The sequence below is a fragment of the Pipistrellus hanaki genome (assembly GCF_964339955.1).
Source record: "Pipistrellus hanaki genome assembly, chromosome: 5".
Classification (NCBI taxonomy): domain Eukaryota; kingdom Metazoa; phylum Chordata; class Mammalia; order Chiroptera; family Vespertilionidae; genus Pipistrellus; species Pipistrellus hanaki.
Window position 1 is genome coordinate 36,827,284 of NC_140507.1, and position 288,358 is coordinate 37,115,641.

The 288,358-nt window shown below is 39.9% G+C and overlaps 1 protein-coding gene across 1 annotated transcript; it reads left to right on the forward strand.

Annotated features, from left to right (window-relative positions):
- Nucleotides 1–93,080: 93,080 nt before the first annotated feature.
- On the forward strand, nt 93,081–241,441 carry FAT4 (FAT atypical cadherin 4). The gene is made up of 17 exons (XM_084884578.1): nt 93,081–99,600; nt 156,917–157,048; nt 168,244–168,505; nt 169,973–170,323; nt 176,551–177,473; nt 178,365–178,539; nt 199,775–199,955; nt 204,986–205,236; nt 207,133–211,482; nt 217,631–217,735; nt 222,510–222,817; nt 223,968–224,053; nt 224,833–225,012; nt 228,628–228,752; nt 230,639–230,856; nt 235,875–236,136; nt 238,243–241,441. The coding sequence occupies exons 1-17, from the start codon at nt 94,411–94,413 to the stop codon at nt 240,207–240,209; spliced, it is 15,066 nt and encodes a 5,021-aa protein (XP_084740704.1). The 5' UTR covers nt 93,081–94,410; the 3' UTR covers nt 240,210–241,441.
- Nucleotides 241,442–288,358: the final 46,917 nt, after the last annotated feature.

Here is a 288,358-nt window from a genome sequence, read left to right on the forward strand (position 1 = left end):
CCATTGCCATCCAAGTGAAAATTTATATTCTTAGTATTTCCATGAAATAGGAACTACTTCTAACACTTGAAACCTATGTGGTTTCATTAACCAATATCATCCCAGTAAATTAAAAATAAACAAACAAATAAATAAACAAATAAACAAACAAATAAATAAATAAATAAAAAGGATAGAATTGAAATAACAACATTTCATTTTTTATAGGAATTTTGCCAACCTCACAATAACTACTGGTATCAGGGTAAAAAATATGGAATTATGAGAAAAATTTGTCTATAAACAGTAACACAGTTTCATTAGACTTTTATGGAGTAGTACAAAGAGAATATTCATCAGAATGCCTCAGTGAGATTCAGGCATCTGCGTACCTCGGGATTAGCTTTAGATGCTGGATGCAGTTACTGTAATCCCCACCAGGGCCATGTGGGCAGACTGACTCCCATTCTTGCGCATAGTGTTACCTAGTCCCCAGGTGAATGTGAAAATGAGGCAAAGTTACATCTTCGCATTTCATGGCATTCTTCCCATTGTGATACTAATTCCCTATCCTTAATGATTATGTCGCTTAGTGCCTACGTCAATGGCAGAAAACAGAAACTAAAGCTTATCATTGATTTTAGAGTATATGAAAAATTGTAAATTAAATTGATAGCTTGCATAGTTTTCCCCTCTGCCCCCAGAATCTGTCAAACCCTTACTTGCTGTTTGATTTGTTAGATAAGTAAATGCATTCTTTCCCCGCGGCTGGTTGAGAAAGAGATTCAAATGATGCTTTGCCAGGAAGAGTTGATCCACGGAGGGAGGGCTGACATGTTGTTTGCTGCCTGACCTTTCTCTGTGGGTGTGATGGAAACATGTGACTCAGTTACCATAGACTTAAAAACAATTTTCTTTCACCTTGTCTGTAATACAGAGGTCAAAGCATTTCAAGGAACTGTTATGTGACAAACAAAAATGTGCATAGGGTAGAAGGTTGAAAAGCGACTTTCAAAAGTAAGAGTTGTGCAACCAGAAGTATCTATTGAAGTGTAAGTTTAAATAAAATACCAAGAAATGTGCTTTTAATAATAGCATTTTATGACCCTTTTGCTCCAGATTTTCTTGCCTCCTTCTCTTCATGGAGCAGCCATTAATAACAAATGGCAACCAGACAAGGAAACAGTTGTCCTTAGTGGCAGAGATTGTTTGCTTTTAAAATTCTTGTGGCCCAATTTCAAGGAAAATGATTAACAGAGGGTTATTACTATTACTATTATTAGTGAATCATTTCAAACAAAGGGCATTTCAGAGATTAAATAGGATATAACTGTAATAAATATGTGCTTATTTTTCTAATATTTGTCATGTGTTACAAAACAATTATGTTAAATTAAAAGCTTATTTTTTACTTTAGTAAAATATAAGGTTTTCTTTAAAAAGGAGTCAGTCTTAAATTTATTATAATGAGATGTATAATACAAAAGCTGGTATTGTATGTAGACTCTCAGATTATTATTAGTTACCATAAGAAATTCCTAGCCAAAACTGGTTTGGCTCAGTGGATAGAGCGTCGGCCTGCGGACTGAAAGGTCCTGGGTTCGATTCCAGTCAGAGGCATGTACCTTGGTTGCAGGTGCATCCCCGGTAGGGGGTGTGCAAGAGGCAGCTGATCGATGATTCTCTCTCATCGATGTTTCTAACTCTCTATCCCTCTTTCTTCCTCTCTGTAAAACATCAATAAAATATTTAAAAAATTAAAAAAAAAGGAATTCCTAAAAAGAACCATTCTACTTGACATCCATAGATTAACAAACGCAGTGGGATTTGTAGTATTTGCATTAGAGATCTATGTGATTTTTCTATAGAGCACAAATTTGCTTTCTTGCTTCCAAAGTGCTTACTCCTTACTTACTACAATAATGATTGCTTTGAGTACCTCTGTTTTTATACCATTAAGATATGTCTCTTGCCAAAACCAGTTTAGCTCAGTGGATAGAGCATAGGCCTGTGGACTGAAGGGTCCTGGGTTCGATTCCGATCAAGGGCATGTATCTTGGTTTTGGGCATATCCCCAGTGGGGGATGTGCAGGAGGCAGCTGGTCGATGTTTCTCTCTCATCAATATTTCTAGCTCTCTGTCCCTCTCCCTTCCTCTCTGTAAAAAATCAATTATATATATATATATATATATATATATATATATATATATATATATATATATAAAAGATTATATCTCTTTCTTGGCCAATGTGACTCAGTGGTTGAGGGTTGACCCATGAACTAAGAGGCCACCAGTTCGATCCCAGGTCAGGGCACATTATCCAGGCTCGATCACCAGTAGGGGGTGTGCAGGGAGGCAGTCGATCAATGATGTTTCTCTCTCATGGGTGTTTCTCTCCCTTCCTCTCTCTCTTAAAAAAAAAAAAAATCAATTTAAAAAGTTTTTAAAAAGATTATCCCACTTGATTGTTCTTTTCCCCCCCTTTATTACAGTTTTTGTGTTCTTCCTATGCTAGTTCCTTTCCCACGGCTCTTCCTCGGGACATGCATACCTGCTACAGGTATTTCAATAGCAAGACAAGGGTAATGGCCTGGGGATGCCAACTGAATCTCCATTTTCTAGTCTTATTTTTCCTCTCCATCTGCTGCTGTACTTTGCCTCCCTAACTCCAGAGCATCTGTAGGAGAAGTTAAAAATAAACAGCTGCAGGAAGGGTAAGGTAGATGTGTCTGAGGGAGACTGCTGCACCAGGCTACCTGAGGGGCACAGGCTCCTCTGTGTTAACTACACTGGGTATAGTCCCGAATCCCTGCTTCCACTGTTCCTTATGTGTTCAAGTCCTGGCTCACATTATCCTTGTGCTCAAAAATTAACCTCCTTGCTACTTTTCTCTCTTCTACTCCAAAGGCTCTACGGTAGCCTCTATTTCTCTTATTTACCTTGCCAATTCTCCCTGCCACTAACCTGTATTCCAAAGGTTTATTACAATTGTGGGTCACCTCATTTTCTCTTTGTCCTTGTGGGTTTACACCTTTTTTATTTTATCTTTCTCCTTTTGTGAGCTTTTGAGACACAGACGTGATAATTCTATTAAAATGTGGTAAGTCTGTCGAAACCAGTTTGGCTCAGTGGATAGAGCGTCGGCCTGCATACTGAAAGGTCCCATGTTCGATTCCGGTCAAGGGCATGTACCTTGGTTGCGGGCACATCCCCAGTAGGGGCTGTGCAAGAGGCAGCTGATTAATGATTCTCTCTCATCGATGTTTCTAACTCTCTATCTCTCTTCCACTCTGTAAAAAATCAATAAAATATATTTTTAAAAAATGTGGTAAATCTACCACATTTATCTGATTTCTATTAGAACTTTTTGGATAGCTAATTTCACTGCACATCATCTCATGTCTCAGATCCTAAATATTTAATAATAATGTCTTCAAAACTGTACATATAGGTGAGTTAGCAAGATTCTATGGGCCAGGACTTGGGAGTCTGTGATGAGAAAGGATATACTGTGCTCCTTGTCATTCATAGCCTGCAGCTCAGTGTAATGATTTGTCTCTGACCTTATGAACATGCTCATAGGAACTCAGCTCACATGCTCACCTATTTACCTCCTATCTTCAGGGCATAATTCTGCATGTCAATGAGACTTCATCTACTAGAAGGGCATCTTTGAAAAACAAAATAGCTGGAGAGAGGGACAATTACATTTTCAGTGTGGCTTACTAATCTAAGGAACTCCCCCATGAAAAAGCAAGTATGGTTAGTGTGAGTGAATTTATCTGATGTTTTAAAAAGTGAGTTTGTAGCCATTTAGAGGCAGAAAAAGGTGAGATTCCTATCTTCTTGGTTGCTTTAATGCTTCCTCATCTTTAAAGGGCACACAAGATCAGAAAGCAAACAGAATTGCTGCCTTTGCTAGGACAGTAATGAGCTAAAATGGGACCAGATAAAAAAAAAAAAAAAAAAAAAAAACCAGCAGATATGGGGGTCACAGAGCGGTGAGACTTCATGAATTTATTCATTGAAATGTGGCCACGTCCTCATAAAATGAGATGCCATCATTGTAAGTGTGGATTGCTTCGTTGCACAATACTGCTGTCTACCTCCACTATGAGGGAATGATCCCAAATTGGTTTATCTATTTGACTGAAAATAGAAAAATTATTAAAATTTCAAAGAGGGGAAAAAATGCACAGGGTCACTCTCTAGATGATTTACCCTTTTGTTTCTGGGTAACATTTTATTAATTAAAATGTATGGTTCTGAAAAAGAAGTATGAAATGAGATGCTCATGTGTGGATAAAATGTTAAGTTTTGAGTTATTCAGAGGAAAACAAACAAGTCTGTTCTAAAGCCAAAGGCACGTGAGTTCAGTGGACCATTGGAGCAGTCCTTCCCACAGCTGAGCAACGAGGCGAGGCCTCTGACCAACAGCTCAGGAGCCACTGATGCTACCTGCCTGCCCAGCAAGCCAAAAGGGACTGAAGCCCGGTCAGGGGAGCCTTCGGGTGATCACCGTCCCAGCTGACGCTTTGCTTGTACCTTGATTTTGAGAAATTAAACAATCAACCTAAGCCACATGCAGATTCCTGACCCTGAGAAACTATACAATAATTCCTATTGTTGTTTTATGCCACTGAATTTTGGGGTAACCTTTTATTCTGAAACAGGCACTTGAGTGGTTTTTAAAGTTTTTGGATTTTTAATGGAGCATAAGATGCTAACCTGAACAAACGCATGCCCTGCCTGAGAACCGTGGCCTAGAGACATGAAGGGTGTGCTACACATATTTGTTAAGTCCTGGAACGCATGGGAGGATAAAAGAATTGATTATTCAGCTGCACAAAGGGCCCCTTAAAGACACTGAGAGGGAGCCCCCAGATCCTCTTAATCAAATAGGGCCGCTGGAAAATGTGGTGGTCAAGGTATCCAGTCACCTGATCAGAGAGAGATAAAGGACTTACGTGCATTCTTATACTCCAGTGAGACTCACAGACCTACCAAATCTTTGAGAAAATTGTATCAGCAGAATCCCCCTGGCTTGCACTGAGAAGAACAGGGACCACACAAAATGACAGGGACTGCTGGAGCCTAAAATTCTGCTGGCAGGAAGCAGGTGTAGAAAACTGCTCAGTTGCAAAGCAGTGCTATTTTTCACCAAAAAAAAAATAAATAAATAAATAATGATAGAGGAGACAGAACCAAGAGTCAGGAGGGTAGAACCAAGAAGCAAGAGCTACGCCCTTGGCCTTGAAAACTAATAAGGAACTTACAACATGTGACTGACTGGATTTCACAATTGCTATTAACCAGTGACTTCTTTGTGCCTCCAATTTTTCCTCTTGTGGAACAAGAATACCCATCGCTGTGACCCCGCACCGGCCCCACCATTATATGTTGGATAGCAGATGACTCCTCTCGTTAGCCTCCTAGACTGAAGGAAACTGTACTTGAGTAGCTCTACTGAGAGCACTGCATCCTGGGAGCCTTATTCACACCCAGATAGGATTTACAAGATGGGATTCTTTGAGCTGATGATGGAATGAGGGGTGACTTTTGGAGACCCTAGAAGGGTGGTGTGAGTGCATCTTACATGTGGGAGGAATGTGAATAATTGAGGACCAGAAGTCAGAATGCGACAGGAGAGCTTCTGAAATGGCCCCCAATGTGTTCTATCTCTCGCCGTCCACACCCTTGTGCAATCAGCTTCCCTTGGTGTGGGCTGAGACCAATGGCTTGCTCATAATAAATAAAATATTGCTATGGTGACGGGGTGTCCCTTTGAAGATTATGCTGTAAAAGACTGACCGCCACCTGGTTCTCTCTCTCTCTCTCTCCCATGAATGGAGCAGCCATGTCGTGAGCTGTCTTATGAAGGGGTCCATGTGACAAGGAACTGAGGGCTACTTCAGGCTAACAGCCAGCACGTTTTCAATATGAAAACTCAGTTCTAGAAAGTGTTCAGTTATTATCTCCTTGAGTCTTATAATACTTTTCAGCCATATCTCCATTGCACTTCGGGTTACTTTAAATTAGTGTTCTCTTTGTGCATTTTCTATTTCTTATTGCTTTGTCTCTGAGTATTTTTTGCTAGGTTCATTCCTCCATATAATCTTTCTATTTTATTCTTATTATTACTATTATTTTTTACTAATATGGAAACTCTACTTTATTATAGAGATAATTCTTTTTATAGATTATTTTTAATTCCAGTGACTTTAAAAAATATATTTTAAATATTTTGTTTGTTTTTCTGGACTCAGAATCTGGCAGATCTGCAGCTTCAGTTCTTCTCAGTTCTAAGCGCTTATTTTCCATTTTGTGCTTCATGGAATTATATTGTTTTGAGCATGGGAGAGGTTTTTAAATTTTTCTGCTTTTGTATTTTATGTATCATTCTTACTTGTTCAGGTGAAGGAAACCACTTTCTGTGTGAATTTATAATGCAATCTTAACTAAAAGTGTGAACAATGTTTAGAATTTTTGTGTGAAAGTACTGTCTAGGGAGACAGAAATGAAAAACCTAGAAAGTTTGAAACATTTTTATTGTAATACAAATTTTAAAAAAATTCAGGTAGTATTATTTCTTTTTTTAGGTTACATGGATATTCTTTTCAGTTTATTACTTTTTCTGACATTTTTGTTCTCCCTGATAATTTTTACTATTGTGTCATATGCATTATAATGTTATTATGCCATGAAATTCTTGGCTCCATTTTTCATAGCAATTTCTGAATATAGCATTACAAGGAAATTTAATGGAGGCCATGAGCACTGCTGGCTGAAAAATACTTGAAAACTGTAGCCTTTCCCTTCCGTTACCCTCCATGAGTGACAGTTCTGCCAGACGATGCAGAACGCAAGTGTGCATGTGTGTGTGGCTGTGGAGTGGCTGCCTGACCCTAAAGGGCTGCAGTCAACATGAATTCTTGGTGGCCACAGCTGCCGTGACTTGGAATAAATAATGAGCCACCAAGGAAGACTGCCTATTTTATTCTTCTTCCTCTGTGAGTGGATCTTGGTACATACAAAACCAGAACTTGGCTGCCAAGCATAAAGCATAAAGCATAAAGCATACATGTTTCTTAGTATGCAGGTGAGACTTGAATCCATTATAAGACCTGAAAAAAAACAAAAACAACAAACAATATTGATGAATAGAACATTATCAGGTATCCCGTCTATATATTAGAATTTTAAGCTAATGAGCACTAAAAACACTGGAGCATCTTACTTACAGATTGTGTTACCACATAGTCAAATCTTGATTCCCGGAGCCCTGTGAAAAGAGCATGGGAGAATGAGAGGAAATGTGACTTGACTCTGTGAGTCAATTGGATCCAACCTTTTAGTAATCAAATCTCCTCCAGGTTCTCATGCTTTTCATTGTGGTCCTTCTCTTGGAACCATTGATGCGTTCAATCTCTCCACCACAATTGTGTGAGAAAGGCTTGCTTTCCTTAATCAGTGGGGAGGAAAAATATGAGTTTCTGCTTTTATCACACATAGAAGCATTTAGTGTTCAGCCGGCTGATGTTGGGAGGTCAGTATCTCAAAAGATTGAGCTTTTAGTCAAATGCTTGCAGAGTGAGCATTCACACAGCAGCGTACAAGGGACGAGGACACTTGATATGACATTAGGGCATTTCTCCCCCAGTGTTCTTTTGATTCCATTACTCCCACTTAAAAGTAACTTGCAGTACTTGCAAACCCACTAAGAACTGGAGGGCAGGGGTGGGAAGAGATCAATCAAAGACCTTGTATGCAGATAGGCATAACCCATGCACACAGCCGATAGGGTGGCGAAGGCCTGGGGAGGGGGCAGAGGCGGGCTAGAAGAGGTCAATGGGGAAAGAAAGGGGACATATATAATACTTTCAACAATAAAGACTTAAAGATGAATAAAGAAATGCTTCATCATGAAAAAAAAATTATAGTTTAAAGTGAATGCAAACATGTGTGCATGAAGTGGAAATAAAGGAATTTTGTCTTTGTCATGTTTTCTGACAGAATGATTCAAAACGAAAGGTAAGATTGACCAAAATGAAAAGCTTTTTATAGCGGCAAATTAATTAAAGTTACTCCTTCTTGCTGACCTTTAGGATACATTTCATATATGGATTAATGGGCCTGTAACAGACCTTCTAGAAACAAACAAACAAACAAACAAACAAACAACACAAAACAGTTTTCCAAGGCATTTTGGGCTATTCAATAAATTAAAAGTACTTATGGCTAGGTTTTAAATTGAGCTCCTTTTAGACAAAGCTTTCCACATAAGATGCAGTAAAGTTCCATCTGTTTTAGATAGAGATCTTTCGGCATGAGGCTCCCGGCAACTTTGATAAGAAGTAGGCACACAAGGCCCAGAGGCTCAGGGGCTCCTATTTCCTCCCACATCTGGCTGCAGACAAATGCCCTCCTCGGGCATGCTTTGTGGAAATGATTCTATTTAGCTGGAAGTCATATGCTCCTGAAAGTCAGTTTCAATTGGGCTGGAAACCCATCCGATTTTTTTTAAAAAAAGAAAAAGGCTTTTCAGTCAGAATCAACGTTCCTCAAACATCTAAAGCCACCTACTGCTTGGAGCTGGGGCCCACCCTGGGTGCTGACAGTAGGTGGTTTGCACTGGACTTGCTTCTGAGTCTGTGGGCCTCAGAGCCACAGAAAGACTGGACTCCTGGGATGTTTATTTATTTTTTATTTTTTATTTTATTTTAAATATATTTTATTGATTTTTTACAGAGAGGAAGAGAGAAGGACAGAGAATCAGAAACATCGATGAGAGAATCATCGACCAGCTGCCTCCCACACACCTCCTACTGGGGATGTGCGCAACCAAGGTACATGCCCTTACAGAATTGAACCTGGGACCTTTCAGTCCGCAGGCCAACGCTCTATCCACTGAGCCAAACCGGTTTTGGCTCCTGGGATGTTAAAATATTGCCTCAGGACATGAGCTAACCTTCCTTAAGGTCAAGGGAACTGTCTTTTAAATTTCCTTGTATGCTGGTGTCTTTTTAAGGGTTCCATAATAAACTCAACCAATTATAATTGCCTGGGTTTCTTGAAGTACAGCAGGTCTTTAGAAACACTTTCTGTGTTTGTGTGCTTATTAATTTATTTATGTTGCTTTATGCTTGGAAAAGAAGGGCGATTTTTCCTTCTCTTGACTAGACTAGTGAGACTGATCTCTTTTTTTTTTTTTTGACTGTTTTATTCCCCCCTTCCTTCAGGGGCACTCAGCACTTTATCTGTCCAAAACCCCAACAAAAATGCGACTTCATGAAGCCTGGGATTTGTTTGTTGCTGTTGTTCCTTCATATATCCCCAGAATCTAGAATAATTGTGCATGACACGTAGTTGGACATGCAGTAGCCATTGGGTGGCAGTGATCCCACATTCTGGGAGGAGTCAGCGCAGTGGTCCCCTGGAGAGTGTGTGGGGGGGGGGGTCCTCAGGAGCAAAGGCGAAGACCAACAGCCAGACCTCAGTAAACATTAGCAATGGTTAGTGTCAGGTGTTCAGGGTGCCCAATGTTTCTGCTGAAAGGTGGGTTAGGAATCTGTTTCGGGAAGAGATCAGGCAGGATTTGTTCCATCCAATAAAAATTATCTTGAAAAATATGCTCAAATACTATTTCTTTCAAAAAGGTCTATTTTTTTTTTAAAAGTATTTGAAGTCCTTTAAACAAAACAATGATCTGAACATCTCAGATGCAAGCAATAAGAAGATCTGTAGATGAATAGATATATATTTACATGCATACAATGCATGACATATATCTCCATCAATACCACTTATAGCTATACAGCATGTATATGTATTGTATGCATATTCACCACTGTAGCTATTTTAAAATCTGATTCTTGCTAAACTTAGTCATCTAAGAGTTTACCACTAGTTCTTGTCCAGTGAATTCCCAAATTAAGTGTAATTATTTAAAATGAACTTCCAAAGTATAAGAAATACAATACATACCTTTAGGAAAGGCCCTTCAGTCCCCAAGCCGACGCTCTATCCATTGAGCCAAACCGGTCCCAGCAGAATAAATATTTTAACTGGTGCCAATTCTTTCTATGTAGTTTTGTGTAAAACCTAGTTCATTTTTTTTTTTGCATCACTGAACAATATTGTATTGCATAAATATGTAATTTACCCCTTCTGGTAAATTTTCCAATACTTGAATATTACAAATAATGTGGCTATAAGCATTTCTATATACAGCTATTGATACACATAGAGACACATCGCACTTGGGAAAATGCCTGCAGGGTAGAAGTGATGGTGTACATATATCCAGTTTTAGTGAACACTGTCTAATAGTAAGCCCAGGTGATGGTATCAATTGCATTCCTATCAGCTTGGAGGGCTTCTCATTTCACCTACATGACTTATTATTGTTGTTTTCATTTTAACTTTAGCTTTCCTGGAGACTGTATAGTGAAATCTCATTTTTTTTAATCTTGCATTTCTGTAAAGAATGATGACAATAATAACATTTTAATTTGCTTCATGTCCATTTTATATAATCTTGTATGTAGATTGTCTTCTTATTGAGTAAAGGGTAGATGTTTTACTGTATAGTATAATAAATATAATATTTCCTTTTAGGGGAAAATTTCAACAGATTCGCTTTTAGCTCATTTTAAATACTAGAGGCCCGATGCATGAAATTCATGCACAGGTACTGTCCCTAGCCTGGCCTGCGATCAGAGCCATCTTCCCAGCTGCTGGCAGCTGGCCCCTCCTTCAGCTGCACCCACCCCCAGTTCTCCATTTGCTATCAGACAATTGGAGCCTCCCGCCAGGTGGCTGGGGGTAATCTAGAGGTTGGCCATTCCCACCCACTCACCGGCTCTGCCCCCAGCCATGGGTTGTCCTCTGTGTGTGGGGTGAATGGTGGGGTGGGGGCCTTGGCCTGGCACTGCCTGCATCCACCACCACCCACCCCAGTTCCCTATGCCCCATCGGGCAATCAGAGCCTGCCCACCAGGGAAAGGGACTGAGGAGTTGGTGGGCAGGTCCACATTAGGCAATTGGAGCCTGTGGGCTGGGGGCAACTCCTGCATTGAGCATCTGCCCCCTGGTGTTCAGTGCACATCATAGCGACCAGTTGTTCTGCTGTCTGGTTGATTTGCATATTACCCTTTTATTGTGTAGGATTGGGTCCCCAAAGCTGTGGTTCTTGGCTAGTTTGCTTTGTGCGAATCCAATTACATTTCCTAGACTCTTTACTTTGTGATCCATGTGTGTCTCTTCTTATTTTCCTTTTTTAATATTCAGTCTATTTTTTTTTTTTTAATCCTCACTGTAGGATATTATTTCCCTTGATTTTCAGATAGAGTGGAAGGGAGGGAGGAGCAGGAAAAGAGAGAGAGAGAAAGAGAGAGTTGAGAAGGGTGTATTAATTGGTTGCCTCACACACATGCCCAGCCCAGGCCAAAAATCCAACTTGCAGACCCTTTGATTCATGGCCAATGCTCTAACCACTGAGAAATTGGCCAGAGAAGTCTATTTCTGATTCAAATTCATAATGCATATTTGTTGAGTCTAATCTGCTTTAATCCATTTGAATTCTTAATTAGTTTTTGTATTTTTGTTCTATTTATGTGCATTTTTTTTTAGATTTCATTTTGTCATTTTTTCTTGAATATATCATTATTATTTATATTTATTTTAATGACTGATAATACCCAGATAACCTGTGGGTTTCTTTTAATTCCTGTTTTTCCCCTCTCTTGGTTATTTATTTATTTTTATTGAATAAAAGTTTTAATGAATGCTGAAAATTATGTATGAAGTAACTTGTCCCCATCCTTTTAATTTATACTCTGTCTTTTTTTTTTTCTGATGAAAGTTTTAAGCTACATTTCAAGAATTATTTTCAACTGCCTAATATTACACTACTGTGACTCTACCTTTCTTTAAGGATTTTTAAAGCAAAATAATGTATTTTTCAACTACTATAATAGAGCCAGAATTCTATATCCAGGGAAAATATCCTTCAATAGTTGAGATGAAAGTAAGGCATTTGCATGAAAAAAATAGAGAATTTCTTGGCTTTAGATTTTATCTAAAGGAGCTACTAAAGGAAGTTTTTCAGAGATGGAAATCTGAAGTATCAGAAATAATACACTAAATGATGGCTAGGATTTGCAGCAACTGGAACTCTCATACATTGCTGATGAGAGTGCAAAATAGTGTAGCCATTCTGGAAAAAAGTTCAGTAATTTCTTACCAAGTTAAACGTTCTTACCATATGACCCAGCAATCCCACACCTGGGTTATGTTCATAAAAAGACCTGTCCATGAATATTTATTGTAACTCTATTTATAACTGCCAAAATATCCTTTTATTGGTGAATGGATAAACAAACTTATAAAAATGAATAAACTTGCCCTAGCCAGTTTGGCTCAATGGATAGAGCATCAACCTGCAAACTGAAAGGTCCCAGGTTTGATTCCGGTCAAAGGCACATGCCTGGGCAGCCGATCCATGATTCTCTCTCATCATGGATGTTTCTACGGTATATCTCTCTCCCTCTCCCTTTCTCTCTGAAATCAATAAAAATATATTAAAAAATAAACTTTTCCATTTGACCTTGATTGTGTTAGAGGTTAAACAAATCAATAGATGTATTAACATTAATTTTTTTCACCTTTCTTATATCAGAAGAAACACAAGTCAAATTGTCTATTATAAACTTAAAATAGAATTTTAAAAATTAAATTTTAACCCTAACCTCAGTGGATAGAGCATCGGCCTGCAGACTCAAGGATCCAAGGGTCCATTCCAGTCAGGGGCATGTACCTTGGTTGTGGGCACATCCCCAGTGGGGGGTGTGCAAGAGGCAGCTGATTGATGTTTCTAACTATCTCTCTCTCTCCCTCTCTGTAAAAAATCAATAAAATATATATTTTAAAAATAAATAAAAGTAAAAATTAAATTTTTGTCCTTCAATTTCTTTATAGATGACAGTGTAAAATGATCACAAATTGTTTTCTTATTATTAAAATTAAAGGCAATTTAGTATTTAATTAAAACTTAGATCTATGCCTACGAATATTTTAATAGTTTTAATACTTACTGCAAACAGTGACTTAAGAATCAAACATTAAGAATTATTTTTATTAGATTAAATGAATGTTTAACTTATCTAGGATTGTTATGTCACCAGAGTTGGAAGTTTGTAATTGTAAATAATGTCATTTATTTAATACATTACTTAAGGGGTAGAAATGGGGAACAGAAGGAAGTTAAGGCATTTAAAGATTGTTAGTGACAGAAACAAGGAGTTGTTTTCATTGGGAATTCAGAGAGAGGAGAGGAGAGTGAAATTTCAGATACACTCAATGGGATAAAATGTGGTACTACATCTAAGTAACAAAATGAACTGATGAAAAGAGTGAATCCAGGGACTTGAAGCAGGGAAAAGAGGGCAGAATCTCAGACGGAAGGGGGGATTGAGAGGAGAGAAGAGGGGAACAGTGGCGGGGCAGAGATTAACCAAAGGATTTTTATGCATATATGCATAACCCATACAGACAATAGGGTGCTGAAGGCCTGGGGCAAGCTGGGTGGGAGGGGTGCAGGGGCGGGTCTGAGGGGTCAATGGGAAGAAAAGGGGACATATGTAACACTTTCAACAATGAAGAATTGTTTAAAAACTTAAAATAAAAAAAAATAATTAAATTGAAATGAAATGAAATGTGGTTCCACTTCCTGAGGTAGGAGATGTTGGAGAAGGAATGGTTTCGATGTGCTGGTAGGGGTAGTTCACCTTGGTACCTCTGAGGGTGAAGCACCCAATTATGGTGTCAAGTAGGAAGTTGAACAAACAGGGTTAGAGCTCACCATTATGGATTTAAAAACAACAACCATGTTCACTATCTGTGTGCTAGACTGTTTGGACAAGTAATATGAGGTTAGTAGTCAAGCAGTCCTTTAAATCTCAGCTCTTCCACTTAGCAGTGTAAACTAGAGCACTTTAATCTAATGGACCACTATTTATTCAACCCTAAAACATGATAATGTCACTAATGTATCATCATTATTGGGAAATTTTAATGAAGAAAGTGATACAAAAGGCACTACATCAGTTCTATATAGATATTCACATAGTATTTTCCTTTCATTTATGGGATGTGAATTCTATGGGTTACAAACCACCACTACCCCACCCACCCACCCCCCCAAAAAATCTTTCTTTGCTTTGAATTAAATTCATCACCAATTTTCAGGGTTGAGAAGTTTCCCATAAAATATTTTCATTCTAAACGTGTTGACTTTAAAATGATATGCCACCACAGATAACATGGGATATTTAAACTATAGCTTTACTTTATATTGATTGAATTTATTGGATAATTAATAAACATCTTTTGCCTTTGACTATAATAAAAAATAAGATAAAATGTTCAGTTAGGGCAATGTGAAAGTGTAGTTTTTAAAACAGTTTGGAGCTCATATTGCTTGGGAGGGATTATAGAGGAAAGTCACTGAGAAATTGCTGAGATGTTGGAATTCCATAATAAAAATCTACCAGGACCAAACAGCTTGGCTTCTGCCACTGGACTGCATTTGTGGATGTCTAATTAAAATAATCATTTGCATTTGCTAATAAAGGTGTTTAGTTTCTATTCAAATAATTACTAAACAAGCCTGTGATTTAACTTAAATCTCAATTCTCCAGTGGCTCACTTTTCGTGCTCACTTGAATATCACCCTTCAAAATGAGTGTGAGTAATGTGTATGACACTGTACATTGTCTTCTCATCATCACTGATTTTATTGGGTTTTCTCCCCTTTCTCCTGTATCCTGTTTCCAGCATTTATTTAACCCAGTAACGCTGGATGAGCTTATATTTTGGCAAGGAATGCATCAAGTTCCAAAAAATCAAGCCTTATTTTTCCAAAAGTTGGGTGAGCTCCCAGAAGACATTTAATGCTTCATAGTTTTATTTTAAGCAATAAAGGAGAGGAAACTGATGCCCTCCCCATTCTCCTGCCCTTGCTCGAAATATAATTGAAACAGTGCCTCTGTGCTCTCGCTGATTTGTTTTGACATCCATGAGCAGTCTTGCTGAGGTGCATTTTTTTTCCCCTACTTCTTCCTCTGCTATATCCATTATTGATTTTGCTAATCTTCCATTCCGTATTATACAGCACAAATAGGAAGTTATGCAACTATTAGATGAAATCAATAAATATTCAAATGCGAAGCCAGGTAACTGGTAATCACAATTGCCAAGTGTTCCTATGAATAAGAAGCTTTATAACAATAAAATGCTTCTTCCTTTTAAATTATCCATGTGGTTGTTGAATTTTTTTTTCTGAAGAACATATAAGGCTGTAATTTTTCGTACCAGAAAAATACAACTTACAAATCCAAAGTCTCCAGAACTATAGCAATATATTTTACTTAGATTGTTTCTGAAAACCCTTATTTCTCAAATTGCTATTAAGGATGGAAAATGTCTCACCTTTTCATATGTATTGTCTTTGGGGACTTAATTTGTATTGCTGTAGGATTAATCATTATTTAGGACAGTCTTAATTACCCATTTGCCCCAGGAATGTGTCAGGTGTCAATAATTAGAACACCAATAATGATTTCCACGGACTTTAGCTTGGGCTCCGCTACTACCACATCTTCCCATTAATTTTATTTCACTGGATGAAAGCTGGAAAATATGCACTGTAAAGCAAGATGCACAGTTCCCAGATCCAAGGGAAAAAAGAAAAGAAACACTGGTTTAATTTCATTTTCATAAGACTTTTGTATTAGTATTACTATACTATTTTTTCCTGCAGAATCAATTTATTACCACTTGAAATCTTCAAATAATGATAAAAAATGCTTATCTTTAACTCACAGGAACAAGAGAGAAATTATAGTAACTTTTAAAAGGCAAATCAAGAGTATTTGATCAGTACAGAGTAATTTTATAAATTTCATCCTATTGTCACAATTTTCATCAATAGTTGACAAGAGTGTTATTTTTCAGGATCATCCCTGAATCTTATTATTTTTTTTGTTGTTGTTAATTTGTGCCATTTTGTCACAAAAATATTATCTCTGATTTGTATTTTTTTTAAATACTTCTAAAAAAATCTTTATTATTGATAGTATTACAGATGCCTCCCCTTTGCCCCCCCCCCTACCAGGTTCCCGCCCTACCCCAGCTTTCCTGCACTATTGTCTGTCACCATGGGCAAAGCGTATATTCATATAAATTCTTTGGTTAATCTCCTCCCACCCTTCTCCAGTTCCTTCTGAGGTTTGTCAGTTCGTTCCAGGCGTCCATGCCTCTGGATCTATTTAGATTGTCAGTTTGTTGGTTTTTTTCATTAGATTCCACATATAAGTGGGATCATGCCATCCTTGTCTTTCTCTGACTGGCTTATTTCACTTAGCATTATAATCCCCAGGCCCCTCCATTCTGTCTCAAAAGGTAAGAAATCCTTCTTTTTTTAGAGCTACATAGCATTTCATTGTGCAAATGTACCACAGCTTTATTTTATCCACTCATCTACTGATGAGCACCTGGGCTTTTTCCAGATCTTAGCTGTGAACATAGTGCTGCTAGGAACAGAGGGCTGCATATATTCTGTCTGCTTGGTGTTTCAGGATTATTAAGATATAGTCCTAGAAGTGGGATCACTGAGTCAAATGGAGGTTCCATTTTTAATTTTTTAAGAAAAGTTCATACTGTTTGCCATAGTGGCTGCACCAAGTAGATTCTTTCCAACCCTGACTTGAAAAACCACAATCATGTACATTCACCTGGAGTGAACAGCAGTATAGATTCACAGTCATTGTCACATGACCCCGTTCACTTTCTGGTCCTTTGTCACAGTAAAGTCAGAAGGGACAGCTCAGATTATTTCACACTGATCTACCGTATGGGGCACCCTATAATCTGACTGGGACAAAAGTAAGTGGCAAGCACATTAGGTGTCCTGGTAAGAGTATATGCATAATAGTGGCTACCAGAAATAATAATAATAATAATACAAAGTTCAGAGGTTCTCTAGCTCATAGATTAGGGGTATGCGGGGATATCTCCTCCAAGAAGAAGGACAAGCTATTGTCACTCAGGAAAAGGCACAGAGCTTGGTAGGCCTCTTCTTAGTACCACACTTGCAAATACGGTTCCTCTCCGTGTATCACACGGGCTTGGAAAACTGTCCATTTTAAGCTATCTTGCATAAGAAAATGCTGGGGCAAGCCCAATAAAAGTCATGTCAAGGCCCCTCATTTTTTAGGGCAAGAACATGCCACCTCAGCAAAGAATCCCCTAACTTAAAAAGGCAGAGCCTAACTTGCTATTCAGCCCTGGTAGATGCTGGGCACCTGAGCAGGCTGCACTAGTGGCCCCTCAACTCTCATGGTGCAGGACTCCTCCACAGCGTATACCTCTGCTCTCCTAGAGGGCTACCCATGAAAAAAAAGAGAACAATGAAGGCCTCGTTCACAGAGGCTGGCTAGAGATAAACTCAAGAGGCACAGCTGTGCAGGAAAATCCCCCATAAGTCTTGTTCTCAGTGACAGCAAAGAGAGAAATGCATCTCAGCAGCACAGCTCCTAACCATCAGGTGTGTGAAGGGGAAGAGCTGACCTGGGAGAAAGATGTTCACAGATGAGCAGCAGCAAATGGCTTAGCAGGTGGGTCAGGGACCAGAAATAACAACATCTACATATATAAAAGCCCAGTGACTGTTACTGCAGAACAGCCAGAACGACTGGTTGCTATGACACACACTGACCACCGGGAGGAAGAAGCTCGACACAGCCTGGCTCATAGCTTGCAAGCACAGTGGTGGTGGTGGGAGCCTCTCCTGTCTCTGCCACAGCACTAAGGGGTAGAGAGACAAGTGATAAGGAGCAAGCAGGCAGGTGGTAAGGAGTGAGTGGTCCCAGATTGTGAGAGGGCACAGGCTGGGCTGGGGGACCCGCTCCCACACCACACCGCCACCACCATGCATGAATTTCATGCATAGGGCCTCCAGTTCAAATATTAGACAAGATGTTCTTGGGGAGAAAATGTGTGGCTGTAAATATGGCATTAGGCATGGAGATGGTGGATCTCTGTGTCTCATACTGATACTAAAAAGCACCCATGATAGAGGAGGCAAGTTAGAGAAAAACGGAGAGGATGGGTCATCTGATAGAGATTGGCAGCACCCACAATTTTATCTCACTAAAATGAACTTCTGGCTACCGCTGGCTGGTTAAAAAGGGAGAGGAACCAGGTCCCGATCATCATGGGGAAAGAGTGGCACTATAAAATAAGGGAAGGGAGATTCACTTGGGAGAGAGACTCTTGGTACATCTGTGTTTAGCAATAGTCAGACATGGGCGCCTGCAGCAGTTTTAGCCTGAGAAGACATGGTGGCAAGGCTGTGACTCCCCAGGCACGATGTTTGAGTCCTGCATCAGGCAGGCATGCCAGAACAGCCGTGGGGGCTCCCCGTGCGGAGAGTGTGCAGTGTGTGGGCAGCAGAGGAAGAGGATGTATATCAGTTGCAATAGTGGGAACTGTGACTGTCTCATGAACTCCCATTATTATGACTCTCCCCTCCCTAGTAATTGTGACTGGCAATCCTATTATAGCAGCAGCAGTGGGTGAGAGCGAATGGAATGTGAGTCATGAGTGACTCTGAGAGGTATAAAACATATTGACATCTATAGCCTACAGTTATTCCTACCCCTGGAACCTGTGTTCCGGTAAGCTTCCAAGTGCCAATATCTGCAGAGATAGATGAGCCTGAGGGCTCTTTTTCTTTAAAACTCCAAAAACCGGTGGTCCCTGCAATGACTAGGCAGCAGGCTAGAGTGACAAGGCATTGGCAGGCCTCGATCTATTACTCTCAGTAGGTGTTCAGTTACCCAGCTTCCTCCCTCATCAGGAAGGATCATTCTGAAGGCTAGTTCTCAAGTTTCCCCCAACATTTAACACAGAGTGGTCCACATAATAATTCACCACTTAGTCACCCCCTCTATTCTGTCTCATTTACTCTGCTTTTCTGCCAGAGCTCTCTGTACTTCCCAAATCAACTACTTGCACTTGAATGCTTGACTCAAAGTTGACTTTTTTTGAAAACCCCAAATAACACACTATGTTTGATAGGGGGATAAATGAGTAGAAGGTCATACCCATGCCTAGAGAAACTTATATTTTGGAATCCAATACTGAGACATAAATAAATACAGTGTGGTGTGAAGGATGGTGAGAGTATTAAGAACAAGATGCTGACAAAAAAGCAAGGAGGAGGAGGCCTAAGATTCTCAGAGAAGCCGGATGAGTCAGAACCGACATTGTGGAGGAGTTGATTTCCCAGTAGAGGCCTAAAGAAGTGAAGAGAGAGTAGATCAGACAAGGTATACAGCTCAGTGGGAAACTCATTTTTAGGACAGAATCAAATAAAACCATGTACTTATTGTTCATCGTAATTATTCAGTCCTTTAAGGTAAACCTACCCAAACTCTGAGACAGTCTCCACTGTGAGTCATTTCCTGTAGAAAGTTTGCCCGTGTGGAAAATTTTCTGAAAAGCAAACCTTCTGTTCCCAGAGATAGCTGATTAGGCAGAGAACTTTGCATCTGTGCCACACAGACAGAAGGTAGTTTCCTTCTGCTACTTCTGAAGAAAAATTAATGAATTTCTTTGGAATGCATTTTTTTTTTTGAGCAGGTAGCTGCAAGATGAAATTTCCCAATTCCACAGTTCAGCACCTTTGTGCCTGATAGCAGAAATTACTGATTAGAAATGAGGATATAAAGTGAAAGAAATGAAATTTCTTCCTATCTTTGAAACTACTTTGAAATGGGAAACATTTTGCCATTTCAAATGATATAATGTCTCCTCTTACAATGCGCTGTTGGTAGCAATGAGTTGAGTGATGGTAATGTTTTTTCTCTCATGTAAAGAAATGATGTGAAATATTTACAGGGTAAAAATTATCCTCCAAACAAAGTATGTATTTCAGTATTTCCTTGAAGATTAATGTGCCAGATGCCTTAATATTTTTTCTCTTCTTAGAGTTATAAAAACAGGTAGTTTTCTCTAAAAATGACTCCTTGGTCTGTTACTCATGACGATTCATTTTTCCTGGTGTGAGCTAGACTACATGACTTTGCTTATAGACGGATCTTTCACAAATGACTTGCCTGGTCTGGTACAAAATAATTGCATAGAATGTTTCAATAGCTATTTTTAGGTGAATAAAAGGATGATCCAATTAAGATTGTTAAATGATGCACTAGCCATATGCAAATCAAGACTGTGTAGGGGAAGATAACGAGGGAAAATTATTTACGTCTTACTTTCTATTATAGAAAAGCAATTCTGGAAGACAACATAATCATGGTTTCTTTCATAATTGAGTAGTTCCAGAGAGCTGGTAGAGTCCCAGAGAAAGTTATGTGTATATTAAGGCTCAGGGATGATCTAGTTCTGCCGAGTAATTTTCACTCCCACTATGAGACTTACATTACTGAATCTACATGGTCTAGCAATATGACATACTAAGATTTTATGAAAAAGAAATGAAGGTATATAATGAAGGTATATAATGAAGCTTTAGATGTTTATGTTTCTTCAAAACATTTTCTGAAATATTTGTCATGTAACATTTTGTATATTTATCATAAAATGCTTTCTGTATACCCTAAATGGAAAGGATGAATATAAAGACTATATAAATGAAAAATATTTCACACAGATATTCAATTCATGATATCCAATTAAGAAAAATTTACAAGGTGGCCAACAGGGGAGAGCAGTTGGGATGGACCAGACCTGCAAGAGAGGGCAGTTGTGGGTGATCAGGCCAGCAGGACAGTTGGGAGGGGACAGGCCTGCAAGGGAGGGCAGTTGAGAGCAATCAAGCCTGCAGGGGAGAGCAGTTAGGGGTGACCAGGCTGACAGAGGAGGGAAATTGGGGGCAAACAGGCTGACAGGGGAGCAGTTAGACATCAATCAGGCTGGCATGGAGTTATTAGGGGATGATCAGGCTAGCAGGCAGAAGCAGTTAGGGGCAATCAGGAAGGCAGTCAGGCGAGTAGTTGGGAGCCAGCAGTCCTGGATTGTGAGAGGGATGGCCAACTGCCCATTTAGGCCCAATCCTGGTAGGGTCCCATATTGGAGAGGGTGCAGGCTGGGCTGAGGAACCCCCTATGCACAAATTTCATGCACCGTGCCTCTAGTAGATGCATAAAGTTCTAGCTTGACCCTCAAGTTCAAGGAGAGCCCACCCTAACCATCACCTGAAACGATCCTGCACTTTCCCTGCTGTGATTGGCTGTCCTGGCCATTCTCTTTGCTTATAGTGCCAATTCTCCATCTCCCGCATTCTTAACACAAGTGCCACAGTTTGAATTTGTATATTATAAGGATAAATATATGATAGTTATATTATAAGAATGTGTACATGAGTATGGATAGACCCTTCATTACTACCAAAACTACTCTTAAAATTTTGTGCACCACAGCAGGGCTAGTGCTTACAGTGTGCAGTTTTTAAATGATCTAATATTTCTTGGCTTATGCATTCAAACTCTCCATCTGTTTCTGGATTTATGGATGAAAAATTTTATTTTATCACCTTGGAGACTTTGTGCCACACTTATGCATTGCTTACATTATCTTCGGTGTGGCATTTTACATCATCGCACAGTTGTGCTGCAGGACATATCTTGTTTTTGACAACAACCCAAAACCGGCACACATGATTCATTTCATGGGATGATTGATTCAGTCTTAACTCAGTTTTTCAGGAATGATAAAACTTAGTTTGTAATGTTGTGGTTCTAAGTAATTAACTACGTATCATGGGAGGCTAGTTCTTTTGATAAACTGTCTCCTCTGTGCTCTAAATTGTGAGAATAAACAAGATGTAAGGAAAATCTATCACAGCGAGATAAAGGAATTGGACCGTTAATCAGGTTAGGAAAGGAAGGGTAGATTTTTTTTTATTATTAGAAACCTTGGATTTGGGTTCTTTGCTTGGTTTGTAGTGTGTACAGCTGACTTATCTTTTATTTTTGTAGCTTTTTTACCTTTTCGTGGGGATACGGGTGCCTGGGCAGCCTACTGACAAAGTTATTTTGAGAAACAAATGAGGCCTTGTACTTCTGAACACGTGGAAATTTTGTGCTATACAAATGAAAGGTATTATTAAAAAAAAAAAAAAACACACACACACAATTTCTAGCCCTAACTGGTTTGGCTGAATGAATAGAGCGTCAGCCTGCGAACTGAAAGGTCCCAGGTTTGATTCTGGTCAAGGGCATATACCTTGGTTGTGGGCACATCCCCAGTAGGGGGTGTGCAGGAGGCAGCTGATCGATGTTTCTCTCTCATCTATGCTTCTAACTCTCTATCCCTCTCCCTTCTTCTCTGTAAAAAAAAATCAATAAAATATATATTAAAAAAAACACAATTTCTAAGTTTTTTGTATGTTTAAATACAAAGATATTACGACTTCCATTAAAACATTAAGTGCAGTCATTTTAGTGCTTATTCAGTTGTTAATTGCAGTATGAATATAGATAAGCTGATGATAGATTTGCTATCTTCTGCCAGCCACTGAAATGGGTACATCATAAAGATAGAAGAAGAAAAGTCTCCGCCTTCTCAGAGCTTCAGAATTCTGCCCCATCCTTTGGAGAGCCATGTACGAGGGAGGAAGCTTAAACACCTGGGCACTGAACTCTAAGTGCTAGGGTTTGACATAGTAGGTAGCAAAGAAATATATATATATATATTGGTTTTCTATTGCTGTTGTAGCAAGTTATCAAAACCCATATGGCTTAAAACAATTCAAATTTATTCTCTTACAGTTCCAGGGGTTATGATCCTGAAATGTGTCTCCAGGACAGGTTCCTCCTCAAAGTGTAGAGAAGGCATTTCCTCACCTTCTCCCTGGAGGCCCCTTACATTCCTGAGGTCATCGCCCCGCATCATACCACCTCTTGCCCTCGAGCTTCTGATATCACATCATCTTCTTCCTTTGGCCTTCTTGCCGGAGTCTTATAAGGATCCTTGCCGCTGACCTTCTAAATACTGAAGGTTATTGCTTTAACTAAAACAGGGGCAAAAAATATGAAATTCTTTCTCTAATTTCAATGCTTTTTTCCCTGTTTTATGACTAGGGAATCCTTAATTAAGGCAGTGCCTAAGAAGGACCTTTCCTACCTACTTTTTTTTATAGGCTTATAAGGATCCTTGCCGCTGACCTTCTAAATACTGAAGGTTATTGCTTTAACTAAAACAGGGGCAAAAAATATGAAATTCTTTCTCTAATTTCAATGCTTTTTTCCCTGTTTTATGACTAGGGAATCCTTAATTAAGGCAGTGCCTAAGAAGGACCTTTCCTACCTACTTTTTTTTATAGGCTTGCCCATTTTACTTTGTCCTCACTGGGTGTGAAGCTGCTTTTAAGAGCGTTACCATTCTTTGTCCCAGTACCCACTTGGATAAAATTAGGTTTGAATTAGAACTTCCGTGACTGAAAGCTTTCAGCTGGGAAAACTGAAATAGGGTCAAGTGATACATGTCTTGATTACCTTGTTGCCTAGCAATATAGTTGCTGGTTTCCATTATAAGAAATGATGCTATTATGTAGAGGCGTCTTGGGAAAGATTTGAATGATAGGAAGTTCCAAGCTTACAAAGAAGTTCTCATTTGAGACTTGAGAAAACGAAGCCATTGAGCCACCCAGAGAAGAAGATAGAATTAAATAGATAAATTACTTTTAAGGATTTTTAATTTTAAAGTTGGTGTCTCTTTACTTCCTGTTATGGATGTCGCAATGCTTTTCAGTTCTTTAAGCATAATATCTTGGGTAGGCTAAACAGGAAGACCATTAAATAACATAAGAGTAAGGCATAAGTATCATGATATACAGAGTCTTCTATAAACATTCTGGCATTTATTTATGTGTACTTCAAATTGTTACAACTTTTTTTTTGCATTGAGAAATAGAATTTAAGTACTACAAAATACTCATATTAAATGGAATGAAATGAAGACATCTATAATAATAAAAGTGTAATATGATAATTAGACTAGATGTCCTTCTGGATGGAAATTCAGTATTGACCTAAAATGTATATCACCAAGGAGATAATGTAGATAAAATTTTGAAAGTAAATTCCAATTTCATCCTCTCCAAATACAATTTCATTTGTTTATAAACCATGGATTTTTTAAAAAATATATATTGATTTTTTTAAAGAGAGTTAGAAACATCAATGAGACAGAAATATTGATTAGCTGCCTCCTGCACACCCACTACTGGGAATTTGCCCGCAACCAAGGTATATGCTCTTGACTGGAATCAAACCTGGGACCCTTTAGTCCGCAGGCTGATGCTTTATCCATTGAGCCTAACAGGTTAAGGCTATTTATTTATTTATTTATTTATTTATTTTTGTTTTATGTTATGTGGCTGTTCACATGTAGAAATAAATATAATGAAACAATTAGAAGAGAAAAATGTTTTCAAAGCTTGGCCATAAATATGCTTCTACTTTATCCATACCCAAATGAGAAGGCTGCATATCGTATTCAGATTTTCTCTAATTCTTGAAATACTCCGGATTGTTTCACATCCAGGGGTGGGGAACTTTTTCTCCTGCTAAGAGCCATTTGGATATTTATAATCACATTCTGGGGCCATACAAAGTGAACAGCTTAAAAATTAGCCTGCTATATGTGATCCAACATTTAATTAACTCACCCCAGTGCCGTCGCAGAGCTGGACCAAGTGATTTCATGGGCCGTATTCCGCCTGAGGGCCGGACATTCCCCACCCCTGGCTTAAACAATTGGGTTCTCTTTATTTCTTAACAGGTTCTGGAAGATTGTTTTCCTTTCTCTCTTCCATGGCGCAGGCCAGACAATTCAGGTCGTGTGACTAACTCACTATGAGTTCCGCTGACAGACTTGCTGCAAACATTTATTTGGAAGAATTCTGCCCCATCCTTTGGGCAGACTGTTGTAAACCTAGTCTCAGGACAGCGCCTAATACTTTTAGTGATGGGGAAATACAATGAGACAAAGCTGGAGGATTTGGTAATAACAACTTTGGTGAATGTATAGGAAAATGACTATAGGAAAGTCATTACTTGTGCATCTCCTGGAAAATCCATCATCAATATTTCTAATCTACTTCTATTGCCTATCTTATAATACAGATGGGTCCCATACTCTTTATGTTAATTTGATTACTCTGTTACTGGCTATGTTTAGTTTTAACTCCGCTGAAATGTTGCTGTGCTTCTAGTCATGTGAGTGTTTTACTGGTGACATGTGGTTTAAACTAAAATATTTTTAATAGTTTTCTATTTTTTTATTTTCTAAAGGAATCATTGACACTTATGCATAGAATAGAATATTAAATTTTTAAATTACACAGATTCAGTGACATGGGCTTGGTGGTCCATATTTATTGTCATTTTGTTCTGAACTAAATGTTTAAAATGTAAATAGAAAAATGGATATATGTTCCAGGTTAAAGTGAAAGAGAAAACTTATAAGCAAATCAAATACTGACTTGAAATTTAGCAGGCCTTTCTTTTTATATACTTTTGTATTTTAAAGAATTTATTTTGAACAGAAATAATATTGATTTTAGCAGGATAATAAGAAATACCAAATTTTAAACATCAAATATATAATTTGTGCTATTTGAAAGTTTTGGAGATGACAGAAACCAGGTCATCAATTTATAATAGTATATTTTCAATTTGAAATAGCAGGTCTGAATGTTGTGCAATTATTTTCAAGAATCAAAGAAAAGATATTAAAAGTTAGATAGTGATATTACCTTATCTATAAGTTTTCGTGCTTTAGCTACCAGATCAATAGGTTGCACAATATGGCTAATTATAAAGTAAGTTTTTAATTGATGTTTCAAATTGCTGACCCTATTGACCCCTCAGAAGACCTTTCTCCTAAAGGGCCATTGACACACACACACAGTTTGTATGTAAGTTAAGAAGACAGACATTTTGCTTTTAATTTACCAATCAAATCATGTGTTAAATTTTCAGAATGCCATCAGAATCTTTTGTTGGTTTCATTATCCTCATTCAAACTCCTTCACTCTTGCCAGCTTTTGCTTTACATTTAGGATGGTGTATTAATCTCTCAGAATTATTTCACCAACCTGGGAGACTTTTTTGTGGAAACCACATTGTTGAACATCTTCTAGAGTTTTTCTAGATAAATGAACAATTTGCATAAAATTTACCACTTGGTCATAATTTCTAGTATTCTGGTTTTTGTTTGTTTTATGTCTGACTTTGCCAAAAATTACCATTTGAAGAGCAGCGATAGATGTAATTCAATATCATTATTATTTTAATGTAAAAAATTTATTTGTGAATTCTGTTGTGTCTAATGATTTGCAGTTCTGTGGTTTATAAAATGCAGTTCCATAGTTGCCTTAACCTAATCCTGTCATAAAGCTGAGGATGTGGTAGGGAAAGATGTTTTATCTCATCTATATTTTAATGCAAGACATATATTTTATCACACATACAGCATATGTACATGTCATTTGTTCAAGAATAAGAAACTAAAATTAAGGGGAATGAAAGTGAAAGGAATTAATTCAGCCTTATTGTTTGAATTCCAGATATAGTATTTATTAGTTAAACAATTGGGGACAAATTATATCATGGCTCTAAGCCTCGGTTTCCTCATTTGAGAAATGAGATTAACATCAAAGAATTGGAAGAGCCCCTTATGCATAAATCTTATGTTATTTCCTTCACGGTGACTCTGTCTTATTTTCTTTCAAATACATCATTCAGTTAGAAGGCACTGCATGAATAATTTAGGAATCTAGAATAATTATATCAAGAAAATTGTTTATAGTTTACTTTTGTTGCCTCACAGGGACTCAGTTGGATTATTCATATATTGTCTTTGTCAATGGATTTGTTCACTAACATGTTTTGCCTCTGTCTCTTTAACTTGCCCACTTTTCTTTATATTTACCAGAAAAGTCAAAGACCCCTTTTCCATCAACTAAGTTCACAGTCTTATTTCATTTCTAAGATATCTGGTCATAGTCATAATGGGAATATAGGATTAGTTATTTAATTAGTTTAGATAGTTTTCATGACTACAAAAGTAACAGGTTTACTGATTATACAATCTTCACATATGTGTCTTATGATTAAAACCAATGTCAAATTTATATAAAAATACTCTAATTCTGCCATTGTTCCCCAAAGTACTCTTGTCAGAATAAAATAACTCCTTTTATAAAACCCATGGTCATTTCAGAGTCCTCATTTTATACAACCCATTAATGTAATATAATTACATTGAGTGTAACTGATGGCTTCTTCTGGAAACATATTATTTGCTTAAATCTGGGGTCCACTTCATTTTCCTGTCCAATCAATCCCTAGTTTTTCTCTTTTTTCAATGGGGTAGCTAGTTCATGCTTCTTTTCCTGATCTGTGATGTTGGAATGGCGTATGGCATATGGTGTGGTCAGTCTATCTAGACATACTGCATAGGGGTTCTCATTTGAAGCAACTAAGACTTTAAATTGTATCTGTACTATGTACAGACATTGTCTGGGACCTCTCTCCTGATTTCAGAGCTGTTTGCTCAGCTGTCTACTCACTACCTCACTTATGCTTAACAGGTATCACAAGCTAAACAACACTTGATTTTACACTCTGTGGCTATCTTTTGTTTTTCCTTTCCTTTTTCATTCTTTGCTTTTTTCAACTAATATGAATTACCCATTAATTTCTTTGATTTCCCTTTGTATATCAGAGCTTGGGAAAAATGAGAGAAATGAATGCCAATGGGAAACACACACACACACACACTCTCACACAAAGTGTATTTCACAGAATCCATTGCCACAGTTCCCGTATAGATTCTGCCAGTGACAAGCACCTGTCTGGAATTTGAGAGATTGTCTTGCGGGAAAAGCAATTATTTCTGTGGCCGTGATAAGGAAATGGCAGATGTGACCTTTGATCAGCAGCTTGTTTGCGTGCTCACGAATTGCTCAATTTGTTGCCAGAGGCAGCTGAGATAAATGCCTGTACGTACTGACTTCCTAAAGCCAGCGGCGACTCCCTGATCGATCTGCCCTCAGCCATCCAAGAATTTTGTTCTAAGATAATTCCATTTATTAAATAAAGGTTGTCTTGCTTATGATATGATTAGTTCCTACATTTTGACCAAACCCTAACTTTTCAACCAGTCAGGAAATAGACACTCAAAGACAGAAGTAACTGATTCGATATGAAGGCAGGACTGATCTCATCACAGGTGGGGAAAGAGAAAAATTCCCATGGTATTCAGTAGCAAATTAATTCAATAACTTATGTCCTTTATTTACCTGGAATGAAGTTCCTATCAAAAGCAGGTGTAAGATGATATGTTAGCTATTGCTATAAAATATTAAAATATTATCTGGAAATACTTAGTATAAAGAAATACTTAGCATAAAAAATCTGGGGAGGCCTGACTGCTTCTCACTACATAAAGGGCAAGAGAATGAAAATGACAAGTTCAGACTGCATTCTTACATCAAGACATGGTCCAGAGGACTAATGAGATTCCATGATGAATGCCTCCTTTTCTTCCCATGCCCCTCAGTGGAGAGCAGTCAACTATGTATGGGCTGTTGACTTATTAAACAAGTTCATTCACAATATTACCAGTAAATAACCCTGTATGAAACTTTTGGTCTCATTGAGGGCCCTGTGAATTGGAATGGGGCAGCTTTGGGTGTATGCCAATGAATCTGAGTATCTTAAACCTTCATGTTCATTTTCAGTTAGAATCTCCTTACATCATCCTCCCTTGGATCAAATAACTCTATTATTCTTACGTAACGTAGTTAATTTATAAGGACATAGCCATTATTTTAAAGTCCCACATGTATTGCCTCCTTTTATTTCTTTCTAGATTTAGAAAGCAGTAAAGTGAATGAGATCCTACATAGGTTAAGGTGACTTATACATCAAAAGAATAACACAATTTTACAAAGAGATGTCAGTAGATATCTAGGGTAAACTAGAATGGATTCTAAAGGATTGAGAACAGGGACAAAAGAGTATAACATTAGATCAAGACACATTTGTCAATTAGGAATAGGCACCATACTTTAAGAATTGCATGTGGCACAAGGTTTTAGGAGTGGCAATAACAGTTTGCTCAGGTGGTTAACCCAAACCTAGATACTGTTGCCACCTTAATTTAAAAGGGGGGTAGGTTATAAGAGGAGGTAAAAGAGGATATAGGGGGCATTACTGGTGATGGGAAAAAATTAAAAAATTATAGAATAACTATTAAATATTTAAAAACATGAAATGTTCTAATTTTTTTTTTTAAAGGAAGAAAGAAAAAGGTGATGTGCCAGAAATCCTTTGGTATTGTGCAGAGCAAGGAATTCAAGAGTCAGAGAGATAGGTATGCTAACGTGGATTAATGACAGTTAGCACCCAACTCTGTTCCCTGGGAGGGCCCAGAAGACAATTCACTATAACACAACCTTAAGGACACTGGTGAGAGGCCTGGACGGCACCTAGCAAGCAGGAATGAAGGTGAGAAATGCTGCCAGACATGTGTGTTGACTGACATTTATGTGAAAAGTAAGGTTCTAGGGTGGCAGAGGCCATGGCAGGGCTTAATTGCTGAAGACACAATTAAGCATGACAGCTGTAATGGGAAGCAGAGGCGGAGCTGTAATCAATACGCTGGGCAAGCATCAATATTTGGCCATGAATAACTGATCACATGGGTCACAGAACTGAGCTAGATGAGCAGACTAATCCATTTTTTTTTAAACTTGGGGAATAGAAATAATTATCTTTTGGTTGGTGAGTTTATACCTGACTTGGGAATCAGTACAATGGACCATCATGAATTCTCACCCATTTCCAGACTTGAGACAATTTATAGTCTCATAATTCTTGGGGTGTGTGTGTGGGAGGGGGGGGGAAGGGGAGGGTAATAGATCTGTTTACAGGAGGACCAAGCACATGTTCTCTATATCCTTCTATTTTGCATAAAATGATCCCATGACCATCTAAGAGGGTCACTGTGGAAAAGAAAATATCCATGATTTTAAAGAATTAATGAACCCTAAGTTTGAAGTTAAAATTGACATTAAAGATCCAAAAAAAATCACTGCAGGCCCTGAATCAGAGAGGGGATTGTGACGGTGTGGTGATGAACAGAGTTCCGGATGGAGTCTATGTTTGAGTGAACTCATGTGTTTGTGGGCTTATCCATGAGTTTTTCTCCTTATTTGGAGACTCACAGAATTCTTCCTTTGGCTAGTGGCCCCTTGAATCGTGTGTATGTTACATTAGGAAGGACACAGTAGAGGTTCCTGGAATTGCTCTATCCTCCCAATACTAATTTATATTTTAATAAAGTGGGAAGCTGAGATCAGCACCACATCCTTGGAGGAATGGCAGAATTTAGTACCACCATGAGAGATCTGAAATATGAATGGACATTGATTTATGATTCATTTACCTCATCTGTTTATTATGTTTAAAAGAGACGTGAAGAATGATGGGGATTGTTATACATAGAATTAATTGAAGACTCCAGAATCAGCAACCAACAGAATGTTTTGACCCTGGTATTTGGCAATTGATCCAAAGTCAATATTGGTTTAGCAATAAATGAAGAGCCATGGGCTTCAGCAGGCAACAAAAGAGAGCTTTTTGACAATTCTTGAGGAGGAGGGGATGTGGGGGGTGCGGGAAGAGATGGACAACAATCGAACACCTATGGATAAGGACAATGGGGGTAAGGACATGGGGTGGGGGTGGAAACCAGGTGGAGGGAAGATATGGGGAGAAACAACCGTAATAATCTGAACATAAAGACTTATTTTAAAAAGAGAGGTTTTCTTGGAAGCGGTGTTTGTGCATATTCTTCTGAATCACTCATTTTGGTGCTCCAGGAACTTGAGACCATAGGTGGAAGTTTACTGTGATTTCTGCTCTCCCTGAGGTCTTCCAGCTGGTGGCAATTTCCCTGTTCTTCGCTCTGCTGGCCTTTGCAGAGGTTTTGACATCCTCCAGTTCTCTGTATTAAATACCTTTGGCTGCTCTCTTATAAGTGGTGGGATAGCATCTGTTTTCTTGGCTACACATTGTCTAATTTAACCCCAAGCTTTGTCCTCTCCAAGTTTTCGTCGTCTCTGCAACTAAGATCTTCATTTATCCAGTAGTTAAGGTCAAAAGCCTTGTGAACATTCTTGACCTTGCCCTAAACTTACTGCTGTCACCATCCCTGTTACGATTGGCCTTATAACATATAGTGATTTTGATTTTGACTGATATATTCATTTACTCTCCTCTCAGCTTCACAAAAGCAGAAGCTTCCATCTGTTTTAAAGATGAATACATCCACATCTCATAAAATAAGTTATACAATTAATCATATTTAAATAACTAAATTTTTATTTACATAAAAAGAATGATACCTAGATCTCATATGTAAATTATGTATTTATGATTCAATATTTTAAAGTTAGCATAAAATATATTCATAATTCACTTACACTGATAAAAATTATAATAAAATAGCATTATGGAGGCCTTAGCTGGTTTGGCTCAGTGGATAGAATGTCTGCCCATGGACTGAAGGGTCCCAGGTTCAAGTTAAGGGCACATGCCTGGTTGCGAGCTCAATCCCCAGTAGCAGACGTGCAGGAGGCAACGGATCAATGATTCTCTCTCATCATTGATGTTTCTTTCTATCTCTCCCTCTCCCTTCCTCTCTAAAGTAAATAAAAATGTATAAAAGAATAGCATTATGGGGGACGGCATTTAATTCAATGATATCCTTTCAGATCAAGTTCATAGAAGAAAACTTCCATATGAAAGTCATCTTAGTTACCCTTACTATTACACTTATTATTGCCATTTGCTGAACTTGGCTTTGCCTACTCTGAGTACATAAAACTTCATGCATTACTGAGAAAATGTCTTGGACAACCCATACCTCAATCCCTGAACTGATCATTTCATTCATCTTTCATGAAAACAAGAAAAGTTTCTCTTTTAATGTCTGACCCAAATTCTGATATGGCAAATATGTACTCTATAGAAGCTGAGTCATAACAATATGAAAAATATATAAATTATATACATTGTTTTCTTAGTAATTTTATTTTTTCTTTACTGAGGATCCAGTAAAGCCCATCGTCAGGCGTGGCATAGTATCTCTGTTCGGTACATATCTCTCCACTTCTCTCTTTGCACAAGTTCTTGGCTTCTTTTCTGATGACAGATAATGTCCCGTTCCAGTTTTTTTTTGCTCTGGGTATCATTTTCTTATGCCAGCGCAGTGATTCCTTGGGCTATGCTACCACACTTACCCTGTTGTCAAATTTTGAGTGAAGTGACAATTGTGTTGCTAAAGAAATTGCATCTCCCCTAATACTATGAAAAATCCCCATCTCTGCCGAAACCGGTTTGGCCCAGTGGATAGAGCATCAGCCTGTGGACTGAAAGGTCCCAGGTTCAATTCCGGTCAAGGGCATGTACATTGGTTGTGGGCACATCCCCAGTGGGGGGTGGGCAGGAGGCAGCTGGTCGATGTATCTCTCTCATTGATGTTTCTAGCTCTCTATCCCTCTCCCTTCCTCTCTGTAAAAAAATCGATAAAATATATTTAAAAAAAAAAAGAAAGAAAAATCCCCATCCCTAATTTTGGGTACCACATGATGGTATTTCTCTCAGACTTGGATGTGCTAGTATAACTGGTGCCTTTGATATTCTGTCACACAGCACTGATAGAGAAGTTTATTGTATTTCATTCCTTATGATAGAGGAAGTGACTTCCTCATGGGGTCTGGGCTAAAATCCGATCCTCCACTGGGCAGAAATAATAGAATTCAATGCTTTATGTTCAATAGCATCAAATAATATCCTTCTGGATGCAGGGGACATTTCTTATTTAATCATTTTATCCTCACTCTTATTTTTCTTTTACTCATAAATCCTGATCTTTAAAGTTGCATGCTTATTTCATTGTAAAACACTAAAGCAGGGGAAATCTAACGATGCTAGATTGTCAATTACCAGACATTTCTCTTTTCATATTTCTCAACTTTCTGACCCTCTTTTATTCAAGACCTTTACAGCATTTTTTTCATAATTATGGCTACCACGTTTTAACTCTGTCTCCACCTAGTACAAAGCAAGCTATCTATCCCAGTTAAAAATAACCATATATACAAAAGCTTTTAAATAGATGGTACAATGTCTAGACTATATGATGAAGCAAAGAGAGAGGTCTGGACTATAGAGGTCAGTGTGAGGAACAGCAGTGTGCTGGTGGAACTAGAAGATTGGCCTAAGAGTGGGACATCAACAATGCAAGCACGAACAATGGAAGAGGTGTTTGAGAGAGATACAGAGAGGCGGAAATAACCTGGGAAGCTTGTGATAATGGAAATAAAAATGGAAGAAGATTTAAGAAGGATGAAATGTGCAGTGCTGTTGCATGGTAAAGCGAGGTACAACGTATAAGGATTGAAATTATCTTTTTAATATGGTATGTGAAAGATTTTTGATGACTCCCGTGAGAATGATCCCAGTACAATGAAGTCACAAGATGTTACAGGGGGTAGACCAGCTGAAACACGTTGGAGAAGACATTTGCCCCCTTTGCATGGAGAGGGATAACGTCATAGAGTCCATGTTGCAAGTACCTGTAATTTGAATCCGATATGATCCTGTGTCCAGAAAGCTGCCTGCTATCAACTCCAAGTGTCACAGAGTTTGCAGTTGTTATCATCTACAAGTGACTCTTCCATGCAAGCTGTGCTTAGAGCACGTTAAAAGAAGGCTGAAAGATAATGGAGTTCACAGAAGAGATGTATGAATGATTTGGTTCTTTATAATAAGAGATGAAGAAGTAGATCAATATTGGAATTTTTGACAAATTTGGACATGAGAGCTGATTTTACTGTTATCTGACACTGAGATTATGGAGTAAATAGTTAATCCTCACCCACCTCTAGCTACTTTTGGCTCTCCTTTTCTATTAAGACACACTGAAGATATATGCATGGCAGTGGTGTTCTTTCATCTATTCCTTCAATAATCAATTCTCTGAACTTCCTCTGCACTGGTTATATCTTAGGTAACTAACTTCTGAAAACACATTAGCCTGACTCTCTTGCGAATTGTTTGCTGAGGAATTTTGGCCAATGTAAAGCACTATGGGAAGAGTGTCAAGAGGAGGATGCCAGCCACAAAGCACTGAGAGCCTGGGTGGGAGAAATCCCAGGATCTTGAAAAGGCTCTTCAGTGCTGTCCTTAGAAGACAGAGATGGTAGCGGGCGAGGGCACCATTATATTGGGTCTGTGGGCCACCGTACAGGCCTGGTAGAGTAACAGATGTGGTGTTATGATTACCATAAGGGAAGGAGAGGTGATGGCAATCAGAGCTTTGACAGAGATGCAGTGACCTTGGGATCTAGGAATGGGCTAGATGAGCAGCCTCCATGAGTGTCACTGGATCTTTATAACTGGAAAAATGCTAGGTTTGATGAGAAAATAAATAAATAAATAAATAAATAAATAAATAAATAAATAAATGACTTGAATGGCCACAAGGGAAAGACATGGCCTGTCACTGTTTTTAATTTCGTATATTTTGAGGCAGGTTAATCTATTGATTTTGATAATCCTCATTTTAAATAATTTTTTTCATTTTGTAGAATAATTTTTCTGTTATTTGTTTGTTCACTTCTCATCTCTATCTCCACTGGAATGGAAATCCCATAAGAGCAGAGAAATTCTGCGTCCAGATTTGCCATCAAAATCCCCAACCTATAATGGTACATAGTACAGTAAATTGATAAAATGAATGAGACTCTGGTGCTGTTTCAAACATTTATCATTTTGTGTGATTTTTACGGATATTTAAATAGGAAAGTGAAGGAAAGTCAGACATCACATTAGCTCCCAGAGGTCACCTCCAAGAGCTGTCCCATTGTAAGTGTATGAGAACATAGGCTGTGCTCATATTCAGTTGGGACAGATCACCCTTTTCTCATTGTGCATGGATGGGTCCATGCCGCCTAGCACAGACCTCTCCTTATCACTCTAGGAATACACACAATTTAGAAAAAGATGTCCAGTCCATGATTCCTACAATAGGCAATCATGTCATTTGCTAAAACATAATTAACATGCATGTCCTAGTTCTGATAAATATATGACATCTTATTATATATTCCTGTGTGCCTGTATATTTATAAAAATGTGTACTATATATGTAATTTCCACATATATGTTATCATATGTGGCAGAGTGTTGGAAGTATTATTATATGGAATAAAGTAATTTATGACTGAACAGTTAAGACTATCACAGGAATAAGCACATTTTTCTGTTAATTTCTTTTGTTTGAAGATCATGTTCACTACATGATATTTAAAATATTCCTTTTTCTTACTAGTTCATTAAAAAGTCCGTGGAAAAGCCTTCTAAAATCTATATTTTATAAAATGAAAATATTATTAAGTGAGTAGAATAAATATTAGATTTAAATCCTACTAAAATTACAACTTTGAGGAGAGTGGAAAGTGAGAGAACTTTATTATCTATTTCTTCTCATGGGCATTTCTCACAAAAGATAAAAATCTAGTAATAATCTTGATAAGTGTGTAGAATTAATATTAGGTGCACCAAAACCATTTTTAGCAGAGAGTAATAAACATTTTAAATTATTTTGCAAAGTTAGCCTAAATGCACCCAATTAAACAAAAATCATATGAACCTATTGATTAGCTATGTGAACAGAACTATAAAGCAGTTTTCTATGCTCTCACCTTCATTGTTTTCAAAGTCAAAAACAGCCTTCTCAGATCCTTTTTACTGACCTTAGCTGGATTTCCTCTGAGACTTCTATCTTGCATGTCAGCACTAAGTAGTTGGTTAGAAATTTTATGACTTCTCAAAAAGAACTCTGAGAACATTTCACAGTAATATAAGTGGATCAGCTTTGACAATCTTGTAATAGATGAGGCTGAATATTAAAATGTATTTGCCACTTTTATGAATTTTTTAAGCGTTGAAAATCTTTGGAACACAAAACAATAATTCACTACAATAACTTCTTACATTCCTTATTGATGTGTTTCATATATACTTATCTTATTAACTTTCTTTTAACTAATATTTCAGTAAAGCATGTGATGTAGGATGATTCCTGTGATTTTACAAAGATCACAGATCTGAAAATAGCTTGATCAAGATGCATAAAATACTTAAAATAAGTCTGGTTTATATGTTGTGCGCCTGTTATTTCTATCAATTTAACACATGCTTCAAGTAGTTTGGAACCAGGTTATTTGACATTCATCACACACATGTCACCAGAGACTTTTTGTATGTCTTATTCTAGTGGTTATTAAAGAAGATATGATTTATTATTAATGATAAGCAAATTCTTCTGCCAGTTCCTTATCACTAAAATACTACATATTAGTTATGAAGAACTTGGAAAACATTACAGAAACTCTGTCTTACTAAGTTCTGCTTAACTGATTGCCAAGTGTAATAATTCTTTTGCCTTCTGAAATCAATTTCTAATGTCTCTGAAACTAGGCGGGTGTCTGAGAATCCAACTAAATTTTATCACTCTCTACCCAGAAATAGCATTAGAGGCTATTTATGACCAAATATGTCTCTTAAGAATCATAATATCACAGTGACAGGTCTCCATTGCTTCTATAAAAAGCTGAACGCTCAAGGCTGGTAGCGTCCAAGCCATCGGAACCGTTTGTCTACTGGGGTTTGCTGAACATGGGCTCATTCTCAAACCTGTTTGTGCCAGAGTTCCTCAATATTGTAATTTCACAGTGTCATTCAATATCAAGCAAAACAATAGTATCCGATTGTCAGAAGAGAATTGCTTTCATAAAAATTACTTTGAATACTATGGAAATGATAATAGAAATTGGCTTGAAAATAAATTGCTGATAAAACAGGTATGAGTGCGACAACCGTAAAATATTGGCAGGAAAATTACAAGCATCTCTAAGGATTCTCAGCTCCGACTGCATTGCTTTACAGATATCTTGAAGTTCTGGCTATGCATGAGAGAAAGTAACACTTGAAATCATAACCATAACGCAAACTTAGCAATGTCACGTCAGTTTTTGGTGGTTAGTTTTGCAATATTTTGTTTGTTTGTTTTTCCCCTTGGTAATAACCTATCTGAATGACAACAGACTTAGTCATAATGAGAACAATATAATTTGTTCTTTAATGTAGACAAAAAAAAAAAAAAGGTTGAAATACTAATCTTTCTACATGTTTACCAAAACAGGTGTAAAGGATTTTGACACAAAAATCTATTACTTTAATGAAGTAATGACAATAATTATTTAGATGATATAAGCCAATGTTACTTAATGGTTGTAAATTGTTTATCTTATATTCATGTGTTCATTTATCTGAGAAATTACATTCCTATTAAGATGGGCAACCTCCATAATATACATGTTGCTTGTGCTAAATTATAGTTTATAAAAGCATAGGAATCCAAATATGGCATTTTTCAAAAATATATTATCAAAAGGATAGAATAATAATGCTTTCAGTTAGAGTATATAGGGATTTTCTATATTTTTGATTAAGTAACTTAGAATTTTAATTTATTTATTATTAATTTTGAGAGAGAGAGAGAGAGAGAGAGAGAGAGAGAGAGAGAGAGAGAGAACATCAATATGTTGTTCCACTTAGTTAAGCATTCATTGGTTGATTCTTGTATGTGCCCAGAGTATCAAGATGCTCTCACCAACTGAGCTACTTAGCCAGGACCAGTAAATGAGAATTTAAAACACTATGGTCAGCCCTACCCAGTTTGCTTAGTTGGTTGAAGCATCATCCTGTGTATTGAAAGGCTGAGGTTTAATTCCAGTCAGGGCACATACCTGGGTTGTGGGTTCAATTCTTGGTCAAGGTGCATACTAGAGGCAACGGAGTGGTTTTTCTCTCACATCCATATCTCTCTCTCTCTCTCTCTCTCTCTCTCTCTCTCTCTCTCTCTCTCTCCCTCCCTCCCTCTGTAAAAATCAATAAAAAACATCTTCAGGTGAGGATTAAAACAATAGCATTGTATGGCCAATAATGTATAAGCAACAAATTATATGCCATAGCATAAACCATTTTATTTAAAGAGCATTCATCCACTGAGTGTAGTGTATCCAGGAGACGCTGCTTAAGGAAGTGGTAACAAAAGAAACGTGCTCTTCCAAGGAGTCATATGTCTACCAAGCAAACAATGCCACTCTGACGTTGCGTGTGTGGGTGTGTGCTTTAATAACAGTGCAAAAGAGAAAGCAGGAGAAAGCACGCAACATGACAAAAAGAGAGTCCAGCTGTCAAACCTACAGATTTATCATCATTGCTTTGCACAATAAAAAACAATCCATCAGGTATATTCATGTCTTCCTATTAACAAATATATCATTCTCAAATAGTCCCTTAGCTGCACTTTTGTGTATGATCTTTGTGATTGTTTCACTCTTGAAATCTTGCCCTAACCCCAATTTTGTTTTAGTTTGCTTTTAATAGATAGGAAATTACCAAATGTTCATTACATTTTTTTGTCACATTCAGGTTAAAGCAATGGATATGATTAAAAGTATACCGTATTCTCTATTTGGTCAATATCCTCTGCATACTCTTTATTTAGGTTACTTTGTACTCTTAAGTTATTTATTTCTTTATTATTCAAGTATTTAACTCCAGCCAGATAGTTTAATTTTAACCAGAGTGAGGGGCATATGTTTCTAAGTTACTATATTAAAATCACTTTTCCAAACTATATTTCTGGCTTAAAATCATGGGGGGGAAATAAGAAAATTAGAATGTGTTATAGAGAAAGGGCAGCCATCTTTCATAAAACTAATCACCAGAGAGTACATGTTAGATTTATCTCTATATTTTAGAAATAACACTAAGTACTAAAATGTTTCATTATTTTTAAAATGACAATATTAAATGTAAAACCCTGTTATTGGACACAACGTTTATGACTGTTTGACCCAAATTTATTGTTTAAATGGCTATAAATTTCTCCAGAAGGAGAAATTATGACACTTTGTAAAAATGACTTATCCTTTCATTTTATTAACAAAATAAAGTCACTTACCATTTTATGGTAACATCATTTCTAAAAATGATGCTATAATATAAAGTCCCCCAGGCCAATATTTTATATTAGAGATTCCAGTTACTAAACCCTGAATGATGATTCCTCATTTATCATGCGAATGGAATTTACAAAATCTACTATTCTCCACTAACATCAGAAATAGCCTTAAAAAAACAAACAACAGAAAACAATATCAAATAAGCAGGATGGGCATGAAAGATAAAACCCGTGTGATAATCAGGTGTGAAGAACCTCTTTCAGAATTAGCGGTACTCAGGATTGACATTTCTGGCTCTTGTGGATGAAAGAGGGAGGCCAGGGATACATTCTAAAGTGAAGCATCAAGGCCATCCCATTCTTCTTCTGAAATATAAGGAACCTTTCACCCTGCTATCCAGAAGTTACAGGAAGGGAACTGCAGCCCCCATCTCGCTGTGTACAGGGAGGAGAGGGTTGGAATCACTGGGTCGGCACAGGAAAGATGATGGCGGCGGCATTGACGGGCCTCTCAGCACGCTCCCCTGCTCTGCTGCTCACTGAATCGGCTGCAGGGCCTCGCAGGGTCTCTGTATTTATGTTCCCTGCTCAAAATGCAGATTAAAAGAATCAGGTGAACATATCATGTTTATCTGATAAAACGTCAGCATCGCTTTCTGTACTTAGATAACTAGCCCAGTGCTTCCTGGGAGGGCCCCAGAGAACAACGCACGCCTTATGGGAAAGGCCACAGGAAAAGGGCCCCCTACGTTAGAGGACAGGGGTGTCTACAGGCAGGTATTTTGGGATTCCAGGATGCTTCCAAATATGAAGGCTTTAGCTGCAGTAAAAGCGATGAGTCTAGAATGTTTTAATAGGCCCAGGTCAGTTTACTCAGACCAGTAAAACTTAATGTGGTAATTCTGAGGGAATGTGCAGACCGCCCTTCCCAGGAGTAAAACTGTATTTTATTTCACAAACCAGTTGTGAAATGAAATGCAACACATTCTTTAGGATATTATTTGAATCTTTTACTTTGTGAAAAAAATAATGTCTTCAGTGGCAAGTACTTTTAATATTATATATAGATATGATAAGTCTAATTTAAAACTGTTTTTATTTACAAGTTAGTAGTATAACTTGCTATTAAGAAATTTTAAAATTAAACTTTAATTAAGTATATCTCTCAGTCTCTGGAAGTAATCAAATAATTTTAAATATAATTATTGAATTATTCTTATTAGCAAGATCCTTAATCTTATCTGTCTCAAAAAAAACAAATGACAACATATCACTTAGAATAACATTATTTACCTGGAGGTAAGCATTATGTCACCTATGAACTGTATTCATTCCAGCCAGCCAAAAAGAGAACCAGGAAGCGGAAAGGCATGGCCCCTCTCTTTAAAACATTCCCCTAAGTTTCACTTACACCTTTTATCTGTGCCCTACTGTCCCCTACTTAGTTACAGTCTCAAATCCAGATTCAAAGGGGTCAAGGAGATATAACCTTTTCCTCAGCAGTTATGTGCCCAGCTATAATTTTGAGGTACAATTACTGAGGACAAAGGGGCAAGAGATTTGGAAACAATGAGCAAGTAGCCTGCCACAAACAGCTGCATGCATATTATAATAATCTGAACTTTTAATTTAACAAAGAAAGTTTTCACAAACATTCCTAATTTGCATTCATTTAATCATCTTACAGTGTTTCCCAAACTTTTGACATATGTGTACCCCTTCTATAATTTTCATAACACTGAATACCCCTCGTACTCATGAGAATGTAGAATTAGGCGCAGCTAAGCATGGTGCAGTGCATATCCCCACCAAACTCTTCCCATACCCTTGGGGGTATGCATACCACACTTTGGGAAACACTGATCTACACTAATAAAAGGATAAGATGCAAATTGACCATACTTTTGCAACATCCACCAGCCAATCAAGAGTGGGTATGCAAATTAACCCAACAAATATGGTGGGTTAATTTGCACACACAGGCAACAAGTGACTGGGAGCAGGGCCTCTGGGCAGTGTGGGGAGGTGGAAAGGCAGCTCTAGCCAGAGCGAAAGTGGTGCCAGAACCCGGAAAGGAAGTCCCATTCTTACACGAATTTTTGTGCATCGAGCCTCTAGTCTCAATAAAAAATAGAACAATAACATCTGATCCTTCTGACAGAAGACATCATAATTCTGCTTTCTTCTTTCCATCCTCAACCCTTTAAACTTTCTAATTTGTTTATATGATCTTTTAAGATCACCGATCTAATGATCTATTTTTTTCTCTCTTTTTTATGCTTTTTTTTTTTTTTTTAGAATAGGATATGCCTCTTTCAGGTGTGGACACCCAATGTCCCAGGTAGACATAAATATAAGCCAAAGGAGATAATTGGAAATCAAACTTGGTAGATAAATACCCAGCTAAGTATGTGTGTTTCTCAAAACTGTGTTGCTCTTGTCCCCAATGAGTTCCTTACAGAGCAAGAGTGGTGTCTCTGAGTTTGCATGAAGGTCCCCTCAAAGAAATAAAACAGATTAAAGAAAACCTTCACTGGGAAACCTACATCTGGGTGGTCTTCTCAGTTTCAGAAATATGTCCCCTGCCTGCCTGATCCTTTCAACTATTTCTTTTTCTGTGGTTTAGAAATACAGATTTACCAGCATGGATCTTTAATTCTTATAATTATTAGTTACATAAAAGCTTATTTACATATTTCTCTATCTCTTAATCCTCATTTAAAAACCAGTTACCCCATAGGAAGAGAATTCTCTCCTCCTGACTTCCCTCATAGTGATCTAGCACATCACTGAGCATTTCCCCAGAGGCATTTATACCTGAATATTTGTGCTTTCAAATGCTTAATACTATTTGAAGTGACATTACTCAACTCTTTCCAGTGAAAGTTTTATAAATAGTACAGATTTTTCTTTAGGCATCTATTATGCTAAAGAAAAGATTTGATTTGATTTTAGTGATCTGTAGGCAATCATTTTTTAAAGTCTTCCATGGAGTTATTATCTCTCTTATGCATTTTTAATAAATGATTTGCCTTCTTGAATGGCCCAGCACCCGTTCCCAACTCCATGTGAATGACATGCTCCAGGGTTGCACAGGTGCAATCTCCAGGTCTTCAGGGTGGCCCACGTTCCAATGTGATCACAGAAGATTGTTTATTTATTTCTCTGATCATTAGTTCTGACAGTAATATTTAATTTTTCTCGTTTTTCCTCGAGCATAACTTAGATTGCTATGGTTAGTGTTCTACATACACTCACTTCTCTCAGACCTTTCATTTCTATCTTTCTTATGGATTCTAGAAATGCTTTGTAAGTCTATCTTATTTATTGTTCATTTGAATTTCTTCTATTTAAACCTGCTTTTTACTCTTTCCAGTGACCATTTTATTGGGCAATTATTTCCCACTGAATTTCATGCTTTTCTTATCCAGGCCTGTCCTGTGTAACAGAATTAAGGGTTTCTGTTGGATTGCTAAGGATAAGAAACAAGTGAGCACTATATTTTATTCTGTGTCATGAACTAAATTCATTGCGGGGAAGGATTTTCCTCTGAGTCAGTACCATTTTGCTGCTTTCTTCTGTATGTCTCATAATGCCTTCTTATATATCAGTTGACATTTTTTGTTAACTCTGGTTACAGCTTGATTTGCTAATATTTATTCATGCCATGAGGATGACTGATGCATCTTATTTCAAAGCCCTTCCCCTGGCTCGTATTGCGCAGGAAGGAAATGGTTCGTGCCCAGTGTTGGGAGAGAGTAAGGAGGTGGGTTTGCGATCCCTGTTCCATGGTAGTTCCCCAGATGCTGGCAGAAGCCCCTGGTGGACTTGAGAGCAGGGGAGAGAGACTATGGAAATCAGGAAGCACCATGGTGCCCTCATGGTGACATTTAGCAAATTGCCAGTTTCCTTAGTAACTCTGTGTGCCTCTTCCTATTATTCACCAAATACAAAGACCGACTCAAAGATAAGTAAAAAGTAAACTTCCGTAGGCCTACAGTCATGGTTCAGAGAGCAATGAGAAGCAGGCAGAGGTATCCACACTGCTCCCAGGATATACCTTCCGGGACCAATACCCATGTCTAAAAGCCAAAAGGCAAACCAGCAGGAAGTGAGGACTGGAGACTTCATTGTGTGGTTTTTCTTGTCAGTGTGAGCCTGAGGCAGTTGAGGTCACGAGCCTGCAGAAGTGCTTGTGCAGACTTCAACAGCCGGAGGCCAATGCACAGGTTGTCAGGGGAAGCCGGCCATGACTGTTCCTGCAGAAATAACAGAGGGATGATCTTCCATTCTGATTTACCTGCGTGAACACCTCTACAATCAGAAATGTGCTCACCACTTATTTCTCACTTGCAGAGATGTTACCCTGTCTCTCACTGACAAATAAATTAATGGTTGTTCTATTTACAACTAAAACCCAACAAAGACTCAGGGGCAAGCCTCCGTCTCTTGCACTCCCTCCCCATCTTTCTCTCCAGAGGTCAAGTATGCAGGGAATGTGTATCCCCCAGTTAATGCTTTGGACCCTTCCCTCCAGGCACAGCATCAAAACAACAGAGAGCATGGACTCCAGGAAAATAAAGGTTATGTGGGAAGACCTCTCTGGAAAGGAGGGAATAGAAGCTGCAGCTGAAATGAGAACATGAAACGTTTACAACCTCTGGTACTTGCATGAGGCAGAGCGAGGAGGAATATTAAGGATTTTGGGAGAGAGCCTAGAAACGGAATGGGGAAAAGTGTCAAAATACAGATCAGAGGATACAGCCAAGGACCAAGGAAAATGTAACCAGAGACTGGGAAGCATCAAGGAAGAAAACACACATAATTCGATTAATGAGCTCTCTTACCAGGAGCTGATTTTCAGTCTACTCCAGTGTGCAATGGTGTTGGCCTGGTGGCATCTTAGTAATGACATACAATTGACATTTATTACATTGTCTTAATTATATTTTTTTTATTTTTGATCAGATCACCAAAAGAACATGAAACATTTCAGATTACAATATTGTGAAACCTTTTTATAGAAAATAAGTAAAGTCCCTTGAACATCAAAGCTACCTTTCTGGCAAGGTGTATGTTTGCACACAGGTGTATGTGTACAGAATTCAGCTTGCTTGAGGGGGCCTGAGGGGGGGGAGGTGGAAGCACATCACCGGCATCAGTCTTTTGTGCTAGAACTAAAAATTCCCAACTTTTATGCTGGGCTTGGGCCTGAGAATGATTCCTGAGTAAAATAGAATTACATAATCTATTTATATAAAAGCCTAAGTGATCATCTGACTGGTAGCTAGGATGAACACTGATCACCAGGGGACAAATGCTCAATGCAGGAGCTGCTGAGCTGTGGTGACTTGGCAACTGTAGTTCTTGGGTGATGCACCCAGAACCAGAGAGGAGGTAGCCCAATTCTGGGATGTGTCACCTGAAAACTGCCCCTTTGCAATCCAGGAACCCCTCTCTCCTTCCCCAGTTTCAGCCCGATCCCTGCAGGCCAGGCCTAGGGACCCCACTGGTACACAAATCCGTGAACTGGGCCTCTAGTATCTATATCTATAATAATAAGAGTATAATATGCTAATTAAACTGGATGTCATTCTGGGACAAAGCCAGGGTTGCAGCTGCAGGATCAAGGCCGGGACTGGGGCTGCAAGGGAGGGATCCAGGCAACTGCAGCTGCAAAAGCCTACTCTTGCACATATTTTATGCATTGGGCCTCTAATAATTAATAATAATACTTAGTACATTGCATGCACTCGGTACATGAGGCTTTGTAATAGGCATTTTATAGGCATTCTCCTATCAGGTTTCTAATGATTGTTTTGGAATAGTTATTATTACTCCTGTTTCACCCAAGAGGAAAATGAAGTTCGCAGAGGAGATATGACTGCTCCAGGTAGCTGAGCTGTGTATAACAGTGCTGGAGTTAGGTAGGTATTTCTGAATCAAAAGGCCATGATTTCTCTAGGATAGCAGAGCAGCATATCTGAGGAGTCACCTTATGTCCTTCAGAACTGAGGTAAGCTGTAAAGTCTGTCCAAAGTGTTTTATATCTCAAGTATCCAGGATACCTCAAACCACAATGGAAACTTTGAGAGAAGGTGGAGCTGGGAGAATCATAAACACCTTTCACTTCACACATCCCCAAAATGCCAATCCAACCATCTGGAATACAGTTCAGCAGTTCCTTCAGGGCCATACTTGGCAAATGTCCCTTTAGGAACTCCTTTCCCTGCCAGTAGAGGTGGATCTGAGCAGGCCACACAGGTGATAGAGAAAATGTACAACAAGGGTTTATGTATCAGTGCCAGAGACATCATTATAGCTGCATGGAAGGTCACTTGTCAGTTTCCAACATGGCAGCACAAGAAGAAAAAGACTTTACTTATCAAGGAAGGCATCCCCTAACACATACAACTGACTTCATGTAAGGCATGCAAGCAAGGAGGATGAGTGCAAGAAAAAACAGACAAAGAAAAGCAAAAACCAGAAAAGCAAAAACCAATCCTCTTCATGCATGCAGGAGAAAGGAGCGTTCCCGCGGAGGGCTTCAGTAACCATGCACAGTCCATCTAAAGGTCAGGAAGGGATGCACAATCCACTGAGTCAATCAGTGGCCTTGCAAGTCCAATGTCACCACCAACATCATGGTCATCTACTATTGCTATGCCAGTGCTTCCAAGGTAGCTCAGCTTCACACCAGCCCAGAATCTCATCAAAGAATTTAGTTTTCTGTCTGTCTTTTGTTGTGTTTTTTTGTTTGTTTGTTTGTTTGTTTTTGTTTTTAATTTATTCTTTTTAAGTATCTTCTTTGGCATATACACTGAGTGGCCAGATTATTATGATCTCTGAATTTATTTATTTATTTATTTATTTATTTATTTATTTATTTATTTATTTATTTTAGAGGCCCGGTGCATGAATTCATGCATAGGTTGGATGGGTGAGGTCTGGCCAGCCTGTCCAGGGTGAGGGGACATGGGCGATTGGCCGGCCTGCCTGCTGGTCAAACTCCTGGTTGAGGGGACAATTTGCATATTAGCCTTTTATTATATAGGATATACACTGAATGGCCAGATTATTATGTGTTCAGAGATCATAATAATATGGCCACTCAGTATATATATTTTTAATTAAACCACTGCTAATTCACTAATTTCACAATTTTTTGAACTCTTCCAGAAGAAATACATTCATGTACTAGAATCTCATTAGATTCTTCCCTCTGTCAAAATACTGAATGAACAAATGAAATTTGTTAAATTATGGCATGAATTAACAAATGTGCCTATCACATTATATTTATGTAAAAATACTAAATTTATATACTAAATATAATACATTGATTATTATAGATACATAGCTATATTAAAGATCTAAATCCTATATAATAAAAGGCTAATATGCAAATAGACTGAATGGCAGAAGAACCAGTCGTTAGGATGCACACTGACCACCAGGGGACAGATGCTCAACACAGGAGCTCCCTATCGTGGTCAGTGCACAGGAGAGCTGCTAATCTAGAAGCCAGGCTCATACTGGTGAGTGCAGAGGTAGCTGTAGGAGTTTCTCCTGCCACCACAGCAGCACTAAGGATGTCCGACTGCCTGCTTCGGCCTGTTCCCCATGGGTCTAAGTGGTCAGCCAGAACTCCCCAAGGACTCCTGGACTGCAAGAGGGCACAAGCCAGGCTGAGAGACCCCTCTCCCCCACCTAGTGCACAAATTTCATGCACTAGGCCTGAAGTGTATATATAAATGTATATATATTTAGTTTTATATGTACATGATATATATAGATATAGGTAATATGTTGTATAGATTAATATATATGATATATATATAAATTTGCATTTTATACTGCCATTTATTACTCTTATTAGATATTTCACACTAACCTTCACTTTTGTCATTTTCTGTCATTCAAATATTAAGTTGAAAGCAGCCAAGAATTCAACTACTTAAACACATGTTCACAAAAATTACTTTGCAGTATTAACTTTTCTCTTGCCAGTAGCATAAGGAGGAAGGTGTCTCTTCTATCATTTATATCTTGTGTGTTTAAGAAACAGAGAGACTCCCTGGAGCCACAATCAGTAATGAGGAGTTTGACAAGTTTCGTGTATCAGTTTCATTATTTTGGCAGGAGCATTATTCTAAAACAATGGGATCCTGGAGAAAGTTTCTTGCCTCCTTAAAGATAGTAGATTCTGAGACTAAAAAACATACAGAGAAAGAATCCTAATTTATTTTCATTTTAAGAAGCAGTTGCTTTTTTATCTTAAACTTACATACATAAAGGGATGCACTTAAGTATATATTTGACCATTTTTCTTGATGGAGGGTGATTTTGATATTTGCACTATTATTCTATTTCTCCTATTTTTAAAATGAGAATTAAACTAGAAGTTATGTAAAAGAAAGGGGATTTTGCCTACTCACATTTAAAATTTTTTAAATTATTCCTGCTTACATTTCAAGTCAGACACTCCCATGCTTACTTCTTGTAAGAATTGGAAATTTGCTCTAGAAATGTGTATGGCCAGTAATCACCAGTTTAGATGGAGGAGAAAAAAGGGAGGAGTGAAGGTACTTGTCAGTCTCTTCTGCTTTGGTAGAATTCCAAGATAGACTCTACATTTGATTAATAATGAGTTGTTCTTTGAGGTCCTATAGCATTAATTTTCAACCAGCGTAATAATAATTTAAAAAAAACAAAACATTCAATGCCTGTCTATTTAGTCAGGGACATTCACCTCTTTTCCCTTAGATTGTCAATAAAAAAAAAAAAAATGACAACAGCCAACACAACAATAGCCATCCAGAATGAATGTTGTGTCTTGGACCATAAATATATAGATCATATAATAGAGTTGCATCTTACTGTTTACATCACATAGTAAGGACATGTTTCCATTGATTTTTAGAAAGAATGTAAAGTAGGGGAGAGAGAAAGAGAGATTGATAGTGAGAGAGAAATATTGATATGAGAGAGTCACATCAATTGGTTCCTCCTGCACACATCCCAACCAGGGCTAGGGATTGAGCCCAAGACACTTCAGTCCATAGGCCTGACGCTCTATCCACTGAGCTAAACTGGCTAGGGCTGATTTGCTTAATTTTTGGTACCAGAAATTCTATGTACAAGTATAGGCATCTGAATTTTTAAAAAGCCACTTTAGAGCAAAAAGGGTAGGTAATTATTATTATTATTAATTATTTTGTAAATCAATCAACATTGTACCTATTTCTTTTTTAAGATAGAAAAAAAACCTATATAATAAAAGCACAATATGTTAAGTGTCTGGTCATCCAGTCAGCTGATCAACCAATCAAAGCATAATATGCTAAGGCCGCTCAACCACTCACTATGACTTGCACTGACCGCCAGGGGCAGTCAGCCAGTTCACCAGTCACTATGATGTGCACTGACCACCAGGAGACAGATGCTCTGACTGACAGGTGTGAATGCTGTTGAGGTCCAGCCAATCGGGTCCAGTCAATTGGGACTAAGCCAGATGGGCTGAACACACCCTAGAAACCTCCCATGGTACCTCCCCAACTGGCAAACCTCCCACATTCCTCCCTAGCCCCGATTGTGCACTGGTGGAGTCCCTCAGCCTGGCCTGTGCCCTCTTGCAATCTGGGACCCCTCAGGGGATATTTCAGCCCAATCCCGCAGGCCAGGCCAAAGGACCCCAATGGTGCATGAATTCATGCACCGGGCCTCTAGTATTGTATAATATATTTTTTGGCGTGCCACAGAATTGTAGTAATTTGTTTATGTACAATGAAATGAAAAAGGTTGAAATCACTGTTTTATAGAAATCCAAAATAAGGAGAAATGAAATAAACTAGACTAAATAAACTAGACTTAGAGATTTGCATGCTCACCTACAATTGGTTTAAAATAGTTTTGTTTTGTTTTTTCTAGGCAAAGCTAAGTCTTTATTATAAGGTTGCAGAAAGCTCATTAGGTAAGACATTCTTGGAATCTCTTTTTGGTTTTTCCCAATTAGCTGTTTGAATGCACCCTTACTTTTCGTAGCAATTATCTTTGTGGGAAATCCCCTATTAATTTATCCTTGGATAATATTCACAAAGCTGTCAGCAATTGTTTTTCTTATAACTAAGTCTTTGTAATTTCTTTGGCCTTGTGATATTGTTGTTACAAAATATTTTTTCCATGTAAGGAGGCCAATTTCCGATTGTTGTTGAGGTGAGTCTAGAAGGAGGAATTATAAGGGGTCACACAATATATGCATTTCCCTCCCTCTGTGGGTTAGCTATGAAAGGCAATGAGAAATTTTGACTGCCACAAATTATCTTGTGACTTGTCATTTAAATACCATTTTCTGTGAATGCTATGTTTCTTAGAAGAGAGAAATCAATGTCCTTTTGACCACAGGCAATTAATTCATATTCATGAGTCCTCAAGAATAATTTCCAGGTTATTAAAATAGACTGAGTCTGATTCTTCTAAAGAGAGGGGTGTACCTTCTAATCATTGTGATGTTCAGGCACAAAATAATGCCTGAGTTCCCCACATCCATATCTTTACTAGTTGCAGCCATCTATTCATATCTACCAAAGATGATTCTGGAATATTTTTCGACTACCCTAGTTTCTTTACCTTCCACTTTTTTTTTTTACCATATGGCTAGAAAATGTTATTCGTTTTTAAATGATCTAATGATAAGGAAAAAATGAGTGCTGATAAGTGTTGCTCATTATTAGTATTTTGCTCTGAGCACATAATAATACTATTACTTATTGCACCCTCACTCTATGCCAAGTGGTTAGGTACTTATTATTCCTGTTTTAGAAGTGAGGAAACTAAGACCAGCACAAATTAACCACTTTCCCGAGATTGCACAGTTTAGGAAACAGTGAAACTGGGACTTCAATCGACTGTCTTTGTCAAATCCTGTGCCCTTGCCCACTGTCCTTTTTAGTACTAGTGAAGGGAGTTTGAATAAACTTAATCTGATGTAGTTTTTAGAACAATAAAGTATGTTCTCATCAAAGATCTAATTATCTAAATAATTCCAAAAATTGCAATGTTGAAACAGATTGTATAACTCTGTAATAGAATTAGTGTCTTCTTATACTTCTAAGCTTGTAAATAGGACAAAGACTAAATATATTGTTCATAAATGCACTTTCAAAAGAACCATAATATCATTAGACTTTTTTTTCTGTACTAATGAAATTGGGGCATTAAAATGGCTTTATTGCACCACATTTGAGAGTTTTCTACTTTGTCATAAATTGTCCCATATTTTTCTTAGTTTTATTTTTTTGGTGGGATGGGGGGAAGAGAATGATAATTTTCTTCACACTGACCCAAATAATATTGTGTTTCATTTCCCTGAAGAACAAAGTATCTTGTATCCCAGCAGCCACTGAAAGAGAAAATGGTAAGAATATTGAACGGCTGTTTCACCATGGCTTCCATTTAAAATGTTGTAGGGCTCTTTTCCCACTAGATGCTGGAATTCTTGAGGCACTAATGGTTTATGTCAGAGAACCGTTGTAATATAGAAAACCGAGCTACATAACATGTTCCTTGACATGTTTATGGGAGTCAAGCAGTTTCGTAGCAATCTTTATAGCCATCCCTGACTTACTGTTTTCTAAAGTTGGTAACAATACTGTTCCCAGGTATATAACATCAGATTCTTAAGGATTGAATGTGTCCACACAGAGACTTGGAAGGTAGTTAGGAATCCTGATTCCTTGGACTATCTATGACAATATATCCAAGATTATAGTGTACCATCTCTTCTGGCAATTTTAGGGTTTCAATACTATCTTGAGTCATATTTGGGGGTAGACTATTCTAAGGGGAGAGTATTATTGATAATATTAGCCTTTTCGATAATGCTTAAAGAACTTCTATTTTTAAAAAAATATATTTTATTGAATTTTACAGATAGGAAAGGGATAGAGAACTAGAAACATTGATGAGAGAGAAACATTGATCAGCTGCCTCCTGCACACCTCCTACTGGGTATGTGCCTGCAACCAAGGTACATGCTCTTGACCAGAATCGAACCCGGGACCCTTGAGTCTGCAGGCTAACACTCTTTACACTCTACAGCTTGTATTAGGAGTTCTTTAAGCTGTTAAAGCACTTAAAGAACTCCTAATACAAGCTGTAAAAGACATGTATTGGTAATGGTTATTTCAAATACATTGCACTGTCTTAAAATTGATCTTTATCTGTCTCAACTGTGCGTGAGAAATTTGTGACTATGAGTCCTAAGAAAACCTTCACAAGTGTACGGCACTCCCCGATAAGAAAGGTGATGTTTATGAAGTGTATAATCTACGTGAAACAGCCAGTCTGCAAAATTGCATAGGCATCTTGTTCTTCCAAACCAGCAAGAGAGATGGATTCTGTCTTGCTGTTTATGCCACAGTGTTATAAAATGTCCCCATTTATACTGAGTCAAGAACATCTTGAAAACTTAAAAAGGTCCATTCAGGACATGGCTCTACCTCAAATCATCTTTTTTTCATTGTTATTGCAGCAGTACCTTTTACTGAAATTATGCATTACATAGAGACGGATGCTTGCAGTTATCATTGGGGCACAAAACATTTGCAGTAGCAGACAAGAGTAAATTCAAGTCAGTGACTCTCTAATGGGGCATTTTCAGGATGATTGGATAAATATAAACCCTTTAGAAACCTATCTGAGGACACTGGTAAGGTTTTTGATTATGCATGCCGCCGTGTTTACAAAAGAGCTATTTTCTCTTTTATAACTCGTGGCAAATTCTGAAAATACAGCTCCTTGATTTTTATCATCTACTATTTATAACAAAGAAATGGCTTGCAAATGTTTCAGTAAGCAGAAACCGAAGCCTCCTGCATCCTCACAGGGGTTTACGGCTGGAGCTCTTTTTTGTTTGTGTCATGTTTAGTTGTTTGTTATTTGGTTTGGTTTGTTTGGCCTGTGGGTTATTTTCTAAGCTGCAGAGTTTTCCATGTGGTTAGTCTAGACATATTAGTTGCAACAATAATGCATTGTTTTCTGCAAGGCCAGTCTTGTTCTGAAGATAATTCCAAGCATTGTCTGGAAAGAAACATTGTCATTTCAGGAGTGCTATTTTTTTTTTTTTAGTATATTAAGGTTAAAGAAACTGAACATATCCTTTAAAAATAAGCTTCTGAAACTTTCATTTGCAAAAAAAAAATATGTGTCTACATCATCTGTTCTTGTGTTAGAAGCAGAAAGCCAAGTTGAATTAAAAAAAAAAAAACAAACCTGTTGTAAATCAATAAAGTATTCTTGATTTCAGAATAAACATTTTCTCAATCCATCAGCCAAAATGCTAAGAAAATATTTGTTACATATTGAAATACTCTTTGGAATTTAGAATATGTCTTCAATTTTAAGCCAACCCACCACTTACAATATTAATGTATGAACAGATGCTGTAAATCTTACAATATAGACCCTGTGAAATTTGGAATAAATTGTATGGAGTTAAAGGTAATATTGTTAACATAGAAATGACATGTTTCAGGGGAAAATATGTATAAGTATAAAAATAAATTTACTTTCTTTAAAATGTTTTAAAAACTGATTTCAATGAAATAGATCTTAAAACTTATTTCATCACCTCTACTTAATTTTTTTCTTTATGCTGAAACCTGTAGGCATATTTGTTATTCATCAGGAAAAAAGTAATATCATTGTATGAGCTGTGAATTCTGTTCTGTCTTTTGTTATTTTGTATAAGAAAATTTCTTCTGAGAAGAAGAGGATTTTTCTATTAAGACTCTGGGCAGTGCTTCCGTAGAGCAATGCGTCATCCACTATTGTGCTGCCATAGTTACCTGTGGGCCCAGGAACAGAATGCTGGAAGGTGTCTGCTCTTTCTTACCAGTCAGGTGCATTTATTTAAGTATATCTCCCAGCTGTAAAGCATGTAGCCTTCACTAGCTTTTAATTAGAAAAACGAACGCATGTTGCTTTCTCTGGCAGCCAAGCAAAGTGAAAAAAATTCCATAGGTTTTCTTTTGTAACTCCCAAATCTTAATATTTTTGGTTGATTTTTCTTTCAATTATTTATGAAATATCATTTAATGTTGTCTTTGTTTCTCCCTGCATTACATGTATATATTCCATCTGTGTTTCATTACCAAGACACCAAAATTGTGCATAACTTTAGAGATAGGATGAGTTCCATTTCCAATTACTGTTTATTTACTTGTGTCTATTTACAGTAAATGGTTCCTTTAAAAATCTCTTGTTACCTTAACATTGAGTATCAAGGCACTTGTGTAATAAGCCATCCCAAGCTTTCATACTTGGAGAGTTGATGAGGCTCAGCGGATAGCTCTCACCAGAGGTCTCTTGTGGAGTCCCACACAGGTGGAGGGTGTGGTGGAGTATTGGAAGGTTGTGCTGCACTAAACATCCAAGTTGTCTTCTTCATTAAAGACTTTGTAGCAGACCTAGGAGAGCCCAGAGAGCTGAGGCTGGCCAGGTCTCTCTCTCTCCTCCAGGTGACCAACATGACCTTCTCCACAGCACTACAGTTTCAGGGTAGTAAGAATTATTACACACTGTCTGCTAAATTCTCCCAAAGGGAGTGTTCTGAGAGAGTTAGGCAGAAGATTCAAAAGCTTAAGTGAAATGAAAATCACTGCTTAACTTTTGATGACCAGAGTAAATGGTCCTTTTAAAAGATGTCCCCCTCCTCCAGGGAATCAGAGGTTATCAAAGAGACTTGCATGATAAATAGTGAGTCTCAATTTATATTTATGTGATAATGGTGGAAAATTTTGGAGACTGGAGACTGTTTCTACATCTTCTTGATCCTTTAAAAAAAATTTAATATTATTTTTTATTGTCTAAAGTTTTACATATGTCTTCTATTGATCCTTGAATATGGATTCTTTTGTTTGTTTGTTAATCCTCACCAAAGGATATTTTTCCATAGATTTTTTGAGAGAGTGGAAGGGAGAGGAGAGACACTCAGAGAGAAACATCAATGTGAGAGAGACACATAGATTGGTTGCCTCCCACTGCAACCAAGGTATGTGCCCTTGATCCAAGTCAAACCTGGGACCCTTCAGTCTGTGGGACAGTGCTCTATCCACTGAGTCAAACCAGCTAGGGCAAATGTGGATTTTTATGGGAGGAAGTGATGAGCTCTACCGTTAAATACTGTGGGGTCCACAAAGAAAAAATGAAAGAATTCAGTCACCATGATCCTAGGATAATAGCTCTGAAATGAGAGAGGTGAGTACTATGAAACTTTGTGGTATCATGGGACTCCACTTTCCTAATCCTATATAATAAAAGGCTAATGTGCAAATAGCCTAAATATAGAATGACTGGTCGCTATGATACACACTGACCACCAGAGGGCAGCTGCTCTCTCTCCCACCCCCTGGTGGTCAGTGTGCTCCCACAGGGGGAGTGCCACTCAGCCAGAAGCCGAACTCATGGCTGGTGAGCCCAGTGGCGATGGCAGGAGCCTATGCTGCCTCCCAGCAGTACTATGGACCCCCAGCAGTGCTATGTCTGCCTGCAGCTTACGACCACTCTGCCTAAGCTAGCAGGCGGACATCCTCTGAGGGGTCCCAGACTCTGAGAGGGCCCAGGCTGGGCTGAGGGCCCCTCCACCAAGTTGTCATGTCATGCACCGGGCCTCTAGTCCACTCTAAGAGGTTATATGAACTTAACCATTCCAAGCTTTCTCTGTTTTTTAATCATATGGAGATAGAAATAGTACTGCGGTTAATGGCATAGAGGATGTAAAGACCTTCATTTGGTGGCTAGGAGACAGTTCCAATAATAGGTGGTTGTGGTCATTATAGGAGTAATGAATTAGTTCTTTCTAAAAGGCTGTGCCCTTAAAGACATACTAGGTATATATGTTTAAAAGCTATGGGTTAAAGACCCATCCAATACCCCAACATAGACCAAAGAAAATAAATGTATAGTTTAAAAGCTATTCACTTATCTAATATTTATTGAGTGACTTCCTTTTTCCAAGTGGTGCACATGATACTTAAAGCAAATTGGCTTCCTTTCTTCCCTTTTGGAGCTTGCCTCTCAGGGAGCAAGAAGACAGTGAGCACCCAATCATCCAGTCACCAATGCCGAAGGATTGCAAAGAACACACATTCTCCTGAGAGAATAATAGAAGGAGGAGGCTTATCCTAAGTGTGATCAAGGAAAGTCTTGAAGAAGGAGGTGATATTTCACCACACCTAGTAATCTGACAATTGTCTAACAATGGTTAATTGAAATAAACACTTTTATGAGAACAAAAACTGTATGTTCAAAACAAGGGAAATCACTGTCGCTTTTTAAGAGGTCAGTGAGGTCCAGTTAGCTGGGATGTGGGGAGAGGGGAAATGATAGGGAACTGAGCAAACAGATGGGACAGGTCACCCAGGTTCCTGGCTGCCAATATTAGGTGTTTAGATTTTGTTTGAGAGAAAATAAGGGGCCATTGAAAATTTTTACTAGGATAGCATGCTGTCCAGTTAGTGTTTGTAAAAGGTAATATTCCGTCATCATTTGGAGAATCTGTGGAATAAGAGTAACAGAGGAAGAATGTGGAGACATGAGGAGGTGGTTAGGGTCATGCTGGGAAAGATGAAGAGGAATGTGCAGATGTGAAATAAGCTTTAGAGGAATAATTGATGGGACGGTGGATCGGATGTGAGGATCAAGGTAAAAAGAAGAAAGAAGCACAATTCCCAGGAATGCAGAGTTTGGAACTGGATGGGTGGTGGTGCCATTTGCTAAAACCCAATAAATGAGGCTTTAAGGGTAAAGGCAGAAATTTAGTTTTACAATTTTCATTTTGAAACCCAAGCCTGCTATCCAAGGAAAATGTCAAGTTTATAATGATCTGGACTGCAGAACTAAATGTGGGAATCAGTGCACTGCAGATGGTGTCTAAACTCACATGACCAGAGGGGCTCGGCACAGGAGAGGGAGACGGGAGGCGGACAGACCCTGGACTGAGTCCTGAGAGGACCGAACTAGGGACAGGGGACAGCACAGGGTAAAGAGTGGCCAGCAAGTTGGAAGAGAAACAAGAAGAAAACAGTGTTACAGGATCTGAGAGAGAGAGAGAGAGGACGGTGCTCCACTAGGAGGGAGAGGTGAATCCTGCCAAATTCTGTCAGAGCTTAAGAAATATAAGGACGGAGAGAGAAATGTTCCCACTGAATTTGGCAGCTGGTGAAGCGGAGGTGACGTGGTCCAGCCTTCGAAGGCTCCAGGTGGACTCCCACGCGGCTCAGGCTCATTTTCGTGACCCAATTAAAGATGTAATCAAGTTGCCAAGAATAATTAATTAAAACTCTTGAAGTGCATACATCTAAGAATATGAAAGGGTTTCCACTTCATAACCCAAAACGAAAGTCCTTGAAATCCCATTTTCTCTTCCTTTCCATTCTCCCACGCACCTGAACTTCCTCACACCCTCCAGATCCTCTGCTCCTCACTTTCTCGGCCTCTCTGTCTCAGTTCTATTTTTATTTTAATAGGAAAGTTAAAAATCTCTGCACCTTGTGTGCGTGTGTGTGTGTGTGTGTGTGTGTGTGAGAGAGAGAGAGAGAGAGAGAGAGAGAGAGAGAGAGAGAGAGAGAGAGAGAGAGAGAGAGAGAGAGAGAGAGAGAGAGAGAGAGAGAGAGAGAGAGAGAGAGAGAGAGAGAGAGGGAGAGTTGGTTTATGGTCATTTTTGTTCATGGTTATTTTTTTTATTCTTTGTTTTGAAAAAGTAGAACTTCACCTCTTATTCTTTGTTCTGTGTTCACATTTTCTGCAATAAACCAAGACGTGGGAAATATCCCAACAAACCATACTATTATAGTCTTTCCAACTACTTATTTGATCTTAGCTTTCCATGCTTACATTTTTTACTTTTTTGTCACCAATAGGTTGTGATGTAGGTTGGCAAGCACAGGCCTTCCCTTAGTGGAATGAAGAGCTGAAGGCACAAAGACAAAATTCACATTAGCATATAGGAGGAAGAACCATTAGTGTGTATAATATGCTCATCAATATCATTCCTTGTCACATGACAATGATGGACCATTGGCAGTCTCAGGCAACCCAGATAACCAGAAGCATCCAAGTCAAATTTTCTTCCAAGAGCCAATTTGTTGCCAAGTTCAAGGGGAGAGGAGAGATCTACGATCTTTCCTTCTAACTCATCCCAATGGCGTGCAAATAAAAGCTCAGTGCAAGAACACTTGTACAGTTAATGGCCTTCAGGCTGCGTGGAGGCGTAAGCTTCTCAAGAAGAAACAAAATAGCACTGTGGGAAGCAACTCTTCTCAGCAAAGTACAGCCTAAAAGTATTTCGCGGGTGCTGCCCTCACTCAAACGTTAGAAATACGGCATTTGAAATATTCTCCAAACCTAGAAGGACCTTGGGACTCAGTGTTTGCTTTTAGGTCTGTGCTCAAGATGGTTGAAACTCTCAGAGGCAGTGAAAAGCCACACTCACTTGGAAAATGATCCACCAAGATTTCCCCATAGGATTCCAGACCATTAGCCTCTGGACACTGGATACCAACTAAGTATTAAAAATGGTGTCATATTGAAGGTTCTCAACTGTGAGTGAGAACCAAACACAAACTAGGCAGTACCAGAAAGTCCTGAGATCTGGGTCCTAATGTTTCCATGATGGACACAGTGTGGGCAGACCAACGTCACTGCTAATAGGACTGACAGCTGTGCTGAGGGAGAGTTCCTGCTTGATGCTGTACCATGGATGGTGCCTGTGCTGGGTGGAAGTTACTGTTTGATGTCCTGCCGTTGACCTAGAGCTGGAGTGGCCGGCTTACACGGAGGTGAGCTAAATTAAGTAGTTTACCTTAAAAGTTAAACATTCTGTACAATCACACTCTCCTGCCAAAAATATCCGTGTATTCTATAAAATCCATAACCTTAATTTGCTAACTGAAAATGTCTTTCTCTAGTTCATGTCCCCCCAAAATAAACATAGTCTGGTTTAATTTATTGAGCGTGTCTTCGAAGTCATGTGTAAAACTATGTCAGTTGTAACATGTATAAAGTATATTTTATAATTTCATAAATGTAAGGTTTTATTCAAAGCATATTTTAAATGATGGGAAATCATTTATTTATACAGTGAATAACATAAGGTCATGATAAGATAAGGAGATGGCTCCTAGAATATGCTATAGGTTTTCATAGGACATTATGACCCCTCATTTTAAAAGAAGGGACCTAAGATGTAAATAAGCTACATGATTTATGAAAGATCAGAAACTAAATAAAGTAAAATCTACACCTTCTGAGTCCTAAACCTATGCTTTTAAAAACAGTGTTGCCCTGGCCTGTTGCTCGCAGGGGTCTTCAAACTACGGCCCGCGGGCCACATGCAGCCCCTAGGGGAGTCTGATCCTGCCCGCCAGGTTTTTTGGGCAGTGAGCGCAGCCAAGGTGTTACAGTAGGAATTAGTAGTTCATATAGTCCGGCCCTCCAGCTCTCTGAGGGACCGTGATCTGGCCCCCACTTTAAAAAGTTTGAGGACCCCTGGGAGCATCAGACCAAAGGGTTGTAGTTTGATTCCTAGTCAAAGGCACCTAGCTTGATTGCCTGTTCCCCAGCCCCTTTCTGAGGTATATGAGGAGAGGGGGCAACCAATCAATGTGTCTCTCTCATTGATGTTTTTTTCTCTCTCTCCCTATTCTCAGGTGAGAATTAAACTATATATATAGTATATACACTGAGTGGCCAGATTATTATGATCTTTGAATGCATAATTACCTGGCCACTGAGTGTGTGTGTGTGTGTGTGTGTGTGTGTGTGTGTATACATATATTAGAGGCCCGGTGAATGAATTCGTGCATGGGTGGGGTCCGGCCAGCCTGGCCAGGGGGAGAGGACATGGGTGGTTGGCTGGCCTGCCTGCTGGTTGAACTCCTAGTCAAGGGAACAATTTGCATATTATCCTTTTCATTATATAGGATATATACTGAGTGGCCAGATTATTATGTGTTCAGAGATCATAATAATCTGGCCACTCAGTGTATATTCTGTATTAACATGGCAAACATTTGTTTATATGGGATGTCAAAACATATGCTAAGAATTCCCAGGCTCGTCCTCACAGTCCTTGATGCCTGACTATTCCTACTGAACATTATGCCCAGTCTGCCCCAGCCCAGTAGTACCTCTCACCAACCTATTCTAACCATCCTGACTGATTTCATACCAGCTTACACAAACTCATTCTTCCTTCCCAAAAATCTGGCTTCTGAACCCTGAATGTATTTGTCTCTGTACCCACCTCCATATGGTCTTCTCCTTGACACATTCATTGTATCTTGGTTTCATCTTTCTCCCTGGTTTCTTTGATTTACACCTGTCATTCCAGCATCATTGGTTTTCTTGTTTTAGAATCTCAAGATTCAGCCTGAAAAGCTACTATGGGGTCCAGGTAAAACGCCAAATCTGTGGAATAAGAATGCTAAGGGTAGCAACAAGTGACTGTCTAACATGGTACCATGCTACCACGATCACTCAGGAACTTCTTTTTGATAATTTATCTTTTTCACATCAAAGGGGGCTCCTGACGGGCAGGGTCCTCGTACTCTTGGTTATTAGGACCAGGCCTGGCACAGAGGAAAGATTCAATGAAACATTAATTGGTGTAAATCTTTAGGTGTTTTTACCTCTACCTTGCACTTACTGTTTGTAGAGAAGTGAAGTAGCTTCCTCGAGTTCACAAAGCAGAGCTTGGACTAGAGGCTGTGTCTGCAGGTCGTTTATGGAGCAACTTCTGTACCTTCTAGAGACCCTTCTAGGCTGAGAGATGAAGCACTCGGTGGAGAGTAAGGCCAAGTCCCTTTCCCATGGAGCTTGCATAAGCAATAGGGAGACAGATGTGTGCAGAATAAAGTGCCATATAGTGGTATATTAAACTGATACAGGCAATAACAGAATGAAGGGTGTGCAATTATAAAAAGGAGGGGCAGAGCCTAATCAACATGACTCAGTGGTTGAACATTAACCTATGAACCAGGAGGTCACGGTTCAATTCCCAGTTGGGAATATGCTGGTTGCAGACTCCATCCCTGGAGGCAGCCAATCAATGATTCTCTCTCATCGTTAGTGTTTCCATCTCTCTCTCCCTTCCCCTTACTCTCTGAAATCAGTGTGTGTGTGTGTGTGTGTGTGTGTGTGTGTGTCTGTGTGTGTGTCTGTGTATGGAGGGACAGGGAAGCAATGGTATGTGCTATTGTATTTTTTTTCTAACTTGCTCAATTACATGAACCTGTAACCCATGTCAACCAGTTAATCATTTTTCATCTTTTTGTAATTGACTCCAAAGTATCAGGATTCAGTTTAAGAGCTTCATAGGACTTTAAGGAAATGCCAGAACAGCTTGTTTTCAGTTGACCTCAAGTATGAAAATCCAAATTTACATGAATGAAAGTTAAAAGTGGTGAGTAAGGAATTTTACCAAAAGTACTTACCATGTTTTCAAAGGATTGATTTATATAGCAACTTTAAATAAAATGAGTAGTGGATTAATTTCAGATCTGCAAAAATTATATGCATATAGGACCCACTGCCTTGTGGAAGAGAAGCAGTGACTTTTTACACATACTTCAGACTGCACTACAAAAATGACCCACATAAAGCATGTTTTACAACATTATGGGTAACTAGTGGTCCAGTGTACAAAATTCGTGCATGGGGTGAGGGGGAAGGGTCCCCTCAGCCCAGCCTGCACCATCTCCAATCCAGGACCTCTCATGGGATGTCTGACTCCCAGGGATTGGGAGTAAACTGGCAGTCAAACATCCCCCTCACAATCCTGGACCACTGGCTCCTAATCATTCACCTGCCTGCCTGCCTGGTCATCCTTAACTGCCCTCCCCTGGTGGCCATCTTATGGTGGCCATCTTGTGTCTATATGGGGGCAGCCATCTTTGACCATATGGGGGCGACCATCTTGTGAGTTGGAGTGATGGTCAATTTGCATATTACTCTTTTATTAGATAGGATGAGCATACAATTATTGATCCTAAAGTTAAAAAGGGCATCAAAGGACCTTTCACGGGAAAGTTTAAAAGGTTTAGCAACATACTAAAGGTGACCAACTGCTAATTATTAGTTGGAGATCATTGAAGAGAAAGGGCCATCGACCCTGAGTCTCCTCCTTTTTATTGTGGGAGTTTGGAACATATATAACTCAGTGCCCAAAGTCTCAGTTGGCAGGACGTGTTAGTGGGAGATGTCATGGAAATTGCTGCAAAAGGCTAAGGAAGATTCATCCCTAAAGGATTTGGTTTGGTTTGTTGCACCGTGTTCTGCGTTGTTCTGTTTTGTAGCTGAAGGATTATAAGCAATCCTGTTTCTTCCTCCTCAAGGACACCACGTTCAGGTGGTGCCTGCTTTAGATTCACATCCTTTCTTCCTCTTTGTTCAAACTGTTCAAATTCAATTCAGTGTCTCTTCATGCTTAAGCAGCTTACTTATCAAAACAGCTCTGCGCTCTACCGACAAAATGCTAATGCACATTACTCATGGAGAACTAGTATTGTTTTAAGAATCAACCTGATCAAAAAAAAAAAAAAAAAAAAGAATCAACCTGATCTTTTAAAAAACAGGATTCTACTTTTTTCCGAGAAGTAAACATTTTGGGAGTTAAAACGAAGAAGTCAGACTATAACCTTAGATGTTATCATGTTTCCATGGACATTTTATTGCGTCAATATGTGAAGTTTCCCCAAATAAAAAAAATTTAAAAAAAATTCCGTATGTAGCACATTCTGTGAAATTAGAATATACAATTGCAAAAAAACCTCTATCAGTAATTTAAAATGTTAGATATCATCACTGATACAGGTTTACAGAATCCCCTGCATGGGCTGTTCAATGAATACTAAAAATAACCCCCTAGTGTTGCTTTGGCAGAGCGTTTGCATGCTATGTGGAACATTTCCTCTCCAGCTACTTTTACTGAAAAACAGGAATTCATCTCTGTCTCTGAATGGAAACACTCCCTTCTGCCCACCCCTGGTAGGGAGGGAAGTGGTTGTAGATGAAATGGCTGAGCGGGCAGCAGCTGCTCCGTCCACTGGCTCCATCTCCCAGTGTCACATGTCAGGGTTTTGAACAAATAATGCACCATTGTCCACGCTTACAGAACTGGGGGTCCGGTCTTGTGAAGCGGCAGAGCACTGGAGCTTCAGGAATCGTGCTAGCCCACACAAGCACCCTAGTCAGTGCCTCGCTGCTGACCTCCAGGAAGGACAACGGTAGAAGCAGGACAAATGAGCCCCGCCTGAGGGTCCACCCTTGAGTTTGTGTCATTCCCTTCTTCGTTACTTGGCATAATAATAACAATTCCTTAATATCCTGGACAGTAACTAAAAAAAAAATAATATATATTTGGGAGGGTCATTGTTCCCTCTCCCCCCACTAATATGTGTTGAGTAACTTAGCAATCATTACCTTTAAGTGATTCAAACAAGCTCTTTTGTTCATTAATCCTTTTCTGTATAGCCCGATGTTTCACACCCAGGTCACCGCCAAATGGGGATGGCTGGACAGCTAACTGTGACTTTGGTCCCTTTAAGAGTGGAACAGGAGCTGTTGATAATTTAGTAAACAGACCTTATCGAGGTGACCTAAGAGTATCTGTAACCATATGACAGGAACTCCTGCGGACTGGCTATATGGTTTGAGAAGCATGTGCTACAATTATTTCTTTTGTTTCTAGAAGCTCATGCAAAATCTGATATTCACAGCTGCCAGGCATCAATTTGGTTGAGAAGCCATCTCACCACAAAAACACAAAAGTGACTGATTCCAGATTATTGCCAGAGCATGCATCTGTAGTGCTGGAGAGGATTCAAGTTTAAGTGTTACAAAAGTAGCCGTGACCCAGGTGGACTATAAGGTTTCACTGCGCCACGCCAGACTCCTGTCTGCCAATGCCGTGTGATAGCATCTCGGAATTCCTGGTAGCAGAGTTAAGTATGGCAGCTACACGCTCTCCCCCTCCTCATAATGACTGTATTGAAGTAGACAACTGACGGGGAAATTATGAGACTGAAACGAATATATGTTTGCTTGATGAGAAACTCAATCAAAACTCCTACTTACGATATAAATAAAATTGAGACTGTGCATTTCAACATGAGACCCATGTGTAAGCATGGTTTTATAAACTGATCTGTACTAAGTTAAGAAGCTGTGTGGCCGAAACTGGTTTGGCTCAGTGGATAGAGCGTCAAGGGTCCAAGAGTGGATAGAACTGCAAGGGTCCCAGGTTCGATTCCAGTCAAGGACATGTACATTGGTTGAGGTCGATGTTTCTCTCTCATCAATGTTTCTAGCTCTCTGTCCCTCTCTCATCCTCTCTGTAAAAAAGTCACTAAAATATATCTTTTAAAAAAACCTGTAGTTATAACTGATAACAGCAATAAATAATTAAAAAAAGAAGAAGAAGCCATGTGGATAGAGAGCCTGGGTCCAACCAAGAACATCATGTAGAGAGCAACATATTATTTTCATTGCATCTTTTTAAATATAATCCTTTGAGCACTGGTTCAAATTGTAAGAGGAACTAGTATAGGAGAAAATCATCCTAGCCCCTTGTAGAGGTGGAAAGTTATAATGACAAACAATAAAAAGGGGGTTGGAGTATCAACAGCACTCTTTGGTACTACCATAAGAATTCTTGTCAACTACGTCAAGAATTAGGTCAAGAATCAGTTTGGGGCTGACTCATCTCTGTCCAACTCTGTGTGTGTCATGTTTGTGATACAAAAGAGTGATTGCTATAAAATAAATGAAGCATGCTTACAATAATCAATATAATTTAAAACATCACATCTTTTAAAACTTTAAAATACTAGTACCCATGAATTTAAAGGAAAGCATTGCTAAAAAGATATTTGCATGCACATTGTTTAGCTTTTGCTCCATCTGTTCTGAGCCCTTAGGAGGCCAGACCTGCGTCCCCATTTTATGTCTCTCTGTTGTTCCCTGGACATTTCCATCCGAGTCATGACCATTTCCACATGTGTGCACATTACTTGCATGTGCTTTCTGTGTTTCTACTCCCCCCACTCTAGAAATGCATGATGATAGTTCTGTTTCCTATCAGTTTATATACCTGTGTACTTTCACCGCTGCCATGCAAGCTTTTTGTTTTAGTAAAATGAGCTTTTTCTAATTCTCTGTATAGCCTCTTTTCAGCTATCTACCTGCTAGATATGCAATATATATGGTAAGAATATTCAGAATAAGAGCTATTCAGAAACCTCTCTGAATCTAAATCCCCAAACTCTACTGTGCCATGAGTATCTTGCTTTAAAGGCAGAGTGATATTAAGAAAAATAAAGATAGAAAAGAGTACATGGCTGGATTTGGAAGAATGGGAACCAGGACACCAAGTTGCTGTATGTTGTGAACAAGTCTGTTTTCTTACACAAATCTCACATAACTTGTGTAACATGAAAAAGATTTTTTTTAAAAGTAGTCTCTAAAGCCTTTTCCAAATCCAAGATGTTAGATATTATTAATTTAACAAACATCTCTATGTATATAACATTATTATGAATTAAAGATGAACAAATATGTGACTGCCTGCACCAGCTTTACATATAGTTAGGTAGTTAAATAATAGATATAGGTATGGGTATCTGTATAGATATGTAGATTTATCTTGTTTTGCCTTTTCTTTTTTTAAATATATTTTATTGATTTTTTTTTACAGAGAGGAAGGAAGTGGGATAGAGAGTTAGAAACACTGATGAGAGAGAAATATCGATCAGCTGCCTCCTGCACAACCCCCCACTGGGATTTGCCTGCAACGAAGGTACATGCTCAGAATCGAACCTGGGACCTTTCAGTCCTGCGTCCCCATTTTATGTCCCTCTGTTGTTCCCTGGGCTCTATCCACTGAGCCAAACCTGTTTGGGCTTATTTTGCCTTTGCCCTGCTAGCTTTTTACCATTAACTCTTTTGTCTTTATTAACAATAGACACGTTGTGTTTGAGGTTGCATTATATCCTGTTAAAGTTTTTTAATCCCCAAAGTCTCCCTGCTCCTAAATATGGCTGTATGGCATAAATTTGACCAATCAGATCTAAGTTCAAGTTTATCAGGTGAATTTTTTTTTTTTTGGGGGGGGATTACTTTTGTATGTTAAAAAGTGACCAGTACATCTAGGAAATATCACCATTTGGAATCCACTTTCAGTTGGGGATATAGAATCGATGGATGGTGACAAAGCAGCCATTTTGCACCCATGAGCAGGGAGTTAGGTGAAGTCTGTATATCAACCACATATGGGGACTGTCTGGAGAGGGGATCTGCCATGGGGCCCTGCAGGTTCTTGCTGGGCATTCCGAGAATGTGTAATTGTGACACTCTTTACCTGAGCTGTCTCTCCAGGCCGTGACTGCCGTGGGCAACCTTGGAAGATGAGATAGCATTTCTCCCTGGACAGGGAGCAGGCTTGTTCTTGCTTGCTGCAAATGCAGTGACTCCTCCAAGCTCAGTGTTCCTCTGCTGCAGTGCAATCCGCTGCATGTTCAAGCATCCATGGGATTTGGAGGGCAAGGGTGAATTGGCGCAAATATGAAGCTCCGGCTACTGCTTTGCTGTGAGTGATACGGACCTTGTCTCTGGTTCAGGAATTTCATAGTTTCTATGGCCATATATGAATCCGTAATAAGCTAATTGTCTAGCTTATAGATAGGGTGAACTCCCAGACCCAACACAGCTCTGGACAATGACTGAAGTACTAAAATATGTGTGTGTACAGACATGATTCTATACATGTAATTTTATATATGCATGCACAGATACATATACATCCATATCTACATTTTTGGGGAAGCTCTTGTAACAACATGTTAGTGGTATACCATCTTGGGCCATTTATTTAAATTCTCTATCCCTTAGTTTCCTCATATATACATTTAAATTTTCACTGGTAGATAACTCATAGAACTATTACAGGATTACATGGCACAACAAATGTAACGCCGAAACTGGTTTGGCTCAGTGGTAGAGCTTCGGTCTGCGAACTGAAAGGTCCCAGGTTCGATTCCGGTCAAGGGCATGTACATTGGTTGTGGGCACATCCCTGGTACGGGGTGTGCAAGAGGCATCTGGTCTATGTTTCTCTCTCATTGACGTTTCTAGCTCTCTATCCCTCTCTCCTTCTCTCTGTAAAAAATAAAAATAATAGATATTTTTTTAAAAAAACAAATGTAACATTCTTAGAACAATCCTTGGCATTTAATAACTTTAATCATTCTACTTTGTCTTTTATTTCTATTTTATTTTATTTCTAGAATCCATCATTTTACAAAGATATTTCATTGGAAGTAGGTTTATGATCTTTCTATTAAACCACGGGCTTTCGGGAAAATAAATGCCATCTGAGTTTTTAAAGAAAAATTTCACATTTTTCTTTAAGAGTATTTAAAGGCTATTTTTTTTTAATTTTAAGTAAGTTGACAGTGCAAAAGATAATATTCACATCGTTTTCCTCCTATTTTTAACATTGATACTTTTCGAGGTTATTCAGACAGTAAAGACTTTATAGTTATGAAATATATCTAAAAGACAACAGTGTCCTCTAGTGATATGAAAACTGAAGCGACAGAACAGGAATTTCTAAACTATTCAAAGGAGAATGAATTTCAATGATTTGCTGAAATGTTTGCTCCAGTAGATGAAAGGTTAGTATGGTCTTTCACAGGAAGCCCCCTCAGAAAAGGACTCTGTACAGGTTAGTAAATTAACATACATTGTTTTTCATTCAAACAGGAACTGCCATCTTCACTACTACAGTGCATAAGGCACTCCAGATGCATAGATTTAAAAAAATCTTTTATGATTTCATGCATGCGTACATTCACAACAATCCTAATTTAATTTTCAAACACATTTGATTGGTAATGATTTGAAACTTCCTTGTAAATACTAGTACTAAAATTAGGATTTGAAAACTCACCTAAATTTCAGTCTATTAACACTTGTCCTGGAAAGAAACAACTGCCTATTGCCTACCCTACCAAGGCTTCGACAGCTCTTGGCTTTGGGATAATCTGGCTTGGGACCATCAAGACTATTATCTTCACTCACTTTTCTCCTGTTGTTGCTGTTTCAGATAAGCTCCTATTTCACAAGCCTCCTCTTCATGGTGAGGGTGGCCACTCAGCCAGCTTTGCCAGGGACAGTCCCAGGTAACACTTCTTATCTTGGCATAATTATTATTGGGGCCCTTTGGAGGGTTTTGACAATAAATGATACGGTCTTGCTACTCATAATGCTCTATAAATCAAATTTCTGGTCTCATTTCCCACACCACCCTCCCTTGGTACCTTATCAATGAACGAAGATCAATTATTTGAAGAAGTCCCTCAAATCTTTCTCTGAAAGTTCCTTTCCCCCTCTTGACCTAAATGTTGCCAGGCAGTATGGGTTTCCAGTCCTCTCTAGTAGTGGCTATTTCAGACCTTATGGTATTCTTTTGGTATGATACTGAAGGCAGTCTGCTTGGTTCCCTTGTTGTTCCCAGACCCTTCTCCTTTATTCTTCTCTGAGAACTCCCAGCTGAGGATTTTATAATATAGAATTAATATCACACAACTGTCCTCATTGCTGCAGTTATTTACCAACTGTTCCATTCTTCTCTTTCCTGAAAGATTTAATTTTTTGTTTTCCTATCTACAGTCATAATTCAGGTAAGTAATCCCTCCGATGCTAGATCTTCTGCCCTCTCTTCACTAATGATTTCCTCTTCCCTGCCTCAGCCACATATTCTCTTGGTCATAACCTAGACCTTGTCATTTATAGTAGCTACAACCTCTCCATAGCTATGATTTCAAGCATCCTCAATTTCAACCCCGACCTTCAACTCATTTCCCACAGTATCCCAACTCCAATAATTTATTAACCCCTCTGGAGCTTTGACACTGCCATCTTTCACTGTTTCTCATTCCTTTCCTGTTCCCATTTGTTCTTTTAAGTCTCATGATTAAGCATTACAATCATTATATTATACCACAAATGCAATGCTCTATTTACTCCATGCCTGCATCTAGAGTGTATGGGATAAAGGAAAAATACTTACATACATGCACACACACAAACATGAGCATGATGACCTGACCTACTTTCAATGTATGATCACTAATTCAGAAATGTGAGCAATTAAGTTCTAGCCCACTCTCCTTTCTTTTTTTCTTAACAAACATTTCATAGTTACTTCCCATTTTACACTTTCACTTAATCTCCCCCTCTTTCTATTGAATTTATTGGGGTGACAATAGTTAACAAATTATATAGGTTTCAGGTGCACAATTCCACAACATGTCATCTGTACACTGTATTGTGAGTTCACTACCTAATGATCATGCTTCCTGTTTTGTTGAAACTTTAAGAAGCCTCAGAAAACAATTATCATATCTCTTCACCTTCCTACACCTAGCCACCTACACTTGACATCTCTCTTGTTGCTATATATGAATTACTGATGTTCTAATTTACAATAAAATCTACTCATGTGTACTTTATTTCACTAACTCACCCACTATTCAAGGACATTTCTCCTGCATCATGGATTTTTTCTTCTCTCTTGGCTATCTCCATAATAATGTCTCCATCATGTCTTCTATCTTTAAAAGAAGAAAACTAAACAATAAAAACCAAATCTTTCCATTTCAGTTATCTCTCCAACTACCACTTCAACTCTCTCACTCCTTCTAATAAAATTATTGGAAACCAGTGGCTGTGTACACTGTTTCCAGCTCCTCGCTTTCCCTTCTTCCTTGAAACACCTGAATCAGGCTTTCACCAGCACAAACACTGAATAAGAGAAATACAAAGAGAAAGAATTATATATAATATTTGTACCTGTGGAAGCCATAAGTGACCTCCACTTTTCCAAGCCAGTGGTCACCTTTCAGTCCCCATCTTGCTTGATCTGTGAGCAGTATTTGATATAGCTGGTCACTCCTTTCTCTTGTGAAATGCTTTCTTCTCTTGAACACAACCCACTCAAGAACTTTCCAAACTTTTGCTGGCGGTGTGTGTTCTCTTCTTCACTGAATAATTTGTCTCCTTAGCCTGTTAATGCTGAAATGTTGTTATTAGTGGTAGAGAGGAAAATAAGGAAGGATGGGGGATAGCACGTGGTATGGATGCAGTTTGAAATTTTAAATAGTATACCATGGAAGGTCTCACCAAGAAGGTCCATAACTTAGGCTCTTACTATCTTCTATGTTCACTTATCCCTTTTCAATCTCATTCTCTCTTTCTATCCAATTGACCCCCTACTCTATTTTGTGTGAAGCTACCCCCTGCACTCCAGACCCATGTGTCCAACTTCTCACTCACATTTTCACTTGGATAAGCTTGCCACACAGAGCAGGTTAGCTGCTGATTCTTCATTCTTCCTGCCTTCAAGAGCTACTCCTCTGTTAGCCTTTCCATTTCAACCGAAGTCAATTCACTTCTTCACGTTGCTCAGTCAAAACGTTAGCATTATCTTTGACTCCTCTCTTTGTATTTCTCTCATTCAATAAATAGTGGCACTGAGAGCCTACTAAGTGCTATCTATGCATTCCCCCATGTTCTGAAGCTACAATAGTGAACACGTTAGATAAAAATATCCTGTTTTCATGGAACATATATATTAGTGGGGAAGTCAGACAATAAACAAAATTAAAATGTAAACTATAAACTACTTTGTAATGTTACTAATGGTATGGAGAAAAATGAATGAGGGTGTGGATAAAGAGAGATATGGGTGTTTTTTGAAGGCTTCACCACGTAGGTAACAACTGAGCAGACTTGAAAGATGTGAAGGATTGAGTCATCTGGACATTTTTTGGGGGGAAAAATTCCAGTCAGAAGAAATAATAAGTGCAAACATTGTCAGTCAAGAGTGGGTCATATGTATTCCTGAAACAGCAGGGAAGCCAGTATGCCTAGAGCATTGGGCACATGAGGAAGTAAGAATAATACCTTAGCTTAGAGCCAGATCAAGTAGAGACTTGCAGGTTATTGCAAACACTTTAGTTTTTACAGAGTGAGAAAGGATTCTGAGCAAAAGTAAAATATAACGTGACTTCTCCTAAGCTGAATTACTCCGTATGCTCTTTGAGAGAAGACTATGTAATAGCAGTGGTATAATCAGAAAGATGAGTTTGAAAGCTACTACAACAATCTGAACTTTTTAAAAATTCTAATAACTCTTTAGAAGATATATTATTTTTCAAGATTCTTAGTGAAGAATATTCAATAAATATTTAATGGAGAGCAAGTCCCAAGCCCTTACCAACTATAACAGTGTTAGTTATCTAAGAGAGCCAAGCCCATGCCAGTGAGTACAAACCAGGCCAGCGTGGCTGAACAGGACAAGTAGGTTGTATGGCCTCCCAAGCAAAAGAGACTGGAGCTCCTACTTTGTGATATTTATTAAAATTGTTTTCTAGTAGGGCCTTATAGTATAGAATCTACCTCAGTCCATTACATACAATTGAACTTTCAAAACAATTTTAAGCCGAAACCGGTTTGGCTCAGTGGTAGAGCATCGGTCTGCGGACTGAAAGGTCCCAGGTTCGATTCTGGTCAAGGGCATGTACCTTGGTTGCGGGCACATCCCTAGTAGGGGTGTGCAAGAGGCAACTGGTCGATGTTTCTCTCATCGACGTTTCTAGCTCTCTATCTCTCTCCCTTCTTCTCTGTAAAAAATCAATAAAATATATTTTAAAAAAAACAATTTTAATAATCTGGAAGTTCAGATGTCTCATATGTTTTAAAAAATTATAACAGAGGCAGGGCATTTAGCAAGTGACTAATTTTTAAAATTCATCCATCACAACAGAATTGGAATATTACATTAAACTAGAGGCCCGGTGCACAGATTTGTGGGGTCCTTGGCCTGGCCTGCAGGGATAGGGCCAAAACTGGCTCTCCAATATGCCTCTGGGGTCCCAGATTGTAAGAGGAAGGTTCTCGGGTGACACATTCTGCAATCAGGCTCTCTCCTCTCTGGTTCTGGGTGCGACACCTGAGAACTGCAGCTGCCCTCACTGCAGCTTGGCAGCTCCTGCAGTTAGCTTCTGCCCCCTGCTGGTCAGTGCACATCATAGCTACTGGTCATAACATCTGCCCCGTGGTGGTCATTGCACATCACAGCTACCAGTTGGATGGTCACTTGGTCAGACAGTAGCTTAGGCTTTTATATATATATATATAGATAACTAATATTTATTTTTATTAGTTTATTTTGCCATATGCTATTATATATATATAATCATGTCTATGATTAAATATTTGAGAATTTTAATACATTCATTATATATCATGATCTTTATTATTTTTAGATAAAGAGGATTAATTATTTTATAGGCCACAATTTCTTTGATCTAAATATCATTTCTACATTTAATTAAAGGTAATGATCTTCATGGTCAGGAAAAATAGATGCATTCTCCTGTACATTTTAATTGCTTTTTTTTTTTTTACCATGTTAATTGAGTTAATACATTCTTACACCTAAATGTTAATCATACATTGGTAAATTGCTTGCCTCACCAGAGAATATGAGGTAACACTTCATACTTTTGGCTGCAAACTATCTGTAAATAGCCAGGTGGCTGCAAGCCAAGCCTGTGAGATCAAAGTTCATGATACACTTAACGAGTCCTGCCTAACTTTTTAATTTTTCTAATAGATTGTTATGTTTAAAAATTATATTACATGGCCACTTTCTGTGAAAACATAATTCTATACTTCTTCCAAAGCTTATAAAAAATATAAATGTAGATACACAGGTGATTTTTTTATAGAAATATGATTTTATTCATGTTAATCTGAAAAATTATTCTTTCCCATACACAATTTATTACAGTCATTTTTCTAGGTCAATATGTACAAATCTAACCTAATATTTTAAATAGAAGTATAACATTTTCTATGGACATTCACATTATTCCTTTTTAAAAATTAATTTAATTATAGGTCCAAATTAAAAATTTTCTCCAGTTTATTTGTTGGGAAATCTTTGACCTGGAGCAATACGAGGCTGTTTATAGTCTTTCTTTAGCTTTCTTAATTTCAATATTCATATATTTTGCTGCAAAAAGTATGAATGTGTTTGATTGCGATGCTTCCTCAAACCCCTTAGTGTTATTTATATTAATGTTTTATATTATTGTTATAAAAATTCCAAACATCAAAATTCTGAAAAATATCTGGTGCAAGTGTTTCATTAAATAAAGAGTGCTGCCACAGACACCCATTTACCTATACAATTAAAAAACTGGGATTTCCATTTTTATAAAGTAGATTTTTAGAAGTGAAATTGGATCATAGAATATGCACATCCTCATTTTTAAATTGCTTTCAGAAATGTTTTCATTCAGCCCAGGCAGTTGGCTCAGTGGTTGAGCTTCGACCCATGAACCAGGAGGTAAAGGTTCCATTCCAGTTCAGGGCTCATGCCCTGGTTTTGGGCTCCATCCCTAGTAGGGGGCATACAGGAGGCAGCCAATCAATGATTCTCCCTCATCATTGATGTTTCTATCTCTCACTCCTCTCTTCCTCTCTCTGAAATCAAAGAAAACATATTAAGAAAAAAAGAGAAACATTTTAATAGATACTTCTATCAAGTAAATGTTAATATGTCTCTATTTCTCATGATTCCACCACCAAAGTTTATTGATAAACTTTGTACGTAACTGCGAGGACTACCTTCATGTTTATGCTGATACTTCCCAAGGTGAACCTGCCACAGTAGGAATACCATGCACAGCATTTCGTCAGTAAACCTGACACCCAGCAGGCTATTGGAAAGAGGCAGCTCAAGATGTGCAAAGAATGAGAGGTCACTTGTTTTGTAGTTCTCTTACAAAGAGCTTTCTTCTAATCATTTACAACATCTATTTGCTACCTCATTTCATTGATCTGTGCCCTGGATCACCACCCCTTTTATGCTGTTTGTTAACTGTAAGATGGACTAACAACCCATGTTAATCTGTTGTTCCCCTCTTCCTTCCTACTTCTCACCCCGTTGCATTTGGAGATGGGTCTCTTGGGTTCACCTGAACTCTTGACCATCTCTGTTTGCTTCCCCGATATTCTCCCTACATGAGCATTTCCGCCCACTGTGCCATCAAGCTAATAATCCAATATTTATTGCTCTAGACTCTTCTCCCTGTTTCACACACATCGTTACGAATGTGTCCCATACAGGCTTCTGGAATATTCCATAGGCATTTCGTACCTCACCTTTCCCTCACCATCTGCCTTCTCAAAATGCCCATTCTACATCCTATGTACCCCAGGAGCTAGCAATGCTTGGCATGTAAAGGACTCAAGAAATGTTTGATAACTTCTTGAGTGGTAAACAACAGTGATTTAAACTTTCATAAAATATCTCACAGTCATTATCCAATGTTAAAACACAATCACAATAATTCTTTGATAAAGGCAGAATAGTTTCAAAGAAGTTAAGCAGCTTAAAAAGAGGAGTGAGGCTCAAATATGTCAGAATCATGAATAAAATCAAGTTTTTGGTTTTACATCTATGTCTGTGTTCATTTCATTGTGTGCATTTTAACTGATGACCTCTTTATTCACTCACTTTTATACAGTACACATTGTTTTGGCTTGGTTTAGTCTGTCTGTTTGCTCATATGGCAAGGTATATAAATATCAAATCACTGTATGACATACCTGAAACTAATATTATATTGTATACCAGTGATTCTTAAATTTAAAAAAAAAATTTGAAAGTATACATTGATTTTTTGCAATACTGCTTATTCACATTATGAAAACTATAAAACCATGCTGAAATACTAAATAGACTGTGAAAAACTTAAAAAAAGTATTACTTAAAATGTATAAGCAGAAGAATGTAAGAATGTGAGCATCCATTCTGAAGTCCACTTTTCTTGACTTACAGCCATCTTTACTGGACATCAAAGGCAGTGACAGAGCCCTCTGCCAGAAGGGATGCCTTCTGTGTTAGTCTGCTTGCATGTACCTAACAACATGCTTTATCATATGCAGCATGGCATTGCAAAGGAATACTGCTTCATTTTCATACCTACTACAGATGAATTATCAGCAGTTCTTAGAATTCTTTCAGAGGCGTCAAAATCAATCCAAGGATACAACCTCGTCTTATTTCACAATATTCCTCCAAGTGTGGGGCCAACAGACATCCCTGTGCTTGTCTCTGCATGTGGGAACACATCTGTGAGCCTGTGGTTCCCTCTTGCTTCTTGCCTGTGATGCAGGACAGAAGTTTCCCACGCTGGCTCTCTTCAGGTGAGTCAGTAAATCTTTCAGCTCATCAGTAACGCTCTCGCCGCACCAGCCCCTTCCCAGAGTGCTGTGTGTCTGTGGTGCATACATGTTGGGATTTGATCAAGAATCTGACTATGGCTTGGTGCCCGGTGTGCATTTTAGACTCACAGAGACATCGGGCAAAGCCATCCTTCCGCAGGCCTCTTCCTCGCCGGGAGTGTCACGCCACGTCTGAGATCACCGCTTCCAGAGAACTCTCTGGCCTTTTGAACCCATTGCTCCTCTGCCTCATCCAGACCGTCGTGTCTCAGTGCATTTTTAGATGTGTTACCAGTTAACAACCTTTTAGAAATTCACAGAATTATAAATCTTCATAATCTCTTCTGCAAATCTAACGTGAACTTATTTGGAGATAAAAGCCTATCCCAACTTGACATGAGCTTACTCATGATCTTTATTTATCTCATTCAGTGTGACTATGCATGCAGGTCCCTGTAGAAATATTGATGTATTTGATTATGGGGTGCCACCCATAATTGGAAATGCTATAATAATACACAGTATGTGTATTATGTTTCCAAATAAAAAAAAAATCTGAATTTCAAAATCCATCTAGTCCCAAGGTTTCATGTAGGGAAGTGTGGACCTATAAATACATGCTAAGTTGCATCTATGTACTGGCCTGGAAAGACTGCAGTCATATTTTAGGTTTTAAAAATATGGCATAATCCCATTGAATATATATATTCAATACGGTATTCTTTTATATATTCTATTTTATATTGCTTGATATAAATCAGTGCCTCCATATACAAGTATATAAAGTTTGCTTGAATAGTTGGATAATGTGTGTGTGTGGAGGGGTGGAGTTCATGTGGTAGGAGGCAGTTATATAATATCATTTTACTATGAATATAATTATTTCTAATTCTGCTACTGTTGGGAAAAACATTTTAAAAGCACTTACTATAAGGGAGACACTAAAATAAGCATTTGCATTGATTATTTAATATCCAATGCAAATTTTTGGAATAGGTGCTGTTATTATTCACATTTAATTGAATACACATTTGACCTTTTGAATCTTTAGAGAGGACCTAAAAAGTGGCAGAAATTTTCATTTGAGGGCATAACGTTTTTTAAATGCTTAATTAATTTAAGCTAATTTGAAAAGAGATTTGATATTTAAAATACAGTAATTTTTTATTTATTTATACACATATACATATATACACACATATATACATATATACATTTTATAAAATATCCATAGATAAAAGCGATAAATAGCAGTGTGTAACAACCAGTTTGCAGGGCAGGGGGAGGAAGGAGAAGAGGAGGGAAGCCAGATATGTTGCATTTGCCTGTTTCTGAGTCCCTACGACTCCTATTGTGGAGGATTTCAAGCTTTCCCAATGCACCTCCCGGGAACACGCTTGCACTGAGCTGTGTGTAATTGCTCTTGGGAGCCTGTGCAGGCTGGCTCTAGTGCCCTTTGGAAATATAGCTCCATAACCCCAGAGACGATGAAGCTCATTTTAAAGCAGAAATATAAATGCCAGTGCCAACGTGTTTTAGAGGGGTTCATTAAACAGGGGGAAAATACAAATGAAATAAAAAAAAGTATAAACAACATTATTTTAATTAAATTTATTATATTTTAATATGCAAAAATAATTTTTAGACCAGAGGATTTTTTAATTAAAAAAATCAGTAACTATAATTATTAAATATCATTCCATCAATCTAAAAAGTCAGGGTAATTAACTGTTCAGGTGTTTTAAAGTGTGTTCCTTTGAGGTAACAATGAACTTCCGGTCATAAGATTCAGGGGTGAGCACATAGAGAGCGTTTCATTTCATCAACAGCACTTCGAGGCTCTGTTGTCTTAGTCTGCTGCTTATCAAGCTCTGAAGAATGTGGACCAGTTTCTCCATAATAAATACTGGGAGTTTTCTTTAGCAGCATGAATAGGTTAGGGAAAAAAAAAAATGTTGTCTTATAAACAACAAAGTAAAGATTGACTTGCTTATATCTTTTAAGTAGTGTCAGTAGAGTCATACATTTTAGAAATCAGGTAAAATTTTCAAGAGAATCCTATGTAATAATAAAAGAGTAATATGCAATTGACCATCACCCCAACACACAAGGTGGCCACCCCATGTGTCAAAGATGGCTGCCTCCATGTGGACACAAGATGGCCACTACAAGATGGCCAGCAGGGGAGGAAGGTTGTGGGCAATCAGGCTAGCAGAGGAGGGCAGTTGGTGGGGGAAGGGGGGACCAGGCCTACAGGGAAGGGCATTTGGGGGGACCCAGGTCTGTAGGGGAAGGCAGTTGAGGGGGACCAGGCCAGCAGGGGAGGGCAGTTGGGGAGGACCAAGCCAGGAGGGGAGGACATTTAGGGGCAACCAGGCCTGCAGGGGAGGGCAGTTAGGGGTGACCAGGCCTGCAGGGGAGGGCAGTTAGGGGCAGCAAGGCTGGCAGGGGAGGGCAGTTAGGGGTGGTCAGGCCAGCAGGGGAGCAGTTAGGTGTCGGTCAGGATGGCAGGGGAGTAGTTAGGGGGTGATCAGGCTGGCAGGCAGAAGCAGTTAGGGACAATCAGGCAGCCGAGCAGTTGGGAGCCAGTAGTTCTGGATTGTGAGAGGAATGTCCAAATGCCCATTTAGGCCCAAATCCCACTGGATTTGGGCCTAAATGGGCAGTTGGACATCCCTCGAGGGGTTTCATATTAGAAACTGAGGGATACACACCTTTGTGCATGAATTTCATGCACCGGACCTCTAGTTGGTACATAATTCTATTTAAAAATATTTTATTTTTATTGATTAAAGAGAGGGAGGAAGGAAGAGAGAAACACCTATGTGAGAGAGATACTTGGATTGATTGCCTTCTTTCATGCCCCAACAGGGGACTGAACTCACAACCAGATATGTACCCTGACCAGGAATCGAACTGGTGATCTTCCAGTATGCCAGTGATCCAACCAACTGAGCCACACCAGCCAGAGTGATACATAATTCTTAATCAGATACATGAAAAATGGAATACCTTATCCATACATTTATGAAATGGCAATATTAGTACATACTCATTTCTTTTAAATAATAGCTTAGATATAAAAATATCCATAAAGAATAATACTTGTGGTGGTTAATTTTATGTGTCAACTTGACTGGGCCCTGGGGACCCCCGGCATTTGGTCAAACTTTACTGCAGCTGTGCCTGTGAGGGTCTTTCTGAAGGAGAATAGCATTCGAATCGGTAGACTGAATAATACAGAAGGTCCTTCCCCCCAATGAGGATCCATCTCAGCCAAATGAGTTGAAGATTAGGAAGGAAGAAAAAGGCTGAGTCCCTGTCCCTCTCAGGCTCGGAAAGACAATTGGCAGTGAATATGTAATTTTAACTGCATCCTCTGCTTTTCAATGGCCATTGGGTGAGTGCAAGCAGGCAGGAGCGAAGCAAGAGGAAAGAGAGAGGGAAAGAGGAAGAGAGGGAGAGAGGGAGGGATGGAGGGAGGAAGAGGGAGAGGGAGAGGGAGGGAGAGGGGGAGAGGGGGAGAGGGGGAGAGGGGGAGAGGGGGAGAGGGAGAGGGAGGGAGGGAGGGGTAGAGGGGGAGGGAGGGAGGGAGGGAGAGAGAGAATCTCTTTGGGGATTCTAACCTTCTAAGATTCTGTGAGCTTGCAGTGGCAAGCACCTTTGCTATGTCACCCTGCTTTCTCTGTGCCCACACCCATCTCCCCCTCCCCCAGGGATATACAGGGAATGGAACCCTGTTTCCATGGGGAGAGTGACACTGCAGCTCCGGATGAAGCTGCCGGGATGACCATGCTTATCACGGAGGGCATTCCCTTTGTTCCTTCTCTGTTGTTAATATAATGACTACCTAGTTACATCAGATCACCACCGAAGTGTTCTCATTCGTTGATGTTTACAGGCCTGAGTGCATCGGGGTCTGTGTGTTCCCGGGAAATCACTGCAGGGGTGCTGTAGATGAAAAAAGGAGTAGAAAGGTGCCCGGGAAGGAGAGGGCACGTGTGCTGGTGGAAGGTTTCCAAACTCTGAGCTATCCCCCCAACATCTGCAAATCAAATTCAGTCTGTGACATCTTCCTAATCTTCCTATGTGGGTGATAAGCTTCAGAGACCTACTTCCTTCCCTTCCTTTTGTTTCCGATAGCTATTATAGTAACAATAGCAACAGCCTCGCTCAAGCGCCCTGCACCACATTCAGTTCTCACAAGGAACCTTCCAGCCAAATGGTTTTATTATGTCCCCTTTACAGATAAGGAAACTGAGGCAGGGAACGTTAAGAAACTGTCCAAGTTAAGTCACAAATGTAGGTAGTAACGTCAGAATAAGAACCTGGTAGCATTTGTGATTTTGACCCCCGTATTCCTGTTTTTACAGTCTCATAACACAATAGGTTTTTCCTATTTGTCAGAACCTGTCTCCACCTGGTCAGAACAAGAGGTTCATGGGAGAAAAAGCTGTCCAGTGTAAACAATGGGGATCTCCTTCTATAACCTACATAGCCACCTTTGGGGCAGGAGAAAGAAGGCCCCATCTGAGACCAAACAGAAGTTCCTTTAAAATATGAAATCCTATTTCTAGGTGTCTAGACATAAAGATGAGTAAGATATGTTCCTCTCCTAGGTGTGATTTTTTAAACTTTGTGCTTTTATACATGTAAAGAAAAAGAAAATATTAGAAATGATTTCTTGAAAACTGTTTCTGGTTAAAGTCTGCCACCGTGTGGCTATTTTGAAAAACAACATGTTCAAAGTGTTTTTTTTTTCTTAAGCATTTAGATATAGAAGGGAAGTCAGCAGGATACTCAATAAGGACCAAGCTTCCATCATTGTTCACCTAACCCAATCAATCAGGAGGGCCTATTTCTGGTAATGGTATTATTATGAAAAACATTATATATGGATTATTTATTTATCCCTTACCACCAGCCTTGGAGGTAGATACAAAGGCTGCAAGTATTATATCCTTCATGCCCTTATGGACAGGAAGCCTTAGATTCTAGATTGGTCTCTGACATCAATGAGCTGTATCACTACAGCATCATATGACTGCTGTGTGGTAGTTGGATTTTTACCCACTTTCAGCTGAAACTAGATTTACCAGGGTCTAAGCTTTTTTCCTCATGCCTTGAAGTCTCTATCTATTTTTTTAAAATATATTACCTATATTTGCCAAATAACCAAAATATCTGAGCTTTACTGTGCAAGTTTGACATCACATTAATAATAGTCCAATTAATAGTATAGCATATATTAACAGTGTAAGGACAAGTAAATATCATCTTATTAGCAATTAGTACACAAGGATTTCAAAAGTTTTTTCACATTACAGCAAACAAACCACACAAAAAATTAAAATAAAGCCCACTATTGATGTGGTACCAATAAATACATATCACGTGCTTGTTTTATGAACTTGCTACTGAAATTCGGTAAGAAATTATTATCACAGTGTAAAGACGTATTACTAATATTATGTAATGTACTTAGATTAAGGATTATTATAATCTGAAGTCCTGGTGCGTGAAATTCATGCACTGGGGGAGGAGGGTCCCTCAGCCTGGCCCTCTGCCGGGAGACCTCGGGGGATGTCCTTTGCACTGCTTCGGAGGCTGGAGAGGCTCCTGATGCTGCTGCTGTGCTCACCAGCCATGAGCCTGGCTTCTGGGTGAGCATCACTCCCCCTACGGGAGCTGCATTGAGCATCTGCCCCCTGATGGTCAGTGTGTGTCATAGCAACCAGTCATTCCACCATCGAGCCAAATGTGAGAGGGCTCAGGCCAGGCCGAGGGGCCCCACTGGTGCATGATTGGAGCATGGAGGGATGTGGGAGATTGACCTGCAGGGGAGGGACTGCGTGAGGGCTCCAGGGTGTGTCTGTCCCGTCTCACTCAGTCCTGATTGGCCAGACACCAGCAGCCAGCTAACCTACCAGTTGGAGCGTCTGCCCCCTAGTGGTGAGTGCACATCGTAGCTATTGGTTGACTGATCCACTGTCTGCACCAGGGGTCCTCAAACTTTTTAAAGTGGGGGCCAGATCACGGTCCCTCAGAGAGCTGGAGGGCCGGACTATATGAACTACTAATTCCTACTGTAACACCTTGGCTGCGCTCACTGCCCAAAAAACCTGGCGGGCCGGATCAGACTCCTCTGCGGGCCGCATGTGGCCCGCGGGCCGTAGTTTGAAGACCCCTGGTCTGCACCCTGGTAGTCAGTGCAAGTCATAGCAAGCAGTTGAGTGGCCTTAGCATATCATTAGCATATTGTGCTTTGATTGGTTGAACAGCTGACCAATGACCAGACACTTAGCATATTAGGCTTTCATTATATAGGACTAGTGGCTCGGTGCACGAAATTCATGCATGGAGGGGGGGGGGAGTGTTCCTCAGCCTGGCCTGTACCTTCTCCAATCTGGGTCCCCTCAAAGGATGTCCTACTGCCGGTTTATAGGGATCAGGCCTAAACCAGCAGTCGGACATCCCTCTCGCAATCTAGGACTGCTGGCTCCTAACCTCTCACCTACCTGCCTGTCTGCCTGATTGCCCCTAACCACTCTGCCTGCTGGCCTGCTCACCCCCAAATGCCCTCACCGCCAATCTGATCACCTCCAACTGTCCCTGCTGGCCTGCTCACCCCCACTTTTCCTCCCCACTGACTTGCTCACCCCCACTTGCCCCCTGCTAGTCTGCTTACCCCCAACAGTCCTGCCCGTCACCAGCCTGATCACCCACAATTGCCCTCCCGTCTTGGTCTCTAACCACCTCTACCTTGGCCCCACCACCATGGCTTTGTCCAGAAGAACGTCCGGAAGGTCTCCTGTCTAATTAGCATATTACCCTTTTATTAGTGTAGATAGAAGCCTGGTGCACAGTTTGGGGCCGGCTGGTTTCCCTGAAGGATGTCCCAGATCAGGGTGGGAGTTCCGCTGGGGTGCCTGGCCAGCCTGGGTGAGAGGCTGATGGTTGTTTGCAGGCTGGCCAAGCCCCCCAGCAGGCATCCTCATCCCATGAGGGTGTGGCCAACCTGGGTGAGGGCCTAGGGCTGTTTGCAGGCTGGCCACGGCCCCTGGTGACCCAAGCTCCCAATCCCTCCTTTTTTTCTTTCATTTTCCCCCCCAGTGCCTCCTTGAGGGTCAGGGCCAGCTGAAAGCAGGTATCTGGGATTTACTTATCTTCTATAATTGAAACTTTGTAGACTTGAGTAGAGGCCAGGGCTGGCCAGGAATGGTGGGAAGCTTGGCTTCCTCCATTGCTGGGAGAAACCCAAACCTCCTGCTCACTCCAGCTCCTTGGCTACCTACATCTTGGTTGGGTTAATTTGAATACTCCCTCTGATTGGCTGGTGGGCGTAGTGGAGGTACATTCAATTTGCATGTTCTCTTTTATTAGATAGAATTGTTAAAATTTATGTTTTGAATCCCAAAACAAATTTTATCCTCAGAATTACTTATATCATGGACCACAATGGTTCCTTTTTTTCATAGAATCACATGATGAATGGCATAAAATAATCTCTTTCTATAAGAGCAATCATATATGCTCTACTTTCAATATAAATTTTTTTCATTTATAATTTAGGTAATGTATTATTCAAGTGAAAGTTAACTTACTATTCCAAATGTTTTTCTTTCTTCTTCATTTATTTTTATTTTATTATATATATATATATATATATATATATATATATATATATATATATATATATATTGATTTTAGAGAAGAAGGGAGAGGGAGAGACAGATTGAAACATCAATGATGAGAACTATTGATCAGCTGCCTCCTGCATGTCTCTACTGGGTATCAAGCCCGCACTCCAGGTATGTTCCCTTGACTGGAATCACACCCAGGATCCTTCGGTACCCAGGCCAATACTCTATCCACTGAGCCAAACCAGCCAGAACCCTTTCTTCTTGATAAAGTTATGCCAGAAAGGAAGAGAAAAAGGCTAACTAATCACTGTCTTTTACTCCCTCCTAAAAATTATAGGTTGAGGAAAGTCCCAAACTTTTTAAATAAGGTTGAGTTATCCTTCCCCTCACACACTCCCCCCCACACCCCCGCAAAAAAAAAAAAAAAAAAAAAAAAAAAAAAAATTATATATATAGATAAGAACTGTGGACTAGAACTCCAGGAAAAAAATTTGAGAAATTTGAATACATTTTTTTTTTTCACAAATCACAACAAAAAATCACCAATTTGAGACTTACTGGTCTGATTTGATCATTCTCCAATTCTTTAAAGCCTAAAACGGGGGTCTGGAATGTCTGGCCTGAGGGCCCTTGAAATTATTTAATCTGGCCCTGCCAAGGCAACCACAGGTGGGCCTCGAAATTTAATAAATCTAGGAGCTTTTTCACAGCAATATAAATGTATATTAAGTGAATTATATTACGTGAATTATAGTAAGTGAATTATATTTATGTTATAAATATCCAAATGGCCCTTGGCAGAAAAGTGGTTCCCATCCCTGGCCTTAAAATATGCTCTCATGGAGTTAAAGTGCAACGTTGTTAGTATTTGCTGTACTTGGGCTTTAAGTGGGTTTGGCACTGGAGCAATACATTACCCTCACTTTTTATACTTAAAAACCACACACATCATTGTTGCACCTCTCCTTACATTCAGCTTATCCTACTGTTTTCTGTTATTGTCTGCAGGTGTCATAGAGAAATAATCTTGATAGGTGCTTGTCCTGCAGGAAAATAAAGCTTTAGGCAATTCAGATGGGGAGGATATGACTAGTAATAATATGCCTTGTATTTATTCACTTAGCATGTTCGTTACATATTCACTATATGATAGGTTGTGTTATTAAATACCAAGGATAGGACTTCAGTAAGTACAGACTCCTACCCACATGAAGCTTAGATTATAGTGGAGCGGACAGATAGTCAACAAGTAAACATTATTAACATAACTTCAGACAGTGACAAGTGCAATAAAGAAAATTAAGCAAAACACTCTCATAGTGAGTGCTGTTGGGAGGCAATATTAATTTCCCCATAAAGGTACATTGATCAGTACTTAATTTTTATCTAGGACTTTTTCATAAATTGAAGTATATATCACACTCTGATAATCCTGAAGTTACAGTTAACATGTAATCTGATTTCTCTCATTTTTACATGTGAAGAATTCAATTATGGGATGTTGAAACAACTTACACTTGACCCCATACAGAATAGGAGGCAGAATCTAGATCAGATTCAATGATTGTTCGATTCTAAAACTGAGCTGTATTTAAGAGCAAAACTTAAGTCTTAGCCACAAAAATATGATTGCCTACATTATTTTAGATTGACATTGTCTTTAAATATTAAACTGTCACTTTTTATTAATTTGTTTCTCCAGAAACATCTTCTTAGTATAACCATATACAAGTACTTGAACTAAATGTCTTTCACTTTTTATGCTTTGTTTGCTTATTTTGTGTTTACTGTTTCCTTGTGTCTGTTATGAGTTCATGAATAGGGTGCAAAGGAAGGGGTTAATATATTCTGCCACTCCAAAATTACTACCCACAACCAAAATCATAGTTTAGTTTCTTCTCAAAACACATGTTTGCCATTTTTAATCACAGACTCAGTGATTAAGAATGGAATGAAAAAGAGACATGACTAAGGAGCAATTCAAATAAACAAAGAATTAAGATGTTGTGATATGTTTATAAAGACTAGAGACATCTGGAATATTCCAACTAAACAGTACAGATAATGCACTCTTTCTTTTAATAAGGGCTTTAAGTACCATAAAACATCAAATTCTAAAGCACTACTGAGGGCCTCTGTTATGTGTCCTTTGTCTTCTAATATAAGCCAAGTCTGAGTTTCTTCTTTATTGCAATGTATATTATGTTCACGACTTCTGACTCATGTTTGATTTTAATCTTCTTTATTAAAGAGAATCTATTTGTGTACAGTAGAAACAGTATTCTGTTAATCAAATCTTGATGAATTATACTTGTCATATATGGCTCTTCACTTAGACCACTCTTTGTTGGAAAGGAAGATACGCCATGTTAAATAGGAAGTAGATATTCTGATACCAATCTAGAATTGCTCCTTTATTATTTGAAATATATGCAAATGGTATAATTTTTTAGGGCCTGTGATTTCAGGAACTATTCGGCATTTCGTTAGATTCAGAGAAGACCAGTTATTTTGCTTCCCTCCCCTGGCAGCATCATGCTAATTGATACAACACAATTAAAACAAAAAAAGTAAAGGGAAGAACAGAAAGAAGAAACTAGAGTTAGAGTTTTATGAATACTTATTTAGTTGCTGGATAAAAGAAATAATTATACATTTAAAAAGACAAACAGGTGTTAATAGAGGAAAACAGATAGATTTAACAATAATAGCAGCAACAACCAAAAAATTGTCTGAGACTCCAATTGATTAAATTGGCAACAAACATGAATACTTATTTTTTTAAAAGCAAAACAATTATTATGTACAAATATAATAAAAATGGATGTTAAAAGAAGACACCCTTTTTATTTTTCTTAGATGGGCCAGTACTTAAGATGTGCTATATTGAAATAGATATGTTTCTTTGTTTTGCTTGAAGAAATGCTTTTGTTTGGCTAATTAATAGGGATATAATTTCTGGAAAGCAACGTGGCAATAATCAATAAGGATCATTAAAAGTTAAAATTCTTTTTTAAAAATTCTGTAATTTGACAAAACAGAAAACATGTCTGTTTTGTTTGTCACTGTGTCCTCTGTAGCTTTTAAAGTACCTCACATACACACACACACACACACACACACACACAAAGTATCTGACATAGTTACTTTCCAATAAATTGTTGGATGAATGATGATAATAATAAATGTATGAATTTTCATAGCAAAATAACCTAGAAAAATCCTGAATGTCAACATCAAAGGAACAATTTTAAAAATTGGCCAATTCATATGACAAAATATTTAGCCAATAAAACGTTCATTTAAAATTATTCAATAGCAAGAGAATGCTCATTAAACACTAATACAATATCAGGTAGTCTTATTGTAGTCTATACTTCGTTATCTCAAACAAATTTAAATAAAACATATGATAAAATATTGGCTATGGGTCAAGGTTATTTGTATTTTTAGAATCAACATTGGTAGAATTCTCTTAATTCTCTACTCACTATAGATGACAAAAATGGCAGTTCAAATTTTTCTGCACTTTTGAATTTTTTAAAAAGTAGTAAACTTAACAGCCGAAACGGGTTTGGCTCAGTGGATAGAGCGTTGGCCTGCGAACTGAAGGGTCCCAGGTTTGATCCCGTCAGGGGCATGTACCTTGGTTGCGGGCACATCCCCGGTGTGCAGGGTGTGCAGGAGGCAGTTTCTCTCTCATCGATGTTTCTAGCTTTCTATTCCTCTCTCTTCCACTCTGTAAAAAAATCAATAAAATATATTTTAAAAAAATAAATAAAAAATAAAAAGTAGTAAACTTAGATTGAATATATCAATCATCTTAACACTTTCTGATATTACATATAAATGAAAGGCACCTACTTTCTTTATCCTTTTAATATTCTAGCATGAGATTCAATGTCAATTTCATTTTAATGTTAATGCAGTCTTTATTGTCCATATTAATATATTTTTAGTTTTAGATAAATTGGATACTTATACTTAATAAAGATTAAAATACGATCAACTATTCACAGAGTATATATTTCAACAAAAGGGTAGATTGTCACAAACAGTTGTTGGACTGGGCAGTTTCTCCAAATTATGGTAGGTAATTACTAGTCTGTGGCAAATGCCACAATACCAAGAGACCTAGCCTCACATTTAGTGTAAGCAATTTCCATTCCAGTGGCTTTGCTCACAAACTCGCATGTACTATATTATGAAGGACTGAAACCCTAACCCTTTATTTTGTTTCTCCCATAGTGTGATGTTAAAAAAAAATATTTTAGTTTCCATCTTGTAGTTTCAGCTTTATTTACACACACTGGTATTTCACCATTACCCTTTGTAAATTGAACACTGGTCAGAAAAGAAAGATTAAATACATGCATATGGAAGGAGAAGCTAAGTACCAAATGATAAAGGTCAGAAACTTTTCAAAAAAGACTAGAGATGATAACTGTTTAGGAAAAAACTAGCTTTTGCCTCTCCCCCGTGTTGCCTTGAGGCAATTATTGCTGTTTCTCTGCAGAAATGGACAGCAGCAGCCAAGACGTCAGTGTCCTCATGATATTGTGTGTGTGTGTATATATATATATATATATATATATATATATATATATATATATATATATATATGGATTACAAATGGAAATTATCAACAAATGTGTCCTGGTAGAGTTTTCAGTATAAGGCTATCTCTTATGCTGTAAAACAGAGGTCAGCAAATGACAGCTTATAGGCCAAATGGGATCTGCTTCCTGTTTTTGTAAATAAAGTTTTATTGGGACACAGCCATACATACCCAATGATTTCTATGTTAGCTATAGCTGCTGCCACATTACAAGGAAAAGGTTAAATATTAGTGTGACAAAGATTGTCTGGCCCTCAGAAACCTAAAATATTTCCTATTTTTTTTAAAAAATATATATATTTTATTGATTTTTTACAGAGAGGAAGAGAGAGAGATAGAGAACCAGAAATGTCGATGAGAGAGAAACATCGACCAGCTGCCTCCTGCACACCCCCCGCAGGGGATGTGCCCGCAACCAAGGTACATGCCCTTGACCGGAATAGAACCTGGGACCCTTCAGTCAGCAAGCCGACGCTCTATCCACTGAGCCAAACCAGTTTCAGCTCTATCTTGCTTTTTATATATAAAAAAAAAAAAATTTGCCAAACCTTGCTCTAAATTCACAGAGGCCTGCCTGTACTTTATTTATTTGTATTTTGTAAATATATTTTGATTTTTTACAGAGAGGAAGGAGAGCTAGAAACATGGATGAGAGAGAAACATCAATCAGTTGCCTCCTGCACAGCCCCCACTGGGGATGTGCCCACAACCACGGTACATGCCTTGACAGGAATCGAACCCTGGACCCTTCAGTCAGCAGGCTGACACTCTATCTACTGAGCCAAACCAGTTTCAGCACCTGCCTGTACTTTAAAGCAGCGTTTTTCAACCGCTGTTCCGTGGCACACTAGTGTGCAGCGAGATGTTGCCTGGTGTGCCGTAGGTGCAGACAAGACAAGAATTTTATAATTTTTCACTATTTTGTTTACTTAATATTTCATAATAAAGTAATTATAAAATACTTTCTTTGTGTTTATTTGATTCCTATTCAAGAGAATTACTTTATATATAGTCAATATAGGCACAGAGTTAAATTTTTTAACATTTTCTAATGGTGGTGTGCCTCATGATTTTTTTCATGAAACAAGTGTGCCTTTGCCCAAAAAAGGTTGAAAAACACTGCTTTAAAGATCCGTCCTCAGCACACATTGCCAGAGCAGCTGACACCGACCAAAACAAGACGTCTGAGGAAGGCAAACTGAACAACATAGGCAACTCATAAGAAGGAGAGAATTTTAACAGATGAGACAAGAATCTAAAATGTGTATTAAAGATAGATGACTGATGAATAGGTCTTGTTAATAGAAAGCAGAATTAAAATTTATTTAAAAATGAAGTAGAAATAGTAAGTATGAAAAATATGAGTTGACACGAAGAGAATAAAAGATTAATCAGTGGTAGATTAGATATACCTGAAAAATGAATGAGTGAATTGAAATATCAGATTGTGGAATTTTCCAGAGGAAAGCAAGAAAAACTAAATCGACCCAGCATATGGATAAGTACCAAATAATAAAATTTCTCAAAAAGGAAAAAAAAAATGGAAACAGGAAAATATTTGCAGAAATAATGGAGACAGGTTTGTTATTCTGGTAATAAGCCAGGCTATTATTATCACTAAAAGCCACTAAAATTATTTCATTTTAAAATATTTTCTCAAAAGATCAAGAGCTGATAAATATATGATAAGAATTACCGAATTACCACATAAAGTCCAGAAGAAGTGAACAGGCTCATTAGGCTATTTGAATGTTTGCCTCTGGCCTGAGTGGTTGAGCATTGACCTATGAACCAGTAGGTCATGGTTCAATTCCCAGTCAGGGGACATCCCCAGGCTGTGGGCTTGATCCTCAGTGTGAGGTATGCAGGAGGCAGCCAATCAATGATTCTCTCTCATTATTGATGTTATTCTCTCTCTCTCTCTCTTCCTCTTCCTCTCTGAAATCAATAAAATTATATTTAAAAAAGAAAAAAGAATGTTTGCCTCTGGGGACCTATAAAGGGAATGAAGAATGACAAGGACATGAGAGTGAGATAGAATAAAATGAGTATGATTAGCCTAAGCATCTTCACTTGAGGTCTAAAAGATGAAAAAAAGCAAACAAAACTGGACATTACAAAAAGTAATGAGAGCAAATGTATAAGGATCAGGATAACAAATTGTGGGATCCCTTATCATGTCCTGCGAGGTTCAGGATTCCTGTTCAGAGTCCGGTTTCTGGAGAAGGCCACACACAAATGAAGAGACTGGAAATGAGTTAATTTGGGGAAAATGGGGAGCCAGGCAGGAGTCCACCTCTAGGGGGAGGACTACCACTAGGCTCTGGCCTTGCTATCCCTTTTATTGAGAATATGGGATACACCCATTACCCTTAAGCAGGTTTGGGATACACCCATAGCCCTTAGGCAGGTAATAAGTGGATTATCATATCAGTAAGGACTTATCTGATCACAAGATGGGGAAGTTGCCTCAGTTACCATTGTCTCAGTTAGATAGGGAATGGTTGGCTCTGACCTTTCAGAGCTTCAAGGTTGACCAGCCTTTTACATCTTTCTATTAGTGAGACAATGATCGGTTTCCGGCAACAAATTGTTATAAAAGCTATTTGTTTTGATGTACGCCTAAAGTTCAAATGAGCTTTATTCTCCAATTTCTTTCATGACTGAACATAAAAATGTAATTTTCCCTACAGTCTGTTAAAACTGCTGAATATCTTCTCTTTTAGAAGTATCTAATTTAATGTTTAGTGAAAGCTGTCATAAATAATCCTTTTTAAAATAACTAAACTTTTAGTGGAAGAGCAAAAATAACCTAAACCTTATTTATTCATGCATACAATCTCTCTATATCTTTATTTTCTTTCATTTATATTTTGGAAAGCATCTTTATTTAAAAATTTTTTTTTTATTTACTAAGAGGACCACCCTTACTTTTTATCATGCATTATATTACCACAGTTTTTGAAAACCAAGGGAGAAAAATAAAATAAAATGAATGCCTCATTCCTGGTCTTTCAGTAAAACCATTCTCCATACAATACTTTAAACTACAGAGGAAGGTAGGGGAGGGAAGGGCGGGTAAGAGATCAACCAAAGGATTTGTATGCATGCATATAAGCACAACCAACTGACTCAAGACACTTGGGGAGGAGTGGGGGAGGGAAAGGGAAGAGGTTAGTGAAGAGGTCAGTGAAGAAAAAAAAGAGACATCTGTACTACTATTTGTAATACCTTAAACATAACATTTTTAAAAATGCTATTTGTCGCCGAAACCGGTTTGGCTCAATGGATAGAGTGTCGGCTTGGGGACTGAAAGGTCCCGGGTTCGATTCTGGTCAAGGGCATGTACCTTGGTTGCGGGCAAATCCCCAGTAGGGGGTGTGCAAGAGGCAGCTGATCAGCTGATCGATGACTCTCTCTCTTATCTATGTTTCTAACTCTCTATCTCTCTCCCTTCCTCTCTGTACAAAAAAAAAAAAATCAATAAAATATATAAAAAAATAAATAAATAAAAATGCTATTTGTCAACTAAAAATAAATTATGTACCCGGCATACATAAGTTGTAATTCGATGTGTAGGTTTTAGCTATAAAATGAATGTGTTATTTTAAAGAAGTTATCATGGAGAGCTTCTATTTATTCAAATAACTGTACCATTAGCTACACCATTTTCATAATCCTCTTTCAGAATTGTTCGAAAGTTATTTCATGTATTGAATAGTACCCACTTTCTGTATTACTTAATTTTGCCATATCTTATTTTATAAAATAAATATGTATGCTATAAAATGTGGATTACACAGATAAACACTTCCCATTCCACAGAATGAATGATTTTCACTTGTTCCCCAAATTAAATTCACCCATAAATGATAAATGTAACAGTATTTATGCTAAATACAAAGGTATCTTACAGGCTCTCTAAAGAACTTGATCTCCTACAAGTACTAAATGTTTTCTTTCTACTTCTTTGTACTTGAATGGAGCATTAGCATACAACAACCAAAAGAAAAACCCCTATTATTCTCTTAAAATCACACATCATAGCCATGGTTTGTAAAAATATTTGGTTCTATTTTAACTTACATATTTTTGTTGGCTAAATTACCTCAAAATAGTGGTATTAAGATTGTACCTTTTTTTTGGCAGAGGAAGTTTTGAGAAAAGGCTTAAAGATGTCTTTCTTTTAAAAGAACAGCTTCCAATGCTTTAAAAAGTTTTCAAGTCCTAAAAAATACAGAGATGGTAAAATTTAACTTTCTTGTCTGTTTCCAATTCACTCAATATGCATATACTGTATATATACTGCCATATGCACATACTGCATGGCACGCATAGTAGAGGAACATGCAGAAGTGAACTTTCTAACCTAAACAAAGAAACTGGTGGTAGCATTTTTCATAATCAGGTTTCCATAGATACTTTGGGTTACGGGCTGTCTACATCAGAGAACTTGAATTTACTGTCTGCTCTACGGCTCTTAAATGTTTTTTACCTTAAATAAAAGAAAGGCAGTAGGAGATTCCTAAAGATCTTTTTTTCTTTGCCACTATCCCCAGGCAAGAAGGAGGAATTAGCCTGGCAATCTGATCCTTGTAGTCTCTGCATTTAATTTTAAGGAAAAAAGTAGGCGACCAAAGACCTTTTTAGATTGACGATCAGCAGAGGGCAGCATTTACCCGTCGCTGAAATATCCCAGGGCTCAGTCAACGTTTTAAACTTGGAGGGGGTCACTGTGGCAAAAATATATGCCATATGCCCTAGATTGTATTTGCGTTGCTTGGTTTACATGCTTATTTCCAAGCTGGTTTCTCTTAAAGGGAAAGGAATACTGACCGGATTCCTAGTCACTTTATTTTATTTTAAAAAGTGATGCACGCGACTTACAAAAATCAGCTACTGTAAAGACCTGGGGAGTTAATTTGAGTGCAATACTTGGCACTCGAACATTCTTCAAATTTAAAGTTCATTCTATTTATATATATATATTTTTTTCATATCTATTTTGAGAGAGAGAGAGAGAGAGAGAGAGAGAGAGAGAGAGAGAGAGAGAGAGAGGGAGAGAGAGAGAGAGAGAAGAAAAAGAAACAAACAAACAAAACAACCCCAAATTTTGTCAGGATTCCTTTGGCTACAGAATGTCAGGGACGTATTCCAAGAGAGATGAGAATTCCAAACTTTGCAACAGGAAAAGGGCCCGTCTTTCCCCAAGGGCTACCACTGTTATTGTTGTACTCTTAAGGTTTGACTACTGGCACCTGGGATCCATTTGGGAAGGGAAACAAAACAAACGCCGAGTTTCCCCAGCTTTTCCTATAGGAAGTCCACAGCGCGGTGGGCACTGAGGCGTCGGTGCCCCAGTCACCTGGGAGCTGGGGAGGGGAGCTGGGTGCAGGCTCAGGGGTGAGCCAGCCGGGCAGTGCGGGGAGCTTGCTCTGCAGCCTGAGGGGGAGGAGGGGGGAGGAGGGGGGAGGGCGGGGAAGAAGAGCCGTCAGTTTGCATTTGGTCGGATCCTTTGCATTCGGTCGGATCCGTGGAAAGAGAAGGGGCAGGAAACGGTTAAAGCCAATCTGCGCTGTGCATTCCCAGACAGGCTTTGCTTAATCCTTCCTCCCCGCTCTAGCAGACCCTCGCCCCCCGCCTCCTTTCTTCTCTTTCTCTCGGCCCCCTTCCCCCTGAGTTATTACTGCCATAACCACCCAGCAGCTTCCCCGGACCCCGCCGCTGAAGTTATTTATCTGCAAACCTGACCTAACCCCCATCAGTTCTGGGGCAGCTTTTTGCTGTTATGGCTCTGACGCCGGCCAAGATTGGACCAAAGGGTGGCGGGGGGAGGAGGGGGAAGAGAGAAAAAAATCGCCCCCTTCTCAGCGCCTCCGACTCGCGGGGGTCCCACCCGGGAACGCCCACCGCTCCCCCCCACCTCACCCCCCTCCCCGGAGGCCAAGGGAGTGATGAGCGTCGGGAACAGCCAATCGGCAGCCTGGGGGAAGGGGGGGGACGGCGCCGGACCCAATGGGCGGGGCGGGAGCGGGTCCTGTGGGCGGGGCGGGGCGGCGCCTGGCCCAATGGGCGGGGCGGGGGCGGGGCCGGGGTGACAGGCGGGGAGGCGGGGGGCGTCGTCGCGCACCCGGAGCGGATCCCCGAGCGGCGAGCAAAGTTTGGGAGTCGGGCTGGCCCCGCGGTCCGCCCGCCCTTCTGTTTGTGCGGCGGCGGCGGCGCGCGGGACGGGTGCGCGCGCGCGCGCGCGGCGGCCAAGGGGCGGGGAGAGGGAGGAGAGGGAGGAGAGGGAGGAGGACTCGGGGGCGCAGAGAGGGGCTCCCGAGCTCGGGCTGCATCGCCGCACAACCTCCATCCAGCCCGGCGGGCGGGCGAGCGGCAGAGCGCTGACAGGCGCCGTCCGGAGCTGCCGCGGGCGGGCGCCGCCACTGCTCGGCGCGCCGCGTCCCCGCCTCCCCGCCTCCCCGCCGACGGCACCGGAGAAAGGGGGTCCAGTCGCCCCCAACCCCAAACCTTAAAGCCTTGTGGATTACAAAGTGAAACTGACCCGGGACCGTAAAAAGCAAAGAGCACCGGGGCAGGCAGGGAGGAGGCGCGCTAGCGGGGGCTCTGCCGGGGCCGCCCCGACCGCGGTCTCCCCTCGGCATGCGGAGGGGAGGGGACGCGGGGGCCGCACGCCGCCGCCGCTGCCGCCGCCGGACCCCCCGCGAGGCCGCGAAGACCGGGGGACGACCTGCGCTCGCTGTGGATGTACAAATAACGGGCCGGCAGGCGGGCTGGCAGGCGGGGCTCCGGCTGAAGTGAAATAAAACCATGCCGAGGAGCGCGGCGGGACGGTGCCTGCGCCGGCTGCAGGGGCGGCGGCCGCGGCTGCCGGAGGAGGAGGCGGCGGCGGAGCGCTCGCGGGCACCGGAGCCCTAGCGCCCGCGCCGGGAGCGCCGTCTGCCCGCCGCCCCGGGCGCCTGGGGCCTCGCAGCCGCTCGTGCAGCCCCGCGGAGAGGCGTCCCCGCCGGATCCTGGCGCGCTGGGGGGGCTCGCGGAGACCCCTGGGGGTCGTCTCCAGCCTTTAGGGGAGGCATTCGCTCACCTCCCGGCTGCGCCCTCCCGCCCCTCCCCGCACGCAGCCGTCCTCTGCCCGCGGCGCCACCCGCGTCGGTGCTCCCCTCGTCCGTCCGCGTCTTGGCCGCGGGGCGAGCTGCAAAGTTCCTGGAGTGTGTTTGCAGCGGTGGCTCCTACACCTTAGACACGGGCCACCTCTCCCAGCTCGTAGCTGCCCGGGAGGACTCTCAGAGCCTCCAGACTCAGAACCAACCTGAAGAGGGGGAAATCCTGAGGTTTGAGAAACTTTTTTTTGGAACTCAGTAGCGCTCAGGAGCGCCCCGCGGAATGCCGGACCGCCTCTCGCCCCCGTTTCTCTACGCGGCTACCTGGATGGAGCCTTTCGCTGAGACTTGCTTCTGCTGGGCTGGAGGCTCCTTGAAATAACAGAACTCTCCTCCCCGGACCATCCGTTGCATTTGCCGGGATCCTCCATCCCCCCGGCCGTTTGTATTCTTGTTGCCTCCCCTATTCCTCCTATTGATCGCGCCACTCCAGGGAGCCGCGATCATGGACTTGACCGCACGCCGGGCTGCTGGCCGCGCCGCCGCCGGGCTCCCGCCGCCCACCACCCCCTCGATCCTCCAGCTCCTGCGCCTCGTCCTCGGGCTGCTGCTGTGCCTGCTCCCCGGGCCGGCCCCGGTCGGCGGGGCCGAGCAGCGCCAGGTGTTCCAGGTGCTGGAGGAGCAGCCGCCGGGCACGCTGGTTGGCACCATCCAGACGCGCCCGGGCTTCACCTACCGGCTCAGCGAGAGCCACGCCCTGTTCGCCATCAACGGCAGCACGGGGACCCTGTACACCACGGCCACCATCGACCGCGAGAGCCTGCCCAGCGACGTGATCAACCTGGTGGTCCTGTCCAGCTCGCCCACCTACCCCACCGAGGTGCGCGTGCTGGTGTGGGACCTCAACGACAACGCGCCCGTCTTCCCGGACCCGTCCATCGTGGTGGCCTTCAAGGAGGACAGCGGCAGCGGGCGCCAGGTCATCCTGGACACGGCCACGGACGCGGACACCGGCTCCAACGGCGTGGACCACCACTCCTACCGCATTGTGCGGGGCAACGAGGAGGGCCGCTTCCGCCTGGACGTGACCCTCAACCCGAGCGGCGAGGGCGCCTTCCTGCACCTGGTGTCCGAGGGCGGGCTGGACCGCGAGCTCACGCCGCAGTACCAGCTGCTGGTGGAGGTGAAGGACAAGGGCGAGCCCCAGCGGCGGGGCTACCTGCAGGTGAACGTGACGGTGCAGGACATCAACGACAACCCCCCGGTGTTCAGCAGCTCCCGCTACCAGGCCGGGGTGCCCGAGGACGCGGCCGTGGGCGCCAGCGTCCTGCAGGTGGCGGCGGCGGACGCGGACGAGGGCACCAACGCGGACATCCGCTACCGGCTGCAGGACGAAGGGACCCCCTTCCAGATGGACCCCGAGACGGGGCTCATCACGGTGAGGGAGCCCCTGGACTTCGAGGCGCGGCGCCAGTACTCCCTGACGGTGCAGGCGCTGGACCGGGGCGTGCCCTCGCTCACCGGGCGCGCCGAGGCACTCATCCAGCTCCTGGACGTCAACGACAACGACCCGGTGGTGAAGTTCCGCTACTTCCCCGCCACCTCGCGCTACGCCTCGGTGGACGAGAACGCCCAGGTGGGCACCGTGGTGGCCCTGCTCACCGTGACGGACGCGGACTCCCCCGCGGCCAACGGCAACATCTCCGTGCAGATCCTCGCCGGCAACGAGCAGCGCCACTTTGAGGTGCAGAGCAGCAAGGTGCCCAACCTGAGCCTCATCAAGGTGGCCAGCGCCCTGGACCGGGAGCGCATCCCTTCCTACAACCTCACGGTGTCCGTCTCGGATAATGCCGGGGCGCCCCCTGCCGCGGCGGGCCGGGCGCGCTCCTCCGTGGCCAGCCTGGTGATCTTCGTCAATGACATCAACGACCACCCTCCGGTCTTCGCCCAGCAAGTGTACAGAGTGAACCTGAGCGAGGAGGCGCCCCCGGGAAGCTACGTGAGTGGGGTGTCCGCCACGGACGGAGACTCCGGTCTCAATGCTAATTTGCGTTACAGCATCGTCTCTGGCAATGAGCTAGGCTGGTTCCATATCAGTGACCATAGCGGCCTGGTGACCACCGGGGCTGCTGGGGGCTTGGACCGGGAAGTTGCTTCCCAGATTGTGCTGAATATTAGTGCTCGGGACCAGGGCGTTCACCCTAAGGTCTCCTACGCCCAGCTGGTAGTCACTCTCCTGGATGTGAATGATGAAAAGCCTGTGTTTAGCCAGCCGGAAGGGTATGAGGTGTCTGTGGTTGAGAACTCCCCCACAGGGACAGAGCTGCTGGTGCTCAGGGCGACGGATGGGGACCTGGGTGACAATGGGACCGTGCGTTTCTCCCTACAAGAGGCTGAGACTGACCAGAGGTCTTTCCGGCTGGATCCGGTGTCGGGGAGGCTGAGTACTATCTCCTCCTTGGACAGAGAGGAGCAATCCTTCTACTCCCTGTTGGTTCTGGCCACCGATCTGGGCTCCCCTCCCCAGTCCTCAGTGGCTCGCATAAATGTGAGCCTCCTGGATTTGAATGACAACAGCCCCGTGTTCTACCCAGTCCAGTACTTTGCTCATATTCAGGAGAATGAGCCCGGAGGTAGCTACATCACCACAGTGTCTGCCACGGACCCGGACTTGGGTCTCAACGGAACTATCAAATATAGCATATCAGCTGGGGACAGGTCTCGGTTTCAGGTCAATGCTCAGAGTGGGGTTATTTCTACAAGAATGGCCCTAGACAGAGAAGAAAGGACAGCTTACCAACTACAAGTAGTGGCTACGGATGGTGGCAATTTACAGTCTCCCAACCAGGCAGTAGTAACCATCACCGTACTGGACACTCAGGACAACCCACCTGTGTTCAGTCAGGCTGCCTACAGCTTCGTGGTCTTTGAGAATGTGGCTCTGGGATATCATGTGGGTAGTGTGTCTGCTTCCACCATGGATCTCAATTCCAACATCAGTTATCTCATTACTACTGGGGATCAGAAAGGTATGTTTGCTATCAACCAGGTCACTGGGCAGCTCACCACAGGGAGTGTGATTGACAGAGAAGAGCAGTCCTTTTATCAGCTGAAGGTAGTGGCCAGCGGGGGCACAGTGACTGGAGACACTCTGGTTAATATAACTGTTAAGGATTTGAATGACAACTCCCCCCACTTCCTGCAGGCAGTAGAGAGTGTGAATGTGGTGGAGAACTGGCAGGCTGGTCACAGCATTTTCCAAGCCAAAGCTGTGGACCCTGACGAAGGTGTGAATGGCATGGTACTCTATAGCCTGAAGCAGAACCCCAAGAATCTCTTTACTATCAATGAAAAGGATGGCCACGTTAGTCTGCTAGGGCCCCTGGATGTCCATGCTGGTTCCTACCAGCTAGAGATCTTGGCATCTGATATGGGTGTTCCACAGCTCTCTTCTAGTGTCATCTTAACGGTGTATGTCCATGATGTGAATGACAACCCGCCAGTATTTGACCAGCTCTCTTACGAGGTCACCCTTTCTGAGTCAGAACCTGTGAATTCTCGATTCTTTAAAGTGCAAGCTTTTGATAAGGACTCAGGAGCAAACGGTGAAATTGCATACAGCATTGCTGAAGGAAATACAGGGGATGCTTTTGGCATATTCCCAGATGGTCAGTTGTATATAAAAAGTGAACTGGACCGCGAACTTCAAGACAGATATGTCTTACTGGTTGTTGCTTCTGACAGAGCTGTGGAGCCCCTTAGTGCTACTGTGAACGTTACTGTAATTTTAGAAGATGTAAATGATAACAGACCTCTTTTTAACAGCACCAATTACTCCTTTTATTTCGAAGAGGAGCAGAAAGCTGGGTCATTTGTGGGCAAAGTAAGTGCTGTAGATAAAGACTTTGGGCCAAACGGAGAAGTAAGGTATTCATTTGAAACGGTGCAGCCAGATTTCGAGTTGCATGCTCTTAGTGGGGAGATTACAAACACTCATCAGTTTGACAGGGAGTCTCTTATGAGGCGCAGGGGGACTGCAGTGTTTAGCTTTACAGTCATTGCCACAGACCAGGGGCTCCCACAGCCTCTCAAGGATCAGGCCACTGTCCATGTTTACATGAAGGATATAAACGATAACGCTCCCAAATTTGTAAAAGACTTTTACCAAGCTACAATATCAGAGTCTGCGGCCAACCTGACACAGGTTTTAAGAGTATCTGCCTCAGATGTTGATGAAGGTAATAATGGACTCATTCATTATTCTATAGTGAAAGGAAATGAAGAAAGACAGTTTGCTATAGAAAGTACCTCTGGCCAGGTGACCCTAATTGGCAAATTAGACTATGAGGCGACACCTGCCTATTCCCTTGTAATTCAAGCAGTGGATTCGGGGGCAGTCTCCCTCAACTCAACCTGCACCTTAAATATTGATATTTTGGATGAAAATGACAATACCCCCTCTTTCCCTAAATCAACACTCTTTGTTGATGTTCTGGAAAACATGAGAATCGGTGAGCTCGTGTCCTCTGTTACTGCCACGGATTCAGATTCCGGTGACAATGCTGACCTGCACTACAGCATTACTGGGACTAACAACCATGGGACTTTCAGCATTAGCCCCAACACCGGGAGTATTTTTCTTGCCAAGAAATTGGACTTTGAAACACAGTCTTTGTACAAATTAAACATCACAGCGAAAGACCAAGGGAGGCCTCCTCGCTCATCTACAATGTCAGTGGTTATCCATGTGAGGGACTTCAATGACAACCCTCCCAGCTTTCCTCCTGGGGATATTTTCAAGTCTATTGTGGAGAACATTCCCATCGGTACGTCCGTCATTTCCGTGACTGCCCACGACCCCGATGCCGACATTAATGGGCAGCTAGCCTACACGATCATCCAACAGATGCCGAGGGGCAGCCACTTTGGCATAGACGAAGTCAAAGGCACGATCTACACCAGTGCTGAAATAGACCGGGAATTTGCTAACCTCTTTGAGTTAACCGTCAAAGCCAACGACCAAGCTGTGCCTATAGAAACTAGAAGGTATGCCTTGAAAAATGTGACCATTTTGGTGACAGACCTCAATGACAACGTCCCAGTGTTCATATCCCAGAACGCCCTCGCTGCAGACCCTTCGGCTGTGATTGGCTCTGTGCTGACCACCGTCATGGCTGCCGACCCAGATGAAGGTGCCAACGGAGAGGTGGAGTACGAGATCATCAATGGGGACACAGACACCTTCGTGGTGGACCGTTTCAGTGGGGACTTGAGAGTGGCCTCGGCGCTGGTGCCTTCGCAGCTGATCTATAACCTCATCGTTTCAGCAACTGACCTTGGCCCAGAAAGGAGGAAGTCCACCACCGAGTTGACCGTCATTCTGCAGGGCCTCGATGGGCCTGTTTTTACTCAGCCCAAATATATAACTATTTTGAAGGAAGGGGAACCCATTGGTACCAATGTGATCTCCATAGAAGCAGCCAGCCCTAGAGGATCGGAAGCCCCGGTGGAGTATTATATTGTTGCGGTTCGTTGTGAAGAGAAAACCGTTGGGCGTCTCTTCACTATTGGGCGACTGACTGGCATGATTCAGACAGCAGCCATTCTGGACCGGGAGCAAGGAGCTTGCCTTTACCTGGTGGAGGTTTATGCCATAGAGAAATCAACTGCTTTTCCCAGGACACAGAGAGCAGAGGTAATGATTTTGTCATCCTTTATGACTTATTTGTTGCTATGCTTTTAAGAAAGATCACTCTTCTTTATATTACTTTCCATAATTATTTACCCGTGTTGTTGATAATTGATTTTTACTGACAGGAGTATATAAAAATGTTCAGGCACAAAGTCTAACAAGAGTTACATAAAATCTAGCTTTCATCCTGGTCAAAACTAAACAGGAACACTTTTCACTTTATAGTTCACCTCATAGAAGTCATATGTATATATACATGTACATGTACATGTACATGTACATGTACATGTACATGTATATGTATATGTATATGTATATGTATATGTATATGTTAGAGAGAAATCTTTAGCCATTTCTGAAGTGCCCTCCCCCCCAACAAACAAATAAACAAACAACCATCCTACATCCAATTACATAAGCTGAATCTCAGCCCTAAACTAAACACCTCTCAGTAAGGAAGCCCAGAGAATGGGTGATTTCAGACTTAAGAATTTTCTGTTCCAAAATTAAGAACTTTGGTAGAAATCAGCATTACAGCCTAGCTGTCCAGGGGGTGTGGCTATGGGGGACAGTATTAACTTTCACATCCTCAGCAGCCTTAGCTGTTTCTTTATAGACAGTGACTAATTTCAATGTGCTGAGCCAAGTTCAAGGAGATTCCTAATTTCATCTGCCTTCACATTTTAGGCACTGTCTTTTGATTTAGGGTAATCCTTTCTTTACCTTCTTAGCCTAAAGCATATAATGTGCTGTGAATGATCAGAGATAATAGGCTGTTTCTTGAGACATGACTGTGTTGTTCAATACCCTGGTATAGGTATACATTGTTCTGTCTGCTGATGGGTGAGAAGTTAGTTTCACAGGACAAACCAAGAGAATTCCAAGCTTGGCCTTCCCTGGGTTATATTTTAGGAAACTACCTCCGTGTATCATTGATTGCTTTTTTAAATTGAACTACTGCCAATGTTGTCTTGATGTCTACCAGAAATGAAATAGCTGTGCTTTGGAAAGCTCTTGTTTGTCATTTTCTAAGTTCTTTCTGTCCCTCCTTACTCCCCTCAAAGTCATTCTGGTGCCACTCAGCCAAAAACACAAAATATCAAATGTGGTTTGTGATATTTGGCCGTAAACCAGACATAACATGCTTGTGAGATTGAGGCTCATGTATTTGTTTTCTTGCTTTCTTTTCTATATGGGGAAGGTGAGGGTTTTCTTAATTTAAAATGGTCGTTTATTATTATTGTCTTTTTGAATCCTGTGTGATTTTTTTTTTTTTTCATAATAAGTAGCTATGTCTGTTCTCAATGGATGGATCAGCAAATTCATGGCCTAGAGGATATTAGAGATATAATTAGAGATATAATTCTTAATAGAGATATAATTCTTAATAGAGATATAATTCTCAGAGATATAATCCTAAGTGCAATTCAGTTTTTTTCTTTTACACATAGCCCTGAAGGGACTTCTAACCCAAATGTCCTCTTTTACCTAATTAGTTTTTTAAAGATCTTTACATAGGTCTTTTATGTTGAGCTATTTGATTAGATTCAGGCCTTGATTTATATAATTTTATTTTGATTTGATATATTCCTCCCCTAAACCTTCTCCCTGTCTCTTCCTCCCTTCTCTGGAATCACTACTTAGATGAAGAGATTGCATTAGTTTGAAGGCTGAAATAGTTATTTAAGATAGACTTTAGATGAACTTGTTAAACTATAAGACAAATTATATTATTGGTTGTTGCTGGTTGGTTCAGTGTATTGCATTTATTAGAGAATATGGAGAATGAGAATAAATGTCCATTGTTATTATTAGAAGGTTTGTATTATTATTTACCCATTGGATATATAAAGATTGCTTTAGATTAAATTTATTAAGTAGTGCTGCCTCTGTAATAGGCTTACAGATTAAAAAGTAATTAGAAACCATTTTGTTAGTAATAGGGAATAATGTGTTTGTTGCTTTTTTAAAACATCAGTAGCACCTATATGAGTAGGATATATTTACCATACCCTATTTATTTAAGAATCTAGGTGAAGTCCTTATGCTGATTGTTTTATAAGAAGGAAAATTGTTTGTCAGGGTGTCTTCTGTGAACAAAAGTGCTGAAATTGTAAACCAAGTTTGAGTTCCCAAGGTCCAACCACTCCTAAAATTAAAAGCAAATGTGCTTCCCCAAAGAATATTGAAAGCAGTAGTTGGGAGCTAGGATTTCATATTATTATTGGTTATATCTTTTAAGTATATGCAATAAAATACTTTTTCCTTCTGCTGAAACAATTAATTTACCATGATTCTGCAAAGAGAAGTTATAAATTACTTCTGGTTGTCAGAGGTGATTTTTCAGTTGTTTGTTTCCAAGTGCAAACTTCATTCCAATGTATTTTAAAACATTTACTCATGTACACTGATAGGCATCTGGGTTGCTTACTCAGGTTTCTGGCTAGAGTCATGGTTGACCACATTCCATGGGCAAGTAGAGGGTCAGTGGGTAAAAGAGAAATGATTTCATTTGTATTCTTTATCTAGCTCTGATGCATGTAGAGCAGGGCTGGGGACTGTGGCTCTGATTTTGCTTATTTCAAAGCTCTCTCCAGTTGTATGCCTTCATTTACCCTATTCCCAGAACTTACATTTTGGCTTGAATAAGAGTGTCTCTGAAGGATGACTTTGGGTTGCAGACATAAGCTTTATTACCCTTTTATTTTGTGCTTTTACATTCCCAGAAAAATCTAGATGAGGTTAAAATAGCTCATTTAAATTTTGAATTGTTTTCCTAGGTTCAACAAACAATGGAGATGTGTAGTACTCCAATAAGCATCTCTCTTTTAATATGTGTTGCAAGGGATCATGAAGCTGAGGGGCCGTGTTGGACCTCCTCAAGGTCAGAAGCTTAGTTTCATTGACGTTTTGGATCTCAGAGCCTAGTCTGTTGCCTGATGTATAGTAGCTGCTCAGCACATGTTTGCTGAATGAGATGGTAGGGGAACTGAATCCAGAGTGTGTGTTCTTGTGCCTCAGAAATTAATTAACCAAGATAAGCTAGGGGAATGGAGGTAGTCAGTGAATTTGATCTTGGTCATTAATTGACCTAAGGACCAGGGCATATCAATTATCTCTGTTCTACAAATGAATTGAGAATTGTTAGAAAACTCAAAAAAAGGAAAAGAGGAACTTAAGTGGGTGATCTCACATGGAACTTAGGGTTTAAATGGAAGGAAATATTGTCTGTGTCCAGGTCCCAGTTCTCAAATTTGTTGGTCTTAGAACCCCAAGGATCCCAAAGAGCATTTGCTTAGGTGTGTCTTAGTTATTGATAGTTACCATTTTGAACATTAAAATTGAGAAAAAGTTAAAATATTAACTCATGTAAAAATCACATTAAACCTATAACATTTTAATTTTATTATATAAAATGAAACTTTATTTTGCCAAAATGAAAAGTAATGAAAAAAAGAGACATTATTTTACATTTTCATAGATCTCTTTAATATCTGGCTTTGGAGAAAATAGCTAGATTCTCAAATCTCCTTCAGCGTATTGCAAAAATATTGCTTTGGTTGAAGTATGTGAAGAATCATCCATCACAGACAAACTATGAGCAACAAAACTGAATATATACTAATATGATAACAACAACAACAACAACAACAACAACAACAATAAAATATGTGGAGTATTGCTAAGTGCTTTTTTTAGGGGTTTTATCATTTGAGCCTCATGACAACACTAGTAATAATCAGTCCCACTTCATAGCTGTGGAAACAGTCTCAGAAAAGTTAAAAGGTACAGGGGGTCAAATATATAGTGACAGAAGAAGATTTGACTTTGGGTAGTGGGTAAACAATGCAATATACAGATGATGTATCATAGAAATGGACATTTGAACCTGTATAATCTTATTAACCAACTAGAGGCTCAGTGCATAAATTCATGCATGGGTGGGGTCTGGGCCTGTTGGGAGGAGGAAACAATGGGAGGTTGGTTGTCCGGCCTGGCCCACATCAGGCCGGAAGGGAGGGGCCGTGAGTGATTGGCCTGTGGGCCCCACCCCAGATTGGGTTGGGGGCGATTGGGGGTGGTGCCAACTGTTGGGAGGGACTGTGGGCAGTGGGCTGGGGTGGGGCGCCGATCAGGGGTCAGTGGCTGCAGGGAAGGGCCGTGGGAGGTTGGTCAGCTGGCCCTGCCCCTGATTGGTGTATGTGTGGGTCAATCGGTGGGGTGGGGGGGTGCAGATGATACCTGCTGGCCTTGCCCCTGATCGGAGTGAAGGGTACTGACTGGGGGCAGAGCTTGCTGGGAGAGGGCCCACAGACAGTTGGCCAGCCAGCCCCAACATTATTCGGGGTGTGGGGACTGATCTGGAGTGGGGCCAGCCAGAGGGAGGGGCCAAAGGAGGTTGGCAGGCTGGTCTCACCCCAGATCGGGCTGGTTCGCTGCTGCAGTGGGCCTCATAGTGAGCGGTTGTTCCAGTCATTATGGCGTTCTGGTCACTGGCTTTTTATATATAGAGATGTCACTCTAATAAATTTAGTGAAATTAAAAAAATATTTGCTTAAGTTTGGATAGATAGAAAGGAAAACAATGCTCAGACTTATATAGGTCCATTATTTGTACTTACAGCTACTACTCAAAAAACCCAGGGCCCTTTGTGGTTTTATTACAAGCAGGACTTTTCAGTGTGTTGAAATGAGCATATATGTATGCTTTTACCAATCTTGTTTTCACACCTCTGTTGGCTGTTGAAAAGTCTTTGACAAGTAGTATTATGTATTGTCTGAACTAAGGGACCCATGAGTATTGCCTGCCTCAGTCAAGGCTATTGGCAGATGCTGGACACGCTTATGGGTCAGCTCATGGTGGCAGTGCCCATCCCCATGGCGGAGTGGCTCTGGGTGTGGTTCTGGAGCAGGGAAGAGGGTGAGAGACCAGGAGGCCGGGAACCAGAGGCAGATGAAGAGCCCAGGTTTGCCTAGGGCCTCTCCTGCTCCACGAGCTGTGCGATTTGCAAGCTGTAATTTGTGAAGGGGGAGAATGTGATTTTGGATTTCCAGATGATAAACCTTACTCTTTTAAGAAATAATGGTGAAGTTGGAGTGGATGGAGTGTGGAGATAGTATTAAAAGGAGAAAACATTTTATTGCTTCCTCTTCTGATCTCCAGAATAGAATTTAAAAAAAATAACCCATGATTATTTCTGATATTTTCTTCCTATTGGTATGTTTTTAAATGTATTAAACAAAATACTTAAAAGAGCTCAAAGGGCTCTATAAGTTTTCAAGACATGTACAAGTGTATACTACAAGCAGGAATATTGATGGCCAATTAAGCTCATGCTGCATACTTTGTAAATGGCTCAGGATGTTTGATTTGGTCTCAGTTTGGTAGTAGATTCCATAGACATAATTTATCTTCTGATGAAGTTATTGGTTTGTTTTTTTGCCTTTGTTAAAGCCTTAATCATTTAAATCCTATATTATTCCATTAACTGTGGAGGCAACTAGTTTTGAAAAATATTTATGTACTTAGCGTTTTGTGGAATCGATTTTTCATCTCTTGTCTGCATCTTGCACTTTGTCATCATTACAGTGAAAAACTGCCCACGAACCTCATTAGTAGTGAGGACTGTTGAGTTAGTGACTATAAAGAATTCCACAGGCCCTGAGGTGAATCCTCTGTTCCAAGAATTAATAAATCTAGGGCTCAGCTCTTTATGATACTCCTGAAAGTATTCTGAATTAGAGCTTGTGAGTGGAAATAAGAAAAGAATAATTGGCAAATTATATGGGCCAAGATGAATTAAAAAGTTCCTTAAGGTGTCCTAAATACAGAATATGTTCAATATTTTCTAGTACTCTCAGGCTTCAAGTCATCGTGACAACAGAGACCAATTACAGCTGCACATCAATTAAGAATCAGAGAATAGCCGAAACCGGTTTGGCTCAATGGATAGAGCATCAGCGTGGGGACTGAAGGGTCCTGGGTTCAATTCCGGTCAAGGGCATGTACCTTGGTTGCGGGCATATCCCCAGTAGGGGGTGTGCCAGAAGCGGCTGATCGATGACTCTCTCATCGATGTTTCTAACTATCTCTCTCCCTTTCTCTCTGTACAAAATCAATAAAATATATTAAAAAAAAAAAGAATCAGAGAATATGAGGAATTCAGACAAGTAAAAAAAAATCCTATTAGACAAATACCCTTTATAAAACACATGTAATATATTATGTTAATATATACTATTAATATATAGTATTGTATATTAACATGTGTGCAGCCATTATTCAAAGACTGCTGGATTATCCCTGGGTATTAATATTTTGAGAAAAAAATAGGTTGATAAAGTTATGAATATAAAACATAACCTAATTGGCAGATAGTGTATAAGTGTTGATCAAGATTTTTCTCTAGGGGTACAGCTTCTTTGGTTTCTAGTCATGCTTTTAAGAAACAATCAGGGAGCAAAAACTAACTCTATAGATATGGAAGAAATGTTGAAAGACATTTACAAGCCACATTTGACGACTGGCAGTTGGGAGTCAGTCTAATTGTTACTAATTATTTATTTCAGATTATTTGACTTTTTTTTCTGAAATGTTTTTATCATTTATGGATTCTGACATATTTAAAGTACTTACATTATGTCAGACACTGGTAAGCACCTGGCATTGACTTGCCATACTGGGTGATATATGACCTCACATCCTTTGACAAATGGGGATATTGAGACTAATGGAGGTTAAGTTTGTGGAGCTGGTTTAGGAAGGAAGCAGGATATGAACCCAGTAGTTTGTCTCCAGACTGTGTACATTTGATCCCAACACAGCACTGCATGTTATAAGGATGGTTGATATTTTCTGTACTCTTACTGTGTAAAATGTTGATTTTGTATTTCTATATTTCTTCATAAGGATGACTAAAGTAATATAGTGTCAAGTAAAATTTAGATAATCACCCAGTGGTAGGATTGCTTTAAGTCCCTATCAGCCTTTGGTTAGGTTAGGCTTGAACAAGTAGATCTATAATCAGTCAGTTCTTCATTTTAATTTCTTAAACTTGAAGTAGAAATATATTTCTAGTCTTCTAATTACTGCCTCATTATTTTATTCCCTTTTCAGCAAAATTTCTTGAAAGAGTTGCCTCTTCCTGCCTTTTTTCTTCTATTATCTCTTAACTCCACCCCCACCAGGCTTGGTTTCTATAGCTCCAGCTTGGTTTCTGTAGCTCTTGTCAAGACCACCCTGACAGCCAAGTTTCTATATCCAGAGTCAGTTCTTAGTGCCCATTGGACACTCACTTCTGAGTCATCATACTCTGTAATGCTTCTAAGTCATTATACTCAGGATTTTTATCTTATTTCTTGGACCAATTTTTCTCCATCTTCTTTATCAGATTCTCTACATCTTCTCAAATTCTAAATGTTGGTGTATTCCTGGAATCAGTTCTTGAAACTCTTTTTTAATCTATACTTATTTATTTGAGGATACCAATCAATCTCATGGTTTTAAACAAAGTATATACTGATGACTAAAATTTTGTCTCTGATCCATCAATCTCTCCTGTATTCCATACTCTTATAACTAACTACTACACATTATGTTTAATTAACTTCTTCTTAAATGTTTTTCATTAACAATCCAAAATCTGAGCTCCTGATATCTTTCCCAATAAAAACCTACCCCAACTCAGCCATCTCCTTCTCACTTGATGGCAATCCCAATCTCCAAATTGCACAGACCAAAAAACTTGGAGTCCTTTTTGACTCCTCACTTTCATACCTTTGTACAATCTGTTAGTGAATCTTGGCTCCATATTAAAAATATATCTAGAGCCAAAGCCGGTTTGGCTCAGTGGTAGAGCGTCGGTCTGTGGACTGCAAGGTCCCAGGTTCAATTCCGGTCAAGGGCATGTACATTCGTTGCAGGCACATCACCGGTAGGGGGTGTGCAAAAGGCAGCTGGTCGATGTTTCTCTCTCATCGACGTTTCTAGCTCTCTATCGCTCTCCCTTCCTTCTCTCTGTAAAATATCAATAAAATATATTTTTTAAAAATATATATCTAGAAAATGACAATTTCTGATCACTCGCACTGTTACTGTCTTGGTCTAAGATACCATCATCCTTCTCTCGTATTATTGAAGACATCTTCGTATTGATTCTAACATCCTTTCCTACTGTTCTCCTTTTTTGCTATCTGTTTTACCCACACTGGCCTCTTGCTTTTTACAGAACTTTCTAGGCACACATCTGCCTTAGAATTCTTGTTCCTGGCTTTTCCCTAGCATAAAACACTCCTTCTCTCAGACATCTATTAGGATAATTTCTTTTTGTGCTTCAAGTGTTTGTTTATATTTCATATTCTAAGTGAGAATCACTCTTCCTTTGCTAACTTATTACTGTACCCACACCCTCATCCTGCCCAATCTCCATTTCCCTGTTTCAGTTTTTCATATTCCTCCAGGGTAATGTTTACCAGTCTCCTTCAGGTTCTCATCTCCCCAAATGCTAAATGTTGGAACGCCCAGGAAATCAGTTCTTGAAATTCTTCTCTTTCTTATTTATACTATTCTACTGAGGAGCTCAACCAATATTATCACTTTAAATAATAGAAACACATTAGATATATGTAAGTGTGTATAACATAATTTACCAATTTATAATTCTGATTATGTTTTCTATCACCTTTCACTAGAATAGAATTTATAGGGCAGATAGACTTATCTGCCTTGTTCACTGATGTACCTCAAGAGCCTAGAAGATTAATTGGAACATAGTAGGCAGAGAATAAATTTTTGTTGGATGATCAATTGCATGCATAAATGAATGAAAAAATGACTTCCCTGCTTCTGTCCTGATCCCTTCAGACGAGTCCAGCAGCTAGGGTTAGATCATTTCACTTATTTGCCCGTGGCTTTCCATTTCTCTCCTGGTGAAAGCCAGATCTGTACATTGACCTGTAAGGCCCACTGTAACCTGTCTTGTCAGTTACTTTTCTTTCCTACTATCTGTCCCTTATCTAATCAAAACCCAGAGAGGTCTCCTGCTTCAGGTCTCCATGCTGGCTGTGCTCTTAGCCTGGACTGGTCCCTTCTTGCTTCCCTCTCCTTTGCTCAAAGTCAACTTACAAAGTCCCTCCCTCAGTCTTCCTTTTTCTTTCTTTTTGGTTCTCTTTACTCTCTATCATCACCGAGCAAAACACACCTGTTACTCCTTTATTCTGTTTATGGTCCATCTTCCCTCTGAAATATATGTTTCATGAGGGGAGAGGTTCCCATCTGTTTATTACTGCTGTATTCCCAGCACCTATAACAGGGCTGGCTCAGTGCCCACACTCAGTAAGCTTATGTTTGATAAGCTAAGGAGTCACTGTTGAACACGCTGCAGATACACTGCCGAGGGGCCAGGAGCTCAGGCAATGATACTTACTGAAGGAAAAGACTCATTTATCATTTCTCAAGGCAAGCTGTGGACCTTCTTTGGAAATTAGTGAGACTAGTTAATTGGCAAAGACTGATTTTTCTGAATAAAATGATGGTGGTTGCATGCCTACACTAGCTAGCAGCCTTGTAATCCAGTCTCCAGAAATCTTCAGTGTCATCAGTAATGCTTACTATATAGCTATTTTGGTAAAGTAGAACATTCAGAGTGTATGTAATAATGCATGCTACACTATGACCCTGTCTTCTCATTTCCTTAGAGCCTACCTAATTTTGCTTTAGAGAACAAATCTCAACTTCTTGAAAACTAGGAGAGTATATATAGACACTTTTAAAATAATTACTACTTTCAAGATTGATAAATTGAAGTACTGTCATTTCTTTTTTTTTTTTTTCAAATTTACTATCTTGGCTCAACATTTAACATCAATAATAGTAATAAACTTGATTAATAAAATGCAGCAAAGAAAATATTGCTTAAAAATTCATCCTAACTAAAGTTCAGTTGAAAGACTTTGGTTTGGAAGAAGCTTGATTCAAACATGTTGCAGCTATTTGCAGAATCTCAGTCTCCTTGTCTGTAAAATGGGAATGACAGTACCAATTTTATAACTAACTGAGAGGAAAAGAAAAAAGAAAAGGTACTCAGTGAAGTTTGTTAGTTTCCTTCTGTTTTCTCCAAAGTGCAGACATGCATAGAACTATTATCATGAAAAACACTTTCTATTTCCAAAGTATTTTAGAACTCCCTCCTCTTCCTCTTCCTCTTCCTCCTCCTCCTCCTCCTCCTCTTCATATTCTTTCCTCTCCTCATCATCTCCTCCTTCTCCTCCTCATCCCTTCTTCTTCTTCTTTTTCTCCTTCTTCTTCTTCTTCTTCTTCTTCTTCTTCTTCTTCTTCTTCTTCTTCTTCTTCTTCTTCTTCTTCTTCTTCTTCTTCTTCTTCTTCTTCTTCTTCCTCTCCTCATCATTATCTCCTCCTCCTTCTCCTCATCCTCACCTCCTCCTCCTCCTCCTCCTCCTCCTCCTTCTCCTCCTCCTCCTCCTCCTCCTGCTTTCTCCTCCTCCTCCTCCTCCTCCTCCTCCTCCTCCTCCTCCTCCTTCTCCTCATCCTCACCTCCTCCTCCTCCTCCTCCTCCTCCTCCTGCTTCCTCCTCCTCCTCCTCCTTCTCCTCCTCCTCCTCCTGCTTCCTCCTCCTCCTCCTCCTCCTCCTTCTCCTCCTCCTCCTCCTCCTCCTCCTCCTCCTCCTCCTCCTCCTTCTCTTCCTCCTCCTTCTTTTTCTTCCTCCCCTTCTCCTCATCATTTCCTCCTCCTTCTCTTGCTCTTCCTCTTCCTCCCTCTCCTCCTCCTTCTCCTTCTCCTTCTTCTTCGTTTTCCTGAATCTGTAAGTCAGTAAGTCGGATGTTTTTCTCTTCCTTTTAAGAAAAAGACATTAGAGAATTTCATGATTTATGTGTGGTCACACATCTAGACAAATATCCAAGTTTTTCTGCCTTGGGTGAGCATACTTGACATTAAACCCTATGCCCCTTCTATGATTAAGTTAATGCTATTTACCCATCATTTTGCACCATTTTATTATTGAGATAATTCAATAATACTTATAGTTCCTTAAGGAAAGTAACTTATGAACCCAGACACCACTTTGTTGAAAGCTTAGCTGATTATGAAATAGACAAATTAAAATATTAGGTTTTTCAGGTGTTTAATGTTGAAACCTTACCTCTGATTTACAGGGGGAATGTTGTCTCTCAATCTCCACTGATAATAGTGTAATGTTGACTCCCTTGAAATTATGTGTTTACCTGTGAAATATTTTGAAAATATTTTTTTGTATTATTCACTACTTAATGCACTTCTTATAACTGAAGTCAAAATGGCTTAGTGAAATTAAGGCGAAACTATGTTTTCTTCCAAAGGACTCTGTTTTTTACAAAACACACAAATTCCAGTAACTTCTTCAGTGAGAGCTTTATAGTTCATAATTAAAACCTTCCCCCAAAATGCTTTATTACTTACTAAAAATTTCATAGTAACCAAATATGCAAAGGGGATGGGCTTCCCTTCTGCTTGCTGCAGTGTTCTATAGTCTGTAACACTTTGTTCTTTAGTCAAAATGCTTACCATTGATATTACATATACATCCACTTCATTCTACAGTGGATGTGAAACAGGTTACAAGAGTATATATATACCTTGAAAGGATAAAATAGTTAAATGAATCTCCAGAAAGTGAAAATAAGTGTAGCTATAAAATGATCCTGGATATATAAGATTAGTGTACATAAATGTATGGCTTAAGCAGCCCTCAGACTGTATATGTGGTTTTTTAAAGACCAAATCAAACATAGAAAGTCAGAACAGGTATGTAAGTCATGGTTTTCTAAGATTAAATAAACACATCCATGCATAAGTTAGTTAACAAAAGAAATACAGATTTTCTAAACCCAGGAATTTGTCTCACAGATGCTCACAAAGGATGTATTCTTAAGTGATGATTCTTTCATTGTTACCATCACTAGTATGACAGATTTTTTAACATCTCTTTCTTGTGACATCTATGTCTTTTAGTGTGGGTTTATGACAAATTGTAAAATTGCAATTCTAGCAAATAATTTATTTATGGATCAAAAAGAGACTCCCTATGGTAAAGTGCTCACGCTTGGTTTTATTGCATGTGTTGGGTTAATATTTTATAACCACACAAAGAACAATTCTGTTGAGGTTTCCACATTAGCATATCTGCAGTACATCACAGGGAAACCAGACTATAGGGGAGTTTCAGTAAAATTTTAGCTTAATCCATGGGGAGACTTCACTGGAAATTTTTGAGAGGCAAAATTGGTTAACTTAGGGCAGTTGGCTAAAAACACTTGGCTTAAATCTAGCAGCAATCTGTGTCTTAGATTGTGACCATTTCTTAGAAATGTAATTTGGAGTTCCTAAATGCTACTTAAATTGATTATATTGCTTTTATTGTTGCATTTTCCCTCCCCCGAAATGGCATGGCAGTCCTTCAACTGCTAGCAAAATTTGACTCAGTCTATTTTTTTTTTTAAGATGCTAAATTCTCTACTAAAAAGATTAAGATCCTAATTCATGAGTATGACTAAGTGGGTAGAACTTCCTGTGATGCAAGCCAGCTTAATATTTTATGACTTTGCATAACAAAATAGGAAAAGTTATCTGTTCATTGAAGTTGTAATCAGTTAGTAATGAATCCTGAGTATTCCAAGTCCAGAATCTGGCAGAGTTAGAGCATCACATGACCCTGATTTGCTGGAAAATGAAGGAAGTGGGAGTAGAGCTTTTCTTTACAGGACAAGGTAGTTTGCGATGGGAGGGACAATATAGGCTTGCCAAAATTTTGGGTCAGACTGAACACAGTTGGCCGTAGCACATAGAGCTGTCGATTGTTGTATTTTCTCCTCAGCACTGGGCGTGAGTCTGTTTACACTTGGATGGAGAATTTTTGCTGCTTAGCAACCATTCAGAGAATCCATTTTTGTTTAAAAAAATTAATTAGTCATAGATACTAGAGAGTGGAGAGTAGGTCAGGGTTGCTATTGGACAATGTTGGTATTAATAGAGGGGATTTTCCAGGAGAGAAGTGTTAGTAAATAAGTGTTTAAAACTGAACAAATCTCATTGTTTATTTTCTTCTTAGCATGTCTCTACCTACTACCTCAAATACTATTTGGAAAAAAAGTCACCTAAGTAAGTGCATTATATTAGTTAATACTATGTTATAATGCACAGGGTACACATATGAAGAAGTGAAACTATAATTTAAATTTTATTTTTATAAACTTAGTTCATCCTAAATGCAATTTTTCTCACACCTCAACGATAGGATTTAACGTGTATTCACTTTCTGAAGGAGCTCTGTTGTTCATAATGTTGAGTGCCATTGTGCAATGCATAGTTAAATACTGAAATAAACAGAAAATTTGAAGTCAGAATAGCTGTGTTCAAACCCTGGTTCTACCCTTTCACACTGTGTGACCTTGAAGCATAAGCTAAACTTCTCTGAGCTGCGGTGCCTTCATCTATTCCAGGGAGACAATTCCAACCACTTAGTAAGTGTCGTGATGAAAATGCCCGGTACACAAAGCGCTGCGCATTTTCTGAAAAGGCTGTTTGGTTTACTTTTATTGATGCTGCCTTCAGTTACTCCGTGTGTGGTCCAGAAGGCAATGATTAAAAAAATGTAAACAGTGACCGGGCATGTAAATAGCTACTGTTCATGCAGAAATTGTGATGACATTTCTAATAATACCATGTAGAGGGGAAACAAAACCACTTACAAATTCTATTTCCTGATTTTAGAGAAATTACTGGGGAAACACATTAACAAAATGCCTCTGTGGTCATTTGCCTCATTATGCTGTATCAGGTAGAAAAATAATTTTTAAATGACAGTGACTAGTGAGCCAAAAGACATAGCTAAGACTGGGACATGGATGCAATTTTCAACCTACCGATTTTTACATACGACTTAAGTAAATTGCAGGATTCTATTTTAAATCTTAGTATAATGCGAAGCCAAATAAGTATTATGCAATTTATAGACTGTGTTCTGATAAGAGTATCAAACACTGAAGTCATTTAAAATATAGGCAGTTTAGCCGAAACCGGTTTGGCTCAGTGGATAGAGTGTCGGCCTGTGGACTGAAAGGTCCCAGGTTAGATTCCAGTCAAGGGCAGGTACATTTGTTGTGGGCACATCCCCAGTAGGGAGTGTGCAAGAGGCAGCTGGTCGATATTTCTCTCTCTTTGATGTTTCTAGCTCTCTATCCCTCTCCCTTCCTCTCTGTAAAAAATCAATAAAATATATTTAAAAAATAAAAAATAAAATAAATAAAATAAAATATAGGCAGTTTACCTAGAAAAAACAATAAAAATAAAAACTTTATTGTAAGATAGGGTGAGGATTTGTTAATAAGTAGGCCAGAAATTGACACCATATTTGGGCTCTAAAAGATTTTTATTTCAGTTCAATATCATATTAGAAACATTTAGTACAGACAGACCTTTCATGTCCCACCATCAGCAGCATTGGGAATTTATGCAAAGTATTAGTTCACTTTCCTCTCGCCTTTTTCATTAGCACGGATGTTGCCTTGGATCAGGCAGGATAGCAAGGCTACAGCATTGAGAGCTGCATAGATGACACCCCATCTTTTAAGACCTGCCTTTAAATGAGAAAACAGTTGAGAGATTTCTTGCAGCGTCTCCCAGTAGAGAATTCGACCACCCTAGGATTTCCAGTTTTCTTCTGAGACAGAAGAGCAGAAGAGATGTTGTTAATCTTTTTCCATGGCGATTTGCCCAGATACGTATGTCCCCCTTGCAAAAAACTTGTTTCTGCACATTGTCACTTAGGCAGTAACCAAGGACTTCCAACTTAGGAGTGATAAGCACTGGGACCTTGTTCTTACGTTTTATTGTGAATAATTCACTTACCTTTGTATTGGCTTTCCATCCTCAGGTTTCATCCCAGGATTCAATGTGCTAGACCTGGTGGTTAGTAGTAGGGATGCAAATTTGCATTTTCCAGATGTATGCCTTCAGGAGATAGTCTAATAGGAAGACAAACATCACATAAATCATTTATCAGAAAATGTAGAAGATTGCTATGATGATAAAAACTTTACCACTTGGTTATAGTAACCAATTTTACACCATTGAGATTATTTATCCTACTCAAGCTTTGTACTTCCCAAGGGGTTGTCTGGATATTTTATTTATTTAATATTGTTATTGATTTCAGAAAGGAAGGGAAGAGGGAGAGATAAAAACATCAATGATGAGAGAGAATCACTGATCAGCTGCTTTCTGCACACCCCACACAGGGGATTGAATCCAAAACCTGGGCACATGCCCTGGCCAAGAATTGAACTGTGACCTCCTGGTTCATAGATGGTGGCTCAACCACTGAGCCATGCCAGCTGGGCTATCTGCATATTTTAAGTGATTTTTAGTGAAATAATGTTTTTGGTGTATGTTCTGAAAAAACATCTGTAAAACAATACCTTCCTGTATTGTCTCCTTCATTTCAGAGTCTATGAAATGAGCTAAGGCTATGAGCTACCACTCACAATGTAACTAAGTGGAGTTTGGCTGCATGTATGCCCCCCTTGGGCTCATCCCAGAGACAAGCTAATGCACCTGCTCTGAGGCTGTGTCTTGGTCTCACTGTGCGTTCGTTCCTCCCTGAAAGCTACCCTTGCCCTCCATGTGTGTTTCCATTGGATGATGTATTTGTACATACTGGGCAGGAAATAGATTTATTCATGTCTTCAACATTATTTCCATCCCTGGTAATAGTTATTGAACAATAACAGTATGGTTCTTAAATACCTTTTAAGTAATAATAGCATTTACTCCTAACACAATAGGATCTATTTATGAGGAACAGATGGCTATGTGTGCTTTATAATTCAAATCTCACAATGATGCTATGAACTTGCTGTTTTACAGGTGAGAAGACTCGGGCTTAGGGAGGATAAATTTGCTCCCTTTGGGTCACACAGTTAGCAAGGCACAGAGCTGAGACTGGAGCCCAGGCCTAACTCCAAATCTCATGCCCACCAATAGCACATTCTGGTTAAAGTTTCTAATAAAGATGTCAGTTTGGGAACTTTAAATGAAGTAATTGTTATTTCCACTGTGCAAAACAATAGCATTGGTATACTTTTGTGTGTCTATAGCATCGACAGTTTTAAGGATATCAATTTAAGTCCTTTTGGGGCTGAGTTATAAAAAAATAGTTTGAATTAAAAAAGCAGGATTTTAATCAAATGATGAATATGGAAAAAATAATGTTTTAAAATATCACTGACCTATACAAAATATGAGAATGTTTGAAAACAACATTTATCGTTCCTATTTTGTAGATATTTAAGAAAAATCTAAACTTTTAAAAATATTCAGTTTTCATATGGTGACATATTATAGTTTGATTAGTTCTCAAAACTTAACCCATGTGAGAATTTCTTGTGTTGATGCTTATTTAAAATGCAGATTATTTTTTCAGAAGATTCAAGGAAGGCCCTTGGAACTTGTCATTTTAGCAGGTCCCTCAAGGATTCTCATGCAAATGGCCCACAGACCTCACTGCAAGAAACCATTCTTTACTACGCTAGGTTTTATGTAAGAGATTAATTACATGTTTGCAAATGTGTAGCCCTTTCTCTGAAGGAATAGCAGCGGTAGCAGTAGCAGCAGGATCAGTGCATGGAGCCCAAATGGACATTTACTTTTTCTAATTTATAGCTACCCAAAAATACTGGGATACTTTGGTAATAGTTGACCAACTATGACAAGTACTAGTATATATAGTAGCTAGTGAAATAATGAAATAGAAATAGAAATAAATAAAAATGTACCTGCCCTATGTATTGATTAGTTGATCATATTAGTGTATTATACGTAGCTATCTAAATTTCAAAACCCCTCCATGTATTCCCAGAGATCACATTTTACAGGATAACTTTATTTTTACATGTATTATATATTTTGAAAGAAGAGGAAAACAATACATTTTTGTTGGCATAAGTCAAACTTCAAGGGTTTAACTCTTCTTAGAAAAAAACAATGTTTCTGAGAGATACAGAGGGGAAAAAGAACATACGAAAGGACTGTGTGATGTTCACGTACAAGGAGTGGCTCTCTGAGCCGTTCCTAGGAGGGTATATTGCAAAAGAACTAAAATAAGGATATTTTGCTTAGAACATAATGTGTGGTTGTTTTTGTTTGTTTGTTTGTTTTGTGTTAGTGTACATGAGGTGACCTGAGGCAGTAGATATATAGGAATTTATGCTAATATTAGAGATTTGTATTTAATTGTACATGTTATATTACGGACTTCATTGATTTGAGTAAGGCCTCTTAGTTTTCTTACCATAGTTCTGTAACTGTGGAATTAATATTAAGCTAGAGTCCCAACGTGTTTCTTATTTCTGTGGTCTTCTGAGAGGTAAAATCATGGGAGGTATACTAATACCTTGTACAAGAAAATTGATTAGTAATTTAAAAAAAAAATGATGGATCCCTCAGGTGTTCAATATCATTTTAAAGTTCTGACTCAATGTTACCCGCAGTGTCTTTAGATTCATGTATAGTCTCCCTTACCCAAGAAGCATTTACGTTTAGAGAGCCGAGGAGTCTTACCTGCGGCACCCAAGAGACAGTGGGTAGCTGTGGATAGCTGAGTCTCTATGTAGCAGAGTGAGAGCACCCTTCAAAAAAGGATAATTCAGCTTAATTGAAACATGTGCCTAGCCATCTGGAGCACTTCTGCATACTATAAAGACATTTGGCATTTCAAATAAAGGATTTTGAATTAAACCAGAAATCTTTTGTGTCTTCCGAAGACATTGATTTATTAAGACTATGTGTGGCTTTCCCTCATATACAGAAGATTAATGATTCCCTAAATGTGCATTCATTCCTTCGTTTTATAAAATAAATACATACAGTTAAGCAAAATGACATCTTTGAGGTTCTATGAACAAAGGTGACAGGAAATACTGCAAAGCATGCTTCACTAATTCATCAAATTATACAAAATATAAATTTTCCTATAGTAAGAATTGATCTTGGCATTATTGAATGTTGTTGAAAGAATGATGAATGAATGAATATTGCATGAGTGGTTTTATGAAACACATTATAGAATACTGTAAGATAATTCTTGCTTTTGGTCTACAGACTTCTAAAATTTCAACATGGTGATTGGTGTTGATAAATTTAAAGCATCAGACAGACCTAGTCTCACCAATATGAAGTAGTTTATATGAAGGTATTTTTGAGAATAATTTTTTTGTTAAGCTCAACAATTCTAAATCTTACCATTCAACTGATTAAAAAACAGTTTTTATGCTATGGAATATGAAATTGTCATTTATAAATAAATTTATAAAGTTATTATTTACAGTCAAAATAAAAACTATAGTCACCAGAGGTATAGATTTTTGTTATGTCTTGTCCAGGACACATGCAAATCTCCACAGTCAACTAAATTAGATTGTTTTATATACACAGGGCTGGGCAAAATTGTAAAACCAACAAGCACAAGAAAAAACAATTTTAGAATTACAAACAAAACCCTAAAAAACTGCTAGAAAGTAAATGAATTGAATTAATTGGATCTTTATTGGCTTATCTGAGCTCCCTTTACTGACTGCCATGTATATTCTGAATAAAAAAGTAAAAGTACATATTTTTAAAATGCCATGATATGTGTTCATAAAACCCATTGTATGGTGTCTGCAATAATTAATAGGTAGTTTATCTTATGAAGAGTATACATTAAGTTACCCAATAATCATAATTATAGTGAGATTTTATAGTTAGTTGGTTAATATCTCTAAAACAAAGTAATATGAGAATTTCTGAGTTACTTTAATTATGTCTGTATGAGAAACAGATTGATTTGTTAGAAAAATTAGCAAATACAATTTATACAATGTAAAATATACTTTTACATTTCATTTGTTTTTACCTACAGTAAATGCATTGACTAAGAATAGGCTTCTAATTAAAATATTTAAATAATTTATTAAATAGTTATATGATGTATTTTATGTAATTTTATAGTATGCTTTGAGTTTTAATGTAAATATATCTAAATTTTAAGAAACAAACTGAAATTGTATTTTTAATATTGAGAGTGTGAGGTATGTTATATATTTAGAATAGTTTGTAATACACCAATTTTAATTTCATCTGTGAAAAGTTTCTCTTAGTTTTTTTTCACACTAAAAATTATGTTTTTGTATTTTTATATTTTATGGCTTCTATTATGCTTTAGGTTGTTAAATTTCATCTGTGACGATTAGATTGTTATTACTGAATGATGGCCGTAGTATCATTTTTTGGTTTTCTGCTTCTTGTATCAGGCAATACATTCTGATCTGTGTTATAAATCATTTCATTACACTTGCAAAATATTTCTTTTCTCGGGAAGTTTATTTTAGGCTGTCACTACCAGCAACAAGAGCAGTATCCAAGATTTGTTAGTCAAATTGCCTTCTCTTTCTCTCTCTCACACACATACACACAAACACATATTCATATATCCATTAACTTTAAAAATGGGTAAATATATATATTTACTTTTTTACTCTGAATATACCTTTAAATATTAAAAAAAAAATCTGAAGTTATTTGTCTAATTTAATGGCTAGCACTTAAAACTTGATGTAGAGATACTCCATTAGAGTTTTCATCTTCAAAATTTCCAGAGCAGACCCTAAACCCCAGTCCCAGTTTGGGAGTGTCTACTTTTTGCTCTTTGTATGCTCCAGCCGATGGGCGGTCTTACCTTTAGGTAAAAAACAACCCTATGAGAAAGACAACCCTCAGGAGTCTTCCTGGTAGAATTAATTGTCTATCCCCTTCTCCTCGATTCCTTAATATTTTCTTCACACCACCAATGTAAACTTCCCACAATGACTTACCCTACTTTCATTTCCAACGGTCTTGCCCACCTGATTCTGACTTCGTTCGTTATGGCTGGTCCATTTCTCACCTGTCCTGCGTTGTCAGTGTCTGTGGTGGTGCTCGGCACATGGCAGTGATCAGTAAATGCTGAGAGAATGAATTCCCTGGAGGGAATTGTTGGGCTACACTTAAGGTTTCTTCCCCGGGTACCCTTCTACTTATGGCCAAAGAGAAAGGTCTAAGGAACTCTTAAGAGTCACTGGGGCAGAAGGGGGGGAGGGGAGGGCGGCGGTGGGGAAAGAAAGGGAAAAGGGTGATAGTAATACATATTTTCATTTTATTAAGTTATTATTGTCCTTTACTTTTGTTCTTGGTATTTTCTTAATGTTGTTATTCTAACCATCGAAATGAAGCTCATCTTAAAGATTATCTTGGATACCACAAAAAAGAAAAGTAATGCATAATGCATGTGTTATTTTCCCCCCCTTCACTTTCCTATTAGTAGGAGAACGCATACCTTTAGAAAAATTCTCATCTCTCAAACCTATAGCTAGGGTGCAGACTTTTAGTAGCACTTAATGATTTTTCTTTCTCCTGTTGTTCTGGCATGCATTATTAATGAGCGTTGATTGGCATTTGCATGCCGGAATTTCTTTTTGGCTTACAACCAAATTAGAGTACACTTAGAGTTTTAGAGGGATTGTCGTTTATATAACTCGCATTGCTAGCTATAAATGGAGTTATAGATTCATCCTTAAAGAATGACTAACATCTGTATTTTAAGCAACTCTAGACACTTAGTGCTGTAAATGTTAACCAGGCAGATTTTCCCAGGGGCCTAGCCAAAGAGCCCAGTATTCAGTATCACAGGTCAGCTGAGCCGCCCTTATCTGGATGAGATCAATCTTCTGGGGAAAGCAATTGAGGTTTTCTTATTTAATTTGCTTTCAACCGGACTTCGTTGTGTTTTTTTTTTTTAATTTTAAGTAATGCTGTTAGTAGGTCATTAGACTTTGAGAGTTATTCACTTGGTTAGCCCAAACACTAAAACCTTGTGTCTTTTTACTCTGATTAGTGACACTTTAATAAAGTCATTTGAAGTTCAGTGGACTGAATTTTCCAACTTTTCTGATGTTTCTATGGTCACGGAAAAGCAACCTGTATTGAAGCTTGTATACAATCTTTTAAATGCAAATCTTGGAAAACTGTGTGTAATTTTGTAAATCTGACTTAATGCAGACTGCAAATGTGAGGGATTAAATAAAAGTGGTAGCAGTGTTTTCCTTTCTTTTTTTTTGTTTTTTGTTTCTCAAGTTGGGGTACAGTGAATGTTGGGAAATAGAGAAGCCACTTGACTAAACTTGGGTCTTGGTGGATAAAACTTTTATGGCGATATATATTTTAAACACACCAGTGGAATAAAACCGACTTTTCTTCCATATGATTAGGTAAAGTAAGGATAATGCAAAACTATTGAATGAAAAATTCCTTAGAACTGTATCATGGATTTTTTTTTTTTTTTTAAGTAAAGGGTAAGTATGTCCAATCGGCTATAATTAAATCATGCACGGTGAACTCACTTTGGAGGAATTAATGCATTTTGTATTAGATTGTGGACTTGAGTGAACATTTACAACACATAAGAATGGGAAGGTTGAAAAATTATGGTTGTCTTTTGGTTCACAAGAAGCCACGGAGGCAGGTCATTGACTTGATTTTCATGGGAAGCCTGACTGGAGCCTGCTCGCATATTCAGCGGCCCAACAACCTTGTATTGACAGGCGAGTTTGGGAGGAGAGCAGCATTGTGCCATGGTTTGATGGGGAAAAACAAGGGGAGATTTAAAACAAAGCTGTGAATAGGAACAGTGGTCCTTGTGTTTCGAAGTGGACTGACTTCTCCTCTGAAGTGCTTATGAAAGTGCTATCCTTCCCTCTACATCAAGTCTGTGCTGTGCTAGGAGAAATATTTAAGTTATAATTCAGTCACTCTCAGGAGTAGAAGCACTTAGACTCTGAAGAAAATAAGGTGAGAGCAATTAGTTGCAAATGCCCTGAGAAAGCAGGAGCCTGAGAGGCGCCTCACTGTTAGTCCTGGCACATCCAAAACACCAACAAACAGCATGGATTTGTAGTCTTCTGTGTCTTTTTAAATAATCTTAATAGCCATAAATTTGTGTGTTTGTATTATGTATTCAGTTATATAAGAAACAATGGCTTGGCATTTAGTTATTGTTTGTTGAATTTTAGAAGGCATTATTTTTTAAAATATAACCCATGGATATTTTCTATGAATTAATTGCAAGAAAACCTAACAGAAATGCTATTATGTAGGCAGGATCTGACACCAAAAATATCAATATATCCACTGGGGACTTAATAAGTGCTCTTATTTAACAAGTGAAAAAATCAATAAATTCTGACAAGGTAATGGAGAAACAAGTGGCTGACAGATACTTATTGCATTTTTAATGATCAATACTGTATATTATGCCATGACAAAAATGAATATTTGTTTCTAATGAAGTAGTCTTCTTAAAACTGGTAACAGAATAAAGGGGGGCTTAACTGCTATTTTGTGAGAATAGCTGATGAGGAGTGCTTTACATTTGGTTCCATGGTTTTAATTAATGAACATTAACCATAGATTTATATTACCAACTAAATATAGCTTATATCACACAAATACAGAATATACATAACATATATTATCTCTCTATATATTTCAATCATGTAATCTAACTACTTTATATGTAAAGACAGAGACATATAGATAGAAAGACCAGCTAAGTAATGGCACTAATTTAAAACAATACAAAAAAGCTAAAAGAAGAAAAATAAAAGGCAGTATAGTAACATCTACACATATTTTTAGAAGTAAAAGTAAATGTCAATTATACTTCCAGTGGGAAAATAGTCGATTTTCTAGAATTACCTCTATTTTGCCAGTAACTCTTCAGTTTTTTTGATATTTAAAGACAAGCTGCTCACACTAAGCCACAAACATTTATTTCGGAAAAGAGAATTAATCTATATGTTTGAAAATACATGTGATATCTAATTTGAACATATATAGTATGGAATATATAGCATTAATATGAAACATAAGTAAATACTATTAATAAGTACAATATATAAGAATACTCACTTTAGTATATTTCCATTGGGTTTTGAATCCATTGTTCATCTGACTGAAATATAATCACATTTATTTTTCTCAAATAAATATAGCTTACTTAAAATGCTGAGTTGATTTTAATACAAACTTCTTCAAATTTTGAAAAGATCCCAAACTTTATAATCATTGAACCCGTGATATATATGACTGAGAATTTATTGACTTTTGGATTTGGGTATTTTACAAATTAATTTAGCTATTTTAATTGGGTTTACCAGCTGTTAAGAATTGGCAATTTTAAGATAATTATATACTAATGCGCAATAACCTTTGCACCTACTAGTTGGAAATTTTAAGAATTAAGAAAAATTATAACACAACCATGTTCAATGATGATGAAAAACCATAGATTTTGTAGTTTGTGGAATCAGGATTAAAAGTTTACATCTCTCAGCTCCTGAACTAGCTCTATAACTTTAAGAAAGTTGTTAAATTTCTCACCTATCCTTTCTTTATCCCTAAAAAATTTCTGACCTACCCTTTCTTTATCCTTAAAATAATTATGTTAATACATACCTTATCGATTTAGGGTCTACCCTTATTTAGTTAATATAGCAGGACAAATAATATAGTGGTTTCTATAATATACACAGTACACTTAGGGAAATAATTGTTTATCACATAAATTGGGGTGTATCCTTTGCTATTATAAAAAGGCCCATTAATTACATAACATCAAAGGCCAAAGAACATCACAACAAAATATCAAGTTCCCACATGTGCAGTAGAACGAAGCTCTCTGTCTAAGAAGCACGCTTCGGAAAGATGAGGATCCTTTCTGTCCTTATTTGTTCTGCCTCTCACTGTCTGCCCTGAGCTAAGTCCAATGCCAAACAGCTAGGAGAATCAATAATGATTTATTGAGGAAGTGAATAGTCATCACAAGACTGGAATGGGAGAAAATTTAATTAATGTGAAAATTATATTCTTAAGCTAGTTGTACCTGGAAGGGCTGTTTTTCTATTGTATGGGTCCATGAAGTAATGATCCCATAGAATAGGTACAGATGATCAAGTAAATATTCAAACTTAGAACCATACAATGCTGTGTATCTGCAGAAATTCAGCCAAAATCACATTGGTAATGAAGTAAGGCATTAAAAGACTGTGCTACCTTTATTATAAAAATAAGGATAATTTACATCAAAATTATCACATCTAAGAAAAAATTGCAGACATATTTTATGATGCTAAAAAACATGGTAGAATCTGGGGGTTCTATAGATAATTTTCTGAAAATAGTTATTTTCCCAAATTCCAGGGAAAATGTTAGAAATGAAATAAGTCATCATATAGGTAATCCTGAATCTCTGCATTAGAGATATTGTATATAACTTTGGTTGCTTTACTTAATTGAGAAAGATGTAATGATACTGAGAGTAGTTTAGTAGAGTATAACGAAAATATGAAAATTAGGACTTTTAAATCAAGAGAAGAAAATATAAGAGGTACTTTTTGGTAAAAATCATTCAAAGATGATTTCAAGTGTTGCGTATACTGGCAATTCCCCCTCACCCCCCACAATTCGCCAGAATATTAAAGGTAATGGCTAACACTTGCAGCTTAAAAGAGATGTATTTAGGAAAAGTAATATTCTATAACATTCTCTCTTATATTAACACATGTTACAGATTAAATTACATCAATAGCACAAGAGGTAAAATGTGTTGCACGTTACTTTGGGAATGACTTGCACACCCTTCCACAAATAGTCTTGTGCTCCCACAGTCAGAGACGGTATATTGGGCCTACTGTACTGAAGTTCTTGCATTCTAGGTGAAGTTCACACCCAGAGAGATTGACAGGGACTTCAGCAGGCAAAGAACACAAACAGAATTATATCTGTAATGTATGCCATGGCATGATGGAACATAGATGTCCACTTTTAAACGTTTATAGATGCCAACAGTGCACTTTGGAACATAATCATAAATTCATTTAGAATATCGTCATTTTGTTTGACATTTCTATTATATGTCACATAAACTAGATTCAAATACTATAAAGAAGCACAGAAATAAGCAACACATAGCTGTTATTAATGTCTATAAAGATGAAAGACAATAAAAACTGGTTAGAATCTGGCTCCCTACGATTCAGAGTGTTTTCCGAGGGCCCCAGACTCAATGGGAAATTTCAGACACGCATATTGAATGGATGCTTCCTGACTACATTAAATTTATTTTGTAACGATGCCCGGGTTTTTAAGAATTGAATTTTTAAATGTGATTTGTATCTGGTGGAGCCTTGTTATCTGGTCCTCCATAAAAATCCACATTTCGCATAGTGAGAGAATAATTTATAGTAGGGCTTCTCTTGGGTAGGACAGCGCAGTGGAGGAGCACAAAGGAACAGTCCAGTTTGATCCCAGCGTTTCACATGCTGTAGAGCCCGGTGAATGCTGAAGTAACTCGCTGGTGTTTATCTTTGGTCACAGCTAGTGTTCTCTTTCTTTCTCCTCAACACGAAGAGAGATTTGAAGCTTTTTCTCTATGTGCCGTGTCAATTCAAAGACCATGAGAAAACCGGAGCCCTATAATCACTATAATTTTATCTTTCTTTTCCAAGGACAGAAATTAAAGCGTCATCCTACTTTATGTGGATGCTCTTTCATAGTCCTATTTCTTAGTGCCGATTTTTAAAAACACCCATGCCAGTGACTTAGCTTCTGTGGACCACAGAAAGAGCCCAGTTGGGTCTTTGTGAGGAGTGAAAGGCTAGGAAGCATGTGTTGTATAGCCAGAGTTTTGAGTCGGTGGTTTTTACTTTTGTGCACTGTGTTTCCCATTCAGCCCGAATGTGCCCATCTGCAACAGCTCTGGAGAAACACCTTTGTCCCCAGAGCCGGCCTCCAGGAAGGCTTGGATCGGTATAAGTTTGGAGGAATGGGCACTGGCTGGCATCCACAGGCAAACAGAGCTCCCGCTGATTCCTTGGAAAGTTCTCTCCCCTCGGGCTCTGCAGTGAGCCATTTCATGTCACTGGGGACAGACACTAAGCAGAAAAACTTCTGAGGTATCTATTCATCTGGCCATTCCATTTGAAGAAGAATGCCTGACCCTTAAGGCAGGCTGGTTCATCAAACTTCCCATTCTGACAAGTTGGAATGAAAATACCCTTAAAAAATAATAAAATTATAATAATGATAATTGGATTAGACACATGGGCATAGTGATAGGTTTCTCAGGAGTCAACAAGAGAGCTGGATGGTCATATAGATCATACTGGAGTAAACCTTGTTTTCAATATCCTGGTTGACTCCATCTTTATTTAATGAACTTCTATTTAAGGACAATGAGTCATATGAATGGGTAATTTTAGGATTGGATATTTTATGAATGTAAGCTTGGTGCCACCAATTTGGAATTAAAATGTATAGATGGAACACAACACCATGGAATAAACTGGGTTTTGAGGGGGTCCCTCACTTTAGGTACAATATTAACTGCAGGAATCCATATCACTCCAGAAAGAAAAATACTTCTTTTCAAAGTATTTAATATTGCAATTTTTTAAACAAACAGTTGATATATATTAAGCTTTTAGCTTTATCATAACTCCTGTGTTCTCCAGCAAACACTTATTTTATAATGGAATTTAGATAGTTGCATATAATTGTTACTTTAATTTTCATCATTGGTATAACAGATGCAGCAGGAATTACTATCATACATTGAATTAATGTGCTTACCTGTGGTTTAACTCTAAGTGATTACATGACGGGCAATTAAAATATTTCGGAAACATCTTTGATCACCCAATGTAGCGATTTCCAAACTAGAGGTGAACTGGCCTCGGGGCCAGGGAAACTGTCTCCTGAACTTGTCTCCCTCTTCACTATTTCAACCAGAGCAGTTCTGAGGGGAAATGTTTCAAACGTTTTCTTCCACCTACCATTTATTTTCAATATAATAATTCATTTTTCATGACTAAAAAATTTCAACAGAATAGGTAATCACTGAGTGTTTTGTTTGAAAATGTACCAGCATGCAGGTTGCCAATAGATTTGGGAAATACATCTGTTATGCTTGACTATTCCTCCTTGAATAAAGCATTCTTTTTCTTTTTTTAAGAAAGACTTGTTTTGTTTTTAAGTATATTTTTTTATTTTTTTATTTTTTTATATAGAGAGGAAGAGAGAGGGATAGAATTAGAAACATCAATGAGAGAGAAACATCGATCAGCTGCCTCCTGCAACCCCCATCCTGGGAATGTGCCTGCAACCAAGCTACATGCCCATGACCAGAATCAAACCTGGGACCCTTGAGTCCACAGGTCGATGCTCTATCCACTGAGCCAAACTGATTAGGGCTAAAGCATTCTTTTTCAATTGTTGTTTTGTAAGCCTATCAGTATTTGCAAGTATTCCATTTGCGAATGTTACAATAAGGGTATTTTTAAAGTGGGGTTTTGAAAAGTCCCTGATTTCCAAGAGTGGTTCTTTGGAATGCTTCCCTAGATGGGTACCTAGTGATGAGTCTCTATCCTCTGGGGGTGACCAGTCTCCTTCGCATGCTCGATGTGTATCAGTTGTCCCTCTGTGCAATGAGCTGGGGCTTTCTGATGTGTCTCCAACACACTACAACCTGCACTAGAGGAAAAAAATTAGCATCAACCGTATAGGCCATAAGCCTATGTTAAATTCTGAGGATGCTGTGGTGGTGGTATTAGAAGCATGAACCATTTCCGTATTGCCCTGTCCCTAGCAGAGTGCTCTGCACAGATTAGGTCCTTGAGGAATGTGTTTTTAATTCATAATTAGCCCTCTTTGGTATCCTCAAGTTAAAATATGATTCCACTCTAATTTGAAGACATTTTAAATCCTTCTATAATTTTAGAAGTTGGCAAAGTTTAGAAGGATGCAAAAGGTGCATTCTTAACAACTAATAAAGATTTTAAGTGACCCAAACCAGATCTCATTTTTCAAGAAGTGTCCAGTTCTATAGAAAGTTTGGCATTTAGTTAGAATGACTTCTTTATTCAAGCAGTTCTACAATAATTTGAAAATGAAAACCAGCCAGCATTTAGCGATGATAGTCTACAGAAGTTTCACGAAAACATTACTTCATCACAAACAAAGAAACTATTCACTGCCTGTTCGGCATCGTCTCAACATCTGTCCACTATTGACTTGTCCACTTTTATAATGTTGTAGAATATGATGTAAATTAAAAAATTTATTGTTTTATTTTTCATTTAAAATAGTAGTTGGCCCCATTGTATTTGGCCCAGAAGTGAGATAAATATGTGTGAAAATAAACACTTTTCATAATACCTTTTTATAATACCTTTTTTGTTGTTGATCTGTTAGTTGCTCTAAGACTTGATAATGGTTTTAAAAATGGAATGCAATATTTGTCTTTAGAATAAAATAACGTTATAGCAGGTTATAGTGACACATATTTGGAAGGACCATGGGTATAAATAGATATATATCTATAATAATAAAAGCATAATATGCTGATTAGACCAGACATCCTCCTGGACGAAGCCGGGCTGCAGCCTGGGGGCGGGGGGCGGGAGGGGGGGTGGTCAAGGAAGCTGCAGCAGCTGTGAGGGAGGGATCCAGGCAGCCTCTGCAGCTGCGAAGGCCTACTCTTGCACGAATTTTGTGCATTTGGCCTCTAGTACGTGTGTGTGTGTGTGTGTGTGGTATAATATTTTGAAAAAGTCCCTGATTTCAAAGAGTGGTTCTTCAGATCACCTCCCCAGATGGCTAACTGGTGATGGCATCACTTCACTTGGTTATATATTAAAAAGTCTCAGGGATGGTTTAGTTTATAAAGGACACCTGTTGTTTCTGTAATATGAGTTACATGCATCTTTACTTAAAAATAAACATGTTACATTTTAATCTTTAGGGTAAAATATTTAATTATTGAGCCTTTGCCAGGAAGCTCAGGACATTGCCCTGATATGCCAAGGTTATGAATTCAATACCAGGTCAGGGCATATACAAGAATCAACCCCTGAATGCTTAAGTAAGTGGAACAAATCTCTCTCTCTCTCTCTCTCTCTCTCTCTCTCTCTCTCTCTCTCTCACTAATCAATAAATAAAAATTTGAAAAAAATTTAATGACTGAAAATTTTCAGATGAATATTAAGTAAATTATCCTTTGGATGAACTGTGGCATTTGAGAATTTGCAAAGGGATCATTATAGATTTGACCCAGAGGTCTCAGAAATGTTAGATAATCAGTCATCCTTTTTTTTCAGATTGAATTCAATTAATCATCATAGACAAATAGATGTCTATGCTATTACTCAGAAGATCTTTTAAAATTTTAACTTATAAGTTGCCTCAGATATCCTTGGGGAATGAATGAGCAAATAAGTAATAATTCTTTCTAATCAGCTGAAGTTAAAATTAATAGAATTTTTATTTTTGAGGGATTTTTTATTAATGAACAGTTTCTATTTGTAGCACTCAACATATATATTATCTTCTTTTAGATACGTTTGTGCAGAAAGAAATAACTAAGAAATGTTGATGTTATATGTAAATAGAATCAAGGTTCAAAATTAAACACCTGGGCTCTTTTCCCCTCCTTGTCCAAGTGAATTGTGATTAGGTCTTTGCTGAGGGAATATCGAGCAAATTATCACTTCCTTTTCTTATCCAATGTAGAGGAATCGTCTGTACCAAGTAAGAGAAGAGATTCTCGGGGCCATAGTACTGGGAAGGAGTTCCCCCCCTCGGTCCCCTGAGGCCAGTTAAGGAGAGAAATTAAACCATAGTCTCCAGGGTCAGAGGCAGCAGCTGGGAAATGAGTGTGAAGCCTCAAATCCCGCAGGAAAATGTGCATGAACTTTGGAGTGAAGAGAAGATTGGGTGATGGGAGAATAATGAGAGAACTAAAGGGGATAATTAGGCAAGAGTGAAACAAATCTAAAATTTAGGTTTTAATTTGATCAGAGTCCTGGATCAAACCTGGTATCTTAAAGGAACTGCTCACAGCATTGTTCTTAGAATGGTTTATGAGACTTTCTGAATCTTGGGATTCAGGAAAGTGGAAGAAAGTCATAATAGTTTAGCTCTAATTCTAAATTTATATCATTGGCTGCCTTTCCTAAAACCCACATATATTTTCATTTAGATATGCATAGAAAGAAATTTAGTACAGCCTCTACTTATTATTAATTTCTATAATTCACTTTTTCTAAACAATTCCCTGCATATCACCAACAATTTATATTAGGTTTAGAGGAGCTTCACATGGTGTACTGATACTGATAAGAGGGTTAAAGACCTTTAAAAAGAAATATTAATTTCTGAGAAAATGATTTATAAGTGCATTTATTTCTTTTCTCTAATCCTAAAATATGTGTACTTCCTACAATAAAATTAAATAGCTTCTATGATGTCTATTGGAGTTGGTTAGCTGCTAGGATAGCAGAATGTTTGCAGAGTGCTTTCAGTAAATTCATAGCCTCCCCGTATTTTAACATCCAACAGATAGAGAAAATAGAAACCCCTTTGATCCACCTCATTACAGAATGCATTCCATGTCTGATTCCAAATGCATTTAGGTCAATGGGAAGGAAAACTTGCTCTGGAGTTGATATGATGGAAGAATTGTCCCAGGTGTGGTTTGAACCTCTGCTCTTTTTTATTATTGTTTAAAGTATTACAAATTGTAGTGTATATGTCTCCCCCCCCCCCCCATTGATCTTTCCCTGGCCTCCCCTACCCCTGGCACATTCCCTCACCACCACCTCTCTCCCCCGCCCCAGCAATCTCTGCTCTTTTTACCAGTGCTTTGCTCCTGGTCAAGTTCCTTTACTTTTCTTATCTGTGAAATGGGGAAACCACAGTTAGGGTTTTGTAAAGATGAAAGGATGTAACTGATGTATTGCACATAAAATGACACCTTTACTGGTACAGGTAAAAGGTATTACATCTTTAAGTCATTGGTTTCTGGTGGTCTGGAGAGGAGGGTTCGTGTTTCCCACCTCTGCTAAGCAACAGACTCTAGTGAATTGGGATGGGTGGGACTTTGTGGGAGAGGAAAAAACATATAATTTTGGTGATGATGAGGAAGGCGATTTCCAGACCCTCTAGCAGGGCCGTTGACACTTCGCCTAACTGAAATATAGAAGCATGAACAGTCTCTTCCCTCACCCCGCCCCAATATGTTTGTGTTAGAGGGGCTTCTCTATCCCAGCTGCAGCCCTTTGATTGACACAGGAGCATCCTAAGAGTTGCAGCCTGCTGTTTGGATCATGTTTTGTTTTCTGTCAGCAGTGTATCACAAGTGTTTTCCTCAGTGGGCTGGACAGACCCCGAGTGGGAAGCTGATAAAAGCAGCTCATCTCCATGCATCACTTTGAATGATTTCAAAGAGAAAAAGAAGCAGCTGCGACAGTGTTCACACGAGCCACGCGGGGTGGTCCCATCTTTGTAGTCTAACAATAATAGTACACCCTGGTCCGCATTCCTCAGCTTGGGAAGTGCAAAGGCGCCCAGGAGTCATACATTTGGATTCCCTGACATGTCTTTAAGTTGGATCCGTGATAAAGGAAAGGACATCGTTACTTCCCAGGGTAATTTGTCTTCAAAGTAAAAGTACAGAAGTGCTGTTTATGGATTTATTGTATGTCTAAATAAATATTTATCTTATACAGATTCTTGAACTAATATGTAACAGGTACTTACATATGCAATCGGACTTTTTTTTTTTTAAATCAGTTAGGTAAAGGGATAGGAAAAGAGGGGAAAAAGTGTTCTACATGTGCAGATCATCATTATAATATTCTGCTCTACACCTTTCTTTTTGCAATTTTATAGGTCGTGAGCCATGTTTACATATTTGAAAATATCCTATGTGAGTTATTTCAAAAGTAACTATATAATACAAGTGATAATATAAATAGGATATAGTTAAACTAGAGAATTTTTATTAGCCTAATAAAAGGCACATAGTAAGAGTCATTCACCAATAGATAGATGTCATTTGCTTATTTAAATTGATTCAGATTCCAACAGTGCCCTCAAAGGCCTACAAAACAAGATCTGGGATAGATTTACATTTTAACCCAGGCAATTTTGGACCTTTAAGTAGTGATCACAAATCAAAAGCATCAAGTGGAATTTTAATAGAAATTGTTTTGCTAATATGCCCACTAGTATTTAGCTAAATGAAATATACTTAACATTCCAATTATATTTGATAACAAAGTTTTCACACAAAGACATAGGAGATGTTATTTTACTGCTTATTCTTATAGATTTTACTCCTTTCACTAAAGAGAAACTATTTTATCTCCTCTTTGCAGTCCTGATTTTTAGTGTAACAATGAAAGCATAAGTTGCTGAGCCCGGCTGGCATGTGCTCTGCTGAGGTTTGAGTCAAGGGACTTGACAAAGAGCTCAGACCCTCCCTGGGGGCTGTCCTTGGCCACAGATGCTTTGTAGGAAATGGCCTCAGAGCACCTCTCCATCGTCACATCCCATTGGTTAATGAACTGGGCCAATTCTTCCCCTTCACTTAGGAAAGGAATAGCTCACCACTGCCTGAAGCGGTAAGGGTACTTCCTTTTGCCCGTTGGTATCCGTTTCTTTTATAGTTATTTAATCCTGAGTTATATAAATCCAAGCAGGGTTCTCAGTTGCCTGGTATTAATTAGGCAATACTCTACTGACATATCCAAATGCAAATAATCTTTTTCACTATGGCTTGTCTCAATGTTATACTCAACAAATTGATTAATGAGAAGTATAGGATGTATCAGTCTTAAAAACAACTATATGATCATTATTTATTATCTATTATTGCCTAATCTTTCTTTTAAATAAAACACATGTGCTTCTTCTTGGTATTGGTATAGTGATCCAAAATAAAATTAGAAGCTTCAAAGGAAAAACTGAAATAGTGAAGAGTAACCCTCAGAGGAAAATCATACTTGCATATCCTATACAATAAAAGGGTAATATACAAATAGATTGAATGGCAGAACCACCAAACAACCAATCAAAGTGTAATATGTTAATGACATGTTAAGGCTGCTGAACAGCTCACTATGATGTGCATTGACCATCAGAGGGCAGGCAGTCCATGGGTCGACCAGTTGCTATGATGTGCACTGACCACCAGGGGGAAGATGCTCCAACCAGTAGGTTAGCTTACTACTGAGGTCCAGCCAATTGGGACTGAGCAAGATGGACTGGGCATACCCTGGAGCCCTCCAACAGGCCTGCCCTGGCCTGTGACCTCTCGTATCTGGGACCCTTTGGGGGATGTCAGACAGCCAGCTTCAGCCCAATCCCACAGGCCACTCTCCTTGGAAGGGTGCCAGATGCAGGACTCTTGGCTGGCAAGTGCTGCTGCTGTGGCAGTTCAAGCCTCTCATGATCGGGACTGATTGGGCACAAGCCTGCAGCAGGTACAGTGGGGCTGGGATAAGCGGGAGCAGCAGGTAGGAGCTGCAGGCGGCATTGGACTGCAGGTTTCAGCCTGATTGCTGCAGGCCACCCAGAGGAACCTCACCTGTGCATGAATTCATGCATGAGGCCTCTAGTTGTAATATAACTGTGATACCAGCATTCAGGAAATGAATATTTTGAGTTTCATGGTTTTTGTTTTGTTTCTGTGTTTTGTTTCCTTGTTTGCTTATCTTTCTGATACTCATAGGCCCTAGCCTGGATCTCTGGGAGAATTCCAAAATGTACACTCCTGACCTTATTCTCAAAACCTCACACCACTGCTTACTGACTCTTGGAGTTGACCCACTCAGATTCCCTAGGTGGATCTTCACACAATATTGTGCAATGCCCTAAAGTCAGGTGTCCTAAAGTCCTCTCTTTCTGTCCCTTTTCCTCCTATCGCCTTTTCATTGGTTTCTCCACTCTGTTAGCTTATCTTTTATGTTTTTCTCTTAACCCTCTCACAGTGTAGAAGCTCTTCCCAGTGTTTCTCGTGCACACAGTACCATTACCAGCCCTCACATCGTAGGGAATTATCACCTCCTTCTGTTCCCTAACCAGTGAGAGATCTGGAGGCACAATGTCTGCCTTCACATCCCACTTTCCCAGTTCACCGGCTTGTGACCTTAGCAAGCCAGTGAACTTCATTGAGCTTCCATTTCTCCATCTTGAAAACTTGAATAATAACACTTCCCTCTTAGGCTTGTAAGGAGGATAGAATCAGTTCATAAATACTGCATTCTGAGCAGAGAGCCTGACAGAGATCACATGTTACCTGTTATTTTTGTTCCTTCGGTACAACCACACTATTAGGTCATTATTTCTCACTCAGTTAAATTCAGGAACTTTTGTTTTTATTTTTTTTAAAATACATTTTATTGATTTTTTTTTTTTATAGAGAGGAAGGGAGAGGGACAGAGAGTTAGAAACATCCATGAGAGAGAAACATGGATCATCTGCTTCCAGCACACTTGCTACTAGATATGTGCCCACATCCAAGGTACATGCCCTAATCAGAAATCAAACCTCGGACCCTTGAGTCTGCAGGCTGACACTCTATCCACTGAGCCAAACCAGTTCGGGCCAAATTCAGGAACTTTTAAATCAAGCCTCTATGTCCAAGGACCCGAGGAAACAGTTACTGTCCTCAGGTTGCTCATAGTCTAGTAGGGGTGACTGACTAGCTGAGGGATAAATTTAATGCAATTGTACCAATTGCGTTGAAAAACCAATACATATGCACTTAATTGTGGTCACTCCCCTGACAGGACTCGCAAAACTCAATATACCTTTCGGGTAGGGGGATGGATTTCAGCTATTATATGAGCAGTATTGTCATCTTTACTTCATTAAAACTTCAATTTACTGAAGTAAGAATTACAAACATGTAAAATATGGTTTTGCTTAATTCTGGGATAAATATTTATGGATGTGAGTACACTAATGTGTATTGTTTCACATACTTTTTATTAAAGTCAGTGTCAAATTGCTGGTTACTGGATAGGCTGAACATTGCATTTTCCCCCATGGGGCAAAGTTTAATTCGATTAGTTGCAATGAATATGTATTAGACCTCAACTCTCTCAGAGAGGTACTGTGATAGATGTTGGAAGGAATTCAAAAATAATTTTTTTTTTAAAAAGTGTCTGTGGTCTTTGGTAGTTCAGTCAATTATTAGTGAAGCACTGGAAGCTGTTACACACACAAGGCAGTTCAGTATCACATATAGGATGCAATAGATAAAACAAGGTACAGTGGGGGTACAGGGAGAGAGCTCCATCAAACTGTGGTGCCAGGGAAGACACCCTGAGGGAGATGGCATTTGGCAGAGTAAACAAAGGAGGATGCACTTTCAAGACTCAATGAGGGGAGAGGCCTGCATGCCCATGAGAGGGTTGGGAAATACGAAGTCATTGTCTTTGTTTTAAACTTAGGATGGTGTGCAGGCAGGCATGATGGTGGGAGGTGACCTAACACGTGTTCACTGGAAGCCTGCTGCCCTGTGTTAGATGATAGAAAAAAACAAAAAACAAAAAACATGAACTTTGCCCTAATAAAGAAGACAAGCAGCTAACTGGTTGACTTTAAAATTGTGATATTGCAAACGTTAGGTTATCATAAGCTACAAAAGCCACCGAGGGAAAGGCTTATTCACGCTATTGGTAGAACAGGTTTGGACTGGGAAGGCACTGTTGAGCCTGAGTTTTGCAATGGAGACCGGGGAAGTAAAAGTAGGACATGAGCAGCTGAGAACATCCGTCTAGAAAGGTGATCATTTTCTCTTGTCTGGTTGCGGAGCCCCTGTCCTTCTGTGTCCCTCATTAGTCATGAGCTCCATTCATTCATTCTCACGTACAAGTCCAGACTGTCTGGGATGGACAGTATTTGTTGCCTTGTTTACTCTGTGTTTTACATTTTGTTATTTCCCTGGTGGATTTGGGACCAGACCTACTCACTGAAGGACCTCTGCAGCTTTCCGATACCCAGTCACCATTGCTGTTAGCTGGGTTGTTGCATGACTTTGGATTCATGACCTCCTCATAATACTACAGAGATATCTTTCCTCTTCTCACTCCCTCTTGTACCAAGATTCATATTCTCTTTCTCTCCTGCTCTCTCTCTCTTCTAGCCCCCCTCCTGCTACAAGTTAACGGAGGTCTTATCAATGACCTTTCTCTAGATTACCTCTCCTCTCTCTACAGTGTCTCCTTAGCAGTTTCATGGTGGCAACTGTCACATTTATGTGGAGAACTTTTTATTTTTTTGCCTTTCTTTGCTTCAGCATCCCATTCCAACTATTTTCTGGGAATTTCTACCTGGTTATTTAGCCGACAAGCCTGTTCAGGTCTACCCCGTGCATTGAAAAAAAAAAGTTATTAGCTAGATGTGTCAACAAATTATGATGAGTGTATGAAAGGAAAACAACAGGGCACTTTCAGACTATGTTGGAAGGGAACCAAAACTAGACCATGGGTCACTAAAAGTGTCACCATGGAAGTGATATTGAAACTGCAGGTTGAAGGATCAGTGGAAATTAATTAGGCAAAGTTCAGTGGTCAGGAGCCTGTGCTCCAAGCAGAAAGAAGAGCTGACAGAAATGCCTCGAGGTGGGGGTGCACGACGCTGAGTAACCGGAAACAGTTTATGGAGTCAGCACTCAAGTGTTGAAAGGAGAGAAGTGAGCCAGGACTCTGGAGAATAGCGGGGTGTGCCTGTGAGGAACCCCAGAGTGAGCGGCCGTGCTTGGTGTTTCTCATACCAAAAGGATTAGTCATTGAAGACTTTTCATCTAATGATTGATCTGATCATCTTTCTGTTTTTATAAAAAGGCTTTGAGCTGAATACACCCCTGAGTGGATGTAGAGACCAGTTGCATTGGAGGCATTGCGGGTTGTGTAGTTCACATGGGGAACATGGAGCCCCGGAGGAGGTGGTGGCAGTGAGGTGGGGGGCCGGGCACTGACTTCAGATGCCTGGGCGAGATGGTGCTGGTGTTTCTTAGGGAACTGAATGTGAGTGTGGAGGCTGATGGAAGTAGCAAGATAGCTGGCTCTGTTTCTGCCTTGAAAGGCTAAGTGGGTGGTGAGATAAGGAGCAGTGAAGGAGGGGCAGTAACAGGGAGGCAGGGAATGTGGTTGGGGCCTATTCCATGTGAGGAGACACCCAACAGACACAACAGGCTGTTGATATTTGCATCTGGAGAACAACAGAGTGGTCTAGGTTAGACTCTAGATCTGAAGTCCGGCATCAGGAAAGTAGGCATGAGAGCAGACGTAAAGCCACCTTGTGCTCTCTTTTGACAGGAAATGCTGGCTCTGCAGCTGGAAACCTCACCCGTACCTTTGACCCCTCTCCCTCATTCTTGTCTGCTCCCTGGGTGTAAATCAGTCATTAAGACTTATCAGTTTGGTTTCTGTTTTGTTTCTTGCTTATACCATCTGTCTATTTCCAATAGTTTCATTAGGTTCTTCTTATTTCTCACCAGAACTATTACAGATTTGAGGGCAGCAGAGTGAGTACCAGGAGATTTGTAGACTATTGCCGTAAGCTAGGAGAGAGATGACTGTCATTTGAACAAGGGTAGTAGCTGTGGGGATGGAGGAAAATGGAGAGAGTTCAATACAGGCTACGGGAAGTGGGAATGGAAAATGAATATTTATTAAAACGAGTAAGGGAGACATTAGAAATACAAAGTGAGTCAAGATCAATGAGAGATGGGTGAAATGAAAAAGGTGTTGTTTTTTTTGTGGGAGATATTTGAGGGTGACCATAACCATCTACAACATTCATGTTTCCTAAGGCACTCCATACAGAGCTGCTGCTAACTAGTACATACAAAAATCAGGTCGGTGCCTCTGTAGGCACGTGTGGAAATTCCACACTGTCTCAGGTAGGTGGATATTAGGAACAAAAGGGAAAAGGCAATTTCCTACCTGATGGTGTGGAACTCTCTAAATCTGCCAGTCCAGCTTTTTCCCCCTTCTGTTTTACATTTTATACGACCTAAATAGTCAATTTAGTATTTGTTACTAGTTTAGAGATTATTTTTTCTGGAGCCAGTATGAGGTGTTAAGTATTTATAGACAGGAACTTTGGCAAAGACTATAGAGAATCTCGAAATGGCCTTTCACTGTGGCAGAAGAGCCTGAGCAGATTCAAGTGCAAATCCAGATTTGGGGAGAGTAAGTGTGGGTTTGTGGAAGTTAAGTGTATGATGAAAAAAGTCGCCTTTTCCAGAATGATTTAGTGATTATTAAATAGCTATGTGTTTTTTTTTTTGTTTTTTTTTTTTTTTTCATCTGAATCGCTTGGAGGAAAGCGCCATTGCTTTAGTGGTAAACAATTTATGCAGTTAAAATATGATAAAGACAAAGAAAAGCAAACTGAAAAGACGTTTTAGAGTAGAATGGGAATTGAGCCAATGAGCCCGACTGGTAGAGTCTTTGGAGGGAAGCCAGGTTGTCTGTGATATTTCTCTAGTTAGGATATATATATATATGTGGTCTTCGATTAAAAAATGTTAACTCTTTCCATTGAATTTGAGACTTTCCTGATTCTGAAGCTCAAACTGAATGCTAATTAAGGGTTTTTAAAAGTATGATTAAAAAAGCAACCAGATGCACACGTGACATTTGGCAATGCTTTGGATCTCTCTAAAATGTCAAGATAGGAAAAGATCCAAAACTTATTTTTTTTTTTTTAAGAAAAGAGGAAAGTTGGGTTCTAGCCAAATGCCTGCTGAGGAATTCTTCTGAGAATTTCTGGAAACTGTGCTTTTGAAGGTAATCGTGTTCTCCATGCTTACATGGGCCCAAATGTTACTTGAGTGAATGTTAAGCTCATCTGTTTGTGGCTTGTTGTTGTATATCCTGAAGACTTCAGTGGTCAAGTTTCACTTTGGCGAGATGACAAAAGCATACATTGTGTTTGGCACCACACAATCCTAGAATACTTTAAGAACAAATATACCAAAAGAATCATATTGTATAGCTTAAGTTATTCTTTTTTTCATGTGTGATATGTATATCTCCTTATGTTAGAAAAACCTATAACAGTTTTTTTGCTTTTTTTATTAAAATAAATACTCATCAGATACCTGATATACATGTGCTATGGTCGGAGGGTGTAAGTGAGTTTATCAGGTAATAATATAAAATCAGCAGCTCTCTCATATAAACTTAATGTCTTAAATCTTATCAATGTAGGTTTTTTTTATGATTTCATTGATTTTACAGAGAGAGAAAGGGAGAGGTATAGAGAGAGAAACATTGATGAGAAGAAAAAAAAATCAATGGGCTGCCTCTGACATAGCCATACTGGGGATCAAGTCCACAACCTGGGCATGTGCAGTCTCCTGTAATCCAACCTGTGACTTCTTGGTTCGTGGGCCAATGTACAACATAATTTTTTAAGGGAGAGGGGACAACTGTCTACCTACATCAGAAAGGACTAAGAAGAAAATGCCTAACTTTCCTGCAACAATTTGGGAGATTGCTATCTCCTTTATTCATTAATTCAGCCTGTTGTTTAATAGAGTGAAAATGCTTACCGGTAGTGTTGTTTTATTAAGCGTACAGGTTTGCCATCACCATCTGTCTCCAGAACTGAAACTCTTTAGCCATTAAGCACTACTAGTAACTCTCCATTTCCCTTGCCCTTAGCCCCTGGCAGCACCATTCTGCTTTCTGTCTCTATGAATCTGACTGTAGTAGGCACCTGATATTAGCAGAATTGTACAATAGTTTTCTTTTTGTGACTGGCTTTTTTCACTTAACATAACTATGTCTTCAATGTTCATCCATGTTGTAACATGTCCGAATTTCCTTCCTATTTTAAGGCTGAATAATATTTAATTGTATGTATGAGCACTTTTTATTTATTCATTCACCCACTGATGGACACTTAGGTTGCTTCCATCTTTTTGCATTGAGGTTTATGATTAGATGGTCCTTCAGAAAGGGACTGGGGACATAGAAGTGAATAAGATGAACAAGGTCTCTCTTTGGGAGGATCAATGGTGGGGAGAGATGAAAGAGAATTAGACAAATGCACACCTTGGATCCTTATGGATAGTGAAATATTTTATGAATAAAATGAATCATAGTGTTGTAATGGACGATGAGGGAGGTATATGGAGACTCCCCTTTACAGGGTCATTTAGGCAATGCCTCACCAAGAAAGGGACGTCATAAATGATAATCTTGTCACTAGTCTACTTACTCAGGGTCAGCATCATATTTTCCTTGTTGGCTCGTGTGTCCATGGTGCCTTTCACTGAATATTTGTTGAACGTGAGAAGAGAGAAAAAGAGCGGCAGCAAGCAGGTCTTCTCCACTCGAAGAAGTCGACTCTTCCTCTCACAGTTCCTCCCATCTCACCTGCTCTCTGCCTTCCTTTCCTGCAGCTCCCCAGGCAGCTGGGCAAAGTGGTAGGCTCAGGGTTTGACAGAGGGGAGATAAATAAATACTGTGTTAATAAGGAAAAAGGAAGAATGATGGGTCAACAAAAGTGATATCAGTAGTAATGATACTGATAACAAAGCATAGCATGACAGTGCTTTTTATTTTCGCTATTTTTTATTATTATTAGAGGCTTGCACAACATTTATGCAAGGGGCTCGGCCCTCGCAGCCCAGGCTTAGTCCGGAAGGGTCATCCAGATTGTGGTTCTGCTGTTCAGTCTAATTAGCATATTACATAGGATTTTCTTTTTATTAAACTTATTGGGGTGACACTGGAAAATTATACAGGTTTCAGATGCACAATTCTGCACTGCATCATCTGTACACTGTATGGTGTATTCACCACCCCAGTCAAGTCTGTCCATCACCATTTATCCCCCTTCACACCTCCTCCCATCCCCCCAGGAATCACCACACTGTTGTCCGTGTGCATGAGTTTTTTTCTTTTTTCTTTTTGTTTTTCCTCAATCCCTCTACCCTTCCCTCCCCTACACAACAACAACAACAACTAGTGTGAGAGGTACCTTTATTATCTCCGATTATTGATGAAGAAACAGGGGCACATGCTGGTTAAGTGATTTTCCAAAATCCTGTGGAGTGAAAATGACAACACCAGTATTTAAACCCACTAACAGGGCTAGAGCACCCCATGCCTTCCTTTAGAAATTGATTGAGGGCAAGGAACAACCCTTGTTTAATATCTAATTTCAGACACCATCCAGATGAAGATAATAAATATATTGGAGAAGAATAGAGACTATGGACATTTGATGTTAGACTATGCTTTCCACTTAAAAGTAGGATAAATGGGGTATTTGCTAAAGGGTGAAATGTTAGGAAAAATCTCAGTTTCAGGCACAGACCCCTACCAGCCTTCAAACAGTGCTCACTCTTTGGCCTCATATTTTTTATTCCAAGGAATCATATGAGATGATCTTTATCAATTAAAAAATTATGTTTATCACCCTCTATATTACACTTGATGGTCTGTTAATCCTACAGAGTAGTGGTGGCTTCAGTCCTCTCTATGTTTCAATTGCACCTTTCCTTGTAAAAGTAAGAATGAGTGTACTGCAAGAATGGAAACCTATGGCCCCATTTGCTTATCTTTGAAGTTCTTGCAGTATTTCACAAGTTTAGTGACAAGCCCCTATTTTCAAAGTGATGAAACATCAGCATAAATTGGTGAGCTTAACAATCTCTCATAACAAATTATCAAAAACATTCTTTGGGGAAAATCAGCAATGGAGGTGCTATCTAAAGAAGCCATGTTAGCTTCAGTGCAAATTCAGGACATGCAGTAAGCATCACTTCCTTATAACAGATATACTGATTCAAAAGGCCTCTTACCTACTTCTTAAGAGCTTTAGCAAGATATAACTTCATACTGTAACGTTCACTGTTTTAAAGGGTACAATTCAGTGGCTTTTATTAAATATGTAGAACTGTCCAGATCCACCTGTCAGGAGCATCTATCTCAATAGTGCCAGAACTAGCATTCCATCAATTTGCTGCATAATCCACTTACGGGGTAGAGAAGAGGCATCCAGGGAGTCCTGTCTAAACCCAATTGAAATCACTTGTAAAAACCCAAGGGATGATTAAGTATTCAGATATAGTCCCCCAACAGCATGCAAGTAGATGGTTAAAAGAACACAGTTAGCCGAAACCGGTTTGGCTCAGTGGTAGAGCGTCGGTCTGTGGACTGAAAGGTCCCAGGTTCGATTCCGGTCAAGGACGTGTACGTTGGTTGTGGGCACATCCCCAGTAGAGGGTGTGCAAGAGGCAGATGGTCGATGTTTCTCTCTCATCGATGTTTCTAGCTCTTTATCTCTCTCCCTTCTTTTCTGTAAAAAAATCAATAAAATAAAATAAAAAAAGAACACAGTTATTTGTAATATTAGCACCTATAAAAACCATTTAGGCTTGTTGGCAACAGATAAGTTGTCAGTTATGACATTTGTCTATACCTTGAGTTAACTTTATGTGTGATTTAAAGCCAGAGACATATTGTCATCTTCAAACACAATGAATTAACATTCAGGAGTTTTAAAATAATATTTTTTTAAAAAAAATAGATTACCACTTGGGAAAAGGCAGAATCATAACATTCAATGACAAAGTTTGAAATTTTCCTATGGGCCTCAGTGATTTAATAACTAATAAAACTGATTAAAAGAAAGCTTGATCAAATTATATGTTTGATGTTGTATGTCTAGCTCATTGTTTCCCAATTTTATTGAGAAATGTCGACATACAGCACTGTCAAAGTTTAAGGTGTGCGGCATAATGATTTGCAATACATGTACAATATCAAGCAGATATTTAGAGAATAAAACAGTATAGTAGTCACAGGCAAAAGAGGGAAGAAAGTTTAATCATTATTTTAAGATCCTTCTTGGTGATTCTATGTTGAAAGTACAGGGAGAATGTTTTCACTGGCAATACCCTTTGTCTTATAATTTAATGACACCACACACTTAGCAAAGCAGCTAAATTATTTCCCATGCATATAGTATTTGATTGAGGCAGTTACTACTAAAGGAAAAGACAGAAATAATGAAGATTTCATTTCATACCCTGTTTGGCCTGTACTTCTAATGAGTTTTTCTTGCATTCATCTCACTGAATGACCATTTTTATGTAGTTGCTCAGGCCTTGACAACCCACTTGGGTGCCCTAATGAGTGAGGTTGCCCTGCAAATGTGTGACTCTAATTTGTAAATTAGTATCAAACCATGGCACGAGAAGTAAGGGAGCTCTTTTAGGTCTCTGCTCTGGGTTCAGTGGCTTTCATTTTCCAATAGATGTCTTTGTAACTTGGCTCAAAAGATTTTCCTGACTTCTGATGCCATCCAGAAAAACATTTTAAGAAACAACTTAATTACTATTTTTAGCCAATTACAAGATTTTTTTAACAGACATTTTAGGGTGTGATGATTTGTAGTTAACATTTCATTTCAATAAGTAATTACTTAGACTTACAACTACATTAATACAAAACCTAACTTTCTGATTACTGTATATTTGCCTGACATGATGCAAAGCTACATCCTTTTCGCATTTGGGAGCCCGGTTTTATATATGAAGAGGTGGAGGCGATTGGATGTGATAGATAATTGGATAATGACATGATGACTCAAACTCAGGTCACATAGAAGTAGGCAGGCACCTATGTGCTAATACAGGACTTATTTGTAGCAAAACATCTTTTGTCATATTCAATTATTGCTAGTAATTTGAATTGTATTGGGTTTGTATTTAATTTGAAAATTGTTATTGCTTTATCATTTATGTAAGAACTTACATTTACAAAATGTTTACCAAGTTTCTATTTTTACATATTTCAATATATATTGTTTCCACTCCAGATTATGCTGCTTCCCCACCCTTGTATTTTTCTGCTTTACAATTAACATTATTTCCAAAACTAGACCCAAAATAAGTTAATTTTAGTTTTTCTAAGATTTTCTTAAATACAAGTTCTAGAAACTCTTAAAATATTATTTTATTCATTTTAATAAGAACATACTTGAGTGGTTATTTATTCTTTAGTTACATATGTTCTGAGAAATCATACACACTTTAAAAGCTATTAACCTAATTACACTTATTTATTTATTTATTTTTTTAATATATATTTTATTGATTTTTTACAGAGAGGAAGAGAGAGGGATAGAGAGCTAGAAACATCGATGAGAGAGAAACACCGACCAGCTGCCTCTTGCACACCCCCCTACCGGGGATGTGGCCGCAACCAAGGTACATGCCCTTGACCGGAATCGAACCAGGGACCTTTCAGTCCGCAGACTGACGCTCTATCCCCTGAGCCAAACCGGTTTCGGCCCTAATTACACTTTTAAATTTTGGGTTTTTATAGATAAAATTTGCTTTATCTGCAGAAGTTCAGAGCAGTGAACTTCTAAGAATTAAAATCTACTCTAATCATGAATAACAGATTTGAAGATGTTAGTAAACTCTCACAAACAGAAACAAAATTAGGGCATTTTAATTGATTTTGATATTACCTTAACAAATATAAAATAAGAACTTAGATGTTTTCAAAATATTCATTAAAAGTAGAGAAAACTTGCCTGGCTGGCATGGCTCAGTGGTTGAATGCTAACCTAGGACAGTGTTCGATTCTTGGTCAGGGCGCATGCCTGGCTTGTATTGGTCCCCAGTGTGGGGCATGCAGGAGAAAGCTGATCAATGATTCTCTCAATGTTTGCATTTAATCTTTCTCTTCAAAGTTTGAACTTATTTTATACTGCTATATTTCGAAGAACTAAATTTCTAACTTTTACTTTCGATGCTTATATCAAGTTTCTTCTTAGGGGAATTAAGTGGGTGAAGATAGTTATCTACTAAAAAGACATAAATTAAAAGAGATAAACTTTGGTTGTTTTGAAAATTATTAATACAATGAAATAATAATAATATTAATCTGCAAAGTCAAGTCTGTTTTGTCACAATGCAGTCCATGTTTTTTTTTTTTTTTTAAATGCTTTAAAAAATAAGGACCAATACAAAGTAATGTACAAACTTTTGGTACCTTAGGTAGAATTTCATGTGAAAATTTGTGTAGCATTTTTTCATAAATAATACATAGAATATTAAAAATTGCCAGTAAAAAAGTTGATAATGTTTAATCACTTTTATATATTAATTAAAAAGTTAATGAAGACTATTAAAACTGTAGTTCATTCTCATATTAAAATCTATTTTCTGATTAACTGAACAAACAATCATGGGCTCTAATATCTAAATATAACCACAAGAGGGAAGGGATAGATTTCCTGTAACATTTATGAATATATGCAGCCTGTGAGAATTCTATTAGTCCAGACAGGAGAACTGCAATGTTTCTTTTGTCTTCCTTATTAATTTTGACAGATTTGAAGTGCTTGCAGTTATGGTTTCCATGAATTCCCTACTCAGCAACAGTTTAATTTTGCATACTTATTAGGTGCTTTAAAATGCTATGCTTTTTAAAATGGGAGTGCAGAAAAAAATAATTAGAAATAGGTTACGCAAAACATTTTCTTTCTTTTTTATTTCAGTGAAGAGAATATATCTTTGAAAAATAAAATCAAAGCATCCATTGATATCATTCTACTTATAGTTATATAGTCACAAATTGAAGACTGTGAATGTATTGGACAAAATAATCAAACCATGCTATTTTCTATTTTATGGAGATGGTGGGTATAGTGAGTAAGTTATAAGGGACATGTCTTTTTCAATATTCTTGAGTCTTATCTCATAAATTTCATAAGTATACAGATATTTTGTTGTATTTTGCACAATTTTTCCTTTCTATTGGAAAAATACCTTTATCTTTATTAATTTTTTTTATTGATTTTAGAGAAAGGGAAAGGCAGAGAGAGGGAGAAACATCAATGATGAGAGAGAATCATTGATTGGCCGCCTCCTACAAGGCCCCACACTGGGGATCAAATCTGCAACCTAGGTATGTGCCCTGACTGGGAATCAAATCATGACCTCCTAGTTCATAAGTCTAAGCTCAACCATTCAGCCACTCTGGCTGGGAAAATACCTTTATGTAGCAGTTGAGATATGTATTTAAAGTGAGTTATATTTTTAAATTGGTTGTTTCTTTTGATACTGTTATTTCACTCAAAAACTTTGGTACTTTGGCTTTGATGATGAGAAAGAGTAGTCGAACAGCCTTCCACACTGAAACATCTTTCTAAAGAAAATTTGTTTTGTCATTTCTTTATTGTTTGACATTTACATTTTTTTCTCCTAGTAATTAGTTTCACTTTGATAATCACCAGGACATCATTCTTAGGACCTTCTTACTCAATGTTATTGTAATAGAAAAGTCCACAAAACCCTAAAATGGGATGTTGACCTTACAGTTAAAGGTTGTTTAAAATAAATAAGGAAGTATTATACTAATAAGCAACTAAAATAAAAGAGAATAGCTAGAAGTTATGGTTAGGGTTAGGGTTAGGGTTAGGGTTAGGGTTAGGGTTTAGGGTTAGGGTTAGGGTTAGGGTATCAAGTAATAGAAAATTTTTCCAAGGTGAAGACTAATGTGCAGAGGTGAGATGGGGTTGAGGGATTACTTTGGCATTGTAGTAATTCCATAAAAAAGTCTAGCCAGGCCTCATATGGAGACTAAAAAGCTACAAAAGACAGAGTTGACTATATATATAGGGACTGCCTCCTCTCTTATGGTGTGACATTATTATTCTCTTGTAGCATACCCCTCTTTCCATAGTTTCTTACTCTTAAGACAATCTGATGGACAGCATGATTTGCTCCCCTTGGTTCATGTACTCCTAACCCCTTTCCCTAATCTTTGGCTTGTGGGAGGACAAGGGGAACTTGAAATTATTTCTTATTTTAAGTTGCCCTTCTAAAAAAAATAGGGGTATGGCATGTTAAGTGAGAATGGAAAGTTATACAGGGTAGGAACATTTATTAATAGGTTCATAGTAATAAAACTTGTCTCTCCCTGGCCAGTGTTGCTCAGTTGATTGGGAGTCATCTCATGCATTGAAAGCTTCAATTCTTAGGGCACATGTCCTGGGTTGTGGATCAATGTTTGGCCTCTCTTCTCTCTCTCTTTCTCTCCCCTTACCATGTAAAAAATAAATGAATACATATATTTTTAAAAAACTTATCTCACAGTGTATATCACAGATAGCAGTATATATATATAAAATAAATATGCTTCCTTCTTTTATTTTTGCCTTTTATTTTAAACAAAACAGTAATTCATTATTGAGAACATGAAAATTAAGTAAAATATTCAACTGATGAATCCATTGTCTTCACTTGTGTATCTGTTAACTATTGTCATAATGTTATTTCAGAGAAATAGCCACAAAATCTTATATACGTGGAACAGTACACTCATACATCAGTGGTCAGGTTAGAGTTGGACTGATCTAGGTGGTGCTCAACTAGTCTCTGAGTTAGCTGGGACTGCCTCCTCACTACCTGTTATCTTCCTTCTGGTACTAATGGTCTAGAAAGAATGCTATTTACTGACTATGACAGAGGTACAAGAGACAAAGCAAATACATTTCAAGTCTCTACTTGTGTTAGATTCGCAAATACCCCACTGGCCAAAATAATTATCACAGATGAGCCCAAACTCAAAAAAGCAGAGAAAGAAACTCCATCTTTGGTAGGAGGGACTGTGAGGTTGTTTGAGGTGGTGAGTGAAGAATTAGGGTCAATGATTCTATCCACCACCAATGTGAAACAAACTACTTTTCTATTTTTAATCAGTCTTAAGAGAAGCCTTATGTGTTTTATAAAATTCAGTATCTATTTGGCTAAAAGAAAAGTGAATAAAAAAATGGAATATTTTTTGTTTGTTTTATATTACATTCCCTTTTTAATGTGTCTACCATGTCCAGATTCAGATCTACTGAAAAGTATACTACAGGCTGCTCTTGCAGAGTGTTTGTTTTGAAGAATAGTATAAAGATTTCCCTAAGTTTCATATGCAACCACACATATTTTAACTTGATCTTTTCTTCTGCATTTACTTTTGGGAGTCCTTAAGAATCTGTTAAAATGCAGAAATTATGCAGTATTGATTTCAGGAAAAGTTGAAGTGGTTACACATGATTGCCTTTGCCTTAAAAGAAATCCTTATTTGGTTCTAATTTGAACAATATTGAAAGCACAACAGAACTAACTTTTTATTATGTCACCACACATTTAGTGAGTTATGGAAAGCATTTTGTTTCAAGAATGGAGTTAACTATGTCTTGTCTACACTTCTGGCCATTTCTGGCTGCTTTCCAAGCCTGCCTGTTACTCATGCATGTTTGTTTCCGAGTAAGAATAATGCATTGCAAGCCTAAGAACTTGCTCTGCTGACTGCTAGGAGAATTTCAGTTGTGAGAGATTTATGTAATTGCTTCTGTTTGAGAAATATAATTGGTCGCAGTTGCATACATGTTGTTTATATGGAAAATATGTTCTGTTTTAAAACTCATTATGTTTATTTTTACTTTGCTTTGTTTTCTTCTTTCCTCCTTTTTCCTGAATACTCGGAATAAAAATTTGTGTGATATACATGCAGACACATCCAAATTTACACATTACATACTTTAAGTTGAAGATATAAAGTTTGAAATGGCAAAATACTAATTAGCCTAGGACTCCAAAAAGAATATTCCTATCCCAGAGTTAAACGTTGCTTCCTCAAATATTATCATTGCATCATGTTTCTTGTACAAAAGTGTTTTTTTTATAAAAATATATATATAGTAAAATAATGTTCAGTATATAGAAGATATTTTATTGCTCAGCTTCTAGTAAAATGCAATGTTTTTCAAAAAAATTCTTGTCTAAAAAAAACACCCCAAAACCTTTAGCTAAATGCATAGACAGACTTTGTAATGAACTCTGGACTTAGTGGGGTTTAGACCTGTACCAGACTAGTGTGCCCAAGCATTCCTGGTTCCCTCTTTTGTGCCACGGTGGCTGTTGGTTTTTCCTAATAGGTCACACCTAACCCCTGCCAGGTTCTCGTAGTATGGTATCCTAGGCCTTTCCTCCCAAGTTTGACGGCTTTCATTTTCTTTAAGATTTCAGTTTCAAAGTTCAGAAATACCATCAGCATGGGATAGCCACCACAGACCCTTTTGCATTCAGTCGGCTGTCCATCATAAATAAATACCTAAAAGCATTGTTCACTGCGTCTGATCAGATCTCGCACGCCTATGTAACCCAAATACTACATTCCTGACATTTAGGACTTTTAAATGTAGACTGCTCTTTGCTAGGGCCGTCCCGTAACTAAAATATGAGTCACTTGTAAACCATAATAGATTCTGGCTGTTCGGCGTGATGAAGTGTTCTGGATGCAGTGAAACACTTCACCCAGACTCATGGCAGCAGAGTATCCCCAGTGGTCACCCCAAATAGGGAAAGAAATGAAGAGAAAAATTAAAGGAGCTATGCAATCCCTGGCACCCTCCTTTCATGGCAATAGGGCTCCTTATTCCTGTGGTTAGAAGTGCAAGTGCTTAGAGTATAAACCCATAAACGACAGTACAAGGAGCTGTCGCATTTTCTTCTTCCTGATGGCTAAATTTAACCTGAAACTTTAAATTTTAAAAAGGCATCAGTTATGTATTCTAATAAGTGACATTATATGGTTAGTTCTTCTAAACAACCCCACACACACGCAAACAAAAAAAACACTAATGTATAATATCAAACTTTCTGCTGAAATTTATCATTTAATTGGATCCTCTGCTATGGAGTCTCAATATATACCGACTTTGACATAAATTTACTAAATAAAGACTTGTTATCAGAAAGCCTAAAAGCATGTAAAGTGTGTCAATCCCATTGAATTATCTGAATCATGTACTATCTGGCTTCGTTTGAAGAGAGCATGCAAAGCTGTTGCCAAACATTTTAAGTACAGATGTGATTATTTACTTCAGCCATGGTTTTGCTATTTCGGTGCTGCTGTCTTCGTTTAGTCAACGTTGCTCTTGATTCCCACGTTTAATATCAAGTCACAGAGGGTCCCCTGCGCGCTCCACTCTGAGAGGGATTTCCAGGTGTCTCTCAGCTCCAGCCGCCACCTCCATCCAGCCTTGGGCTCAGTCAGCTCCACACAGACCCTCCTCCCAGGCAGGAAAGGTGGAGTTTCCCTTTCCAAGGTCAAAGGAAGTGACCCACCACCGATCCTGGTGAGGATTTGAACTTGGTTCATTTCCTTTCTGTTTCAACTCCTCACTTGAGCCTCCATACAGAAATTAAAGGTCAGTCTCAGCATCTCGTTTCACTCTGATGAAGTAAGAACTGCTTTAACTGTAAGATTAGACATTTTTTTCTCACCAAATTTCAATAGCACCTGCGCAATATAAACTAGGGCATCCTGTAGCCAAGCGCTGTTGGAGTGACATCATAATGATCCGTGAAGGGTAATGCACCTTATTCTTCCAGGTGTGCTCATGTGTGTGCCTCTCCTGGTGTTCAGTGTAACTGCTTCTGAAGCAGTGATGGGCATTACTTAGTCTCTTCTGTTCCAGTCTCCAGAGTGAGAGGTTTTTCCTGAAGCTCTTAATTTGAAGTCGTCATCCTGAGTATAAAGTTATTGAGTGATCATAAACTATGATTTCACATCATAAAACTATTACATGGTGGCATGGTGGGCACGCATGAACTAGGAAATCAGTAGGATTGAATTGTTTCTCAATATCATTATAATACAGGACAACTTTGATGAATGCACTTGTTATATACCAGTATCTATTTTATTTGCCAGACATGTGAACCTAGCATTTTCCCCTCTCCCTTCCCCCCACCACCCCAAGCATGTTACCATTTAGCTCACTCCCAAGCTCCAAGGGCCCTTCCTACACCTCTGTAAGTTGTTTTCTAAGCACACTTTTTTTCTTTTTCTTTCTTTTTTTTTTTTTTTTTTTACAAAATACTTCTACCTCTTTGATTTTATAAATGTATGTTCTTGTAAAAAATAAAAAAAACATGTAAATCTAATGAAAATGTACAAATAACCTGGGTGTGATTTTTTTTTCCTACTCATTTTTACCTGTGATTTATTTTTACTTTCTATAGCTTCTTTTACTACAAAGGTTTGTATTTTACAGTTGTTTTTTTAACAAAAATATTTTATTGATTTTTTACAGAGAGGAAAGGAGAGGGATAGAAAGTTAGAAACATCAATGAGAGAGAAACATTAATCAGATGCCTTCTGCACACTCCCCACTGGGAATGTGCCCACAACCAAGGTACATGCCCTTGACCGGAAAAGAACCTGGGACCATTCAGTCCACAGGCTGATGCTCTATCCACTGAGCCAAACCGGTTTCGGCTACAGTTTTTTTTTTTTTTTTTTTTTAATGGGAAATTTGATTTAGTATTTCTTTAAGTAGAAAACTATATCTGTTAGAAACATTCTTTTCATTCTTTTTTTCTTTTCCTTTTTTCTTTTTTTTTTTTGCTTGCAACCAACTTGGGAGAGGAATTCTCATCTTCATTTTATTGTATTGAATTTTTCTTTCAGCTATACTAATAAAAGGGTAATATGCTAATTAGACTGGGAGACCTTCCGGACAAAGCCATGGTGGTGGGGCCGAGGCATAGAGGGTTAGGGGTGATCAGGTCGGCAGGGGAGGGCAGTTGGGGGCAATTAGGCTGGCAGGGGAGAGCAGTAGGAGGCAAGCAGGCAGGCGGGGTGGGGGGAGGGGGTACATTTGGGAGCAAGCAGGCCAGCAGGGAGGCATTTGGGGAGCAAGCAGGCCAGCAGGCAGAGTTGTTAGGGGTGATCAGGCAAGCAGGCAAGTGAGCTGTTAGGAGCCAGTTATCCCAGATTGCAAGAGGGATGTCTCAGATTGGAGAGGGTGCAGTCTGGGCTGAGGGACAACACCCCCTATGCATGAATTTCATGCACCAGGCCCTTAGTTGACATATAATAGACTTACAGTGTTATGTTACTTAAGTTTAAAGAGAAGAAGGGAGAGGGAGAGAGGGATAGAAACATCAATAATGAGAATCATTGATCAATGATTGGCTGCTTCTTGCACATGCCCTAATGGGGATTGAACCCACAATCTCAGCATGTGCCCTAACCAGGAATTGAATCCTGATCTCATGGGTGGATGTTCGAACACTGATCCACACCAGCCAGGCTAGACTTTCCTATTTTAGTCAATTCCTTAGTTTGACTGTAACATACTTTCATAATATTAATTTAAATTGGTTTTATAGTTATATCTACATATATATAATGATTTGATAATTGCTGTTATTAATTTACAATTGCTCATTGATTATGTAGTTGTATTCTGATTTATTTACTTAAAAAAATAAAAATAAATCCCCAAGATGTGATACCATTCTTTTTTTTTTTTTTAATATATTTTATTGATTTTTTACAGAGAGGAAGAGAGAGGGATAGAGAGTTAGAAACATTGATGAGAGAGAATCATCGATCAGCTGCCTCTTGCACACCCCCTACTGGGGATGTGCCCGCAACCAAGGTACATGCCCTTGACCGGAATCGAACCCAGGACCTTTCAGTCTGCAGGCCGACGCTCTTTCCACTGAGCCAAACTGGTTTAGGCTGATACCATTCTTGATGCAATGCAGGATAAAAATATGGATTGCATATTACAGAGCGATATTTAAAAGAGGAAAGCATTGTACTCATTTCATAGCAACTATTTGCACAATAAGATTTTGGGGTTTTAAACACCCTTGTAAATATTCAGCCAGGTGAATATTAAAGACTCTCTTCCTTCAGAATTAAGAAATTTGGGGACAATATTTAAAGTCATATTTTCGATTTAACTTTCACCTTTTTTGAATTACCAAAAGACAGACTATTTTCATTATTTTTATTTTTCATTATTTGCGAAGCCAGGCAAGCTGGTGCTGCTGTTGGGTCTTGGGCCTTTTATTGATAGGTTTGGGGCTCCCTGACCCAGCTGCAGCTTGTTGGACAGGTTTTAGCCTAAGGACATGTCATTCACATGCAAAAGCACCTGCTCACAGCTTTGGGTGGGATTGTAAATTGGATGGGGTAGGGTCTCAGGGAATCATCAGGATGGAGCAAACAGAAATGGCTGCCAGTAAGCTCTGCAACTGAGGAGGTCCCAGAACAGGAACAAAGATCCCTGTGAGTACCTCTCTCTGGAAGAAAGTTGCCCCCGAGTTCCTGTCCTGATGCCAGACAGTCCAGTTTCTCCTTCTATATGTCTGAGTCCCCCAGTGTTGGAGCTCAATGGAAGTGGGAACTTGTAAATTCAGTTTTTGTGCTGGCCATTTAAGAGGAGCAGCTGGATCTCCAGCAGCTTCTGTATCCCTGAGCCCTAATCCCCAGTGGTTTTCACAGCCCATAATTCTACTGCCCAAGTAATTTCTTTTCCCAGCTCTGGTATCCTGGGCTGGGGGGCTGGTGTGGGGTTGGAACCCTTGTTCCTCCAGATGGCCTCCACAGAGATAATCTCCCTCCTGATGAAGAAAGCAGCACAACTGGGTACTGAACCAGCCCGTTCCTTACCTCCCACCTCCTACCAGTCTCAGTCTGCTGCCTTCTTCACTTCTCTAGTTGCAGTACTTCCATTCATCCTGCTTTCTGGCAGTTCTGGATGATGGTTGTTCTGTATTTTAGTTGTAATTTTGGTGTGGTTATGGTATGCAGCAAGTACAAGTATTTGCCTACGCCGCCATCTTGGTTCTTCCGCACAGACCATTTTTAAATTAATTGCTCACTAGCCCCTTTAATTTTAACCATGTTTGTGTCTAAATATGATTCTTTATTCACCAGGGTTTCATTTGCTAGAGATCAGTTGTCTCAGCCAAGAAATACATTATTCTGAAGGTCCCTAAATGGTGACAGAGGTGAGGGCCATGGGCAATACCTGTGGCTCAACCATTAGCTACAATTGATGTTTTTGTTATGAATAAGTCAACCACAAAGCTACCAACTGCCAGTGTAATTGTAGCTGGTGAAACCACATATGTTCCTCCTGAAGGGCACAAGGTCAGCGTTTGATAGGCAGGCATAAAATATGCACGTGCCTTATCGTCCTGGTGTAAGCTTTCTTCCAGTTTGGAGGGTCAATTTTCACAAACTTTCAGAATTGATACTTTGAAAATTCCCACTGGACTTAAATTATGGAAGCTGTTGGCAGTTTTTATTTGCTTTACTTTTATTTAAATGCAACCATTTGTGAAGGGGAGCTTCTGAATTTACAATGTGGTTATTTTTTTCCAAAATGGAAATTTAAATGCAATTATTTTACTTATTTCAGCTCTAAACAAATGTAAAGATAAATACCACACACTAAAGGGGCAATACTAGCACTGAAAGCTAAGCAGTGATTTTTGGTTTATATTTTAAAATAATGAAATGTATTTTTCAACACACACACACACACACATATATTATATATATATATATTAGTGTAGGAATAATATTGTAGACTAGTTTAAAAATTTGACATTATTTATTTATTTTTCTAGCAAAAAGTAGAAATTTATTGAAAAATGAGCATAGACTCCCATGTAGAGAGGAGAAAAGAGTCCCCTAAAATTTTGGCATTTTAAAATAAACCAATAATAGCCAGTGTCTATATTATTTAAGGCAGTCTAATTTGCACAGAAAGAAAGGAGTTTTTAAAAATTATGTCTTGCCCTAACTGGTTTGGCTGAGTGGATAGAGCGTCGGCCTGCAGACTAAAAGGTCCCAGGTTCGCTTCTGGTCAAGGGCATGCACCTTGGTTGCAGGCACATCCCCAGTAGAGGGTGTACAGGAGATACCTGATAGATGTTTCTCTTCCATCGATGTTTAACTCTCTATCCCTCTCCCTTTATCTCTATAAAAAAATCAATAAAACATATTAAAAAATATGTCTTAATTTTTGTTTCTAGATACCTTTATTAAACTTTCAGCTTTTCAGCTTTTGATTCCTGTGTTTTATATGATAACATTTCAAAATAAATCATACCAGTCTTAGTTCAAAGAGAGCATTGTGATGGATAGACCCAAGAGTGGGCCAAGCACATGTTAAGACCTAGAGTTATCAGGTTGGTAATTGCCAAGGGCAGAATGTAAGGCAGTTCAAAGATTATCCAATGTGTGGAGGACCCATATATGCATAGAAAATCCTCAAACACTTCCCTCTGAGCTAAGCATTTTTCTGACATCACCAAAATCTACTCTTCATAAATTGCTCTTATCTCAATATTAAAAATAAGAGAATGAGGTTAAGAAATTATTTGTTCCCCCGGCCAGTGTGACTCAGTGGTTGAGCATTGTATTATGAACCAGGAAGTCACAGTTCAATTACCAGTCAGGTTACATGCCTGGGTTGTGGGCTCAATTCCCAGCAGGGGGTATGCAGGAGGCAGCCAATCAATGATTCTCTCTCATTGATGTTTCTATCACGTTCTCCCTCTCCCTTCCTCTCTCTGAAATAAATAAAAAGCATATTTAAAAAAAAAAAGAAATTAAGTGCTCAAGTTTACCCAGCTAATAGTAGTAAATCACAGAGCCAGCAAAACCTGCTATTTATAACCATGCAAAAAAGCTGGACACACTCCTTATAGGTTTTGGTGGTGGCCATCTTGGACCTTTCCTTAAAGGAAGTGGTAGAGGACGGTGCTAGCCGAAACCAGATGAGCAGGTGCCTACCTGCTGAGACTGCCTGTGTAACCATCCCCTAAACCACTGGTAGGCAAACTGCGGCTTGAGAGCCACATGTGTCTCTTTGGCCCCTTGAGTGTGGTTCTTCCACTAAATACCATGGCCTGGACGAGTCTATTTTGAAGAAGTGGCATTAGAAGAAGTTTAAGTTTGCTGAAACTGGTTTGGCTCAGTGGATAGAGCATCGGCTTGTGGACTGGGAGGTCCCAGGTTCGATTTCGGTCAGGGGCATGTATTATACATTGGCTGCGGGCACATCCCCAGTGTGGGGTGTGCAAGAGGCAGCTGGTCAATGTTTCTCTCTCATCAATGTTTCTGGCTTTCTATCCCTCTCCCTTCCTCTCTGTAAAAAATCAATAAAGTATATTTTTTTAAAAAAAGAAGAAGTTTAAGTTTAAAAATTGGGCTCTCGAAAGAAATTTCAATCTTTGTACTGTTGATATTTGCTCTGATGACTAATGAGTTTGCCGACCACTGCCCTATACTAATCTGAGTCATTGGTTATGATCCAAACTCTCCTATTTAAATGTTTACCTAAAGTTATAGTAACTATTTAGTACTTAACTTGGTATACTGCTTTCTGGTTTTCTTCTTTTTATCAATTGCTCATTCATTTACATGCTTTGCTCTCTTGTATTTCCCACTCATTCCTTGACACAAAATAATGAGAATCTTAGCTGTTGCTTCTTCCTTCATCCCCCTGCCCTGCCCTCCTCTTGGGAAATGAGAAATCAGAATCCTTTTTCTCTCTCCTCTGCTCAAATTTATCCTCATCACTCTTGGATCTGGTGTAGTTTTTACAATATAACTATAAAAGATGACATTTCATCCTCTGAGAAAAATGTCTTGGTTATATCCCAGCTAAATGGATGGGTGGATTTTTCATCATGACTTAATTTTGTGACCCAATTGGGAAAACTTTCAGTTTTATTAGCAGCTGTCTTCTCTTTTCTTATCAGATATTCAGCTTTTAGCACCTAGTTCAGAAGAGGAAACACATGGTTTGAAGTTATTATATAGACTTCACAAATCCTTCCAAACAATTTTTCTTAGGTAGGGAAACAAACAAATGAATGCCTAAGATCTTTCAAACAGAGCTGTAAAATTTGCAATCTATATAAACAGGGCATCTGAAAGGAATGCTTGCTTAGCTTTCATCACATTAAGACGTGCTGATAGGAGTGAAAATAGAAAAGAAGATATGTGTATTTTTCCTTCCCCCACAGGTTGAAGGTTGACTTTAAAAGGGAAAATGCTGAGTGTTTCTTAAAACGAAATGGGTACTCCTTTATTTCCCCTAGACATTAGTTGCCAACCTGTAAACATTTCAAGAGGAAATTGTACACCACCTCATCTGTGTGACAAGTGACATTTACTGGTTGGGTGACAGACACACTGGTGCACAAATCTGGGGATTAAAATGACAGTTGATCGGGGGACCTTTTTTAGTATAAACACCAAGGCGACCATTTAAAATCAGTTACTGTCAACAAGTCAAATAATTTTTACTTGGATTTATATTTTCTCTATGAAGAGTTCAGAACTTCCTCTGGGCTATTTTCTGTTGTTTGGATGTTGTTTGTGAAGGTCCTGGTTCTTTTCTGGAAGGCCGATAGTCTCTCGTATACATTTGCATTTATATCTTGCAGACATGTAGATCATTCACATGTTGTTCCTTTCTCTCCTTGCAGGTAGAAATAACCCTTCAGGATATCAATGACAATCCACCCGTGTTTCCTACGGACATGCTGGATCTCACCGTGGAGGAGAACATCGGAGATGGCTCTAAGATTATGCAGCTCACAGCCATGGATGCTGACGAGGTACCTCAGAGCCTGTGTCTGAATTTTTGAAACCATATTCCACTGATCTATCCAATTTCTGCTACATGTTGACAAACTTTTATTACCCAATAACTAAGGCTAAGCAGTGTGTGTTCTTTTCCAAAGAGAACATTGATTGTTGAAATGTATTATAAGAATGTGAATCTAGAGATTATGGAGAGGTAATTTTCCTTAGATCATCTATTCACAACTCAATTTCTAGTTACATTTTAGATTTCTTAGCCAAATTATTTTAATTCTTAGTAATAAAAATATACCCATTTTATGCTTTTATAATTTCAATTTGCTATCTTATAGCAGCTAAGGATTGTTTTTTTTGTTTGTTTTTAATACTAGAGGCCTGGTACATGAAATTTGTGCATTCAGTAGGGAAGGGGTCCCTCCACCCAGCCTGTGTCCTCTCGCAGTCTGGAAGTCCCATGACCAGTCACCCCTGCAGAGGATGGCCCCACCCACCCTGCAGTGCCACCAACTGGGTGGCCTGGGCTTCCCTTTGCAGGGATGATCATGGGATGATGGTGGGGCATCACATCCTCCTTGGTTGGGCTGGTTATAGCATGGTCTTCTGGAAGGTCATCCAGATGGTAGTTCTGCTGTTCAGTTGTTCAGTTGATTTCCATATTATTTGCATATTTTATTTTATTATTATAGCTAAAAATACAAATTATCACCCTGGCCAGCTGGTTCAGTTAGTTGGAGTGTTGTCCAGTACACCAAAAGGTTGCAGATTCCATTCCTGTTCAGGGCACATGCCTAGGTTTCAGGTTAGAAACAGTAAAGGAATCAATAAAAACATGTACTTGGGTGAGGATTTAAAACAAAACAAATTATTTCAAATTAAAAAAAATTAAGGCTATTTTATAATTTTTTTTTTATTTTGTAAAACAAAATATATAATTCAGTGATAGCCTTATATATTAAGGAAATTATCTAGTCAACTCAATGACTTTTTCAATTTTGTTAATGAACAGAAATTTCCTTCCTGATGGGAATATGAGATTTGGGAGCATAACTTAGATTACTATCTTCTATATTTATATCTTAAGTTTAACATTATGCTCCAAATGTCATAGAAACTTATATAATTTGTAATTTATATTTTTTCCCCCATGAAGGAAGTCCATGTCCTGTTTTCTCCTTCTTGCTAGATAAAAGGGTTAATTCAGGTTATAATGTTTGAGAAAGAGGAGTCACTTGTCCAGACACTAATATCCCCTTTCTCCTTAAACTAAGCCCAGCACCCATCAGAGAATTTAACCTTCTTACCTTAAGGCTTACACTGACCTCCAGAAGGATTGGAAAACTTGATTTTATTGAGTAAAGAATTTATTGACTGAAGCAAGAATACACTTAGGAGAGTGAAATAAGGAAGGGCATAAAGAAGCAACAGGGTAGCCTAGGCTGGGCTGCTTTAGCTCCCTGGGAAGTCAGAGCAAGTGGGGCCTTGGAGACAGGTTAGCTCAGGGTGAGCCACAGCTGCCCCTTGCTCCCTTGGTTGCAAGTCTTGTGTGACCCCTTGGAGTTGAGGAGAAGTATGCCTATGGAGGAGGGAGAAGGAGAGGGGAAGGGAATGGCATGGGCACGCTCCCTGCAGGGAGAACATGCTGGGAACCTTCATTTTCAGGGGATTTAAAGGCTGGGCATTTAGGGGAGGGTCAATATTAGCTAGTTGATCTTTGGCCAATTGACAAGTTCAAGTGAGGGCTGTTAATTCAGCTCACTGGGCAGATCTTATGCAAGTAAATAAGAATCTTTAATTATGTCCACCATGGACATTATTGCATATCCAGCTCAGTAATGTCCCTATTCATCTTTCAGATAAGATCCATCTTCGAGCTAAATTAAGTCAGCATGATCAACAGGAGTTTCCAATAAATTCTTCCTAAGAACAAGAAGGTGGTCAGTTAGTAAAACACAACCGTGCATGTCTTCATCCCTCAGAGCAGGTAGAAATGTTGCTGGGTTAGGACTGCTATATCGAATTAAGGTGATAGTAGGCACAGAAAGCAAGAGTACTTCATAAGAAGCCAGTCCACTGACAGGAATATTGAGTGTGATGAGTGTTCAATGCAGAATCAGCAGAATGAGAAATATAAATAAAAAAAGAGCCCATAACTATAGCCTCTGATTGTTTGCATAACACGTCATTAGCAGAGGTAGCTACTATGCAGGATGGGAACCTCTTGGATACTGACTCTAATATCCTATAGGTCCTTTGTTTATTTTTTTATTGAATTTACTGGGGTGACATTGGTTAATAAAGTTACATAGGTCTCAGGGGTACAATTCTATAACACATCATCTGTATGTTGTATTCTGTGTTCACCACCCCAAGTCAAGTCTCCTTCCATCATCATTCATACCCCGTATGTCCTCTCCTGCCTCCTCACACCTCCTTTCCCTCCGGTAATCACCATGCTGTTGTCTGTCTCTGTAAGGTTTTTGGGTTTTCTTGTTTAATCCCTTCATCTTTTTCATGCAACCTCCCTCTCCTCTGACAGATGATCTCTGTTGTTGGGTTAAAACTGCCAAAGCATTTCCTTTATTTTCATGTATTAAAAGGTTTTATAAATATGGTATCTCAGAGCAGGATCTTTAAATAATTTGTTCTCTGGAGCTTTTACTTGGATGGATGAGGTCAATCTGATTTTAATCAGACATAGAGAGGTTGAGCTATTAATGAAACATTTGGACTCTAATAGTGACAATATCTAGTCTAATACAAAACAAGCTGTTTTTTATTTGTTTGTTTTTAGAAGAGTAAAGGATATCCCTCTGAGTCGCTCAGGGTTAATTCGTAGTCCATCTTTACATATTAGATAACCAAGACATTTACTTGAGGTAAGCAGAATTCAAGTTTGTCCTTTGAGACTTTTTTTTTTTAATATATTTTATTGATTTTTTACAGAGAGGAAGAGAGAGGGATAGAGAGTTAGAAACATCGATGAGAGAGAATCATCGATCAGCTGCCTCCTGCACACCTCCTACTGGGATCAAATCTGGGACCTTTCAGTCCGCAGGCTGACGCTCTATCCACTGAGCCAAACTGGTTTCGGCCTTTGAGACCTTTTATCCCTTTTATGACTAACTGTTGAAAGGTAAATGTCATCCTCTTGAGAGTCTAATATGTCCAAGGGCATAAAAGTAAATCATCCACATATTGGATTAGAATGGAATTTCTCGGAAATTCAATATTATTCAAATCACCCTTTAATATCTGAGAGAAATAAGTGGGAATTTCACATATCCCTCAGCATAACTGTCCCAGTAAACTCCCTTCTTCCCAGGTGAAAACAGAGGTATTTACTGCCTTTTTTTTAAAAAAAATAAAAATAAAAATAAACCAGGAATACTGAAAAAGACACTACATAAATCTATCACTGCAAAATATTAGCAGTCCACGGGGATAGCTGATAATAGGGTATATGGATTTGGAGCCATGGGGCTTCTGTGAATAACTGTTTTATTTATAGCTCTGAGATCCTGTGCAAATCTCCATCACTTCCCATTGGGTTTCTTTACCTGAGGACAAGAGAATTCTAGGTGCTTGTGTATGGAATTATAAGCCCCCCCCCCTTTAAAGTAACCTTACATAATGGGCTTAGTTCCAGCCTGTGCATCAGGTCTTAAAGGATATTGGTGAATATTAGGTAGAGGCAACATACTGTAGCGGCTGAATTGGTTTTGCCAATATCTGTACTGGAAGAGGTCCCGAGTTAGATTGTAACATCCTGCAACAAACATTCCGTCAGTCTCAAGACTAGTTTCCCCTTGTAGAGATTCCTTTAAAAATTATTATTTTCCCAAATGCTTTAGAATCTGATTCATTTAGTTCTAAATACATTTCACCCTTCAGGGAAAAGGCTATGTGGTGGTTTCAAGAAAGTCTCACCCTATCTGGTGGATTGGGGTAGATTGGACTAGGACTAGTAAAAATATATGTTACCCAGATCATTCCCTAGTTAGCAGGTGCCGATTAAAAGACAAACATTGGTTGCCCTAGCCGGTGTTGCTCAGTGGGTAGAGCATTGGCCTGTGGACCAAAGGGTCTGGTTTGATTCCTCGATTTCAGGGCTCCTCCCTGGCCTGGGCCCTGGTCGGGGTTCCTGCAGGAGGCAACCAATCAGTGTGTTTCTCTCACATTGACATTTCTTTCTGTCTTCAGCTTTTCTCTTTCACTCACTCTAAAAATTAATGGAAAAATATCCTCGTGCGAGGATTAAAACAACAAAACAGACGTTGGTGGATTAGATATCTCTACCATTTGTACAGAAGCTTTACTCTGAGGGAGAGGCCAACTTGGTTGGGTGTGGTTACGAAGAGATGAAGTAGCCCCAGTCTGTGCAAGGGCCCTAGTAATTCCCCCTTTTATGGTAATTTAAGTTTCTCTTAAAGCATTAGTAAGGAGAAGGGGACATGCCCTCATCGTCCTTGGAGCAGCCCTATGCTTGCTTCTGTTTCTTTTCTTTTTCTAAATCCCATTTCACTTTCTCAAATCTCCTTCTTAAGGTGACTTGACTTTTTAAAGTAAGAACAGACTGCTCTCTCCCCTTTTCTAAGAGACCTTGGGGAGGTCTGACCTCATTGCTTAATTGCTGGAGCTGTAACTTCATGATTTGGCAGCTTAATCTTTTTCTCTCTTTTGAATAATTTTAGTTGATCAGCCAGAATTGCCAGTTCATGGTACACATGGTTGGCCAGTTTAATTTACGTTGTTTAATCAGAGTTATAAGCTCTTCATTTAAACCTTCCCAAAATGCCAAATTTCATAAGGGATCATTGGATGATCCTTAAAACTGTCTGGAGACAGACTGGGTAAGGTTTGAAAGCTTTTTTGAAACATTCAAAGGAACATAAATTGATGGACCTTTGTCCAGTCCATTTTCTGGAGGAAAATCTCAGGAATGCTTATGGGCTAATTCCCTGCATTTTCCTAGTCTTTCTCTCTCTGTTTTAAAAAGTCCTCTATAGGAGTTTCCCAGCGAACTCTAGAATCCTCTCAGAAACCAGTAGGTGGATTCATTGGAATTGCCAGGATCGTACATCCTCTAACAGTTAAATTTCTTTGTACACCCATCAGGGCGCTGAAGAGAGTCAAGGAAATCTGTAGGTAGATTCCTTAATTCTGTTCTAGTCCAAGGGCCGGACACATTCGCTGGCTCCCCTTTGCCTGAGACTGGCTTTTCCTCAGAGGCGGCTGCCAGAATCTGTGTTTGTTTTTCTCAGTCTATCTTGGTCTGGTTTTCTATTCTGAGGGCCCCTAGGTCAGTAAGGAGCGGTGGTGTAGAAGAGAGAGAGAGAGAGAGAGAGAGAGAGAGAGAGAGAGAGAGAGAGAGAGAGAGAGAGAAGTAAGGAGGAAGAAAGGAGAATAAGCCTGGACAAGGAAGTAAAGGGTGCAGTGGCTGTTGGAGAAAGAGGTAAAAATGGGGTATGGACATTGAGCAGCTGCAGAAACCTACTTAAGTCCAAAGAGTCTCCAGAATTTGCTTACTCACTTCTGCGCAGAAGAAAGGCTCTCTGCGACCCATTTCAAGGGCTTCTGCGTACCAATGGAGGTAAGCAACTCATTCATTTGGTTTGGTTTTAGAGCCAACATTTATTTTCTCTATGGTGCATGCAATTTTTTTTTTTTTTTAAATTTAGGAGTCAAAAGAGTTCCATTTTAGACATCATTAATTGATACCACTTCTAGTTAAATCTTCCCATTTCTGTAAGGACCCGCAAGTAAAAGCTCCCCAGGAATTGTACATCTGCAGGAGTATTAGTGAGGGCTGGAGCCTGGGGTCAGTGTTAACCTGAAAATTAAAAGCCAAAGTGAGATGCTACAAGCCTTTGAGATGAAAATAATAAATAAATAAATAAATAAATAATAAAGCAATCCGGGAATACAGGTGCAGGCAGACACCCAAATTATGTTCTGATTCTGGAGTGAAGGCAAGGAGTTTTAATGAGAAATGAAAGGGAAGTCATTACCTGAATAAAAAAGGAATTTGTGTTGTTGCTAACAGGCTAGATACCTGTTAGCTGTTGGAGGGTAAAGGATATCCAGAGCATCGGTCCTTGTGGGCAGCAGGTCTGCTATCCTGGTAGCTTTGTAACAGTGTGTAAGACAATGCTGGTTTGGCCCATTCAAGGTTACTTTGATGGTTCAAAATCCTTACTGTTCCCCGAGACAGATGTGCAAGGCAGTTTCTCTGGGATGGCAACTCCGACTCCCTTTTGCAGTGGCTCCATTTATAGCACGTTTCACATCAGCATTAAATTGTACACAGCTACCCAGATGGTGGGTTGATGTTGAGAGATGAATGGAATCCTTTAAAACATTAAGATTATGTAGGTCATCAGCAAATTGTGTCCATATATTTTTTTGTTATTTGTACACTTTTTCTTTTTCTTCTTCTTCTTTTTTTTTAATATATTTTTATTTATTTTTACAGAGAGGAAAGGAGAGGGATAGAAAGTCAGAAACACCGATGAGAGAGAATCATCGATCAGCTGCCTCTTGCATACCTCCCACTGGGGATGTGCCTGCAACCCAGGTACATGCCCTTGACCAGAATCGAACCCGGGACCTTCCAGTCCGCAGGCCGATGCTCCCAAACCGGTTTCGGCTGTACACTTTTTCTTAATAATGAAATCAAACATAAAAATACTATACTAGTAATGTTAGAGAAACTCTAGTTGGGCACTGGAGAATAATGTGTGAGTCAGGGATTCAGTTTTAGAAAGCAACATATACATGTTAAACTTAATTTAAATATCATTTGAAACATGTGCTGGATCAAGATACACATCTTTCAGAAGCACGTGACTTTTTGAGTCTCCCATTTCCTTCCATAAACAGAATTATTATGCCTGTAATGGGCCAGGATACTCAAGCTTTGTTTCATGGTGCCATACTTGTTTTTGAAACTACTTGAGGATGTAAAATGAATTTGCAATTTATAGCTATTTACTTTCAGAATTCCTTTCACGTGCTTTTGTCTCTGAGGTTCCTCAGGAAAGTAAAGTATTTTAACAGCATTATTTCCACTCTGCTATAGCTGAAATACGATATTTGTTTCTTGTGGTAGTGCCTATACTGCATATTTTGGATTTAAGTAAATAAATAAGCTTTTCAAAAGACCTAATTAAATCATGACTCTTGGTCAGACATTTCCAGATATTCACTAGAACTATTAATTCACCACATCATCTGATTTTTAGTAGAGAAAAAAAAAAAGATTATTTCATCAATAGAGTCTGATACCTATTATAGAGTCTGAATTATAACTTTAGGAGATAGAACATTTCTAACTTTTAGACCATTTGTGTAATAGCTTTTAATGTATATTTGTTTCTTTGCTTTCCCTTGATTTCCAAATACCATTTTAAAAAGTGAGAACTGAAAATAGCTCTTTTCCTACCTGAACTGCTATACTAGAATAATGAAATTCCTTGTGCAATATAAAGCAGAACGTGGTCAGATTAGAAGACTCAAAATCCTATCGAATGTTTCTGTTAAGACGGTACAATTACAATAAATACGATAGGTACTCCACATGCACCTGAATATACAAGATAAATATAGGCAGTATGTTAAACTCAGCAATTTCTAAATTAAAATGTGCTTTTAGGCATTCAATTTACAAAATGTTAAGATTGGGTAGGGAAATGCAGTACTAAATATAGCAAATGCCACTAAACATACATTTTGAAAGAGTATTTTTTCCTGAAACTGTTAGAAATTGTTGTCTTATGTATCTGCTGACATTGAAGGATAAAGCATATTTAATTCTGATGAAACAAACGTAGAGAAGCTGTGATTGTTGTCATCTCTTGTCACACAGCCTTCTCTATTCCTGCACATGCTGAATGTCTGTCCTTCCTAACATCTTTCTCAAGAGTTTTTAGCTGCCTATATAATAAATAAATTTCTAGTGGTTAACAACAGTAAAGGATACATTTGTCTCATGTGAGGTTATTTAAATTAAAATGTAATTTTTGAAATCAACAGTTTTAATATTATACCTCAATGTCAAGACTTAATATTTGTGTAGAATAGGAAACCAGGAAACATATTTTTCTTGGGATATATAGCAACCTTAATTATAGTTTGATTTATTTATTTGCAGACATTTCAGTCATTAAATATACTTGACACACTATATCTATACTAATAATAAAGAAATATGCAAATTGTCCAGGATGCCATCACAGTAGCAACTGAACAGCAGGCTGGGTGGGGTGACCAGGCCAGCGGGGGGCAGATAGGGGTGACCAAGCTGGTAGGGAGGGAATTTTGGAGCAACCAGGCTTGTGGGGGGCAGTTGGGGGCAACCAGGCTGGCAGTTAGGGGCAGTTAGGGGTGATCAGGCTGGCGGGGGGGGGGGCAGTTAGGGGTGATCAGGCAGGCAGGCAGGTGAGCAGTTAGGAAACCGGCAGTCGGACATCCCCCTAGGGTTGCCCCTCAGCCCAGCCTGTACCCCCGGATTAGAGAGGGTACAGGCTGGGCTGAGGGGCAACCCTCCCCCTGTGCACAAATTTCATGCACTGGGCCTCTAGTTTACTTATAAGAAAATATTAAAAATAGGAATAAATGTAATTAACACTGTAATGTCTTTAGCTGCTTCTCAAAGATTATTCTTCGTTCTTCAGATGCATTAATTCAATTCTCACAACAGCCCTACTGGGTGTGGCCGGGAATATTATCATCCCGATAGTTCAGGCAAAGAAACGGGCTCATAGAGGTTGAGTAGTGGCCCAATGACACACAACTGGTAAGTAGTGGAGCAGAGATTCCATCTGAAAACCAACACATCTCAACCAGTACAGGGTAGGCTATTTCACTCAGTATTTCAATTACATTATACATGATTTAAAAGACCTAAGTCAACCTGTTTATAATTTCAACAATATACAGATAAGTTTAAAACAGATTTTAAAATGCCATGGTGTTAGCATCTTCTATCATCAAATCTAGATGGGTGCTTTAACTTTAATTCTCTTTAATTTCTTTATTTTAAAACCTACTCTTGAATCCTTACTTTAACCTCTGTGGCAGGCTGTACCTCTGGGTTTCCCCCTGGGTCCTGCCCTCCTTCCTTAACCTCGCTGCTTCTCCTTCCCACTCTTTTTATTTATTTTTTTTAATTGAATTTATTGGGATGACATTGTATAATAGGTTAAACAGGTTAACCTGCTATACAGGTTCAACTATACAACTCAGCAAAACTTCTGCACACTGCATTGTGTGCCCATTGCCCAAAGTAAAATATCTTTCTCTCCCCATTTACCTGCTCCCCCCCCTTTGCCCTCTTTCCCCTCCCCTGCCCCCTTTTCCTCTGGCTATCACCACACTGTTGTCTGTGTCTATGTGTTTTATATACATATATGTCTGCTCCTTCTTTCCACTCTTAAAACGACCTTACACAGCTGTTTATATTTAGTCCTTTCATCGCTGTTCCTTTATCTAACCTAATTAAATTCTCAACAGATCTGTGACTTTCACTGTCATGTACGCATATCGACCTGCAAGTATTTTTGCAGACCTTTTATCAACTCTTTGATTGCTACATAACCATTTCTATGATGCTATCCTTCAGTCTTTTAACATGCCATATATCACTGCATAATTTTTCCTGCATCAAAGCAGATCTTGCCCTGAAGTGTCTTTAGCAAGAGTAGTCTTTTAATTCCTAGCTAAAGTAATTTTGATATTATTTCCCTTTGCTTTCACTTGTACCCATCACATAACCTTCAAGGACATAAGCCTGTGGGAATGCTGAAAAACTGAGAGTATTGTTACTTTTATTTCTATATCCAATAACTTATCAGATATCACTGATTTGTCCCTTGTATTATGCCACATGATGACTTAGAGTCTGAGTTCTAGAGCAAGAGGCCAGGGTTTAAATTCCTGTCTCAGACACTTTATCATCAAAATGGGGATAATAATAGTCCATATCTAAGGCAATTGCCTTTGAGGATTAAGTCATTTCGTGCCCATGAAGTGATATGCACAGAGCAGTGCTTAGCAAGTAATAAACACTTAATGAATGTGCTCTTTTTCTCGACTTTCCATTCCTTCTGCCAACTTCCTAGTTCATACTTTAAAGTTTCTGAGGGCCATGGTTCAAAAACCTGGGAGAACCCAAGCAATCATCCCTGCTTTCATTTTACAGAAATGGAACTTGGGACCTGCAAAGAATACAGAGTGCACACAGTTTTGCTTTGAGGAAATGAAGCTCCAGTCTTTAGGGCTCGAACCCCTCACTGTCTCCCTGCTTGGCCTCCCCCAACTCTTGTCCATTCTACTCTATCGATCGCCTTAAGGACTGTTTCCAACTCAAACAAGCTCAGTGGTTTCTTGGCCATAGAATTTAAGCTAATATGTGCTATGATTGTGATTCTCCAATATAGACCCGTAACCTAGTATTTTAGCTCGACTTTCTTCTTTTGTTCTACATTAACCTTTTCGATACAACTAACCTGCTCAATGGTGACTACGCCAAGCACATCCTTCTTCCCTTTGCGCTTTTGCTCATATTCAAACAACTTCTCGTGTTCTTTGCTTAAAAAAACACAAAAAAACAAAACTACATTTCTTCAAAATCCAGTCCAGCTCTGCACATTCACCATTATATCTTTCCTAATAAATCAACTCAAAATAATATCTATTCTCTTTGGTTCTGATGGTGCTTTTTGCAAGCCTCGTTTCGATAACCTTTCCTGCTAAATGAGAAGGAACACAGAGCTCAGTCAGGCAGACTTGGGTTTGAAACCCTCACTGGCACCTATGTGTGACGATGTGTAAGTTAGCTCATGTCTCGGAACCCCGTGTCTTCCTTTGAGAACTCATACCTCGTAGCCTTGTAACAGGGCCTGGCAAAGGGCAAGCCTTTAGCACACCGTCTACGGTGACAGCTTTACTCCTTCCCCTGTGTATATTTTATGAATTAAAAAATATATATATAACTAATCCTGAAGGCTGAGATTTTCTGTATTACTTAATGGAGTGAATGGTGAAAGCCTGGCTAGGTGACCTACTACCCTAGCCTGTACCTTTTGAAACCTTATAGCGTCCTATGAAATTAAGTCCAGAGCCTCTCACTGTCAAATCCATACTCAGCCTAAGGAGTGGTGTCCTCACTGTTCCACTTCTGACAGTTCAGATGCCGGTCTTTCTTTCTTAGGGTGCAAATGCTCTCGTCACATACACCATCATTAGTGGAGCTGATGACAGTTTCCGCATTGACCCTGAATCCGGAGATCTGATAGCAACCAGGAGGTTGGACAGAGAACGCCGTTCCAAATACTCCTTGCTGGTCCGTGCAGATGACGGTCTCCAGTCCTCAGATATGAGAATCAACATCACCGTCAGTGACGTGAATGACCACTCGCCCAAGTTCTCCAGGCCTGTGTACTCTTTCGACATCCCAGAAGACACAACCCCAGGTAGGGGCGTGCATGCCCTTAGGTGTATTTTGCAAGGGTCACATTTGACTTCAGTTATGGACTGTGTTTTAACTGCCCTTCATTAGTGACTAGTTTTTATCATATGTTACTAGGTATAAAAATATATTTGCTGGACTTTCAATTTTTTTTTTTATTAGCCATCTTTGCTATAATTCCTAAGCAGATTGCTAGACTTTTCAGAGCCAGTGATATTAGTCCTTCATCTGATTACTAGTTACAGATATTTCTGTTTCTGAAAGTACTTGTAACATGGGTTGTTAATTTTTCTGGCAAGCGCACTTTTGATTTTGTTTTTCCACTTCAGAAATGTCAATTGTGATTATGCTGCTATGTATAGAAAGAGCAAAGAAAAAGCCTAAGGAAACCTGTGAAAAGTGGCTCTAACCCTTGCTAGTTATGTGACCCAGGGCAAGTTAAATCATTTCTCTAAGCTTCAATTCCTCCTGCTGTAAAATGAAAAGAGTAGCTCCCATTAGAATTGGGTTGAAGGTTAATTTAGAATGTACATGTAAGTTTCCTAAAGTGATGCTTGAGAAGTAGCAGGTGCTCAATAAATGTGCGTAGAATAAGAATCCTGAATTATTGTCTTGCCTCATGGAACATATGATGCTGTGATTGTTGAGCTTGAGTATGCAGTGTCTATGTGTTTGCTTCATTCCCATTATTGGGAATGCTTTCCTAAAATTGAAATTTTATTCTAAATCACATTTTAGAATGTGTTTTCCTAATAAGGCATATTTTTTGGAAACTCATTTGACAAGGAAAGAAGCATTTATAGAAGATTCTTCACTTTCTTGCTGCAGTTTTCCCCTCCCTCCCCAAGATGAGCCTGTTCTTCATGGAGTTCCCATCACATTTATTCCTTGCTTAATTATAGCCATGGCCATGTGAGCTGTCAAGTGGTACCTCCTTGGCATAAGTCTGTATTATTTCTTGGAATGCCCAGTCCTGACACGAGCAATGACCCCCATCCATGTCCCCTAAATTCATCAAAATGTGGTTATGAATTGGTAGTGCCAGATAGCAAAATAATGTCAGAAATGGTATTAGTACCAGAATATTTTTTTTAAATTATCTTTTTGTTGAAAGTATTACAGATGTCAGCTATTTCCCTCCCCCCCCCCCCATTAATCCCCCACCCCTCCATTCTGCACCTGCCCTTCTCAGGCCTCTAGTACACTATTGTCTGTGTCCATGAATACCCAGAATATTTACACTGCAACATAAGAGCTACTGGATATTGAATAGTCGATATGTTAATATTTGGGAATGTTGATATCAGTGTTAACATAAAAATCAGCTGGATATTGTGTTCACTATGTTTGCATAGTGATTCTCTAGTTAAAATATTCCATTGTACAAATAATTTTTTGGTGTTGTGTGTGCATGCACTTAGTAATATATATGCCCCATTAATTTGGACTATTGATTTATTCTTTTTGATAGGTTCTTTGGTAGCAGCTATTTTAGCTACAGATGATGACTCTGGTGTGAATGGAGAAATTACATATAGTGTGAATGAAGATGATGAAGATGGCATATTTTTCCTGAATCCAGTTACCGGAGTCTTTAATTTGACTCGAATATTAGATTACGAAGCACAGCAATATTATATCCTCACTGTTCGAGCTGAAGATGGTGGGGGACAATTTACTACCATCAGGGTTTATTTCAATATACTAGATGTAAATGACAACCCACCTATTTTCAGCTCGAGTTCATATAGCACATCTTTAATGGAGAATCTACCTCTAGGATCTACTGTTCTTGTGTTTAATGTTACCGACGCAGATGACGGTACGTACTTTGTTTTTATACTTAAAAAACTTTATTAAAATGTTATTGGATTTATTTTATCTTTATTTACATTTTTCAGCTGTCACAAAATTGCATTTTGTGAATATAGGTCTAAAGTTAAGAAATAAATCTATAATTTAGCTATAGTTAAGTAATTGTCAGTTAACTTCTTATTTATGATAGCTAATTGCTTTATAAGCTTTATCATCTTTATCTTCCCTACACCCCCAAAAAGTGTGAAAGTATTGCAGTTTAGATAGTAACATAGAAATCATAAAACAACTTTTTGGTAGATTTTTGTCAGATAAATAAAAATAGTTACTTACATATAGTATTATGTTAATGTAAAAAGAATAAAATTTGGAAGCAAAAGTAAAACCAAAGTCTTCAAAAAAATACTTAGGAATGTATATATTTGTATTTCTAACTGAAAACTGCTAACTAATAATATTTTGGCAAGCTTTCATGCTTTGATTCAAAGGACAGTATCAGAGCTCTTAAGCTATAAAATCAAGTTGAGATTTTTTTTCATTAAATCTAGGCTTTCCATGTATTTGATTTTTACTCATTACAAAAGCATTTGATAAACTTTAAAAAAAACAAAACAAAACAAAAAAAAACAACAACAGCAGCACATATGACTCCCCTGGCCTTCCTTCTAAAACCTGCTACAAAGGACACATATCCGATAACTTATTGTTAGTTGATAACATTGTGCAGGTTATCAGTCATTAGCTAACTGCTGGGAAAGTGGCTACCTTCTTTGCCCTGCACTGGATGCAGCTCAGTGTCCAGTCAGTAGGGAAAACAAGGGGCAGTCCTTTGAAGAGGAAATAGGTCCCTAGCCCGAGGATCTGCTTAGTGACGCAGGCATATCAATCTTAATTTAGAATTTCCCAATTCTCTCTAACTTGATTTATGGCAATTGCAGAATATCACTGTGTTTCAGCCTTCTGCTCTATACTTAGCTCCCTTTCAGGAGTAACTAGAAATGTCCCTGACAGAGATGTGTGGGGTAAAAAGTATCAGTATTTTATGTATTTTATATGTTTCAATTAAAAAAAAATTGAAAATGCTTTCTTTAAAAATTTTTGAAGTCCTTTTTAAAGTTTTCTTCTCTTATTCAAGCACAATGAATATTGGACACATGATTACATCTAAGATAGAAAATAAAAGATGGAAAGTTAAAAAAAAAGAAAGAAATGATAGAAGTGGCTGTAGTACTAGTACCACTACTATTACCAGTAATGCAAACCATAGCCAGCGTTTGCCGAGTGCAGTGCTAAGTTTGCACAGGTCTTGGCCTAGGAATGCTGCGGACTCTGTTTCCTTCCTGTACACCAGCCCCACTCTGTGGATCGGCTCCAAATAGACATTTATAAACAAGTGAGGTTAGTCTCTATTTTAGAAGTTGATCTCTCTAGGATAGCCTTAATTAGTTTACCTGCTTCCTGGATCGGAATGTTTTCTTAAATGTCCTTGTGGCTGACTGGCCCATTCTGTTCTGCAGTGAAGAATTTTGTGCCATGCCTTCTTTGTGATTTATTTTTTACGGGTTTGGGAGGCCCCATTGTTTCATAGGGTTGGGTGCTCTTCTGGGATACAGTTCATTTATCCTCATGCCTTAAAATGTAGGGAACTGGCCGAAACCGGTTTGGCTCAGTGGATAGAGCGTCAGCCTGCGGACTGAACGGTACCAGGTTCAGTTCCGGTCAAGGGCATGTACATTGGTTGCAGCCACATCCCCAGTGGGGGTATGCAGGAGGCAGTTGGTTAATGTTTCTCTCTCATTGATGTTTCTCTCTATCCCTCTTCCTTCCTCTCTGTAAAAAAAAAAAAAATCAATAAAATATATATTTTTAAAATGTAAGGAATTGGGGAAATAACAAATAAGAAACTTTCTTTGTAAAAATATGCTGGGATAGTCCATGCGCATGTACGCACAGACATTCATTAACCATTGACTTCAAGTTTTTTTCATAGATTCCCCCGCCAACCCCCCTTTAATTGTGTTGGATTAAAAAAAAATTCAAGCTACATTTCCCCATTGTTTTAGTTTTGAATACTTTTATCAGCGTAATTTCCTGTACCTTGACCTAAAATATAGGACACAGTTCCTATTCTCTCTGAATTTCAAGGATAATGATAAGACTGTACAAGAGTAACCTTGTTTGTTTAAAATTGCCTACTCAGTTACATTAAATAGTTCTCAAAGTATTTTGCAAACAGTATTGTTTAGACTTTCTAAAATTAATGAATTTATCTTACCCTCTGTCAAAGTGTTCCTGAGGAGGTAATATTGTCACTTTCTTAGATGAATACATTTTATATGATAATAAATATAAAATATTTTGTTATCATTATCTAAATTCTCCATGAGATTAACCTAAAATTTTTGGTTACATGATCATTTAATAAAAATAAAGCAAATATTTTACTGTTTTCACAAGATAATTAGAGTATGTACTGATCTCAAGGCTTCTGTGCACACAGTTTAAGAAGTACTATTTTGAGTCAAACTGTTATCAATTGAAGCTTTATGGAAATATGATGGCTTTGATAATTCTTTATTACTTTAGGAATAAGTCTTATAGTCCTTACAATCTTTGGGAGTCATAGGCTATTTTGAGACTAAAATGATTGTAATTATTGCCTAATAAACTCACCTCTAGATGTATGCTGCACAGTGGAGAGCATTTGACCTGTGGATGGTTTTCATATTGTGAATAAGTGTGCACATTTTACAACAGAACTACATATCTATAGTTACGTGCTATGTTTTCTGGAACTAAGTTATAAGTGAGACCGAAATAAAAAATAACAACCCCCCCCCCCCCGAAATGCAATACAACCACACATACACAATAAAACTGCCAGAAAGAATCCTGTAGCTAAACCGCTTTCAGAATATTGAACACAAATGTTAGAAATTTGGACTGTTTTAAATTTGAGGACCTGGTGGGCTGTAAAAGCCCACTAGATTCAAGTCTCGTTGCTTTGGATAAATTGTAGAATTTAAAATAATGTCGTTACTGTTCTATGATTCTAATATTTGATACAAAGAGCAGAGAGAGAGAGATGTCTGGGCTCTTTTCGGATGCTGCAAGTGTTCAGGGGGAGTTTTGAGTTTCCATATGTCCACGTGAATTCTGTGGATGGAGAGCACAGGCCAGTGTCATGGAGACTTGTCCAGAGTGGAAAGGCCTTTTCTTTTCAGCAAAGTCCATGGAGAGGCTTCCCTGGGCTGATGGAGGCAGCAAGGGTCCCGACTGGGAGCTGAGACCTGCTGCTTAGATGGTGCTGCCATATTGTGTGCAGCAGTTGTTATATCGTTCTATTTTTTCCTCAAAGATAATGATAATTGTCCTCAGTTTATTTTTAATAGTACCACCTAATATGTTTGTCACGATGAATTTAACTGTGTAGTCAAATTTTTCTTTTTAATAATTCTATTGGAAGTTAAACTGACTCCACGAACCTCCCCCACCAAACTCTTTCCCTAAAAAAAGAGGCTGTGCTATTTGCTGCTTGGCTATATAAGCTCAGTATTTGGCTCTCTGGTTGCCTCTGGTTTACTCATATACAGTGGATGTCCCAGTTGGTTTATTTCATGTAGATCTGCTAAGCCATCACTTCGTGGCCATGTGCCATTTTGTTGGTATTTTTCATTTCTTTTGATCTTGGACATGAAAGATTTTATAGGCTTGCATAGAACGAAATTTTATATCTCTGCTTGTTGGTATTATTTTTATCCAGATGGTTTCACAACTTTTTCTTGATATAATTGTGCCTCAAAGAATAAGAATTCAGTATTCACTGATAGATTTAGCTATAGGAAATGCAAAAACATTATCTTAGAGAGTGATCAGATTTAAAATACATATTAAATATATACATATATATAAAACACATATTAATATTAAATCAAATTAATTTTAATTATTCTTATATGTATCCTTAGAAAGTAATTAGGGGGGGTCCTGCCATGACCTGCGTTTCGGGGTTCAGGATCTGAAGGAGGGGCTGATGCACAAATGAAAATGCTATACAAGAAATATGAATTAAAAAAAAAAGAAATATGAATTTAGAAGGCATTGGGGACCAGGGGGTGTCTCTTTCGTGAAGAGCCTACTGACCTCTGACCCGGTTCACTTTTTATTTATTTGAATACACATTTTCCCTTTAGCAAAATGGATACAGGCCTATCAAAGGTAAAGTTTGGTAAACAGTAAAATGATTATCAGGTTAGGGAATTTCCTTGAGCCATCGCTATATCCACACTATTAGCATCAGCCCTGATAACCCCAAGGTCAATAGGCTTTCTGCATTCCTTGGTGCACTGACAGTATTGGCAAGTGGTGCTTCCCATAGGACTTTCTGTCATGGTGCTTTTCTCCCCCCATCCCTGTGGAATTCTAAGTTGACAAGTTGAAGTAGCTGTTGACCTTGTTCTACTCAGATCTTAAAATTCTCTTTACCTCCTGCTGTTGAATTGACTGGCCTCCCATTAGTTTTATTTATTCATATTTTTCCTGGTCCTCAGAGTTTTAAGTGTTCTGAACTTTATAACCTCTGCTTTGTTCACTTGTGAGTAGTCATAAACTATAAAGATTAAAAGCCACAACTCACAGAGAGGAGGAGAATTTACCTTTTCAAAGATCTACTCAACCGTTGTTTATATTAGACATTTTTGTGAAAAAGCCAGTGCCTGAAAGTTTCTTCATAAATATTTGTTCTCTGCATCAATATATAGACAAAGCACATTAGATAGAGACCATAAAACCACCAGAAAAGTGTAATTTTAACATTTTTTACCCAAAAGCAGGCAGATCCTACCAGGTAGAAAAACAAACAAATACAAAACACAAAACTATTATTCAACTAAATTTGCCTTTGTGAGCATCTTGATGAGTTTTAAGAAAAGGCAAAAAGGTCACTCCAGTATTCATACAATCCTGAGAAAGTATTTTTTCAAAGGAAAAAAAAGAGAAAAAAATTGTTCTAGAAAACTGTTGGCAAACAATGAGTATCATTTCTGACACCTGAATAGTTGACATTAATTTTAGAAATATAGGAGCGATTTATTAACTCAATAAAATTTCCCTGGTATAAAACCTCAGGATATAAAATCTTTATTAAGGATGGGTTATCTAGGTACACAATATATTTCTCAGTAAGTTTTTTAATACCCTACAATATCCCAATATCTTTATGATAAAATATGAAAATGTAAAAGGCATGCTGGATCAATGAAGAAAACACTCTCTGGGTTAGGAAATCTTATATTTCTTTGTTTTCACTGCTTACCTGTTATTTACCTGTCAATGACTCACTAAAACAAGAGCTCAGTCCATTCTCCACATCATCTTTTTTAGAAGAATGTCAGCAATCAGTTTCTGAAATGAGGATTTACATATAGTTTTTAAATGTCATCTTTATTATTAAAAGTATTTATCATTTTTAATTAAAAAGTAACACATGTTTCTAGGAAAAATAGATAAAATATTATGTAAATACAGCCCAATAATAGCATGAGCATTTTTATGTGTAGCCTTTCATGTATAATTTTATTGCTGACATTTCCTTTAAATAATATTTTTAAAACACATTAATTGTGCATAGTAATAAAATTTGAAAGAGAATTATTTTCACAAAGGCCATTAGCCAGGTGCCTAATAGGAATTAAAAAGTATTTATTGGTCTGACAAGAAATGTAAAAGTAGACTCAAAGCATCCATGACTAATGCCATACATTAGAACATTTTATTACCCTCCTCTGAAAATTGGTGTCGGCCTCCATAAATTACTGAAGTTATAAATTTTGGGCTAATAATATAGAGTGTGGCACCATTAATGTTCAACCCTCAGGAATTATGTGACAGAAATGAGGAAATGTATAGAAAAAATATACACTCTCTGAAATATTTTTTTCCTCTTTACTTGTGTAATTTAACATTTCAACACCGTAGTAAATAGCAAACAGTATATATATCATTTGTTCACCAGGCTGTAAACATCTTTTCAGATCAAATGTTAACAGGGAAAGAATTATGCAATATGTATTACTGACAAAGAAAATTAACTGCAGCTAAATCATCTAAAAGGCGTGTTTGGAGGCATCATATATCACTAATATGCAGTTTCATTGTATAAAAAATTTGGTTGCAGCTCAGTTGGCCATCAGCACACATGGGAGAACATTTAATTTTCTCCCCCTTTCATTTCAGGCATCAACTCCCAGTTGGCGTATAGCATTGCTTCAGGTGACAGCCTCGGGCAGTTTACAGTTGACCAGAACGGTGTGCTGACCATCCTCAAAGCTTTGGACCGGGAAAGCCAGTCCTTTTACAACCTGGTCGTCCAGGTGCACGACCTGCCGCCGCTCCCGGCCTCCAGGTTCACCAGCACCGCTCAGGTCTCCATTATTCTGCTGGATGTGAACGACAACCCACCGGCATTCCTTTCCCCCAAACTGACGTACATCCCGGAGAACACGCCCATCGATACCGTTGTTTTCAAAGCTCAGGCAACGGACCCGGACAGCGGCCCCAACAGCTACATTGAGTATACCCTGCTGAACCCCTTGGGGAACAAGTTCAGCATCGGGACCATCGATGGGGAAGTGAGGCTCACTGGCGAGCTGGACCGGGAAGAAGCTTCTAATTATACGCTAACGGTGGTGGCCACGGACAAGGGCCACCCGCCCCTCTCCTCGTCCACAGAGGTCACGGTGATGGTGCTGGACATCAACGACAACAACCCCGTGTTTGCGCAGGCTCTGTATAAAGTGGAGATTAACGAGAACACACTCACAGGAACAGATATAATACAGGTACATGCAGCAGATGGAGATGAAGGCACGAACGGACAGGTTCGCTATGGCATCGTGGATGGCAATGCCAATCAGGAATTCCGGATTGACTCTGTCACAGGAGCCATCACTGTGGCTAAGCCGCTGGATAGAGAGAAGACCCCTACGTACTCTCTAACTATTCAGGCAGCAGATCGGGGCAGCACCCCCAGAACAGATACCTCCACGGTCAGCATCGTGCTGTTGGATAGCAATGATTTTGTCCCCGTATTTGAGCTATCTCCGTACTCCATACATGTCCCTGAGAACTTAGGGACGCTACCCAGAACAATCCTTCAGGTGAGTATAGTTAAACAAATACTGTTCTCCATAAGACATCTAAGTTAATGATAACATTCATACAACCCCTCCCTCTTCCTCGTTCTCATCCATAAGTGCTTAATTGCAGATATAGCAAATCTTGAAAGGTTTATGAAAATTATACCTATTGACCTCCTGGTAGAATGAATATTACATTCCAATCCCGTTCGTTCTTCTATGTATATTCATGTTGTACACATTTGGGTATTTGAGCATCTCTGAATTTTCACTATAGCAGGAATATCTGCACATAGTAAGAAAATGCAATGATATAAACGTTTGAAAACTTGGTTGCAAACATGGTTCTGCCTTTCCTCTTTACAAATCCAACTACCGAGGTGGAATTGCTGTTAAAATTTCTTTAAAAGCCTTCCAAAAATGCTATGAATTGATTTTATGCCTGTTTTTACACCAATAATACATACTACTCTGTATCATTTGAATTTTTTACTTAAAACTTTACCTTTGAAACCTTTTATTATTTATATGTATCAGCCATTTTCAACTGGTGTCACAAGAATTTTTAATACATGAAGTAGCTGGCTATTTAGTCAGGGGCACTGACCTCATTTTCCTTAGATTGTCAAATAAAAAAAAAATGACAACAGCCAACTCAGCAATAACCATCCGATGTGAATTAATCAACATTATACCTAAGTTGGTTTTTTGTCAGATCAGCAAAAAACTGTATTTTTTTTGTGTGTGCCACAGAATTTTAGTAATTAGTTGATGTGTGCCATGAGAGGAAAAAGGTTAAAAGTCGCTGGTACATAGGATTCTGTCTCATTATCTTCATGCTACATTTTATTTGGTGGTGTGCATTGTGTTAGATTTACTGACAACCGTGGCATGTATTTTGCCCTCCTACAGGTGGTGGCGAGAGATGATGACCAAGGTTCTAACAGCAAACTCTCCTACGTCCTGTTTGGTGGCAATGAAGACAGTGCCTTCACTCTCTCAGACAGCGGGGAGCTCCGAGTGACACAGAGTTTGGACCGTGAGACCAAGGAGCATTTTGTGTTGACGGTCACAGCTACAGATTCGGGTAAGTGTGTTTTGACCTTGATTGGGTGTAAAGAATTGCTTCATAAAAGGAGTAAAAGAAAGTATTTGTGTCTAGCATTATGTTCCATATTTGTTGAAATTTACTAATGCTTGGAACTCCAATCGCAGCTATACAATTTATAGCACATTTATCGCTTTTGGAAATTAAATATAAGTAGGCACACTTAAGCACATCACAAACAAAGCTCTGTTCCTGAAAGGCACAATGTGTTCTTGCTGAGTGCCGCTGGGGGTGCCCGGATACTCTGCCACTTGAGCCATGAGGCATTTCAAGCACCGGGGCTTTGAAGGCAGCCACAGGGTTCTGACTGGTTATGGAGATAAGAGAGCGGGGGCAGAGTTCTATTTCATTGGTCCTTAGGCTCCGCACATCTCTAAGGAGCTGAATGAGGCATGTGATGAAGCCCCACCGAGCTCCAGAGTATCAGTGAGAGCCCAGGTTCTCGTCCAGTCAGCAGAGTGAAGTGGCATCTTAGCCTTCCTGTGGGAAGTACGGATTACATAAAGTTGTAGAGCAAGTAGCATAAAACATAATCTATTCTTAAAAAGTAATATTGTTTACCATTATTTTGTGTTGCATACATTGATTCTGTTCATAAATATCACACATTTCTAAATCAAAACAGTTAAAACATTTCAAAGAATTTTTATGCCTTAAAGAAAGTAAATATTGCTTAAATATTGTTGAATAAATGAATGATTAAATGAATGAATCATTGATTTCCAAAATATTAATAAATTTTGGAATATTATTCTTATGTCACATTTATTTATAAAATGGTCACAACTTAATATTTAAAAACTTAATAATGACATATTTTTTTAAATTGTATTTAAATTATTTTGCAGATATGGAAAATTTGTTGGAATGCCAAACTGAGATTTTATATATATATGATTATATCATATAATTAAATTACAGATATAGATATAGATATAGATATATACTATATATAGATATCTCCATGCTCAGGTTGATGTGTGGATGCTGATTATAGTACAACAATTTTGAATTTTGAAATGGGCTGTTTTTACTCTTGTTGCAATGTTTTTATAAATATAATGAATTAATATTTTTGTTATATGTGATCAATTTCAGAGTATAATATTGCTTAATTTTACCACTTCTCATAATAAAAGAGGAGGAAATTTTGAGATTATGAGTAATGATAGATTTATGTTAAGTGTTCAAATGATAGAGCCACTGATCATTAACTGAGGCAGCTGTCTCTATTACCTGCATTTACTTTTGGGAGTTTGATTTTCTGAGACTATTGGTTTATGAAAGAAAGCAATATTCTCTGTATATTTTGTAATGTGTATGAATGACCATGCTATAGTTTAGGCAAACAAAAAAAATCCTGAAGAATGGTGAACAGCATGTAGTCTGGTAACCACATAAAACCGAAATCGCGTTGACCTGAAAGGAGTGTGTGTAGTCAGCATGTGTGTAGTCAGCATGTGCCTCCCAGTCGGTAGGCACAAGGGGCCAGCCTTCTCATGAAAAACGCAGTCACTGCCACATGGCTCACATCACTCCAGTGTTTCAACAGTCACCTGGAGAGTCAGGGGATGAAAATGAGTAGAAACTGGTAGAGATTCAGATAGTTAAAATCCAGCTTTTATTTGTAAAGCTTCTCAGTCTTCTGACAACTAGAAACACGTGGTCAATACCAGAACCTTTGCAGAACCTTTGTGGAGGTGGGGTGGGGGAGGAGAAACCAGGACCAGGAATTGAGTTCACTAAGGCATCAGCGACGATAAAACTTGCTGCGCAGAGGGTGTGTCACAGGCAGGTCATCCCAGGGTGGCAGCAGGATGTGATTTTGGAAGTCGGGCACAGCCCACAGAAGTTCTCCATTCTAGACCTTGAACTCTGGGACACTCTAAGTCAAGGCCATGGCAGGGAAAGGATGTAACCATGGAGACAAGAGTGCCTCAAATAATTCTGAGATTGTAATAATCTTTTGTGTGCCTATGCAGCCAAGGAAGGGGTGGGGGGGAGATGATAATTGTGAAATACATGGGAATGGTTGTTTTTCTGCTATATGGCCATCTGTGTCACGCAGTGCACCAGGTTTTACAGACACTAACCCATTTTTACACATGGCTTTTCTTCATCATCTCAAAGACTTAGGTATTTTTAGTTCCACTTTACTTACAATAAACCCAAGCTCAGAGCAGTCAAGTCATTTGCCCAGGATTACACAGCTAATAAGTGACAAAGTAGGATTCAGACCATAGCATGCCTGATTTCTACGTTCAGGATATATGGGATGTTTTAGTGTGTAGATAAAGTAAAATTTGAAAAAAAAATACTTATTTCCAAAATTATTTTATTTGGAAAGCAAACACAATAATAGGCTGTATAATATGGTGACAGATTTGAACTTAAATTAGCCTTGATTTGAATTCTGGTTCTACCTAATTTTCTTTGTGATTCAGTCCAGGTGTATCATCTCTGTAAATCTCAGTGTCTTCCTCAGTAATATGGGGATAACAGTCATTAGAAAGTAGGCTATTATAAGGTTAAATATGCCATAGTATATCACATAGTATATACAATGATTTTAATAAGAATTGTGATTGATGCACTTTAAATATTTAAAACTTCTTAAAAATATCTGCCCTGCCCCTTATTACATATGTATTCTTGTTCAAAGATTACCAGTTAGTTTAAAAAAACATGTTTAAAAATTGCAATTTAAGTTTCATCTTATTATTACTATATCAGGAATGTCTTTTATGTGTCAGATATTTCTTTTCACATTTACAAAGAACATATTGCATAGTAAGCATTTGTTATTTAAAAAGGTTGTAGATACTCTGGTTTCTCTTCAGATCGTACAAATCTTTCGCCTTTTACTAAAAAGGCTGTAGATTTTGAAAACTGCAGGACAGCCCAGTATGGGTAAGGAGGATTTTGCCGGCTGGCAGCACACTTAACCAGCACTTAAAATTCTATTTCTCCCTCCAAATGACAACGCAAAAGGGACATTTCATTACGAAAAGGAAAAGAAGGGAAGAAAACTTGAAGTCCTAGAGCTAAAAAAAACATTCTCTTGTGATAGACAGGGATGGGTCAGTCTGTTAGGAGAAAGTTCACAAGGAGATTCCACAAAGCATCGGGCTAAACGTGCAGACTGTGCAAGAGCCCAGGCCTGCTTCAGGGAGCAAACCGACTTCCTGAGGCCATCAATCAGCCTTGGTCCCGAGGAAAACCGGGGGCCTGGACATTTTACTAGAAGGACAAATGATGGGAGTACAACTCTAACTTCTGTGAAGGACCATTGCCATGAATGTGAAGACCAAGTTTGTACAGATTCTGCCTCTTATTGAGATAGGAGAGTTATGAGTTATGGATAGTGACAATTCAGATTATCAGTAACACAAAGGTATTAGAAGTTTGTCACGCTTAGATATGGTGCCAAGGAACATGAGTGAGATTCTGTGGCACTGGGTAGGTCACAGTATTTTGGCAGCCCTGGGTATTAGAGCATTGTTGAACTTTGTCTCAAAGCACAGATTTTTATTAGTGCTTTTCTTTTTTTTTTCTTTTTTTTTTTTTTGAGTTGCTCTGAAATGGACTGGTGTTTCTGAGGCCACTGGGGTAAAATATTCAATTAGATATCTGAATATCACTGAATATGGATCATGTGGAAAGCAACCAGAAATTATGAGGGGAGTTGGCCTAGATGATCTTAGAGTCATGAAAACTCCTGTGTGACCATGGTTTTATGTTCATTTCTGCTGCATACCTTACGTAGCATAAATAACCACTTTATGGGATGCTGTGAGAGTGTCAGATACCAGGCTTCAGAATCTGCAGTTTCATCTTATATTCCAGAATGAAATCTCTGACACAGGATGTAAAATACATATTCCCTGCTATGATTTAAAAGTCAAAGTGGTCGATGACATGAGAAAATTCAGACAAAAATATGGCAGCTTTTAGATTCCAGATGCCACGTTATTCTCAAATTGGCAGTGTTCTAAGAACCAGGCAGATATCAACGTGCTCTAAACAAAAAAGGTTGGCAGTTTTATTCCTTAGCTCACAAATCACTTTTCCTTTGCTCTTTTGAAATTCTTACCTGGTGTCAGGCCAGAGATGGCTCAGCTTTGCTGATACGGCAGAAACTGAAGCAGGAGCTTCTTTTATTTTTTTTATCAGCAAACCTCTAAATCTTTGAATATTTTTTAGGAAAAAATATTAGCGTTGCACTATCATCATATTATTATTTACTGACTCCGTGGCTCCAGAGTAGCACATCTGGAAACTCTCTAGCTACTCCTGACTACAGCTTCCAATGAGCTACGACCACACTCTCCTGTGTGTGTGGGACTGAATGTTGCCTTGCTAAATAACCAAGTCAGAAAAGAGCATAATTCTACCATGTTGTTTGGGGGTTTTTTTCCATGTAGGATTAAATTACTAAGCAGCAACTTAATGAGTTGAAACTACAGCTCAATTAGAGCTATTTTGGTTAACTGTAGTTTAAAGTATGGATCGTCTGCCATTATTCTATATTACTTACTGTTATTTCTTCCAGAAATATGGACGGTACCAAGCAGAAAGTCCTAGGAGTTAAAGCTTCAACCTGGTGCAGTAAGGCAGGTACTACAGATGGCCCAGCTCTCGGTTCCTTGTCAGGGAAGCTGGCACTGATCGCTAGTGGTTTGGCATTGTGTTCAAGAAGCCTCCTCACAAGGCTGTTTCTCATCGTGTTCTCATGTGTGCAATAAGTCAGATAGTGTTTCTAATGGAGTATGTTGCAGGGAATAATCAGGGAACCCAGAGCAGTTTACTTTATAAAAAAGTAATTCAGAGAATTCATTTACAAAATGGAAGAGTGTCCTAGAAGTAAATACATAGGTTTATAGTTGTTTTTTTTGTTTGTTTTTGTTTTTTTTAAAGGTTGGTTTCAAATCCCACCTTTACCATTTCTAGCTACATGACAATGGACAAATTTCCTTCACATTCCTATCTATAGAATGGAAATACCAGTTCCTGCTTGAAAAAATATATTGGCAGGAGTAAATAAGGCAATGACTTATTGCAGTTATTAATAGCAGTCGATATGTCTGCTGGACGAGTGATACTTAGAAAGGCCAAGTAAAACTTTTGGACTTCTATCCACCTCCCTAACCTGCATAAATAACCTCTGTCTACGATTTCACAGTTTCTAAAGCCAAACCTTTTTATCATATGCATTCCTCTCTCTCTGTACCCTACATTCAGCAAGTCCTTTTACAAGTAGACTGTGCTTCCAACCATATAAAAGGATTCCGGAGCATATCTGCTTTTCCTTTCTACCACTGCCACTGGAATCTAAGCCTGGGCTAATGCAATAACCTTCTAACTGCCTACCCCACCCCACCCCACCCCCACCCAGGCCTTCTCCAGCAAGCAGTTCCAGAGCTTTGAAACTATAAATTAGATCATCATCCCCCATGACTTGCTTAAAAACCCTTAGGAGGTTTCAAAGAATAAAACCTAAATTTATTAGCAGTGACTACAGGGCACCAGATGACCTGGCCTCTGTACTCCTCTGGCCTATTTATTTATTTAAAATATATTTTATTGATTTTTTACAGAGAGGAAAAGAGAGGGATAGAGAGTTAGAAACATCAAAGATAGAGAAACATCGATCAGCTGCCTCTTGCACACCCCCTACTGGGGATGTGCCCGCAACTAAAGTACATGCCCTTGACCAGAATCGAACCTGGGACCTTTCAGTCCGCAGGCCGACACTATCTACTGATCCAAACCGGTTTTGGCTCCTCTGGCCTCTTTAGAAATGTCAACCTTCCCTGCCTGTGGCCCTTTGCACCTGTCGTTGTGTGCTTTACTCTATGGCCAGCTGTTTTGTTATTTTAAGGGGAGACATTCATAACTTGGTTGTCATTGTATCTAAGTAAAATATCTTCTTCTCCAAGAGGACTTATTTACTATCACTCTAATGGTCCCTCTCTCTCTGGTGTCTCTTTCCATCGCTTTACCTTGTGATTTTTTCCTAACACTAATTGCTACCTAAAATGTATGCTTATATACAATAGGATATAACATATGTATAATTTTTTTCACTGCACCAATATTTAGCATCCTTCCAATAGAATGTGAACCTCCTGACTTGTTCAAACCTGAATTTCCAGAAACACCCAAAAGAGACCCTGCACCATAGCAGGACCTTAATAAACATTGGTTGAATGAGTGAATGGTTCAATGAGTGCAAAATGATGATAATTATTTATCAATTAATCACCATCCTGTTATTTCTACTTGCAACTGTTATTTCATATTCATTTACCATACTTGTATTTAGTTTATGGTTATATAGTCATCGCTGGCAGATTTTTCAAAGGACCTACCAAAAGGAAAAAATGCCAATCTTTTAAAACTCACTGCTGAAATACCACAAGTTTTTGCTACATTGGTTGTGGTCATCCAAACTGACCTCTGCTTTGAAAAGCAGCTCAAGTGTTTAAGGCTCTGCGGTGGTTAGTACGATGTGATAAATTGCAGTCATATGTAAGGACCCATTGAAGCGTTTTATGGCTTTAATTCCGTTTCAAGTGCTTAAAGTACTGTTTGGGCTTCATTCTCACGACTCTTCCCTGCACCTTTGGCTCTTACTCAATTCTATTCTCTATTAGGCATTTCTAGGTAAATCTTGTCTCCATTGTGTGTTGCGCTGCTTTCCTCCCATATCTACCAAATACCCAAGCACCATTTAGCTATCAGAAATATGCCCTCTATGTGCTTTTGGCTTCACATAGCTTACATGTAAGGGCCTAAGATACTTTACATAAGCACAATAAGAAAAGTTTTACTTGAGTTGATTTTTGTTATGCAAATTTGGTGTCTAAGAAAGTATTTCAATACTTTCAACACATAGACATCTCTACAAGTAATTATTCTTGGTCTCTTAGAAAAAAATATATTTTTTTTTAACTTAAGATAATCCTATGCCCTCACCAGTAAATGCAAAATCTGTGAGCCATTAATATCTGCCACTGTTCTTTCAGGGAACTGAACGACGAGGGCAGAAAGCAGAAAAGCAAGCTGATAGGACAATGGAGGATGGTACAGTTATAATTCAGCGTGTAACACAGAGCCATTTTTAAAGAGAAGTACATATGAACAAAATTACAAGTTAGAGAAATCTGACTTAAAATGATGATTTTATAACCAGAAGACTTCTTGGCCATAAGCCAGTTCATTTCCTTTATTTTGCAGATAAGGGGATGGAGGCCTGGGGTAATTAGGCCGTTTGCCAGAGCTCGCAGCCCCGGAGAGTGGCAGAGGCAGAACGGGGCCCAGGAGTTCTGCCTCGTGGCTGTTCTCTCTTCCCTGTGCCGTGTTCCACACCGGGGTCTGCTGATTCTCTGCGTAGAGCACATTTCTGAAAGCACAGTTTCAAGAGACCCTTTTTCTTATTGCTGTTCCTGGTGCCTTAATGAATAAAACATTCAAATTATTTTTCTTCCCTCAAATGAATAAACACTTCAAAATATTTTTAAGGAATGCCAAATTAATTCGAGTCAGTAATTTCAGTTTTGATCTTTTGCAAATAAGCTTAAGTTTAGGCATTGTTCAGCTGGAATGCTGAGTAGGGAAAGACATTGACAATCCATTAGGCTTTACAGGTGGAAGGTGGTAGTAGTGTCAGTTGTCACTGCCAGGTGTCATTCTGCACTTATTAAAATCAAGTTATGATGCCAATTGAGTAGACCCTTATGTGAAATTTGATTATAGTCTGTCAAACTCTGTGCCCCTATGGGCTGTATTAAACAGAAAAAGTTATGTATTGAGGATATTTACAGAGCAGTCCCTTCTGGCTATTCCCCTAGACATTGGAGATATAGTGATAAAAAGTGTACATCTCTGTCCTCAGAGAGGTTATGTTCTAAGCCAGTGTTTCCCAACCTTCTCTCATGATGAGAATCACCTGGTGGAGTTGTTAAAACACAGATTCCTGAATCCCAACTAAGAAGTGCTAAACTAGAATTTTTGGGAACATATAGGTAAAATTGTATACTTAACTAGTGCTCTAAGACAGATTTTATATACAGAGCACTAAGTTAGGTATGCAATTTTACCTATATGTTCTCAAAAATTCTAGTTTAGCACTTCTTAGTTGGGATTCAGGAATCTGTGTTTTAACAACTCCACCAGGTGATTCTCATCATGAGAGAAGGTTGGGAAACACTGTTCTAAGCAACGAGATAGACAGTAAACAAAATATAATGCATAGGACAGGAGTGATTTATATGAGATGCTGTGGAGTTAAATAAAGCAGGTTAGTGGCTAGAGAGTGGGGAGTGGGGGTGTCAGTTTCAATAGAACCAGAGTTAAGAAGGTGAACCATGAGCTCGGGGTAAAGAGTATTGCAGATGAAATAGCCTGCAGTAGGATTAAGTTTGTCACATCTAGATACCAGCAAGGGGGATGAGAGTAAGAGAGAGAAGAAGCACTAATTGGTTTGGCCCAGTGGATAGAGTGCCTGTCTGTGGACTAAAAGGTCTGAGGTTCGATACCCGTCAAGGGCTTGTACCTTGGTTGGGAGCACATCCTCAGTAGGGGGTGTGCAGGAGGCAGCTGATTGATGCTGATTTATGTTTCTCTCTCATTGAAGTTTCTGACTCTCTATTCCTCTCCCTTCCTCTCTGTAAAAGAATCAAATATGTATATATATATATATATATATATATATATATATAGAGAGAGAGAGAGAGAGAGAGAGAGAGAGAGAGAGAGAGAGAGAGGGGGGGGGGGGAGTGAGGCAGATGGAGGCTAGACCAGTGGCCTTCAAAGCCACAGTTGGGAGCTTTAATTTTATCCGAGAGTGAGGAGAAGCCTTGTGGGACTTTGAACAGGGGAGTGACACGCGGTTTTGGACAGATCTGTTTGGGGCAGTTGAGGAGATCAAGGGTAGACACAGGGCTGAGGATTGGAAGGCTGCTCCAGCGGTCCCTGAGAGATGCTAGTGTGAAATCAAGTGACAGGAGGAGGGTGTGACGTAGTCATACATTTTGTCCATTTGAACGCTGAGCCCTTGGAGTTGGGAGAAGGAAAAGTTAGGAACTGAGATGAATCAGCATGAGTCTTAGGTTTTCAGCCTGAGAAACTTGGAGATGGCGAGAGTAAATATTTTAGGGCAGGTACTTAATAATTACCCTTTGGCTATGTTATATTTTAGATATGAGACGTTCAGAGGAGCTGTCAGGTGGACAGTTAGGTATGAAAGTTTAGTTTCCAGGGAAGACATGTAGAGTAGACATACAACTTGAAAGTCACAACCTCTAGATGATATTTATTCTATGAATACCGAGTGCTTGTATGTTCTATGTTATCTTTCTTAATCTCACAGCAGCCCTGTAAATGAGATAGATACTATTGTTCTAATTGTATAGATTAAGAGAAAACCAAAACTGGGTGCTAGGCAAAGTAAGCAACCTGACAGGCAGGCAGCTGTCTATCAGTGAAAACGGGATGTGATGCCAGTCAACAGTTGCTCCCTGCTTCCCACCTGTGAGCTTGTCCACCAAGCTGTGGTTTTTATAGACCGTGTCTATAACACTTTCTTCTCTTTGAATTAAATAGTATTATTATTTTTAAAGGGGCACTGATTTGTGAAGCAAAACACACACCTTGTGCTTTTCTGCCATTAAAATAGCTCATAAAAGAAGAATATGCATAAATTTGAAATCAAAGGATTGCTTTCCTCATCGGATCAGGAAATAGAAATGCATATCCAAGGGATTTGGAAAGCACAGACTGCAAAGCAAATGTTAGATATTATACTAAAATGTGCAATCAATATGTATGATATACTGACACATGCGCATACAGTGAGTCAGTTGAGCTGTGTGTGTATGTGTATGTGTGTGTGCTTGCATTTAATTTGGGGATGGGAGATTCGTTTGTACACATATTAAACACATTATTCTTTATCTGTTCTCAGTCTAATATGCTAAAGGGATATAGATATATTCTGACTATAGATTTGGCCAAAAGGTTTAGTTATGAAGTGTCTATGTGTCAGCATAATTGATTGGTCTGAGGGGAAAAGCTCAGTTATTAGCATTTCTAATTAAAGGTATTTATCATCTAACTGAAAGACAGAATAAACTTCATTCTTATGCAGGGATTGGAAATTACTTTTTAATGGAGGGGAAACATGATGCTTTTGCAAAAGTTAAGTCTAAAAGCTAAAAGGGTGAACCATCATGCTTTATTATTTTGGTGAGTATATGATGACCTGTTGAATTAATGCTATCTGTCACATTGCTTAGCCGAGAGGGTCAATGCACTATAAATAGTTCTATTATCAAAAGAGAGGTCAAAGGAGTGTGGAATATGACATTTTGCCTCTGAAGACAGTTGTTTGTTGTCACTAAGATTGCATTTGTCACTATTATTTGTGGGAAAATGTTACCCAAGAGTTTGCCTTGTCTGTTTTGATGGACATATTTAAGAAATATTGCTTGAAAACTTTTCATAGGCACCCATAATTCCATGAGTCAAATACTGTTGGGGTTATCTTTAATTACTAAAAGTTAAATGCCTTTAACTTGCTTCCATATTTGAATCTGAGGAAGTTTTGCTTGTTTCCAGTGGAAATAAGTTATAAGCATTTCCCCCCCACAATTGACTGATGCGGTAGGCTTTTTATTCAGTGATTCATGACTCAAGCAGCATCCAGTCTAGCAGATAGAAAGGAGTTTCTTTTTTGTTTTTTTTTTTAAATATATTTTATTGATTTTTTTACAGAGAGGAAGGGAGAGAGATAGAGAGCTAGAAACGTCGATGAGAGAGAAACATCGACCAGCTGCCTCTTGCACACCCCCTACCGGGGATGTGCCTGCAACCAAGGTACATGCCCCTGACCAGAATCGAACCCCAGACCTTTCAGTCCGCAGACCGACGTTCTACCACTGAGCCAAACCGGTTTCGGCTAGAAAGGAGTTTTGAAGAGCTGTACAGGCCAGAGATTCTTATAGACCAAAGTGAGCAGGAGCAGGAAGTTGCAGCAGGCACTTGCTGGTTGATGAAAGCAGGGCCACTTCCCCGTGTGCAGCAAAGGGAAGGTGTGGAGCAGTCAGGTAGCTTGTGCTGAGGAAGCAAGTGCCCATTGCAAGACCTGGGCTTCCTTTCCGGGAGAGCTGAGGATAGAAACCTGGTTAGGTTCTAGCTTTCTGACATGGGGCTCTGCATGAGCAACTCCATGATGATCCTAATCTGGTTGGTTTAATGGAGAATTTTTATCTTAGATGAAAATTGTATTTCCAAGGTTGATAACTGGTGATTGTTTTACTTTCTTTTATTTTCAGTAAGACCTTGTACCATATCTATTAGTGATGTAAGTATTATAAATCATTTATTTAGTGATGGTTTTTATTTTTATGTATTTGTTTATTTTTAATTATTTTAAATTTTCTTGTGGCGACATTAGTCTACATGAACATATAGGTTACATATGTGGATTACTAATTTACAAAATCTGTATATAGGACTGTGTGCCCACCACCATAGTCAAATCTTCTCCTGTCACCTCATATTAGGTCCTAATGATTGTTTTTAGATCTAGAAACATGGATGCAAGCAAAAGACTGAAGATTCTCATTCTGGGGTAGGGGGAGAGGAGGTTAACCCACAGACATGGACAATAGAGCAGTGAAGGCCTGGGGAAGGGGGCAGGAGTGAGAAGGAGGGACTCAATTGGGGGGGGGGGTGTCCGTAATACTTTCAACAATAAAGATAATTTTAAAAATATATCTTATCTTTAATCAGCTACTCTATAGTAGGATACATTTTTCTACATAAACTTTTATTTATATATTCTGATAAAAATACAATAAAAGATTTACCTTCTAAAATTTTACTAAAAAAGAGCTAGAATCTCATTATGTTTCATAGAATTAAAGTTGATAAAAAAAATAATTTCATTTTACTCTTCATGTACTTCATATAAGCTTAACTCTGAGTACACCAAGGAAACCCAACTTTGAAATGCAAATAAGCAATTTGCAAGATTAAAAGAAATTTATATTACCTAAAAGATAAACATTAAATACTGTAGAAAACAACTTACTCTCATAAAACCCTATAATTTTATCCTGTTAAAACTTTGTTATTTTTGTAGCCTATTTTGATAAATATTCCATACATATATAATTTGATATTTCTACTAAACAGGCAGGAGGCAGGTTGTGCTTAGAATGTGCCTTTTGGGTTTCCAAGTTTCAATGTGTTTTTATTTTTTCATGTCCTCTACAGATGACTTGTGACCTGTGAGAATAAAATATTTAGTTAACATTGTGCTTTCTTTATAAACTTTTAAAAATTGTGGTAAAGGAGGATCCAAGATGGCTGCTCGGGTAGACACCTAGCCGCAGCAGCTCACAACAATTTCAATGGAATACAACTAAAATGTAGAGTGGACATTGCCCAGAGCTACAGGTAGTCGACTGACTGAAAACTCTACAATAGGAAGGAGGGAGAAAACCAGAAGGAAAATCAGAGGAGCTGAAAAAAAAGCCTAAGGTACGGAGACATGCTGCGCGCTCGCACGCACGCACACGTGCACGGAGAGGTCGCAGCCGGAGAGGAGGAGAGGGCTGGGTGCTGCCTGGCGTTCCCTAGCAGGAAGGAAATAGAACCCCCAGCCTGGGCTGAACCCCTGAACCGGCAGCGCTGAGCCCCAAGTTATGGGCCAGACCCTGGGGACCCAGGCTCCGGCAGGGGGAGACGGGGCTGTGAAGAGGAATCCCAGGGGACGGCGAAAGGCGGGGCCCCCGGAGTCGCGCGCACATGGCGCGCAGAGGACTGAATGTTGACTCTGATGCTGGATTACCCTAGCCAGAAGAAACAAAGCCTCCGGCGGCGGCACTGAGCCTCAGTCCAGACCGCCCCGAACTCCAGGTCTGGGCCAGTCCCTGGGGACTCAGGCTCGGGCAGGGGGAGACGGGGCTGTGTGGTGGAGTCCTGGGAGCGCGGCGAAAGGCCGAGCCCCCGGAGTCGCGCACACTGCGCACAGAGGACAGTCTGTTGACTCTGATCCTGGACTCCCCTAGTGGGAGGGAGAAAGAAAGCTCCAGACTGGAGGAACGCCACGAGGAGCAGGAGCCCCTGCCGGACACCGGCCAGCTGGGCGCCAGCAAGGAGCCGGGCGACGGGGCCCCCAGGGGGGGGGGTGCCCCTGAGCCTTCGACTGCTGAGCGCGGGCAACAGAGCCAAGGACGGGGGCTGCTTCCTGGGTGGCACCGACCCCAGTAACAGGCTGAAGCAGCGCAGGAGCCTGCGGAGAACAAAGGGGTGCCACAGGCCAACCTGCTGAGCTCCCAGGACAAGGAGGAAGAAACCAAAGAAGTTCTCAATGTGAAGAAATCAAGTGAGAGCAAATGATAGTAAAATTACTTAAGAAAGAAGATCTTGAAAAATCAAAGACTAAGTCAGAACTCAACTCACCAGCCAACATTGCAACATAAATGCGTGTTTGCTTTCTTTAAAAAAAGAAAAAAAAAAAAGAAAAAAGGGACAGAATGTTGGAACAGCGGCGACCAGGCCTAGAGTGGCCAGGCACAAGGCAGTGGCAGCTGGGCCCGGAGCAGCAGTGGCCAGGCCCCAGAGCAGTAGCAGCCAGAACAAGAGCATCAATGGCCAGCACTGGAGCAGCCAGACCTGGGGCAGTGGCAGCCAGGCCTGAGGCAGAGGCGGCCAAGCCCAGGGTGGCCAGTCCAGGAACACCCAGACACGGAGTGGCCGGGCCCGGAGAAGCTGGGCCCAGAGCAGCCGGGTTGGGAGCAGCCAGGCCCAGAACAGCAGTAGCCAAGCACGGAGCACCCAGGCTGGGAGCGGCCAGGCTCGGAGCAGCCGGGTCGGGTGTGGCCAGGCCCGGAGCAGCGGCTGCCAGGCTAGGAGCGGCCAGGCCCAGAGCAACAGCTGCCAGGCTGGGAGCGGCCAGGCCCGGAGCAGCCGGGTCTGGTGTGGCCAGGCCCGGAGCAGCGGCTGCCAGGCTGGGAGCAGCCAGGCCCAGAGCAACAGCTGCCAGGCTGGGAGCGGCCAGGCCCGGAGCAGCCGGGTCTGGTGCGGCCAGGCCCGGAGCAGCGGCTGCCAGGCTGGGAGCGGCCAGGCCCGGAGCAGCCGGGTCTGGTGCGGCCAGGCCAGGAGCAGCGGCTGCCAGGCTGGGAGCGGCCAGGCTCGAAGCAGCCGGGTCTGGTGCGGCCAGGCCAGGAGCAGCGGCTGCCAGGCTGGGAGCGGCCAGGCCCGGAGCAGCAGCTGCCAGGCTGGGAGCGGCCAGGCCCGGAGCAGCCGGGTTGGGTGTGGCCAGGCCCGGAGCAGCGGCTGCCAGGCTGGGAGCGGCCAGGCCCGGAGCAACAGCTGCCAGGCTGGGAGCGGCCAGGCTCGAAGCAGCCGGGTCTGGTGCGGCCAGGCCAGGAGCAGCGGCTGCCAGGCTGGGAGCGGCCAGGCCCGGAGCAGCAGCTGCCAGGCTGGGAGCGGCCAGGCCCGGAGCAGCCGGGTTGGGTGTGGCCAGGCCCGGAGCAGCGGCTGCCAGGCTGGGAGCGGCCAGGCCCGGAGCAACAGCTGCCAGGCTGGGAGCGGCCAGGCCCGGAGCAGCCGGGTCTGGCGTGGCCAGGCCTGGAGCAGCCGGGTCTGGTGCGGCCAGGCCAGGAGCAGCGGCTGCCAGGCTGGGAGCGGCCAGGCCCGGAGCAGCGGCTGCCAGGCTGGGAGCAGCCAGGCCCAGAGCAGCAGCTGCCAGGCTGGGAGCGGCCAGGCCCGGAGCAGCCGGGTGTGGTGCGGCCAGGCCCGGAGCAGCGGCTGACAGGCTGGGAGTGGCCAGGCCCGGAGCGGCCGGGACCGGAGCAACCGGGCCCAGAGCAGCCGGGTCGGGTGTGGCCAGGCCTGTAGCAGCAACAGCCAAGTCCAGAGCAACTAGGTCGGGAGCGGCAGTGACCAGACCCGGAGCAGCTGGTTGTGGAACGAACCAGAGCAACAGAGGCCAGGCCCGGAGCAGCCAGGCCCGAAACAGCTCGCTCCTCGCCTGTCCCTGCCCACGGCTGCCTCTCAGACATGGCTGGAAACTTTTGCGGGAACTTGAGGGTCTGCTGAATCAAGTGATGAAGGTTTAGATCTGGATGTATTGAGTTAGTATAGCGCTGGGGTGTTGATCTGTGAGTGCCTTGGGTGGGGCCTGGATGAGGCTGGTTGACCTATTTGGAAATGTCTTTTATGTGAAGTGTATCATTGGGCATGTGGAGGTATTATTGATATGAGAAAATGCTAAGTAACAGATTTACTATCTGAAAAGGGATTTACTATCGGGAAAAGGGAGGGAGGAAGAGACTGAACATAAACTGTGCACCTATGGATGAGGACAATGGGGGATGGGGAGGGGGCAGAGGGTGGGGTGGGAACCTGGTGGAGGGGGGAAGAAATGAGGAACCTCTGTAATAATATGAACAATAAAGATTGATTAAAAAAATTAAAAAAAAATAAAAAAAATAAAAAAATAAAAATAAAAATTGTGGTAAAATATACATAACAGAAATTGTACCATTTTAATCATTTTAAGTACACAGTTCACAATATTGTACAACTTTTCAGTATCCTTTCATAACATCACTAAATAGTTTCTATAGTTTTTCTTATCACCTCTATTTTACATAAGAATTTATATTAAGGACATATAGCAGTTTTTTAAAGATTCCTTTAGAAATAAACAGTCAAGTATTACATAAATGTGTATATATCAAATTTATTTATTATATATATATATATATATATATATATATATATAATTGATTTTTTTTACAGAGAGGAAGAGAGAGGGATAGAGTGTTAGAAACATTGATGAGAGAGAATCATTGATCAGCTGCCTCTTGCACACCCCCTACTGAGGATGTGCCTGCAACCAAGTTACATGCCCTTGACCAGAATCGAACCTGGGACCTTTCAGTCTGCAGGCTGACGCTCTATCCACTGAGCCAAACCAGTTTTGGCTATATACCTAATTTATGTAAACATATTTATAGAACTAATTAGTAGTAATAAACTACTATATTAGAAAGTAGAATTTTTAAAATACAAAGCTGTTGGGTTATATTGAAAATTCCATACTTGTTTGCTTTGTATATTTTCTGGTTTCAAATTTAAATATAATCACATAATCTTTAATGTTAATATAAAGTGGCTAAATTTAAGTACTTACTTTAAGGAAAAACATGTTTACTTCATGGGGGAAAAAGAAACTAATATTTTAAAAATATGTTTTTTATCGATTTTTTTTGAGAGAGAGAAAGAGAGAGAGAGGCATTGATCTGAGAAGAAAGCATCAATCGGCTGCTTCCTGCATGCCCCAATAGGGGATCTAGCCTGCAACCTGGGCTTGTGCCCTAGCCAGGAATCAAACCAACAACCTACCTTTGGGTGCACAGGACAATACCCAACCAACTGAGCCATGCCTGCCAGGGCAATAAGCTGATATTTTATTACAGCAAACACAACCAGTCAGGGACCTATTTGCCAAATGTTTGATATCAAGAACAAGATTGGAGCCCAGCTGGTGTGGCTCAGTAGTTGAGCATAGACCCATGAACCAGGAAGTCACGGTTCAATTCCCAGTCAGGGTACATGCTCAGATTGCAGGCTTAATTTGTTTTAAACACTTAAAAAGTGCTCTTTAAAATCATATATATTCTTTTCTATTTGTTCTAAAAATTTCAGAAGGCTCCTATTTACCCATGTTTACTTTATATTTATATATAGTATATGAATACATTACACACATAAGTATATGTATACATACAATACATATAATTTTATGAATTGACATTTTAAATGTATTTTATCTTCTGACTTTAATTGTATTTAGAATGTCCACTGCATGCTCCTAGCCTTTAAATGTCTACAGTTCAGAGGCCTTGATCTGTTATTTCATTTGTATCTCCTACCCTTTTCATTGGCTCACTGTCCTCTACCAGGAGTCTGTGTTTGCATCCTGCCTCTTTTTCTCTGACTGCATCTGGTTCTCATAAATAGTCCCAGATGAAACTGAACAATCTCGCCCTGTTATGCCACTACCTATATAATTCATCATTATCAGCTCTATCCACGCTCAACATTGGCCCTTAGCATTCAGATTCTTCTCATGGGATTCAGGATTAATTGGGACCCTCTGTTTATAAGTAGTCAACTATCTCCAAAATGTTGACCTTTGTCTGCAGTTTAGTTCTTTGACTTTAGTATTAGGCTAAGGGCTATATTCCCAGATGTGTATTTCCAGAAGTGTTCAGCTCTTTGAACTTTGAGCCATGTAGTTATGAGACCAGATTCCCATATATAGAATCAAAGGAAAAGTTAATATAGATAAAGGACAGAGCCTAATAGAATGCATTATGGGTTTAGAGAGAGAAGAATTAAACAGAATTTGCCAAAACCGGTTTGGCTCAGTGGATAGAGCATCAGCCTGCGGACTGAAAGGTCCCGGGTTCGATTCCGGTCAAGGGCATGTACCTTGGTTGTGGGCACATTCCCGGTAGGGGGGTGTGCAAGAGGCAGCTGGTTGTTGATTCTCTCTCATCGATGTTTCTAACTCTCTATTCCTCTCTTTTCCTCTCTGTAAAAAATCAATAAAATATATTTCAAAAAAACACACAGAATTTTCCCTGCTCTCAACTAACTTATAACCTAATAAAGGATATAGCAGAATTACATTGGAATAATAATAATAATAATAATAATAACAAGTGAAATACCTGCAATGAGTGGCATAGTGTTATTGGGGTCTAATGAATGAAGAAGACACTTTTTTCAGTTCAGAATTGGCTCTCTCACTGTCCACTCTGTCTGAATGCAAATAAATATATTAAATTCTTTGTCTCAAGTTCTCCACTTTAAAAATTTAATAATAATACCTATTTCATAGGCTATGCCTTTTAAATGAATAACACCTATATATAAGTATGTATATAAATACATTGGGCCTCTAGCTTATATATAAATATAAATACATAGATGCATTTCAATTTATATATAAGCTAGAGGCCCAATGCACAAAATTCATGCAAGAATAGGCCTTGGCAGCTGCCTGGATCCCTCCCTCGCAGCCTCAGCGGCTGCCTCGATCCCGCTGCTACAGCCCCGGCCTTGTCCAGAAGTTGTCTGGAAAGACATCTGGTCTAATTGGCATATTATGCTTTTATTATTATACAATAGATATATGGGCTAGTGTAATAATGAAGATTGTTATTTCAGTTTTTGGCTTATAAATGCTGGGCCCATTGGTAACTTGTGGGAGGAGACAAAAAAATAGTCACTTGAATATATCAGTCTTGAGCCAGCAGAAAGTACTGGAGTGCAGATAGAGTAATAGTAAATATTATGCAGCATTTCACATGGAATATAACCAAAAATATGTTGGGAACCAAGAACATAAGCGCGTTAGACCATTTCTTCACACAGTTAAGAGGAAAGGTTCAAAAAGAGGCAAACAAACAAAAACAACGAAAGTTTTCATCACTCAACCCTCAGAGAAGAGGAAGTCCTCCACCTGGGAAGAGTGCTGCAGAAATGAGACTTACTCTCTAGAAAGCAGGGGCTTCCCATTTTCTCTCTTGACCTCGCCTTCCTGACTCAAGCTGAGAGGCAGTGACTTCAGAGCTCATGCTGTCAGTAGACAAGTTAGAAGGCTGGGGTTAGGGTGGGGAAGGGGGGTTGGCTCTGCCCCAGTAATAAAAGTGAAAAATCTTGCAGGCAGAATTCAAATGAGAGATTAGGTAAACCGTAGTAAAAGACAGAAATTTAGAACAATGCCTTTGTAAGTTTTTCCTTACAAAAGTGAGAAAAGAGAAAATAAGACCGTCATCCGCATCTCAGGTGACAAGGAAGTGAGGCCATGGGCAAGACTGTGCCTCTAGAGTTGTCCATTCGTGAAGTGGGAGGAGAACAGGAAGTGAAGAACCCATGAGCTTATGGAGTGGGTTGTGGCAGCTAATAAGGGGAGCAAGGGGACCCTGAAGATTGTTCTGTGCTTGAGAGGAGGCCCTATGTGGATAGGGGATCACCTGCCGGGCAGCTTCTCCAGCCAGAATCATCTGCTGTCACTGGTGTGCTTTTAAAACCTTCCGGGAAAATGAGATATCTTCTGGTATGAAGACAGTGAGATTGAATTTGCTGAATATTTTCCTGGGTAAACAATTTTCTTTCTGCTTACTAATTCAGAAAACACACCACCAACAATATTTATATAGTTTATAGACAAAGAAAGAAATCACATGTTCCTAACCGAAGGAGTTAGTCACCATCTTATGTGGTTTTCCATATATGTGTCATCAGACACTTTAGTATACCAAGAGAAAAACCTCTGCTTGACAGTTGCTGGGTTATTCCCTAACAAGCTAAAGCATCGTCAATTAGAGAGCAATGTGCATATCAGAAATATTCAAGTCTTCTTTAAACTCTCTGTGTAAATTTAAAAATTGTGCACTTTAAAAAATCCACAAAGCTGTGAAACTTTGGAGAGCTAAGTGTTCATGTGTTTACACTACTAGGCAATCATTAGGAGCAAGTGATTATTGAAAATGTTTTCTTGAATGATAGTATTAAAGCATCAAGTCAAAAGTTTTGTGGGCAGCAAACATCCTGAGAACTATGACATAGACATTTGTTCGATTAAAAGTGGACCTTTGATATGGCAATTTTTCATTTTTCTTGTCTTTACAACTACAAAAACAATAAGTAACATATACATTTTAACTCTGTGCCGGCATTATTCTAAGCCTGTTACATTCCCTCAGTACTTCTCTGGGGTAGGTTCTAGTCTCATTATTCCAGTTTACAGACGAGGAGACTGAGAGTCCATGAGTAGAACACAGTGTCAGTAAAAGAGATAAAAGAGCTCTATATCTCCTTCCATCCCTTGCCAAGGGGCCTTGATTTAGTTATCCCCTCAGTTCACCACGTGTAATTATCCTTCCCGTGGCATTCCCTTTTGCCCACATAAACGCACAGGTGTCCTTTGGTTAACTTTATTTTCTAATTCAATCAGCGAGAGAAACACTGACATTATTCAGATCACTGATTTCCATTTTGCCATGTTGTATATAATTAAACACACATTTAAGAGATTTAGGCCAAACACTGGCCATCAATAATACCCCTGGAGATATTTACTTTAGCTTTAACATGTCCCTTGTTAGAAATTCAAAGTCTGTGACAAGATTATTGTCTTCAGTTGACCCACAAACTTCCAACTGCAAATAGCTGGGGTGCCTGCAGTTCCTGCATCTCCTGCCGGGGACCATGCTCCGGGCTCCGCTTGTCCAGAGCCCAGCACAAATGAAAGTCAGAAAATTATCTTAAAAACACACTAAAGGCAGATGCTTTGCCTCTGAGGTGGGGGACAAACAACAGAATCTCACCAAATGGGACATCCGACCTTCACCACGAGAGCCTGCCAACTTTGTGTAATATGGACAGTGTATCCGAGGTTCTGGTCAATGTCGGCTTTTCACTATGTGTTGATATCAGAGCTGGAACAGGAAATAACATGAATTGCTTCACATTTATGTTAAATATTAAGTAAATGCATAAAAAACGATTCCAAGTCTGCTCGCTGACATAATGTTATTTCCAGAAAGTGGGAGATTACAGTTTTGAAATATAACCGGAAGCCGTTCCCCCCCTCCCCATAAACAAATATTAGTGAGTGCAGTGATGGGGAATGGCGAGGCCTCAGGCACCCCGTTGAACATTTTGACATTAACGTTGATAGTCACTGCTAGGAAAACAGTTCTTAACACCGCCTTTATTTACACTAAGTGGGCCAGCAATTCCGTGCCCCCGGGTATTCTCCAGATCTGGTTTGGGTTATTTTAATGTGATTTCAGAGAAGCCCGCCATGCCTCTTTTGTGGTGTTTTAATGATATTGTTGTGTTCCATCCTGTCGAATCAGCACCTTCAAAATAGAAGAGGTTGAAACTCTGTTTCTGCAGTATCCCTAGGCAAGAACTGAAAGACCAGGTCACAAATTAACATTTTTTTTTTTATGTCACAAAATTTAAAATGAATACTTGTCTCTATTCAGAAATTGAATGTGGAGCAGTTTCTAAATTCTCTCCAGTAGTGTTGTCTACAGCTAGGTATTAAATTCATTATTATTATTACTGTTATTTATAAACATCTGAGACTTGATTTTTTCCCCCCCTCTAGGGTCCCCTGCCCTGACTGGAACTGGAACAATCAATGTCATCGTAGATGATGTCAATGACAACGTCCCCACTTTTGCCAGTAAGTTGTACTTCACTACGATCCCCGAAGATGCACCGACAGGAACAGACGTCCTATTGGTCAATGCCTCAGATGCGGACACATCAACCAACGCCGTCATTAGGTCAGGGCCTTTTCCTCTGTACATTTTGATTATTTTTTTTTTTCTCATTAAACATTAGACTTTGCATTAGATGAATATGATGCTCAATTTTGCCAGAAATGTCATCCTATTAACCCATACCTGATTGTGGTAACCTGCTGTTGAATAGCCATCTAGACCTAGCGATGATTTGGTTAATGGTTCATTTTGTTTGTTACTAATTTCCTGTTTTAAAACTCACTTTGGGAAACTGGCAGTAATTAGTCTCTTCCCCCTGGCAGAGATGACTGAGTTAGGTAGGAGGCCTCAATGTATTTTTTTTTTATTAAGTAAACATTAATTGAGTTGCTAATAGGAATAACATTGATGAACAAGACAAAGTTTCCATTTTCTTTGAGCCTGCATTGTTTCAGACAGATATACAAGTACATTGAAAATGGGTAAGATTACTTCAGACAGGGAGGACAGCCTTGAAAATATAACAGGATGATGCACTGGAGAGCGACAAGGACTTTTAGGTGTGAGTATTGTGGAAGGCCTGGACATCCGGGGCTGTTGGCTAGAAGTCAGCCCGGTGTGTTTAGGGAAGTTTGTGAGTCTGGACCAGAGTGAAGAAAGGGTCAGGGCGGGAGGCAGGGGCCACATCGTGTAGACCACATAAGGACCTTTAAGTCATGGTAAAGAATTAGGATCTTAAATTATGTATTTTAAATGGGAAACTATTGATGGATTCTAATCAAAAGCAACATACACGGATTTGTATCTGGATTGGATTGGAGGAGGCAGGATTGCAGGAAGAGGATTTAGAGAGAAATCAGTGAGACCATTTAGGTGCTAATTAACATGGGGATTCTGACAAAATGGGGATCTAGCCCATGTGTGCCCTGGCAAGGTGTGTGTCCTGGCAAGGAATGGAGCCTGGAACCAGCTGGCAACCTTCTGGTGCATGAGGCCTTCTAGTACATGGGATGATACTCATCTGAGCCACACCAGGCAGGGCTATTTTATTCTTAATATCGTCTTCTTTGCACAATGTCTGCAACAGAATAGTGACTGACACCGAAATGAATGCATTGAAGAATGATTCTAATATTTTTTAGAACTTCAGCTTTTACTCAATTTTTCCCCACTGTTTTTTTTTTAATTTAAATTCTTTGTTTAAAGTATTACTATGTCTCCTTTTTTTCCCATTGACCTCTCGCCACCAGGCCCCCCTCACGTGCCCTCAGCCCCTACTGTCTGTGCTCATTGGTTGTGCTTATGTGTGCATGCATGTAAGTCCTTTGGTTGGTTCTTAATCCCCCCCTCCTTTCCTCCCTACCCCGCTTTCCCTCTGAGATTTGAATGTCTGTTCCCTGATGTTTTTGAGAGGGTGGGTCACAGCCTCACATTTTCTCCAGTCATATTTTCTTGCCAATTTCTCAATCTGATTTTTCTCCATTGCTTTACAAAAAAAAAAAAAATGTTATCTAAAGATTCTACTGAAATTTATCAAGAGCAGTGACTTTCTCTGAGTCTTTAGTCTCCTTTACCTATTGCAATATTTCCATTACAGGTCTGCTTTCTTTTTTTTTTTTGGCATTGTTTTCCTCCTAATGTCTGTATAAATGTTTCTTATTTCTCACTCTGTGTTTCTGACCATATTTTCTAATTTGCCTTCTATTTATGCATTTTTAATTTACTTTATTGTTAAAAATATCACATATACTCCCTCTTTCCCCCATTGACTCCCTCCAACCTGCTCCCACCCCCTTCCCAGGCCTTTATCTGTGCCCATGGGTTTTGCTGTCTAGATCTTCTCTCTCTCTCTCTACAAAGTAATTTGGACATTCCTCACAGCATTTTTTCAGTCCTTTTTTCCTCTCTCTCTCACTCTCTCTCGCGCGCTCTCTCTCTCTCAAAGAGAGAGAAAGAAAAGCATCCATTTCCATCACACAGAACACTATGCAGAAATGTAGACAACTTCTAAATTCGTTATCTATGACTCCATCTCAGACATCCCCACCTACATTAATAACTCTCTAGAAGACACCTTTACCTGGCATCTGTTAGCATCATAAGTGCAACACATCAGAAATTCCTAACCAATCCTGTTTCTCATCTTGGCATTCTCCTTCCTCTTAATTTTGTTGCCTTACCTTCTTCATCCATGTTTGATGGCTATGGGTCATCATTTCTCCTCTACTTAGTGAGTAGGCAAGTACTCATATTTCTCCTTTTCTAATGCTTCTGATACTCATTCTTTTCTATGCATTCCTCCTGCCAAGACTCTAGTTCTGTCCATAATTACATCATGCCTGGACTATTACAATAAAAATTATCTTACTTTCCTGGCTCTGGTTTCTTATCCCTCCAATCAATATACTACACTATACTGTATAACTTTGGAGCTCTTACTATGATGTTAAGTTCTGAGGAATTAGATGATCCCAAAGGAGGATAGTGTGATATAGAAGGTATTTGTTTTTAATCTTGTAATGATAGTACTTTATAACAAGTATAGTTTAAGCACAGAAGAGTGGAAAGAACAGCATAGTTAGTGCGACCTGAGGAAATCAGTAGAAGCTTCAAGGAACTGATGATTTTGGAGAAAGACAGAGAAGTAGTTTGTGTAAGGCATGCTAGACAAAGACAGTAACAGGTACAAAGGCAAAGAGCCATGCAGAAGCATCCCATCAGAGAAGCTCTTCATAGCGTGGAGTGGGTTAGGAAGGGCCTTGTTTACCAAGGAAACAGTTCCCATCTCTTTCTGCACCTAATGGGAGAGACCACTGAAGTGTTTTAGCTGGGCAACCACATGACTGGTTTCCCTTTATGAAAATTCCTCTATCGATGTAGGAGGTTATTTGGATGAAGCAAAGACTGACTCAGGGAATGACAGGGCAGTGGCAGCAATATGAACTAGCTGGGCATCTAGTGGCTCAGCTTTCACAAGGATCTATTCCTTCCTTGGAATCTTCAACCTCCAGTTTGCTGTTTCCATATTGCACTCTCTGCCCCAGCATCCCCCATGGATCCCCACATATAGCCAATCCTTCAGCCTCACTGGATGGCCTTCTGCTCCTGGGAAAAGGATCTGTGCTTCCCTGGCCTTAAGGCTTTGTCCAGGTCTTTCTGTATCCTGGGCCAGGGTTCTGCAAACTGTGGCCGGCAGGCCCAATTCATCTCAGGGTCTGCTTTTGTAAATAAAGTGTTATTGGAGCTTCGCCTCACCCATTCACCTACTTATCGGCTGAGGCAACTTTTGTACTAAATTGAGTACCACAGCAGAGATCTTACAGCCTGCAAAGCTGAGAATATTTACTACCTGGCCCTTTACAGGGACAATCTCCTGGCCTAGAACACTTTCTTTCTCCCTCTTCAACATTATTGTAAGATGGGCAACCCCCTTAGCACGGAGCTTGGATTTACTATCCTCCAAAGAAGGCTTCATTTTAATCATTCCAGTCAAAGGTGGTCTCTGTCTTCTGGACGCCTGGAGCAGTGCTTCTGCGCGGTTTCTTAGCACTTATACATAACCTCCGTGGTTTGTGTTTACTTTCCTACATGCCTTCCTTCCATTTAGGATGTAAGCTTGAGGACAGAATTTTTACCCACTTATCCATGTCTCTACTAGTCCATCTACCACTTAACTAAATACATAGATGGATTATAATAGATTACAGCAGGTCCTTGAGTAGCATCATTTCATTCAGGTTGTTTTATTAGAACATTGATAAGATGTCCTGGGAATCTAACTCTTGTTTGTCTCAATTAGTCTGCGGTAAAATTGGTTTTGTTCTATATTGTTTTGCCTAAAGCCAGTGTCCAAGAAACCATCAATGGTGTTACATGAGGACTTACTGTGTATATACTATGTATATATACTATGTATATATAAGTCTAGACTTTGAATTATTATCATGTATCAATTATATTGACACATGCTTATCATATGAATGATATTTAGTACAGAAAACTACCAAATGAAAGGAATCCATTTTTGCCTTTATTTTTTTAAATACCAGTTCTCCAACAGTTTATCGTTTCTCTAAAAAAGGATGAACATGCTGAAATGAGTCTTTTAAACTGTGAGCTTAACGGAAGGAACATGCACTCTACCGGCTGCAGCGTGGGTTTTTCCTGCTGTTCCTGTGAGACACATGCTGTTGCTATGTTTTTATGAACGCAAACCAAACTACAGAAACACGCGCCTAATTCCAGCAAGGGCATTTCGTTGTTGGTCTAAAGGAGAAAGCTTTTAAAGACATCTATTTCTTTGCTACCTCCGACCTTAGAAATGATGGACCCCAGCCAATTTCTGAACCTTCAAGCTTCGGGACTTCTTCCCTAGCAGATCTCTCAGGAATATATGCAGATAGCTTTCCTCTCCAGAAAGAAGAGAGAAGCTATTCTCAGTGGAAAATCCTGTCTGTTAACCAATCTGGTTAGCATCAACATATCCATGGAGATGTCCTACTTCTCCTGACAACAAGAAAGCAGAGCCGCATGGCCATGGGAGGAATGAAAAATGAGAGAATTAGTAACTAGGAATGTCTCTGTGTAAATAATCAGTTCTTTAGTTGTTCTGGATAGTCGATGTGTATCAAATACAGTGTTTTCATCTTGAAAGAGCAGCCCTCAACTGCTCTTCCCTGGGACATTATGGCACACAGCAGAAAAATAATTTTTAGATTCATTTAACAGATGTTCATCTGTGATCCTGGCCATTAACCATACTATTAGAATAATGCCCTGATTTATGCTTTCTGGCTCTTCTATTTAAAAGACAATGGTCTTCTGAGTACATTTTGGGGTCTTGGGTGATGTAAGAAGCCCACAAAGCTTGCAAGGACCTGCTTGAGGTCATCGGACATCTCACAATCAAGAGTGTCAGTGTGATATTCACATAACATTTGAAAGATTTGTCTTCCAGCTGTATTTTTTCGTTGTTGTGTGATCTGACTTGCCATGTCTTTGGTTACATTTCTGCCACAGTTTTTAAATTACAGTAAACGGGTACTACCATGACGTACCTAAAAGAAATCTGCCATCTCTGCTCTCTGCTTTAGTTATAGGCTCATCGGTGGAAACTCTCAGTTCACCATCAACCCATCCACAGGACAGATCATCACCAGTGCGCTGCTGGACAGGGAGATGAGAGAAAATTATACCTTAGTGGTGGTTTCCAGTGATGCTGGGTCCCCGGGGCCTCTTTCCAGTTCCACCAGCGTGCTGGTCACCGTGACTGATGTCAATGACAATCCACCAAGATTTCAGCATCACCCATATGTCACACACATCCCATCGCCCACTCTTCCAGGTAATCACATGATGCATTGAACATGTCCTATAAAATACATTCCTTTCATTTTTACATGTATAGCTTTGATATAGCCTATGCTTGCAAATCCTCTGAAATTCAACTTGTTTTGCCTAACAAAACTAAAGGAACATTGAATCTCAGAAATTAATTCCTTCTTCATCAACCAATTGTGTTTGAGATTTTATAATTGCCATATCTTCCTAGTACTATTTCTTACTAGGAATTGAATATTATTAGGTGATTAAAATACATATGACTTGAAGTCAGGTGGGGTTCTGCCTGGAGATGTAATTTGTAAGTTCCCTGAGAGGAGGGACAGGTCTCTCTTTGTTTTATGCCATATCCCAGTGCCTGGAACATTATCTGGAATTGATAAGAATTCAGCTATATTCGTGGGTAGAAAATTAATATTTTACTTCAATGCTTCATAGGTAGATTTTTAAATGTTTAATGAATGAATAATTCTAATTAATTCTTATCATTAATAAATTTTATTCCAGTTTTGAGGGATGCAGTTCTATTTGTTAGTAAGTTTATGGAGCCATTAATGAGCCACTTTCATGCTGACAGCATGCATTTATCATTCTGCATCTCTTTCAAATTTAGTTTGCTTTTTTTGCAAAGAATGGCACACTCTCTTCAGAACCACACAAATCATCTGCCATCTGCAGTTTCTGAGACGAGTTTTCAAACGAGAATAAACACAACTAAGATATATTCATTTAAATCTTCCTTGCTTTAAAATATTTTTAATTAGAAGAAAGAAAGAAATGGATCCAGGATTCCTCCTCTCAGTGGTCTTTGATCTTCTATGCACTCGAGAATGTATAATTAATACCAATTGAAGGTATAATATCCATAAAGTTTTGCCAACTTTCTGTTAAAAGGAAACGTTGATATCAAAGTTGTAGGTCCCAGCTGAAGGCCTTTAGCTGAAATGATGCTGGCAGACATGACTCTAATCACATCTAGTATTCGGTGATGCAATATCCATCTCCTACACAAAGTGAGGGACACGCCAGCATCTTTTCCTCATTAGACACCATTAATCAGGATCACTGGCTTTTTTTTTTTTTTTTTTTTTTTTTAATAAAAGACTTTTCTGTTTTGTCACAGACTCTTTGGTAGGGCTGGGAGTGCAGGTTTGGGAAAGATTTCTGAATGAGAATATCAAAAACATGTCCTTCTGGCAGCTCCCCTGCATATTTTTCCTACAATCTGTTTTGTTGGCACTCGTCCCAAGCACTGACTTTTGGAATCCACATTGGGTCCATTCTTTCTCAGTTCCTATTTCTTACTACTTTATAATTGTTCGAGTCGACTTATAGACTTATATGTATATCTATGCTTACGTTTTGTCTCCATGGCATAATAGCTCATAAGTAAAAGAATTTTACTATGAAACAATAGGCATAGGAATCAACAGTGATTTTTAAGCATATTATTTTTGTGGTCATCATTAGATATATGGTAATTGAGACTGTTTTAATACATAAAAGAGAAATTATATTTTTCATGGGGTAACAGCACAGCTGTTAGCACAGTGCACGTTACAATCCTATGGGCTGGGAGTGGTATGATGTGCAGATTGATCTCCCAGGAACTATAATTCGGAAGGATTAGCCATTGCTCTTCCCTATGCTCCTCTCAAAGGCATACTGCAGAATATTAAAACCAGTAGACCACATGGGCTTTAGTTAGGAAATGGCAGGTCAGTCCCTAAAGACGATTTGATTTTGCAACTTCCGGGACAATAGAGGAGGTACCGTCCTCCCCTAGGAATTGTGAGAAATAACATTACAGGTAGAAATAGTGTTTTCTATGCATTCACCTATTACCCGATGTTCTGTTTGGGTTCCCCGTGATTCTCACTGCACCCTCCCTCATTCCTAGGTGCCTTCGTCTTTGCGGTTACAGTCACGGATGCTGACATCGGACCCAATTCTGAACTGCATTACTCTCTGTCGGGGAGGAACTCGGAGAAATTTCACATCGACCCGCTGCGGGGGGCTATCATGGCAGCCGGGCCGTTGAACGGAGCTTCAGAAGTGACATTCTCTGTCCATGTGAAAGATGGAGGCTCGTTTCCAAAGACGGATTCCACCACGGTGACTGTTAGGTTTGTGAACAAGGCGGATTTCCCCAAAGTCAGGGCCAAAGAACAGACTTTCATGTTTCCTGAGAACCAGCCGGTTGGCACGCAGGTCACCACTGTCACGGGGTCCTCCCTGAGAGGGGAACCTTTGTCTTATTACATCGCAAGTGGGAACCTTGGCGGCACGTTCCAGATTGATCAGTTAACGGGGCAGGTGTCCATTAGTCGGCCTCTGGATTTTGAAAAGATGCAAAAGTATGTGGTGTGGATAGAGGCCAGAGATGGAGGTTTCCCTCCTTTCTCCTCTTATGAGAAACTCGACATAGTCGTATTAGATGTCAACGATAATGCCCCGATTTTTAAGGAAGATCCATTCGTAGCTGAAATATTGGAAAACCTTTCTCCTCGAAAAATACTTACTGTCTCAGCAACGGACAAGGACAGTGGGCCCAATGGACAGTTAGATTATGATATTGTTAATGGCAACAAAGAACACAGTTTCAGCATCGATCATGCCACTGGAGAGATTAGAAGCATCCGGCCTCTAGACAGGGAAAAGGTGTCCCAGTATGTGCTCACCATAAAGTCCTCAGACAAAGGCTCCCCTTCTCAGAGCAGCTCAGTCAAGGTCATCATTCACATTTTAGATGAAAATGATAATGCCCCGAGGTTTTCTCAGATCTTTAGTGCCCATGTTTCTGAAAACTCCCCACTAGGATACACAGTTACGCGTGTCACGACTTCTGATGAAGACACTGGGGTAAATGCCATCAGCAGATATTCTATCATGGACACGAGCCTCCCATTTACCATTAATCCCAGCACAGGGGATATTGTCATTAGTAGACCTTTAAATAGAGAAGATACCGACCGTTACAGAATCCGAGTCTCTGCACATGATTCCGGCTGGACTGTAAGTACAGATGTCACGATATTTGTGACAGATGTCAATGACAATGCTCCGAGATTTAGCAGGCCCTCCTATTATTTAGATTGCCCCGAACTTGCTGAAATCGGCTCCAGAGTGACGCAGGTGTCCGCAACCGATCCTGACGAGGGGTCAAATGGACAAGTGGTTTATTTTATAAAATCTCAGTCGGAGTATTTCAGGATTAATGCCACCACAGGAGAGATTTTCAATAAACAGATCTTGAAATACCAAAACGTCAGCGGCTTCAGTAACGTGAACATCAACAGACACAGTTTCATAGTGACATCTTCCGACCGAGGTAATCCTTCCCTCCTCAGCGAGACCACCGTTACCATCAACATCGTGGACAGTAATGACAATGCACCCCAATTTCTGAAAAGTAAATATTTCACTCCGGTCACCAAAAACGTGAAAGTTGGTACCAAGTTAATCAAAGTTACTGCAGTAGACGATAAAGATTTCGGGTTGAATTCCGAAGTGGAGTATTTTGTGTCCGGTGAAAATCATTTGGGGAAATTTAAGTTGGACAATAACACAGGGTGGATTTCCGTAGCGTCTTCCCTCATCTCTGACTTGAATCAAAACTTTCTGATCACTGTCACTGCCAAGGATAAAGGAAACCCTCCACTTTCATCCCAAGCAACGGTTCAAATCATTGTCACGGAGGAAAACTACCACACTCCGGAATTCTCTCAAAGCCACATGAGTGCCACCATCCCGGAAAGCCACAGCGTCGGGGCCGTTGTCAGAACGGTTTCTGCAAGAGACAGAGACGCAGCAATGAATGGCCTGATTCGATACAGCATTTCTTCCGGAAATGAAGAGGGCGTTTTTGCCATCAATTCCTCCACAGGTGTCTTGACGCTAGCCAAAGCTCTTGATTACGAGCTCTGCCAGAAACATGAGATGACTATCAGTGCTACTGATAGCGGGTGGGTGGCAAGGACGGGTTACTGCAGTGTGACTGTCAATGTGCTCGATGTGAATGACAATTCTCCAGTGTTCCTCCCTGAGGAATATTTCCCCACTGTTTTGGAAAATGCCCCAAGCGGGACCACCGTTATCCACCTCAATGCAACGGATGCTGACTCTGGCACCAACGCTGTGATTGCATACACTGTACAGTCATCTGACAGCGACCTCTTTGTCATTGACCCCAACACGGGCGTCCTCACCACTCAAGGCTTCTTGGATTTTGAAACCAAGCAGAGCTACCACCTCACTGTGAAAGCTTTCAATGTCCCTGATGAGGAAAGGTGCAGTTTTGCCACGGTTAATGTACAATTAAAAGGGACAAATGAATATGTGCCTCGTTTTGTTTCCAAACTCTACTATTTTGAAATCTCAGAAGCGGCTCCTAGAGGTACGATTGTTGGAGAGGTCTTTGCCAGTGACCGGGACTTGGGCGTTGACGGGGAGGTACATTATTTGATTTTTGGAAACAGTAGGAAGAAGGGTTTCCAGATCAATAAGAAGACTGGACAGATTTACGTGTCTGGACTTCTTGACAGAGAGAAAGAAGAAAGGGTATCTTTGAAGGTATTGGCCAAGAATTTTGGCAGCATTCGGGGTGCAGACATAGATGAGGTCACTGTGAATATCACTGTGCTCGATGCCAATGACCCACCCATCTTCAGTCTAAACGTCTACAGCGTTCAGATCAGCGAAGGGGTCCCGACAGGAACGCACGTGACCTTTGTCAGCGCCTTTGACTCAGACTCGGTCCCCAGCTGGAGCAGGTTCTCTTACTTCATCGGGTCAGGGAACGAAAACGGCGCCTTCTCCATCAACCCGCAGACGGGCCAGATCACGGTGACGGCGGAGCTGGATCGAGAGACCCTCCCCGTCTACAACCTGACCGTGCTGGCTGTTGATTCGGGGACCCCCTCCGCCACAGGGAGCGCCACTCTCTTAGTCACCCTGGAAGACATAAATGACAACGGGCCGCTGCTGGCCATCCGCGAAGGAGAGGTTATGGAAAACAAACGCCCGGGCACCCTGGTGATGACCCTTCAGTCCACCGACCCGGACCTCCCTCCCAACCAAGGCCCCTTCACCTACTACCTGCTGAGCACGGGGCCCGCCACCAACTACTTCAGCCTGAACACCGCCGGCGTGCTGAGCACCACCAGGGAGATCGACCGGGAGCAGATCGCAGACTTCTACCTGTCCGTGGTCACCAGGGACTCCGGGGTGCCTCAGATGTCTTCCACGGGGACCGTGCACATCACCGTGGTGGACCAGAACGACAATCCTTCTCAGCCGCGGGCGGTGGAGATCTTTGTTAACTACTACGGCAACGTGTTCCCCGGTGGGCTGCTGGGCTCTGTGAAGCCACAGGACCCCGATGTGCTGGACACCTTCCACTGCTCCCTGACCTCGGGGGTGACCAGCCTCTTCAGCGTCCCCAGGGGCACGTGTGACCTGCATTCCCAGCCGAGGTCCACCGACGGCACGTTCGACCTGACCGTCCTCAGCAGCGACGGCGTCCACAGCACGGTCACCAGCAGCGTCCGCGTCTTCTTCGCGGGCTTTTCCAACGCCACCATCGACAGCAGCATCCTCCTGCGGCTCAGCGTGCCGTCCGTGAGGGACTTCCTGACCAACCACTACCTTCCCTTCCTGCGCATCGCGGGCTCGCAGCTCACGGGCCTGGGCACCGCCGTGCAGCTCTACGGGGCCTACGAGGAGGACAACCGGACCTTCGTCTCCGCGGCCGTGAAGCGGGGCCACAACCAGTACGTGAACCCCAGCGGGGCGGCCACCTTCTTCGAGAGCATCAAAGAGGTGCTCCTCCGGCAGAGCGGGGTGAGGGTGGAGTCCGTGGACCACGACCCGTGCGCCCGCGGGCCGTGCCAGAACGGGGGCAGCTGCCTCCGGAGGCTGGCCGTGAGCCCCGCCGTCCGGAGCCACGAGAGCCTCCCGGTCATCGTCGTGGCCAACGAGCCCCTGCAGCCGTTCCTGTGCCAGTGCCTGCCGGGCTACGCGGGCAGCGGGTGCGAGACCGACATCGACGAGTGTCTCCCGTCCCCTTGCCACAACGGCGGCACCTGCCACAACCTGGTGGGAGGGTTTTCGTGCAGCTGCCCCGACGGCTTCACCGGGAGGGCCTGCGAGCGAGATGTCAACGAGTGCCTGCCCAGCCCTTGTAAGAACGGCGCCGTCTGCCAGAACTTCCCCGGGGGCTTCCACTGCGTCTGCAAAACCGGGTTCACAGGTACGTGGTGATGCTCGGCTCTTGTCACTACTACGACGTTAGCCATGTCAGGTGAGGTACGATAGAAGGGAATGAATGCTTTTCTTTTTTCCTTTTTAAGTAATTTTTTTTTTTTTACTTAACAATGGTATAAGCATTGAAAGTGCTTTCAGCATCCCCCGTTGGCCAGATACTGTTCTAGGCCTTTGCTCTGTACTTATTTTATTTACTTCTGATAAGAAACCTACGCAGCAGGGCTAATTATTTTGTATGGGCAAGAAGACTGAAGTACAGAGAAGTGAAGTCTGTTTTCTGAGGTGGCTCAGTGGATTTGTTATATAGAGCTGGGACCTAAGTGAATTCCAGAGTTGCAACTGACCTTCGATTTCCCCATCTGTGAAATGCTTATTTATCTCGTAGGGTGGTGGTAATAAGTTAAAATAAGGTTTGTAAAACGCCTAGCACCAATCCACTCAGTAAGTAGCAATGGCAATAAGTAGTGTTCGTAGAGGTGCTAGTGTAATAGTGGTGGTAATAGAGGGGAGCCACAGAATCACTAAGAAACCTCAGTGGCTCAAGGTAGGTGTGAGTCTTACCAGAGGTGTAGTCTTAGGATCATGAATAATAGGGCTATATACATGTTAGGAGCTCAGGATTTTGAAAGAAAAAAAAAACAAAACCTACACTCCTCCAACCCCTCCCCTCACCCCATTTCAAAAACGTTGCTTCTTCTACTGGGAATGTAACAGTAAAGATTGCTACTTGTCCCACTTTGGTGTAACAGACTCCTTCACACTTACATTTAGAGTGAGTTCACACACAGCCTGAGCATGGAGAAAGTGTGAATGCGTTTGATAGGTGACAGAGATCAGGGAAGGTCCCGTGGGCGGGAGCCAGGGCACCGTATGTGGATTTCAGCATAAACGGTGCTGACTTCGTGATTGGTCCTGGAAGGAGCCCTGTCACATTGCTTCTCTCCAGTTTGCTTCATCGGGAGGCATGGCGTTATAAAGCTCAGCAGGTAACCAGAGTGAGTTCACAGCCCCTTTCACCTTTCCCGCTCGCTTTCACACATCTGGAGGCATTTTAGCTGTGGTGTAAGCCAGCCCTGGCATTTCAGGGAGGAGGAGACTGTCCATTCTTCACTCTTATGTCATTTGACAGTATAAATAGGATATTTTTCCAGATCTATGAAGTTAGATACAGCTTGTGCACAGTCATTTTACTATGAAACTTGGCAACCGTTTGCAGTCATGACAATGGGAGTGATAAGAGTCACTCTCTTAAAATCACAGCAGTCATATATTAAGTCCTCAGTGACCACAAGACCAGGAAACCATTGTGATATGAAGTGAAACTTTCTGAGATACTGAGGAGTATGTGGTTCATATGAATAAGAGAAGGTAAAAGCCTCGATTCATATTTTGATTTTTTTTTTTTTCCAGAAGGGAATTAGACAGTTTACCTTTCAGGGGTCGGCAACCTTTAAGACATAAAGAGCCACTTGGACCTGTTTTCGAAGGAAAAAAAACAAACCTGGGAGCCGCAAAACCATTACGACATTTAAAACAAATATAACACTGTATATATTGTTTCTTACCTTAATGCTATATACCGGATCGTGCAGTTAGCTGTCAATCTGAAGAAAAAAAGGATTTTTTCACTTAACAAAAAGAGCCGCATGCGGCTCCAGAGCCGCAGGTTGCCAACACCTGCCTTAAGTGATACATTACCCTATTAAAGTGTTAAAAACAGGTTTCTAGTAGCTTAAATGCTTCTTATTTCTGCAGAAAATAAGCATGTGTTTGTAAGCTTCTCATGGAGAGTATACATGATCACCTGCAGCCTCACTGAGATTGTATTTGTATGTGCTTTAAAATACAAAGGCTGCCCAGCCAGTGTAGCCCAGTAGTTGAGCATTGACCGATGAACCAGGAGTTCAAGGTTCAAATCCTTGCCATAGCACATGCCCTTGTTGTGGGCTCAATCCCCAGTGTAGGGATGTAGGAAGTAGCCAATCAATGATTCTTTTTCATCATTGATGCTTCCATCTCTCTCTCCCTTCCTCTCTGAAATCAATAAAAATAAAAACTATATATAGGCAGAACAGTTTTTCCCCTTGTAGCTTTTCTCTGTAGCAGCCCTTATTAAACATGATATTTTTGCATTGTTTCGATATAAAAGACATACTACTGTTTGAACAGAATATTTAGATTAACTGTCTTCCTATTACATTATACAATAAGGGGAAACATTTACATAGTATGCAGAAAACAGCTACTTTCTGCTAAAATAATTAAAAGCTTATAAGCATAAATATTCAGAATAAATAGCATAGATGCATTATGGAATTGTATTTTTAGCAAAATTAATTTAGATATAAATAGGCTTTGATAGTTGTACATAATCTCCCTTCTCTGTGTATAAATATGAAATGCAAAAATTCTTGTGGTGATCTAACATATACATATATTTCATATATGTGTATATGATATTAAAGCATACATGAGCTATAGGATATCAAGAATCATCCTACCCTCATCAGTTGGCCGAATTGAACAGGTGGGAAGAATAAATGTAGCTCAGCTCTATACAATCTAACATTCAAATGTGCTATCAGCACAAGTGAAACTCCGCTATACATCCTGTTGTAAAGACCACAGGTGACCGCCATAGATTCAATTGGAGTTCAGCAATGCACCACACCTACCTCCGAACATGAAGACATTTGCTAAATTTCTACAGTAAGCTTACTGTAATCTTGGAAATTCCACGCGTATCTTACCTAGCCTCTTGTTATGCATTCATTTCCATCGTCCACAATTCCCATTCTCAGGTGCTTAGAGCTTACACTTCCAGAAGCACGATTCCTTCTACCTATGAGAAATAGTATATATCAGCACAACTCATTGATGGACGTCAAAGCAGTGAGATCGGTTTATTCTTCTCGGCAGCTAACAGCTAACATATGACAGCTAATGAGTTTTAATAGGAGAGGCTCCTTGAGTTCCAAAGACATGGATGCCTTTCTTTGTGCAAGCCCTGTCAGTGTCTTCCAAGCCTCGAGGCACTGACAAATACTGTTAGCTGGCTTGCAGTGGTAATTAAGTTAATGATCCAAGATTTTGTTTCATGGTGCTTCAACACATCAAGTTATTTTTGCCAGAAGCGTGTGAGTGCAATTCAAACTGCTGCATTCCCTGATAATCACCATGCCATTAACACTAGAACTGAAGTCGATGCAAAATAATACGGATTGCAGTGCTGACTTTAGTTGGGTGAGTGAGCATGCATGAATCTTCCAACCTGAGACATAGGTGTTTATAAGATTTCTTTTGATTTGAAGTAAAATTATAACATCTTTCCCTCACATTAAAAAAAAAAAAAGGCTTTTTGAATAATTTTAAGTAGAGTTTTCAAATTGTATCTTCAAATCTCCATTTCTAGTATGGCAACCACTTTCAAATGTACTAATTGTAAAACAATTAGCTGATTAAGTGGATTACTCAAACGAAATTTTTGAATGGTAAATAATTTACATACTCTAACACTTTACAAATAAGACTAGTTTCCCCCAAACATAACTATAAATTAATTTGACTCCTACCAAAGTCATTTCTTGATTTTTTTTATAATTATATACCAAGAAAAATAAGTAAACAAAACACTTTTAAATTAAGAGCTTACAAGTTGAATTTTTTCTCTTATAGTTTGTATTTATATTGTTATATCTGCAAAAAATCAGATTCTGTTGAGAATTTATTTTAACTTCATTCTCAAACCACTATTTTGGTTGCCCTTTGACCCCCCAATTCTAGCTTCACAAAGGGAAGTCTGTAATTTTGTAAACCATGCATGTTTTCAAAAAATAAAGGTGATACTGACCACATCTATAAAGTATATTAATCTATGTATTCAATACATGCTACTTTTAATGCAACTCTAAAAGGATTTTTAAAAAAATATATATTTTATTGATTTTTTACAGAGAGGAAGAGAGAGGGATAGAGAGTTAGAAACATCAATGAGAGAGAAACATCCATCAGCAGCCTCTTGCACGCCCCCTACTGGGGACATGCCCGCAACCAAGGTACATGCCCTTGACCGGAATCGAACCCAGGACCTTTCAGTCTGCAGGTCGAGGCTCTATCCACTGAGCCAAACCGGTTTCGGCTCTAAAAGGATTTTTTAAAAAAGAACACGAAATCTTACTGAGTCCAGTAACACATGGGAATGCTCTTATAGTGGGGGAAATGGTAGAAGTTGTGACTTTCCTCATAGCAAATCCATGATCAAAAGTATAGCCAGTAGGTCTCATTTATTCTCTACGGGGCAATACTGATGTTTTGTTAAGAAAAAGAATCCCCTTCTTTAGAATAATCTGTCTCACATCCACTGTGAAAACACCATTGGAGCGAGGTCTCTGTGACACAGCATGCCTCTGGTGTGATGTTGGGACAGGTTTAGGTAGCATTGTCCTGCCTGTGACACGTTATTACAATACTGAAAGCATAATTTCTGTGCTTCCACAGTGGTAACTATGTTCATTACTTCCCCTTAGAATAGGAAGTATTCTGAAATTGTTGGTGCTTTGCCTTGTAAGGAGATTCCCAATGTTATTTATAAAAGGAAAAATGTTGTGTTTATGACCCCATGAAGTAGAGGAACGTTTCTGTGAGCAGTGTCATGAGGTCTGACTCACACTTGTCATTTCAAACCAGAATGATTGTGGCTACATACTCAAGCCACAAAAACATAAGTAAATTAAACAGAAACTTTGACTGTTTTAAGCATGGTGATGAAGTAGACTATCGGTGCTCAACATTAAGTTTAATTGTGCACATAAAACTTACATGTTTTCATGAGACAGTTAATAAAAGTATTAGTGCAGTCATGCTTTATAGGAACAAACTCTATTTAATTAGATAAATAGTGAAACCCTCCTGTCAATGAACAAATTAAGACATCGATAATATCCCATTGTGTCTTAGAACCAGAAAACTAGAAACTCTTCTATTATACATGAAATGCATCTATTAATAACATGTAGTTGATCAGAGTGTAAGTTGGTGGTATTAAAAACACATTTAAGTTTACATAGGAAAGCAATACCACAACAAAAACAAGTGGGACAGGCATTGTACCCTAAATTTGGCCTATCAAGTGATCAACTGTTCAGTTATCACTTGTGAAGCCTGGATCTGAGAGCAGACCTACACTGGTGTGGGCAGTAGTTTTATATTTTATTTGGTGGATATTAGCCTCCAAGGACCTCTTCTCCTTCACCTGTGATATAAATGTTTGCTATTGGTGCATCATTTCCCCCATTAAAATAGAAACACGGTGTTAAGACCCTTGTCTGTTTTCTTGACTACAACACCTCCATCCTCTGGCATGTCTGCTTCATGACAGGCACTCTGTTAAATTAGTTGATTCAGCTTGACAAAATGATAAATAAGAACAGTCTTTGTAAACTGAAAAAATGTGCCAGTTAGATATTGTTGGTTTTAAAGTCGAAGTATTCATAATCCATAGTCGAGAATAAATACTGATTAGTATTTGAAAATGTATTTGTTGTGTTTTCTTAGGTCTTGTTCTGCTTTACATCAGGTAGGCATGCATTAAGTTAAGGGATATTTCTTGATGGTACCGTGTTTCCCCGAAAATAAGACATCCTCCAAAAATAAGACCTAGCGCAACTTTAGGAGAAAAAATTAATATAAGACACTGTCTTATTTTTGGGGAAAGAGGGGTAGTTCAATAAAGAAGCTAAATGGGATTGATTACTTTGAACAAATCTGAGCCAAGAACATCTCCACAGTAAAAATTATCCTGTAAAAGTTTCACCTCTTTAGTTATAAAATGTGAAAAATGTAGCAATATTGAAAATTTCTTTACCATTTATGATTTCCCTAAAAACAGTGTTTGTTTTAAAATGTATGTGTAATTATTTTCTAAATATTATAATGCATATCTTTACAATAGGACAATTATATAAGATTTTGAACTCTCAGATAATATTTCAATCTCCCCAAGTCAAGTAGAATGGTCTCATATTCCTTTTCTTTAAGATATAACCTCTCGGGGGAGATTTCTATATATGGTTATGCAGTGGTGCTGTTAATATACTTATGCATAAGATTTTTTAAATGAGCTTGATGCTTTTCAGGGAAAATGTGTGAATCTTCAGTCAATTACTGTGAATGCAACCCCTGCTTTAATGGCGGTTCCTGCCAGAGTGGTGTGGAGTCCTACTATTGCCACTGTCCCTTTGGTGAGTTCGGCTCTGCTGGCCATAGAAAATGTCAGTCTATTTTGACTCACAGTTTAGCAATTTTGTTTTATTGTGGCCCCGAGTGATTAAGATGGTATGAAATGTTTACACAGGAGATTTTGGCAAAATAAAATCTCAAAGGTTTAATATTCTTAAAAGTTAATTATGGAAATCCCATTGAATATATTGCTTTGATCATTACTAGAAAAATAATCAACTGAAGATAATTGAATTTGATGTTGTGTTCTCAGGACATTTCCCTTCAATACTTACTGCTGTCTTCTTTTCAGCCTAGAACTGATCGTGTGAAAAAACCTTTCAGACACTATTTGACATCATTCTCTATTTCAAATCTTTAAAAATAATCCTTCAAAATTATTTTTGTTTTGTTTTGCTTCTGTTTTTTACATTAATTCAGTTGTGTGAGAAGGATTTATAGGCATTTTGTAGATAGTATCAACAAAACTAATCAAAATTCAGGCTAATGTGGTGTTCTTTTGAGGAAGAAAGTTGTTACTTTTTTTTTGTACACGTACCCATCTATTCACCACAGTGACATGAATGAAAGGATTCCTTCCAAGTGTCACTCAAATGTTGCCAGGCACTGAAACAGCCAAGGACTATGAGAAAAGCTTTGGAGGAAGCTTTCATTTGACCTTGGTTTGTGAACATTACATCAATTAAAAAAAAATTATTGGTTTTTAGAGAGGGGGAAAGGAAAGGGATAGAGAGATAGAAATGTTGATGAGAGAGAAACATTGATCGGCTGCTTCCTGCACAACCCCTACTGGGGATCAAGTCTGCAACCCAGGCATGTGCCTTGACCAGAATCAAACCAGTGACCTCTTGGTTCATGGGTCGACGCTCAACCACTGAGCCATACCAGCTGGACCATTCCATCAATTTAAAGGCTGACTTAACTCACACGATAGTATTCATCTCCAAATGTCCTGCAGTAATTAGAGACCCTCTATAAGCAAAAGAGGAGAAGGATATTTTCTGGTCTTTCTTTGGACATATTACTGTGGACCTAAAAAGTAAATTCTAATGTATAGTACAGAATAGAACTTAAAAATAAACTCAGGTTTCTAGTAGCCACTGGAATATATTGCTAATTGGTTTTCACATAAGTCCAGGACTCCATCTAGTTTTTATACAGCACATCAATAGAATGATAAAGAAAAACAAGATATGAAAATACCTTATTGCGAGCCAGGTATTTTAGCAATGGTTCTGAGTCCCAGACACTGAGGGTTTTGTCTAAAGTAAAGAAAACAAACCCACAAAATCAGTACTAACCGGTTTGTCTCAGAGGATAGAGTGTCGACCTATGGACTGAAAGGTGCCAGGTTGGATTAGGATCAAGTGCATGTACCTTGACTGTGGGCACATCCCCAGTAGGAATTGTGCAGGAGGCAGCTGATCAATGTTTCTCTCTCATCGATGTTTCTAACTCTCTATCCCTCTCCCTTCTTCTCTGTAAAAAATCAATAAAAAATGTTTTTTAAAATATCAAAGCAAAATTACCACATAATGATACAGAGGCTAGAAATTTTTATTTTCAGTCCAGCATGACATTCATAGTATCCCTCCTTTTTAAAATGTATGTGAGATTCTCAAAAACAATGCTCATGATACAGGGAAAGGTAGATCAAGGTCAAAATAACCACAACTTTAGATCTACAGTTTCTTTCTCTCAGTGATATCTTATAATCCTTTACGGGTGCTGTCTTCTGCTCATAATCACATTCAGGTTGCATGGTTTAACTTAAGTTTTGGAATAAAAGATAAGGGGATTGGAGTGGAAAGTGGAAAAATGATTTCAAGTGACTGAACAAAGGTTGTTTACATTTTTAAAAATTTCTTTGCATCCCAATCACAATATGAGGATTTAAGGTAATTGATACTAAAGCAAAACAAACTGTTGCTGCAGTGTAGCTAATACAACAGTCACTGCCTATTGGGTGGAATTTTTTGAGTCCTCACCCTTCTAGAGCTCCCCAGGGAAAGGTGACTAGTGTGACCACATAAATTAAAAGAGAGATGGATCATATGTGGCTGGCAGTACAAATTTCTCTCCTTGATTCTAACAGTGGCAAAGAAAAAAAAATTATTTAGACTTAAATATTGTCAGACAATAACAGAAGCACTTACAAAATAAAACAACAAAACCTTGAAACAGTAATACATGATTACAGACAGACAGAATTGAAAGGAAAATTATTTTCCTTTTCATATTGAATATGGGTGAAACATAAACATACAAATAAAAATGGTAGATGGAATGCTGGGGATTGTTATACATGCATCCTATAAAACAACATCTTGACCGTAATTTTGAAGTTGGAAAAAAAAATTTGCACTGTTTACCTTTTCAACAGTGAAAAATTTGTTTGGATTTCATTTTTTTTTTTTTTTTTTTTTTAGATTTTTTTAGATTTATATTTTAGAAAAAAAACATAAAATGCTAAGAGTTGCCCTAGCCATTTTGCTCAATGGATAGAGTATTGGCCTACAGACTGAAGAGTCCGGAGTTCAATTCCAGCCAAGGGCACATGCCCAGGTTGCAGGCTCGATCCCAAGTGTGGGACATGCAGGAGGCAGCCAATCAATGATTCTATCTTATCAGTGTTTCTATCTTTCTCTCCCTCTCCCTTCCTCTCTGAAATCAATAAATATGTTTTTAAAAAATGCTTAAGACTTTTATAAAGAGAGCCTGTATAATTGTATATGTGTAACTTCATATACATACACACACAAGAAAAAAATCCCTTATTAGAGCAATTTTAATAATTGCTCTTGACTTTTGTGTAAGTTGATTTTGTGGCATTTCAGATGGAAGGCAGTTTTAAAATCCTCAACTTTCAGATTTTATATTTTCAAAGTGGAAATTTACTTTTCTCTAGAAACTACATCAAAACTCCTTAAAAAGAAAAAATATATATTCCATAAAAAATATTTTTATGTTTTAATATACAGTATTGATTTTAGTTAAAATGTAGAATATTTCTGAGATCTGTATACTTTCCACATATGTGAATGTACAATTTAAGCACATTTTCATAGATTTAATCAGAAGAGAGCTGAGGAAATACATAGTGAAGATTTCTGCAATAATCTATTTAATTTGTATGCTTTATCTTTGCTTTTTCTTTAACTTTGGCTACTCATTCTGCATATATAAGCTATCTGTCATATAATAAATGTTTAATATAAATAAATTGTAAAATCTTATTGTATGTGAGTATAAATTATAGATACAACATAAAATATAAATATATATGATAGATATAATATATTTATAATATAAATAAATGTATACCACATGTAATATATTATTTATAATATGCAACTCAAATATTCCTTTCCCTTTTTAAACTTCAGTTAACGATAAAAATAAATTCTTTATATTTCTACTCATTTACAATAAATGTGATCAGAGAAAAAGAAAAGATAGTGGAGCTGAAACCGGTATGGCTCAGTGGCCTGTGGACTGAAAGGTCCCTGGTTCGATTCCGGTCAAGGGCATGTACCTTGGTTGTGGGCACATCCCCAGTAGGGGGTGTGCAAGAGGCAGCTGATCAATGATTCTCTCTCATTGATGTTTCTAACTTCTATCCCTCTCTCTTCCTCTCTGCAAAAAATCAATAAAATATATTAAATATATTTAAAAAAAAAGAAAGAAAAGATAGTAGACACATGCTTTTATAGAAGCTACTAAGCTGTTTTGATTTAAAGAACATTTGGATAAAAAATGTGGTACCCCAAAACAACTAGACAATCAGGAGATCTGGCCTTCAGAGTTGGCTCTGACTCCCATGGCTCTGTGGCCTTGGGCGATTTTTAAATATTCTGTAAAATGATGGCATTGGTTCCTTCTGGTTGAACAATTCCCTTTCTCTAAATGTAACACATTTATAAGAGATGTGCAGCCAAAATGAAGGCATGAAACCTCTGCAAGTTAATAAGAGTCACGATGCATTGGCATGGGTTAATTTTCCAATCATTTGCTACAGTCTACTAATATTTGTGGGAAAAGAATTTTGGCATAGCCTTGTAACGTCAATAAAACTCATTTTTCAAGTTTGAAAAAGAACCAGCACAAACAAATGGGAATGCTTGATTTGGGGAAAAAAACAGAAAACTATTTCCAAGGAGCCTGGTATAAATCATGCCAAGAGTGGGTATGAAACAAGAAATAAAAACTAGGACAGTTAATTTCCCTAAAAGCAGAGGTTCCCTTCTGTAATTTGTGACCCTTAAAAATACCACAGGTACAGGGACTGATTTTTATTTTATTTATTTATTTTTTTACTCAAAACAAAATTTGCCATGCTCAATTGAATTAAAGTTGTTTTTAAGAATTTATGAAATAGGAGAAAGAAAGAATTATATATTATGAAGAAAGTACCTTGTTTGAAAACTGCAACATATGAAACTTTAAAAAGGTTGACCAACTCATTTTGAAAGCTTTCCAGGAAAGAAATCTTTTTGGACATACTTCATTCCACTAATTCTAATTTTTAGAAATGGGGCATACCTAAATATGTTCCCTCATTGACCAAAGAAATGCATTTAAACCACTTTATCATCTCTGTTCTATGTTTTAAAGATCATTGATTCATTCTATTTCAATTTGGTTTAGATAGTATTCTTTGGAGAATAAGAAAAAAATGTTGTAAGTATGACTAATTTTTGTATTTTAATCAAAGCTATTGAATAACATGTCACCGGAATTTGATGTGTCGATTTTTCATTTTTTTTCTGTCTCCAGGTGTGTTTGGAAAACACTGCGAGTTGAATAGTTACGGATTTGAGGAGTTATCTTACATGGAATTTCCCAGCTTGGACCCCAATAACAACTATATTTATGTCAAATTTGCGACGATTAAAAGTCATGCTTTATTGCTTTACAACTATGACAACCAGACAGGAGACCGGGCTGAGTTTTTGGCCCTTGAAATTGCTGAAGAGAGACTAAGATTCTCTTACAATTTAGGCAGCGGAACATATAAACTCACCACCATGAAGAAGGTGTCAGATGGACATTTTCACACCGTGATTGCCAGGAGAGCGGGAATGGTAAGGCACTGATGACTTCCTGATGTGGACAGTCCCTCTGATAGGGGATAGTAGGTAGCACCCCCATCCCAATTCTTAGAGCATAGGTAAGATAACTCGATAGCTAAGGTGTTATCAGTGGACTCTTATGTGGAAGTGTACGGTTTTGCCTCTTGACCTCCAAGGTCCCTTTCAACTTCATGAACATTGGATTGTGTCACACAAGGGTTTGGGAGCAAGAGAGAGATAAAAGGAAAAAAGGTACTTTGAGGTATGCCCAAAGGGAGGGCAAAAGGATTCTTTCAGTTTGTTTGTGGTATGTAGCCAGAGTCATCGGGTTTTGAATAATACTTAATGGAGGGAAAAGAAACTCTTGTGTGACTTCTGTCAGCGGAAAAATGCCTCCCTGTTTCAGAAAACACCCAAATCAAGGCCCCTACTGGATTTTGAATCTATTTTCTACAGTTCAGAAGGGCTTTGTTGGAAACTGGCAAAATCATTAACTTCTCAGCTTGAATCATTTCATCCACAGGACAGAAACTTCTCAATTTATTGCAGTACTGGTAGAAAAATTCAATAATAAAGAAGGTTCATTTAACTCGGAAGATTAAATTACATGAGCTACTATTCAAATAAAACTTTCCCTCAGGTATTTTTAATTTGAGTTGTATCACTAAGCTTTTCAAAAATATATATATATATATATATATATATATATATATATATATATATATATATATATTAAACATTAAGTCTGACTAAAATATGATACCATTATCTAAGTTGTTTTTTCTAGTTGAGACATTCATAAATATCCAGTGATACTCCCGAGTTTATTATTGCTTTAGGGATCTCTGGAATTGTCGGATACTTTGCATCGTATATGCAGAGAGAGAGATGTGTTAACATTTTGTTGTATTGTGGTGTTTTTGTTTGTTTTTTAGAAATAAATGAAATTGTCTACATAAGTAATATAAATTATATCATGAAAACTTAATGCTGCCTTTGAGATTAATAACACTCAATTTCATAGAACATTAGAAAGTTATTAATTATTGAAAGAGTTAGCTAGATGGGACATTAAAAATAAGTCTTGACATAGAATTGGAAGTGTAAATATTTGTTATAATGTTAGTATTCATTATGAACGTTTCCTTCTCTTGCTCTACAGGCAGCTTCCTTAACTGTGGACTCCTGTTCTGAGAACCAAGAACCAGGATACTGCACTGTCAGCAACGTGGCCATCTCAGATGACTGGTACGTGCAGCTATTAGTCTGATCTTTACCATTACTTGGCATTAAAAAGGAAATGACATGATTGAAAGTAATTTTATTATGCAAAATATTGCATCAAAATTTAAGGTCTTTCATCCTCTCCAAAGAGATTTCTGTGCTGCAAAATAAAAAGTTAATAAGTGGTGTACAAAATTTGTTTTTAAAAAGAAGGTGTGAGATGAAGCGGTCGGGATGAGAATACAGTTACAGAAAGAAAAGATGGACATAGCCTAGACTCTGAGAATCTTGGGAAATACTTGCATGTGACTTGGGTCCCGCAAGGCTAGGATAATGGCTCCACCCCTTCTAGACGCTCTCTCTGAACATTGTATGTGACAAGTACCGATGGGTATTTATCTATAGCACTTCAAACTGGAACACATCATTACCCGATCTAAAACATAAGTAACTTTAGTAGAAATAGTAACAAAAAGAAAAATAAACAGTGTCACATAATCCATTGCAGTAATCAACTTATTGACATTCCTTATCATCTCTGCAGTGAAGGGAAATCACTACTCCTAATGCATTTTATATTCTTTCTGATAGTGTGCGCCTTGCTAATAAGTTTTATTATTATTCAGACCTTAAATAATCCTGGTAGGTATTTGTCTGGTGGACATTGACACATCGGTGATGTTTTCCACTCAAATTTACCATCCTATAACACATGCCAGGAAAAGTTATCTTCACACTTTTTAAAATGAAACCTGCTAAAAATCTATCATGTTGGTACTAATATACTTTTCTTTCTTATGGAGGACTCTTGACGTTCAGCCAAATCGAGTCACGGTTGGAGGTATCAGATCGCTAGACCCAGTTCTTCAGAGGAGAGGGCACGTGGAAAGCCACGATTTCATCGGGTGCATCATGGAGTTTGCAGTGAACGGAAGGCCTCTGGAACCCAGCCAAGCTCTGGCTGCTCAAGGCATCCTAGACCAGTACGGCAATTTTACATCTTACCCTTTTAAAGAAAAATGCAAAAAGTGTATGATAATTGATCATCAAATTATAAAACTGCTGTGCCAAAGCCCTAAAAGTACCAAATGTTTCACATTGTTTTGAGTTTTAAATATTTATTCGTAATTGTGAAATTTTGTTTGGAATGGACTATAATATTTAATTAGAAAGTTAATTCTTATTTTCTGGAGCCTAAGGGGGGAAAAAAAGCAAAACATGCATATCCATGCATGTGTGTATATACCCTATCTTACAGAGTTATGGTAAAGTAGGTAAATCTTATAGAGAGGAACCTGGCACATTGTGATGTAGAGGATAGCAATAATGTATGTTCAGAAAAACATAAAGTAGCCTATAAACTAACTACACGCAGACACGCTTAGGTAATTGTTATGCCTGGGACTATTTCATAATAGGGATGTGCCCTATTTTAACTGTGGTTGTACGCTTCAATTGTTTCCAGTTTTATTTATATATTAACAGCCCTGTGATTAATATGTATTTACAAAATTCTTTGCTCACATTATTTACTTGAGATTTCTAAAAAGAAAATTTCAAAGACAAAGCTGTGAATACTTCCTCATGTTTATAACTTAAGTATTTTAATGCAACTTGCATTTGCTTTTATTTTTCCTTATGTCATCATTGTTTCATTATGAAGTTGTACTATTGCGTTATGATTAATCACACAGTACAGGAAAATACAGAGTTCTCAATGCCAACCATTGTTAAATAGTTGGGTGTGAATTCTTTTGTATCTTCATGATCTTGCAGATATTTTTGGAAATATTGAAATTAAAAGAAAAAGATTTTTATTGATTTGAGAGGAAGGGGGAGGAAGACAGAAACGTCAATGGTGAGAGAGAATCATTGATTGGCTGCCTCCTACACACACCCCCCAATAGGGAGCCTACAACTATGACCTCCTGATCCATAGGTGGACCCTCAACCACTGAGCCGTGTTGGCTGGGCAGAAATATTAAATACGTTGTGAACATCTGTTTTGGTTAAAACATAGAGATATGTCCCAGGTATTGCCAAACTACTTTCCCCAAAGGTTAGAGTGGTAATATATGTACATAATTTGTTGCCTCTATATATGCCTTTTTATAAGGAATAGTCTAGTGTTGATTTTTCCCTCAAATCATGCTTCATGTGATCTATATGTTTTATGACTTCTCAGAAAATTTATAAATTGAAATTGAATTCTCTTTCAATGAGAATTTTATCTAATTTTCATCACTCTGTCATAAAAGTTTCTAAATTTAAGTCTGGAGCTTCACTGGAAACATAATTATATCTTATACTTAATAAGTTGAGTTTTATTTCTAAACATATCTTATTTTTGATATGATGGGTGTCATTTTCTTTGGGTAAGTTAGAATAAAGAGACTTAAAGATGGATTATGTCAAAGCTTCCAAATTTGAGGATTTACTTTTATTTTTTAATTTTCAGATTTATCTGGTGTCTACAAATGCCAACATTCATTGATATCTTTTATGCACCAGATAGTATTCTTAGTATTTTACACTATCAGTTATTTCCATGTATACAATCATTTTGTGAGGTAGATATAGTTTCATTTTACAGGTGAAGTAACTGAGCCGCTTAGACTTGTAAAATCTTGCCCCAAGTCAACCAGCTAATGAGTTAAATCATGAGGTAGCACCTGGCCTGGAGCTTCTGAGGAGTTTGTAGTCTGTTTAAGTTCATGTTTACTAAGCTCTAGTGTGGACGTAATATAGCCTGGCAGTTTATTATATTCCCCTAGCTTAATAATTTTCACACTTTCTTCATGACTAGAGCATAGCCTCCTCTTTCCACAGACCTCAACCATCCCCTGCATCTTTTTCTCAGCTAATGAATTTGCTTCCAAAGTTCAGAACCTTTTACAGTCGACTGAAAACGCCCCAAAGCTCATTCCTCCACATCTGCCCATGTGTCCTCTAGCAGACCTTGTAACCTGTCATGAATGAACTCTTTCTTCTCCCACAAAGACCAAGCAAGAGCCTACATCCTGCAAACCTTCCAAAAAATAGCGCTCCAGCACTCAACTGTCTTTTTCTCATCTCACTTCATGCTGTTATTTCACCCATTTTATTTTTTTTTAAAAAACACCTTTATTAATCCCATTTTCCTTTTTTTTCCTACCACCTTAATTCTCTGTCTTTTCTTTGAAAAATTGTTCTATGTTTATTAAAGCGATTATTCACTTCTTTTGCTAAAATGAGTGGTCAATTCTCATCTTATTTGAATGTCCGCACTATTAGCAACAGTCCATCACTCTGTTTCCCTAAAAGTAGCTTATCAGTTTGTGCACAAACTCCTGGTTTCCTACTATAATTCTTTTATCCTGCTTAATATCCTCTAGTTTGTATCTATTTTCAATTCTTGAAGTCGCTTTTTCTAGTCCTTGGTTTTAACTACTATCCCTAAAGCTCATGACCCTTAAATAGTTATTATCAACTTGGCCTGTCCTCTGAACTTCAGACCCTCATATCCAACACCCTACTCAACTTCCCATGTGTGTTTCTAACAAATATCACAAACTTAAGTTTAAAACTGAACTTCTGGCCCTCCTTCCTGACTCCTCCCAACCTTCTCCTCTCACAGATTTCCTCTCTCGGGGAGGAATAGCTCACTCCACCCACTGGCTCAGCCAAAACTTTTAGACTTACCGCTGGCCCCTCTCTTTCTGACACATGGCACATGTAATCTACCAGCAACCAGATGATATTTTAAAAACAAGGCAGTTTCTTACCCTGATGTACCAGTCCTTTACGGCCAGGCCTCCCCCTTATCTCCTCATCGATTTACACTTCTCCTTGTTCTCTATGATCTAACCATGTTGGGGCCCCTTGATGTTCCTCACACACGACAGGGCTTTCTCACCTACTGTTTCCTCTGCCCAGAATGATCTCCTACCAGATTTACTTTGCTCTCTCACTTTGGTTAGGTCTTTGTAAGAGATGGGTCCTTCCTTCACTGCCTAATCTAGAGACCCAGTAACCCCCAAAACTCCCCGTACCCATTCTCCGTCTCATAGAACCTCCTTCCACAGAACCACCGTTTCCATAAAACCTCCTTCTTTGAACATTTGTCTATATTTGCTTTTTTGCCCGTTTCCTCCACAGGAAAAGCAAATATTCCATGAGCACATGGGTTTTTTCATCAGGTTATGTCCATGCTTGGGATAGTGTTTGCCATACAGAAGACATTTGATAAACGTTAGTTGCATGAGTTGTCTGATGGAGGAGAAGTGCCTTCAAATAAATACTTAGACCTGAGATTACCTTAACTACAGTGGTTATTGGGCCAACATGACTTGCTCCATTTAGAATTAACTTAAAGAAAAAAAAAATTATCACCTCGTTTTCTTTACCATGTAAGGTGTTACTCTGTTTAATCTTCTTTATGAATGAGGCGGGTCATTTGTCACAGTTTGATTAGATGTTTCAAATGTTGCTGTCATTTGAGTTTCAAAGAATTGAATGCACAAAACGAAGCAGGTTAACAAACATTTGTGTTTAATTTTAACACATTTCCCCCCACCATGTCTCGTGTTTTCTGAGTCTTTGTTGTGTCTTGGTTTCAGATGCCCCAGACTGGAAGGCGCATGCACTCGCAGCCCCTGCCAGCACGGCGGCACGTGCACGGATTACTGGTCATGGCAGCAGTGTCACTGCAAAGAGGGGCTGACCGGCAAATACTGTGAAAAATGTATGCAAGCGTCTCACCTTTCACTGGGAATTATAGTAACTATGACGATATAGATACATGCTCCTAAATAAGGAACTAAATTATGCTTTCATTCTAAATATTGGAAATATTAAATGGGCAATCATTGTGAATATAGTGACATTTTAAAATTTATATTTTTAACTTGAGGGAGAGTGACATCCTTTTAAAATTACTTACTAAATATTTCATTAGTTTTCTTTAAAAAAATACATATATATATATATATATATATGTGTGTGTGTGTGTGTGTGTGTGTGTGTGTGTGTATTTTTTTCCATTGATTTCAGAGAGGGAGGGAGAGGGAGAGAGAGATAGAAACATCAATGATGAGAGAGAATCATTGATGGGCTGATTCCTGTAAGCCCTACACTGGGGATTGAGCCCACAACCTGGGCATGTGCCCTTGACCAGAATCGAACCTGGGACCCGCCCATCTCCAGGTTGGCGCTCTATCCACTGAGCCAAACTGGCTAGGGCTCCATTTTAAAATTATGTCACTTATGTTTGGTTTACCTTTAGGAAAGCTAGGCAATCTACAAGGCCAGGGACTTCATATTATCTGCCTTTTGGCAATATTTCTCTGGTGAATATTTTTTATTTGGTAGAAAAATGTAAATGATAAATCACTGAACACAGGACTCAAAACATACAATGCATTATAATCTATTACAATTAAAGTGACACTTGAATTTTAACTTTAAATTATTAAAATTGGTTTTAAATCCTCTTATTAGTGATTTGTTTATAAACAACCTTAATGTTACAAAAGATTTTAATGATGTTCAAGCCATCATTACACTGTGGCTTTTTCTAATTTCAAGCTGTACATCCACTAACTATCCAACCCTAATGAGATCTCTTTTATAAAAATTGCTTCATTTTCAAATAAGTGGTTAGTACTGAAATCACTTCATTTAACTGACTACTTTTTAAAAGAGTCATTTGATTCTATTATGAGAATGAATAGAAATTCATGATTAAATTAAGGACACTATAATAAAAATATGTTAGTAGAAAAGGTATAATTGTGTTCAATTATTTAGGAGAAAATCACAACATAGAAAAAGGACTTTGACACATATTTTTTAAAGTCATGAGTATTTAATAAGTAGGAACTCAGTTATATCTGAATATGAAATGAGTCATTGGCTTTAGAAATATCTTGCTTTAAAAAATGTAATTTACATATTATAAAATTTGCCTTTTTGAAGTGTAGCATTTAATGCTGAAGCCCTTTTGTGCTCATTTGATGTTTTTCCTTTAGCTATGGTGCTATTATAAACTATCATACTTCAGTATGTGAAAACTTTATCAGATTATGATAAGTTGTAATTATAAATGATAAATTAAATTCTGTATGGTTATTAGTAATCATAAAGTTAGTTACAAATAAAAATATGTGATTGCATATTTTTTCTTCAAATTTCTAATTGCTAGAGACTTTAAAGATTGTAAATCACTTTAACTATGAAAATATATATTCATTTATGAATTTTGGGAACACAGTGAACCATTATAAATAAATAATGATTCACTGTGTTTCCCCCAAATTTTAACAGGTGGCTATCTCTTTAGCTATTAATAATTTATATCAAGTATCAAATATTTAATGAAAATTTCCCAAATGATTAGTGTGTATCATAAAATGTTTTATATTGCATGGTTCTGAAATGGATTGAAACTTTTGAAATCAACTCCTACAATAATTCAGATGTGGCAATTATTTTTTCAGTAGGGGAATTGGGAGGCATTCATTCTAAACACTTAATATTTTTATTGTCCCTTTTTATAATGTTTTGTCACCTGTAGACACTCTCTAGGAAATGGGGGTGCATTTATTTGTCCCTTTCTTTATTGGCTTGCAGCTGTCACTCCTGACACTGCCCTGTCACTGGAAGGCAAAGGGCGCTTGGACTACCACATGAGCCAGAACGAGAAGCGGGAGTATCTGTTAAGACAGAGCATCCGAGGGGCCACGGTGGAGCCTTTTGGTGTGAACAGTCTGGAAGTAAAGTTCAGGACAAGAAGCGAGAATGGCATTTTAATCCATATCCAAGAAAGCAGCAATTATACTACAGTGAAGGTAGGATAAAAGCTAATGGTGGCTTCATTTGATTAGACCGCCTGCTGTGTCATGGTTTAAATCACTTCTCCCACAATTTCTGTCCTCTGTGCCCATTAGAGTTTCGACTGATGCTGGGCACTAGTCCAATATCGTCTCTCTTAGCCATTCCCCTGGCATTGGCCAGAGTGACAAAGATCTGCATGGTTTGGTTTCTAAACACTTTTGTCTTAGTTTAGAGTAGAAACCACTGCTAGGTAGGGCCAGCAGGGAAAGAATTTGTTGTGATCTATGTTGTCTAATAAAATTTTATGTTGCTTTTCCCCCTACTTTTAAACCAAGTAAAACAAAAGGATAATGTGTCTTTGAAAAGGAAAAATACTTTTCTCCAAGAATTATTTAAAACAATGGTATGTGTACGGGGTGGGGCAAAAGGAGGTTTACAATTGTTCTCCTGGAAAATAAGAACAATGGTTAATAAGTAATGGTTCAAGAATAAACTGTGTTTTATGTACTCACAACTATAAACCTATGTTTGCCCCACTCCGTACATTTAAGGGCAGGACTGGAATAAAGACAAACATTTGAAATTATCTGGCTTTACTCTGGAGCATATTTTTAACTTACATCCAGGTAAACCTTGTGAAATTAAGTATCTTTGGGATTATTATAAGTAAAATTATAGCTAAATTCTTCAAATAATCTCTAAATAAATATTTTTAAACATCATATTTCATGAAAACAGTGGATTGATTTATTATTAGGCTTTTACATCATTTCTTTTTTTTTCCTTCCTGACTGTAAATGAGACACTGCCCTCGTGAATAATTTCATTAGGCATGCATTTTCCATCAAACCAGAATTCTTTATTCCTAAAATGATCATTCTGCTTTCTATCCCACAAATAAGATATCTCTTAGATAATAATTTTCTTCAGTTTAGTTATATTGACTGCTTTCTACATTACTTTGTATATTATAATGCTACTCATAATTTTATATGAATTTTGGTAAATTCTTTAAGTAAACAACCCCAAATTTCCTAAATTGATTCCACCTATAAAGCAATATTTTGAAAATTACTAAAAGCTTAGCTAATAAAGCTAAAATGCATAGAAAAGTGCTAGGTTTAATTCACATATAATGCTAAAAGTAAAAACAGATGTTCACCTTTAAACTTCAGCCTCTTTATTCTCAAAATTTCTCTTTATCCAAGCCAACTCTGGTTGTTATGCTCCATGTATACATCTTTAATAAGAAGTAAAACAAACAAACAAACAAACAAAAAAATCTTTTAAAAATTCTCACATTGTAATCCCCTAGCCTGATCATTCCCATCTGGGCGTGATGTTACCCTGGATGGACACTTGGCAATGTCTGGAGACACGTTTGATTGTCATGGTTTGGGGGGACGGTATATCCCTACACATCCTACAGTGCACAACCCAGCACCCCACAAAGAAGAATCATTCCGTTGAAATATCAGTAGTGCCAGCGTGAGAAACTGCCCTAACCCAGGCCTAGGGAACGTCCTCAGCCTGTAACTTTCCCTCCACCATGGAAACAAAGAGCCAGTTCCTGAATTAACAGAGCAACGACAAAACAAAGCATGCGAGTCATTGTATAATGTCATTAGTTGGCGTCTATCCTTTTCTTTGGAAAGTGTATTAAAAGCCAAGAAAGTAAAGAAGCAGAGAGAGAAGTAGGCCTGAGTGTCTATAGGAAATGTTTCCCCTGCGTTGAGAGGCCTGACATGGAGGTCTGAGCATTATCTGTTAAGCTGCTCCCAAGTCCCTGTGCCATTGAGATGACAGGTCAAACATTCCTGTGCAGTAGCTCCTGAAGCCAAGACCATCAAAATGCCACGTGGTTGAAGACACCAAACGCAGACTCTCCTCTTCCTTGAGGAAGAGGCTGAATGTCAGGACCCATTTTTGTCCCCATAAAACCTTGCATTTCCCGCAGCCCGGCCGCAGGCTGCTTCTCCAGACTGGGTGCCCTGGGTAGGGAGCGCTTCGAAAGAGAAGGGCAAAGTCAGTGCAAACGGATAAAAATAATGACTAACGAGACCAAAAGGCACATTTCTTTTGTATGAGATTTTGAAAAGCATCTTTTCAGAGATGAAAGGGGCTTTGGCAGGTAAAGTAAGTAGATTAAAAAACAACAACCAGAACCGGTGAATAAGAAGTCAGTAGACAGGAAGAGGGTGGCTGTTGGGAGCAGGCATGCCTCCGCCTGTTTGGATGACAGGAATCCAATGTGCCTGTGCAGCCTGGGAGCCAGTTCAGATGACTGACTTATCAGCCAGCTTATCAGTGGCCTTGGCCCCTGGTTTTCTTCTCTCCTTCCTTTGGCTCTCTTTCTGACAGTTTCCTTCTTCCTTTTTGCATGCTCTAAATCAACCCCCACCTCTCTCTCTCTCTCTCTCTCTCTCTCTCTCTCTCTCTCTCTCACACACACACACACACACACACACACACACACACACTCACTCTGTGAAAATAGAAAAGTACGGGATTGTAAACGGCTGTGGAAGAGAGGGTCCATGGTAGGTAGCAATAGCAATGCGGGAAGAGATGCAAATATACCAATAGAGTCTGTTTGGATAAAAAAGAAATGAGGGTGAGGACATCTCAGCCAGAAAAGCAGAAGGAAGTCCTCTGTGTGTAGCGTGTTGACACTATGAAGTGTTCCCCAAACCTCCCGTCTGTCAGGGCGTATTGTGCCTCTCAGTGTTGGAGCTCTGTAATAACAGATGATGGACTTCCTACTCCAAATCAGTTCTGCGGTTTGGTGTGCAGAGCTTTTTGGTTTGTTTTGTTTCTGAGTGAGGCTAGGTATAGTGTACAGACTTGGGAGGAGGGATTCAGAGGTCTGTTGATTAAAAAATAAATAAATGGACAAAGCAAAGCGTTAGCAGGATGTTTGGGAAGTTCAAAAGAATACAGGAGTTTGTTGGTAGAGTATTATTAGGGAAAAGGAAAACATTAAGACAGTGTACTGTTCTTAGTGAATCCACGCTGTGGTATATCCACAGAGCCTCTCTTCAGATAAAGGGATGATGAGTTGTGATCCATCGGGCGAGAGACACAGAGCAGCCAGAAGGCTCTTCCCGAGGCCTATTTCCAGAAAGGACTCTGGCTACAACCAAAGACGGGGGGCTGTTTTTACCGCATGACATGAGACGTTGCCCATTTGATGAAATGTTATTGTCATTTAACCACAACTCCTTTTTTCTATCTGAGTTTGGGACTGAAATATATTATTATCTAGAGAGACTGCTTTAATAAAATATCACAATATGAATAACATATGTAAATGTGCAAGGCGTATTTTCCACAGTACAGATGTACTGACTTTTCGCTCCACCAGATGTGTTTGTTGCGTGGAGAAACGGCATTTGATCTGAGCGACAACATAAACTGATCCATCCTTTCATGCCTGTCATTTGAGACATGGTGTCACTTCATCCTCCTGCTGGCCCCAGCTCTGTCTGGGAGCTTGATGGGATGATGCTCTCTGAACCAAATGTTCATCTGCCTCATAAATTATTTTATTTCCCAAAGTGTCTACTCGGAATACTGGGAACTTGGTTGGAAATGGGAGTAGGAGCATCCTGTTACCCAATGTTCTACTGGGCGAAGTCACAGAAACCGAATATCCCTTAGATAGATGGGAAGAGAGCCAAAGTGAAGACTTGCCCAGACACCTCATTATCAAGAACTTAACATTTATTCATCATAGTTCTTTTTAATCTCAATAACTGATGTAAATACTAGACATGATTTCTTTCTAAGATTCCAGTGTGTCATACAAGATAGGTGAAACAATTTATTTTTGTCTTTATTTTTCCAACTATTCTTCATTTTTATCTAAGTATTGATTTATTTTGCAAGTAGTTTCAATAGTTTTTTGTTATTGTTGGCCATGTACTAAACCAGGGGTCTTCAAACTACGGCCCGCGGGCCACATGTGGCCCGCAGAGGAGTCTGATTCGGCCCGCCAGGTTTTTTGGGCAGTGAGCGCAGCCGAGGTGTTACAGTAGGAATTAGTAGTTCATATAGTCCAGCCCTCCAGCTCTCTGAGGGACCGTGATCTGGCCCCCACTTTAAAAAGTTTGAGGACCCCTGTTAAACTGACCAATTTTATTTACACTCACCATTGCCATTAAATGATAGGAAATCATGCTCTTCCAGGATGGCTCAATTGATTGAGCATCGTCCAAGCACAAAAAGGTCACCCATTTGATTCTCTGTTAGGGCACATACTCAGGTTTCTGGTTCAATCCCTGGTAGGGGCGTGTGCAGGAGGCAACCAACTGATGTTTCTACAACACATTGATGTTTCTCTTTCTCTCTCTACCTTTTGCTTTCTCTCTCTAAAATCAATAAAAACATTTTTTTTAAAAAATTAGGAAATCATCAAAAAATTAATTTACTTATCTTTAAAGGGCCATTCATCCCATTATTATCTCAATTGTGTTCTGAAAGATAATTGTCTGCATCTCAAATAATTAAGTAAAAATAAATAATACCTTGAAAACTATTGAAATTATCGAATATGAAGATATATGCTACCTAAAATCATAGAGGTTGATAAGTAAGTATACTCTAGTACAGTGTTTCCCAACCTTCTCTCATGATGAGAATCGCCTGGTGGAGTTGTTAAACCACAGATTCCCGAATCCCAACTAAGAAGTGCTAAACTAGAATTTTTGGGAACATATAGGTAAAATTGTATACTTAACTAGTGCTCTAAGACAGATTTTATATACAGAGCACTAAGTTAGGTATGCAATTTTACCTATATGTTTTCAAAAATTCTAGTTTAGCACTTCTTAGTTGGGATTCGGGAATCTGTGTTTTAACAACTCCACCAGGCGATTCTCATCATGAGAGAAGGTTGGGAAACACTGCTCTAGTATATTCAGTCTCTTCAGCTCTTCTAGCTGCTTTGAACCGACCAATATTTTAATGTTTTATTTTGTTTTTATTCAAGTATATTGGAGTTTAATTATACATTGTCTTAATATGTTTATAGATTAAGAATGGCAAAGTCCATTTTACATCAGATGCAGGAATTGCTGGGAAAGTGGAGAGAAATATTCCTGAAGTGTATGTAGCCGATGGCCACTGGCATACTTTTCTAATCGGAAAAAATGGAACAGCCACAGTACTGTCCATCGACAGGATATACAACAGAGACATCGCCCACCCTACGCAGAATTTCGGTGGCCTCGACGTGCTCACTATATCCCTGGGCGGAATTCCACCCAATCAAGCTCATCGAGATACTCAAACAGGTAAATGCTCATGCTGAGTCCAGTCACAAGGCAAGGTAAAGCTGTTTCTCTGAAAGTAGTCAGATTTCTGATAATATCTATTATGCATATTCTAAGAATGTCATAACTCTCCTTGGAAGGTTTATAATGAATTATTGGCCATCACTTAACTTAGACATTTACATTGATTCTACCAAGTCATAGTTCAGCCCATGATGTGCTGATGTTTCCTTGTCCACCAAGCATTTATTTATACATTTATTCACTTACTCACTTGTTGATTCACACAACAGGTATTTCTGAACCCTATACTGGCCACTGGGAGTGTGATGGTGGACTTAATAAATAGCCATTTTCTTCGTAAAAATACAAGGCCCAGTAAGGGAGACAAACATTAATCAAATCACAAGTAAATATATCATTTTAAGCTATAACAAATGATGTGAAGAGAGAATTTAGAATTTGAAGAGATTGCCCAAAAAAAGGAGAAAGAGAAGCTTTCCTGGAAAATTGGCATATGTACTTAAATCTGAACTATGAAGATGAGGACAGGAGAATATAAAAGATTGAATTATTTTGATAGAAACTTAAAAAAAAAAAAGGAGAGTAATTCAAAATCACAGAACCCAGCACCTTGGGGACTGATGTCACAGGTAAAGGATGAAGTGTAGTTTTGGTCTTATTCTCAGAACAGTGGGAAGTTGCTAAAAAAAAAAAAAAAGTAGTCTTAGAAGTGTCCCGTGATGTTAAAGATCTTCCAGGCTCTGCCAGGGAGAATGCATTGCAGGAGGACACCAGTGACCTTGCATAAATTAGCTGGGAAAACATTGCAGTGACGTGAGCTTTGACTAGAGTGGTGGAGAGGAGTTGTAAAGTGGGTAGGGAAAAAGTATTTTTAAAAATTTAAGTCACCCAAACCATTGATGATTTTGGTAAAATTCAAGGAAGTTTCTGACTTTTCCACTAGAAGAAGGCTAGTTCCACTGAGAAAGGCAGGTGCAGAAGAGTACAAAGAGAAGCAGGTCTATGGGAAATATCAAGATTTGATTGGGGACATTGTGGGTGTGGAGCACCTTTGAGAAAGACCTTTTGGAAGATGGGCTAGAATGAGGAGTGGACTTCCCCTGAAAAGCCATATTAGGAGCTATAAGTGTCAAGCAGGTAATTGAAGTACTGAGCATGGATGTGATTGAATGAGAAAGGAGCCTAGAAAGAAAACAGAGAGAGCAGGAGCAAATGCAGGAGATGTTGCAGCTCATGGAAAAAGAGTGGATCAGGGATGGAAAGGTCACTGCGATGGAATGATGCATCAGTAAGAGGAAGATTGAAAAATGCATGAGAGAGTCACGGAGTTAGGGCATCAAAATCCAAGTCCAGGCCATAAGTCATTTATATTTAGCCTATTTGAGAATAGGAATGTTAATTATTTCGGGTGTTTCAGAAAAACAAATCAGTGTAAATCAGGCATTTTGTTAGTGACAAAACAGAGTCTTGGTCTAATAGGAGCATTAGCAAGATTGGCACACTCTAGTCTAGCAATGTTTTCTCCACTTCTTAAAAAAAAAAAAACCTTCGCCTTCGAAGGAGCCATTGTAGATACTCTATATCCGCCCTTTTCAAGATCCACAAGGCATTTCTCTTGCTTCCTTTTTTTTTCCCCCTCAACTCCTTGGAAGCAATATAACCACCATTGAGAATGCACGATCTATTGATGGAATCCATTGGCCTATTTCTTGTTCTTTATAAGTATTTGTTCAAATACATGTTATTTCTGCGCATGCAGTTCTTGGCCTATAGACTACAAAAATAAAACAAATAGATAACCAGATAAGTAAAAAGAAGGAGAAAAAGCCAATCCAGCCCATCCGGGTCATCCGTAAATGTTCGGGAAGAGTGGGGTCTGAGCGACCCACCCCCATGTCCTGGTGGAAGTCTTGCTAAGAAGGCAGCGTGTCAGATGCACGGATGTATTGACCTGGAACCCGACTGGTGGCTCCTAGACGGTTCTCTCTAAGCGCCTGTGACCTGACTGTGAAGCTTCTCTAGACCAGATCCCATCAGCCTTTGGTTTTTCTCTCTCTAAAAAAAAAAAAAAAAAAATGCCCCCACGGCTCCTTCTCCCCGCAGGTTTCGACGGCTGCATCGCCTCCGTGCTGTACGGGGGCGAGAGCCTGCCTTTCAGCGGGAAGCACAGCTTGGCCTCCATCTCCAAGACGGACCCCTCGGTGAAGATCGGCTGCCGCGGGCCCAACATCTGCGCCAGCAACCCCTGCTGGGGCGACCTGCTGTGCATCAACCAGTGGTACGCCTACAAGTGCGTGCCCCCCGGGGACTGCGCCTCGCACCCGTGCCAGAACGGGGGCAGCTGCGAGCCGGGCCTGCACGCGGGCTTCACCTGCAGCTGCCCGGAGTCGCACACGGGCAGCACCTGCGAGACGGTGGTGGCCTGCCTGGGCGTCGTATGCCCGCAGGGGCGCGTGTGCCAGGCCGGCAGCCCCGGAGGAGGAGGTGGGCACGTCTGTGTGCTGGGCCCGGGCCCGGAGGAGCTCTCCCTGCCGCTGTGGGCCGTGCCCGCCATCGTGGGGAGCTGCGCCACCGTGCTGGCCCTCCTGGTCCTCAGCCTCATCCTCTGCAACCAGTGCCGGGGCAAGAGGGCCACCAAGCCCCCCAAGGACGAGAAGAAGCAGCAGCCCCCCAAGGAGAAGAAGAAGAAGAAGAAGAAAAAGGGGAGCGAGAACGTGGCCTTCGACGACCCGGACAACATCCCCCCTTACGGGGACGACATGACGGTGAGGAAGCAGCCCGAGGGGAACCCCAAGCCGGACATCATCGAGCGGGAGAACCCCTACCTCATCTACGACGAGACCGACCTCCCCCACAACCACAGCGCGGCCGCCGCCGCCGGCGAGACCCTGCCCAGCGCCCCGCTGGCCTCCCCGGAGCAGGAGATGATGCTGGAGCACTACGACATCGACAACGCCAGCAGCATCGCGCCCTCGGACGCCGACATCGTGCAGCACTACAAGCAGTTCCGCAGCCACACGCCCAAGTTCGCCATCCAGCGGCACAGCCCGCTGGGCTTCGCGCGCCAGTCCCCGCTGCCCCTGGGCGCCAGCAGCCTCACCTACCAGCCCGCCTACGGCGGCCCGGGCCTGCGGACCAGCTCCCTGAGCCACTCGGCCTGCCCCACGCCCAACCCCCTGTCCCGCCACAGCCCCGCGCCCTTCTCCAAGTCCTCCACCTTCTACCACCGCAGCAGCCCGGCCCGCGAGCTGCACCTGCCCCCGGGGGTGCGCGATCGGGACGGCACCGTGGCCGAGATGCACGGGGACGCCTGCCAGCCGGGCCTTTTCAACTACCCCACGCGGCTGGGGAGGAGGAGCAAGAGCCCCCAGGCCCTGGCCCCCCCGCACGGCTCCAGGCCCGGGAGCCGCCTGAAGCAGCAGCAGCAGCAGCCCATGGGCCAGATGCCGCTGGAGTCCTCCCCGCCCGTGGGACTGTCCATCGAGGAGGTGGAGAGGCTCAACACCCCGCGCCCCAGGAACCCGAGCATCTGCAGCGCGGACCACGGCCGCTCCTCCTCCGAGGAGGACTGCCGCAGGCCGCTGTCCCGGACCCGGAACCCCGCCGACGGCATCCCCGCCCCGGAGTCGTCCTCCGACAGCGACTCGCACGAGTCCTTCACCTGCTCGGAGATGGAGTACGACCGGGAGAAGCCGATGGTCTACACATCCAGGATGCCCAAGTTGTCCCAGGTCAACGAGTCGGATGCGGACGACGAGGACAACTACGGCGCCAGGCTGAAGCCCCGGAGGTACCACCACCACGGCCACGGCCGCAGGGCCGAGGGGGCGCCCGTGGGCGCGCAGGCCCCCGCGGCGGCCGCCGACAGCACCCTGCCCCTGAAGCTGGGGCAGCAGGCAGGGAATTTCAACTGGGACAACCTCTTGAACTGGGGCCCCGGCTTCGGGCACTATGTGGACGTGTTTAAAGACCTGGCATCTCTCCCAGAAAAGGCAGCGGCCAGCGAGGACGGCAAAAGCGGGACGAGTCAGCCGGTCCCCAAAGACGGGGAAGCAGAACAGTATGTGTGAGCACCCGGTGAGGGGGGCAGGACACAAAGACAGAGACACCAGGGGCGGCCCAGAGGCCCTCAGGGTCACCGGCCAGGGCGGGTCGTGTTTGCAAAGCCGGCCAGGAAGGACTGACAGGTGCTGGAGGGAGACTGAAAAATAATAACCACAATGCTGCTGAAACCGGCTCAGAACAGCTCTCTCTCTATTCATGTATACGCGCTCCGTGGAGTTTATGGTCCTGCATTGCATGCTTCGTACTGTGTGACTCGTGATGGGGGCGCAGCATTCGGAAGGGTTTTCTTTCTTACTTTTGACCAAGGCCCCGCTGTGTGACTTGGAACATGACTCCCATGGCCATTGCAGACACGAACCTGTCGCTGTCACGGTGGGGTTGTGTATTGTTGCCGTTGTGTTGCTATTGTTATGTTTCTGCATTGCCAGACCCCTGAGGTTTAACCAGTCCTTGTAGCTTTGTAGCCAAGAGCCCTCCTCATACCCCTGGAACGAAAGACTAAGTATTAACACTTTTCAGGATCGTAGTCTCCCTATTCGATGCTTCTCGGGAACGTCTGAGGGTTTGGAATACCTTGTACATGACCTTGGGTACTAAAATGAAGTCACATGGTGTTCAGCACTTTAGAACTTTCTTACAGAAATTGTGTTAAAACTTCTGAATCTTTTCTGTGTAAAACAGGGGTGCTCGTATTTTCATGAGGCGTCCGCTAAGGAGCAAAGTGATTGCATGTTGTCCCAGAACCCTGCCGCCTGCTGCCGTGGAATAAGGCCCAGCCGCGCCTCTCAGAGACACTTTTGAAAGTTATTTATTAAAAAAAAAAAAAAATGTTCTATGCTTTTAAATTTTTAAAGATTTGACCTAAGCAAAGCCTATGATTGGACATACTTTTCAACCAGTTAGCATTTACCCCAAGTACCCAGTTTTTATAATTTATATAGAGTCAAATTTCATCACTTCTTGCTTTCTGTCATTTTGTAGATCATTTTTTAATACCTTGTAAAAACGTGTTTTGTGTTTTTGGGTTGTTTTTTTTTTTACACCTAAGCTGTGTTTTTGATACTGATATTTTCTTATGCTGAATAGTTTTCTTACTTTCCGGGAAGGTAAGAAAATGCTTTTTTTACATTTGTTACTTATGTAACGTTCATATTTTTCACATTTTTGATATTTGTAACATACTGTATGCTTTCTACTTGTAAAATGCCAACAATAGAATTAAAATATTTATTTAAAATATGTTGCATTCGTGGTGTAATGTTAAACTTTCACCTCTAGGCATTCTTTTCTTCCCCCGACTGAAAATAGTTTCTGCTTGTACGTAGGAGCCATGCAAATGGGTAACTTCATTTTCTTTCAAAAAAAACACGCGTGTGGGTAGTTGCCAGAACAGATATTTTAAGGCTGACTTAGTGCATTCCTACCTGTCAGAGTCCTTGGACTTCCCAAGAGCATAATGCGTCTCGACTAGCCTGGGTCTTAGGGGACTAACTTGGTGGTGAACTTGGTGTAAGCATTCTGGCCATAAATGTTTGGACGTTCCCAGCAGAGTATGTTCACTGAAGGCCAGCTTTGGGCCAGGCTTATCGTTATAGGAGCAGCAGTGAATTAAAGCTAATTATGGAAAAAATGTCTGGGTTTCATTTTCTCCCAAATTTCCTTGAAGTCCAGTGGTACAGAAAGAACGGCAGTGAAAGCTCACCTCGTGCCCGTCTAAGTCCTTGATCTCTCCGCTGCGCACATTCGGAACGAATTCTGCCTACCTTCGCCAAGACAAACATCTACCTGCAGGTAGTTTCCCAGGAGCAAAACAATTCAGGAAAGGACCCCAGCCCAGGACAGGATCCGTCTATGCATAAACAGTCACATCTGAAGAACAGGACTTCGGCAAATCACTGCACAGTCTCAGAACCAGTTATTCAACATCTGCCCCAGACCTAATATTTGCTGAGAATATGATTTTCCAACTGCACCTCCCTGACTGGCCTAGATTGAATAGGGGTTTTTGACAATATGTAGAAGTTTTTAGTCAATAAAATAATTTTAAATCAGTACCAACAAACTGAAATTTAGGGCAGAATTATTTTGTCATTTAATAATATTGGGATTGCATTTTTTGGTTTCAGAAGAGGAAATCAAATGTGGGTTTAATCTAAATTATGATAGTCCTACAGCGTGGTTTAGCCTGAGTGTCGGACACTCAATTTTTTTTTTGTCACCGGTGAGGACCAAGCATGTTTTCCTATTTCCCTATGAGTGTTGGTATTATGAATGTGTGAGCCAAATGTGGGAACATGTTGATTGCACGGTATAACTCAAAACAGAATACAGGGTGTGTTTTTTCTGCAGACACACTGAAGCATCTCAATGTCTTCAAGGATATAAACTCCACAATTGAGAACAGAGCAAAAGTAAATCGATCAACACGATTATAGGAAGGGTTAAGGGGAAAGAACCTGACGCCAAGACTGTGTTCCAGTTCTTCGGAATTCTTTGCGAGACAGAGAATTGCTGTTCCCTTCATTAATCAATCCCGGTTTGGGACTCGGGACTTTTCTAGGACAATTTCTTGTCTGGTTTTTCTTGGAAACCTTTTTCACTGAAGCACAAGCAATACTTACAGCAAAACAAATCAGAAACGTATGGGACAAAAAGTCTCACTTGCAATGGAGATTCATGCTTCACTCACTGAAATAGTGAAGCCATGCAGTGTGTACTGTGGTTACCGGGAGGTTATGGACAAATTGACAAGGCAGCAGTTCCCTCAAATAAATGGCTAATAGTGGCCTGGACTGATATGTTTGCACCCAAAATCATGACCTGGGAATTTTAATCCAGCCCCCGTAAGGGTTTCCTGGACCACCTGGAATCAGTCATTCTTTGGGGCTTCTGTGCAAACGTTTTCTTTCAGGCACACACTGCGAGCACTCAGTGGCCATATGGCCAGGAGAGGCAGGTCCTGGGCCTCAGATCTGTAGGCCTGGCCTGACGACCTGGCACAGGACGCACTCACTCTCTTCTCAAGTAGCACACTGCTGCTGCTTTCTAGATTGTTTCTGGAATTTTCTAAATTGGCTGATTGTATTGATAGCTTATTCAAATCAAATAAAATTATCTTAAGAAGGTATTGGAACCATCAGAAGGGCTTGGAATGGTTCTCCCTTACATGTTGCTATAAAAATGTTTACCAACACCGTGGTTGATGAGAAATGTAACTGACAAACTATTGAAAGTTATGTCCTTTATAAACATTTTTTATAAAGGAAAGTCAAATCTATCACCACGTGATTTGATTACTTCCAGACACTCTGTCTAAGCACAAGTCACTGTTTTTCATGAAAATGCATTTTTTACTTACTTAAATTCAACATCCTGGTAAAATTAGTCTGTAAAAGGTGGAAATAATTCTTAAATTTTAAATCAATAATTCAGCAATGCACTTTTACTTTTCCCAGTTTATGTTATAGACCTAATTTTAATGGACTAACATTTTTAGATGATTAAATTTACATTCCCTAGGAAAAATAAGCCTAAAATATAATGTGTTACAGCATACAACTATTAGAGCTTTTAGTGTGAAATAAAGTATTAAAGTCTGTGATTAATCTAGTATGTTTTATTTTAATTTCTCTGTGCTGGAAGTTTTGTTCACTTTTTAAAAAATTGTCTTTATTGTTGAAAGTATTACCGATATCCCCATCCCCCTCCAATTTGTTCCCCCCACCTAGTGCCCACCCTCACCCCCCACTCCTAGGCCTTCACTGCACTACTGTCTGTGTCCATGGGTTATGCATATAAGTTCTTTTGGTTAATCTCTTCCCCTGCCTCCCTGCCTTCTGAGATTGGTCAGTCTATCCCATGCTTCCATGTCTCTGGATCTATTTTGTTTGTAAGTTTACTTTGTTCATTATATTCCACATACAAGTAAGATCATGATACTTGCCTTTCTCTGACTGACTTATTTCACTTATAATGTTCTCCAGGTCCCTCCATGCTGTCTCAAAGGGTAAGAAATCCTTCTTTTTTATAGCTGCATTTTATTCCATTGTGTAGATGTACCAGAGTTTTTTTACCCACTCATCTGCTAGTGGGCACTTGGGCTGTCTCCAAATCTTAACTATGGTAAATAATGCCGCCATGAACATAGGAGTGCATATATTCTTTCTGACTGGTGTTTTTTCTAAGGATATGTTCCTAGAAGTGGGATCACTGAGTCAAATGGGAGTTCTACTTCTAATTTTTTGAGGAAACTCCATGCTGTCTTTCACAGTAGCTGCACTGGTCTGCATTCACACCAGCAGTGCATGAGGGTTCCCTTTTCTCCGCATCCTGGCCAGCACTTGTCTTCTTTTTTTTGGTTGTTGGTTTTTTTGTTTTTTTTAAAAATATTTTTTATTGATTTTTCACAGAGAGGAAGAGAGGGGGATAGTTAGAAACATAGATGAGAGAGAAACATCGATCAGCTGCCTCTTGCACACCCTCTACTGGGGATGTGCCTGCAACCAAGGTACATGCCCTTGACCAGAATCAAACCTAGGTAGGACCTTTCAGTCCACAGGCCAATGCTCTATCCATTGAGCCAAACCAGTTTCGGCTCATTTGTTGATGGTAGCCATTCTGAAAGATGTGAGATGGTACCTCATTGTCATTTTAATGTTCATTGTTCTGATGATCAGTGACTTTGAGCATTTTTTCATCTGTCTCTTGGCCATCTCTATGTCCTCTTTAGAGTGGACACTTTTAAGTGTCTTTTTAGGTCTTCTGCCCATTTTTAAATTGGATTGTTTGTCTTCCTTTTGTTAAGTTGTATTCGGGGTTTTTTTGTGTGTGTTTTTTTTTAATATATTTTGGACATTTATATATCAGATATATCATTGGCAAATATGTTTTCCCATAAAGTTAAATCCCTTTTCATTTTGTTGATGTTGGTTTCTTTTGCTGTGCAGAAGCTTTTTATTTTGATGTAGTTCTGTTTATTTATTTTTCCCTCAGTTTCCTTTGCCCTGGGAGATGTATCGGTAAACATATTGCTAAGAGAGATGTTTGAGATTTTGCTGCCTATGGTTTCCTTTAGGATGCTTATGGTTCCATAATTTACATTTAAGTCTTTTATTCATTTTGAGTTTATTCTTGTGTATGATGTAAGTTGGTGATCTAGTTTCATTTTTTTTGCATATACTTGCCCAATTTTCCCAACACTACTTATTGAAGAAACTGTCTTTACTCCATTGTATGCTCTTGCCTGCTTTGTCAAATATCAATTGAGTGTAATGGCCTGGGTTGATTTCTGGGTTCTCTGTTCCATTCCATTGATCCATATGTCTGTTCTTGTGCCAGTATCAGGCTGTTTTGATTACAATGGCTTTGTAGTATAACTCTGGTATTGTGATACCTCCTACTTTGTATATTCCTTAAAGATATTTTGAGTGAAATGCCACATGATTAAGAATTTATATGGTTACCACCACTTAGCCAGCTGGTAGTACTCATGGTCCAGGAGTTATAGGTCAGTGTGATAAAGAAATCTAATAGTTTCATTTGTTATTATTAAGGGGAAAGGCACACAGTTCCTGTAAATTTTGGTGCATAGTAAGTATTAATGAATAGATCCTCACATAATGTGCATCTGTGATATCATTGCAAACAAATATATTCTTAACTAAAGACCATAAAGTACAATAATATCCTTCAACAGAGAAATAACAGACATAAAGAAGTTCAGTGTCCTGAGTAAATCTATTCAACCACAAACAATAATTAGTACATTTTCCATGCCAAACACTCACCTAGAACACGGAATAAAATAGTGAAGAAAACAAAGTACCTTCCTTGATGAAACTTACATTGCAATAGAGGTGCTAGGCAATCAGCCAACAAATACAGCAATAATTGTGTACCGTAGTATCTTGTGGAGACAGGTGCCAGCAAGCCAACTGAAGCAGAGTAAGGGGGAGATGGTGATTTGGGCAGACCTCTGAGGAGATGACATTTGAGCTGACTGCCCACTGAGGCAAGAGAGGGAGCCATGGACACACATGGGTGACATGGCAGCAGGCAAAGGCAGTGGCATGGGGAGGCATGGGGAGGCGTGGAGTGGGAAAACACTCCATGTTAGAGGAACATCAATAAGCCGGATCATTGCCAATACATCAGCAAATACTGCACCACAAAAACCTTGGGGATGAATGAACGTGTAGATAGAGTAAGAATGATAATTCAGAACAGATGCAGAAACAGAATTATTGTTGAAGCAAATCTTTATTTATGTGTATTATCTTGCAAAATAAGAGCATTTCCAAATGCAAAGTAAATACTGAGAATGTAGATAGATATACATTCACCGTGCACTAATGTCCAAGGTCCAGGAGATGGACAGAGATACGTGTGTAGTGGAGATGAATGTCTGTGCTAACACCGGTACAGTCATCCTGTTCCCAAGGACCGAGCTAAACCTGTAGGCATATTAACAGAAAGATAGAGGGTCAGAAGGTAGTCTGTTTTCTTATTGCTGAGACATTTATACATGCAAAGTATGAGATATCTCCTGATTAGGAGTTTACAGAAATTTTCAGTTTAAAAAATTGACTTATTAAAAGTAAAGGGAAACTTTTTGAGTGGAAGGAGATAGATTTATATTGGTGGGAGGAAATGATGGCAAATGCATCTGTAAGACACAAGGATAAATCTATACTGAATTCAAGGCAACTAAGACCTGTTCAAATGAAGTTTAATGAGTTTTTGTTGGTTTGTTCATAATGAATGTAGTTCACTTTCAGCTTTGCATCATTAATAAGCCTTGGTCACAGTGTGTTCAAATTTCAGCAAGGATCCAAGACCAGTGTCGTGAATTAAGGATTAAGCTACAGACATAGTTCTGGCATTTACCATGAAAACTCTTGAGGAAGTATTTTAGGTACTATACTAGAGGCTTGGTACATAAATTCATGCATGGATGGAATCTGAACAGCCTGCCCCGATGGGGGCCCATTGAGCCAGGCTGGCAGGGGGGAAGAGCCACGGGCAGTTCCCGATTGGGGTGCTGGGGGTAAATGGGGGGGGGGGGAAGACTGGATCAGTCTGGTTGGCTGCTGCAATGTATGTTATAGACACCAGTCATTCTGGTCATTCTGCCATTCTAGTCACTGGGCTTTTATATACGTAGACTAAAGGCCAGGTCCATGTTCATGCATGGAGGAGGGGGGTCCCTCAGCCCAACCTGCACCCTCTCACAATCCGGGACCCCTTGGGGGATGTCTGACTTCCAGTTAAGGCCCAATCCTTCTGGGATCCCTGAAGGACTGCTGGCTTCTAACCATTCACCTGCCTGCCTCATCATCCCTAACCCCTCTACCTGCCTGCCTGATTGCCCCTAACCACTTGCCTGCCTTCCTGATTACCCTTAACCTATTTTCCTGCCCGCCTCATCACCCCTATTTACTCACATGCCTGCCTCATCACCCCTAACCACTCTGCCTGCCTGCCTGATCTCTTCTAACCACCTCTGCCTTGGCCCCGTCGCTGCAGTTTCATCCAGAAGGACGTCTGAAATGACTTCCGGAAGGTCATTCGGTCTAATTAGCATATTATGCTTTTATTATTATAAATAATGTGCATATGTCAGACTCATAATAATGCATGTTAGAATTCACATAGGCAATTCAGAAAAATGTGTAATTGATATCACACAGCTAACCTAAGAACCCTTTGAACTTATTAAAGGAATATGCCGAGGAATGACAGATTCATCCAATTCTTATGTAACCTGTGACATGTTCAAGGGAGATATCCTGCAGCCCTTTGTGAGTGAGTCTCCATATCTGAAGATATATCATTAAAGTGGGAAGACCCACAAAGCATTTAACACGTGCTACTCACAGGCAGATAACTTCCAGAGGACCCATTTGGATACTTCCAATTTCGTTAACTTATGGATCTGTTTGCCAAATTCCCAAACCAGGTTGCTAAGTACAGAGTGCAGTCCTCAGGGTTTTCTGGCAGAAAGTTTGGTACCGCAATCTGGGTACCACGCTAGCCCAAATAAAAGAACCAACCATGTACAAAGTTCTCTGGCAATGTCCCTGCGTTCCCCATTTCAGATTAAAACCACACTGTCTGGGGTCAAGACGCTGATCAAAATACGATTCCATTTCGCCAGAGCCCTCTCCTCACTCCAATCATCCGCTTCTGACTCTGTGCACAGCCTCAGGCCTGCAGGCTGCTGAAAGCAGTTACTGATACTTGACTGCGGAGTCAAGAAGTGAAACGTTCTAGAATTCCAGAGAAATGTTCCTAGAGCAACAGCCAGGTTAAGACAACCGAGGGCAGCGTAACCGGCTCCAACATTACGTGGATTTTTTTTATAGCTGGGAGTCTGAGGGAGGAGAGAGCTCCCCTGTGCAGAATCTGGGGTCATGTGAGTGGGACGTCCCGAGGAGGAGATGGGCTCAACGTGTTATGCCCAAGTGTCATAAACCCCAAAGACTACCAGGGAGCCGAATCCGATGCAATTGCAGAAAGGCTGTATTTATTTCAGACTAGTCCGAGCTCAGTCCCACTTACACCAACGAGGGTATGGCGAGAAAAGAGGAAGAACTTAACATATCAATGAGTTTTATAGGGAGGGTGGTGCCGCTACCTTGGCTGACCTGATTGATTGGGTTAGACCTAGGGTCCATTTACCTGGAGCTGGACCCGCCCCATCCTGCCCTCTCACCCCGCCCTGCCCCCTCACCCCGCCCTGCCCTCTCAAAGGGGAAGCATCAAGTTGGGAAAGAGCTTCAGATAAATCAGAAATGAAAGGAGGACTGCCCTTCACTTAGGCAGGCCTGCCATGGAGAAACTCGAGTTGGCAATCATCTCCTATTTAACAGGAAACCGCTCACGTCTAAGAAATATTTCTTCTAACCCAGGCACAGGGCTGAAGGTAGCATGTGCTGCACACACGTGCATGGATCTGGGAAGCAAATCAAAACCGGCATTTCTGTTTCTGTTAGGCTTTACAGACAGCGAGCATAGGCTAGTGTTCCCTGAAAGAGGACAGTTTGGGCCGCCAGCGGCGTGAGGTAGAAAAGAAGGACATTTGCATTTGAAATGGCCTTAATTTACACAGCTTCACATCAAGCACAGAATGAGTCCAGGAAACACTCAATGGAATCTAAAGTGGCAAAGTCAATTATCTCTAATTTATAGAGAGCTTACTATCTGGATTAAAGACAATTCCTGGCCACTCTGCATTTGAACTGCCGCCTTTAAGCATGTCTGTGGGACAGCAAATTAGAGCGTAACTACCCTTGTTCCCTACAAATCAGCCTGCAAGGGGGGCTTGGTGATGCCCTCACTCATGTTTTGATTTGCTCCACACAGTGCGCCTGGCACTGGGGCAGATCAGGCGCATGAAGCTGACTCTTGCCTTCAAGGAGCTTGCAATTTAAAAAAAAAAAAAATGTTACTGGTTTTTAAAGAGAGAGGAAGGGAGAAGGACAAAGAGAGAGAAATATCAATCTGAAAGGGATACAGGATCCCCTGCCTCCTGCAGGTCCCCCACGGAGAGAATTTTAAAAAAGCAGTGGTACATATATACAATGGCCTATCACTGAGTCATAAAAAAGACAAAAAGAAAAATGAAATCTTACCATTGTGACAACATGGATGGACCTAGAGGGCATTGTGTCCAGTGAAATAAATCAGACAAAGACAAATACCGTATGATCTCACTTACACATGGAATATGAAGAACAGAACAAACAAACAACATTGAAACAGACTCACAGATATAGAAAACAGTCTAATGGCTGCCAGAGGGGAGAGGGTAGTGGGCTGGTGAAAAAGGTGAAGGGATTGAGAAGTACAGATTGGTAGTTATAAAATAATCACTGGGATATAAAGTATAGCATAGGGAATATAGCCAGTAACATTTTAATAGTTATATAAGGTGCCAGGTGGGTACTAAAAATATAAGGGGAACACAGTATGGAATTGCCTAACCACTATACTATACACCTGAAACTAATACAAAATAATATTGAAAGTAAACGGTAATTGCAAAATGCAATTAAAATGAAAAAGAAGTAGTGATTTCATTCTCTGACTTGCATATGAAGAAATTGAGGATTAGGGATCTGTTGTAAGTTCTATAACTGAACTAAGGGTAAAACTGTGATATAAACCCATGTCTTTCTGAGTTCAAAGTCAATGTTGTTACTAAGTATCCCAATGACTTTAGAGTTAGGCAAGGTTCTCTACTGGTCACCATGCCCTGACTTTTGCCTACGGTTCCTCTCATGGTGTGTCCTTACAGCGTGGCTTACACAGCTGGCTCATTCCGCTGTTTTCTTTTTGTGTAATGGGCCGCCCCTGCTCCAATGTGCTTCTTCCATTACTTGTACTTTGCCATTCCTCTATGTGCATAATGAGAGTGATAACAGTACCCACTCACAGGACGGTGGTGTGAGGACTAAGTGGATTAATTCAGGCCAAGTGTGCAGACTGTGAGTGCCTCACAGGTATCAGAACTTCATTGGCCATGAGAAAGATGAAGCTCCTTTACAGAGATTTAATCCTGAGGCTGGGCTTGCTGTCACAGACCAGTGGAATCTGATTTCCCTTCTAGTCAAAGGAACAGAAAAATGCTAAACGAGTCCTCGAATATTTCTGGTTTTAAAATATATGCTTCGTGCTCCACAGAAGAGGAAAACAAATGTGGAAGATCTTTCTGATATTACTTCAAGCCCCTAAGGCATTTGCTATATAAAGCTCTCAATTGAAGAGCTTAGAGGTTTGTATCCAGACTAGAAGTGAGCGACTGCGATGTATCTTGAAGTCAGGATGCTTTATTAGACTGGAGGTCATGGGTTCAGACTTTTATATATTTCTTGTCAAAAGTATATTCTTTTCAGAAAGTCTCTTTTTTTTTTCCCCATTGGTTTATGTTCCTAAAGTTAAGGTTTCTCCTCTGCTGAGATGAAATTGTTTTCCCTTGCAGTTCTCAGCCAGAGAAGTTTGCAGCCAGGCAGAAATGGAAGCTGGTTCAGTTAAGCAAGGGTTTTGAGAGCAGCCAGTTCAGCATCTTTCTCGAGTACCAGCGTTACAAATGTCACGTGGTCTCCGGGAGAACCAGTGCTCTTGTGAAGGGAAACCCTGTGTTTAGTAATATTGCTCATCAATTTCTATTGTGAGATAATAGAATACTCAAAAAAAAAAAAAAAAAGCTTTAAGTAAAACGTCAGAGAAAGACAAATACTGCATGAGCTCACTTATAGTCAAATAAAAAATAAAATAAAAAAACACACAAACTCATAGGAACTGAGAACAGATTGGTAGCTGCCAGCATGTAATGGAGATGTACCTTAATGCACAGCATGCTGACTGCAGTTAAGGATGCCATACTTATTTGAAACTAGAGGCCTGGTGCACGAATTCATGCATTGCTGGGGTTTCTCAGCCTGGCTGGTAATAGGGGCCTATTGGGGCCATCTTGCTCAGTCCCAATAGGGGCCGGTGACCAATCCTGAGGCCCATCCCCTCAAGGGAGCTAAGGGAGGTTGGCAGGCTGGCTGCCCCCTCAGGGCCAATCAGGTGGGCTGGCCAACCATGGGGAGGGGCCACGGGAGATTGGCCAGCCATTGGAGGTTGGCTCTGGGAGCGCACTAACCACCAGGTGCAGCTCCTGCATTGAGCATCTGCCCCCTGGGGGTCAGTGTGCATCATAGCAACCTGTTGACCAGTTGTTTGGTCACTTAGGCTTTTATGTATAGATTTGCTAGAAGAGATCTTGAAAGATCACCTCACAAGAAAAAAAAAATATTTGTAACTATCTGAGGTGATGGATGCTAACTAAACAATGTGGTAGTCATTTTGCAATATGTAAATATATCAAATCATTCAGTTTGTGTACCTTAAACAAATACAATGTTATGTGTCAATTACATCTCAGTAATACTGGAGAAAAAAGAAATGACACGATACTGAAAACTTACAAATGAATCTTTGCTGAAATACAAAACCTCATATGGTTTATAAGCCTTTTCCTAGATAAAAATTAAATAATCAATTAATCATAAATGTATAAATAATTCATTTTTCCTTAAGGTAATTGATGTAGACACTGGCCATCACTCAAAAATGTAGCTGTTAATTTAACCTTTAACCTAAGTGTGCTGATTTATAAAACATTGTAACAGCAAGGCAGTGGCATTCTCGAGACAAGAAAGTACCCCTGAAGTTCTTTACAATTCTTAAGTAACAATGCCCTGGAAAAGGTCATTTTAATTTTTCAAAAATGGTTTTCTTCTTTTGACATTTTGTATTTGACAAATAAGTTCTAAAGAACAGAACTGTGCTGAACAAAGAGTAGGTGTTGGGGGTAGTGAGAAGGGCACCAGGTGTTAGTCCCGTGGGGTCAGACTGACCTGGGTTCAGCAACCTCAGTACTTAAATCTGGCTAAAAAAAAAAAAATTCAGAGTCAAGACTCGAACGATAAGAGAACATTTATTTGGAAAATCATTGAAGTAGAAGTAATTTGCAAAGGTATTGAGGTAAAGAAAGGACCCTTGAAAGAATCTTTCCAAAAATCAGGACTTTTTTTTAAAAAGGCCTGGGACGCGGGGCAAATTGTTAAAAATCGGGACTGTCCCGCCAAAAGCGGGATGCCTGCTCACCTTCCCCTTGGAGCTTGGAAGTGAGGAAGGTGAAGTGGCGCCTGCGGGGATTTGTTGGGGGAGGGGAAGGAGAAGGGAACTCACACTGGGTCCTCTGTCCTAAGGGTTTGAAGGGGGAGATTTTAGGGGCCATCCCAGGGGAAGATCTCCATAGAATAATCAGCAGCTTCCGGGTGTGTCCTCTCAGGGTCTAGGTCTCCACTGATTACTGGGTAGCACCTGGGTTGTTCTTTGTTCTTCAGTGCAGCTGGTCCTGAGGTCATTGGAGGCTGGTTTTGTTGCTAGTCTGGGCTGGAGCTGCGGCCTAGATGTTATCTCTTGGGAGGAAAGTTCACCATGGGGGGTCCCATCCTATCATTGTCCTTTTCTAGGCATCCAAGGCTTTCACCCTGGTGACCTTCTGGACCTGATCCATCCTCCTTGCTCTGCTCATGTCTGTCGAACTGCCAATCACAAAGGTACGTATTCAGTCAAGTCCCAAAAATAAATGTTAAGGATTAAACATTTCCCATCCACACTTTATTCAAAAGTATATATTTTGATTTAGTTGTCACTTAAGTAATGCTGCATTGATGCCCACATTAGTAACTGCTGGTCAATATTCACATTGCCCAGGATAATTGGCATTAAAATACTCAGCATTAGCTGATTGCTTTTGTCTAGAAATTAATTTCCTGTTTCTGTGAGTTGTGTGAATCACTTTGTGTAATGTACTTTCTCTCTTTTTTTTTTAAAAAAAATATGTTTTTATTGAATTTTTTTTAGAAAGAGAGGAAGGGAGAGGGATAGAGAGATAAGAAATATCAAAGAGAGCCTAACTGGTTTGGCTCAGTGGATAGAGCATCGAACTGCGGACTGAAAGGTCCCAGATTCAATTCCGGTCAAGGGCATGTACCTTGGTTTCGGACACATCCCCAGTAGGGAGTGTATAGGAGGCAGATGATTAATGTTTCTCTCTCACCAATGTTTCTAATTCTCTATCCCTCTCCCTTCCTTTCTGTAAAAAAAATCAATAAAATATATTATTAAAAAAAGAAATATCAATGAGAGAGAAACATTGATGAGCTGCCTGCTCCACTGGAGATGGAGCCTGCAACCTGGTCATATGCCCTGACTGAGAATCCAACCAATGACCTTTTGGTTCATGTGGGTTGACCCTCAACCACTGAGCCACAGGGGCCAGACATAATCTATTTTCTCTTAAGGATCATAAGATGTTACAGTGAAAATAAGTGGCCTAGATACAAATAGAAGTGTTTCGTTTACCTATTTAGGAAACTGTACTGCTATAAAATCCTGAGTTTTCTTATGCCCAATATTTGTGAATTAAAAATATCACCAAATGCCCCAACAAATGTGGATCCGCTCTCCCACGCACTGAGAAATCTTAGATTCAATTCCTGGTCAGGGCACATGCCTAGGTTGGTAGGCTTGATCCCCAGTAGAGGGCATGTGGGAGGCAGCTGGTCATATTTCTCTCTCGCTCTCCATCTCCCTTCCTATCTCTCTAAAATCCTTAAGAAACATATTTTTTAAAATGTAAATACATAACGTTAGTGGAAACTGAAATTTCCAAGGACAAAGCATCCCTTATCTTTGAATTCTTGTAATTCTATTAAAACGTTGTACCAGATTCTCTCTCCCTTTATTTCATCACATGTATACTCACTGTGCTGATTTATTTTGTTCTAACGTCCTCCTGAGCGCAGTTTAGTGAGATGATGTTTCACAGTGATTACACCTCCACCTGAAAACCCCCCAGAGCTGGAAGAAAGAGGAAAGTACGATGTGAAGCACAATACACAAAGCACAGGAACAAAGAACGCCAGAGCCCTCCTACTGAGGCCCGGATGGGGGAGGTGTCCCTGCAGTAGGAGGCTGAGGGTGCTCCTCTGACTGGGCTTATTGAGCACAGCCTCCTAGGGATGGGGCTGCCAGCACACCCTCAATTTGAAGCGCGTTGATCAAGTAGCTCAATTGTCAAGTTGCTCCCAATGATCAAGAGGCTCAATGAAGTAGAATACGTTGAAGGGGAAAATAAGGCACTGAATGGGGGCTGGCTGTCTGAATCTGTGCCAGCAACCTGCCTTCTGACGTGCACCTTTGCTTGCCAGTAAACTCCATTCTTATCAAACTCCCTTCTTCTCTGGGATGCCTGTCCTGCCTTGGCAGAACCTGTCTCCTAGAATACTTCCATTTTACACAGGCCACAACCCATGAACCATATGCTTGGTACAATCCTAGGAGGGGCTGGTGCCTGTGCTGGCAAACCTCTGGGAGTGGTCTCACTTCCCTTATCCCAACTCGTGGCATGGGGGGAAGAGGGTCTGCAACACCAAGAAAGGGCCTGAAGCCTGACCCATATTGGGGGAACAAAGGAACTACGAGTATAAAAGGAAAGCGTCATTCACATTCACTGCTCAGGGTTTGGAGGTTGACTCCCCTGAGTCGCGGTGCTTGTGCAATCTGCAATAAAGGCTCCGTTTCTGAATATGTCCCCTGAGTGCCCAGCTGATGGATTCTCTCATCTTCAATGATATGAGAATGCAAATGTAGACTGCAATGCAAAATGCAAATATATTGAAAATGTGCATGAAGTGCCCCATTCTTGCACCCCTGAAATCTTTTTCTAAGACTTTCTGAAGACTGGGTAAATCATGTCTCCATAGATAAGGGGATGATTTAAGACACCTAATTAGAATTGACTTCAAAGTTTTAAGCTATGTTTTTCTATGTTGGATTTGTGTGTGTTTTGAGAATGAAGGTTAATATAGAAAATGTTTGGTATAATTCTGAGTGAATTATACTTTCAAATTATATAATATCTGATCCCTAAATACAAGAATAATAAGACATTTGGAGGTGTAGATATATATATATATATATATATATATATATATATATATATATATATATATATTTTTTTTTTTTCCTTTTTGTTTTTGGCTAAGGAACATAAATGATTAGGGTTCTCAGACAAGAAATAAACCAGATGGAGATATATAGCATGGAGACCAAGATTTATTAGGGTATTAAAATATCTTTGTTGCTCATGAGGTAATATCAATTAAAACACTAATAAATTTTATTCTTCTTGTGAGTTTAAAGATGGAGACATTTCTCTCAGGCCTGGGGAGTGAGCTCCTGGGGCCGCATCCTGCCTTCAGCGAGGGAGCTGCCAGCCCCATGCCTCTGGCTCGGAGCTCAGCCTGATTGCTCCGGGTGATGAATCTGTAGGCTCTGCGGATGACTTCATAGTTGGAGCAGCATCTTTCTGCTCTGACATTGCTCTGGTATTTAGTAAACTGTGAGCTGTTCTTAAAATACTGCCAATGATTAAAAAGGAGCCCACTCCTAGGATTAAAACATGGGTTTAATAGAGAGATTTCTTATCACCATCCCTTTATTTGCAACAACAGGGCATCATCCATAGGACTGTTCCTGTTTCTAAAAGTTTTCACCCCAGTGATACACGATACATCCATTGATTAGGAATGTGTGCATGCTACTGATTAAAAGGGCAGAAGAGGAAGTGAACTGATTCTAATTGCAGGCTTTGGATATGGCCACGTTAGCCCTCCACCAGACCTACGAGCAGAAGGATAGTTTAATTAACAAAGGGAACTGTCCTCCTTCGGAAGATCTTTGAGTGATCATCAGAGCAGGTTCCTTGACTTTCAGCCAATCGAGGAAACTTGCAAGTACGTGGCAACGTATTTGACAGTGAGCTGTATTGTCTCCTCACTTTTCTGTCGCGTCTAATCTAAGTCTTATGTGTGACTGTGCTCCCCAGTTTGAGAGCATCCTCTTGGTACAGCCTCGCTCCGTTCCCTCTGCCAGGAGGACAGCCTACAGCAGGCAGAGGCGGCGGCTCCCGGAGGGGGGCTGGAACCCTGGGCTGCAAGGAACTTGACTGCCAGGGAGAAAGCAATCTTTCTCGTCAGCTAGGGAAAGATGGGGGGTTTGTTACTGTAGCAGAGCCCATCAAAAACCCATGACACGGAGACTTCACGAGCGCTGAGCTTCAAGTGTAATCACGTGAGATGCTCTTAGCACTAAATTGCAAATGAAGCTAACGTGGCGTGGAACTCTCAGAATAACCCTTCCGAGCCTTTTATTATTTACAGCAGCTTATTTCCAGGAAATATCTTGGCATATAAATAATTCAACTATATTAAGCTAGAAAGTCATAATTCTACTTCCATCCTCCAACTGTTGGGAGCAAAGGAGGATTAATGCGCCTGTGTTTTGCAGAGGTACGCTTAGCCATCTGTTGATTGAATTATTAACGCCCTCCCCGCGGCCCTGCGTCCTCGGGACGTTTCCTTTGGTAACAATTAGGAGGCAGCGGTTCGTAGATTCTCCTTCTTCCTGAGACGTAAGTTTAATTTATTCTCTATCATTAAAAATGGTATTACAGAGGAAGACATTAACATATTCAACAGAGGGCAATTAGCTGTCTGTCTATGTTGTAAATGTAGTAATAATGCTTGAAACCACTTCTAAGTTTAGTAAGTAAACTCGGGCTGGAGCAAAGCAAGCGGGCTGTCTGATGTGAGCAGTTAATTCCGACAAGCCCAGTGGCTTACAGTCCCTCACTTCTGTTTTCTCCCAGCTCCCACGCTGCTCAGTCTTCTAGTCAATAACAGTCAAAACTCCAGAATTTCCTTTTGTTGAGATATAAATTTCCCCAGTGGCGCTCACTGAAGGGCAGAGCAATCCCCAAGGCTCCAGAATGGAACTTAAAATTACTACTTGTCCTGGCTGGTGTGTTTTCGGTGGTTAGAGCCTCAGCCTGTGCATGGAAGGGTCTCAGGTTTGAATCCTGGTCCTGGGCATGTACCTGGGTTGCAGGTTCTATCTCTGGCCCCAGTGAGGGCGCATGCAGGAGGCAATGGCTGTGACTTTCTTATGCTGATGTTTCCCTCTCCCCACCCTTCCTCTCTTCTACTCTCTAACAGTCAGTTTAAAAAATATCCTCAAAATATGTTTTGAGGATTAACAAAAACAAATTTTAAAAATAAAGCTAAAATAAAATTGCTAATTAATTTTGTTACTTAAAAAGTCTGGGACATTAAGATATCAAAATGAAAAGGCACAAAAGAAAACTTCTCAAAAGAATTACTTCAAGATTTTTGATTCACTGGTGTCTGGCCTAACTTTTAAAAAAGAGAGTGCCAGCTGATCTTTTTTTCCCCTCCAGTAGCAAATTAATCTTCTGACTATTTTATTTCCAGGACATGGACATAATTTGAATCAGCTGAAGTTGTGTAGCTTGGTAGCAAAGCAGATAATTTTTTAATGCATAGTTGTACATTTGATATGATCTTTGCAGGTTTTGGATTCTAGTCTCTTTAACTGAAGTGGACTTCTTGTAGAAAGATGTAATCTTTTCTTCCTTTAAACAATTTACAAAGGACAAGAGTTTCTAAGGAAAAAGAAAAGAAAGCTAAAAAAAAAAAAAAAATTAGAACGGAACTGAAAATCATTAAATGTTCTGTTTCCCAGAGGACATCCATTGCTAGTCTTAGATGCTCAGCAGGAGTTTTTCCGTTACAGGTTTTAGGGGGGAAAAAAAACGGTTTTGTTTTTAACAATAATATAGTTCTCTGTGTTCCTCATTAAGCTACTAAAGAAAGCACTTGTTCATCCTTTATCATTAGCCTCCTCAGGTAGAAAAGTTTGGATCTCAGGTTTTTTTGTTTTGTGTGTGCGCGCGCGTGTTTGTTATATATTTTATTTGTTTTATAGTCATTTTCCCTTATCAAGAAGTCCACATAGCCCTGGCTGGGCAGCTCGGTTAGTTGGTCGGAGCGATATCCCTGTTGGCGGTGGTGGGGTAAGACCAGTGAGGTCAGGCTGACCTGGGTTCAGCAACATTGGTACTTGAGTTCTGAGAATTCAGAGCCAAGACTTAACCCATAAGAGGACCTTTATTTACAAATTCCCAGAGGTAGAAGTAATTCATAGAAGAAATGGAGGCAAAGAAAGGGCCCGGGGAGAAGGGAGGAGGGTAAGGGGGATGGGGAAAGGAAGAGGAGGGGAAAGGCGTGGGCAGGCTCCTGGGAGGGAGAGTACACTGAGTCCCTGGCCCTAAGGGTTCTGAGGATGGAGTTTTTAGGGCTGGTTCCAGAGGAAGGTCTCAATAGAATATTCAGCAGCTTTCCAGGTGTGTCCTCTCAGGGTCTAGGTCTCCACTGATTGATTGGTTTGCCAGGTCAGGGTGTTATTATCCAATGCAGCTGGTCTTAGGGTCAACCAAGGCTTCTCTGGGCCTCTAGATTAGGGGTGTCGAACTCAATCAGAGAAGGGGCCAAAATCTAAAATCCAGCCTAAATCGCGGGCCGAATGGTTTACTGAACAGTCATAAACTGACAATGTCATAAACTGACAGCGGAGTGCAGTGATGACAGCGCGGTGCGGGCCACATTGCAAGGCCTGGCGGGCTGGATTTAGCCCGCGGGCCTTGTGTTTGACACATGTGCTCTAGATGCTATCTTTATGGAGGAAAGGTCATGGGATTTAAATCTCATGACCAGTCCTGATACCCATGTTTTCTGGTTCTATCCCTGTCAGGGGACATACTTAAGAATCCACAAAGAGTGCATAAATAAGTGGAAGTGGAATAACAAATTGATGTTTTTCTTTCTCTCTTATCTCTCTAAAATCCTATATAATAAAGAGCTAATATGCAAATGGATGTCATGCCATTACACAATAACAGCTCAGACACTCAACACTAGGGAGAGAGAAATGGAGACCAGCCAGGCACAAATGAGCTCACAAGAGAGGAATGGGGACCAGCCAGGCTGTGGCTCGGGAAGGAGACAAACCACCCACCCGGTGGTCCCAGGCACCAGCAGCTGCGCCTGCAGCCCAGGAGAGAGACAAGCTGCCTGCCTCATGGTCCTGGGTGTCAGCAGCTGAGCCTGTGCCTGCAGCCCAGGAGAGGGCCTGCCCTGCTTTTTTTGGCACCAGTGCCTGGGGCTGTGACCCAGGCAAAGCTGCCTGCCCATGGTCCCCTGAAGCTGTGGCTGGCCTGGGCAAAACTGGCCTGGTCCTGAGTGCCTGTGGTCAGCCAGAGGGAGGGAAGCCCAGGTCCCAGGTGCAGGGCAAGGCAGAGGTGGTTAGGGGAGCAGTTAGGGGTGATCAGACCAGTAGGGGAGCAGTTAGGGGAGATCAGGTAGGCAGGCAGAGGTGGTTAGAGGTGATCAGGCAGGCAGAGAGAGGGGTGAGGGGCAAACAGGCAGGCAGGCAGGAGAGCGGTTAAGAGCCAGTGGTCCTGGATTGTGATAGGCAGTCGGACATTCCCTGAGAGGTCCCAGATTGGAGAGGGTGCAGGCCTGGCTGAGAGGACCCCTCCCCGCATGCAGGAATTTCATGCACTGGGCCTCTAGTAAATAAATAAAATTTTAAGGGGAAAAAAAGTCAATATAAGTTTCCCTGAACTCTTAATAGAGTATATTATGCTACCTTTTTTTAGGTAGAAAATTTCTGTAAACTGTATTTTTGTAAGCCTAGATCTAACAAAAAGAAGTTCTGGAATTTCATAATTTCACAATAGTTTCCATAAATTATCCCAAAGAAAATGATTCCTAGCTTTTAGATAATTTGTAAGAAAAACTATAGTATGACTTTAATAAATATAAAAGATTTGAAAGCCAGATGAGAGTGGGGGTTTTTTTGTAAAAATTTAATAAAGCATTCTTTTCTAAAGAGGACATAGTTTCATAAATCAATGTGAAAGTGAAACAATCCTACACTTTCAAACCTGGTGTAAGTATTACTAATCAATAAAATAATGTGATTTCACTATATTGATACATTACTCAAAATACTGGTATAAATATAAAGATTAAAATTGTTTCTTTGCACATACAAAGTGTGGTTCACATTTTTAAAAGAACCACAAGAGTGTTTAAAATCACAGTTTAAAAAACAATAGCAAATGTAAATTACATGTCGTCAAGATATTTAATAACAAATACTCAAAATCCAAAAACTTGGCTTTTCCTAATTACACAGAAAAGAACATTTATAGGTGCTCATACTTGGATATGTTAAAATATGGTTTGTAAAACAAGCTCTAATCCATCATCTTCTGTCAGTTGTATAAGTTAGAATGTCTACAGACATTAAAAAGTATGAAAAATTAATAAAGAAGGCTAGTGTTTTTTTGTTTGTTTGTTTTCTGCTGGAACCAGTTGAACAATAGGAAGTTCTTTAATGAGATATAAGATTGTAGGAGTTGGTACAAGAGAAGACTTTTGACACAAGTTGATCAGTAGGTCATACAACCAATCAATTAGCAGCATTTCTGAAATCACTAAGGAATAGCTCTTTGCGATATTTTTCCTGATGGCAGGTGTGTCTGTTGGAAAACGACCACTCTCGGTCTGAGAGCACAGCAGCTGGGGATATCACAAGATGGGTGATAGCTTGTGTTTGCAGTAATCAGGGACTCGGTTGGCACTTTGGAAGGAAGATGAGTGATTCATATCCCATTGCTCTCATGGGTTCCTGTCTAGGGCCTTACCTAAGGGACATCCTGTGTAGAAACAGAACTCGGGGAATGAGGGATGAGAACGTGTCCAGGGAATCAGATAACACCTGGTACTTACCGTGTTTCCTCAAAAATAAGACATCCTCTGAAAATAAGACCTACTTACAGGTTTCCTTCTGAGTGAAATATAAGGCATCCCCCGAAAATAAGTCCCCCCTAGGCTAAACATGAGAGATTTGGTCCACTGATTCTGAAAGAAATGGAGTCACAAGAAATTCACCAGGAAATTCAAGAATTGGATTATATGATGATGTTCCAGAAGATGATGACATGATTGTCATTGAATAAATGAGTAAATTCTTGATACTGTAGGATTCACAGTTTGTCTGGTTTGTGTTGACAACTACCGTACTACCATACCGTATACAGGTAATAAATTTCCTTTATTTTCATTTAACAATAAATGTGTTCCGTATTCTTCTTCATGGAAAAATAAGATATCCTCTGAAAAGAAGACCTAGCGCATCTTTGGGAGCAAAAATTATATAAGACACTGTCTTATTTTCGGGGAAACAGGGTAGTAGTTTCCGGTTTAAAATTTCCTAATGATCCTGTTGGGACAAGAAATGTCACTTCCCTGAAGTAGCTCCCAGGTAAACACATTTACTGTTAGGTGTGCTAATCCAATCAAGCGCTCGTTTAATGAATTTCTGTCAGTGCCTCCCTGGGAAGGAGCCAAGGCAGAAGAGGTAGGGACTCTCCTTCATCCATCCTGGAGTCTGCAGACCTGCCTGCCTCTGAGTAGGGGAAGAGTCCCATGTATGTTAGAAAAGGAAAGACTACCATGTGGCTGCATTGGTTTCCTACTGCTGCTATAGCAAGTGACCAAAAATGCAGGGGCTCAAAGCACCATCAGTTTATCATCATACGTATCTGGAGGTCAGAAATCCAAAGCCAGTTTCACTGGGCTTGTTACTGACTGTGGTTACCAGCTAGGACCTCGTTTCCTTTCATTGGTGCAGAAAAGATTTTTAAGGCTACGGAAAACAAAAGTAAAGCAAAGTGTGATTTATCGAAAATAAACTTGAAGTGAGGAGCCAGCCAGTCAAGAGAGACAATGGCCCTGAACTCCATGGGTTCAAATGAGGGATTTTCTGGTGACTTTCATTTGCATTCAGGAATGATGGATAGAAAAGGGTTATATAACTGTATTTCTTCAACACATGCATTTACCCGTAATGCATACAGTGGGGGTGGTCAAAACCGCAATGCAAAGCTATATATATAAAGAGCCAGGGTCATAACATCCACAACGACTAGAGGCTTAACTGAATGCCAGGCTGAGCACACAGCTGGTGATCAGACCCTGCTTCTCTCTCCCGGCCTCGCTACCAGCCAAGCCTCTCTCTCTCCTCTCTCTCAGAGGTCAGCAGTTCAGCCTGCTTGCCAGCAGCCTGAGGCAGCTGCTGCTTAGCCCTGCCTCTATGATCAGGCCCAGAGATAGGCCTGGAAATGCTGACTGACATAGAAACTGAGCAATCAGAACTAAATCTGGGTGAATTGCAAGGAGCCAATGGCTGCCTAGGAGGGAGAGCTTTTGATGCTGACTGGCATAGAAACTGACCAATCAGAAACAAATCTGGGTGAATGGCAAAGACAGAACCTAAGGTGGGGGCTGAGGAGGAGTTTTAAGGGCAACATCTGTTTGGTGTAAGGTATAAGAAAGCAGTTCAATTTTTTTAAAAAAATATATTTTATTGATTTTTTATAGAGAGGAAGGGAGAGAGACAGAGAGCTAGAAACATCGATGAGAGAGAAACATCGACCGGCTGCCTCCTGCACACCCCCTACCGAGGATGTGCCCACAACCAATGTACATGCCCCTGACCGGAATCGAACCTGGGACCTTTCAGTCCGCAGACAGACGCTCTACCACTGAGCCAAACCGGCTTTGGCAAAGCAGTTCAATTTTTTAATGACTGATTTGGCAGTATAGTGCATATGGCTGGCTATTAGTCCAGATATAGGGATTCTGTATTTTTGTCTTCCAAGAGCATCTCCTCCTGGTGAAAAAGCCCCCCCCCCCCTCCCATTTAACCAATCCTATCCTATATAATCTATCTATACTAATAAAAGGGTAATATGCTAATTAAACCAGGTCAACCAGACATCTTACTTCCTTCTGGACAAAGCCATGGTGGTGGGGGCTGAGGCAGAGGCAGTTAGAGGCAATCAGGCAGGCAGGGAGAGAGGTTAGAGGCGATCAGGCCAGCAGGGGGAAATATAGGGATGATCAGGCCATCAGGGGATCAAGATAGGAGTGATTAGGCCAACAGGCAGAGGGGTTAGGGGTAATTAGGAAGGCAGGCAGAGGAATTAGGGGTGATCAGCAGGCAGCCAGGTGAGTGGTCAGGAGCTAGTCATCCCGGATTTTGAGATCCCTAGGGGATTGGGCCTAAACCGGTAGTCAAACATTCCTCAAGGGGTCCCAGATTGGGATGGGTGCTGACTGGGATGAGAAACCCTCCTCTGTGCACAAATTTCATGCACCTGGCCTCTAGTTTTACTGTAATTGAGGAGCCCTAGTAAGCTAGCACTGAGTCATATTTTCCTAGGAGCTTTCACCAAGAACTGGCTAGTTCAGAACCTGCCCCCTGGTGGTCTGATTCAGAAACTGCTGACTGCCAGGCAGTCCAGAGAGAGGCAGTCTGAAGGCAATGTTGGTCCTGCCCTGTCAGGGCCCTGAGATAGGCCCCACCCCAGCCGCTCAAGTCCAGTTTCTTACCTAACAGACTACAATAAAGGTCAGGAGGTCAGCTTCCTTCTAGAGAATCTAAGGGAACATTCCTCATTGTTTCCAGCTTCTGGAGGGCTCCTGTGTTCCTTGGCTTGTGGCCTCTTCCTTCATATTCCCAGGCAGCATCACAAAATCTCTCTTCATTGATTTCCACTTCCATTCGTATTTCTTTCTCTGGCTCTGATCCTCCTGCCTCCCTGGTCAAAGGACGTATGTGATGATATTGGGCCCAACTGGGTCATTCAGGATAATCTTCTCTTTCGAGATCCTTAACTTGATCACATTCTCAGTTACTTTTACATGTCAGGTGACGTACAGGATTCCAGAAATTAGGATGTGGACATTTTGGGGGACCACTCCTGAACCTCCTGTAGGGACCGATGATCTGAGATTGTGGGGCAAACAGTAGTTCAAGCAGAGGCCGACGAGTGACGCCGGGGTCAGTTTTTCTGAGTTGTTTATGCTCCTTTATTCAGTTTGAATTTATTACTCACACCAAAAAGAATCTGTGGGGTAGCTTTCCCCTCCCCCTCCCCCAAACAAGAAAATTACATGACCTAATTTATCTCACCTGTTCTGTGGACAATGGTTAAAGTCGAGTGAGAGTAAAAATAAAGACTTGTTTTCTATATTTTCATAGAGTAAAACAAGTAACAATTAGGCTGGCGTTTGTGAGATAAAATACTTTATTTTACTAGCTTAGTTCACTCTAAAAAGGAGCACTGATTCTTAGCCTCTACGTGAGAAAAGTCATTAACTGTAAAATTTGGGAAATTAAAGTCATACAACACATTCGGTTTTACATGAGTTTAGAGTTCAGCAGTAAACTCTCAGAAAATGTATATGGTTTGCTGCACGTAGTTAATTGGAAAAGAAAATAGTTCCAGCATTATGTAACCGAGAACAATTAATCTAAGACACAATAATCACAGCGATCGTTCTCACCAGGATTTCAATTTGATGGCTCCAGCCCCATTACTTCGTCCACGCTCATAAAATTCTGTAATGCCCTTCGAACAATTCCTCACTTGGTTTGTGATGAAATATGGTCCTCAGGTTGACAAAGCCAAGTATCTAGGTCACTGATTTATGTGTGGGATGTGTTTGGAAAACACTGTGCCTGAAGCTCAGGGTTGCTATGAATCCCTGACATTGTTCTGGATGGTTCTCAAATCCAGATCCTTTAAGGGCGGGAGGCAGCGGCAGGGACGAAGAGACACTGTGTTGCCAACCAGATGGGGTCCTGTCCTTTGAAGGAGGAAGGCTCCCCAGCTGGCACATTCTCTCACCTGGTGGCTCTGCCGCAGGTGCTTTCTGCAGCCCAGGTTATGGCCATAGCTTCTAGGCACGGGTCACTGACCTCTGAGCTCTGTTGACTAATTTGAACCATGTGAAGGCTGATTGTTGGCCTCTACTTAAAAGACAACTTGGCAGTTTTAAAAACAATTTTACACAACTGAAATGGAGGAAGCTGCGGGAAAGACAAGGCAGGTTCTGCCATAAAATTTAAGCGTGTCCCGAAGGCCATGAGGGCCACTCATCTGTCCTCTAAACGTTCTTACCAAGGTCACGGCTGGCTGCACTTCTGGTCAAACACTCTTGGGATCGTGGCAGCGCAGCCCTTTTGCCCACATTGGGGTGTCCGAGGCAGTATCCACGCGGTGACTTAATGCATGTGGCCTGGGTCCTGTGGACCATCAGCCCTGAAAGGATATCTCTCCACATAGACATGTATGTCGGGAGACACATGCCTAGGAAATGGTGACCTAGAAATAGTCATCATTATAGAAGGCAGGCAGGGCATGCCAGAAGTGACTGTAGTTAGGACAGGACAATTGTCCTTTAGTCAGTTTTTGAGAAAATCAAAACAATTCATAAAAAGGTCAACTGGGACACATGTTTTCGTACTTTCAAAATTCAATAAGTATTAGGCCCTTTAATGCAATTCCTCTTCACTCTCCACAAACTTGACGAGCCTCTTGCAGGAAGAGGGAGCTGAGGAACAAAGCAGCTCCTCTTGGTAACCAGTCTTTACCTAGTGATTAAACGGTCTGGCTTCAAACCACCCAGCTCATTGTTTTTCTTACCCACAGTGTGAAAGAAAAATCATCTCTGTGCCAACCCCACATCACATAAAACCCTAACAATGTGTTGAGTGTGACTTAAGAGACCATAATGCATTTTTCATGAAGGTAAGGAAAATCCATTAAGGAGATTAATTTGTGTTTGGAGAGCTACCTCTCCAGAGCCAAAAATATTTGTTCTGTTAGCTGTGGTTTGTAACATGCTACGATAGCACTAGGACTAGTGATGGTGATGTTTATTGGTACCGTTATATCTCATGGATTATTTATTATTAAACAGTTATTCGGAAAAGGAACTGTTTGGTGCTAAAATTTCTTTTTTGTAATTCTTGTAGTTAAAAGTTAAAGACTATTCTAGTATGAATAATTCCTTCAAGATTGTTTATGTTGCAGAAACTGCATCTTTATACCCAGATAATGCTCATTTGCGGCTACTCCCCTAGAACTTTCTAGAAAGAAAAATTATTAGCACCTATAATGCATTATTTAATTAATTGGCAATGTCGTGGATGTAGCCATTTTGATAATCTTGTTGAAGAAAGATCATTAATTGACTTGAGTTGAACTCTGTAGTTGAGAATTTTGAAATAATAAAATGGATCTTTAATGTTATGAGTAAGGTAAGTCACAGAGACTCGTTAAATGAGGTTTGGTCTGAGGAAGGGAGATGATTGCATAATTCTATCATTACACACAGCTCTGATGCTCAACTTTGCCCATTGGAATCACTGATCTAAGTGGTTTGTAGTTGCACCTGAGGGTGAATTGTTTTTCAAATTCTCAGATGATCCTAATATCCAGCCAGAATTGAGAAGCATTAAGCCAGAGAAAGAATAAAAACCCCAACAGTGGCCGGGCTGGCATGGCGTGGTGGTTAAGCATTGACCTATGAGCCAGCAGGTCACAGGTTGATTCCTGGTCAGGGCACATGCCTGGTCTGGGGGCTTAATCTCCAGTGGGAGCCCCCCTCTCCCTTCCTCTTTCCCTAAATCAATAAAAGGATATTAAACAAACAAACAAAAAAAAAAACTTCTAAGAGTGGAATGCCCCTCCTAGAAACGGGCAGGAGGAATAAGAGGAAGCAAATTCCATGTTTTCCCAGATATTTCCATCCATCAGCCAGGCTTTATATTTTCCACTTCTGGTTCTTCTAACTTAGAGATACTACTGTGGAGCATTGTTGTTGACCAGAAATATAAAGCATCTGAGGCAGGAGGGCCATTTTTTTTTTTTTTTTTTTTTGGAGCTGCCCAGTTTTTAGTCTGTACGCAGTAGCTGCTGCACATGTTGGTGCAGGGTGCTTGCTGTACAAGCACACACCGCTGGTGATGAAATCTGGCCTGTGCTCCCCTCTTCGGGCTGCACCCCAATGCAGGAGCGAGGAGCACCCTTTTCTAATGCATACAGAGTTGCTGCACAGGATGGTGGCAGACCTGAAAGAAAGGAAAGACTCGTGTCATCAACTAGGTCACTGGGGTAGCCAGGAGAAGGTGCCCTTGCCCCACCCTACATGCTGGGCCTCAGAGCGAGAGGAGGAGCCTCAAAGCAAACAGCAGACCCAGCCTGGCCTTGGGCACCCAGACCTGGGCATCATGCCCTTCAGCAGACATGTTAGACTGGACTCCAGAGGCCAGAGAGGATGGGAGAGAGTGAGGCCATAGTGGAAAAGAAATGAGATTTTTAAAAAAATATATATTTTATTGATAATATACAGAGAGGAAGAGAGAGGGATAGTTAGAAACATCGATGAGAGAGAATCATTGATTAGCTGCCTTTTGCACCCCCTCTACTGGGGATGTGCCCACAACCAAGGTACATGTCCTTGACTGGAATCAAACCTGGGACCTTTCAGTCCGCAGGCTGACACTCTATCCACTGAGCCAAACCGGTTTAGGCAAGAAAAGAGATTTTATTTTTTATTTTTATTTTTTTAAAGCCTGTCTCTCGAGACAGTGAAAGCTAGGATTTGATCTTATTATATGGAAACTAGAGACGTGGTGCACTGGTGGGGTCCTTCAGCCTGGCCTGCAGGGATCAGGCTGAATCCATGCACCAGGCTGCTACCGTGTTTCCCCGAAAATAAGACCTACTTACAGGTTTCCTTCTGAGTGAAATATAAGGCATCCCCCGAAAATAAGTCCCCCCTAGGCTAAACATGAGAGATTTGGTCCACTGATTCTGAAAGAAATGGAGTCACAAGAAATTCACCAGGAAATTCAGGAATTGGATTGCTATGCTGATGTTCCAGAAGATGATGACATGATTGTCATTGAATAAATGAGTAAATTCTTGATACTGTAGGATTCACAGTTTGTCTGGTTTGTGTTGACAACTACCGTACTACCGTACCGCATACAGGTAATAAATTTCCTTTATTTTCATTTAACAATAAATGTGTACCATATTTCTTCATGGAAAAATAAGACATCCCCTGAAAATAAGACCTAGCGCATCTTTGGGAGCAAAAATTAATATAAGACACTGTCTTATTTTCGGGGAAACAGGGTAGTATGCATATAAGATCTTTAGTTAATCTCTTCCTATTCTCCCCCCTCCCCTTCCCTCTGAGTTTTATCAGTCCGTCCCATGTTTCTATGCCTGTGGTTTCCACTCCTGTGTTGAGTGTCTACCCCCTGTTGGTCATTGCATGTCATAGCTACCAATGGGATGGCCCAATTGTTGTTTGGTCTCTTAGGCTTTTATTTATATAAACTAGAGGCCCAGGGCATGAATTCATGCATGAATGGGGTTCGGCTGGCCTGGGCCTGTTGGGAGGAGGAGACAGCAGGAGATTGGCTGGCTGGCCTGCTTTAATCGGGGCTCAATCAGGCCTGGGCCAGCTGTGGGGAGGGGCTATGGGAGATTGGCTGGTGGGCCTACCCCTGATTGATGTAGGGGGGCCCATTAGTGATCAGCAGCCAGGGGAAGGGCTGTGGAGGGTTGGCTGGCCAGCCCTATTCCCAATTGGTATGGGGGGACTGATCAGGGGTGGGACCAGCCAGGGGGAGGGGCCATGGGCAATATCTACCAGCCTTGCCTCTGATTGGAGTCGGGGCAATTGTGGGTGGAGCTGGCTGGGCGGAAGTGTCACAAGCTGATCAGAGTGGTGGAGGCCCATTGGGGGCAGGGTCGGCCAGGGAGAGGCCACAGGCAGTTGGCTGGCCTGCCCTGCCCCTGATCAGGGTCAGGGGCCGGTCTTGGGCTGGGCTGAGTGGGAGAGGGGCTGCAGCAGGTTGGCCAGCCAGCCCAACCCCCTATTGGCATAGGGGAGCTGATCAGGGGTTGTGCTGGACAGGAGGAGGGGTCCCGGGGGCGGGGGTGTAGGCCAGCTGCCCAGGCCTTGACTATGGTGGGAGAGGCCAATTGGGCCTGGGGCAGATAGCAGTGAGGGGCTGTGGGAGGTTGGCCGGCCAGCCCCACCCCTGATCAGCTGGTTCACTGGCCGCAGTGGGCATCATAGTGACCTGTTGTTATGGTCATTATGGCGTTCTGATCACAGGATATATATATATATTATATATATATATTCTGCTACATAAAAGTAATAAAGTTTATGTTTAAGAGATCGGTGTTTAAGGGCCCAGCCAATGTGGTTCAGTATTGACCTAAGAATGGGGAAGTCACACACAGTTCGATTCCCTGTCAGGGCACATGCCCAGGGTTGCCTACTTGATCCCCAGTGTGGGGTGTGTAGGAGGGAGCCAATCCATGATTCTCTTTCATCATTGATGTTTCTATCTCTCTCTCTCCCTCTCCCTTCCTTTCTTTGAAATCAATAAAAACATATTTAAAAAAAAAAAATCAGTGTTTGAGATGATACTTTTGCTTAAGATAAACACATGAAGAAAACTGACCCTATATGGTCTTGACAGGAAGGTCTAGTTTAGATACATGGATTACTGTAGCGTTTATGAAAAACACAAACATATACCGCACATGCACAAATTCACAGAACAAGTACACACTTATTTCAATAGAATTCCCGGACGCGCCCACCGAGAAGAGTGAGATCCATAGGACAGCGAACTGATTAAAAACATGGGGCTTCCACTCAGATTACATACAATCTTAATTCTGTCTGACCTTGAGGAGTTCTTTGCACTTCTGACGCTCTAGTTCCCTCAATTACGTAAAGAGGGTGGTAATGAGAAGGGAACCAACCTACTGTTCATTGTAGCTCTGAGGGTTCGATGAAGTAATTCACATAAAAAGCTCAGAGTACTTAATAAGAATTCGTTATCCTGCTTTTTACAATCAGTTCTCAATCTGGGCTTAAAAGCGAATAAACACCTTAGCATTCTTTGTTCGCCAGCACATTACCAAGAGCTTCAGGACTGCCCTCGCAACGACGTAGCCTTTTCCTCTGAGGAAGCGCTTCCTTTGTAAAAACGTCCAGTTAAATAATTTCATAAGCCTGGAGAGGGACAGGTTTCTAAAGTACTGGCAGGAGGCCTGGAATTTTTAGAAATAATAATTCTTATCACCCTTTCAATCATCTGAACCTCTCCAGTCACTGCCAAAACACTTCTTTGTTACCATAGAGACCCATAGAGATAGCCGAGTATTAAATAACAAACAGGACTGACAAGGACTGAAGTGAGGACGAGACACCCCTGTTCAAATTCCTGAATTGGATTTAATTTTGCCAGAAAATGGTCACGAAGGAGATATGAACATAGGAAGAGTTCTGCAAGTTAACGATGAAGCAAGCGTTGGCCCTTCAAGTCCAGTATGATCAGTACGTTGACTAAGTAGGACTCACTGGGGATAATCAGAAAAGATGCTTTCTTCTCAAATGATGGCTCCTACGACAGCCATTTTCTCTGGGACAATTCTTTTTCTAACCATTTTTTATTGATTTCAGAGAGGAAGGGAGAGGGAGATAGAAACATCAGTGATGAGAGAGAATCATTGATCAGCTGCCTCCTGCACTCCCCCTACTGAAGATTGAGCTCACAACCTGGCATGTACCCTGACTAGGAATCAAACCATGACCTCCTGGTTCATGGGTCAACACTCAACCACCGAGCCATGCCAGCTGGGCCTCACTAGGATAATTCTGGCCCATCTTTTTTTTAATACAATTGAGAGACTTTTCTTCCCCCGGATCTCAATTTATAATATACTTTTATAATGTTAACATGTTTCATGCTGTAAAATTGTCAAAATTCTGCACCGCCTTTAAAAGGAATCTCTCCTGGTCTCTGCTGGTTTTGGGGGGTGTAATCAGTGGGTGTCTAAGGTGAATGAAAATCTTGTCTGATAAAAGGGCAATATGTAAATTAACCGGCACTCTGTCAGCGCCAATAGCAGCCAGGGTGGGACATTGGTGGCATCGGCCTGGTGATGAGAACCCAGTGTTCCATGCCCTGACCACATGGAGGAAGGGAGGGGCCTCTGGGGTCGACACAGGCCAGCATCCCACGCCCCAGATGTGCAGAGGGAGTGGGGGTCCTCTGACCAGAGGCCAGGGTGTGGGATGCTGGCATCATTGCAGGCTGAGCTGAGGGACCCCTGCTACTCCCCACCTCTAGTCTTACTGTAAAGAAATATTATACTCTAGTTCCCTCCACTCTGGCCCCTCTGTTCTACCCTCTGTAATACTCTAAGGGGAAGGCATTAAGAGCCAAGAGACAAAAAAGAGGGGTTCCTGCCTCAGGGTGTTGTGCACAGGGTATTATTAAACCACATTTGGGAATTTAGGAGTGGCTGGTGTGTAACATTTGGGAGTCTTAGTTGAAAATGTTCCCCTCCAGTATTCTACCGTATAAATGGGCGCATTGGGATGTCTATTTCTTAGCACAAATTCCAGGTGCTTGTATCCCTCCCCCAGTTCTTGAAATTCTGAGGTTAGTTCAGGTTAGTCATATTCATGTCTGTTTGTGTTTTCTAATTAGTAGAGTGTCATTTTAACACAAGGCAGCCATTCTTGACTCTGTAATGTTACCAGAAAAATGGGAGATACGACCAGGAAAATGAATACAGCTTCCTCAGGCCATTGAGTGTTATGGTACTTTAAGTCTTCTATTTCCTCCCCCTCTTTTCTTTCTTCTCTTTCTCATTTCTTAACAAAAGTAACAAAAATGACTGGTGAAGTAAGGCTTTCGGTATCTCAGACTGTCAAGGTACACGTCGTGTACCCTGAAATCTGGCTAAGCACAACACTCAACAACACCAGATGTTCCATTACAGTGCATATCCAAAGAGTGAAACCCCAAAATCAAACACTAGAAATTTCAGCCAATGCTTCAGAAAATTAATTCCTCCGAACCATCCCATCAGCACTAACGTTTTTCAGCTCTTGTTTTCCCAAAGAACTCTGGGCCAGTATTGCAAAGTTGCCATGGGGAGTTCTTACTATTTTGAGAAAAGTGTAAAGGCATTTTGTTCCTTTAAGAATCTGGGAAAAGTTTTTGTTCAATTAAAATATTCCATTCTTTCTTTACAAAATGCAGCAGCAATACCTCCCACCTGTCAGAGTTATATATTCCCCAACAAGAGGCTTAATCATTTTCCCAAGCTCACAGGCCCCTCCCACCCTGCGTACACTGTGACAGCAAGTTCATGTGCATGAGGAAGACTCATTAACTCCATGGCAAGTGTGTGGTTCAAAGTATATCTATTGTAGGGAGTCAAAAAAGGTTATGGAATTCTCCTTTTAAACAACTTTCCCAAAACGTTAAAGTAGTCTTGTTTTGTTTTCTTTTTGTCTGTTTTTTGAAAAGGACGGGGGGAAAAAAGTAAAGATAATGCCTCTCATAGTATCAAATACACTTACAGGCAGACATTTGGGAATAAAAAAAAATGTTATGTGCAGATTTTCAAGGGCATAGAGCATTTCAAATAAATGTATGCGCCATTAGCATTCACTCAGCTCTACAGCTTTGATCTTCTTTTAAAAGAAACGAGGAGAAAAAAGAAGGGAGTAAAAGAAAGAAGTGAGAAAGAGAAGCTGTCAGCAATTTGAATGCTGCCAATTATTACACCACTTGTAAAGAGCTAATTAAACACAATTGCCTCCAAGAAGAATCATTTTTCTCTTTTTGTGTTCCCTTTCTTCTTGTACCATAAAGAAACTTGATTATTGATAAGACCCACATTGCACGCCGAATTGGAACGTCTCTCTACAGTACTGGTACCACTCCTTTAATTTCAAGTCCCGTCTATATGGTATTTCTGGTTGAGAAGTTCTATTCTTATGACTTCAGGCTCAAGTTCAAGTTCAACAGTTTGAAAAGAAAATGTAGGTTTTCTCTATTTCTATCTGTATCTCTAGTTTTCTCTCTGTGTTCATACCAGGGCATAAGTATAATCTACTTATTAATATTTCCATAATTGTCCAGTCATACTCTCAAGACCTATGATTCATTCTGAAGAAATTCTTCCCTTTGCTGCTTCTCATCTTTAATCAATCGTTAAGGCATATGTTTGTCTCTACAATGGCTTCCTTCCTTTGTTTCTACTTCCATTCTCTTTGTTCTGGCCTTCATTCCTCCTCTTGGTCATTATTGAAATTTGCTCTCAATTGCCGCTTTCCTCCTTATTTTTGAAGATCCTCCTCAACAATTCTTTTCTCGCTGGAACCTAAAGAATGTCTTAAATTGATTACAGTATGTCCTTTCAATTAAATATAAATTTTTTCCTTGGTTGTTCTTAGTGCTTTGCTATATATTTTTAGACAAGCATAGCAAGTTTTGATTGGGATTGAATGAATTATAAACCATGGGTAGAGTGACACCTTTACCCTATTGAGACTTTTGAATAATAACTATGTTGTACCCTTCTAATTGTTTAGGTCTTTTTAGATTTCTCTTAACATTTTATTCCTTTGTATAGAAACATTAGAGGTCTTCTACAATGGCTATTACATTAATTCCTACTTACTTGAGATATTTTAAAAACTATTGCAAAGGTATGCATAAATAAACTGATTTTAATTTTCTAATACTCATGGATTGTATTTAGAAACACAATAGATGATTTATATTGAGCCACACTTTTCAAATATTTTAACTCTAATAATTTACTTATAGACTCTTGAATAGTCAAGGCATACCATTATAAAATCTTCAAATAATGATAATTCAATTTTTTATTTCAATATGTACATATTATTTCTTTTCCTTGCTTTACTGCACAAGCATTGTGTCTGTAAATTTCAGAGGAGTAAAGTGGACATGTTTGTCTTTTTCTTGCTTTCTAAGAAGTTTTTAAGCATTAAATACAATGATTGTAAAATGCTGACAGCACCTTTATCACAATAAGAAAGTTCCTGTGTATTATTTGTTTTGCATTATTTTCTTTTTTATGAACAGTCATTGAATTTATCAAATGATTTTTTGTTGTTGATTGCATGAATTTCTCTTCTGTTCTGTAATTTCATGAATTGTTTTTTCAAAAAACATAAACTTATTTTTCTGGAATAAATACCCCAAAGTACAACAATAGTATCCTGTAAAATATTTGTTGGATTTGTTAATATACATGTGTCTAAGTTGTTTGCACAATTAATTAATGAACTGCTGTATAAACATCTATAATAATAATAATAATATGTAATTAGAGCAGACAGACTAATGACCTTCTGGACTTCATTCTAGACATCTTTCTTAGGGGCCAAGACAGAGATGGTTAGGGTGGTCAGGCAGGCAGGTGAGTAGTTAGGGATGATCAAGCAGGCGAGTGGTTAGGGGCGATCAGTCAGGCAGGCAAGCAAGCGGTTAGGGACAATCAGGCAGAAAGGCAGAGTGGTTAGGGGTGATCAAGCAGGCAGGTGAGCGGTTAGGGGCAATAGACAGGCAGGAGAGCAATTAGGGGCAATCAGGCAGGCAGGCAGAGTATTTAGGGGAGATCAGGCAGGCAGGCAGAATGGATAGGAGTGATCAGGCAGGCAGGCGAGCAGTTAGGAGCCAGTGGTCCCAGATTTTGAGAGGGATGTGTGACTGCCAGTTTAGAACTGATCCCGCAGTGGGATCGGGCCTAAAATGGCAGTCGGACATCCCCCAAGCATTAGGTGACCAGATCATCCTGCTTTTGGCGGGACAGTCCTGATTTCTAACATTTTTTCCTGCATCCCGCATTTTAAAAAAGTCCCAACTTTTGGAAAGAATATTTCCAATCTTTCAAAAAGTCGGGACTTCAAAAACGCCTCGGGACACGGGAAAAATTTAGAAATCAGGACTGTCCCGCCAAAAGCAGGACGATCTGGTCACCTTACCCAAGGGGTCCTGGATTATGAGAGGGTGCAGGCCGGACTGAGGGACCACCCCCCTGCACACATTTTGTGCACTGTGCCTTTAGTTTATAATAATGAAAGCATGATGTGCTAATTACTGTAGCAGGTTGGAGAAGGCTGGGAGCAACCCCTCCTACCTACTCTCGCACTATGAGTTTCGATTGAATGGCCTGAGTTCAATTCCCAGTCGGGCCACATGCCTGGGTTGTGGGCTTGATCCCCAGAAGTGATTGGGTTCTAGGATACTTTTCTGCTTTAAACTTAAATGTCCAAAACAGAACTTTTAATGCCCCTCAGTCCCCTCCCTTCTAATAATTCCTTTAATGATCTTTTCCATCTCAGGAAATAAGGACTCCATTCTTTCAATTATTTAGTTCAAATATCTGGAAATCATCATGGACTGCTCTCTCCCCAACAACTTGTTTGATATCCGTGGGTGAATCATATCAGTCTATTAGTAGAGCAACCCCTTCTACCTACTCTTACACTGTGAGTCTAAGCTGCCATTATGTGTTTGCCTACCTTATGAAAAAGCATCTGGCCAAAAGTGGTTTGGCTCAGTGGATAAAGCATTGGCCTGCGGACTGAAGGGTCTCGGGTTCGATTCCGGTCAAGGGCATGTATCTTGGTTGTGGGCACATCCCCATTGGGGGGTGTGCAGGAGGCAGCTGATAGAGTGCTAGAAACACCAATGACAGAGAAACATCTATCTCTCTCCCTTCCTCTCTGTAAAAAAATCAATAAAATATATTAAAAAAAAAAAGAAAGACAAAGAAATAACATCTGAATGGGCCTCTCTTCTTTCATGTTTCTCCCTTAAGTATTTTCTCAATAGAAAAATACTGAGAGCGAGAAAAAGCCTGTTTAGACATAGATTGTGTCATTCCTTTCCTTAAAATCCTACTGCAGCGTCCCAATTCACTGGGAGCAGATGACCAAGTCTTGCTGATGGACTCCAAGGCCCCACATGATCTCTGCATCATCTCCTGTGCCTGTTCTCCTTCCCTTTCCTTTCACTACTCTGGCCTTTTACTATTTCTTGAATAGTCTAGAAACTGTGGCTCTTTGGCCCCTTGAGTGTGTCTCTTCCTCAAAATACCACGGCCTGGGCGAGTCTATTTTGAACAAGTGGCATTAGAAGAAGTTTAAGTTTAAAAAATTTGGCTCTCAAAAGAAATTTCAATCATTGTACTGTTGATATTTGGCTCTGTTGACCAATGAGTTTGCCAACCACTGGTCTAGGCACATACCATCTTAGTTTTTGGTAGTTCTTTCTTCTTTATTTAAAATACTAGAGGCCCGGTGCATGAAATTTATGCATGAGGGAAAGGGGGTGTCCCTCAGCCCAGCCTGTGCCCTCTCCAATCTGGGACCCCTTAAGGAATGTTAAATTGTCCAACTGTCTGTTTAGAACCACTGGGATTGGGTCTAAATGGGCAGTTGGACAGCCCTCTCACAATCCAGGACTACTGGCTCCTAACTGCTTGCCTGCCTTCCTTCCTGATTGTCCCTAACTGCTTCTGCCTGCCAGCCTGATCACCTCCTAACTACTCCCATGCCAGCCTGATTGATATCTAACTGCTCCCCTGCCATCCTATTTGCCCTAACTTCCCTCCTCTGCTGACCTGGCCACCCCTAATTGCCCTCCCCTTAAGGGTTGATTGCCTCCAACTGGCCTCCCTTGCAGACCTGGTCCCTCTCAACTGCCCTCCTTTGCAGGCCTGGTGCCTCCCAACTGCCTTCCCCTATTGGACATATTATGGTGGCCATCTTGATTCCACATAGGGGCAGGATATTTGACCACATGGGGGCAACCATCTTGTGTGTTGGAGTGATGGTCAATCTGCATATTACTCTTTTATTAGATAGGATAGAGGCCTGGTGCACAGGTGGGGGCCAGCTGATTTGCCCTGAAGGGTGTCCCAGATCAGGCTGGGGGTTTCCTTGGGGTGTGGGGTGGCCAGGGCAAGGGGCCTGTGGTGGTTTGCAGGCTGGCCACACCTCCCAAGCAGAGGCCCTGGTATCTGGAATTTATTTACCTTCTACAATTGAAACTTTGTAGCCTGGAGCAGAGCCAAGCCTCCTGCTTGCTCCATGCCTGCAGTCATTCCTGTTTGAATTCTTTTACCTTCTATAATTGAAACTTTGTAGCCTTGAGTGGAGGCCTAGGCCAGTCAGGGTGTGTGGAAATCTTGGCTTCCTCTATTGTCGGGGAAACCCAAGCCTCTCAACTGCTCTCTGTGACTGCTGCCATCTTGGTTGGGGTTAATTTGCATACTTGCTCTGATAGGCTGGTGGGCATGGTTGGTGTGTGTGGCTTGAGTGGAGTGATGGTTAATTTGCATATTACTCTTTCATTAGGTAGAATTCTGCCCCCCAAAATCCATGTTATGTCTCACATCCTTCAAGTCCTTAGAATTATTTTCATGAAGATTCACTGGCAACCCATCTAAAATCCCACACTCTGACACACACACTTCTTTCTTCTCTGCTTTTCTTCTTGTCATTTATCACTATCATGACTTAATATAGTATACATTTTGTTTGTTAGGTTGTTTATTGTCTGTGTCCTGTGTTACAATTTAGAATCCATCAGGCCAAGGATTTGTTTGTTTGTTTGTTTTATTACCTGTGGTTTCCCCAGCATCTAGAACAGTGTATGGCATACAATAGATGTTCAATAAATATTTATCAAATAATGAACAAGTTAATGATAATGGATCCTACTTTCTAGAAAAAATTCAAACAATTGATGGTATAATCATATCCCTTATTAAAGTAAATGGTCTGTTTTTGCAGTTTAGGGGAGAGAATTAGGAAATTAAAATATCTATATCTATATGTATATCAGAAAAATAATTTAATTAATCCAACATTTATTGAATATTTGCATGTCCCAAGTAATTTGCTTTGAGGTGACAGGTATGAAAATTAATAAGCTATGCTTCTGAGCACAAGTTGCTCAGAATTTGTATTTTTTAAGTTACTATTTTATGAACATTTCAGGCATATCAAGAATAAAGCTATTTTAGTTATACACAGAATCCCATTTTGTATTCTTAACAGTGACTTGAGCAATGAAAAGTATAGGCATGAGTTGCATCCATATCACTTCCTAGTTTTGTGAATTTGGGCGCATTATTTACATTCTTAGATATCATTTAAGTCATAAAATAGTGGCCTGGCAGTGTGGTTCAGTTGGTTGAGCATCATACCTATGCACTAGGAGGTTACTAGTTCAATTTCAGATCAGGACACATGCCCTAATTTCAGGCTTGATCCCCATTAGGGGCATGCAGGAGGCAGCCGATCAATGGTTTTCTTTCTTTCATCAATATTTCTTTTTTCTTTTTTTAAAGAATTTTAAAAAATATATATTTATTGATTTTTTTACAGAGAGGAAGAGAGAGGGATAGAGAGTTAGAAACATCGATGAGAAAGAATCATCGATCAGCTGCCTCTTGTACACTTCCTATTGGGGATGTGCCCACAAACCAATGTACATGCCCTTGACCAGAATCGAACTTGGGACCTTTCAGTCCCAGTCTGCAGGCCGACACTCTATCCACTGAGCCAAACCGTTTTCGGCCTGTCATCAATATTTCTATCTCTCTCTCCCTCTACCTTCCTCTCTCTGAAATCAATTAAACTATATTTTTAAAAAAATAAATAATAAAACAGTGTTATAGAGCATAGTCAATGCATTAATACATACAATCTGCTTAACACAGTGGTTCTGAAATGGCAAACTTTTAATTATGTTAATTATTTTCACACATCTATTTGCTATTACTAATTTTATTAACTCTTACCAACCAAGCAACTACAACATGAATATACAATTAGATGATATTGTTGAAAACACACAAAATTACGCAATATTGGCAGTAAAGTACCTCAAGAGCTATAATATCAGGAAAAATTTGACCATAGGTATCAAAAGGCTTAAAACTGTGGAATATACAAATGGATCAGATAAAGTCTAAGAATGAAGATATTGTTCAGAAAACATTCAAAACAAATTTAGTAACATAAATGAAGCGTATTGTCTGTGTCCTGTGTTAATAGTAAATTTAGTAACATAAATGAAGCGTATTGTCTGTGTCCTAATATGATAGTAAAAAGCTATGGACTTGTTCTGCTAGATATTAGAGAGTTATTAAAATTTTGAAAAAGGTTTATTCTCCTCAGACTATGTAATTTGTATTGGGATAGAGGGACAGTGTGAAAACATAGTCTATTAAGAATTTATAGCAACTGTCAAAGTATTCAGTGAAATGGCATTGAGCTAGAGATGATGAAAATGATTAAGATTAAAAAATATCATAAAAGAATTGATAAATTTAAAGATTTTAATTATTTTTTTACTTCTTAAATTTCAGTCACTCTGTGCTTAAAACATTAAGCATCTTTAACTTTTCCACCTACTAAAATTTTGAATCATTTTAAAAAAAAACAGGGATTGGAAAGATCAATTTCGTTTTAATTAATGGTTTATAATCAAAAGCCTAACAGCAACAACAAAAACCCCACAGATCATTCGGAAAAATTTACTGAGTTTCAGTGTAAATTTAGAAAAATTAAAAAATAAAATAGCATTAAATGGACTTGTTTGAATCAAATCCATTAATTTGATTTTGAGCTGCTAAATTGAATTATTAAGTTCACTAATTTAATCCAGAAATGGCTTCTCCTGTCATAAGAAATTCTCCCTTTTGAATAGCATAAACATTTCCTATAAATTTGTGACCTCTTAATATCATGAGTGCAAAAATTTTATAATGTTCAAAATATTCAGAAATTTTATTTTTATTGATGTTTATACCAGTAGCAAGCAATTAAATGTAAAATAAACTTTGGTTTGGGAGACTGACGATTCTTTATTACAAGTGGAAAATTTTAAGAGAAGCTTATTCTTATAAGTTTCTTCACTCTCTAACTTTTTGATTTAATCAAACACAGATGGTTTGAACAAGATTAAAATGTTTATCTATTTTCTTTGGTGTTGATTAGAATCTAAACCAATTGGTTGTCAGTACAGATTCTTTCTTTAAAGTACGCATTTGTGTAATAAACTAATATAACTTAAGAGGTAGATACCTAAACTGAGTGACATATAATTTTCATGGTTATTGTTTTTCCTTTTCAAAAGTCTATTTTGGCTTTTTACCAGTTTCCATCCACTTCATTAGTCCTCCATGAATTGTCCAACATGACAGTTATTTGACTTAACCAATTCAAAAGCATCCTACTGTGTAAGTAATCAAGGCCTGCTGATTTAACATTACACTGTGGGGAATAACTGTTTCAAACTAGATTATCTCTCAGAATATAGTAAAGAACACTTGGATTTTAAAGTTGGATAAAACCTGACAATTTTTCAACTGAACTTTCCAACTAGGTAAAGATTATTTCACTTAATATTTAAAAATATTAAAACCTAACCATTTGCTTAGGAGATTAATACATCCTGTATTCATTTTATATTTTAAAATTTTATATAATTTGTATTTTTTTCCAGAAAAAACATCCTAGATAATTTATCAAACTACTATTAAGCCCTGAAACAATATCAATATTTAAGAACTATCTTTATAATTACATTTTTTTGTTTTTGTTTTGTTTTTACTTGAGGTTCTGGGCAATGTTCCACAATTCTACACAGAATTAGCAAGAATGTAAAACTTAAGATGTTACCAAGGCAACAACTGTATGCATATTATTCTTTGTCTTTGAAACCAGAGATGTAGAAATGATCTACACTTGAAAGTATTATCTTTCTACTCAAAGCACATTTAAAAAAAAAAAATTATAAAATGTCATGGAAATATCCTTTTCTTTTGTAGCAGTGGGTACCTAGCACATGATATATAATTAAAGCAGTCATTGTTTATAGGCTTCCTTATCTTTATTAGTACAAAGAAAATATAAGAGTATTTTTGAAGAAACACCAATTCTTTTAGAGTCTGGCTCAGTGTGCAAACTACTCTCAAATTAAGTTTAAGAGTAGTTTTAAAGCTACTCTTAAAATTAATTAATTCTAAGTTGCATATAGAGTGGTTAGGGGGTGATCAGGCTGGCAGGCAGAAGCAGTTAGGGGCAATCAGGCAGGCAGGCTGGTGAGTGGTTGGGAGTTAGCAATCCCAGATTGTGAGAGGGATGTCTGACTGATGGTTTAGACCTGATCCTTGTGGGATCGGGCCTAAACCGGCAATGGGAAATCCCCCGAGGGGTCCCAGGTTTGAGAGGATGCAGGTTGGGCTGAGGGACAGCCCCACCCCCTGCGCACGAATTTTGTGCACCAGGCCTCTAGTTTTTTCATAAAGTAACATGAATGATGACTGCGGCATTGACATGATGATAGATTCATAAATCACAGTAGGGTAAAAAAACTGACCCATTCATATTTGAATACTTGGTTTTTAAAAACACTTGTACTGTAAAGCAGTAAGAAGGATTATATTTTCATAAATACTCCCAGAATGAACGGAATAATTATAAAAATAAATAAAATTTGGTCACCTATTTGACACTGTATTCAAAACCATGTTTATTGGATTATAGAGATAAACACAGATGGTGTAACAATTAGATCCTAAAAATTAAAAAGGGACAAGAATATTTTTATGAATTCTAAGTAGGGAAAGATTTCTTAAACTGAAAAATATTTATCCTTAACTTTCAAAGAAATGAATGCATATAGTGTGCATGTATTAAAATATCAAGAATAGAATCACACATTAAGAACAGGTTAAGACTTGATGAGAAAAAGGAAAATAAATAAAAATATGCTCCATTGGGATAAAGTGCAAGGGCGTGAGTTTAGATTACTTACCTGTGTAGACAAGTAAAGTGCCAAACTAGACATTCTTAAGAAAGTAGAATTTCCATTAAATAGAATTAGTCATATCTACCAAGAATGTCACAAAATTAGAAGTACAAAAGTATCAGTTCTCGCTCTCAGCACATTAGTATGTAATCACTTCATACACCTAAGCATCTTACACATTCTAGCAGAAAAATCATTAGGTATATACTCACATACACTTCATGCTTGAGAATAATACCACAGGCTTCTTTGAGCATTACGTTTTAAAAACCATTCCTCTGTTGGTAGTCAAAGGGGTGATATTTTATACTTTACAGGTCACAGAGCATATTGTTTTCCCCAAACATAAAAATGTTGAAATGCAAAGCAATGTTGGAAAGGAAAAACGCAAAAGGAGTGTTTTGAGACTGTTTTCCCTCATCTAACGGCAAGTTCCCAGTGCTGACAAGATCTTCCTTCCTTGCCTTGGTCCCAAGTGTTGGCTTGAAATGACACAGGGTTACCATTCCAACGGAAAGGTCTGGGACTCCAGCAGGCCACTTCCCTGCAAAAGAAAGATAATCTGGGTCCGCATTCCACGGTGCAGGGAAATAGTTAGCATCATAAGGCACCAAAGAGACAACACATTTTGCCTCTCATCTGAAGTTATCTTAACAACACTGAATTTTTTCCAAACATATGCTCTGCATGCATGGGCTTTAAGGAAGAAACAGCATTTTGAATTAGGGTATGTTTTTTGTTAGGAAAGTTTTAAGGACACATGCCAGTACAGATTGAACTGATAAATGTTACTCTATGATAAATATAAAATAAATAATTTACTTCCAGCTTGGAATTTTCTTTCTCTGTGTTCGCTCTAAAATGGTACCGACATTCTCAAAGTATATGAAAGAGAAGCTCTAACTTGCTCTGAAGAAGTGAAGATTATTCAGCCGGAAGTTGCCATAGAAAGAGGGAAATACTCTTTGCTAAGAGTTAGTGTTAAAAATCTTAATAGCTTCTACATCCTAAAACTTACGGCAGCGTGGCTGATTTAACAATATTCGTTCAAATGTAATAATTTACCAATTTACTTGGTACAATTTCAAATGTTTTCCAACTTCGGTGAAAGTCTTTTTTGGAGGAAGATAATTGAAGTGAATTCATTTTCAAGTCACTTTCTCAATATGTTTTTTCATCCATTCATTTGTATCTACCAAAAAAATAATGTAAAAAATTTGTTATAGAAAAAGCCATTAAGAAATCCATTAAAAGGTATCACCTATCTATACTAATAAAAGGTAATATGCTAATTAGACTGGATGTCTTCCGGACAAAGCTGAATCAACTTCGAGGGTGGAGACTCAGGCAGTCGCTGTCCACTGTGAGTGCCCAGGCTCAGGCAGCCATGGAGACCGGCAGTGGCAGCAGCAGTGGGGTGATGGAGGCAGCGTCTTCCCCTGATCTGCCAGGTCACCTCCCACAGAGGGAAGCTAGACTGTGGCTTACGTATTTTCCGGCGTATAAGACGACCCCCTAATTTTTACAGTTAAAACATCGGTGTAGGCCTATATTTGCTGTATAAGACTACCCCCCACTTCCGAGGCAGCACCAGTTCTTTTTTTAATAGACCGCCTCTCTGACTCTGGCCAATCTGAGCAGGGTTTTTACTGGAACACATTGTAGCTTCAGGTACAGAACATGTATAATTTGCATGCATAAAAAGCCTGCTTGGATTGGCTGAGTTAGAGAGGCGGTCTATTAAAAAAGAACTGGTGTTGCCTCGGAAGTGGGGGGTAGTCTTTTACAGCAAATATAGGCATAAACCTATGTTTTAACTGTAAAATTACGGCGGCGTCTTATATGCCGAAAACACGGTAGGCTGGGGGCTGAGGCAGAGGCAGTTAGGGGTGATCAGGCATGCAGGCAGAGGCAGGTAGGAGCAATCAGGCATGCAGGCAGAGGGGTTAAGGGCAATCAGGCAGGCAAGCAGAGGGGTTTGGGTTGATCAGGCAGGCACGCAAGTGGGCCTAAACCAGCAGTTAGACATTCCCCAAGGGGTCCTAGATTGGAGAGGGTGCAGGCTGGCCTGAGGGACCCCCATCCCATGCATTAATTTTGTGCACCGGGCCTCTAGTCTAATAATAAAAGTGTAATATGCTAATTAGACTGGACATCCTTCCAGAGGACCTTCCAGATGAAGCTGGGGCTGCAAGGGAAGCCCAAGTCCCAGGTACCAGAGGGAAGCTTGTGCCGGAAACTGGGGGGAAGGAAGGTCCACTCTTGCATAAATTTCATGTATCAGGTCTCCAGTTGGGTCTATAAAGGATATAAAATGTAATATCTAAAATTTGGCTTTTAAAATGTAACTTAATATAGTTAAGGAATTTAAATAAAGACTGCAACCAATTAATGTGCGCATCTTCTATTCAACATTGTTAAAATATGTACGGTACTATGTATCTGGCCTTGGATTAAGTAGTAATTGAAATTTAATTCCTGGATGTCAAGATGTTAACATATTTGCTATAGTATGAACGTTTGTCTCCCCCACCCTCTCCAAACATGTTGAAAACCTAACCCTCAAAGGCAATGGAATTAGTAGGTGGGGCCTTTGGATGTTCCACCCTCACTAATGGAATAGCACTCTTACGAAAGAGATTTCATAGAGCTCCTTAGCCCATTTGGCGATTTGAGCATATAAATTGGAGCTGTCATCTAAGCATATTGGCACCCTGATCTTGGACTTCCAGCCTCCAAAACTGTGAGGAATGAATTTCTATTATGTATAAGCCACCCAGTCATTGCATTTGGTTGCAGCAGCCCCAATAGACTAAAACAATAATGGGGAGATCTATTCAACTACTTATAATGAGTTAAAAATAATGATATTAAATTGGGATGGGAGAACAGAGAAAGAGGTACTATTGCAATGTGACAGAAATGTGCTAAGCAGTTGTGTAGTAGAAGGTGAGATTTCAATTGACCTAAAAAAAAAAAAAATACTGAATGAGTTTATAGATTAAAAAAAAGAAGAAGAAATGAACTAATTCAAGCAGAAATTAAATTTTGTGCAGAGACATGGTGGACTAGGTAAAGCAATTCATTTCTCTTCACTTTCAGTTGGTAAAATCATCTCATAGACACCCCTGAATATAAGAAGGTCTGCAAAAGATAGCCCATGGCTGCACAACTACTTCGAGCAAAAATTACACACAAGTCTGGAGACACTATGAAAATTGTTCGACAGCAACAAAATCAGGTAGTTCATTTTTTCATTTGCTTAGTATATAATACTAGTGGCCCGGTGGATGAAATTTGTACATGAAGGTTGTGATTGGCTCTTTAGTATAGAGATACTTCCACCAAACATAGTGGCCTAATACTAGAATTTGCAATTATCTCCCATGGTACTACTGAGGTTGGTCTAGGAGCAGATGGGTCCTTCTTACTTGGAATCTTTCATGGTTACAGTCAATTAGGGGTGGGGATGAAGTCATCTGAAAATTCAACTGGGCTGAATATCTATGAAGGCACACTCAGGGGGCTGGGGGCTGGGGGCTGATCCTAGCTGCCCTTTGGGAACTCAGGGCTGTCTCCTTGGGTGCCTGCATGTGGCACTTCTCTGTGGCTTTCACTTCTCACAACCTGGCAACTAGAGTCTAAAAGCGAGCCTCTCAAGGATAGGACATATTACTGCCATTGTCCTAACTAAGGACTAAGACAAAAACCTGGCAGTCTCCCTTCAGTCTTACTCTGGTGGTCAAAGGAGTGAGAGTCCTCCCATAGTTGAGGGAGAGAAGGCAGACCCCACCTCTTGATGGGAGAAGTTTTAAAGAATATTTGATCATTTTTAGTAAACTGTAGTTCTCCCTCTGGTCACATATTATTTATATGCTGATCTTCTGCCCTGAAACAAAACACATTCACTACATTCCAAGGCCTTTAGAATTTCATCCCAATAACAGCATTAGCTCAAAGTTCTGGATCTTATCAGTCAGACGCAGGTGTTAGGGTCATTTCTTGAGGATGGGCTTCTCGTTCTAAAAGTGTGTGAACTAATTTAGTTTGCTGTACCCCTCCTCCCCCCCAAAACCGCGGCAGAATGATAAAACTGAGATGGGATAACCACAACAGACATTTCTAATCAAAGAGAAGGAAATTCTGAGGCATATGGAAGTCGCTGTTTCATAGCAACCCTGCAGCTCAGCCTGGAAGATGTCACCAGTTCCTGATTAGGGCTGAGCCCTGTGTCCTGGGAATACTTCCTCTGGCTCTCAGCTTTGTCTCCTGGGCCGGCGGTTCTGTCCTCTGCACTATCCTTCTTGGCCCATGTTCGCAACCACATGGCCTTCCTTCTCTGCCTGATTAGGAGACAATGGGGGTGGAAGGCCTTTACATTTTGTACTATCTCTGTCCCTTTTAGTCCAAGCTGTTGTTGTTTCTGAGACTATGATTCTCTACAAAGTGTTACGGGTTTTGAAGGAGTATTTTTAGATCACGCAATCGGATAGACTCATCTCTATCTTGGGAAAGGCATTGCTGTGTGAGGCTTCTTGAGGCGATGGAACACTGTTATATAAGACCCACCTGCCCGCAGCCCTGCCCACCTGCCGGCCACAAGCCTTGCTGCCGTCAGAACCTGTGGGTTGCCGGGGAGGGACGGAGAGGTGCTCCATGCACTTCATGGTGACCAGTTGTTTGGTCGTTACGGCGTTAGGGCCATTGGCTTTTTGTGACATAGATGAGGACAGCAATCCCTTTGGCTTTGGGCTCGCTGCAACGGTAAGTGTGGCATTGCCCCAGATCTTCATGAGGTCTTAACAGAGGTTTCAGCTGTAGGCTGGATTTGGCATTGATCCTAAAGCATTTCCTACTGAGAGACTCTTTTGCTGGTAGAGAATATGGAGAGAAGCAGACTGACTTTCCAACCAGGGAGTGCTTGCTCGTTTATATTGTCTGTATGGTGTGCTCCAAAGCTGAGTCGTTCCTATTGACGCTCATAGCTGCCTTTCCTTTCTTCTATAGGCATTGAAGAGCAATGAGTTGGCACTTTTTTAAAAAAAATATATATATATATATTTTATTGAGTTTTTACAGAGAGGAAGAGAGAGGGATAGAGAGATAGAAACATCGATGAGCTGCCTCTTGCACACCCCCTACTAGGGATGTGCCCACAACCAAGGTACATGCTCTTGACTGGAATCAAACCTGGGACCTTTCAGTCCGCAGGCCGATGCTCTATCCACTGAGCCAAACCGGTTTTGGCTGAGTTGTCACTTTCTACTTTCTGTTTGGAAATCTTCAGAGCCAGAACCACAGGTTAAGTAGGTACCCTTTCTATTTTCTACAGTATTGCCAAGCTTTCTGCCACACGTTACAGCGGTATCATTTTCTCTAACCACTGACTACAAATTCCTCTCTGTCCTTGCAGCCCTCACCCATAGTCTCATTGAGAACCTTCCAGATTTTTATTAAGAAGCTCCTCTGGGTTCATCCAACTTTGCTTGCCACATGGACCAAAGGTCAGTGATGACTCCGAATTCCAAATTCCATCTTATTGCATGACAAATTACCTCTAAAATGAGAGGTTTAAAGCAGTATGGGTTTTATTTTATCTCGTGATTTTGTGAGTCAGAAATTCAAGCAGGCCAACTCTTGTGCTCCATGTGGTATTGATTGAGGCCCCTCAATAGTATCCAGCTGGTGGATGGGCTAGTCTAGAGGGGGACCAGAGCAGCTTCACTCATGTGCCTGATGCCTTGTCAAAGGTGGCAGGAGAGGGAGACTCAGCTCAGACTATTTATTAATCATAGTGACAGTGCCCAGCCCTCCAGGATGGTTGTCAAATAGTCTGACGGCTCACATGGTGGGTGAGGATTGCTGAAGAAGGAAGTTCCAGGAGGCTGATACAGAAGCTGCCCATCTGCTATGGCAGACAGTGTCATCTCATCATTTTGTAATGATGCATCTAGGCACAAGGCTTCTCCAGATTAAAGATGTGTGTGTGTAGGGGGTGGGGGTGGGTGGGTGATGGTGGTGGAGGAGTGTGTGTGGGGGGTATATTTGT

Bases quoted from the DNA above. Each gene is read 5' to 3' on its own strand.
- FAT4 (XM_084884578.1), top strand. From the start codon at position 94,411: ATGGACTTGACCGCACGCCGGGCTGCTGGCCGCGCCGCCGCCGGGCTC. The intron at 157,049-168,243 runs GTACCTCAGAGC...TTTCTTTCTTAG, and splicing joins CAGCCATGGATGCTGACGAG to GGTGCAAATGCTCTCGTCAC. The intron at 224,054-224,832 runs GTACGTGCAGCT...TTTCTTATGGAG, and splicing joins GTGGCCATCTCAGATGACTG to GACTCTTGACGTTCAGCCAA.